Source organism: Ceratotherium simum, chromosome 12 (assembly GCF_057802395.1).
Source record: "Ceratotherium simum simum isolate JZ-2026a chromosome 12, ASM5780239v1, whole genome shotgun sequence".
Lineage (NCBI taxonomy): Eukaryota > Metazoa > Chordata > Mammalia > Perissodactyla > Rhinocerotidae > Ceratotherium > Ceratotherium simum.
The window spans coordinates 61,938,058-62,226,415 of NC_141911.1; the positions used below are offsets into that span (position 1 = coordinate 61,938,058).

The window sequence follows — 288,358 nt, forward strand, 5'->3', positions numbered from 1 at the left end:
TTGGTTAATGAGGTAAGATGTACACAAAAGAGGAGTTAGCCTAAGACAGTAGTTCAGGCCGTTCATCTGTAGAAACAAGCGTGTATGGATACAGATGCTGGTGGGTGAGTGAATGTGAATGGCGTGAACTTTCAAATGTTTTCTTCTGTTAATTTTTCCCCAGAGTAATAGAAAGCAAGGTCATCAACTGAAAGTGATGATTGGGGCAGGAGTGTTGGATATTTGAGGAGAGAAGAGAAGGTATAGTTAGGAGATAGTGTGAATAGACTAAGAAATGTAATAGGATTCCTGGGCCACATTAGGGGCCCACTTAAGTTCTTGTAATGAGTTTAAATTCATTTAAATGAAAAAATTAGCATGACTGTATATTTTCTCCACATCAAGCTCAGCTGCGTAGGTGTAGGTGTGGAGCTGACAGAGAGTTGGGATTAACTAAGGTTGGGGTTTGCCAAGAGAGTAAACAAATCGAGAGAAGGGAAAGGGAATGTATGCAAGGGAGTGGGTCTATTGATTTGTCATGGAAGGTAAACGAGACAGGGAGGGATGATAACACAGGAGAATAGGGAGGGACGTTGAAAATGTAAGTAGGATTGATGGATTTTGAGGTGATGTTGGGCCAAAGGAATTTTGGAGCTGAGGTGCTAGAGGAAATGACACCATGAAATATCTTTAATGTATACATTATATTTATTGGGAAGTTTAGCAAGCGACATGCTGAGCCTGTTGTGATTTATCGTGACAAACTGTGGGGTTGCCCAGGTGTTCTGTGATCTGAACTTGGTATCCAGCACCTCACGAGTGACTGCCTGATTTGGTTGTAGAAACCTGAACGTTGGTGAGCTGTTGCACTCATATTTCATTAAATATTTCACATCTCAAAAGCTTAACTTTTTTTTCTTTCCTTCCCAGATAGCTTGTGATCCTTGATCCTTGGTTTAATCTACTTACTAATGAGGCCTTTTTTTTTTGGCTTGCATGCCTTTACACAAAAGAAGATGGTATATTTAACATTTAATATAGCAATATACAATATTAAAATGGAAGATCTTATTATTGTTTTAGAGTATTTATAAATTTATATTTGTAAAATGTCTAATGCTTTTATACTAGACATATTAAAATAATTTGAAATTTTAATGATCACTTGCTAAAATTCTCTTTACTTGTTTTTCTTTTTCTTTATTTCCCCTCTATAATATATTTTATAGAGGTTTCATGATGTCAAACATTTACTCTAGTACTCAGATCCAAAATCCCTCTGACCCACCATCCATAAGGATTATAAATATTTATATTAGTGAAAAGATTAGCTTATGTTTATGTAAAACTTAATGGAACGAAAATTACAAGAAGCATCCAATTTTTATGAGGCCACTAGGTGGCTCTGGTACCCTATTATTTAGATCTGTGGTTAACCCCTAGAAGGTTTTGAATTACAATACATTCATTTATTATTGTATATGAATGTGTAAATGAATGTGTAAAAAATAACACGAAAATGTTGGCTCTACCAACCTACCCTCTGGACTCCAGTTTTATATAATAAATATCTATAGTGAATATTGAAAACCGTAGATTCTACTAGAAAGGAACAACTTTCCCCAGACACAGATTCTAAGAATATAATTGAACTACCACAGACCTTTTTTATATGCAAACTTGATGTAGATGTTTTTTAAATAGTAAATTAATCAGGTAGAGATTTAATTCATTTCCTGTTGTCTGAAGTATTTAAGTTGATACATTTTTAATGTGAAGTATATCACCGTAGACAGTGATTCTGTTGGAGAAGTGAACTGTTTCTTCCCAATCTACCAGAGGGCAAGGACGCAATCAAATTCATCTTACCTGTGGCAGTACTCGGTACATCCTCAATGAATGTTCGTTAAGTGAGGAAGCTGGGATGATAAAATTGAAAAAAAATTTCTGGGAAATTATACACAATATTCAAAAGGGAAAATGAATTGCAGGTTAGTGTATTAAAGCAAAAATGACAAATGTTTTTTGGCCTTAGGTATATCTTACCTCTGTCTCTGCCAAAACTTTTAAATTGAGGTTTTTTTTTTTTCCTCCTGTGGGAATATATTTCAAATTTTATAATGGAAATTATTTCACAAAGAAAATTTTATGACAAACTTTGGAACTGATCCCTGTTAGTCAATATTTACAATTGGAATAGATCTTCATTGTCTTGAATCTCAGTATTAGAGGTTTATATTCTTCATGAGACAGTAAGGACTGTATTGATTAATTTCTATTTGATCCTCAAAGAACTGACAGGACTTTTCAAAGCTCTCTAAAAAATTTTAGCTTGATCTGACTCTAGAAAAATCTTATCCCTTTTTTTGGGTGAGCGAGATTAGCCCTGAGCTAACATCCGATGCTGATCCTCCTCTTTTTTGCTGAGGAAGACTGGCCTTGGGCTAACATCCGTGCCCATCTTCCTCCACTTTATATGGGACGCCACCACAGCATGGCTTGACAAGCGGTGTGTCGGTTCGCGCCTGGGATCCAAACCCGCGACCCGGCGCTGCTGCAGCGGAGTGCGGGCACTTAACTGCTTGCGCCACCTGGCCGGCCACAGAAAAATCTTATTCTTTTTTTAAAAGTAAAATAAAAGACTTCAGATGGTGTATAAGAATACTCCAATTTGATATATAAGATGTTTTGGTGGTTAGTTATTAATTCTATTCAAGTAAATTTATAGGAAAAAAATAGAATTAGAACCAGAGAAATGACTTTTATATTTCTCTATTTTAAAGCCCTTTTATTTGTATGATAATTTATGTAAATGGACAATGTGTCTTAGAAATCAGAAGGATCTTAAAAGAAATCCCTGGAATTCAGTAAATTTGATAACAGCAATAAGAATTTTTGAACACTCATCATTCTTTAGGGCACTGGACAGTAATGACTGAGAGGGTCTAAGAAGGGAAATTATATGAAATGAGCGGACACAAAGGGGTTCTGCAAATAACAGTTATTTGATATTATTACCTCAGGGAGGCAATAATAATATTAATAGCTAATATTTATTGAGTACCTTATGTGCTCATTAATTAACTCATTTCATCCTCACCACAATTGTATGAGGATGTACTATTATCTCCATTTAACAGACGAATAAATTGAGGACAGAGAAATAACGTAATTAACCTAAGGTTAGATCTGGCATTTGAGTGTAGTCTGACTGGCTCCGAGTCCACATTCTTAATCAGTGTTGTGTTGTAGAGGAAGAAGAATGACATTAGGTATAAGATAAATATAAATCTGGGCCCAAGTCTTTGCCTTTGCTTCTTGTGTGACCTTGGGAAGGTTATCTATCCTTTCCAAACCTGTTTCTTCATCTGTAAAAGGAAGCTAGTAGTATCTTCCTTTTAGTATTGTTGTTAGGCTAATTTCCAAGGCTTGTCTGATAAATAGAAAGCACTATTTAAAGGTTAGGGGTTTTTTTGGTCTTACATTTAAAAATTATTTTGATAATTTTAATTTTTTTTAAGAATTCATTATTTTTTATGTCTGAATTTGTTTCTTGTTATTTGGAAGAAAGACAGAACTGTAAGTCTTTGTATGATTGGGGAGATATATATCTTTGTAATAAAATTTATTGATTTGTAAAAAGTTATAATTTTTTATAACAGTTAAAAGTAAGAAAATATGCAGTGTTAAAACTACCATTTTTTGCCTTTCTTCCTTCCCCAGTTATTTATTAAGTTAATTAATTCATTCAACAAGTATTTATTGAGCACCTGTTATATGTCAGAGACTAGACACATAGCTGTGGGGATACATTGATGAAAGAAAACAGACAAATACACCTGCCTTCTACAAGCTTATTTGAGTAGAAGACAACAGATGTAATAAAATCAATAAATTATATAGTTAGTTATAAGATTATAGGTGCTATGGTAAAAGAAAATTATATCAGGATACTGGGAATCAGGAGTGCAGGGGAGGGGGGAAAAGGGTGGGATTTTATGTAGGTTGTTGGCGTTGGCCTTTTTGAAAAGATGGCATTTGAGCAAAGACCCAAATAAAGTGCAGGACGTAGCCATGTGACCATTTGAGGGAACGTCAGCACAAAGGCTCTGAGATAGTCAGCAAGGAAGCCAGTGCAACTGGTGCAGGATGAGAGAGGGAGGAAGAGGACCTGAGGTCTCGAAAGCAATGGATGTCACATCATGTAAGGCTTGTACTCTGACTGAAAAGGAGAGCTGTTACAGGATTTTTAACAGAAGAGTGCTCTGACTTAATTTGTAAAAAGGTTACTTTGGGTGTTGAGTTGACAATAGATTCTAGGGACCAGGATGGAGGCAGAGAAGATATCCGTGGTAAAGATGATGTCATCTTAGAACAGGGTGGCAGCAGTGAAGCTGGTGAGAAGTGGTTGGTTTGGGATAGAATTGAAGATAGAGCCAACAGAATTTTCTGACGTTGAATGTGGGGTGTGCTAGTCAAAAGAGTGACAGTCCTAACATATTCACAGGTTCTGCCCCCGCTCAAGGCAATATTATCCAGGGGCATGACTCAGGGTGTGTCCACCACAGGAAGGCACAGATCAAAATCTGCGGTTGTGCTCCATCTACAGACTCAAGCCTGCTACTTCACTGTGCCTACCCCTGGCTCTTCTTAACTGAGGCAGAGTCTATCAGTAGCCTCTACCCTGCCTGTTTGCTCTTTTTCCATGAGTCTCCATTGTTGCTAATTGGACCTAGGATATAATGGTTATCTAGTGGGTATAAATTCCATAATCCACAACCTGTGCTGAAATGTAGCTATCTTTAGTTTTCAATAACTATCAAGATATGTTTCATCACTTTAAGTATTTTTAAGTCTATTTTAGGTAAACCCAGTCAAATTCAGGATTCTTCTCTCACTTTTTTCCCAAGGTGGTCATGACAGTGGACATGCGATAAGACAGTAACATCTGGCCTCAGCCATCATCTGTCCTCTGCTGGCACTGGATGATCTTCATCGAGTTGAGTCTTTGGTAAGTGGCCTCTAGCTTCCAGGGTCTGGGCTCCTCCTGTGCCCTCTAGTCATCAGTCTGTGCAGGTCATTAGATATCCTCCTGGTCCCAGCTGCCTGGTCCCTTTAGATCTAAAGATCTATACTTAGTGATTTCTGCAGCTTCCAAGAAGAATGGAACTTCTGTGTGTTCTCCTGTGCCGCTGTGGAACCTGTGCAGTCTTAGGCCATATATGCCTAGAACACCATGTACTATTTTTACTATTTTGCTCCCACACCATTGGTGGGCAGAGCACATAGAGGATGTTGCTGCTTTACAAAGACTTAGATGGAAAGTAGGACACAACTTTCTCTACTCTTGGATCCTCAGTCTTAAAGAAAATCTCTCATCTTTTCATTTTCAGGACTCAGTTTGGGGGCAAGTAGGAAGGGCAGAGGGAGAAGAAACCCATACTCATGTCTACCTCTCTTCTCCCTTTCCTGTGTGGGAGATCAAAATTGGCCACCCTGAAATATATCTCTTTACCTTGATTATTTTCTCTGACGGACATTTGACCTCCCCAAACTGCCTAAAGGAATGTAACTCTGGATGTAGACAGACTGGCAGGGTCCTCACTAAGTCCATTCTTAACAAAGTTCTGTTTACCAAATATTTACATTTGTAAAGGTATCTCCCTCTGTGTAGTGGAAAGAGGTGGGGGATGACCTTATCTGTGAAAACTCTTATCAGGACGGAAGAAGAAAACTTAAATCTACATACTCTTGATTACTACACTTCCTGTCTCTCCAGCCACATTCTCTATAGGTGGCCCTGTAAAGCATTGTCTGACAAACATTTACATTTCCCTCTCCTTGTGAATTGTCTTCTTCCCCTCTGAAATCCCAACCACCACCCACCCCTGACATCCTCTTTTGTCTTTAGCTGAAGATGGTATTTAAGACGAGAATCTCCGCTATTGTGTTGAGAAACTCGGTTTCCCTGGTTTCTCCCATGTATACATGTTATTAAACCTGGTATTATTTTCTCCTGCTAGCCTGTCTTTTAATGATTTGGCCAGCCAGAAGAACCTTAAGGGAACGGGCGGAGGGGGATTCTCCCTCTTCCGCGACACCAGTATTCCTTCATCTCCAGCCAGGCAACTTCCAGTCTGGGAGTGGAATGGGAAGGTGGTTAGAGGTGTAGTCTGGCTTTCCTTCTATTTTTTTTCTAGTTTATTGTTTATGGTGTAAGTCTTGGCTTTTGGTACTTAAATTACTTCCAACTCCTATGCCAGTGGCTCTCACACGTTTTAGTCTCAGGGTCCCTTTACATTTAAAAAATTTATTGAGGACCCCAAAGAGCTTTTGTTTGTAAGAGTTATATCTATCAATATTTACTGTATTAGAAATTTAAATTGAGGAATTAAAAAATATTAATCAATTTAAAAGTAACAAGAGCAAACCCATAATAAGATCATAGTTTTAATGAAAAATAACTATGTTTTCCAAAACAAAAAAAAATTAGCAAGAAGAGTGGCATTGTTTTACATTTTTGCAAATCTCTTTAATGTTTGGCTTAATAGAAGACAGCTGGATTCTGATATCTATTTTTTCCATTCATTCTATTTTGATATGTTGTTTTTGTTGGAGTATATGAAGAAAATCTGACCTCACAAAGATATGTATTTGGGAAAGGGAAGTGTATAGTTATAGCCTTTTCACATAATTGTGGATATTTTTCTTGTGGATACTACACAAAAACTTGACAAGTGGTATTTTCCTAAAGGATATTTGTCATGTGGAACCTGAAACCAAATCAATGAACTTTTCATACTATGCTACATTAAAAACTATTAGTTTATCTTGCCCTAAGAATGGATCTTTTACCATTATAATAATTGTACCATGTATAATGATTTTGTAGCCTCATGCATGGGTCATTTGGAAAATACTGGTTCACTGAGTTAAGGAGATCTTCCAAATGTTGATACATATCATTATATAATATTAGAAAATCATATTGGTTAATATCACCATCAATCTCATCAGAAAAAGTGTTTAAATATTAGTCTGCTCTTAAGCTCCAGTAGGAGATACAAATTCTACAAACTTCTAATTTTCACTTGAAAGCTCAAATTTTATCATTGGCAATAAATACTGTCAATTGTTTTTCTTGAAGTGACACGCTCACTTTGTTCATTTTAAAAAAAAATGTCTGATGGGCCGGCCCTGTGGCTTGGTGGTTAAGTGCGCGCGCTGCGATGCTGGCGGCCCGGGTTCGGATCCCGGGTGCGCATCGAGGCACCACTTCTCCGTTCATCATGAGGCCGAGTCCCACATGCAGCAGCTGGAAGGATGTGCAGCTACGACACACAACTATCCACTGGGGCTTTGGGGGGAAAAAATAAAATAAATAAAAAATCTTAAAAAAAAAAAAAAAAAAAAAAAAATGTCTGCTAATTACTCAAGTCTGAAAAACCACAGATCTCTGTCAGTCATTCTTTCAAATAAAAATGATGTTCCATGAATAAAGTAGCTAGTTCAATTTGCAACTCAAACAGTTGCTCAAGTGCTTTTCCTTGAGACAACTATCTACTTCAGTATGTAACAGAGGTACTCTAGGCATGGTTCACTTTTTGTCAGAGAGCATATTATAAAGACAGGTACTTAAGGATCAAAATTTAATAGTATTAATAATTCTGACTGCTTCATCAAAGGTATTCTTAAGTGAAGCTGACTTTTTTATTTTTTGGTGAGGAAGATTGGCCCTGAGCTAACATCTGTGCCAATCTTTCTTCTGTTTGGTATGTGGGATGCTGCCACAGCATGGCTTGATGAGTGATGTAGGTCTGCACCTGGGATCTGAACCTGCAAACCCAGGCCGCCAAAGCAGAGAGTGCTGCACTTAACCACTATGCCACCAGGCCAGCCCCTGAAGCTGACTTTTTTTAGTGAGTGTGTGATGGTGAAGAATACAATGACTACTAGTACACATTGATGTTATTGGTTAATGTGAAAGCACCTGCAGTTTTATCCATTATCGCTATTGCAGAATCAGTGAAAATGTCAAGGCAATGACAAAGGGGTAGAATAAATTAGTATTATGATGAAAATAGTTTTGGCCTTGCAGACCTCCTGAAAGGGACTTGGATCTGCCAAGGATCCAGAGCCTATGCTTTGAGAACCACTGCACTACAGTATTAAGTAAGTCTCTGTGGGGTGACAGAGGCCTTACCTATTTGTCAGTCTCCTGGATAACACCCAACATCTGATGCTAAGGTCAGCTGCTGCTTAGATATCTCGCCTCTGTGATCATCTGTTAGTCCTGAATATTTAGACTTATTTCTTAAAATGATAGACTAATCCTGCTGTTGTTGTTATAAAAGTAGTACATGTACTTGGAAATAAAAATTCAAACATTTCTCCGTGGTTCCACACTGTTGTCCCATTTATCAAAGGTATCCCTGTTACCATTTCTGTTTAAGTTGTGTTGACTATCACCATAATTCCAATTATTTTTTACTTTAATTTCTTGGTTTGTCAACTGGAAGCAGTGTCTGTTGGCTCCCCATGTGAAGGAGGAGACATTTAGCTCATTTATATTATTGTTGCTCATTTACACTCTTCTTCATCTTCCTAATTTTTAAGCATGCATTTATATTTTTATTTTTGCTTCCAGCTCTTTTTGTTCTATTTGTGTCTTTAAATAATGTACTTAAACATGGATTTCTGGTGAACTTACCAAGGCCAAAAGCAGAACCGCGTGTTCTCCAAAGAGAAGGGTGGGTGGGGAGGTTCAGCTAATCAGGCCCAATTTCTGCTGCCTACTCCACCACCTGGGTAACTCGTGGCTCCTCCCCCGTGGCGAAATGTGTGCCAGATGGGGAGAGTCAAGTGTTAACAATAACCAACAATAAAAGAAAGCAAAGGGAAAAGTGGTTTAACAGTGATCACATTTGACTCCTTTGTTGACGGATGGGGAAAATGAAGCCCCAAAAGGAAAACAGACCCACCCGATGTTATTTATTTGGACAGATAATGGACTACAGTCCAATCTATTCTCTTTGCTATTCCAGTTGTGCTGAGGACATCCCTGTAATGAATTGGGAATAGAAACAGTATGGTTTTTATCAGGTTGACCATAGATGGGAGTGAGAATTTGTCAATATTATATTTTCGTAGCTTTTTATTGTTTTTTAAATTATAATCTTTAATTTCTAAAGTTTGTCAATTTATTCATTTGTAAGTGAAGTAAACTTTATTTTTTGATAGTATATTGTTTGGTGGGCCTTCAAAAGTTTTGTTTGCTTTGAAGGACACCAATTAAGTTCTGAAAAGATACACTAAAGTCCTGAGAGCATACAGCATTTTGACCTTGCATTTCTGTTTAAAGTGGTTGAAACTGAAAAAATTCAGATTCAGAATATTATTTACCAAATAGATAAAGAAGACCAATCTTCTTTGGTCCAACTCTATAAATTATGCATAATATTTAAGAGAAGATCTGGTTTCCATTTCAGTTATTGATTTGAAATAGAGCATTTTGGCATCAAAAGTGTAGACAGCAGGCATTTCCTGCACTTAATTTATTCCCTCATAACTGAGAAGCAGCTTGATGTAGACAGTTTTATGTAAGATTTGTCACAGATTCTGTGTGCTTTGGAAGTGTTTCACATTTCATTCAGTTTAATTCAGTTTTCTGTATGATAAAATGTGGGCAAATATATTCTTCCTAACAATATCTTGGAGACTTTATGCTGTGAGTATTTAATTTGTAAAATTTGCTTTGACTTCCTTGAAAGGGATTGCTAGGCAAATAAAATATCTGACTTGAATCTGGCAAGTGAATGTCTTCTTAAATACTTATTGACACTATTCAGGATTCCTCTTTCTCTAAGAGACGCTCTGAAGAAGATGGTAAAAATGTAGCAGGTTCCAATTTTAGTGATTTACTAATGTTTGTATTTATAACTTTTGGGAATAGACTGAGAAATGATAGGAACTCAAAGATTGATAGTTATAGGATTAATGGAAGAAGGTGCAAGAGGAGGTTAAGAAATAAACTCTATATACTAATAAATAAGGAATAAATTCTTTATGACATTTGTTAAGAGCATTGAATATACAGAGAACTCTTATAGAGAACAAATTGAGGACAATAAATGGCAAGAACTAGTAGTAGCACCCAATGGGAGGAAGTAGCCCTCAAATTCTGTGAGGTACCCCTGACCACAAGTGAGAGGCTTACTCAAACTAGATTCTAGATTTTCTTGGGAATGGAATCAATGTTACACTCTGTCTGTAGCGTTCATCCTCAAAGGTCAAATTCATAGCTTGAGCTCATGACATTAAGTTTGCTTTTAGGTAAAGTAAGTGAAGAGACGATAACATTTCAAGCCAATACAGAAATAATTTCTTAAGGATTATCCACCACAACTATTCACTGCTCTTCCGTGACTGCCAACTGTTTTGGGATGGGGGTGTGTGTGTGTGGGGTGGGGTGGGCAGGAAGAAGGCAGCAGCTATGTTGTTGGTGGTAACTAAGCAGAGTCAGCTGTGGCAGAATAGAACGCAGCTATACAATGTAATTTGAAATTAGAGAAATCCCTTCATACTGAAATATTTGAGCAGTTCTGTGCCTCCTCATTAATGAGTCTTGGGGCTAAAATGCATCTTCTGGCAATTGCAGTGCTGGTATCTCTGGAAAGCATAGTATTATAAGTCACTAACTGATAGGTTTGGCTTATTAACCAGTCACCAGTTGGTCCTGGAGTAGATGGAACATAGGATGGCATATTTAGATAGAAAACTGGGAGTCAGACGTATTCCAGATTGGAGAACTGTGTGTGTGGGAGACAAGCCTATGGGGAATCATTTGGTGTGTGCACACTGGGTGGGTTGTAACATGAGAAAATCCGACATCTAGAAAAGAAAGGGCCTGGAATAGAGAAAAGAAAGTTTGTGGAAAATGTAGATAAATGTCTAACTCCCCCCACCACTTTTTGGGGCAGAGATTGTTTTGCTAGATTTTTTATAAAAATCTAAGACTAGCTAACAGCTTTTAAAGCTCTAAAGAAAGGAGCCCATTGGTGGGGAGTAGAGCAGAGTAGGGGCAATAAAAAATGCTATAATCATTCAGGTTCTCAAATCTGTTAACAGCTGTGTGTTTCTCTTCTTCTCTTATTCTAGGGTCCCACGAGTGACCCTAGGAGCTGCTTTATATCTATTAGAACTAACAAGAACAACAACAAAAATTACTAAAATTGGTTAGGAGAAGGATCTGTGAGAGGTTATATTATTTAAAAAAAAGCTTACTTATTTCCTACTTGGAAGTTTTCCATTCCTCTATCCATTTTGAATTATAATGGTGGTATGTATGTTTCATAACCACCTCCCACTCTGTCTCAGGCAAACACAAACAATCAAATACCTACTTATTACCTAAAATCACCAAGCCAAAACTCTTCATTTTCTTATCACAGTTTATTGTTGTACATATGAGGTACCATGCTACTATCAGAATTATATCCAGGTTTTTTATTTTAAAAAACTCAGAGAAAAAAATGTTTCCAGTAATTTTCATTCAATGTGAATGACAAGAATATTATAGCTATAAACACTGAAATAACCATTCATTTCTTCCTGAGGAAGTTTCATATTTTAAGCAATGAAAAAGCAATTCTGTACAAAGCTAGTTTTAAGTCACATTCTCTCTCATTCTTTTCTTGTGTATTTATGTCACTTTCAGAATAGCCTAATAACCGGCTGAAGTATATCATGTAGAAAGGATGCACATCCTCTAGAATTTGGTATTGCCTCCAAGATACACTGAGTGGTCAGAAATCCTTTCCAAGGTTTGCTGCTCTAGGTAGCAAAATACCTGTTCTGTGAATGAGTAAATTTTGGTATGATCTCTTCCTCTTTCTCCTTTTATTATTCAACCATCCGGTATGTTTTTAACATTTATTTTTAAGGGTGAGCTGTTCAGTTGACTCAGTTTACCTAGACGAAATTATGCCATTAGCAGCTTTGTTTAGAAGTTTAAATGCACATCTCATCATTAAAATGTAAACGTATCCGTTTTTCTTTTCTTTTTTCCTTTCACGGGTAGAAATGTTGTCCAGATGAACCCTGATACTGCATGTGACTGCTGGGGCCTGTTCTCACTCGGTTTGACCTTCTTAAGCGAGTTTTCATAAATCTGTGGAGATGAAAGACTATATTCATTTTCCTAGCCCGTCGGGCATGTGCTGCTTCAAAAAAGGCAGCAGTGAGCATGAAGTTGACTGTGTTTGTCCAAATCACTTTGATTTTGCTTTTACAGTCAGGGGTCTTGAAAACTTTTTTTTTTCCCCAATTCTTTCTGCTAATAGCTGTTTAAAAATTAGTATATCATTTGGGTACGTAAAACTTTAAAAAACATTTAATTAATAATTATAATGTAATTTTAAAAATTTATAGTAAGTAGAAGGATCTCAAAATTTGTTTTCTAATTAATGAATAATTGATAGTTTAGTTTCACACATGATAATGACAATGAAAATGTTTGGGGTATAGATTTTCCTTGCAAATCTTTTGTTTCTAATAATACTTTTGATAACATTTTACAAAAACTTATGTAATCACAGCAGGGAATTTATTTACTACTTAATTTTTTGATGTGTGTAATACATTTAAAAATTGTACATATAAACACAGGAAAATAAGTATGATTTACTCTTTTCTTTTTTGAATACTTTATTAATCACATAATCATTTAGAATTTAAGTGTAAATATATTTAAGAACCAGGCCTAGCTCATCTTTGTACTTCTTCCATTTAATTTAGTAGATAATCCATAAATTTAACTATGTTCTATTGTCTTCCATGAGACTGATGTACGAAATAGTCTAAGAAAATGGGACTCAGCCCTGCTTATTTTTTTCTGCCTTATATTAAAAGTATCATTGCAAATAGCAGGTTAAAAATCATATATTAATTTGTTTTTTGTTATAAACCTCTACATTACACAATTTCATTTTGAACTATCTGGAAAAATGTAGTTTTTCTATAATTTCAATGCAAATAACCTAACATATCATCTAGAGAAACTGTCCTTAGTTTTTATTTAATAGGTTTTGTTCTGGGGAACATTAAAAAAAAGTTATTCACATTTAAAGTCAGTCTGTTTCTGGAGATGACATACACCTCCGATTCTATGCAAGCATTTCTGTAGAATCAGTGAGGACTAGTGGAATAGATTTGCAGTTCACAGAAAGGGGACATAAGCTGTCAACGATATATCTTCAGACCCCTAAATTTCTCCCTTTTAGAGGATTCAGTCAGTACACCTTATATTATTAGTTACTGTTTTGGAATACGCAGTGCGTTTCTATTTACCATCCGATGGATTTACAACATATCTTCCAGTATAACAATTACGTTATGATAGAGGAATTAGTAATTTTTACCTAAATGCACTAGACTATGTGTATGAAAAATCACTTTTTTTTTTTTTTTTTTGCTATGGTGCTTATTTTATTTTATCTTTTTTGGATGCAGAAAAAGCTCATATATAACTTTTCCACTTTCATATCTAGCACAAATTGTAATTTACAATTCTTTCTAAATACTTCAGTGGATTTATATTTTGGCAAGCATTTTTCATGGGTGTTATGCTTTTGGCATTTTATGCTACGTTGTGATGTTTATTTTGCTTTTTGTTTTGTAGGACACTTTATAGAATCAAAGAATGAGAAAACATTGTACAGGCAAACCGTGGTCTAAAAATCTACAGAGACACAATCTTAGTTGATATATAAAAGTGTAAATATTACTACGAATGGAACAGTTCTGCATTCGTGTTTGCTATTTGTACTGGTTGTATTATTGACTTCCACACGAGTGCACAGTAGTCGAAGTAATCCCACAGGCTCAGTCGTGGGTTAAGGGAAAGGCCACAGGCCTCGAGGCTCGTAACAGACACTTTTTCTGTTTTTTCTAATCATCCACATGCCGGCACATGGAAGGGACTTGGTTCTTTTTCTCATTGGAAGAGGTATATTTTTAAACAGCCTTTTGGTAGCTTCTGGAAGCTTCGGGAAAGGTGAGTGTCACAGGGAAGGTGGGTTCTCCAGCCGTTCCCTCTCAGCGCTACCTCACCTTCTGCAGCTCCTGTCTCAGCCAGGACGGCAGAGGCTGCCCCAGCTTGTGCAGCAGCTTTGAGAGGTCCACGTTGTGGTCTCGATAGTAGCTGGACAGAAATGCTCTGCTCTGGGGTGGGAGGGGAGACAAAAGTACATTGACTTTGTTTATTAAAGTATACTTCATATACTTTTTTATTTTATTTTTTTCCCCCAAAGCCCCAGTAGACAGTTGTACGTCATAGCTGCACATCCTTCCAGTTGCTGTATGTGGGACGTGGCCCCAGCATGGCTGGAGAATCGGTGCGACGGTGCGCGCCCGGGACCCGAACCCGGGCTGCGAGCAGCGGAGCACGCGCACTTAACCGCTAAGCCACGGGGCTGGCCCACATCATATACTTTGATGATGTTTCGATCTATATCAAGTACACCATACCTGGATTGAAATTTACTTTAGGCATGTAGACTATTTAGCACAATATAAACACAGTGACTCTGTTCTTCAAAACACACACTCTACACACATACACCGTTTTTACTAGGGAAAGAGCTTTTGTATGAAACGTGATTTATTTATTTATTTTTCCTTTTTCATAAGGTGGTTTCCGTTTTTTTTTTTCCTGAGGAAGATTGGCCCTGTGCTAACATCTGTTGCCAATCTTCCTCTTTTTCTTTTTTCTCCCCAAAGCCCCAGTGCATAGTTGTGTATCACAGTTGTAGAGTTGTACCTCTTCTATGTGGGACAACGCCTCAGCATGGCTTGATGAGCGGTGAGTAGGTCTGTGCTCAGGATCCGAACCTGTGAACCCGACTGCCGAAGGGGAACGTGCAAACTTAACTACTACGCCACCGGGCCAGCCCCACGGGTGATTTATTTGATTGTGCAGAATTAAATGTTAAAATAACTAGACTGAGTTGCCAGAAATATAGTTGTAACAACTGATTGGATCTAATATTATGCTCTATTAAAATCATCCTAGCTTTAGAGAAAGAGTTAATTTGGTAAATCTATAACATAAAATACTCCCCTGTCATCATTAATTTTCATTTAGATTTTGAAGGTAATACTTTCTTAATAGATCTTTTAAGGCATATACAAAATACTTGCTGCTAGAACAGTATTGTGGTAAGCCTTAAAAATGCAGTAGGTGACCAGGAAAATCTGTAACCTGGTATACTTGCACTATTTGACCAAAGAAGGAGACGAATACCTTGTAAACTATCCTGACTTATAGGGAGGTAGATTTCCATTCAATAAAAAAAAATATTTTAAAAATTGAAATAGTCAAAAATGGGAAGGGCTGTGTTGTGAGATGGCATTTGGTGGGGTTTATGTAGAGTGTGGGTGACCGGTGTCAGGCATGCTGTGAAGGGGGGGTTTCTGCACCTGTATCTGTACCTCCCTGCTTTATATTTTTCTGAGATTTTTAGTTGAGTTGAACTTTTAAAAAGTTTTTATTTAATTCCTTGTGCCATTCTTTTTAAATGTCATATCGGTTACTCCATTTTAAATGCCATAGGAAAAAAAAGTCTCCTTTTGTATTGAAGTTTCAGTGTGGCGTAGTGATTTTTGCAGTCATCATGGCCATTGGACCCAGACTGAACATTTGTGCTGTCTCCTGACCATCACTGTGATCAAGGGAGAACCAAGCCTTTGTGTGGTTTATGTGTCAGCCTGTCTCGTTTCTCTGCTTTTGGTCTTTCTCACTCATTAGCTCTAAGGCCACTGATAGGCCCAGCTGGCATACTCAGGCCAGAGAAAGGTGGAGATAAATTTATTTCCCAGATACTTCCTCTGAGAGCCTGATCATTCTCTGCCTCCTTTGCTGCCAGTCAGACCTGGAATGCAGGGATGAGCCCTAGGTCTTTGTGTAGAGTCTGAGTTTCTGAACATCCCCGTTGTGCTCTCTCTTAACATCTTACTTCGCCTTGTCCTCCTTATGACTGAAGCCCTGCTTGGAACAACGGCAGCCCGGGGCTGCCCAGCTCCTGCCAGCTTGCTCCCTAACATTTCCCATGTGGTAAGTGATTGTCCGAGATCTTAACTAGCTTCAGAGTTGAACCTCCTGGCATCCATTTCTACTATCCATCTCTTTGGAGTTTGGATTGAACCTCCTGATACTGAAGACTATTTTGACTATACCTCAATTTATTGGCCTTTTGGAGCATCATTTTCAAACTTGCCTGCCTGTATCAGTGCTGTCTCTGTAGCCAAACCCTTGTCCTCTGCCCTATTATGTGTGTACAGTAGCCCCCACTTATCCGTGGTTTTGCTTTCCACAGGTCCAGTTACCTGCGGGCAACCTCGGTCCAGAAGCAGATGATCCTCCTGATGTATGGTCAGAAGGTCAATAGTAGCCTAATGCTACATCACAATGCCTATGTCATTCACCTCACTTCATCTCATCACATAGGCATTGTATCACCTCACATCATCACAAGAATAGTGAGTACAATACAATAAGGTATTTTGAGAGAGAGAGAGACCATATTTGCATAACTTTTACTAACGTATATTGTTATAATTGTTCTATTTTATTATTAGTTATTGTTGTTAATCTCTTACTATGCCTAATTTTTAAATTAAACTTTATCACAGATATGTATGTATAGGAAAAAACATAGTATATATACGGTTCAGTACTGTCTGCTGTTTCAGGCATCCACTGGGGGTCATGGAATGTATCCCCTGCAGATGAGGGAGGACTACTGTACGTGTGTCCCCATAATCATGTCCCCATAATCAAGTACCCCTTCCTTTTGTTGCTCTGCTCCCTCAAGGTAACTGATATGAGATTGGCAAAGTACGACATGTCCTGTTTGTAAAAGTCTAATATGTTCAGGCCAGAAGATCTAGGACAGAACGTGGTGGTATGCAGGATGTACTGTACAACATTGTTATCTGATGACCATTCAGAAGGGAGGATATTTTAGATGGTAGGATCACAAATAGGATACATGCTAACTATGCCAATGTAGTCTGACTACTTCATGCATGCTCATGTGAAATAATATAATAAGAGGAAAGAATAATAATACATACTTTCATAATATGAAAATATGATGAAAAGAAGGAATCATATAGTAAATTCAGTATCACGTTGTTTATTGGCCTATAATTAAACTAAGGAATCTGTTATATGCTTTTGATTTGGAGAGAGAATCGATTTAGTGGTGGTAATTTAAAATGTCAGTTTTTATTCCTTTCCTACAATATATTTTGATAAACAAAGTCAAAGTGGAATCAGGCCAACAACATTCTTAATGTCCGAGGATCAAATGCATCCTGTGGTGTTTTGGTGACGGTCGAGAGGAAGGTAGGGCGTTTCTCTGTAGAAGGAGGAGACGCAAGCAGGGTCGTGACAGTGCTGCCTACTCTAATCCGTTCTACACATGCGTGTGTCCATCGCCTCTGTGAGGGCTCCTTCACTCTTGCCTCCTCTCGGGACACTATTTGCACAAAATCAGCCACTCTACTCCCTCAAATAAACCTAGTATGTATATGATGTTGCAATATAATAAGAAATATATATTTGCTTTTCATCTCTGGTTCCTGGCACAGAGGTCCTAAAACCCTTGTAATTTCCTGAGTGATAGGAGTGTCAAGTGACTTTTAGTCAATCATAATAAGCCTCTTTAAACCACACCAGAGTTTATGCTAATGAGGTGATTCTTGGTGGGACCCCAGATAGTTTCAGATAGGGGCTGGTTGCTAGAGGAACCAAACATATGATTGGAGGGTTGGAACTTTGAGCCCCACCCTCTGGCCTCCTGGGAAGGGAAATTCGACTGGGGATTGAGATAATCACCAATGGCCAATGATTTAATCCATCATGCCTACGTGATGGAACCTCCATAAAAACCTTAAATGAAGGGATTTGGAGAGCTTCAGGGTTGCTAATGCATCCATGCCAGGAGGGAGATAGACCTCAAACTCCTCAGGGACAGAAGCTCCTGTGCTCAGGACCCTTCCAGACCTTGTCCTATGTACCTCTTCAGCTGGCTGTTCCTTTGTATCCTTTATAATAACAGGAAGTAAAGTGTTTCCCCAGTAATAGTAAGTAAAGTGTTTCCCTGGGTTCTGTGAACCATTACACCCAATTATAAAACCTGAGGAGGGGGTTGTGGGAACCTCCAATTTGTAGCCAAGTTAGACAGGACTGTGAGTATCCTGGGGACCCACTACTTGCTATTAGAGTCTGAAGCAGGGGTTGGGGGGGAGGGCAGTCTTGCATGACTGGGCCCTTACCCATGGGGTATGTGCTAACTCTGGGTAGTTAATGTCAGAACTGAATTAAATTCTAGGTCACCTAGTTGGCATCTGCAGGAAATTGGAGAATTGCTTGGTATGGAAAAACCCACATATTTGGTGTCAGAAGTGTCTGAGTAAAAAAAAGGATCTTAGTAATGTATTGCATGTAACCTTGCTGACAGATAGAGAAGTACTGATATCCTGAAAAGTTATGTTTTGCTTATCCTTCTCTACCACCAAATTTAATATGTCCCAGTATGTCTGTCTTGGATAGGAATAAAATAAAATGCTAAGAAAGATGTTCTACAGTGTCTTTTAAGTGTTTTAGTTTTAATAAATATATAGAGAAATAGCTTTGACATAAATGAAAATGATATATTTTGTATTACTTTCTTGAAATACTATGGAAATTGCTCTTGAATTTCTATTAATGTGTGAGGATTGTTTTCATAGTGCTCTGAAGGCATGTTTTAATAATCAACCAAGGAAAACTGGAGTTCTGAGAATGTAATTTGTTGATCAGGACAACAGGAAGAACCCCCACAATGCCTTTTAGATAGAATATATTTATGAGCTTGGTGAGGACAGGTCCTGTCTATATCAGGTTGGAATAAAAAAAAGGTTCTCAAAGTCTTCAAGTATTCAAAAAGTATTCAGATAAGTTCAGACCATCTTAGGCTTCTCAGATCACTGTGTGACTCTTAGTTAACATAATGTATTAAACACCGTGGGAAAAAAATCCCAAGTAATATTTTAATTTCTGAGGGTTTTTTTAAAAATTTTTCTGAGGAAGATTGGGCCTGAGCTAACCTCTGTTGCCAATCTTCCTCTTTTTGCTTGAGGAAGATTGTCCCTGAACTAACATCTATGCCAATATTCCTCTATTTTGTATGTGGGATGCCACCACAGCACAGCTTGATGAGTGGAGTGTAGGTCTGCGCCTGGGATCCAGGCCTGCGACCCCCGGGCTGCAGAAGCAGAGCATGTGAACTTAACTACTACACCACTGGGCCAGCCCTTCAATTTCTGAGTTTTAAAAAATTTTTACAAAATCAATCTACTTGCATTTTTATGTCCAAATTATATATTAACTGAAATAAATATGAAATCAAAATAATATTAATAAATTTTAATATATGTGAAATAAGCATTAAGGTGAAAACATAGGGTCTACAAACTGAGAAAACTGCAGCATTAAGTGACTGCCATGTCACTATTCTGAACAGAGTAGACATGAGGTGCTACATACATACCACCATGTCTGGGTGTCTCAATTCTCCAAAGCCTAAATTATCTGGTATGTTAAACATTTGGGAAATATATTCATTCTTTCATCTTATTAGTATATTAACCATTCAAAGCTTAGTATACCAATAATTAATATTATTATGCAGGCTACACTTACTACTATAGAGTAACTCAGTAAAAAAAAAGAAAAAAGAAAAAACATCTTTTGGTTCTATTTTAAATTTCTATTGACATCCAATATGTATCAACATATATTTCCTGGCTTGGTTTCAGTTAACATTTTTTTTTTTTTTGTGAGGAAGATCAGCCCTGAGCTATCCATGCCAATCCTCCTCTTTTTGCTGAGGAAGACTGGCCCTGAGCTAACATCCGTGCCCATCTTCCTCCACTTTATATGGGATGCCGCCACAGCATGGCCCGACAAGCGGTGCATCGGTGTGCGCCCGGGATCCGAACCCAGGCTGCCAGCAGTGGAGCATGTGCACTTAACCACTACGCCATGGGCCAGCCCCTCCGTTAACATTTTCAATGCTAAAATTTCTGTAAACGTATCATTCTTTCTGGAAGGAGATGTTGCCTTTTTTGTTCTGATTCAAAATGGCAAATTCTATTGTTTTCCTTTATTCTTGCATGACAGGTAATACATCATTGGAAAAATCAAAACAAGCAACCTGGCTGCACTGAAATCCAGATGTCACTTTTAATTTTTAGAAAGGCTGAATTTTGATTTTAACCGTTTTTCTAAGAAAATGGATATATTATTATTTATCGTTTTACTTATTTAGTTTTTATTTTTAACCTCTGTACTTACATCAGGATCCATTGGAGGGTATTTTCTTCCTTTGCTCTTTCCAAGGCATTTTGTTTTACCTTCTTCCAGTAACTGACACCAGAAACCTTTATGAGAATCAAACCTAAAAATAAAAATACGAAACACAAAAAAAGTATTTTTCAAGCAATTTATAAGATATAATGACTAAAAACATGAATATTTTTCTTTGGATATTAATCTATAACCAGGGAAACTGGTATATTTTTTGACTACATCATTTGCATAAAGTCTTTTGGCATATTTCTGAATTCTCAGTCCATCTGTCATATTTGTGAGTTTGCCAGATTCCTAATAGAAAAATTGTCAGCAGAAGGTCTCCTATTAATAGAAACTAATAAGCCTACCTCCTTCATCTGGAAGGAAAAATTTTATAAATTTCAAGCCCGATCTTTGCCTTTGTAGGGTTTAAAAGTGGTAAGTCAGGCTTCATCCATATCTATGGATCTACATGGTACATGTACCATACAATTACAGGGTGATGTAAGAGAAAGGGTTTTGGTGTGTCACAGAGTGATTAATTTTAGGGTTCTTTAGCTATAATCCATTTAATTTTTTTCCAGAGCCACTTCCTTATTTTGGTATGAGCTGTGTATTAAAGTAACAGCACCCATAAATGTGGATTTTCATGGCATAATTATAAACAAAATAATAGTAGCACATTAAATTTATATTTTAGTTTACCAAAATATTTCATATAACTCTTTCTCATTTGACCTTTCATTATAACCTCTTAATGATATGGAGTGTAAGATTCTTCTTATTTTATGGCACTTAGCATAGTGTTTGGCTTTTTGTGAATGCTCACCAAAGGTTAGTTGAATAAAAAATGAAAAAGAAGGAAATGTTTGTCAAGATTTATTTATCTTGGACTATATACTTTAAGTATTAGGCCTCCTGACTCTAGGTCTAGGGCCTTTCCTTCTTTGGTGGTCTCTGGGTATGTTTTGTATTATCCTTCATTATGAATAAATAGTAATTTCCATGCTTGAATGTAAAAGCGAATGTAATAGTCAGCAATGATATTTCTTTCACATTGCTTTTGTTATTCAATGGTTCTATTGCTATAATTTCTTCTTCATTAGAAAGAATTATCACGTAGGGCCACTTTTGCGTTTTGTCTTTAATCCATACTAATTCTCAGAAAACTGCTTCCAACTTTTTCTTAAAATTATAATGTGAACAATGAACAATTGGAAATTGAAATAAAAACACATTTAAATCAGCATAAAAACATTAAATACTTAGGGATAAATTTAACACAAAATATGTGTAAGATCTGCACACTGAAAACTACAAAACATTATTAAGAGAAATTATAGAAGACATAAACAAAAAAGAGAGCTAAACGAGGTACATAGATCAGGAGACTAAATATTTTTAAAATATCAACTCTCTCCAAATTTGTCTACAGATTCAATGTGATTCCATCAGATTTTTTTTGGTAGAAATTGAAAAGATGATTCTAAAATGTACGTGGAAATGCAAAAGGACCTAGACAAGTGAAAACAATTTGAAAAAGGAGAGCAAAGTTGGAGATCTTATACAATTTAATATCAAGATTTATTATAGTGCTGTAGTAATCAAGGCTGTGTGGTATTGGCACCAGTGTATCAGTGGAACAAAACAGAGTCCAGAAATAGACCAACACATCTATGGTCAACTGATTTTCAAAAACAAGTGCCCAGGTAATCTGATGGGACAGGACAGTCTTTTAAACAATTTGAACTGGAAAAATTGGATATCTATATGGAAAATATGAATATTGACCCTCACCTCACACTGTAAGAAAAATTAACTTGAAATGTATCATAGACCTAAACCTAAGAGCTAAAACTGTAAAAATTATGGAAGTAAACATAGGAAAAAAAACACAAAATTTTTGTAACATTTGGTTAGGCAAAGATTTTTTAGGATAAGTGATAAAAGAACTATAATGAGAATTTTGAATACATCAATATCTAAAACTTTTGTTTTTCTAAAACACTTAAGAAAATGAAAAGGGAAGCCAAATATTGGGTGAAAATGTTTGTAAAACATGTATATAATAAAAGACGTATTCAGAATATATAACTCAATAAGAAAAGATGATGATACGAATAAAAATTGAGTAAAAGATTGGAAGAGACACTTCATCAAAAAAACGTGTGTGAATGACCAATTAACAAATGAAAATTTGCTCAACTCCATTAATCATTAAGGAAATGAAAATTAAAATCACAAATGAAATACCACTACACACTCACTAAAATGACTAAATTTAAAAAGCCCAATACCAAGTGTTAACAAAGATGTGGAACAACTAGAACTGTTATACTTTGTTGGTAGAAATTAAAAATATTAGAGCCAGTTTGGAACATTTCTTATAAAGTTAAATACATAATTATTATATGACATACCAACCCCATTTCTAGGTATTTACCCAAGAGAAATGAAAATATATGTCCAGACAAAAGATCTGTACACAAATGTTCATAGTAGCCCCCAGATGGAAACAACCCTGTCTATCAACTGGTGAAAAGATAAATTGTGGTATATCCATAAAATGGAGTATTACTCAACAATAAAAAAGAACTAATTACTGATAGATGTAACAACATGGAAGAATCTCAAAAGCACTATGCTAAGTGACAGAAAGTAGATCAGTGGTTGCTAGGGGTCAGGCGTGAGGAGAAAGGATTGACTGCAAAGGAGCATGAGGAAACTTTTTGGATTAATGGAAATGTTCCACATCTTGACTGTGGTGGTGTACACAACTGTACATGTTTGTCAAAATTCATCAAACTGTAGAAGTAAAATGGGTGGATTTTATTACATGTATATTATACATCAATAAAGCTGATTTAAAATTATACTGATTGAATGTGTGCGTATTTGGAGAGTGTGATTTGGAGGGTAGTCTTTATGTAGCTAATCTTGTAGAGTTTATAACTATGGCCCTATGAAAAGAAAGCACACCTAGATTTCTGCCTCTGTACTGTTTGGGGTATTAGAGACACTGAAATGTTACTCATAGCCCACTTATACAAAACCCGTTTCTCATTATTAAAGCAATTGTGTGAGATCAGAACACAACATGAAATGTCTTTATGTTGTTTAGATTCTTGTTTGAATCAGTAAGGCAACTGAATAAAGTAGTTCCATAGATAGAGGTAGAAGAAAGGAGAGCATTAAAAAAGACTATTATTTAAATGATCTGTACATGAAAGCTGAGAAGCTCTAATACAATAACATTTCTAGAAGTCTGCTATTGATGTAATATTTTTCATTAACACTTTGTCATTAGCTATTTCCACAATTGAATTCTGACTCATTTTAAGTATGTAAGTAATCAAAATTCAGACCATTATTATTATTTTTTGCTAATATACCTAACTATAGATACATGTCTGGAACGTACATATGCTTTACAGTAAAATGAGCATCCTTCTGACAGAATTTTTTTTTTTAAGAAACACTGAACTTCACACGTTAAAATTAAAAATCAAAAGAAAAATAGGTTTTTCTTTCATCTCTACTAATTGATTTTATCTTATGCAGCAGGCTGTCATGCTGGGCTTTATTGAGAAAAAAATGTGTGTGTGGAGGGGGCATCTAGCCCAGGCATCTGTATGCCTCAGATCTGAGGCGCTGGGGTAAGTGTATAGGAGTGGAAATGAAATGGCGAGGAAGGTAGACGGGAGATATGTTTATTTTCCAGGTTGCCTGCAGTAGAAGGTGAAGGGACTGATGTTGATGAAGGACCTTGTGAGTTTGAGGACACAGCAATGTTATTTCGGAGCTCAAGCGAAGAAGCTTGACGGGGGATGGAGAAAGATCGTCTGCCCACATCTGTTTAGAATATCAGCAGTGGCCCTCTGAAGATTAGCAGCTACTCCTGATTCCTGGTGGAAGGGCAAGGAAGCAGCCTTTTCATGTAGGCACTGGCAGCTAGACATTGCGCAAGGCACTACTCATGGCTAGGACCCTCCTTTAAAGGCTTCCAGGAAGTGAACATCTTGGAGGAAGTTGTATGTGTTGTTTAGTGTCTCTCTATGGTTACCCCTTCCTGGAAGTGGGATATTTTGTTCATCATTGAGTCCCCAGAAGCATGCACATAACAGTCACTCAATAAAACTTTGCTGAATTAAAGAGTAAAACGAGAATGGAGTGGTTCTTCAGTTTGTGTGGAATATCACCTGGGGTCATCCAGAAATAACTGAAAGAGACATGGGGGCAGGGACAATCAGGTTTCTCCAATGATTCAGCCTTCAACTGGTAACATTTCTCCAACTGGTAACATTTCTATATTAAGGAAAATGTGACTTGAATTTTACCTTTGGGCAGGTGAATTCTAGGGAACATGCAGATTATACTTAGTAGGTTCAAGTATGGTTGAAATACCTTTAAATTGAAATGACGTTTCCATGAGAGAACACTGAATTGCAACAGTGCAGGTGAATTTCAAAACCAAAACACCATCGTTTAGGTGTTTTTTGTCAGTTCCCTCTCTACAAACATACTTTTGTGATTTCATGAACCAATTTATTGATACACATTTTATTTTTAACAGCTTTTTTTGAGGTATAATTTACATATCATAACACCCATTTTAAGTGTACAATTCAATGATTTGTAGCAAATTTATATAGCTGTACAACTGTCACCACAATCCAGTTTTAGAACATTTCCACCCCCCCATCTCTTAGAGTCCATTGTAGTCAATCCCTGCTGTCACCTCCCAGCTCCAGGCAAGAACTGATCTGCTTTCTGGCTCTAAATTTGTCTTTTCTGGACATTTCCTTTTTTTGGCTGGTGTGGCTATGCCAAATTTTGTTAATCCATTTACCAGTTGATGAACATTTGGATTGGTTCCAGTTTTTGGCTATTATGAATAATGCTGCCGTGAACAAGTGGACATAGGTTTTCATTTCTCTTGGGGTAGGTTCCTAGGAGTGGCACTGGATTGTTTGTAAGCTTCTGTTTGATTTTTAAGAAACTGCAAAACTGCTTTTCCAAAGTGGCCATATATTGTACATTACCATCAGCAATATATGAGGGTTCCAGTTTCTCCACAGTCTTGCCCACATTTGGTATTGTCTTTTGGATTATAGCCATTCTAGTGGTAGTTCAATATGGTTTTAATTTGCATGTCAGTATGATTACACATTTACTATGCAAAGTGACAGTGTGTCATGGAGATAGATTCTTTTTATAATAAAGTCTGAGACAACCTTAAAAGCTTATTTTAAGGTTTCAGTTTTTTAAAGGAAGTATTTCCTGTTGATATACTATTCATTAGTAAAAATTCATAGTATTGTTTTTCTCCAGTTCTAACATCTTGTGCCAATTTGAAGAGCTAAATATATTGGCAGTGTAGGCTCCAGAGGACTGATTGAGTTTCAATACTGCCTCCTCAATTTTACTTGCTGAGTGACTTTTGGCTTAGCTTTTCTGTGCCCCACGTTTTTTAGCTGAAAAATAGAGCTAATAGTACCCGTCACGTAGTGTTGTTATGAAGAAATATATGTAAAATACTTAGAACATATGAATAGATACTTATATGAAATGTTACAACCACGTTTAAAAACAAATTCATCATAAGAAACTGGAATAGACTATTTTTTTCACTACTGTATTTAGCATTTCTAGGTGCCCTTTCACATGTCATCTAGAGAATCAACAGATTTTAGCTACTCTGGCTACTGTTTTTTGCTACTAAAAAAGTTTCAATGTGGCCCATTTTTTTTTTTTTCTGAGGAAGATCAGCCCTGAGCTAACATCCGTGTCAATCCTCCTCCTTTTTTGCAGAGGAAGACCGGCTCTGAGCCAACATCCACCACCAATCCTCCTCCCTTTTTCTCCCCAAAGCCCCAGTAGATAGTTGCATGTCATAGTTGCACATCCTTCTAGCTGCTGCATGCGGGATGCGGCCTCAGCATGGCGGGAGAAGTGGTGCATGGGCACGTGCCCGGGATCCAGACCCGGGCCGCCAGTAGTGGAGCGCACGCACCCAACCGCTAAGCCATGGGGCCGGCCCCAATGTGGCCCATTTTTACTCAAACTCATATAAAATGGGATGGGAAAGAATTCCTGGGCATTATAAATTTGGTCGCCAGGGGAAGTGATGTTAGAAGCAATTGAAGTCCTTGTGAATTTTGAGGCAGCTTTAGTTCTTTATGGCTTAGTAAGCCCCATCCACAGAACAAAGCAAACACACACACAATCTTTATTCAACCCCTGGCCTTCAAATCCATATTGTCCATTTATTGAAGTTTTCACAGTCAATTAGTATTAAAAATTCATGTAACTCATGTTAAAATTCATGTTAACAAACAAGGTGACTGAGAAATAAAGACATTAGCTTCAGGTATTTAACTAACTAGTGTTTCTAAGTGTGAAGAATCTTGTCATGGTCATTGATGGCTAGATATAATTGTGAATGGATATACTCATGGAAAAATTAAAAGTTTATATTTTTCATTTTAGTTTATACAAATTAGCATAATTCCATGATAAGCATTATTTTTCTTGCTTTCTCTCAAATGATCACTCAGCTTTAAAGCACTATATAACACATAACATAAAAGCTAAAATAATGTCAGTGTATCAATCCTATTTACAATTTAGGGATTAAGGTTATGTTGAACAAGAATTGTAAAATGCTAATTTACTTAATTGAATGGGAAAGTTCCCATTTATATTGTTTAAAGCTTATACTGGCTTATTTCAAATCACACCCACATTCATTAAGAAAATCAGATTTTTTTTCTTTACATATTCAGTATGTCATTTAAAATCAGTGATGACAGTACTAAATCATTTTAAGACTATATAGACTACCCAAAGACTGTAGGAAATTTAGAAGTCTTGAATACTTTCTTTAGCGATTGTGGAAAGGAATAAATAACACTCTTGACAATGGAATTTGCCCTTTTTCTTGAAAATAGTTTTGAAATTAGAATTTTTTAATATTGAAGATAATCAGTTTATAGATCTCTTAAATTGGAGTAGTATTTGATGCCAAGATTGTTTGCTAAAACCTTTGTATAGGTCTAGTTTCATCCACTCATTCTACTGTGTGCAAAGAACTGGATTTATGTGGTTAGTTGAGAATTCATATCTGTTTGCAGTTCAGTACATTCTTAGAGGACTTTAAATGAATATTTTTTTAAGTACCAAAGAGATACTTCACTATCACCAGCATGAAAAATATGAAGCAATAAATGACATTGCTGAGAATATACATTTTGTACCCCTAGTCACCCCCAACATGTCCAAAGCACCACAGAAGCAACTTAACCAGTATAGTTACTTTAACAAGAGTAACTAAATTATGATTCAGAACATCTACAAAGGGCATGGATGAAGGAGGATTTAGACCAGTTTAGACCTAAGACAATGACATGAAATTCCAAATATTCTACAACAGGTACACTGCAGGTTTTTACAAGATGTGTCAGGCAAACTGATGATTGACGAGAAAATATACAATGAAACTGAGTGGCAGTACATTATCTCTGTCAGCGGGGTGAGAGCTTGGGCAGCCCTGCCGGACCAGAAATTGTGGTGTCACATATCTTATCTTGCTGCTTCACCCACTGAGCCCCCAACCAGGCTAGAGAATCATATAATGGGTAATTGTAGCCAGATACATCCCAGGTGCAAAGCGACCCACAGTTCTTTGTAAACAGTACATTGCTTTGATATTACTTCTCTTAAGTTTACACTCCCTTTTCTCAGCAGAGGAGGTGAATAAAAACCTTGCTGCTGAGCTGGATGCAAAGCGGACAATTACCCAGTGGGCAGGTCAAGGACCATTCCCTATGAAAAGGAGATGATGTCTTTATAGAACACTCCACTTCTCCTGTCTGAAATACAATGCTTTGCTATATATTGTATAAAAAAGACCCAAAGATAAGCCAACTTGAATAGAAAACTTGTTTAGAAAATAAAAGCTTTCTTTTCTAAGAGATACTTAAAAAGATAGAAAGCAGAAAGTGGACTTGAATTTCTAACTGCAAACTAAAATCACTCAGCTTTCTCTAAGGTCAAGCTGAAAGTACAATACCCAAGGCTAGTGTCTGTGTTAGGACTTGAACTAAGTTCTACAAAGCTCGGTAGTACTCGTAGTATAGAAAACACAGAGGTCAGACGGTTAATAGTAACAGCAAAGTAAATGACTCTCAGGAAGCAAGCTCAGAACTCGCGTTCCACCTACTGCTTTGTCCTCTAAACCAAAATGTCTCTCTTACGTGTCTCTACATATGATGTAAGCAGTATTTGATGTTTTTCTGCCAGTCTTTTACTGTAAGGGATGCTGAAAGGTAAATGAATCCTGCCTCTCACTTTCTAAATTGCTACAGGATACAAAGCACAAGGAAAAGAGAAAATCAGTTGATATATGGAACTGAGCTCTATGGAAGAATTCCATAATACAGTCTTTTTCAGTTTCTTTAAGGCTCAGTCTATGAGCCTAAAATTAAAAAATATATATATATTATACTGAGACTCAGGGCCACGGCCCATCCAACTCAGTATCTTCCAGTCGCTCTTGGCATGTGAAATAGGAACGAACACAACCCTCATAAATCTGATTGCCAACCGTTATAAATGGACAAAGTAACATGCTGAATGAAGTCCAGAGTCAGGATTAAGGTGAGGTCAGAGAGGCACCTGGGGTGCAAGATTTAAGGAGGCACTCACTGTCAGGGCTGTGCAAACGCCTGAGAGTGAGTCCGTAGATCCTCAAGCCTCTCCCTTGCCTCACCCTAGTCCCCGCCCAGTGGAGTCAATTACCTAAGAAAATCAGAGAGAACCAGCACAAGAAAACCAAACCAGAGCTGTCACTGCTGAGGCCTCTGAAGGTTAGGTGACAGGGTCAGACACACAGTGGGTAAAGACAAAGAAGCAAAAAATAGAAGTATGGGTACGAGTAATAATAGCACATCTCTCTCTGCCTATTCAGTCACCTATTGGGCTATTTCTTGCTGTATGACATTGTTTTTGAAAACTGCACAAGAGAGAGAGGAGTGAATTCATAAACCACGTAATCACCTCTTTACACTTCCAAGAGGTCCCGATATTGTCTGTTAAATAGGCTTAGCGCTCACCAACTTAATTTAAATAGCCTCTTCTAAGGTTAGTTGTTGGTTTTGAGATTTATAACTGTTTCTCTGCTTTCCTTCCAGGGGAAATCTTTCATAGTTAGAAATCAACAGATGGTTTAGGACGTTTCTTTGCCATACTGTTGAAACGTTCTTTCCCAAGTAGTTAATGTCAAACTGGAAAATAATCAGCATGTAAGAAGCAGCTAACTCAACGGTTGTATCACCAAACTACAATTTCTTTAAAACCAGTTCTCTGCTGAAATTTCAATAAATTAATTAGAATATAAACTTACGTTAAAGCTTCTGAATAATTATAATGAGGAGAGACTCCTAGAAACTTCTGTACTTCATCCATCACTGTAGCAGGATCAGTTCTTAGCTGTTGCCCATCGATAATTAGCAACTAAATTACCAAAGAAATAAAAAAACAAAGACAATGCACATTGAAAAAAGTCATGTAACTGCACAATAAAAAATTTCTGCACTCAGAATTTATTCAGTGAGAGACATTGTACTGGGGATTTGCATGCATTCTTGTTAGACTTAACCAGGCCATCCTCATTAATGACCTGGAACACGAAATAAATCACACTAATTAAATGCAGTCATGTTTTGTAATCTGAGAAGTCCTGCAAACACTATGAAAACAAAAAAGCCACGTGAGGGGACCAAGACAGTTTAAGAAATACGACTGCAGAATTACAAATGGAAACCAAGTTTACAAACAGACAAAACAATGATTCCATCATTGAAGCTGGGAAGGAGCACTGTAGAAAAAGAAAAATGGTTATAATAAGACCAGGTGTAATGAGACAGAGGAAACATCATTCTCCATGATTCCATTTAAAGGGGTAGCACTGTAAAGATTTAAGAAATACTTTGATAATCTATTCGGAAGAAAAAGTACGACTCCCAGAGAATGTGAATGTGGACAGAAGTTCCTCCACAGACTAAGCGGAAGAATTTGCTTGTTACTCTGGCGAGGGAGGGGGGTGGACCCAGCAACATAAATTGACAGGAGATGATGGAGGGCCACAAAGCCTGCAATGCAACTCTTGCTCACACCTCTTCTCCAATATTTCAAGTTAGTCTAGACCAGCATTGTTCAATAGAAATTTCTGTGACGATGGCCATGTTCTACAGCTGTGGTGTCTAACAGGTGGCTATTGAGCATTTGAAATGTGGCTAATGTGATTGAGGAACTGAACTTTTAGTTTTATATAATTTTAGCATAAATTTAAATAGCCACATGTCACAGCAGCTATCATATTGGAAAGCATGGTTCTAGACACACAGGACACACCATATCTGATGTGACTGGACTGCTTTCTGCAATCCAATCTTGGGGCTGATTTTGTAATCTAGGTTGATGCCAGGCAAAAGAGAGACACAAGGAAGCCAAGAAAAACGCAGGACTTATGAAAAATTCAGCAAGGTGGTTCAAAGGGAAATAATGGCACTTAATTAAGCAAAACAATATTTGTCTTGTGTGATTAAGAGGTTCTCAAGCTTTACTCTCAGAATAAGAATCAGGGATATGAAGCTGTTGAAGCTCTTTACAATCAGGAAACGTATATACTAGAAAATAGAGCAGGGAGAATTATCCTGAAATACTTTTAGAAGGAAAATTAAACAGTTTTTCTACCTCTGCCTATCTATTATTCTTTGCCACAGTCTCATTATTTACAACTAAAGAATAAAAGCTAGTAATGTTTTAATGAGTAAAAATTTCCTCTATCATAGAGGCAAAGTCATCAACTTAATGGGATTGTAACATGATGTAAATTCTTATTGCTCAATACCTGAAACGGGGGGAAATAAACAAGCCATCTCTCGATGTGGCTGGCATACCACCCTGGGACCAAACATCTCTTCTGCAAGGCTCTGAGCTCCGAGGGTGCCCGGGGTCCGGCTGAGATCACTTCGTAGAAGCTAAACTTCAGAGCGGCGGGGTCTTCGTGCGATCGCTGATGCTACAATGAAAAGGTGGATAATTAAACTAACTTGAACCACAGGCATAAATAATTAAAAACCAATCTCTGGGACAAATTTCAAACGTAAGGGAAGGAGGGCCTCACTGCTGGAGAGGTATTTGGTTTGCAATTAATAAAGGATGAAAATATTTGCTCGGAGCATCAGGATTTCAAGTTGTGATGCTGAGAGTATACTTTTGAGAACTGAATTCGTATTGATAGGATTCCTTAACCAACTTTACTGAGTCTTTTCCTTAGTGTATCTATTTTATTCTGAAAGTAAACTTTTGAAAGTTGCGTTAATGCCCCCTTTTCAGCCCATAAGCAAACCATTTATCATGTCCAGTGAGTATCCATAATGCACCAGCACTCTGCTTGTTCTGCCAGAGTTTTGCTCCATCTAGTAATGCAGTTTTAGATAGAAAAGCCCTATCGGCTATTTAAATGGAGAAACTACTGAAAACTTTGACATGTATGTTATACAAAATCCGCAGCTTTTATCATATACTACCTAGCTTCTAAAAGCCAAGATTATTTTACCTAATGGTAACCTTTGTGATGAATCAGAATCATTTATTGTACAGAAAATGCAGAAAGCAGCAATCCAAACAGGAAAGGGTTTCATAATGGCTCTGGCTCAGGCCCACGGGTTTGAGAAAATCACCTTTTCCTTAAATTGCCCCATAAATATTCAGGCTTAGCAGTGGGTTGCGGATGTTTACCACATCCAGCTGAATAGCAAATTTGCTGCAGTTGAGATTCAAATTACTGCACTAAGAACTCGACTAGACTTTATTAAGGCCTGCATTTGGCCACTGTGGAGTGATTTATTTGTAATATTTAGGACGTTTTGTTAGCTTGCAGCCTTGAAACCTCATTTTTCAGTACATTCTCAATTTTTCAGGGGCTAAGTGGTTGCCAAGCTCCAATTTTCTTCTTTCTCTTTGAGTCAATTAAGGCTTATTTCTCTTTTCTCCAGATACCTGGTGGAAAAGGTAAAAGGTGCAAAATGAAATCAGTCAATTTGCAATTTGCTGTATATTTTGATTTAGAAGATGGCTCTAGGAGTTTGGCATGAATGATTAGTGTGGAATTGTGGATTTCAGCTTTCCAGGTTGTCTCAGTCCCTATTATGCAGTTGATTATCAGTATGCCTATCTAAGATCTGTCTGCTTTATATGACCTTTCCCCACTCTGTCCCCACCACAAAACCTTTCCTGACAATCCGTTCTTTCTCTGGTAAACCTGGAAAAGCTGTTTTTGTTAAATAACAAAAGGACCCAGTGCTGAGAAACTTGATTCTCCAATATCGTAGACTGTCAGGCATTTAGCTGTTTGAAATCCTGTCAGTGAGAATGGAACACCCCACTCTTGCCTGGAGGATCTGAGCTATGTGGGTCGCTTTAATACAGAGAAGCAGCCTTATTTCCAGCCCAAGTGTAGAGTTTCAGGTAAGGCGTTTGGGACACAACATTCCACACTTATCTTCACTTTCTAGTTTCCGAGGAAATAAGACCCTCAATCTGCTTTTCAGCCCTGACCTGCTGATAACCCCCTTCCACACAGCCCTGCTTATTAAAATGCTCCATTTTAGTTTTACCTAAATTTCTCCCATTACAAATCCTTCCCTCCTTTAGGAAAATACCCAATGGTTCTTCTGGTGCTTGGTCTCCTCTGCTGCAGCCAATTAATATAGGTAACTTGTCCGTCACGGTCTTTATCAGATGGGCTTTATCATTCTGCAGAAGTCTACCTGTCACTCAATACTTTCTAATTTATTTCTAATTTATACACTGATTATTTATACATATTTCTCCAAGACTGAAAGCAGTCTCGAGTGTGGCATCCACATTTATGAATTCATCTTCAAATCATACTTAGAACAATACTTTCCACATGGCAGTCATTAAAATTATTTAATGAATGGATGAACACATGAACATTAGGAAAGTGTTTTTTGAATTACAAAACTGAGGAATGATAACTAAGGATCCTGGAGACTAAAGACACTGTCTCTATTAATTTTGTTGTGTTCTTATATTTAATTTTGACTGCTTTTTATTGAACTTTTTCCACTTGGTGATTTAAATATCACTGGGACAGGTTTTTTTTTTTTCTTATTATTTTTAATGATTTATTCAAGTGAAAATGTATTTGGTGTATAAGTATTATTATTAGAGTCTGTTAAATTATTTCAAATTGGTCGTTCCTGTGCTAGGTTCTAACCAACATCAGAAACATAATGGCAATGAATGTATGAGAAAGAGGCTTAGAACAAGGTTTAGACTGGCTAGGCTTTCAAGGATGAAGAATTCTTATATTTAGTGTTGCTACTAAGTTATTTCTTCAGTAGAAGCAGTTATTTAAGTTCTTTTAGAGTCAGGGTCATCAATCTATTGCCCATGGGCTAAATTTGGCCTGATGCTTGTTTTTGTAAATAAAGTTTTATTGGAACACAGCTAAACTCATTAATTTACATATTGTCTATGGCTGCTTTTGCAGTATAATGGCAAAGTTCCAACAGAGACCAACCATATGGCCTGCAAAGCCTGAAATATTTACTCTCCGGCCCTTTACAGAAAAAACCGGTGACTTCTGCTTTAGGGAATCAATTATACTCCTCATCTGTAAAAATGAGATAATAATAGCAGCATTACACATGTATTAGATGAAAAATAATGATTTTAAATTATTATAAATTTCACTTAAAATGCAGATGTATAGAAGCACAGATATACATACAAGTACATAATATTTTGTTCTATTTTAATTTCTTCATTGCATTAATATATTTTATTAAGGAATTGAATACAAAATTAATGAAAACTTAAATAGAAAGTTTCTCCATGGAAACAAAGAAAAATTTATCCCCTTTCTGCACATGTAAAACAGCAAATCTCTTTTGTTAAAACCTGAGGTTGTGGCTATTGCTGAAAACCTTCCTCCCTTCTCCATACTCCCCTTCTACCTGCTGGATTCTGTCTGTATTTTCCTTACCTGGTACCAGGAATATGCTCGGTCTGATGGGTCGATGAGAATGGTGATGATCTTGGCTTTGGGGACCAGAGAAGCTGCTCTTTTAGGGGCTTCCTCTGAGTGGAAGTAATTGGCACTCTTCTCAAATAGAAAGTCAGTGGTGACATTGGATGGGACTGGGAAGAAATCCATATACCTAGAAAAGGAATATTTCTCAAAATAAGACTCTGATTTATACTCATACCCTGGTGACTGAAGATGTTAAAGGTTTCCCACAAATTGGTTTGTTTCCTAAACAAAGCCTTTTTCTTTAAGACATTTGTCTCAAACAGTTAGCAAAGGAAAAATATACAGAACACTAATATATACAGAACACTAATAATGTATTTTCAAAATGCTTTTCTAAATACATTGTCTATTTGTTTTGCTTAATATCAAGAAAAAAGGTATGGGAGATAACAAAAATGTAGACACAGAGTGATCACACTGCAACAATAATCAACCTAACTATATAAAATGTGTCTAAATGCAGAAATACTTTACAGAGAAAAATGTGAGTGCTCAACCAAAAAGAAAATTTGATTAAAACAGATGATATTTTCAGTTGAAAGACATTTTAAAAGGACTTCTGCAAAACATTTTTTACTTCATCATAAGTAAAATAATTTCATTCCCGCTAATGTGTTGTGCTGCTGTCACATTCAACCATAAAGTGTCAAAGTGCAGAACAGGTCTGGTGTAAACATTGCCTATTTGCTTATTTTTTTTTCCATATAGAGCCATTTATACTCTTTAGAATAATTATAAAAGTTTAAAAAGTATGTACATATTTCCAAATATAAAGTCCTATCAATTCCCCAAGGTCAGGTCCTGTATCCTTAAGTGAGGTGAGAATTCAAATCACCAGCAGAGGGCACACAGGAATCCTGTGCCTCAAGCACGGAAATGAGGACATAATGCATTTTGTAGAATGTCCTATCTGTACCAAAGTTGTCAAATATAAACTAATTCAGCATATGATAATAGGTATTTCTGAAGCACTAAAGGACACCTTTCAGAGGGAAAAGGGTCTTTTGAGAGAGAACACACAAATTTAACTTGTAGGGTTTCTTACATTTTATAATAATGGCCTCACCCTTCCCCCTTCAATTCGTAAGCCACCATGACTTCGGGCTACTGAGACAAGGTGGTTCAATAATTACTGAACCAGAGAGTCACTGACATTTATGTGATGACTTCTTGCAGTTGGTTGTATTCTTTTAGTTCTCTCACATGGTAAAGCTGGTAGGATTCTAGTTGTTAACATACTGCAAAGTTTGGCTTGTACAAAGAAGTGATGTCTTAAAACTCGGGGCAGTAAAGAAATCCTTTTATGTTTTCAGGAAATCGGCTTATTAGCGTTATGTCATTCTGGCATCCTTTTAGGGAGAGAGAGATACAAAACTTTCTGGAAAGTTTGATCTACTATCTGTTCTGGTATATATTCTATTTACAGAAAATGCCAAGTTTCAGGATCCTTCTTAATTTAGATGCTCACACTGGTTCCAGGAGTGCTAAGGTTATCCCAAGTGTCCAGTGGTATCTTAATTTGGTCCAAGCTTGTCTCAAGTTTCTTTATTCTGAGAAAGCCTCCAAAAATCACAAAAGAAGGGCAGAAGGTACTGAATTCACATAACTTTTAGTTTCTAAAAACTGTCCCAGCTGCCCAGCAGTCCTCTATTCCTGGAACAGTTGAGGCCTTGGAAACCTCAAGCAGTTCTGGATCTTGGACCTGTAATTTGTGTTTTTGCTTGGCCCCGAGGCTCATGGAGAGAGCAGGGGCCTGTTCTTGTTTGCTTATCTGCCCACATTTTTCTAGTATAGTGGCTGGCACTTATACACACTTGAAAAATGCTTGATGAATAAACAAGTAAATAAAAAGAATTCAGTTTCATATTTCCAGGGTGGAAATAGGTCCACATTTGGAGAATATGAATTCTGTTTATCCAAAGAATTGGTGAGCAAACTAGAGTAGTTTAACAATTTGGGGGTTAAAAGTGAATGCCTGTCTCATTTAAAGCTTTGCTACTTCCATAAAACTTCAGCGATTTTTCTTTTTGGTGAGAAAGATTAGCCCTGAGCTAACATTCATGCCAAATCTTCCTCTATTTTGTATGTGGGATGCCTCCACAGCATGGCTGACGAGTGGAGTAGGTCCGCGTCTGGGATATGAACCCACGAACCTGGGCTGCCAAAATGGAGTGCGTGGAACTTTAACCACTCAGCCACTGCGCTGGCCCCCATCAGCAATTTTTTTTAACTGAAAGGTGTGATTTTTGCAATGCTCCACATTTATATGTTACTTGGGTTGACCCTGAGTATTTCTCAGTGATTTTACTCAAAGCCAGATTAAGACGTTTAGAGGTTTTAAATGCTAACAGGATTTTATGACTCTCCAAGGACCGCTCCAACCCTCCACTGCAGCCCCATGTAATTATAAAAAATACTACTGAACCATAAAATATAAAACTTTACTGTATGCATAAATCAAACACTTTTCTTAGATCTTCTGACTACAAATCTTGGCTATTTTATTAAAGATGGAGTTTTCTCATTTTCATTTGCTCTACTTTGCTTGTGCCCTAAGCCTGTGTTTTGGCTGCCTGTCAGTTAAGACTGGTTTTGCCCAGTTCTCCAAGAAAAGCAGATCCATGTATCCAGATTAACTAGCTGTGCCTGGGTCAATTCTGTAAGTGACTTGGCACGCTGAGACACATAATCTTCAACCTTGTGGCTCTGTGGTCCCAAAGGGACTGCTGAGGTGCTGACACTTCCCGGGGAGGCAAGGCCAGTCTGAGAACTGTGAATACATTTGATGTCGTTGATAGGGAAGCTACAGTTATTGCTAATAGATTGACATTTGCAGCTACTATTATTTGTTTTTGTGTTAATTGCCTTTTATAAACACATCGTTTGTCAATCAAAAGTGTTTGCAATTGGGGTGTTTTTAGCGAGTTATAATTAAAATCTTTAATTGCTCTTTAGCTTTCTACTTATTCATGTCATCTCTTTGTAAACTGCTGAAGGGACTTTTTGCTCCTGTCATAGAGCCTATACACATTACTGGCTTAGGAACAGCTTTTTTTTTTCTTTTTTAAATTGATTATTCTCACAGACATTCTTAAGTCTCAGGGAATCCAAGTATTGCATTCCTCTTCACTTTTAAAGCAGTTTTTAATCACTCCCTTTGGTCCTGAAGTTAACATCCTTCTATTCTACTACATACAGGCATATATGTTTGAGTCTATGGTCAAATAGCAGCTAAATTAGTTGATAGTTTTTTGATTCTCACAGCTGTTATTTAACACTACACAACTAATCAGTATCAAGCACTATACTGAAGAACTGGCAGTGAAACATATAACGATCCGAATATACGTAAGTCCTAGTAGGTGCTCAACTGACACTCAATCTATTTCTTTATCTTTCCATTTGGACTGCCCACGAGCAACTCTTGAGATGGTGGATAATTATAAAATTGAGGTCATGCAATATGACAACAGAGGTTAATTTTAATAACTTTTATGTTAAAATACATGCAAAATGTTTATGTTCATGATCTAGAATTATTACAAGAATTCCACTCTTTTATACCACCTTTTCCCCCAGAATTTATACCGTAACAGCAAGACTTCTAGATACAGTTTATGATTAAAATGTTCATTTGCGACATCTATTCCTACTACATTACTATATTTTGTGTATATCTGACATTTTAATTTTTAGTTTGAATTTAAATATTTTCCTAAGATGGTTGACATAGTTCTAATTTCAATTCAAAGACCAAAAATTAAATTTCGTATATTGTTGATAGCTTTTTTATAGCTTTCATTACTCATGAAACATGTATGCATTTCTAGTTCTATTTATTTATTTACCTTTTATGCCAAAGCAAAATAGAAAATTGTATATGTGGACTGTAGCATCACTTTAATGCAAAGTGCATAAGAAGAGAAAGCTATGGAAGTATTTTCCTAAGAGTAGAGAGGAATGAAATTCCTGGGTATTACAGCATTTCTCTGACTTCATATCTGTAATTACTATCACAGATAATCACTGCAAATTGGAATTACATGTGGGCCTCTTGAGGCGACAAGTCCATTCATAAACTGAGAAAAGTTTTTTATTAATAATTTCTGTTCTCCCTCATGTTATTCAATTTCCAAGGCACAGAAGATAACTTTTATTTGTGGCTGTAAACTTATATGTGTGTAAATATTAGCGCTAATTTTATACTGTGCACAGTACATATACTTTTAGATCGATACTAATAACCCATCTTACCAATCAATCCCCCTGTGGTAGTTATTTCTATTAAAGAACTGTACCTCCTCAAAGGTTTTTGGGCTGGGGGAGTTACTAAGGATGGAAGGATGCATAACCAGGAACAAATACAGAGCAGTGGTTCCTGAAAAGACAACAGAGGTGTAGAGATTAATTAAATGAAAACACAGTTTCCTCCTATTAGCATTTCAAAATCATTAATAAACCAAGTGTCACAATGGTCCAAACAGATACATTTAAGTACTCCCTGAATTAAATTGAATAGATAATCAGCATTTTAAAACAAGCAAATTCTAAAAAATGAGGAGAGAGTGATATGAGGAGAGGCCTGTTGCAGGGACTCAGGGAACTGGCTTGTGACCTCAGCTCAGTCATGGATTTGGTCTGTGTCTTTGGCTTTTAGCTTCTCTCTGTCTTGGCTTTATTAGTGGAAAATCACCTGCCTTGCTTATTTCACAGGCTTTCTCTGAGGATGAGCTATTGTACCTGAAGATATTTTGATATTAATAAAGCACTATATAAATGAAAAATATCATTATTTAATATAAGATACTACATTACCAAAATCCATACTTGGGTTCTCCTATAAAGTTCTTCCTGAGGCCTATGAAAGCTTTAAATTTGAGATAGAATTTAAACTTTCAACAAATTTAAGTCTGAATGCACTTACATACTTATAAAAAGTAGTGTCAAAAATTGTTTAAATTGTTAAATTTGAAAAAAAAATAGTGCCCTTTCTTAGTGACATAACTTAACAAAATTTACTTTTTTTGGAAAGAGAATGATATATCACAGGTACCCATATAGATTTGTGACTATTGGGGATCAAGGGCCTGATTTTTTTATTTGGCCAGCTTTTTTTTTTCATTGAGATAATAGTGCTATACGACATTATATAAGTTTCAGATGTACAGCAGTATAATTTGATATCTGTATACACTACATAGTGTTCATCACCATAAGTCTAGTTACCATTCGTCACCATACAATTGACCCCCTTCACCTTTTTTGCTCACCCCCCAAACTCACTTCCCTTCTGATAACCACCAATCTGTTTTCTGTATCTATGAGTTTTTTGTTTTTGTTTTGTTTCGTTTGTTTGTTTTGTTCTTAGATACCACATATAAGTGAAATCATGCAGTGTTTGTCTTTCTCATCTGACCTATTTCACTTGGCGTAGTACCCTCAAGGTCTATCCATGTTGTCACAACTGGCAAGATTTCCCTCTTTTTTTTACGACTGAGGACTATTCCATTGTATGTATATATACCACAACTTCTTTATCCATACATCAATCAATGGACACTTCATTGTTTCCATACCTTGGCTATTGTAAATAATGCTGCAGTGAACATAGGGGTGCATATATCTTTTTGATTTAATGTTTTCATATTCTTCAGATAAATACCTAGAAGTAGAATTGCTGGATCACATGGTAGTTCGATTTTTAATTTCTTGAGGAATCTCCATACTGTTTTCCATAGTGGATGCACCACTTTACATTCCCACCAACAATGCGAAAACCTTCCCTTTTCTCTACATTCTCTCCAACACTTGTTATATCTCATCTTTTTGGTAATAGCCATTCTAACAGGTCTGAGATGATATCTCATTGTGGTTTGGATTTGCGTTTCCTTGGTAATTAATTATGTTGAACATCTTTTCGTGTGCCTGTTGGCTGTCTGTATATCTTCTTTGGAAAAATGTCTATTCAGATCCTCTGTCCATTTTTTAATTGGGTTGTTTTCTGTTGATGAGTTATACGAGTTCTTTATATATTTTGGATATTAACTGCTTATCAGATATATGATATCTTCTCCCATTTAGTAGGTTGCCTTTTGATTTTGTTGATGGTTTCCTTTGTTGTGCAGAAGATTTTTAGTTTGATGTAGTCCCATTTGTTTATATTTGCTTTTGTTTCCCTTGCCTTTGGAGTCAGATCCAAAAAAACATCACTAAGACCCCTGTCAAGGAGCTTACAGCCTATATTTTATTCTAGAAATTTTATGGTTTCAGGTCTTAGATGTAAGTCTTTAATCCATTTTGAGTTAATTTTGTGTATGGTGTAAGATAGTAGCCTAGTTTCATTCTTTTGCATGTGGCTGTCCAGTTTTCCTAACACCATTTATTGAAGAGACTATTCTTTTCCCATTGTATATTCTTGGCTCCTTTGTCATAAATTAATTGTCCATGTATGTATGGGTTTATTTCTGGGCTCTCTATTTTGTTCTATTGATCTGCATGTCTCTTTTTATGCCAATACTGTTTTGATCACTATAGCTTTGTAGTATAGTTTGAAGTCAGGGAACATGATGCCTTCTGCTTTGTTCTTCTTTCTCAAGATTGCTTTGGCTATTTGGGGTCCTTTGTGGTTCCATACAAATTTTATAATTATTTGTTCTAGTTTTGTGAAAAATGGCATTGGAGTTTCGATATAGGGAGTGTATTGAATCTGTAGATTGCTTTGAGTACTATGGACATTTTAACAATATTAATTCTTCTAATCCATGAGCATGGAATATCTTTCCATTTATTTTTTTCTTCAGTTTCTTTTATCAATGTCTTATAGTTTTCAGTGTACAGGTCTTTACCTCCTTGGTTAAAGTTATTCCTAGGTATTTTATTCTTTTGGATGCAATTGTAAATGAGATTGTTTTCTTAATTTCTCTTTCTGATAGTTTGTTATTAATGTATAGAAATGTCACTAATTTCTGTACATTGATTTTGTATCCTGAAACTTTACCAAATTCATTTATTAGTTACAAGTTTTTTGGTGAAGTCTTTGGGATTTTCTATATATAATATCATGTCATCTGCAAATAGTGACAGTTTTATTTCTTCCTGTCCAATCTGAATGCCTTTTATTTGTTTTTCTTTCCTAATTGCTGTGGCTAGGACTTCCAATAATATGTTGAATAAAACTGGTGAGAGTGGGCACCCTTGTCTTGTTCCTGATCTTAGAGGAAAAGCTTTCAGCTTTTCACCATTGAGTATGATGTTAGCTGTGGGTTTATCATATTTGGCTTTTATTATGTTGAGATATGTTCCCTCCATACCCACTTTGTTGAGTGTTTTTTTCATAAATGGATGTTGAATTTTGTCAAATGCTTTTTCTGCTTCTACTGAGATGATCATATGATATTAGTTTTTTATTTTGTTAATGTGGTGTATCATGTTGATTGATTTTTAAGTTGAACTTTCCTTGCACCCCTGGAATAAATCCCACTTTATCATGGTGTATGATCCTTTTAATGTATTGTTGAATTTGATTTGCTAATATTTTGTTGAAGATTTTTGCATCTGTGTTCATCAGGGATATTGGTCTGTAATTTTCTTTTTTCATGGCATTCTTGCCTGGTTTTGGTATCAGGATAATGCTGGCCTCACAAAATGAGTTTGGAAGCATTCCCTCCTCTTCAAATTTTTGGAAGAGTTTGAGAAGGATTGATATTAATGATTCTTTGAATGTTTGGTAGAATTCACCAGTGAAGCCATCTGGTTCTGGAATTTTGTTTGTTGGGAGGTTTTTTATTACTGATCCAATCTACTTACTAGTAATCAGTCTATTCAGATTTTCTATTTCTTCATGATTCAGTCTTGGAAGATTTGTTTCTAGGAATTTATCCATTTCTTCTAGGTTGCTCAATTTATTGGCATATAATTGTTTATAGTAGTCTCTTATGATCTTTGGTGTTTTTGTGGTACAAGTTGTAACTTCTACTGCTTCATTTTTGATTTTATTTATTTGAGCCCTCTCTTTTATTCTTGGTGAGTCTAGCTAAAGGTTTGTCAATTTTGTTTATCTTTTCAAAGAACCAGCTCCTAGTTTCATTGATCTTTTCTATTGTTTTTTTAGTCTCTATTTCATTTATTTCCACTCTGATCTTTATCTTTTTATTTTTTGGTGAGGAAGATTGGCCTTGAGCTAACATTTGTTGCCAATCTTCCTCTTTTTGCTTGAGGAAGGTTGTCCCTGAGCTAATATCTGTGCCAACCCTTCTCTATTTTGTATGTGGGACGCTGCCACAGCATGGCTTGATGAGCGGTGTGTAGTTCTGCACCTGGGATCCAAACCTGCGAACCCTGGGCCACCAAAGCAGAGAGTGCAAACTTAACCACTACACCATCTGGCTGGCCTCTCTGATCTTTATTATTTTCTTCCTTCTACTAACTTTGGGCTTTATTTGTTGGTGTAATTGTTTTTTAAGTGAGCAATGTCATAAACTGTAACATTTGTAGTTTAGAGCCTAAGTTATGAGCTAAAGGGTATAGCTCAGTTAGACTGCTATAAGAGACAGTAAGGCAATCTGAGTTCAGCTTGCCTAAGATTTAACCAGGTGCTTGCAACTGTAACTGTGTTTATAAGATCATAATATAAAAATATTTCTGGTCTATGTATTCAGTACTGTTAAGGTAGAAACACCCTTGAGTTTCCACTTCTCTACTCTAATGTGATTTACATTAGTATACAATGTACTGCAGCTGGACCTGTTAATTGTATTCCAGGTCAATAGCTAGCAATGGTAGCCAGACATGGCCTTGTAATATTTCTCTCACTTGGAGAAATTACTGTTCTAATTTTGTTTAGTAATAATGTTACCATCTGTATCAAATTTTGAATTTTCTTATCTCTCTGATAAGCTTTATTTAGCATTGTACTCAAATCTACCATATCAATACAACAGAAAAATTGTTAAAATAACTCTGCCAACAGTAATATTGTCTAAAACAATGAAATGAAAGAGGCAGTTTTCCTAGATTATATCTGAGCCAAACAATGAACATTTTGTCTACAGTCACAGATAATTGTAGGGAATGAAACAGTAATCTACGATATACAAAGTAAAAATGTTCTTTGTAAGCTTGAATTAAAAACAGTGTTTCTCAAACTTTAGCATGCTACAGATTCACCTGGAGGGCTTGCTAAAACACAGAGAGTTAAATCCCAGAGTTTCTAATTCAGCACATTCTGAGAAATCACTGACTGGGACAAAAACTAAAACTTACTGGGAAAAAAAAGTTCCATTACTTGAAATCCGTAGTAGAGTAAAGCTTTCTAGAATGTGGTCTTTAGAGTCAGGTAAATTCTAGGATCAGGAGTTTTATTTCTGCACTTACCAGCTGTGTGAACTTGAACAAAAAATATCTAACCTGAGTCTTAGTTTTCTTTTCTGTATAGTGGGGAAGAAAGTACTTAGCTATCAGGGTTTTATGAGGGTAAAGTGAGATAACCTATGTGAAAGTACTTAAATAGTTCCATTTCTGAATGTTAGTAAGGTATTTTTTAAAATAACAAATTTATTGAGATAAAATTCGGTAATGCATTTTTTTAAAAAAAATCAAAAGAATAAAATCTTTGTGAGGATAATAAGTATGGCAATTATAACATGAAAAAAGAAAACAGATTAATTCCTTACTTAGATCAACTGAAAATATTATTTTCTCAAATTCATTTTTAAGAATTGTGAATTGTATTAAATCGTGTTGTTTCCTTTTAATAGCATGACCAGCATTAATAATACAAACAGAAAAAATAGATATGATCTAATTGTTTGCATAGTCAGTAAAAGGCATAATGTAATTTATCAGTGGTCAAAAAATTGTTAAGTTGTAGTTTCTGAATTCTGTCTTTACCTACACATATTCTTGGGTCTGAATAATCTGTCCTGTGTGTATGTGTATGTATTTGAATATGTATAGTGTGTATGTGTGTGTGTGTGTATCAACTACATAATCATAGACATACACATTCAAATAACCATCCACAAAACTTCAGTTTTTATATTTTTGTCAGTTACAACAGTAAAAATATTTGCATATCTAGATGACTATACATCTATGCAAGATTATTCAGAAAAATACTTTTGACAAAAGTAAGGTAAAAATGAAGCTATTTAATTTTTAGGAAACTGATATGTCCACTTAAAAAATCAATTTCACAAAATATCAATATACAAAACAATATGGATGAATCTCAAAAGCATTATGCTTAGTGAAAAGAACTCAAACACAAAAGATTACACACTTTATACTTCCATTTATATGGAATTCCAAAAAAAGGCAAAACTATGGTGGCAGAAAGTGGTTGCCTGTGGCTGAGGATGGGAGAGGGGGAGTTGACTGCAAAGGGACGTGGAGAAACTTTTTTAGGGAGACAGAAGTGTTCTGTATCTTGAATACTGTGGTGGCTTCACAACTGTGTACAATTTCCAAAATTCATCAAACTGTGTATTTAAAATGGGTGAATTTTATTGCATGTAAATTATACTTTAAAACTGGGAAAAAACTCAATTTCTATAAAGAGGAGATAAAAAATTCCCTTCCAAAGGTAAATGTCATATACAAATTGTAACATAAATATTTTAAACCCAATTGAGTTTGAGATGACAAGTAATTATTCTGCCATCTAAGTCTGGTATTAAAATGTCTGCATATCTCACACAACACAAGAGGAAGTGTATCCTGCAGGGCTCTCGGAAGCAAACTCGACAGGCCGAGCTTCAGAGAGAAGATGTGATCAGTAACGACAAAGCTGGGTGATGACAGTGGGAGTTCGCTGAACAGACTTCAGTTTAAATGTTTTTCTAGTTACCTCCTGACTTTAAATAGATAAGGCCCAGGGAAATGAACAAGGACAAGAGAAGTATTTGTCATATTTATTATTGTTTTCAGATTGATATTTGCAAATGGGACTAAGAGAAAATGAATAGGCTAAACTTTCTGTGTACATTACATAGAATTCTCTCCAGTTATTTCTAGAGAAATGAGGAAAGGGAATGTATTCCCCTTAGGAAGGGATATGGTTGAAATGGATGTTTTCTGTGAAGCCAAAAATCAATGGCCCCAAACAATTTATCATGCAGGATACAGCATGAATGTCTGGCATTTTAAAGCTTCATTTTAATACTGATTCTTACAAAAACAAGAAGTTTATGGAAAAAAATCACACACCAATTTAAGAAAAGATGCAGAAGATTTCTCCTGGGTGTAAGTAAATACCTTTCTTAGCACGGTTTTGTTTATGTCTAGGAATTCTGCTTTTCAAACATCGCTTAGGCTTTTAGAAAACAGACATCTCTGCAAGAAATAGTTTAGAAATAAACCACATCAGGAAGATGGCAGGAAAAAGCTATTTTTCTGGGAGGGATTTATTTATTTGTTTTTTTTGCGAGGAAGATCAGCCCTGAGCTAACATCTGATGCCAACCCTCCTCTTTTTTGCTGAGGAAGATTGGCCCTGGGCTAACATCTGTGCCCATCTTCCTCTACTTTATATGTGATGCTGCCACAGCATGGTTTGACAAGCGGTGCATCAGTGCGCGCCCGGGGTCCAAACCGGACCCCTGGCCACTGAAGCCGAGTGCGTGCACTTAACCGCTGCGCCACCGGACTGGCCCTGGGAGGGATTTATTATAAAGAGTTATAGGAATTTGTACATGTCCATCTTGACTTTTAATGAAATCCTGTCAATCACTCTCTAAACACATGATTAGTTTTGATTTTAGAAATGTTAATAATAACAACACTTTTCAATTAAGACGTTCGGGAAAAAATAACATTTGCCACCAAATTGACTGCTGGATATTCAAATTGTGTGACATCTATTTTCACCCTTTTCACTTTAAAAAGCTCTTTGACAAGCATTTAAGTATATTATCATGCTAAACAAAGATTATGTCAGAGAATAAAATGTGTTATTCATTCATCCGTATTTATAGGATCTTCAAGAACTCATTGTGACAAGAACTCATTGTCTAACCATCAGGATTTTTACTGTTTGGTTAATCACAACATAAAAAGTTCTCACCAGTTTTCTGGGGTCCTATTACCAAGAATTTTGGTAAGCGATCACAGGTTTTCTCTTTAGACCAAATGTCTCTGTGGCGTTTGTCATCACAAGGATTCTAAACGGGAGAAGAATATACAGATGTATTTTTCCGCGAGTCCATTGTGTGCTAGAGTTTTTCAACTTCTGTCCTTAAAAAGACATCCCAGGAAACAAGGCTATGTGGCTCCTTCTTTTAAATGAAAGCCCAGAAGTGGTATCATGGAAACTTTCAAATAACTCCTTGCCATTCTGAAGTTGAGTGTCTACTGAGCAGGCGGGGGAGGGGAGACATTTCCACCAAGAGTAAACAGCCTCAGAGCACTGAGGGTTTAATATTTTTTCTGTTATTGGCACTTCTATGTCTTAATTGTGTATGTGTGTGTGTGTGTGTGTGTGTGTGTGTTTTAAAATAGTGAGCTTGTTGGGCAGAGACTGCTTCCTGGAACCTAAAAGAAGATACACTCTCAGTATTTAAGTAACTGAAATATAAGGTGTCAGATTTTTACTCTAAGTAACTTTGAGCTTTCCTGCCGCGTTTCAGAGGGATATGGATCTGGTCATAATACTACTATTTAAAGAGACAACAGATTCCTGTCAGCTGCCTTCAAAGGTCGGTAAATGTATATCTAAAACTATAACTTTATAGACTATGATGCTAGAAGCACTAAATTTTAGCAAAAGGGTAAAATGAGGGTGAATTACTACCTTAGGGATCTGCTTCTGGTCTATAGTACTTAAACCAAACCCACTGTGCAAGATGTATCTAGAACATTCTTAACTTTACCTGCAAAGTGCATCTTAAGAGAAAAATTAACAATACTCTTTAATACTATTTTAGGAATAGGCAAACAGGACAATAAGCTATTTCTATTCAATTAAGAATGTAGAAATGTATAGTTAAATAAATCTCCTGGTTATTTATAATAAGCAAGAAATGTTAAGACTAAAGTGAGGGTGTTTTTGGCTGCTGTTCTGAAAAAAAAAGTGATTTCAAACCTGTCACCTGAAATAATAATGATTTCAGTTTAAAAATAAAGTGTTAAATTAGCAGGAAAATTCCAGTCTTTCCAGTGGCTAACATCTGGTGATGTTTTGTGGTGGTTAAGATAAAAATGATGTGTGTTATATGGGGCCGGCCCGGTGGCGCAAGCGGTTAAGTGCGTGCACCCCGCTGCGGCGGCCCGGGGTATCCCAGTTCGGATCCCGGGCGTGCACCGACGCACCGCTTGGCAGGCCATGCTGTGGCAGCATCCCATATAAAGTGGAGGAAGATGGGCATGGGATCCCGGGCGTGCACCGACGCACCGCTTGGCAGGCCATGCTGTGGCAGCATCCCATGTAAAGTGGAGGAAGATGGGCATGGATGTTAGCCCAGCGCCAGTCTTCCTCAGCAAAAAAAGTGGAGGATTGGCAGATGTTAGCACAGGGCTGATCTTCCTCACACACACACACAAAATGATGTGTGTTATAGTAACTGCAAAAATAATATGCAGTGATAATTCCACAACCACCAACCTTAACCTTCTAAAAAGTGTAGTTATGTCTCTTCTTGGGGTTATCTGTTTGTGCTCAGGAGGTAATTAGCTCAAGTTCAAAGCAGAATGAATGGAATATAGAGTTCTGAGCTCACTGCAACTTCAATCTGTGAAATTTTCGCAGTTCCGCTTCTGAAGATTGTCGTTATTGTACCACCAGCTCTGTCAGTAACTCTCCAGTAGCATTTAGAACAGTGAATAAGACAACAGCCTCTGGAGCCAGACGGCCTGGAACTGATTCCCACTCTGCCACACAATAGCTGTGTGACCTTGCTTAAGTGCCTCAGCCTTTCTGTGCTTCAGTTTCTTCATCTGTAAAATGCAGATAATAACTGTACCTACCACATAGGGTTGTTGTGAGGATTAAATGAGTTAACATATGCAAAGAACCCAGTTTGACACATAGTAAGTGCTATGTCATTATTTGCTAAGATTATTACTTTCCCTAGATCATGGAGTGGGCAATTTAAATTTGAAGTATGTTTCTGCAATTCTAAGACACATGAGAGCTTATGCTTTGAAATCTGGGTTATGCCTAGAACAGTTTGACTATGCCATGTTTATATGATACGTTCTCTTAAGAAGCTCAGTGATTTTGCCACTAGACACTTTCCCCATGTCCAAAGAAATTCATAATTAATACTTTTGAAAGCTGCCCGCATTCTGCAGCTGCTGGTGTACCTGTGGTTCAGAAGGCAGATGTCAGTTCTGAACTTTTCTCACCTATCCCTCTAATGTCATTTAGTCCTTAGAGATATGAGCATGTGCTCAAGGCTGAACCGCTGGCTACCTGCCTGATACATACCCTGTTTCCCATCTTCCACTATTTTAGCCTATTGCAAACTGATCCCTCGCTCCTGACTAAAATCATTACATCCACTGAACCCCTCCCTGAGCTTTCAGAATTCCATAATTTCTAATGGGCATGGAAACAGAGAATTTGGTCCACTATGAAGCAATAATATAAGACCACAATTCAGGAAGAAGTAGTTTCTCAAATCTTCTAACATTTTCAAAATGTATGATTCGTTTTTTTCCCCAGATGCCTTCACTTATCAGATTTGGATTATCTGTTAGAACTCCAAGATATGTTTGTGGGATTAAGTAATTATACCAATTGAACCAATCTTACCTGCCAGAGAGGGTCTTTTTGATCAGGAAAGAGCTCAAAATACTTGTGAGCCAGCTGCACTGGAGGCAGAGTCTGAAGTCGCAAGTTGGTCCAGCTCTGTACGAAGTTGGCCAGATTAACAAATGTGTATAATCCCAGTCGGTCATTCCCATAGTTGGACAAATGGGTCATGAAAATGCTGATCTGAAAAAGGCAAATGAACTTCAGTATAAATATAAGTTATTTTAACTCTAGGGGGCAGTGTAATCATAGCAATGCTAGTTTTTTCTTAAACCTTTGCACAGTTTCAATTCATGACATGGTTTTGAATTTTGGATATATCCCCAATACTTTCATTATATTAATGCAAACTGGAGGATGTGTTATTAGCAAGACCTTATGAGCATTTTTTCTTATGTTTTAATATATTTCATAACAAAAAAGGAGTCCATATACCCATGTTAGTGCAATTAGATTGATGGTGGATAATGTATCCTAGATGTTTATACATGATGGTTTATATATGTGAACTACTCATAATCTGAGGCAGCAGGATCTCAGGAGGTTGGGATTTTGTAATTTCAATCTACTTGGTTCAGCTTGTAATGTAGTACTTCAAGTTAAAGGGTATAAATAATCAATGAATTGTCATTATTAGCATTAACTGAATAGCCTATGATTTGTGTCTATTAGAGGCCATAATGACAAAAGGCTAGTGACTGAATTTTTACTAAAATACCTATTAACTATTTTCCATCAATAACACTCTGAAACCCTTTCTAATACTCATTGGCTCTACTATTCCCAATATCAGATACCTCCTTTAAGAAAAGTTTTCAATGCGTGGCTAGATAAAATCCACTCTTCCTATGGAAGCAGCTGCCTTAGATTAATCCATGCATTGAAAAAAAATCACAGTAAATGGGGACTTTTTCATAATAAAATAAATTTGAATTCTGTAGGTTTGATTAAATTGGTCTGGAATGTAGAATGGGCATTTTTAAAGCTACTGCTTTAAGTGAATGCAAATAATTTTCGTTGGTTAGTATTGACAAATGGAAATAATTCTGCGTGAGATTTGGGCAATGGCAAAGAAAACCATTGTGGCATTTATGCTTCTATAAAAAAGATCATAAAAATAATTCATGTGATAATAGTACTTTCCTAAAATATATAATGTGATGTGAATGAATAGTAATAATGGTTATTATAATCATCATAATAATGAACATAATAGGTTCATTCATTAACAGACTGAAAGAAATAGTCAAGAAAATTTATTGAGGTAAAGTGGCAGAGATGAGAGAAAGGTTATATTAACATTTGATATAATGAATCAGAAAACAATGTAATTACTTACAACTATGAATAAGAGGAAACAGTGATATCCGATATTCTATACAACAAATCCTGCAGGCTTTTACGTGGAAAGCTTCAACTGTGATCAAGAATATTTATTTGTGTTTCTATTCACTCTGCCTGAACATATATTAAATCTTAGAACTTTCACAAACAAAATACTTGGGTGGATTTAAATAGCTACCAGCAGACTGATGCAGTCATGGAATCAATAAGTAAGACTTTTACTATTTTGGGTATTTCTGAAAAATGAGATTTTTAAAATTTAACCTTCTGGTTATTTTTTATAGTAGCTTCAATTATGTGGCTTCTTTCCCCCTCTTTTTCTTCTCTAAAATTTGTCAAAACAGTAGGCTATTGAGAGACTTAAGAAAATCATACTTAAATTTGGAAGTTCTTTTCTAATGCCTGTTAGAGGCAGTCTTTTGTCGTTTGTTTTATATGCCACATTTTTCAATGTAGCTCAATAACAATAGCAAAATGATACTTCAAGTTGCCCTTCTATTGAAATAATAAGAAAAGTTTTAATACAATATTAAAAATATATATTAACCTAGTTAACCACTAGTTCAAATTTCTTGCTTTATTTTTATGAAAGACATATCAAAAAATCTTTGTGTCTGTATTTCACTTGAATAACATCTTCATTGGACAGAAAATGGAAAACTTAGAGATACTGTGTGACTTTGTTATACTAATACATTTGACCTCTCCTCGAATTTACTTTTCAGTCTCTGAAAACATTTTAAGCTGTGACGTTTAAAACCAAGAGCCACATTTTTACTTCTATGAGTATAGAAAGTAAAAAATGCTACTCTCTCTGGTAAAGACAGAGGCAACCCAAAGTGAGTTATGAGTCAGTTAATGACATTGCTTTTGCTGAGCTTGAACCTGACTGGCAAGAATTAAGAAAATACTTATAAGGTGTTGAACTTAATCCTGTAAAAGAAAAGCTACTTAGCCTCCAACCATGGAACCTTTTCCAGGTTTTCAATTCTATTTTTGTATATCTACTTTAACATAATGCAAAGTGCACCATAAGCAAAAACACTGTTTCAAAGTGATGGTTTTGGAATGCATGTCACATCATGACACTTTTAGACTTCGGATTCAAACCTGGGATTTGTTTTGTGCTCCCAAAGAAATACATGGCCATCAAGGGAGTATAATTGGTCAGGACATAAAACACTTCAATTTCTTTTTAAGATTTTTTTTGTGTGTGTGTGAATCACAGTATTCTCTCTACACATGGAATATTGTATATCTTTTACTGAACATGAATGTCTCCAAGTTTTCTTTATTATTTTTTAGTTAGGAAAGTATGCACAATATATAATGAGAATGTTTTGGTCAAAAAATTAGCTCGCTTTCCAGATAGTATTTCTTCTTTACTCCTGTTCTGACTTGTGACAACTATAATGTCACTTTACTTCTTGGCAGTTCCTCACCTGACAACAATTTCTGCACAGAATAGAAAGAAATTCTTCTAATCCATGAGCATGAAATATCTTTCCATTTATTTGTGTCTTCTTTAATTTCTTTCATTAATGTCTTACAGTTTTCAAAATACAGGTCTTTCACCTCCTTGGTTAAATTTATTCCTAAGTATTTTATCCTTTTGGATGCAACTGTAAATGGGATTGTTTTCTTAATTTCTCTTTCTGATAGTTCATTATTAATGTCTAGAAATGTCACAAATTTCTGTATGTTGATTTTGTATCCTGCAAATTTATTGAATTCATTTATTAGTTCCAACAGTTTTTCGATGGAGTCTTTAGGGTTTTCTATATATAATATGTCATCTGCAAATAGTGACAGTTGTACTTCTTCCTTTCCAATTTGAATGCCTTTTATTTCTTTTTCTTGCCTAATTGCTGTGGCTAGGACTGCCAATATTACGTTGAATAAAATTGGTGAGAGTGGACATCCTTGGCTTGTTCCTGATCTTAGAAGAAAAGCTCTCAGCTTTTCACCATTGAGTATGGTATTAGCTGTGGGCTTGTCATATATGGCCTTTATTATGTTGAGGTACATTCCCCCTATAGCCACTTTGGTGAGAGTTTTTATCATGAATAGATATTGAATTTTGTCAAATGCTTTTTTCTGCATCTATTGAGATGATCATATTATTTTTATCCTTCATTTTATTAATGTGGCATATCATATTGACTGATTTGTGGGTTTTGAACCATCCATGTATCTCTGGAATAAATCCCACTTGACCGTGGTGTATGATCCTTTTAATGTATTGTTGAATTCAGTTTGCTGATATTTTGTTGAGGATTTTTGCATCTATGTTCATCAGGGATATTGGCCTGTATCTTCTATTTTTTGTGGTATCCTTGTCTTGTTTTTGTATCAGCGTAATGCTGGCCTTATAAAATGAGTTTGGAAGAGTTCCCTCCTCTTCTGATTTTGGAAACGTTTGAGAAGGATTGGTATTAATGATTCTTTGAATGTTTGGTAGTCTCCACCAGTGAAGCCATCTGGTCCTGGACTTTTGTTTTGTTTGTTTGATTCAATCTCTTTCCATTTTGCATGATTCTCACTACTTGGAAAGCATTATTTGGACATTGGATTAGCTCTATTTAACTTTAAATTGATAATGAGTTACAGGTGAAAGAGAAACAAAACATGAATGAGGAGTAATAAGGGAGGTAGAAAAATGGTCTATCTTTCCTCTGACTGTGGGGGGGAAATAGTCATTTTAATAGCTCCCGATGAATTACTTGTGAGGATTCAATGAGATATACATGTGAAGAGCTCAATATAATGTCTGAGAACATGGTAATCACCCAAGAAATACAGGTTTCCTGAAAAAGATGCAGGAATAATTTCATTGGATAAAATATGATATTTAGACCTGTCATTAAATTCTTTCCCCCTAGGCTAAATTGTTATAACTATTAGGTATACTCTGAAGAAGGCATGTGAATATGCTTTGGAGCATTTTGTTTCTTCCCTCACGTGTAGAAAAGTAAGTTAGCCATTCAGAGCACACTTCATTTTTTTTTTTTTTTTAAATCAGGGTGGACTTTGAAGCTGTAGGATTTTTCTGCTGTAGATGGTCACTGCAAACTCGCAGTGCTATGTTGTATGATATTATCAATATTACATTGGATATAATAACTTACTTTATCTACTTTTAATCTCAGAGTCTAGTTCCCTCTGTCTGCTCTATATGTAAAAAGCAATGAATACAATTCACTTTACGGCATATTTCTTCATCAGGTCATCACACAAACTCCAAATATAATATTTACATTCTTAAAAATCATTGTGTCACTCATAAATTGAACACTTAGGATTCTTGGGATATCACCATGAAAGTAACCTTGCCCTTATTCCGTGTGGATGGTTTTCCCCTCACCCGGCTAAGGCTGGGGCAGGCGGCATGGCTCCCCAGCCTCTTAGGTGACGGAAAGTTTTCATGGAGTTTGAAGCTGCTAACACAGTCTTGATTTAGTAGTTTAAATCTCCTGGTCCAGGAAATAACCAAAACTCCAAACTTGTTGCAATATGAAATCTTCTCCTCTCTCCCAGCTGTGACCAGGTGCAGGAGAGAATCTGCAAAAGAGCCTGGGAAGAGAGGCTCATCATCCCTCTCCAGTGGGTGATTTTATTCCATATCTTGCTCACTGAGGTTTCTGATCCCTTAGTGTTTGGGACATGGAGATGAAGGAGGGAAAGGGATGCGGGGAATTATTACTTGACTGCTATTGTCATAAGATGGCATACGTTTAAAGCCATCTGAGATCTTTGGAGACATTTCTTCTGGGGCCCACCAATGCGATTTCCTTTATGAGGAGAGTACATCCCCTCTCCTTTGTCAGGAGCCCTTTTGAGCAGGGTGTCTTAACAGGATTCCGGGATAACGTTCCTACTAAGAAGTCCACATCAGGGCCCTGGGATTATGGTGTCTTTGACCTGACTTTGGAAAAGAGGGCACATACTTCCCAGATGTGGCCCCTTCGTCTTCTGCACAGACCACGTTAGCCAATCTTTCATGCTTACCAGTCGTGAGGCAGACCCCAGCCTAATAGGGCCCTCTTCTGCAGGGAGCACATACCCAGCTCTCTGCTGGTTCCAGTGACCCTTGCGCAGAGCTGAGATGAGCAGCAGGGCGGGCGGTCATTCACCCCTGTGCTCCCCCACGGGCAGAGAGTCGTGAGTATCACGCTCACCACATAGCATAACTCTTCCCAAAAACCTTCCTCACAGTCTCCTTAATATCCAGAAATTTGTCTGTTTCATCCTGGATGTGGGTGAGACACTTGAAATTTTTGCATAGTGGTCCCACTCACAGCTCGCTTTGGTGCCTAATATCTTTCATATTTTTATGCTATTACAACTGTTTTACGCTAAAAATTGCTTTCATTAGTTTTACCACCTTGTCAAATGGGAGGAAAAAGATGTCACTTTCATTTCTAAGGCTTAAATTCTTTGAGTACTGTTTTTCTACCTGGCTTGCGCCTTAGTTATCATTTAAGAATCTCAAGGGAAAGCTCAATTGCAGAATAATTTGGCAAAGGGCCCTGAACATTCTGAATTTGGGATCTGATAGGCTTTAAAGGAAAGCTGGAAGGATAAATCAATTGCTCTCAATTAGGGACAGGTTTCAAAGGTACTGTGATGAGGTCAATGTAATTTAAAGCAATTTAGCTTGGGGCAGTTTGTCTTTTTTATAACGATTTATGTCTCTCACTTAATTTTTCTGCTATACATTCAGAACTGCAAGTTCAGCCCTTTTATTACAAGCTAATGATTGATGATCAATTAGCATTTCTGTTAGGTGCCAGAAAAAGTAATTCTATTGGTTTAAGGCATTGCCACTACGTTAGCTGCTGAACAACTGTTTATATGCCACAGGAATGTCCCCAACTCTCAGGCCACCAATTTTTGATTAATTTTGCATTGTGTACTTGGGCGTGCTGTTCTGACATTGTCTCTACATCGCTCTGAAAGACCCTACTGCAGTTAGAGACCCGACAACAGCTGTTCCTGCTCTATCAGACTCACAGAGTGACAGGATAATGAATACAGCTACAGCTGAGGATAGATTTAAAAAAGATTAGTTAAGAGAAATTCTTATTTAAGCAGCAATGAAGCACAAAGGTTATATTCAATTTTGCCATGAAAATGTATTTTTTCTAGCAGAAACATTTTGCTTCTTGGTTTTAAAGCTCTGCCTCCAGAGCATAATAAAGATATGGAGAGGAAATGAAATGAAACCTTCCTAAATGTGTTTAATTTAACCAAAAAAAACTGACATAATTTAGAAAAATCCTTCAAGTAAATGGACCCACACGAGAATCTGATTTTGGCTCATATATGAATGAATTAAATTTACGTAATCACAAGATCAGCTTCCTCATCAGGAGGTTTCAATTAACCGTATTTGCTCATAAAACTGAATTCACCCTGGTGGCAGGGGGAAGAATCAACATACTAAACAAATATTTTTATTTTGTGAATTAGAAACAAGCTAGGTTGTTTTTTTTGCTGAGGAATATTTGCCCTGAGCTAACATCTGTGCCAATCTTCTTCTATTTTGTATGTGGGTCACCACCACAGCATGGCTGTTGAGTGGTGTAGGTTCCTGCCTGGGATCCGAACCCATGAACCCAAGCCACCGAAGCAGAGCACGCCGAACTTAACCACTACACCACAGGGCCGGCTTCCTACAAAAAAGCTGGGGTTTTAAAAGCTAGTGACTAATTGTTGTCACACTTCTAAATATTGAAAAACATTTTAAATTTTCATTTTATTTATTTAAAGACAGCCCCTCTAATAAACTGATTTGTAAAATCTTGAAAGATTTTGGGAGTATCAGTTTTGTACATAAATTTGTGTAGAGCTCTCTTTATGTAGAAAGGAAAAAATCGAAGGACAAGAAAGAATAATCCTAAAGAAGAAACATGCGCTAGATATTAACAAAGTCCCTCGGGGATCTGTACCTTCAATGAGAGGAAAAATACCAGGGCTTGACTGGGCCTACACAAGCTCCATTTTACTGTTTTGATGGATAAATGACATTTTAAGATATAAAGTCTGGGACAAGACAACATAAGTGAAGTACTTCTTTCAGGGCTTTGAAGGGACAAGGAGAAGACCGACCCAGGTAGGAGAGTCAGCCAAGGTTCTGTAGAAAACTTGATTAAAGGTAAGATGCCTAGAAGGGCAATTCTGCAGTGGTGGGGAAAGACCACAAATATAAAAGATTCCAAATATTTATGAGTCAGCACAGCTAGAGGCCACCTACTGCCAAAGCTGCTGGCAGCTGGCGGGGCTATTTCAGCTGGAGTGAGAACAATACCACGACAGAGGTTTCTAACTCTACGGATAGAAAGTGATAAGGTCACAGAATATAGTAACTAAACCGGATATCTATTTTAAAAAAAATTTGTAGTAGGAGCCCCACATTTGGTCTATAATTTGTTACTTTTGCTTTAAGCTATAAGTCCTTTAAAATAATTTATAGATAAACCAATCTATAAGTAATACTGTCATATAATGAGGAGTTACACTTTCTAAAAGTGAATTATCCTAGGAACTAGGAAAACCAGCTGTTAAAAAGAACTAGCGTTTATAAATGTCTCCTTTCTAAAACTGTCAGCCCTTTCATACAGTAGCAACCACCCAGAACTGCACGTAACGGGTACAAGGAGACTTAACCAGGTTATGAAATCTGAAGCATAGACTCAGTCTTCTACTAAAGGCCAACATTTCCCTAGTGACTTAACGGAAAATTCTAAAAATATTTGCTTGGATATTATTATTATTATCATTATTATTATTATAATCAGGCAAGCCTCAGACATTAGAATTTTGAAAGAACTGCAAGAGTTTTTATAAATGCTTTCATTAAACACCAAAGTCCAGGGAATAGTGCCTGCTGAGTAAGAACATTCACCTTATTAGGGAGGGTAGATGGTAACTGGGCAGGGGGAGGAGGGCAGGAGTCTCCTGTCCCTTCCAGCTCTGAGGCAATTTTCTATACTTTTTTAAATATCTCTTCAATTTGAAGTTTTACATAGAACTCTTGACTGTGACACTCACTATGTTACTTTGGGTGAGTCAATAAACCTCCAGCCGTTTAGGTGCCTCACCTGATAATTATATTCCCCAAAGGCTCAGGCTGCAACACATCGTTTAAATTCTTTTCCTGCTTAAAGTGCACAAAGCTACGGTCCTGTGCTTCATGCCATGTTATAACATGGTGCAGTACTAGGCTTTCCACAAATTTCAGAAGTCTATCTTCTTCCTTTACAAAAGTTTGTCCCTCAATACCAACTTCTGATAAGTTCTCTCTCTAACCGTATAGCTACCACTTTGACTTTAGGTCTCACTGCTTTTAAAACTTATTTTGGATAGGTAATATTGCATCATATAAAATTTGAAAAGTGCAAAAAGGTATAGAGTAAAAAATTTTCTCACTCCTGTCTTTCAGCCCTGCAGTTCTTTTACCCCTTCAATGTCAAAGACAATCAGAAAATAGGAGAGTACGCAATAAATGGCCTAATGCCTTGTATAGTCAATAATTAAAGCTAATATTTAGCGATGAAAGAAATCAGCATTAGCTGTCTCCATTAGAAAAAGACTTGTGGAAGAAAAATGACTTGAGCTGGTTCATGAAGGAAGGTTAATGAAAAGATGTGATGAAATTCTACAGGAAAAAAAGTACATCACGTAAGAAGCGACCGATACCACTTGTGTGTGTGTGTTCTTCCAGAAGTATTCTACGTATTCAAAAGCAAGTATGTATACGTATTCCTCCTCTTCTTTATTTTTAAAACACAAATGGAGGCAAACTATACCCAGAACTTTATGATTTGATTTTTTTAACTTAAATTTTGGAAATTGTTCAATATGAGTACATCTTCAACTCCTCATTGTATAGATGTACTATAATTTTATCAGATGGAGGGACTATAATTTATCCAACGAGTTTTTGTGACTTTATGCCATTTTGAATAACCTTGTGTATGCATCAGTGCACTTATTTGCAAGTATATCTGAGGATAAATTCTTGAGGGTGGAATTGCTGAGGAAAATATGTGCATTTGTAATATTGATAGATATTGCCAAGTTATCTTTCATAGAGATTGTACCAATTTACCCTCCTACTAGAATGTATAAGAGTTAGGCCTTGTTACTTTTTGCCTGAACCACTCTAATAACTTCCTAAATGAGCTCCTCACTTTTGTTTCTCCCGACTCTATTATATCCCAAATGCTAACACCAGAGAAATCCTCCTAAAGCCAACTCCTTTAAAAAATATCAATAACTCCTCATTTTCCACTAAATTAAACTCCTTAACCTCACACTCAGAATCCTTGACAAAACAGGCCCATATTTCTTCTTTTTTTTTTTTTAATTTTATTTATTTATTTTTCCCGCCAAAGCCCCAGTAGATAGTTGTATGTCATAGCTGCACATCCTTCTAGTTGCTGTATGTGGGATGCGGCCTCAGCATGGCGGGAGAAGCGGTGTGTCGGTGCACGCCTGGGATCCAAACCCGGGCCGCCAGCAGCGGAGCGCGCGCACTTAACTGCTAAGCCACGGGGCCGGCCCCCTGTATTTCTTCTTGATTTTATCTTCTACACACACACTCTCTAAGGAGTAAACTGAACTGCTTCTCATTCCTCACATGCTCGTGCTTTAGGCCTGATATCTGTTTCCTCTGAACAGAATGCTGCTCTACCTATGTGTCTTTCAGGCCAAATTCTATCTACTTTTCCAGGACCATCTCAAACATTACCTTCTTAAAGGTCAAAATAGATCAGCCCTTAGACTTATGTTCTGTAGTACACTCAGACTAAACAAATACTTCTATTATAAACATTGACTTTTGGCTTAGATGTAATTCAAACTTTTTTGGTTATGTAGTTGCCTAGTTCACAGATGACAGGAAGGAAGAGGTCAGACACAGGATGGGTGCAAGGTTTCTTGTAAAGGGAGGTGACAAGGAACACATATATACTGAATGCCCAATATGTGGCAGGTACGATATATTTGTAATGTCATCACTCTTAAGAAGAATCCTTATGGAGGCGGATATTATGATCCCCATTTTACAGTCAGACAAGCCATATAGCTAGTAACCAGCTGAGTTAGGATCTAAAACCAGGTCTCGCTGTATGCAAAGTCTGGACTCTCTCACATTGCACTACCCTGACCTACCTGGCAGAAAACAGCAGCAGGAAATGGCTAATATATTGAACTGTACCTCCAAAGATGGAGAAAGAAAAACCTACAAAAAGCTGATATAAGAATATTAGCATCCCTGACTGGAACCGTCTAATGTAGAGGCAAGTGCCCTACATTCTGTGGATGGCAATGTATTAGAGCACAATAAGATAAGCAAATCATGCACAAAATAGTTTAATTTAGAAGGCAGGGAAAGGTTTACTATATCTAGCAAGACTTCCATTCTATCTCTTTTTTAATGACACGTGAAGGGTAAACTCTATCCAGACAATTAACACACTTTTAATGTCTGTCGTTCTGTAAACAGAGGATAAAATAGGTAGGGGTGTGTGTGTGTGTGTGTGTGTGTGTGTGTGTATGTTGGTACGCTCTCAAGTATTTGTCTGTCTTTCTCTCTGAGTGTCTGTTTGTATGTCTTGAGGCCCACCTGCATAAATAAAGATCTGCCCTGTTTACAAATGGACTGATACCACTATAACCTGGGAGATAAGGCCTCCTAAACTCTAAAGAAATGTTAAGCACATAGAAAATAGAAGCAATGATAACATTAACAGAATTATTATTACATTAAAAAGAAATTGAACAAAATTAAGAAAATATTTCCAGAATTAACAGTTTTTTGGAGTTAACAGAAAGTGAAGCTAAAAACCACTTTAATATAATAAACAAGTCAATCAAAGTACACAGGTATAGAGTGACTGAATGCTTAGGTTTGTTGACTCTAATTTCAGATTAAACATGATAAACAACTGTACTCATGTATTAGTTCTGCTAACTTTCCTTGCTTTCCAAACTTATCAAATCCATTGCTTTTAAGCTCTAAATGTTATGCCAGAATCACTTAATAAGAAATGACAATATCTTAGAGAGTTTTTATTTATATACAAATACATACTAATATTATATATGTTATACAATTATTATATATAATTTATAATAAATATAGAATGTATAATAAAATTATTTTCCATTTTGATTTAATCTCATACTTATTGGCTTTAATATATAGGCATTTATCATTTAAAATATTACATATTATGCCAATTTTGGTAAAGTTGATTCTCTTTCTGTTAAGGCAAACTAAATTTGGTAATTTTTTCTTGTGTTTACAAAATAATTAAAATGAATAGAGGTTATTAAAAATATTTTAGTTTGTATATATATACGATATGAAGTAAAATTCTTTCTAGAATATCAAATAAATAATAGTGAAACATCTTCAATATTTCTTTGAAATTCAATAGGCAGTTAAAAATATACTTTAGCATATATATGTATTATATTTCAATTATATTTTAATGTTCTTTGTGGATGTAATTAAACAGATATTTCCCATTACATGTTTCTTTAGCATTGCTACTTCTTAAAAAATATAAGAAACTAATAGGATATTTTGTACAGAAATTTGGTGATTCTTATTTACTGTGCTTGAAATGAAGTAGCCGTCTTACTCATTTGTGCCTCATTTCATTTGCCAATTGTGTAAGAATGCACACATACACATACATACATACACACACAAAAGCAATTGATCAAGAACAAGGCACTTCATGGAGATAATATGGAGGTTCCTCAAAAAATTAAAAATAGAATTACCATATGATCCAGCAATTATGCTTCTGGATATATACTCAAAATAATTGAAAGCAGGGTCTCAAAAGAGATATTTATACACCCATGTTCACAGCAACATTATTCACAATGGCCAAAAGGTGGAAGCAATCCAAGTATCCGTTGATGGATGAATGGATAAACAAAATGTAGTATGGAGTATTATTCAGCCTTAAAAAGGAAGGAAATTTTGACACATACTACAACATCAACCTTGAGGACATTATGCTATGTAAAATAAGCCAATCATGAAAAGACAAATACTGTATGATTCCACTTATATGAGGAGCCTAGAGTAGTCAAATTCATAGAGATGGAAAGTAAAATGATGGTCGCCAAGGGTTTGAGGGAGAAGTATAGGGAGCTATTGTTTAACAGATATAGAGTTTTAGTTTTGCAAAATGAAAAGAGTTCTGTAGATCACTTGCACAATAACATGAATGTACTTAACCCTCATGAGCTGTACACTTAAAAATGGTTAAAATGGGGGCCGGCCCGTGGCTTAGCGGTTAGGTGCGCGTGCTCCACTGCTGGCGGCCAGGGTTCGGATCCCAGGCGCGCACCGACGCACTGCTTCTCCAGCCATGCTGGGGCCGTGTCCCACATACAGCAACTAGAAGGACATGCAGCTATGACATACAACTATCTACTGGGGCTTTGGGGGGAAAAAATAAAATCTTTAAAAAAAATGGTTAAAATGGTAAATTTTGTTATATATATTTCAACACAATAAAAAATATTAAAATAACCCATCTAGATTCTGAGTCCAGCCTTGTTATGTAGATAAGTCATGTGTATAATACAATTCTTAAAGGAACTTAGGCCTTTTAGATGTCATTTAGACCCCAGAACACACTTTAAGAAATTAAAATACGTAGAGCATGTGTAGTGGCTGAATTATTCATTCATCTGTAACTTTATTTCTCATTCTTCTCCAGTATTAGATTTCTACATCAGTAAAGCCCCTCCTGGCTTTTCTGAACACCCAAGGATTATTCTTTCTGCAGATGGTGCCTTCTTTTCTTTGCCTACTTGAATCATGTATATCCAAGGAGAGTCATTCAAATCCTCCATTCTTCATTAAGACTCCCCAAATTCATACGAATGTTTCCCTTTAAAAACCCCCAGCAGCACTGTGTATTGCAGCCTTGATATACTTTATAATTTTGATCCTGGATTACTCCTACTCTGAATATTTGTCATGATCTGAAACCCAGAATTTAACTGATACCTCAAGAGGTAACCCCATTTATTTTCTTTTTTTGTGAAAATACATCTGGCTTTGATGGTCCTTAATAGTTGTGGTGGAAAATCCCTTAGGGCGATGATGTTTTTCTGTAATCTTAAGCTGAATTAGAAGATAGGCTGACATCAATCGAGGAGACTGAGATTGAAATAAGAGGCTATTTTAAATGTTCTTAAAATGAAAAAATGATAAAAGCAATGAACCTAATGTGATTTCATCAAGGACAACAAAAAACTTAATAGAAGGATGCTTTTGCCTTTGATTTGATGATTAATTTTTCAGAAATAACTCAGTTACACAGAATAAAGGATCCTGAATAATCTGCATGCCATTTTGATGAGAAAAAGGCAAATGGCAAAATCCTTCCTAATCTGTCTCTATTCTGGGAATCTAATCCTATTTCACAGGGTTTCTGTATACTTCCAAGCACCTTCACATACACAATCTTCACAAACTTGATCTGCACCATAACCCTGTTAGATTGATATTTACCCTGTTTTTTTTAACAGTTAAGAAATTTGATATTTGGATTATTTAAGCAATAATCTTGTGCTCGTGACTCTCACTCCAGGACGTTTTTATTTCCCTCTGGTTCCTAAATCAGGCAGCTCTCCTTACTGGCTGTATTACCCAACCTGCTCATTACCATCTGAACGGCTTTCCTCTTCCCCATCCTGAATCCCCTCCTCACTTCCCCATAATTCAGGGACTTCATTGTCTATTCAATTTTTTCATTTTTCATGTTCAACTTAAATCCACCTTCTCTTTGAAGACCTCCATTACTGATGAAGTTCCCTTTCCAAACTGCAAGTTGATAGTTTGTAATTCAATCCCAAATTACATATTATTTTGATTATTTTCTATGTCTTCAGATGTATATTTTCTATTTTCTAAAGTAAAATGTAAATTTTTTAAGGTAAGGGGTCATGGCTTATAAAGCTTTCTAGTTCTATCTAGTTTTCTCTAGTGAGTGTCTCATATTAGAGGCTTAATAAATATTTCTTAAGGTAACCTTTCTCACTCAGTTCTTTGAGAGAATTCCACCCTAGAGAAAATGATTTGAATGCTTGTTTTCTTAATTTTCACAAGCAGCGTAGATAGCTAGTGTCAATCTAAATGTATAGGAGAGAAGTGAGCTCATCACAAGCAAGGGATTCATTAGGGCACTAGGGCTTAACCATCCCAGGTTGAGAATGATGGTTTGATGAGTTGAACATCATCAATACCAAAATGAAAGGTTAGGTAATAAATGACCTTTGCCATGATCATTATCTTATCATAATAATATGCAACTTTCTGTCTATACATAATGCCATTAATGCTTCATATAAGGAATTATCCAAAGTAATTTCAGAGGAAACACTTATAATGTTAAATATATGAATAGAGTATGACAAAATATGTAGGGAATAGGTTTGCTCATAGTTTTTTTTTCCAAAACTTAAATTCAATAATTATAACTAGAGTTATGAAATAGAAGTGGCAATATTTCAGAGGTATATCATAAAAAATTGCCAAAAGTTTAAATCTTTTATATAACAAACTTTTTACTAGAGATAACACAACATAATGGTATACTTGCAGTTCCTGCCTCACTTTGACTGAGGGTAAGAATGTGTGATATGTTGGCCAAAAGAGAGTGGAGGGAAGCACAGACCAGCGCATCAGCCTCTGACCACCTGAGAGTTAGCCACAGAGAAAAAGACACCAGACAATTGTAAACTTGGAATAACAATCCCACACTGACAATACACATTTGTATGAGTCTCTTCCCTAGAGGCTTTCTAATTCACAGTGCAAATGCTGTTTTAATGGTTGTCAAACTCCCTTCCCACACAGATCCAGGCTGAGAAAGAAGTCTGGTACGTGTATACATCTTCAGGAACAGGCAGAGGCAGACTGCACAATTCAGGTTGTTATCAGTTGCTGTGGGGATGTGATTCAGCTTGCCCCCTGGTACGAAGGAGGGCCCATAGCATGTGCCTACAATGTGTAGGGTAAGACAGGGTAGGTACAATTTTTATCTAGGAGAACCATTTTTACCCTTTTGTGATAATATAGAGGGAGAAAAGATACTATCCCAGAGCTTTGTCTGGTAAAGAAAAGAACATAGAAGAGACAGCAACTTTTAAACTAGTAAATGTGGGAAATACATTGAGTATTAATGAGTAACAATTATTAATATATGATATTAATATGATATTGGAGAAAAAAATGGACGTAAATGGCACTGAGAGTGAGAGAAGACTTAAGTTACTAAAAGAATGAACAGTGATGAAAACTAGGCAAGATAAAGGTAGGAAAAAGAAGAAATCTGAAGAAAAAAATTAGGGTTTCACGGTTAAAGGGAGTTTAGTTGGTAATACTGGCGTGAATAGGCTATTAGATAAAAAAAGCAGACAGATTCTGGTGGAAAAGTCTTTGAGTACTTTCTAAACAATCAGTGAAGTCAAGGCTAAACGTGAGAGAATTGAATTGATGAAGTAAGTGAAAAGGGTTTACAGTCAAGTGTGAGAGAGGGCTGCTGGAAAAATATGAGGCCTTATAAACGTAGCGTGAAGTCCTCTGTAGACTGTGACGGATGGTCAGGGTTCTGGTCCTGGATTTCAGCTGTTAACCTTATGAAGGTCATGGAACAGTGTGAAAGGAAGAGATGGCTTTTATCATAGCAAGCTGGTTCAGAGCAAAAGAAATGACAAAATTATAGGTGACAATGGAAGCAGGGAGGAAGGAAGTCACAGAAAGGGATTCCTAAAAAAACTACTGAAGATTCACTCAAGGACACTTGCACCTGGGTGAGCGACCATGGAGAGAATTCTTTCGAGGTTCAGGGAGTCAAGAAGTAAAAAATTAGAATGAAAACTGCCAAATATTTTGTGAATGCTCACGAGTCTTCCTGAGTTGGAAATAGTGGTGGGAGCATTTAAACACAACATGACATCCGATAGAAATGTTTAGGTTAGCAGCATGCTGTCAAAATATTCCATCTCCTTTCACTTGGAAACATAAATGTTTAGGAGCATGCTGGGCAGCCCTGTTGAGATCTCTGTACAGTGATAGTTAGTTCACAGTCCAGCCAGCCATTCAGAATTATGAATAAATATTTTAAAATTTTGAACAAAATGGTGCGTTACTTCCTATATGATTCATCAGATCCGATTTCTCTTGTAAATATAAGTAGGGATCATTTGCAGAATAACAGAGTAGAATTTCCTGTGCAGACAGATGCTTTTTATATTTATAAAGCTTGAGCTCCTTTTTTCCTTTTTAATGCTCTGGGAAACTGGAAACCGATATGATTTTTCATATCAAGTTTAGTTTAACATATGGCAAAGAGCTCTATGAGACTGTCTCCAAACTTTGCAGTTAACAGTTTCCAGCCTACACAGGAAACGAAGCTGTGCTTCTGACGCATTCCCATTATATGGGAAGACCGCAGAGACCAGCCTCAAGTGAAACCACAAAAATGATGTTTACACAAAGCGCAGCATTCAATTTAAACCACAGTAGCACAGAAAGCTTCAGTTGATGCTTCAATTCCATTTTTAAGTTGTTCAAGCAAAATATTTCAAGGCATTTCAATAACCAGGTAGCTGTTAAGTCTATTTGTCAGCTTTTAGTTAGATGGACAAGCAAAAAAACAAGTTCTGAGTCTGGATATTGCCTATTCGGAGTGGCCTCAGTTTAGTAATCACCTTGTGTTTGTAAGTCTTCTACTAGATTCTCAAGGATCACAAACAAGCAAACACCTCGCCTATCCAGAACCCTTAGAGGAGAGAGCTAGGATGACTTTTGTGCAAAATAATCTTTAGGCGTTAATTCTTCCTGTATTTCAGAGTATGTAGAAAATAAAGTATTGAATATAATTACTTCAGCATTGCATGGAGTTGTATGTCCTGTCACAAAACAGTTCCACACCACCATACAGCTATGCTCTTTGAGTTCTTGGGTGTTTTCTAATAGGTATTTTTTTTGGGGGGGCGTCTACTCTTTTGTCAGCTTTCACTTCCCACTGCTATTGCGTTAGCATCTTTCTCTCCTGTTCTAATGTTTGTGTATAATATATCCTTTAGGATGAGAAATCGGACTAGGAAGTGTGGCTTAATTCTGTTTACAAATGAGGCTACTCAAGGCTATGAGTGTGGGCTGGGGATATTCTATCAACAAAGCACAATGACATCGGAAAGAAGGAGGGCCTTCCTCTTACTATTTGTTTCCCTTTGGTCAAATTATGCAATCTCTTTGAACCCCCGTTTCCTCATCTGTAAAATGGTTCACAAAATTGCCATTAAGGTCAAATAAGATACATGCAAAGCCTCACAGGGTTGTTGCTCCAGTTAAATAAGGTCGCGTATACAAAGCACGGAGCACATTGCTTAGCACAAAGTAGGCTCCCTGTGTCTCGTGTCCTCCTCCCAAGGGGCCTTTCTTGCTTATCTCCTTGCTTTTGCTGCAGTACATACAGTTGGTAAAGGGAGAAAGTAGAATTACAGATAGCTGAAATATTATCATTAGTGTTTTACCTCTTATCTTATGGAATTTTAGAAAGTGTTAATATTTTGAAATGTGGAGAAAAAGATACTTTAAATACTCAAAAACTACTGTTGAACTGAATCCCTTCATATAATACTTTGTCTTAAAATGATTTGTATAAATATTAATTCATAATTAGACTGGTTTGATTCGTTTTTGCTAATAAGAACTCTTGTGTTAGCACTTTAAAAATTAGTGCTTTACCCTTCTTGTTAAAAAAAGGTGATGGAAACTCATTAAAGAAAAATTATAAAATACAGAAAAGCAGAAATAAAAAAAAGACCCAATTCTGAACATCCAAAGATCCAGCTCTTTTCAGTATTTTTATGCATAGTTTTCGCAAACAAAATTTTGATACTTTACGTATAATTTTGTATCCTATTTTTATACAGTGTATCTTTCACTTCTTATGTTATTGCCTAATTATTCACAGGCATCCCTTTTAACATCAGCATAATAATCTAAGTGGACGTAATTTATTTAAACATTTCCCTTTAGTTAAACATCATTTGTTTCCATATTCTTTCCCCACTACAATGAACACTTTCTCTGTATTTAGTACTCTTTCCTTAGGATAGATTCCTAGATGTGGAATTATAGTATTGAAGGTATCAAGATTTTTTAAGGCTTTGCCAAGTTGGAAAACGGCAATCTCAGAATCATGATTTTACTACAGAGGACATCTAGCCAAACTTCCCTGGCATTTAACTGTCCCGACTCCTCCATGAGTGTCTCAGCCTGTTTCCCTCTGGATAGAGATTCTCAGCTGACATTGCTCACTTTACTGATGCCAAGTGCTACGAGCATTCAGGTGGCCTGATACCACTTTTTGAACTTGATTTCTAATGTCTATTAAATACCTAATTTCTAATAAGAAGGACCTGCGTTGCTGTTAGTATTATTATTACCAGTATGATTGACTTTTTACAAAAGGGCACACGGATGCACAGAGTGAACTCTGCAGAAGAACCAAGGTGAGCCTGTCCTTCCTTTGTCATCCTGGAACCTACACTGCACACGGGCCCCAGATCTGGTTGTGGGCTCCTGACACACTGAATTTACCAACAAGCCTGACTTAACACAGGCTTCACTGGTTTGGAAGGAAAGATCTGGCAAACCTACTCATCTCGGAAACCAGAAGGCCCAATTATCTGCGTGGCTATGTGACTCCCCTAAGGGCAGTATCACATGACCTTCAGAAGGAACTGCAATTCCGCCCACTCACAATACGGAAGCAACAGGAGCAAACATATCCAAATGCACATACGGCTTCTGTGACGGCCACAGGAAATCACTAATGTCACCACGGGCAGCACCACGCTCTAGGACTACAGGCAAGTGAGGCCCCACAGAACACCGAGCGTTAGCCAACAGCAGCCAGGCAAGAAAGCCAGTGGATTAAACCCTACAAGGTAAAATCTTGTTAAGAGCCCACTAGTTATTAGACGGCATGCTGATTTAGGCCATCTAAATCTCAAATAGAATAAACAGTACAAGATGCTCTGGAGGTAAGGCGAAGCTGACTGTCAAGCATCCCGTGGGGAATACCGACTGGGTGAAGTCCCAATTTGAATGTAACTGGGAACGTTCTGAAGTTTTCCTCACTAAACCTGATTTCCCTTTCCTAAACTGAACTCTCAGGCCTTTTTAGGGGTTGTGGGATGATCTGGCTTTGACTGAGTCCTCCTAGGGCTGAAGTTCCTGCAACCAAGAAAGAAGTGAGGAGGCAGGGGATTGAGGTTTCACATCAAATGAGAACCTCTCTAGGAAACGCACACAAAGATTCATGGAGAAGATGTGTAAGAGGCATCTTTTAAACTAGGGTATTGTAAACAACTTGCTGTTTCTCAAACATGCCAAGCACACTCATGGGGCTTTTGTACCTGCTGTTCCCCCTGCCTGGAGGTGAGATCAGGGAGGTGAGGGTTGGGATCACTCAGGGCCCTATAAGTCACCGTAAGGAGTCAGGCTGCTACTCTGAAGAGGGAGGTCTGGAGGATGTGAACAGACAAATAATGTAATCTGACCTATTTTATTTTCCCATCAATTATTTGAGAAACATAGTGTAAATCTACAGAAAGGCGAAAAATCAGGACAATGAACATCTGTATATCCTTTACCTATTCTCCAATTGCTTACATTTCACTACATTTGCTTCATATTTTATTTCTTTCTCTTTTTTAAATATATCTTTTATTTTGCTAAACCATTTGAAAATAAGTTGCAGGTATCAAGACACTACCACTAAATCTGTTAGCATGCATCATCTAAGATCACATACGTTTTACTATAAAATCGAATATCATTATGACACCTAGGAAAATATTATTAACTCAGTATTATCTATTGTACAGTCTATTTTAAATTTTCCCAATTGCCCCCTAATTGTCTGTGGCAAATTATATTTTCCGAAGATGGCCACCACAATTTCTCTCGCTTCTGGAAGTTTACCACTCCCCTATAAAGAGGTGGAATCTAATTCTCTTCCCTTTGAATGTGAGCAGGCTTTTGTGAAGCAGAAATGATGTCCTGACCCCTGAATCCAAGGCAGTTCTGCTTCTGCCTTGCTTGCTGTGACACTTGATGGAGCCCTGATGCTGTGTGACTGCCCCGAGGCCATGCTGCTTTGAGGAAGCCCCTAGAAGCCCATGGGGAGCAATCACGTGAAAAAGCCCTGAGATTATATGGAGAGATCCTCCGCCAGCTCGCAGCTGCTCCAGCGGCCTGGTTTTCCAGCTCTCGCCACCATCTGACTAATTTGTGAGACACTTGAGGCCAGAATCACTCAGTCCAGCCCTTCTCGAATTCTGACCTACAGAAACCATGAGATAATAAAATGATTAATTTTTTTTTTAAACCATTGTGTTTTGGGGTATTTTTGTTACTCAGCAGTAATAACTAGAAAAACTCTTATAGATGTATTTTTTAAAAAATTCAGGATCCTTAAAATTCATTAAAAATAAATAAAATTAAAAAAATAAAGTTGAAAAATGAAAGCTTAAGATTTATAAATTACATTAGGTTATTATGTCTTTTAGTCTCTTCTAAACTAGAATAATCTCCCTCCTTACTATTTTTTAATGTGATATTGTCTTTTTGGAAAAGTCTAGGATATTTGTTTTATAGTATATACCAATGTTTAGATTTATGAGATTGTTTTTTCATTAGATTCATATTAAAAATGTACTGTCAAGAATATAAAAAGGTATTTTTTAAGTTCTTTCTTTCTTTTTTTTTTTTACTGTGGTAAAAAATACATAACATGAAATCTACCCTCTTAGGAAATTTTTCAGTGTAGATCCAGTGTTATTAACTATATGCACAGTGTTGTACAGCAGATCTCTAGTTTTTCATCTTGCATGACTGGAAGTCTATCCTCACTGAACAGCAACTTCCCATTTCCCCCTCCTCCAGCCCCTGGCAACCACCATTCTGCTTTGTTTCTATGAGTTTGACTACTTTAGATAACTCAAACAAGAGGAATCATGCAGTATTTGTCTTTTTGTGACTGGCTTATATCACTTAACATAATGTCCTCAAGGTTCATTTATGTTTTAGCATGTGACAGGATTTCCTTCCTTTATGAAGCTGAATAATATTCCATTGTACATATATACCACATTTTCTTTATTCATTCATCTGTCGATGGACATTTAAGTTGTTTCTACTTCTTGGCCATTGTGAATAATGCTTCAGTGAACACAGGAGAGCAAATATCTCTTTGAGATCCTGTTTTTAATTCTTTTGGATAAATACCTAAAAGTAGGATTGCTGGATCATATGGTAGTTTATTTTTCAATTTTTGAGGAAATTCAATACTGTTTTCCACAGCAGCTGTACCATTTTACAGTATCTTATTGGGGGTTGCACACTTTGCAAACCCGCTAGGATGTACGAGAATACCTTGTTTTTCCACAGCCTTGTTAACAGAATATTTTATCAATCTTTTGAATTTTTGTCAGTGGATAAGAAATGGTATTTCAGTTTATTTAACCTTGGAGTTTTCTTCCTATGAGTGAAACTGAGCATATTTTCATAAATCTAATGACTTTCAAAAGGATCTCTCTAGATGCCATGTTGGGAGGGAATGAAAGCCCAGTAATGCAAACCCTCTTGAGTCAAGTGATTTCTCTGATTAGGTACTTCCAAGGCAATCAGATTTTCCTCTAAATCCAAAGGCTAGTACATATGCAGTGATGGTAAATTAATGTGTTGTCATTTATTGAGAACCTACAATGTGCCAAAAACTTTGCAATAATTGTGATTATAAAATAGAATAAGACATGATGCTTTCTATCAAGGAATGCACAAACTGTTGGAGGAGAAAGATAACTTACAGCACTATGAGCAAGTTATGTTAGGGTTATGCCCGGGTGCGACGAGAACAAAGAGGGGAAGCTGGACAGCTAGGGGAAGTCTTCTAGAAAAAGAGGATGGATGAGCTCCCATTTGCTGGAAGACATTCCAACCTGAGGCAACAGCACTTTAAGGCACAGAACGAAGAACAGATCCTGTTTAGGGAACTGCAAATTGTTGTGTATGGGTGGAGTGAAAGGTGTATATATGAGACTGTTGAAAGAAGAAACTATAAAAGTGGATAGGAACCAGATTTAATTTTTTTTCCAAGTAAAGGAGTTTTCTTTTTTGTCCTGAGTGCTATGGGAAACTATCCAAGGATTAAACAAGGAATAACATAATATTCATTTCTTTAACTTAATATATGTTTTCTTAAATTTCTTAATAATATCCATTCCAATGACTTGAGAGTTTCTCATACTCCTATTTTTCTTAACTGTGGAAATCAAAAAGACTTAATCATGCTCTCTTGTGGTGTTCTTAATCTCACAATGGCGAGTAACTTTATAACACCAGTTAGTCATGAAGAACATAACTAATAGAAAAATAGGGCTAATGTGGAGGGTAGCAAAAGAATGAATTAAAATACTTTGGCTTTACAAGTTCAAAAGTTTTATCAACTTATAAGTAACATCAACAAGATTTATTGTTTTAAGATAAAAAGTACATAGTTTATTATTCATAGTTCTTCAAAAGTACATTTGACATTTTCCCTTAGCTATAACTGCTTATTACAGCTCTTTTCAAAAGCACTTATTTTTTGTTTTTTACCCAACATAGGGATGGGCTGCTTTTTCCTAGATAATGGCCGGAAATTTAAACCATTCACACTTTCTCCCAGTACCAGGTAACTGAGTCACATTGAGAGGTAATGTGTATCACGTTAAGGCCGGTTTAACGAGCAGAGCAGAGGCAGCCTGTTAGTGGTAGAAGCACTGAACTCAGAGTCAAGAAGGGCAGAGCTCTCAACAGAGTACTACAGGAGTGACCTGGAGCCTGAAATTAGGTGATTGAACAAGGACCTTTGTGGTCTTTTCCAGCTTTAATTGTCCATGGCTCCATGTCAGGCTAATTCATGATCACTTGTGAAAACCTGCCAAACATTTAAGGCCACTTCAGAATTTCCTGGATCTCAAATTTTACTTACTTGCAAGAAGAGAATCTGCTAGAAGATAGTTTTATTAAAACCAGGCTTGTTATTATTCACATTTGGATATGCCGTAAGTCAAGTGATGCCCCTAAAACATAACTAACTATTCATGCATTTGGTCAATCATTTAAAAAACATGTAGTGACCTCTTACAGATTCAAAACATTGATCTAGACACGAAGAAAAGCACAAAGATGAGACACACATAGATCATTCCTACAAGAATGCCCCCTCATATATCAGAAAATATGTAAACACAAATAACCATGTGGCGAGGTAGTTGTTAGGTGACATATGAAGTTTACAGGAACTGAGTAAATATTAATTCCATCCCTGATATACCACTAACATAAATAACTCCATTTTCCATCCTTCCCTGTTAGATAATTCTTTATTATTATTGTTTTTAATGTAGCATTTTGTGTGTGTGTGTGTGTGTGTGTTCTGGTTGTAAGAGTAATAGATGTTCAATGTAGACATTTTATAAAAATCAGACAAACAGAAGACAATGAAAATTATCTTCAATCCTGTGATCTAGGGTAACCATTGTTAGCATTCTGTGGAATTCTTTCTAGTTCATTTCCAGGTTCATATCTAATTTTCTTGTAACTTGCTTTTTTCACTAAACATATCATGAATATTTCCTTGTCATTAAAAATTATTATACAATGTGTTTTTTAGTGTCTGAATGTTTTCCATTATGAAGGTAAGATAATTTGCTTTGCCAGTAATCTCTACCCCCTTTTTTTGACATTTAAGTTAATTCATTCATTTATGAAATATTTTTTCAGCACCTGCTACATGCTAGGAACTCCTCCTAGTGCTGAGGATGCAGAGTACACAAAACACAAGATGGACATGCCCTTTTGGAACTTGCATTCTAGAAGCAAGATAGATAATACAATGATAAAATTAATTGGTCCTACATAAGAGAGCTACTTACTTACACTTTACAGGCTTCAAAATTAACCTTTAGGCCCTATCGAAAGAGATTCAGCTTACTCCGATCTCTGGGATTGGCTGGAGACCATACATATTCCCACAGGATTCAGACTCAGGTTAGATGGCAGCCACAGTGCCTGCCCCTTCCAAGGCTTTGCTGAAAGGACAGCCCTTAGGCAGCCATTGCCCAGTCATAGTTTAGAATGGAGATTGGGGAGGGGGAGAGGAGGACAGGACACATGAACCAAGAGTGGCCACTGCACAGCAGGCAAGGACTGATATTGGCTGACTCAAAAAAGTGAGATGGGCCAAATAGATTCTCTTCCTTGGGAATTCGACCTCTGACACCACAAGAGGATGAGGCAGTCAGCAAGTGAGAATTGAAGCTGAATCTCATATGGAAAATGTTTGATGCACTCACATTGGGCCATGTGTAAGACTAATCAATGAGGATGCAGAAGCCATAAACAAGCGGCACTTTTGAGGCAGAGAAGGAATATCTACGGTCAGCAGTATTAAAAAGAGACACTCAGATACATGGAAAGCATCCGTTGTGTTCATATGAAAGCACTGAGGCAAGCTCAAGATGGGTAATTCTTGTTTTCACGGACCCTAGAGCTGCCTTGGACTCAGAACACCCTCCAAGTCCTATGGGCCCTGATGGTTCTTCTGGAGTCCCACACCCATTACTTGAGGTAACTGGGTGAGTCTTAGTCCTCACAACCGGAGGAACTCAACAAGTCTCTCTACAGAAGAGACCATTACATATGTGAAGAAGAGTACACAACAATATATAATTCACCCCCTCAAACTCATGAAATAGGCTTTACTTACGATTTTGATCTGAGAACTATCTGACCAAGACCCAGATTTCCCTTCCTTTTAGATTCATTGTTTTTTTTTTGTACCAGATCATTAGAAAGTTCAGTTTCTCTTCCTTAATATATGTTAAATAAAAACTAGTTATGAAGCATGATGTTTAGGCACTGGGATTGTTTTGAAGGTGAAAGACATTCTCTACCACAAGAAGCAAATAGCCTAATAGCAAACCCGCAATTACAATGCAGGGTAATAAGCACTTTGAAAGAGTCTGCAGAGGATGCTGTGGGAGCACAAGGAGGGGTCTCTAAACCAGAGGAGAGGTGATTTCCTGAGGAAGGTGACCCTTAAACTCAGTTTTAGAGAATAAACAGAAGTTACCTCAATTTTAAACTCCAGTTCAAGCTAGAGTTCTCTGGTCACTAAGAAAAACATTTATTCTCATTGATTTTTTAAAACCCCACTGCAGATTTGGGCTCATTTTCAATTCTGATACTCTGATCATAAATCCACAATTTCTATAGCAGTTTTTGGTAATCTTTGATTACCAAAATTATTTCTCCATTTTCTTCCTCTGCAGTATTTCCCAAATTTGCCTGATCATAAGACTCACCTAAAGCTCATGATAAGTATGCAGATCTCCACAACTGTCCCCTGGAGATTCTGATGCATTAAGTCTGGATTTTTTTGGTGAGGAAGATTGGCCCTGAGCTAATGTCTGTTGCCAATTCTCCTCTTTTTGCTTGATGAAGAGTGGCCCTGAGCTAAGATCCGTGCCCATCTGCCTCTATTTTGTATGTGGGACGCTGCCACAGCGTGGCTTGATGAGCTGTACGTAGGTCCACGCCTGGGACCTGAACCTGCAAACCCTGGGCCGCCAAAGTGCAGCATGCAAACTTAGCCCCTACGCCACCGGGCCAGCCCTGAAGTCTGAATTTTTTTCAATCGAGTGTTCCAGGTAGTATTCATTATAAGGCATGTTCAGGAATCATTTTTCTACTATCCAAAGTTGTTGTTTTTACTACTATCATTTATTTACTTTTCAATAAAGGGTTTTCTGTTAACATAATGTTTTCCAGGATTAGTAAATAAGAAAAGAAAGGAACATAAAATTTCCCATGAGGAAAAAATGTTGTTTCCTTTTAGATGAATTTTATAGATAAACACACATAACCCCTACACATGTAAATTATAGTTTTTAAAAAAAATTTCAACGTGGGTTAATTTCTATTTATACAGACTATCTCCTTGTGTGAATTTTGTGTTTACTTTCATTATAATCCACTTATGTGTTACTTCCAGTTTAATACACTCAATCTATTCACATCCATGTTTGAATTTTCTTTAATTAAAGAAATACAACTTAGATTTAGCTTTCAGGGATTTGGGGAGGAGGGGATGGAAGGTATGGTGGATACTTGCATTATCAAATTGAGAAACAGAGACAAAAAGTATTCAATAAAATATGGGATAAAGGGATTAGCTACTGTTTGTATGGGATTTTAACAGTTTGATGAGTGAAGTATACTATTGCTATGCTGTCAAGGATTTGCTCCACTTGAATTCCAAGCAAGTGTGGTAAGAGCATGATTCTTGTGGCAATCCACAAATCTTTTGGCTTAATAAGTAAAGCAAGCCCTGTCTTTATCATCAGGCATGTTGGAGGCAGGCAAGCGCTCCACAGATATCAATTGTTAATGTCAATAACTAGAGTCTGTTTATTGAACAAGAGCACAAGCAAAGACTCAGGACATTTTGTAATTAGAAGTAAGAACATTGGAGCAGGAAGGTGACATCTTTTTTCACAGCAATAGAAGATAATATGGCTCCTGTAAGAGGAATAATTGTGTCTAAACCAGAACTACTCCATTCGTCACACTAGTTAAGTATTATCACATCTTCCTGAGATAGGTGGAACTGGAAACTCACGTTAAAATGGACAGTATACTCTTACTAGTTCCTTCCATATAAGTATATATGTCTTAAATTTTATAGGGTTCTTTTTATTGAGGGCAGGTTCAGTCACTGTCAATGAACCTTTGTCATTTTCCTAAGTATGAGTTCTAGTACCACTCTACATATTATTTTATATAAGGACGTAAAGTAAGTAGACTCTCACATTTTTAAAAGTATGTATGAGAGTACCCTGTAGCATTGTGAATTGATCAAGAATATTTGTGTCTGGGAGTATTACATGTTTGTGTAGAAATTTTGCGCTTGTATGTCTGTAGCTAACACTGACTCTGGGATAACTGTAGTGGCTCTCTCCCCTGGTGTATCCATAAGGTAACTCTCATTACCCTCCTGGATCAATCAACAAACACTTCAGGGTCTGTTCCTCAGTCTGACAGGCTCTCAAACCTGATTCAGTACACTGACAGAGAGTGTCCAGGGGCAGAATCATATTAGCAAAGACCATGAAACTGATAAATAAAAACAGAATATCATCTATTAGTTTAAAACAGGGAATTGTAAATTATAGAAGAACTGAAATATTAGAATCTGTTCAATTAGAGGGTCTTCTCATGGTAGTCAGGTTATATAGGAAGTATTTACCAATTGAAAAAAGATTTATAACATTATATTACAAATTACTGGCCCAGTGAGTACAAGTTCTTATGATCAACATATTCTTTTCCTATAGTAGGATCTATATGGGAAAACAAACTATAGACAGGAAATTGCTAGTTGAGTTTAGAATCAGAAAAATAATTAGAAGAATTGAATTCTTAACGGTCCCAGGCTCAGAGAGCCTGATGGGCCCACCTCCCAATGGCATCTAAACCTCAAAGTCTATTAATCAAAACATCTGCATCCGACCCACATCAGAAGTTACTGTATCCACTGGATATTATGTTGATATATAGGAAGAAAAATTTAAAAACACATTAATTAAGATTCTGCTTATATTTTCATTTTCAACTCAAGTGTGTTTGAATATATTTAAGCATCATAGATATATTTCTAATACACATCTACCTTTTTGGAGCAAACAACCACCTTATTCAGCATTCTCAGAAAATGGCACTTCCACTCAGGCCTGGGGTATTACGTAAGCTTACAATGGCTATCTTTCAAATCCACTATAAGTAAAATTCATATTTCTTGCAGCTAACATCACCTTTGATTCCATCAAGATTTTCTCATTCTCATTCTGACCTAAAAAAGCATGTCTTCTCCTACATCACTAGAATGCCTCACCACACCTGGACCTTTCTGAATTTTAACACAAACTTCATGCAAACACTTAATTTTGGGATGGAGAATTCATGAGAAACAGGCCACCACTCCTCACTCCATTCTGCCAGACCAACATCACTAACAATGACAGCAGACTTCTCTTGGGTAGGACTTGGGCTGAGTCTAGAAGTGGGCTTCTCAACCACAAATCTCCAGGGAACTACAATTGCATCCAAAAATTGAAGCGGGCATGCCAGATGAAGTTAATTTGGATTCCTTGCCTTTCTTATCGTGTCTGACAAGATCTGTCATTTATTTCGAATCCCAGCATTTATCTGAAAATAAGTATCTACTGGTGGTTTTCTGAATCAGGAAAGAACAAGCTTTGTGAACAAGTTTTTTTCTCCCCTTTGTTCCCTGTGAATCTCCTCATCAAGACAAAATTGCCAAATATTATTGAAAAAGGCCTGAAAAGTAGCAAAGTTTGGTAAACACTTAAAGAGTTTGTTCAGTTAATTTAATCCAAATTAGTATCCAGGATTAACACAAGCTTTCCTACAAGACTTTTTTATCAATTAAAAAAAGGATTTTTTTAATTAGTGAAAAATAAAATAATTCTTATAAATCTATTGTACATGAATGATCTAATTTTGAATTTCTTCCATGTTAAATGAAACTAATTTGGTCTAGAAAGTTCTGAAATTATAATACCACTAGGAATTTCTTACGCCCCCAAGGAAATATTGGTTAAGAGAATCAAATAGACAATTATCTGTTCACAGTCCTATTGCTCTATGATGAAAGGAAACGTAAAACATCAGAATTTTATATATTACAAATTAAAGGGTCTTAAAATTATTGGTGAATGTATTAGCATATTAAGAATATTTCAACTAAGTCTTCAGTTCATAATCAAGCATTGATTTAACTCTTTTGCCTATGGCTCAATTGAGAAAAAAGAGAAGAAAGCCATATGAGATGATTCCAAAGATACTTCCATTTGTAAAGAATAGACAAGTTAGAAGAATCACATTATTTCTGATGTATAAATGAGAATTATTTATATTTTGGGATATGAAGGTTGATAAACTTCCAAAAGGCCAAATGCCACACTACCCCCAAACTACCCTGATTTTTGGATACACATGCTGATTTTGCCAAAGACAAGTTACTGTCACTTCTAGCTCATTTTCTAGGAGCTGAGAAATAGACACAGTTATTGAATATAAGCAGACGATGAAAAACACCTGCAATTTTATTTGCCAGACTTGTAAGATGAAGGTCAAGAGGAGTCCTTCAATTTTTATTCTCTTTATCCCCATCTTATCCAACTTTTATGCTGATATAATTTTTTTCACATTTGGAAAATTACATTATTTTCATCTTGAATATTGCTGACGCCGGGGGCAAACTCATACATCTCCTGATAAATAAACCTACCTTTACTTTTTATGTTAGCGATTTTCAGAAGGCAAATAAAATCCCTTCTTTTCCTTGTACACTTTACTCCAGTTAGTTCTTCTTCCTCTCCACAGCTTTATAATACTCGCCTGGAGCAGACATGTGGACGACTGGCCACGGTGGAGCTGGCACGCAGCATCAGGAAGCGAGGGTAGGAGAGCAGCAGCCCATTCCACAGGCTGCTCGGCCCCAGCCTGCGACCCAGCAGGACAAGATCTAACATGAGCGTACCCCAAACGACCGTGTTTGCCTGTCTAATTCCTCTCCCATTTTGCTTATTCTTTGACTTTAAATAGGAAAAAAAGAAGAAGAATAGAGGTAATAGTTACCTAAACGAAAAAACTAGTCCCCAGCGGGAATAGGAAAGTTTTATAGGTGAAAATCTGATTCTCCATAACAGCAGGAATCTCTGAATTCTGATCGCCTTCCAGCGCAGAGGAGGGTCCCCTGGAGCACTTCCTTGGCTCTGCCGTAAGTTCCTCATGTCACTGCTGCTTGCAGAATTAGTTTGCCCCCATTTCTATTGGTTTGGCTGCTAACTACCCAAAGCCTGGCCTCTTTGTCAGGTTACTTTTCATCCACCCTGTCATTTCTCATTTGGAGAAGAACTCAAAGTACTTACTGGGTTGAGGACCACCGTGAAGAAAAGTTCACCTCCTTGGATACTCTTGTCCAGCTCTTTAGGGCCTCCCGGATACTCTTTGTAGAAAATTGTGTGAGTGAAAAGCCCACAGGTTTGTCTTGGAAGAACCTGAAGGAAGAATGAAAAAGTAAGGAAAAAGTTCCTTTCAACCAATTAATTTGTTGAAACTTAGCTTTTTTCTGATGGAAGATGATGCACAAGCTGGTGTGGTTGTTCAGCTCTTAACTAAAGCTCAGAAAACCCTTCACATCTGAGAAAGCAAGGATGACATCAGTACAGAAGGAATACTGACGAAAGTCAGAGAAATATTTTAAAACTAAGATTTAAATTATTTTAGCCACTTATCTATTTTAAAGCTCCAAGTCAGTACTTCTATTATGAAGCCTAGTATGTTGCAGCATCTTAAGAAATAAAAAAGAAGTAAAAATGAGACTTTAAAAATACTGGAATTGTCTATGCTGCATTGTAATTCTAGTAGGCAAAAGTTTTAAGGCTGATGCTTTCTGCCAAAGTCTCCATGCATTAGAAAATGAAGTCGATTATTAACCTAATGTGATTGGTAGGAAATGACATTTTAAATTAGACCAAATATTTGAGATACAAATCATAGCGTCTGCTCTATTCTGATAGGACTACTGCAGGCTATAGTCATTGCCCCAAATTCTAAGTCTGAGGCCTGCCAGTTCCAAAAGTGAGCAAGAGATTATGCATTTGGTTAGTAATTTTTATAAAGTGACACAAACAAAATGATAAAAGGTCACTTAGTAAAAAGTCTTCTTGTCACCCTTTGTATATAAAAGCCATTATTTGCTTACATGATACACATTTGTGATAAGGACTTTTTTTTTTCAAATTCTTACAGCTTTCCTGCTAAAATATCATTGCAATTATAAAAGAAGGTGTGAACTGAAGCTGTGCAAGATGGTACAATCTTTAGCTAAATCTTTTATAATTACTTCTTTATGACTTGTGTTTATTACTATACACTTGAAGTAGCATAAAATTAGTGAATATGTTGTAGAAAGCTACAAGTTTTACAGAATCTTACACAGGCAGGTCTTCTGTTTATTGTCCTAAGCAAATTGATCTTCATTTTTTCTGTCCTTATTCTTAAAGCACATTTGGTTCAGTAAGTGCTTTCAAAATATTACCTGTACAGGATTTCCCATGCTTTGCAACTCTCTTACAAATACACTAGTTGTTTTTCTTTAGTTTGAATGTGTATTATAATAAATTTCAATCTAGTCCTTGGAGAGTGTTCTTAGAAAACATAATTCTCAGCTCAATCAATACATCACACATTGCTGTGTGAATCGAAACTTTATATATCCTATTTATTTTGGTAAATTGGTAAAAGTTATATCCTTAGAAGCTATTATATCTTGATGAAATAGTTAAAAGAACTTCAGTTTAATTGCAGAGTATTAGCCCTGATGATATCTATGTTTAAAAGCATTATACATTCTCATAATGTTATGCACAACATAAACGACAAAAAAAGAACTAAGTGCAAAAGTATTGTAATTGAATTAAATGTATTCCCTAAAAATTCATGGAAATGTAATTTCTTGGAAATTAAAGCTTTATATAGTGTTTATTCATTTATTTAACAAATACTTATTGTAAAGTCTATGCAAGTCCAGGTGGGAGAACTCTTAAAGGATTTAAGGTACATTGGGGTAAAGAGAAATACCCAAATGCTAAGTAATGAAATGTCCAAATGTGATTAAATACCACGTTAGTTTTACATTTTAAAAGTACATGATTCTGAATCACTTTTAGGCTTCAGTTTGAATATCTTGCTTGAAAAACTATGGAAACGTACAGAGCCATCTTTGAGACTTGATTGCATAGCTGATTCTATGTAAAGTGGAGAGAGAAGTGAAAAGAAATTTGTTTTGTCTATTTCTCAAATTATTTGAGTTTGAACACAGGGAAGAGGAAGTGCCAGGCTTCACCCTGCAACTCTGGGGAGGATCACACCTGCTGAGAGCATAAGAGTCACCACGAGCCCTCAGATGGCCCGAGGACAACCACAGGAGGTTGAGGAGATAACTGGAGTGTGATAGGGTCATAGTTCATTGTCTTGCTCCCTGAACACAATGCTACAGGACACTGGACATGTTCCTTGAAGCAGCTCTCTTATGTTAGAGAAGGAATGAGAGAGTTTTTAGGCATTCTGCTGTGGGCTGCCCTCTAGAACTGGTTCTGGGAGTGAAACACTGTCAAATTCAAACTTTAAGACATTGACGAGTCCCTGGGAACCTTATAGCTGTTGACAATAACTGGGAGATGGTTACGAAAACCATAGTTAACAAGAATCTTAGCCAATGGGACCTAAAGCCAATATCCTGTACCTACGGCCTAAACCTGGAGCAACTGCCAACAAATGTTTCTGGGAGCTACCAGTAAAGACCACCTAGGAGGCTGCCAGCAGGGTTAATGGGAGTCTCTACCAATGGGCATCTCCATTAGAAACAGTAAGTAGATAATCAGGGTCTGTAGTCCTATTGCTTGAGAGAGATAGGTGTCTGGCTCTCCCCAGAGAGCCACATTTAACAACCAGGAGTTAGGGTAGAGAGTCCTGGTTTTCCATCAGATCCTTGCTGAATGAAGATAAACACTGCCCAGTAGATAATGCAACAGGACTGGAGGCTCAGAGACCCTGGTTAGGGCTCAAACACCTTGAAACGTAGTAGGCTTTATGTTCCTGGTGGAGTTACAAGATGATGTGTTATAGGAATTCAGAGGAGAATAAGATCAGAGTAGACCTGAGTTAGGTATTGAACTGCTATTCACCAAGGGGCTTTATATTAAATTACATAAGATAAGGGAGTTGATATTGAGGAATAAAGGGAATAGGAATGGGTAGAGAGTGGTCAGACAGTCTTTCAAGGTGGAAATGATGACAAAGACATGGACATAGCAATACTGTTGTAGACCTTTCTGGCTGCAGTGAATTTGTGTTAGCTCCAGGGAATAGAAGATAGAAAGGTAGACTGAGTCCAAACTGTTTTCAGGTCCCCGAAGAGTAGGTTAAGAGGTGTGGAAACACTCAGAAGTTATTATCAAGGTTAGGAAGGCCAAGATTAAGGCAGCACTTTAGAAAGATTAAAAGGTTGGCACTGTCTAGGGGATAGATGGCAGTGGGGAATGGATGGAAGCTGTAAATAGACAAAGTAGGAAGCAGCACCACAGTTGATACACGGAAGTCAAGGGAGGGAATTAGGCTCTGGGAAAGGAAGGGTAATAAAAAATTATTATAAAGGAATTATTGATGGAATGTAGAGACCGATTGGACACGGGGGTTCAGTGTGATGGTTGAATTTCAGAAATGGATTAGGGATAGCAGGATAAATAGTTGGTTTGAAGAGAAGATAATGAGTTTCATTTAAGACCTTATGAGTTTGATTTGTGAATGGATCATTAAAAAAACAAAGTTTTCCTCAGTTCACAAAAAATATGGGTGTGATCTAAGTAAGGGTCACTCCTCAGTTCCCTGCTGTTTTTCCCTTTGCAGTCTCTCCCGAGGAGGACATATTGGCTCTTGTGGTATCAACTCGCAACTCTATTTGGATGACACCGAGCCCTGTCCTCTCTCTCGTACGGCATAATCAACTGCCTGCTGAACATTTCTCAACTGCACATTCTCATCCAAGAGCCCACAAAGCAAATATAGAGGGTTTCCAGGGATTGCTGCAAAAGTGGAACCACAGGAACAGTTCCGTCAAAACAGGAAATCTGTTAGAGCCTTTATTACCTGCAAGATTCAGGCGTTTATAATACAGGTAAAATCTGTTTTCAGGAAAAACAAAAAATGAACATACCTCATGGGACATAACCAAGGACGTTTTCTGACAGTACAGAGAGAAACATAAAGAAAGGAGAACAAGATTGAATAAAGTCTTTAGAGACTTAAGTTTTATTCTACTGAGACTGTATATGATTTGAAAATGACAGGAGAGTATTGAATGTTTTTAAATTATAATATAACCAGGTCTTCTAAACTCTCTCTGGTCAAATGGCTGGCAGCTTGAGGCACAGTGAGTTCATTTTCAGTAAAGAGGAAGGGCAGATTGGGATAAAATGTGGCCATTATGTTCCCATCTAGCATTTACAACAATTTTTATTGAGGGAAAAGTGAAGATGGGAGTTGATCCAAGTTAAATGTCATTATGTATTCTGTATTTTTTGCAGACATTAGAAAACTGTCTGAAAAGAAGTCAGTCACACCTAATTCTAGAGGGGAGACATCTGTTCAAACATAGTTTGACGGTGAGTTATGGTGCCTTAGCACAGAGTGTTCTTCTGCGTGGTGTTCCTCCCAGGGTGGGCCTAAATCAGGAGGCCCGTTCCTGACCTCACTAGTACTCTTTGGATTTTCTGATTTGGGGAGAAATTAGGATTTGATTACTTACTCTGGGAGGTCTCACAAAGTATTAGATAATAACATATCTTGACAATATACACTAGTCACCAGTGTAAAAAAACAAAACAAAACAAAACAAAATAGAGAAGCTTTGGAGAGAATTCGACAATGGATATAAACGATTAAATTAACATCCTCTCTCATTTGTGCTCCTTATTATGATCTGTTAATGATTATGCAGGACTTCACACGTGGCTTCTTGCTGTAAATAGCTGAGTTTTTTCTTAGCCTAACACGGTAAAGAGAAGAACACAGTTTGGCTTGCAAAAGAGCAGCATGGTTAATATAGAGAGAGTTGGTGTTAGTTTTACAGACTAAGGAACTTTTGAAGAAATGACGGCTTCTATAAATTATCTGCAAGTTAGATGTAATGTTTCCTTAGTATTTTAACATCAGTGCCTGCTTCACAGCAGTAGTGTCAGTAAAAAACATTTTTAAGTTATATTTGAAGAATTGAAAAGAAGTGACTTTAATTAAAACATTCTTTGCTTAGATATGACAAGTATGCTTCCTGTAGCATGAAGATTTTCCTACAGTTAAGCTTTTAACATTCTGCTCTTCTCTTTTGTTCTTTCTTCAAATGAGGAACGTAAGTCTGGCAGAATCAGTTATACCCCGTGCGTCCTGGAGGAAGCTCACCATGATGTTTTTGTGGATGAAGCCCCTCCGGTATCTAGCTGGTTTCAGGTGTGGATATTCTTCTGTGCTGGTGATTCTAATATTCCAGACCTTCTTCCAGGCCTCGTAAAGCTGAACATGGACAGGGTAGACGCCCGAATGGTGAGGGGCCACGGCGTAGCCCATGTCAGTGGGAATGCCATGCTCCTAAAACCAAGCAAATGTTAGTTAGAATGTGGAAAGGTTTATCTTGATCCTGTTTTTACCCCAGGATTTTCAAATGTACTATAGATACATTTATTTAAATCCATCATTACTTAATTGTACGGTAAAATTAAAGTGATAAATATTAAGACCTCTAGACTTCGTGAAGCCTGATAGCCATTCCACCGGTCTTGACATATGATGTGAAAGAGTCTGCATTCAGTGCATCCTGTCACAGCCACCTGTTCTTGACTCATATTTCAACAAGGTCAATGACAAATACTTGATACAAACAACACTCAGTGCACCCCACACAATAAAACTAACATTTATTAGAGGGATAGACACGTTCCGAGTTGACTAGGCCTGATAACAGGATTTTATTTTGCCTGTTGCCCAGTTTCTACCAATTCTGCCACATTTCTGTTGGTCCCTCAGCATGTGGGCCAGTGATAGACAATGTTCCCTGCCTTAGGAAAATCACACACTTTCAATTAGAAAATGTGGTAAAATTTTATAGAGCAATTTTCTTTAAAGTCAGAGCCCTGGTTATAGTGAAAGTAGAAGGTACTGAAAGAGCCAAATAATGTGGAAACCTAGTTGACTGGAAGTCGAGCTTTTGTACATAAAATGAGTCCAGTTTAAAGAAATAGTTTCAAAGTTACACACACACACACACACACACACACACGCACATAACTTTATTCTATTCAGTTGGTCCTGACTAGGTCTATAAATTCCAAAAATCAATCTATGTGACATCTGGATTATTTTGGAGGGGGCTTGGGACAACTTTGTATAATTGTGATTGTTCTTCATTTGAGATGGTCTATTAATCCCGATACAGTCTCTTTGGCGTAAAAGATGAAATGTGGGAAATTGCCCAAGCATAAAAGATGAAATGTGTCTTTTATAAAAAGAACAGCCCTGGCTTCAGTAGCAGACTCGCATTTTTTCTCCTGAATGATATTTTATTTTTTCTCTCCGTATTTTTCAATTGCTTTATCATCTCAAAAGTTCCACCCACATGGGCTTCCTCTGAATTAGTCACGGCTTTTCTTCTTGCCAAAGGGCAATTTCACATACTGAGAACCACAGTATCCAGCTGCTAAAGGCACTGAATTGTCGAAATATGCTACGAATGGATTTGGAAAAAGTGGAAGAGGTATGGTTAGCTTTGTCTTTCAACCTAAACAGTAACAGGAGGTGAAGGAAGGGAATGAAGCAGCTGAACACAGAAGGAGAACGGGTTGCCAGAGGTTTGTCATTACCTAAGTATCTGTCAGATTCCTTCACGCAGCACAAAAGGCCCCCAAAATTTGGTCCCAGCCAACCTACATAGCCTCATCTCCTTTCAGCATTCATCCTCCCTACCCCCAATTTCCGATGATTCCCTTCACGTCTCTGCTGTACACTGTACACATTGTCTCTCCAGTTGGAATGCTCCTTTCCTCTTATCTTGTAAACTCTGTTCATCATTCAAAACTCAACTCAGTCAGCTGTAGTTGAGGATGCTGGAAAGGGGAGCTGCCACACTGTTGCTGTGACAAAGACAGTGAGTGGTCTTAGAGTTCGAGTGGACCATACATGTGTTTTTGAAGGGTGAGAGGAAAAGTTTCACATTCCTCATTTTATTTGCATCTTTGTAGAAATTACCATAATTAGGAAATTATTATTATATCATTTAGAATTTCACTATAAATTGAATTGAAATATCTCACTGCCTTTTTTTTTTTACTGGTTTTTAAAAACTCAAACTAATGCAATTTTTTCAACTAAGAATCTTTTACCAACACATACTTTGTGTTAGAAAAGGTCAGTGAAATATTCCCCTAAAGTGGTTTAAGAACAGGGCTGCAGTGGTAATGGACCAGATGAAAGAAAATGAATTTCAATCATAGAAATTTAAAGAAAAAAATTAACAATGACAGGTTAACATTTTTTTTAAAGTGTATGGGAAGAAGCAAGGATGAAATTCCCAATGACAGGAACTACATTATAAAATTCAAATATCTCCAAATTTGTAAGAAATTGTGCTGATAGAAAGCCCAAGGTAGTTTTAAAAGCCTGTGAGTGGTCAGCTATGTCTTCAGGAACACCATGTAAGAAGAGGATGGTCCAGCACAGCAGAAACATTTCCCTTACTTTAGAACAAATATTTGAGAGCAAGTGTATACACAATTTTTGTTTTTCTTTCTAGCTTTGAACACTAAAGAAATACTGAGTTTTTTGTTCTCATCTTGTATTCGTGTGCTGGCGCAGTGTGGCACAGCGGCGGAAAACTCCACTTCTGGAGTCAAACATATCTGGCTACTTCTTTCTCCCCTTTACCACCTGTGTGGCCTCTGGAGAATGATCTAAGACCTCAAAGCCTCCTGTCCTGTTCTCTAAAACGCTAGTCATAAGAGTACTTACCTCAAAGGGGTTTGGAGGAAATTAAATAATATAATACTTGGACAGCATTTAGTGTAGTTCTTGAAACATGATACACATTCAGTGAATGTCATTTCTTATTGTCATTACTGCACTGCCTCTATTTTTTATAAGCTATGATCCTATTACTCAGCTATAATGTGGAAATTATAAAACTACTGGGCCACCCTTTCTTCAGTAAAAGGGATGGGCCCTTTTTCCTATTTTCACCATAGATTTGGGGATTCCCTCTCATGAGGCTTCTGTGACTTCTATCCCACTATCCCTCTTGGGCCTGCTTCCTTTCTGATCTGTCCAAATGCTCTCAACCAGTGCCATGTGGCTCCAGCCTGTGAATCACTGAAACTGAGTTAGTGGGAGGTCTCTTTTAAATGAATTTTAGATAAAGGCAACATAAATTGGCCCACAAATTTGCATTCAATACCAGAGAGAACACTTGAAATCTTATAGCATAGAAAAGTTTGGGCTAAGATTGCAGGTAGAATGTTCTAGAAAGCAGACTATCATGTTTTAGAAGATTTAGCCATCAGGCTAAACTCTTGACTGACTATTCTTTTCCAGATCTTTTAATTTGAAATTAAGCACATATTATTTTGAAATCTGGAGCAAAAGTCTAAAATGGTAGACATTTTAGCTTAAATAGTTAATTATTCTATTCTTTTCATTAATCCTTGATTGAAAGTAGCATCTTAGCTCAGGAATTCTGTAATCTATATCAAGATTTCCCTGGAGGACATGGACTGAAAAGACTGGGGAATATGGCTATGTTACTGTAAAATGGAAATTAAATACTTAGAACGCAAGTGGGATTAATCAGTCTCACAATTGAACTCTTCATCTCCACCTCTCAGCTCTGCCAGATGTGCTCTTTCCTGGGGTTCCTCCATGTCATTAAATGACAATATCAATCATCAACCAACTAGTTGCTGTGTCAAAAAGACAGAGGTGATTTTTGACACGTTTCCTCATTCTCCCCTAAATCCAGTCCCTTATCATATCCTATCAGTTCTACCTCCAGTACATATCTTAAATCTATCCCCTTTTCTCCACTTCTATCATTGTCATCATCACCCTAGTCTAATCTACCACTTTATTCCATAGCCTTCTAGCCTAGGCTCCTAAATATGCTGCCCATTTCCTCTCTTGCTTACTTCCAATCCACTCTCTACATAGCAGCCAAAGAATACTTAAAAGACACAAATATGATCATGTGACTTCCTACTCCAAATTCTTCTATGGTTTCCTCTTGTACTTAAGATAAAATACAAAATTCTTAGGATGGTCATAAGCCTTGCATGATATAACCCTTGCTTCTCTCTCTAGCCTCATTTTGCACCACCCTCCACCCTTCATTGTATTTTAAGTCACACTAATCTTTTCCTGAAACTCACCAAGCGCTTTCCTACCTCAGCATCCTCCCATATGTGCTCTTCTCAGACTGGAATTTCCCAGCACCAACTCTTCGCCTGGATAAATTTGACACCTCTTTTAGGTAATTTATTCTGTCATATCTTTAAAGAAGCCTTCACTGACAAGCCCCAATCTAAATTAAGCTCATGTTAAGACTTCTCTTAGTAGCCTTCATTTGTTTTTCAGAGTACACAGCACAGTTTGTAAGTGAATATTGCTTTGAATAATTATTTCTTAGCTCCATGATTTCTGGGTTCTGTTTTATCCACTATTATATGTCCAGTATCTTGCCAACAGCAAGCATTCAACAAATATTAGTGAACAAGTGTGTGAACTGATTCTGACAACCTCCCTCTCATTCTAATTTTCACTTTCTCAATTATTTCAAACTGTCAGTTCATCTGCAGAATGGATATATGGTAACTCACAGGGAAATTTAATATCTATATAAATAATACTTGGAAGTAATACTTGGCCACTTCTGAGACCATGTTTAAAAATTATTATTCAAGTACAAACCAGACCCATTTATTATTATAAATTTATATATTTAAATTATACTCTATAAAATTAAAAACTGCAAAATTTTCCTAAATTATGCATTCAGATATTTTCAGATAGAGAATATGAAGACAAGACAATTTTATCAAACAAAAAGTGATGCTGTATTCCTTAGAAAAACTCCCCCAAAACTAAATAAAAGAAAAAAGAAAAAAATCAGCATTCAGGTATTTGAGCAACACAATAACTTCATTACTGAAGAAACCATTGTTTATTACTATCTTTGATAATATTTATTTAAGTTCTTGCTAGTAATTAAGAATGGTACTTTACTTTTAATATTTTTCTCTATTTTCTAAAGCGATGAACCTTTTAATTTCCATGAATGACCTGAAGACTCAGTGCTTATTTCCATATTTCTGATTAGCAAGTATACAAACTAATCTAATTAAAAACCCCCACAGTGATAGGAAATCAAACAGGCATTCTACATTCTACAGTGGAAAAAAATCTAAAAACTTCATTACACCATAATTTCTAAATTTCTAAATGCTTTTCTGCAGTTCATTTTGGTTAGGATGTCCCATTCTGTCAGTATATGGAATTTCATGCTTTGGATAACTATCTTATAGTATTGAGAATTTACACTTACAATTTACATGAGCTTATGATAAAGTTCCCTTATGTTTATATTTGGTGGTATATTTTGGAGTTGTTTCTAGAAAAAAATTGTTTTGCTTTGATTTTTAATGTGGCTTCCTTAAAAGCAGTGGCTGTTTGAGATATTATTTCACATAGAAAAGAATTTATTATTCCAGATGATAAGAGCATGTTTGGAAAATGAAATTAGAACCTTTTCACATAAAAGACACACGCGTATGTGCACGCACATGTACACACACACACACACAATATGTGAGGAAAATAAATGTATGAAACTATTCCCTTGAATTTGGGGAGCATTTTAAAGCTTCTAAAGATAATTTGTTTCCCAAAGGGCCACACACAAATTTCAGCTTATGAGAACCTGTGGGGCCTCTGGCCCCTGGAGAAGGAGTCATGTAGCAGTTGCTGTGAGTGGGGGTCAGTAAGAAATGGCAGTGAAGATGGCCCAATATATGTAAGGTTACTATTCAAAGGAAACTGTCTTCCTCCTTCACCTAGAACAAAACTAGGCAAGTCAGGATTTATTTTTAGGTTATGAAATTAAGGTTTAGTACTGAATGCTAAGAGTGTAAATATTAGACTATGTTCCTGTGATAAATGATGGTATTCTGGTATGGTTTGAAATGAAAGATCTTGAAAGAAATAATTTCCTTAGTATAGGAATCTGACTTTTCATTTTTTTTTCAATTATGAAATAAAGGGGTTGTGCAAGTAGTCTCTAAGTTTCAGATTTAAAATTGTGTGTTTCTTTGACATAATCTTTTTGGTTTTAGAAGTGATCTTATATGCAGATGCTAAATATGAACACACTATTTTTAATCCATGATCTAACCCTAAGCTAACATGTATAATTTTCTTCCTACATATTTGAGTAAGTAATAACCTCCTAAAATGTGACTGGCATATTTACATAAATTTGGTTAATATTTATGGATTTGGCTACTAGATTTCTTTCTAGTTTTTTTTTACATAGTGCTCTGGAATTCATAATATAAATTTCTGTTTGCTGGCTGGTATGTGAAAAATCTGCTGTGATGATCATGGTGTTTTTAATAGATTTGGTTTAAGAGTTTAAAATCATCCTCTGTTGGCAGCTGTTGTATAATAAAGAATTTGGCTAGTCTTCATCATCCCTGGTTCCTGGGAGGTAAGCCCTAAATCTATGGAATTTCCCAAGTGATAAGAATGTCTTGTTATTCACGGTGGGTCCCTGAGACTATATCTGGGTTTATGCCAACAAGATAACTCAGGATGGGGTTTGGCTGTGCCAGAAAGACCAACCACGGAATTAGAGTGTTGGGGCTCTGAGCCAGGTGATACCAGCCTGGCCTCCAGGTAGGGGAGGGGAGTTAGATTGAGTTGAATCATGTGGCCAGTGATTCAATCAATCATGCCTATGAAATAAAACCCCAATAAAAACTCTGGACATCAAGACTGAGGTGAGCTTCTTTGGTGAGTGATCTTCCTGTGGGTCCAGAAACCCCAGGAAGGTGATATTCCTTGTCTCACAGTTTGGATTTTAAAAAGCATGGCTACAGTAACAAGAGTAACAAAAGTCTTTGGATAAAGGTGTTAATAATGAGATCTTTTGAAATAGAATTGCATTATAATAACTCCTAAAACAGAAGTGTGACCTTATCACTCCGAAGTTACTCAGATCTGGAAAAGAGTATAGTGTTTCATTAACTAAATAGTGAGAAAAGAATCTTGTTCTTCCCATATTCAAAGATAGCCAAACCTATGACAATAAAATGGTCAGTGTCTACCAGGAATCTTGGGGATAGGGAGCAGCACAGCATCTTGGAGAAAGCACAGATTTAGGAGTCCTGGGCTCAAGCTCAGCGCTGCCCTTCATTAGCTGTAAGACCTTGGACAGATTATACGACTTCACGAAGCCGCAATTCCCTCATTTGCCAAGTAGGGGTAATAAAACCAATGATCTCACTGAGTTGTAGAGAACGAAAGATATACTATAAGCAATGTTATTGGCCAAGTACAATTTAATTTCCTTTCATTTTATTAACATTATTCTTTCCTATTGAAGCAACAAATAAAACAAGGAAACAAAGGTAAACTAAGAATCTTTCCACCATCACTGCCACCCCCCAAAAACTCAGAATTCTTATTTAAGAGCAAACATTCCTAAAAGAAGACACACTGTCATTATCAATCTTATCTAACAAAAGTTTTACTAAATTCAGTATACATTTCTTCTGGAAAAGGTCATTGATATTATGTATAAAGTAGGAGGTAAAAATATCTTTGGTGAATCATAAATTTGCTAAAGCTGTAACAATGACATCACTAAAAACCCTTCCTCGACACCACATCTGCCCCTTCAAGTACTATCCCAAGGTAACCGCTGAATTATTTGAAGAACTTAAATGATATTTAGTAAACCAGTTTAGTAAACCAATTAGGAAATTCCAGAAACAAAAGTTAAGCTAATAATTCGGTATCAATACTGAAAAAGGGTTACAAAAGATATGCATACTCAGCTTTAACCTTCATTTTCACTTGTGACCTCTAAGAAGGAATTATTTAGGGGAGAGTGACAGATCTTCTTCTAGTCTTCCTTAATAATTATGTAATTTATTTTGAGTAAGTTTCCATTTAACAGAGCATTCTGTTTTTCTCTCTTAGAGTTCCCTTCAGAATTTTTGAAGTGTCATCATATCTTTGTTGAGTGTCTCGTAGGTAAACACACACTAAAGGGTGCATTTTTGTAAGACTACTCAAAAGAATGATGTAAACACTTGTACTTTGCCCAGGCCCAGTTGATTTTTTTGAATAGCTGCAGTTTCTTCAAGTAAACACATGAAGAAGTTTGTAGAAATGTAAAAGAAATGATTTTATGAAGCTTTATTTTTTTATGCTGTAGCAAAATAACTGAAAATAAAATTATCTAGAGACACAATGGAGGAATTGGAGGGTTTACTTTAATCCAGCTTTCTCGGAGTTTGAAGTGATGAGTTTTATATGGACCTTGGGGTCCTTGAGAAGTAATAAAGCTATAAACAATTCAGGGACAGGCTCAAATTCCCAAAGTCCTTGCAAACACATTTAATTTTTTTTTTTTTTTTTGGTGAGGAAGATTCACTCTGAGCTAACATCTGTTGCCAATCTTCCTCTTTTTTTGCTTGAGGAAGATTAGCCCTGAGCTAACATCTGTGCCAATCTTCCTCTATTTTGTATGCAGGTCGCTGCCACAACGTGGCTGATGAGTGGTGTAGGTCTGTGCCCTGGATCCAAACCCAGGAACCCTGGGCCACCAAAGTGGAATGTGCCAAACTTAACCACTATGACATGGCGCCAGCCCCCACATTTAATCTTTTTGAAAATATACAAGGTTGAGTATACTAGGAATCTTTAAGTCTGCATAGTACTAATTTTAGTTGAAGTTTAATATTCCTGAAGAAAGAATAGAAAAGTTGATATTGATCTTTGTTTGTTATCGCTACTGCATAACCTCTGGTATTTATAATGGCCACCAGGACAGTTAATGCTGCTTGCACAAAACCAAGAAATTACGTAAATAATATAAACAGCTATTTAAAAGAAAAACATTATAAAAAGTCGCTTTAATATACTGAATTTGTTTAAAAAATATAACTCTTTAAGGAAGTAATAACATTCTGATTATGACGTTTTCATAATAGCAATCAATAACAGGATCAATGTCATGGCAATTTTCAGTTACACAAACCACGCTGGTTACATGAGCTTTGGAACTTGACAGACCTGAGATCAAACCCTTTCTTCAACTTTCACTGGCTGTGCGATTTTAAGAAAATTATACAAGCTCTCTGAGCCTTACTCTCTGCATTTTCAGTATGGATGGTTGTGTGGATTAATTGGGGATTCATGAAAAGCACTACGCATAATGCCTGGTAAACATCTAGAGCTCAAAAATTTCTCTTCCTACTTTTCCTCTAGAGAGTCAAGAATCTTTCAAACTGAAATGCAAGGTTTAGTTTCCTGTAGAAGAAACAGAATAATAGAATTTCAAGTTTCACAACGTTCCTTGATCTGAGCATAAATTACAAGAAAAGAATAGGGAATTGGGGAGAGTAGCTTGGATGCTGCTGCAGTGATCCAGGTGCGGGACGAAACACTTGGAAGTGGAGTGGGGATGGAAAGTTTTGAAACGGAGCAGGATATGGTACAAAAGAAAGAACTCACAGAAATCACTGAATGATTGGGAACACGGAGATGTGAAAATGCCAAAGCAGACGCCAGGTTAGCAGTTGTGTGGATTTTATTCTCATTTCTTTGTTTGCCATCACTTCTATCTCTGGCATGTTTATAACTGCCTCTCAGAAAACAAGCGCCCCCTCCATTTTAACCCAAGGTAAGGCAATCACAAAGGAAGGAGTAGTCAAAATTCAGGAGCAGCATACATGGATGGAAACAGAGCTCTCCCCACCCCCAACCCCACATCTGACTCCAGCCCACCACTAAGAGTTTCTGGGAGAATTCATAAAGGCTTTTATTTCATTTTGTGTCTCAACAAATTTGGGCAGTGAGGGACTATTTTCATGCAGGACATGTACTAATTTATCTTTGTTTTCACAAAACCAGTTTAAATCACCCTATATGTGCTGGAGAGAGATGCAATGTAGAATTTTTGTTAGAGGAAAAAGAGAAAGGAATTGAGGAATACTTTTCTATACTCTTTAGCTCACTGGTGGTCATGAAGTCTTCCTATAGAATGGGGAGAAAAGGTAATCTGGAAAGGAATTTACAAAGAAAAGGATTCTAAGTTCCTGAGGTAATCAAAACTACTTTCAAATGTTTAATGATATACCTAAATGAGAAAAAATCCTGTACCACTGTAGATATGGGTAGGAGATGGTATCCTCATTTGGGTGAAATACAGAGCTTCTAAAGAAAAGGCAGCAGTTCACACTTGCATGGCATTCAATAAATGTACACAGCTAGAAAACTGGGAGACCCTAACCTTGACGTTATTTTTGACCTGTAAGCACCTTTTGCTTCCTCATCATCCATCCAACAAAAAATCCTGTTGGGTCTCCTCAGAAATAGTTTTCACATTTCTCTCCTTTGTAAAAGGTCTCACTTCCCTTGGTTTGGTTAGAGCTGGCCTTTACTTTCCTCTTCCTTGGTTACTTCAATAGCAATGAAATTTGTCTATTTACCTCCAATCTCTCCCCACTTCTCTCCACCCTCAACACCCCTGCTCTGACGTTCTGTGATTCTACAGTCTATGTGGAAGTGAGAGAACTCTGGGAAGGAGAGGACAATGTCATCTTGGAGCTCGAAGTACTTAAAATATGTAATTCTGAAATAGATAAAATACTTCAATTTAGGAAAGCAGATTTAAAAACATTCTGATGAAAAAAAGGTTGTGAAACAATTGCTAGGAATACACCGAGGAAGTATTGCTAAAGGAGGACAGGCTATTCAAAAAGTGCAATTCTTTCTAAAGAATTATAATGATTTGAAACAAGGAAGAAAACACCTGTTTTACATAGTGGTTAAGAGTCAGAAAGCTCTGAGTTCAGTGCCACATCTATGGCTTAGCTGTGTGGTTTGGGGCAATTTCTAAACCCTCCAAACATCAGCTTTGTCATCTATAAAGTGGAGATGACATCAGGAGAGTTATGATGAGAATTAAATAAGAGTTCCAGCCACACAGTGAAGGTCAATAATGTTAGCTATTATCTGAAGAGATTAACTTATGGGGCTCTCATCCACACCAGGGTTTAAAACATGTACAAGAGATGAAAGGAAGTACATATCACCAAGGACAAAACCCAACTAACAAAACAAACAAAAAAGGCAAAAAAATAATGTGAAGGAGGCTAAATCTCAGAATGAGTTTATTTTCCATAAATTGCTAATTGAAAATGACTTTGATCAGTAAAAGATAAACAAGGAATATTATCCCATGTTCACAATTTTGAGTGGTGGTGAAATACTTTAACTGATAATACAGAAAAAAGCAGAAATATGCAATCTCTCTTCTGCTTATACTTTCTCTATCAAAGAGAACAGTTTTTCAAAATACTCATGATGGCATAAATATAAAATTAGATGAAAAGACATGATAAACTAAATCATAAACTATAATAAACTAAATTATTTCAATATTTTCCAGGCTCAGAAGAGCACATCTTAAGGTAATTTAAAAAATAAAACTTGTAGATTTTTAATTACCTTAAGATGTAGTCATCTGAGCCTGTTTATCTTGATCAATAACTTGATGAAGATGCAAAAGTCATGCTTATAAAATATATGGATGACACAAAGCTGGGTAAGATATAAAGCATGTTAAATAACAGAATCAATCTTTAACAGTATGTTGATATGCTGGAACACAACATATAACAAATATGAAACGTGAAAGGGATAACTGTAATATCAAGGCTAACATTTAGTTAACAAAATCAAGTGGACAAAAATAAATACCTGAGGGCTTAATAAACAGCTCATGGATGGAAGGTCTGGCAGACACAGGTGTGATATGATGGTTTAAAAAAATGTGATCTTTGGCTATATAAATACAAGTAGAGTGCACATGAAGGAAAAAATATTTTACTGTTTTCCATTCTAATAAGACTGCATCAGTAGACCATAATGTTCAGATTGGGCCAACATACATTGGGGACAATAATGACAAGTTAGAAATTGTATAAATATGGCAACTGGGACGATGAGGGGCTTTGAAAACCTGTGGAAAGCTTTGAGACACATAACCCGGAGAGAGGCCTATGTAAGGGTGTCAGTCATGCTTTTTTATGTTCTGTATTCTGATGCTTTGACGTCTGGGGCTTGCTGACCCTGGCGAGACTGCCCCTCCCAGGGCTAGCCAATTCTTGGAGATAGCAAACACCTACCCAAGAGCATGCTCTTCAAATGCGGATCAACCAACTCAGATCCCCACCCTCAAGCAGCTCCTGCATGGGCTCTCATAAACTGAGCCACTATCTCCCTGCCCTAGTCGCCTCAGGGCCGGTGCCAGACAACTGGAACAGCCCCTATTCCTCAGTGCCACTGAAATTGTTCGAACTAGCCAATCCTAAACCTGCTCGCCCTGCCTTGTCTCACCTTTCCTGCAGAAACCACAACAAAGGCTCTTGCCCACGTTTCCCCCTTCTGTCTGTTGACCGACTCTAGTGCTTCCCTGTGGGGCCCTGTGAGGTGTGGTGTGCCTCTTTCTCTTGGGAACTGTGAGTAACAAACTGTCTTTTCAATGGCAGTCATCTCCTGAGCTGTCGGCCTCACCATACCTGAATAATAATAAAACCTAGATCTTAAAATAGTAAAGATAAAATCTTGGCATCTGCAAGAAATATTTACTTATATTTTCATCTAACAAACATTGAGGTGTCAATCACCATTCTGTGTACACACTTGTTTAGACTGGAAGAAAAACTCTACTTGAATGTATAGGATTGTACTCCCTCTTCTATGACTTATTTCTGAATACACTGATTCAAGTCCCTTCTAAATCAAGATTGACTGATTGTAAGCAGGGGTGATACTCAAAATATTTACCAGCCAGCATGCCAGGCCACTGATCAATCAGAAATGCTGCCAGCTGTAGAGCGGGAGCTGGATGCTGGAGACCCTGAGCCAGGCCCCTTTAGCTGCTGAGTCGCTGGGAGGTGTGGGACATCCTGGGGAGGGTCTGAGGTGGTAGTGGGGGGAGGGTAGTAGTATTGACACATTTCAACACTATAATAACTGGCATGGCTATACCAGTACTTTTAAGTTGAATATTAGCCCTGATAATGTATCCCTTGGTTTTCTCTTCTATCTCTTGCTCTCTCCAAATTCCTTCAATCATTCTTTTTCTGAAGTAAATTACAGACTTCAACATATTGGTCATCCTGCTCAGAATAACGGCTAGTGTCTTCCTCAAACTGTGTTGCTTAGATTACTCCAGAAGTGGTCTACCAGTTCTGAGCGGACTTTTTGCATCTTGATTTGAACTCTATTTCTAGTAGGACTGCTAGAATTATACTCTGTTTTCAACATCAATAAAATGAAAATCTAATGTGCCTTTTTATAAAGTGCCTCAGTGAAGTAAAAATGATAGAATTCATTCATTCTCTAGCTGGCAAGCAAACTAATTAAAAGATTATCATATACTCCTTAAACAAGCAATTCTTTCCATATATTTTACATTACATTATGATACTATAATCTTTATTCCCATATTAGAAAAGTGAATGTGCTCACTAATCTAAAAAGTTGTATAGTTGACAATAGACATTTCAGCTAATGTAAATTAGGTTCTGCCTAATTTGGAAAAGAGGGGGGAAAAGAATACTGTTTGAAAGAATAATGATAATGCAATCAAAAAATGCAATCCTCGGCAAGAGCCTATGTTTTCAGGATTAGGAACAGTGTTCCACTACTACTAATTCTAAAACTATTGTCTATAATAGTGTTAAGTATCACTGATATTGGCAACGAGTTCTATGATAAAAATTTCTACTAATAATTTTATTTGTTAAAAATTAAACTACCATAATTTGCCAAAATTTAGATCCAGTTCTTCAATTGATAGTATATATATTGATGATTTTTTTGAGGTTTAAATGCAATAAGTTATTTTATTTTCCTAATGAAATTCTGTCCAATTTTTAAAGCTGTACAATAGATATTTCAAACTATGTTGTAGGTCAATAATTAATGTTACAGCTAATCCTTGCATCAGAAAAGGCATCTTTCAAAAAAATCCCCTGTGGAAAATTCATTTTAATACCTGAATTAGCCCATATTTGATTACTAAAAATATTTTCTAATCAACCTCTAAAGCTGCATTTCCTGATGGTTGTAATCATCAAAGGCAAGTTTGCTTAAAGGATTTGCTTGACCTTCCATAATAAGCTATTAGACAGAGCTTTCAAAGCTAAATTAAAATGGACATCAAATTCCCTTGTGAGGCAGAAGTGTCCACATTGTGCCAAAGGATAATAGATCAGATGTGTTTGCTAAAACTCAATGAAAAACAGCAGGTGTTTGGCTGTAGATGGTGATAGAGAAGGCCCAGACAAAAGAGTTTTACATCATAGCCTCAGATTCTCTTAGTTGGAAAAGTACATTAAATGTCCTCTAAGTCAGACGCTCATTTGAATATTGAATTTTATCCATGAGCTCCAGTGTTGTTTGAACACCCAGTTGCTCCCAAGGCAGCCTATTACTTCTTTGTATGTTCTTCAGTTCCTTCATTGGGAAACACTCATGCTCATTTTTAAATTCAGAGCCTCCACACTAGTGGAGAAAAGCAGGATGTAACCCAATCTAGAAATGCAACATTAGCACAAGTTAAACTTTTGCTTGTTCTGTCTAGTAAGTTGGTGGTTGAGGCAGAGTTTCCTCCAGAATAGTTCCCAGTGAATTAAAGTAGCCTCTATATCTATACACGATAAATGATACAGTCATGTGCCGCATAACAACATTTTGGTCAACCATGGACCACATATGTGACGGTGATCCCATAAGATCAGCACCACATAGCCCAGGTGTGTAGTAGGCTATACCATCTAGGATTGTGTAAGTACTGTATGATGTTCACACAAAAACAAAATGGCCTAAGGACGCATTTTTCAGAAGTTATCCTCGTCCTTAAGTGGCACATGACTGTATTCAGTTCCTCAGATTCAGTTGCCTGTCTCCTTTCCCAGCATTTTAGAAACTCTGCCTATCTTAGCGAACCTTCGGGAACCTCAGGGAACGTTGTCGTCTGAGCTCCACCTTTAGTTCTCAATTTCCCTTATGCTATCAGGATTGCCAGACATTCCCTTGGATTACCAGGCAGAAGAGAAATCCAGACTTACACCTGTGAATTGGGTTGGGAGGCTAGTGAGGAAGCCTGGGGGGTCACAACTTACACAATTTTAGAAGACTGGATTTCTGGTCTTAATTCTACCAATAGTGAGCTTTATAATCATGAGTGTGTCACTGTATTTCTCAGATTTTCAGTTTTCTTCCATATAGTGTGAGAATAAATATACCTACAGTTCAGGGTTGTTGTAAGAATTAAAGGAAATAATACAGAATATTTAAAAAAAAAAACCCTTGATCTTTTCTCATTACATCTTTAAATTTAGTGGTGAAGCAGCTTTGTAACCCTAATGCCTTAATGAAAAGTAAAAGAGTTAATACATTTTTAGAAAATGTGTAGAATCCACATTAACCAAATGTTAATTCACATTAACAAAATAAGGTTTTAAACTTGAGGATTTTTGTCCCTCTTACCTGTCACTCTGAACACCTCAGGAGGTAGGCAAAAACTGAAGATGGCAGTTTTATGATACTGAATATAATGATAATAAAAACAACAGATGCCATCTATTGAGTGTGTGTTACGTGCTAATCCCTGTTCCCAAATGTTTTACATATATACTCTCTTTCACGTTGTTATGGCTGGGGAGGGACTGGTCCTGCATTCAGTCTTTTTTCATGTCTGTCCTTTCTTGACAAAAAAGTTAACTGGTCGTGTACTTGATTAAACATTAAAGAACACATTTGATCTTAATTCTGAAGATCCTTCATGACTGTTCTCGACTGCCTGCAAGACCAAATTTGGGTTGTCAATCTGGAGTTAGGAATGACACTGCTAAGAAACGTCCTCTGCTTAGCACTTGAGTTAGGAGGTTAAGAACGATCAAATTTCAATTCTGAATTATTCTTTCAATTCATGATGCTTTTTAGTTGAGAATTCTAAAAAAAAGTGTATAACTCCTGCGCATGTCTATTCTTACTATATGTACCTTCAAGTATTTATACTTGCTTTAAGTATGAACATAATATTGGCATGCACTGAGTCATTCATCCAAGAAAAATGGAACACTATTATTCTAGATAATGTTCTATGTTCAGGGAAATGTAACAGTGCTTTTCATGTCTTTCATCAAATGTGCCTTGATAAACTATTTTTTTGAAAACTACCAAAACAACAATAACAACAAACAAAAACTTCGCTCCTCACTTCTCAGTTTTTTGTCTTTTACTGGCACTTTCTTTTACTCTCTGTATTTTCTTGTTTCACAAATTTCTTTCTCTCTTTCTCCACAGTTTTAAGAAGAAACTACAAAGTAATTTCTTTCTCCACATCCTCTCTTGCTGATTAATGTTGCTAATATCAGCAGGCTTAGACTTCTGAAGGTGATAGAATTAACGTTTGCTGCATCGAGAGGATTTTTAATGCTCTCTATTACAAATTGTGGCAATGTTTACCCACTTTTACATGCTGTTTACTATTCCTGTTTATATTCTAAGGGAAAATAAAGGTGGCTCTCCATCTCACAGAAGTTTGCAGATACTGTCAAAACATTTCACGATATCAGCATGGAGGGCACTATTCTTGCTTTCTTGACAAAATAGCAATATGTAGCAAAGGTGCACGTGAAGCTGTGTGTCTATTTTGGGGAGTACACTGAGGTTAAAAGACAAGTTTGAGCTCCTGATGCTATGCATACAGTATTTGGTCTTCTATATCCTCAAGAAAAAAACCAATACATTTTATAAAATCTAACCTTTTCTTGTACAAGTTTGAGTAAGGTACTGTGTGGATCAACCACCCAAAGATCTTGGCTTTAGCAGTTTATGTAGAATAATGTTCCATGATAAGTGGGCATTGGTACTTTCATAAATTCTAATTAGCCAAAAAGCTAATAGTTACACGGCTGGGTGGCCAGCAAAGGGAGATGTAACACTTGCTCTTGTTTTCACAGACTTACAACCACAATCTCTTTATGTCATTTTAGAGTAAAAATATGTTAAGTGTAGGCATGTGAGGAAATAGTACATTCAGGGTTTAGGAACTGTAACATTGGGAAAAGCATATATGTGCGGGGAAACCTCAAAATTGAGAAAATTATACTTCAAATCAGTTATTTCTAGTTATAGAGTCAGGACTTCAAATCTCTAGTAAAACATTTTCTCTCTGTCAGGGGAGCAGTTATATTTCAGAGTCTTTCAAAATCATACCCAAATTAACCCGTGTAGTGTATTTTAATTTATTTTACACACTGGGCTAAGTCTACAATTAGTAGGAATTACCTAGAAACATGATCTGATGGTTTTGGATTTATTAACAACATAAATAATCTGTGAGCATTGTAATATCCATTTTGGGGTTTGTGAACAGGAAAAAAAATGCTATAATAAATAAAGATATATTACATTTCAATTACTCTTTGAGTGGTAATTTTGCTGCCTTGATCATTTATAAACAAATACTTGTTGAGCACCTTCATTCAGCTAGGAACTGCGATACTGTGATAGATAGAAAATAGTTCCTGCCTGCAAGGTACTCCCTGCCAAGGGAAGGAAAATGATGGGTAAATGGAAAATAGCCTGTTTGGACTCCCTCCATGTGTTTGTACCATTAGAATAACTCATAGAAACAAAGATGAAACACGATCTCTCACCCAACACATGCACTATTGGCTTTTTAATCACTATATACCATCTCCGCTGATCACAAGCACATTTTCCTGCATGCTGTACTTATTAGAACTTTTGCTGTAAATTTCCCCATCCCAAATCAGAAACCCTTCAGTATAAAACAGTGCATCTTGCTTTAGTCAATCGAATGTTCCACCCTTATAACATATATGTTTGCAATGTCTTTGAAATTGTTTTATTCCCATTTCTATTGCCTCCCTGGATTGAGTCTTCATTAACTTGTGCCCACATTATGGTCTCCTACCTGGTCTTTTCCCTCAGCCTCATTTCACTCCAATTCTTCTGACACCTAAATTTTATTCATATTTCAGAGTGTACCTAAAATCTTGTTTCCACATGAACATTTCCCTGGCCACTCCCAATGATGCTTATTTCTCAGAACTGTGGGTTTTATGTCTGTATAGTTTGGCAATAGATCAAGGAATATCTCATTTTGTTGTAGAATTGTTTTATGTGTATATTTTGCCTTCCAAGTGAACAGGAAGCTCTTTCTGGACAGGATCCATGTTTTATGAGCTGTGACCATAATCACGTAACTGAATCTTATGAGGGTCTTGCGAAGTTCCTCTTAACTTAGACCCCTCAAAGCACTAAGCATAGTGTTGAGCACCCAGTACAAACTTCAAAGTCACAGAGTGAAAGGCTGCAACACCAAGTTCACATAGAAAAGCCTCCTTAAAAAGTGCCAGTATACCAAAACCCTCTAGGAGGTCCTCAATACAAAAAGCTGGTTATTTCTGTAGTCAGTACACACTAGTTCAATATAATGTTCAAAGTGAGGTACTTACTAAGGCAAATTTTTTGTTGAGAATCATCTGTTCCACCAAAGATGACTCATTATGGAAGAGGTGGGGCTGCATATGGCTCCACATATGAGGAAACCACCAGAACTCGTCGACAGACCCCAAAAGATGGTCATCCCCTTCATCTTCCTCTTCAGTTCCTTTGGGGGTGGGGGGAGGAAAAAAGATTATTCAATTAATTCCAGTTACACTGTCTGTCTATCTATCCATCTATCTAATTATGTAGTCCTATCTGTGTATTTAGAAGACACCATTTATACTTAGACACATGTAAGACTTGGAACATGAGATGTAGCAAAGGAAAATATGTTACTTGGGGAACAACCAGAGACTGTGAGAAAATGACTCTCTAAACAATTGTTAAACAGGAGACACAGATATAAAATCACTGCAAGATGGAAATACACAGCCATTCCCAAGGACACTGAACTCTTAACTTTTAGCATCTTTGTATAATTTGCAGTTTGGAGAGAATGGGGGGCTTAGTAGGTGATGCAATGGAGGGAATACGTGTAAGGAAATGTGGGTCAGAGCTCCAGTAGCAGATCATTTGGACATGGGTCACAACACAACCGACACAACAAAATAATTCCATAATTTATTTGGGTTCCTCCTTAAGTCAGAGAAGATGTTACTCAGTAATATTTAGTGAAAACTAAGGCAAAAAAAGGAGAAAAAAAGGAAATGTAGGAATTGTTACTGGGAAAACTAGAGAAAACTGAAGGAAAGAAAGGAGAGAGGATGAAAGTGATGGGAAGAAGCTGAGAAGTGGTGAAGTCAGTAAAATGATCCCAGCTGCTCCTTGATGGTACACACGTTCCTCATGCTTGTCCTTTCTCTCAAGTTCTTGGAAGCAGACTTTCCTACACGAGACTTCTAGTTCCTTCAGAGTCAACTCTGTTGTTGTTCCTCTGATTTTTCATATTTGGGCTTGCTTTATTTCCTCCATTTCCCCAACCTGCAGTTTAGCTGAGTGTGGGAAATTCCACAGTTTTCTTATTTGAGGGAGGTAGGAGTCTCTTTTTGTACTGCCCCAGGCACAGTTTTTTTACTGGAGCATGAAAAGAGAGCAGTATAAGGTGCCTCACTACTGTCCTGCATATCATAAGATGATATTAATCATCACAAATTATGCAGCCATGCTTAAATTTCAGCCACAACACTGAGTCCAATAAACCTAGAACCGTGGGTTTTTTCAAACAATGTCTTCTCTGTGTGGAGAACAGAGGAACATGTTCAAACAGACCTCAGAGATGCAATCAGCAAAACCTAGACTAGGAAACTCTAGAGGAAAACTCTTTCTTTTTTTTTTAACAAATACATTTCAATGAGGAAGGGAAGAAAGAGGAGTAACCTGTAGATTAAAAGAGACTTAAAAGACATTTCAACTCTCATAACTTGTGACCTTATTGGTATCTTAATTCAAATAAACCCTAAAACAAAAAAGCCGTTTATGCTATTTATGAGGACATTTGAACATTGATTAGATGTTAAGGAATTATTGTAAAACATTTTAGATGTGATAACTGGTATTGTGTTTATGTTAAAAATAAAGAGTCCTCCTCTTTCAGAAGTATATATTGAAATATTTATAGTTGAAATGTTATATCTGGGTTTTGCTTCCAAATAAGACAGAGGTGGGAAATGGATGGGAATATAGAGAAAACAAGACTGGCAATGAGTCGATGATTATTGAAGCTGGGTGATTGGGTATAGGGGGCTTCGTTATACTATTCTGGTTAGTTTTATAGAAGTATGAAACAATAAAGTTAAAAACCTAATAATAAGAAGAAGTTTAAAGAAGAAAAAAATTACAAAAATAATATGCTTTCATCTCAAACAACACTGAGTATATAATTAAAAGGTGGGTTGTCTGTTTTCACATCCCATTTGTCCTCTCATATTTTCAGCAGCAGTTCTGACGTGACTGGTTTTAAAGGGCCCTACAGGCTAAGGATGGAGGATGGACTGCTGCCCTCACCAGCCAACAGAACCCAGTGCTTGTGACCACTGTTCTTTCATTTACTTTCCCAAGAGAAGGAAGGCAGAGCCCACCCGCAGGAAAAGAGTCAGATCCTATGATTTATGGGACAGTGAAAGAGACTTACCAAAGATAAAGATATAGTGTGAGGCTGCATGGTTGCTCTAATTTATGCAGGAGGAACAGGATTAGTGATGTAGACTGAGTGGAATAACAGAATTCTTCAAAGGGACAGTCTTCAATCTCACTTTCATATGCTTAAATACTCTGCTGATATGAAGGGACTATTTTCTCTCCATATAAAGGGCATCTATAAATCGAATCCATTTTATTTCCCTTATTTTTTCCTCTTCATCATACACTCACATTACCATAGTATAGTTGAACAAGTATTGCCTTTGGAGTCAGAAGTTTTTAGTTTATTTGTAGGTTCCAACACATTTGACTTGTGTGATTGTGGGCAAGTCACATAACCCCTTTAATGTTGGTATTCGTGTCGGCAAAAGGATGGCTAGCATACCTCTTTTATTCTTTTGGGCAGACGTGTCTACACGGTCCTGGCACATACTGGGTGATCTAAAATGCCCATTTCCCTTCCTCCTATACTTCCTACTTCTGTTCTCCTGTCTCTCTTCCATGTCTCCTTGAGTATTGTTTTTATGTTTTTTCACTATAATACCACACGGGGTTGGGGGGCAGTCTCACCTGAGTGTTACGTGGCAGAGGGGACATTGTATTTAGGAAAGAACTGATCAAGCCATTATATTAACTGCTTGGCCTGATTCATAAGTCACCAACATTGAACATTCTTGGGGCTTCCGAGTGACTCTCTTACAGCTCAGGGAAGCCTTCTAGAGAGGAATTCCTTTAGAAGGAATAGGAAGATGGAGTCATGGTTTAGAATCTCTGATGACCCCAACCATGGCAGGGTCTTGGGTCCTGCTACTTTTTAGGTGATAAATAAGGTGGCCCTGGTAGAGAAACATTTGCTGCATGTGACGGTGATGCTTAAATACATGTTTGTTTGTTTGTTTGTTTTGACATAAGAATGTTGTCATTTGGTTTCCCTGCAATTAAACATCTCTACTTAAATCCAACATCTCCTCTTGCTTAACATTTTGTATGTCCTCAGGACACCATATTAGTTAAGATTACAGTCAGTTACATGTTGCAGTTTTACTTTCCCATACTGAAAACAGGCAGAAGTCTCTGGGGATTTCCCAGTAGCCACTTCGTTCCTGACTTCCACCTCCCCTGGGTAAAGTGAGCTGCGATTTTCCAGTTCATGGAAAGTCATCCCTCCTACTGCTTTTCATCTCTATTCCCTGCCCGCTATAACTCCTGTCTTTCCCTGCATCTTTCTTCTCATCTCTCCTTTATTCATTTTTCTAGTTGGCCTCTACCCAAAGTTTATTTATCAGGACAGCACAAAGATCTCAGGGGTCTTTGGAAAGATAGCTCAGGCTTTTGTTGTCCTTTCCTGAATATCATGCTGAAAACTGCTATTAAAATATATATACATTTGAATTATGCAGAAGTCAGCCAAAGCATGTCTGCCCTCTGACAGATTTATGTAAATTCATAGTAGGCATAATTGTATGCCTTTCCTTTTCTCTTTATAACTCTTTCTTATCTGATTTTCTTTAATCCTACTATGGGGATGTTTTACACCAGAATTAATTATATTGAGAACAAGTGTCTATTGCTTATTACTTGAAAGATTATGATAAAAAGCAGTTGCAACATAATTGTTCATGGTTGGATTGTCCTGGCCTCTTGCCACCCCTTCTTCCCCGACTTAGCCCACCGTTGTCAGAGCTGGAGGAAGAGAGAAGAACTAGAAGTCAAATTCCTCAATTTTAAGTGTCATTTCTTAAGTTGTTACAAAACTATGCTGAAATCTTATAAAGTTATTGCAAATTATTAATTATTTTATTATATTTAAGTCTCTTCAGTATTTTATCTGCACTATTTCCTACTCTGATATTATATTGAAAACCATTATTGATTGAGACTACCTTTTGTCAAGCATTGGGTTGTATTTTTCAAGCATCATCTCATTTAATTCTCACTACAACTTTATGAGGTAAGGCCACTGCCAACTCCATTTTACAGACAAGGAAACTGATATTTGGAGAAGTGAAGTAATTTGTCCCAAGTCACTGAGCATGTTGGGACAGAAACTGAATTCTAACCCAGATTAAGCAACTCCAAATTCAGGGGTCTTAACTATCATTCATTGACCAAATGTGGAGTTTAGAAATAAGATCAGCATTTACTAATTCAATATAACATTGCTCTTCACATTGTTAATTAATTCTATGCTATAATTAGAATTTACAAATACCACTGGTTCTCAGTGATTTGGGAAAATGTACAAACCTAAAGAACCCAAAGATAAGAGGAAGGAATCTTTTGCCATTCAGCTTCCCCAGTCAGGCACTGCCAATCAAACAATAAAGATCCAATTTTTCTAATGCCTAAGACTTGGGCTCTGACTGACGTAAAGTTAAGACTATTTTTTGATACTTAATTAGCTATATGACTTTGGGCCTCTCTAAGTTTCTATGTTCTTATCTAGAAAACAAGGTAACATATTCTTTAACTCCTAGGATTCAATGAAAATGTACATGAAAATTGCTTTAGCTAAGTACCTAGAATACGGTGTTGCTCACTGAAAGGGAACCATGATTCCTATTTCCTTCATCTCTTTATTTCTCACAAAATGCACAAACCCTCCAAAAACTAAAATAAATCAAACAAGATGAACCCTTTCCTGAAATAAAGTCTTATAATGACAGTGCTGTTCTTCTCCTTCTCTTCAAGACTGACTAAAATAGATAGGATTTTTAATAGAAAGAGGAATTACTCATTTAGAAAGGAAGACAATGTAATTCAATTAAACTTGACAATATCTAATTTTTGAAGGATTCAGAGCATTAAATTTTATATCTGTTCCCACTGAAAAATGATTTTACTGGTTGTAGACAACCCTAGCTATATTTTTGTGGAAGCTTTCATTACATACAGATGATAAGACCCCTTCAAGTCTTGGCCTTAGGTTCCTCCCATTTCCCTAGCTTAGAGAGAGAACATTCTTACTGTGAGCTGTGGGAAGTGCCAAAGTATGGGAAGAGGACTCATCTTTCAGAAACAAGAAGGAAGGAGAGTGACTGGCTAGAGTCATTCTTTATTATTCAGTGTTGGGCAAGAAATTGAGTTGCCAGGAGTATTTTCCTATATTTCTATTATGTTTGAGAAAGAAACTTTTTAATTATTCTTAATATTTAGAATGATTTCCTTTCACAACACAACGTGGTCAAATTTTATTCTCTGACCTTGTTCCATGTAAATACTAATGGCTGAAATCAAGGTGATCTTATTTTCACTCAATCATTTTTTCATAATTCATGTTTTCAATAGGCACTGTTCTGGTTGCTGGTTTTAGAGCAGTAAAGCCTTCATGGAGTGTTCATTTTAGCAAGAGAAGAGAGACAGTAGGTAAATAATTTAAAAACAAAGTGCATTCAACACCAATTCATGATAAAACTCTTAGCAATCTAGGAATGAAGGAAGCTTCCTTAAGCTAATAAAGAATATCTACAAAATAGACTATTGAAAGAATTCCCCTCAAGAAAAGGAACAAATCTATTGAAAGATTTCCCCTCTGAGGTGAGGAACAAGAAACCAGTATCAGCATCGCCACTTTTATTTAACATTATATTGGAGATCCAGCTAATGTAATAGGTAAGGAAAAGAAACACAATTTATAAGGCTCAGAAAGGAGGAAATAAAATGTTCACTATTCAAAAACTACACGATTGTATAAGTAAAAAATCCAAAAGAATCTACACACAAACTATAGAGTTAGTAAGTGAACATAGCAAGGTTTCTGGATACAAGATCAGTACATAAAATCAATTATATTTTTACATACCATCAATAAAGAAATGAAAAATGAAATAAAAAACAAGACATCACTTTCTATTGCTTCAAAAAACCCCACCAAGGAATAAGTCTAAAAACAACAAAGTTTTCTCGAGTGTGATTAAAGTGGATTTAAATATGTTCAAGGATTGGAAGACTCAATATTTAAGATGGCAACTCTCCCTAAATTAATTTATAGATTTAATGGAATCTCAATCAAAATTCTAGCAAGTTTCTTTGTGGATATTGCTAAGCTGATTCTACAATTTATATAAAAACGCAATGGGCCAAGAATTGCCAAGGTAATCTTGAATGAAATGAACAAACTTGGAGGATTTACACTAGCAGATATTAATTATTAATTATAAAGTTATAGTAAATAAGACAGTATGATGGAAACAAATAGAGCCAATGAACAGGAGAGTCCAGAAACAAGGTCCACACCTATACAGTCATCTAATTTATAACAATGATGACACTATAGTGCAGTGGACAAGGATATCTTTTCAGTATTTGGTGCCAATTAGATATCTTTATGGAAAAAAGAAGACATCTTGACCTCTATTAAACACATGCACAAAATTCAATTCCTGATGGATCTCAGAGTTACACATTTTAAGAATACAGAAACATACTTTTATGATCTTTTGGTATGCAAAGATGTCTTTAAAAAGACACAGAGTTGACTATAAAGGAAAAAAAAGATAAATTGGATTACATTAAAATTAAGTATTTTTGTTCCTCAACAAACACTACTAGGAGAGTGAAAAGCCAACCCACACAGTAGGAGAAAGTAATTTGCTACACATATAAGTGGCAAAAGACCCATTATGAATATATAAAGAATTTCTACAAATCAATAAGTAAAAGGACTCATTAAGACTATATAAAGAATTTCTACAAATCAATAGAAAAAAAAACCCCAGATATTTCACAAAAAAGGATATCCAAGCGGACAATAAACCTATGAAAAAAGCTCAATTTCACTACTCATCAAAGAAATGTACATTAAAACCGTAATATGATATCTCTACATGCCCAGCAGAAAGGCTAAAATTAAAAAGACAGACAATATCGATACTGGTGAGAAAGTGGAGCAACAGAAAACTCATATACTGTTGGAATGTAAATTGGTACAAACACCTTGAAAACCTGTTTGGCATTTTCTACCAAAGCTGATCAAAAGTGTGCCATATAACTAGCAATTCTACTCCTGGTTGATAGCCAAGAGAAAAGACTGCTTACGTCCTCTGAAGGACAGGTACAAAAAAGTTCTTAACATGACTATGCAAAAAAAGTCAAAGACTGGAAACAACCCAACCATCTACATTGGAAAGGAATGGAATAAAGAAAATTTGGGATATTCCAACAATGGAATATTACAAAGCAATGAAAATGAAAGAATTACAACTAGACACAATAATGTCTCTGAAACCAAAATAACGTTGAACAAAACAGGCTGGATATAGAAGAGTCCATACTATATGATTCCTTTCACACACACTCAGCTCAAAGCCAGGCAAACTAATTTATGATATTAGAAGTCAGTACAGTGGTTTTCTTTGAGGGTAGCTAGTGACTGTAAGAGAGCATAAGGGAGGGCGGGATTCTGGTAGCATTATCTCCTTGATCCACATGCTGGCTACACAGCTGGGTACACATGGTGAAAATTCACTGAACATTACACTTATTATTTAGGCACTTATATGTATATATAGTTCAATACAAAAGGAAGGCTGTTAGATAATACTTTGGTGAATAAACTTTCAAACCAATAACATTTTGTAAAGGTGAAAAAATAATATGTTAAATGGGAATTAAATAATATGAAGAAAATAAAGCAGAGGAGGGACACTGGGAAGAAAAGATGTGAACAGGAGGGGTATGCAATTGTAAATGCAGTAGTCAGAGGGGCTTTAATGAGAACTGTTACTTCCCTTTTCTTACCTGTATGGTAAAATTTCCCTGAAAATCCCAGGTTGAATGTAAAATTTGTGATTTGTGCACGCAAAAGATTCTGAGTATCAAGCAGAGCCTGAAATACATAATTAAAAAAATGTATCAGGTAGACAATGGCATTGAGAAGTTTTAAAAGATATCTTCCTTTTGCATTCAAAGTGTAAAACTACTTCTTTATATGAGAGATGATTAAATGACAGAAAGTAGACTCTTTACCACTTTAAAACTAGAGAGATGCTTTCGAGATTACAAGTAAAACACACACATATACTTACCCTTTAGCTTGCAATAAATCAGCAAGAAGTGTCAACTAGAAAAAGGAAGTTACATGAAAAGTTCATTCTGCATGTATCGAAGGAACTAGTAGCTAGCAGATAAAATATATCTCCTTTTACCCCTCAGGGACATAGATCACTAATTGTCAAAAGAGGGACACGCTAAGTGAAACTATATAAGAACATATGTTGAAAGAAACAGATCGCTATTTCTCAGATGCATCCTCGGTTTTCAAAATTCAAGACTTTTCCATCTTTAAGTCTTAGGTTCTCAAAAGATAGTGATTGTTCTTCAAAAGGGGTGTATCATGGTAAAGTAAAGTAAATCTCTAATTTGCCTTTTCATTAAAAACACAAACAAAAAATCCTACTTCTAACAAGTAAAGCTATTTTGAATCAGAGTTTTAATTCTTACACTCTGTAAAGTATTTACCATGCTATGAGTATTTAATGGACTTTTTTCTTTCTTCTCCTTTTTACTTAAATTCCTATTCTTATATTCTCTCTCTCTCTCTTTTCGTCTCTCTCTCTCTCACACACACACATTCACACATACAGAAGTAAAAATAAATGGTAAATTTGTAAAGGATCTTAGTCAACACTTATTTTACACATGAGGAAACTGAGGAGAAATTACTTGTCCATTTTCACAGATAAAATTGGTGGTAGACACTAGATTAAAGACACAGATCACCTGATTCCAAATTAGGTACTCTTTTTATTCTACCACACCATATCCTCTTTCCCCCTTTCTGGGCGTACAACACAATCTTGCTCCTTAATAGTATAGCTGACACCTGGAAGCCCTACCCCATCATGTTCATGGTCTCAGTCTTTTTGCGGGGATAAACGGATATACAGTTTTTTATTCAGAGACTATCCCCTGATTGTATGCCTTATCTGTGGATGCAAGTGATTCTCCTTGTGGGGTAAAAGCAGAGGAAGAGAACTTCTGAATTTCAAATTTAAATTCAGCTGACCAAGGGTAAGTTTTTGAAATTTAGGTGGCTCAGTTTTCTTTTTCTATCACTGCTATGAACAATCTCTTTTATGTGCACAATTGAACCATGTAATATGTGAGTCCGGAGGGCACTCAAAAATGGAAGACTGGCCTGTTCGTGGATTTCCACACCTGACTATAGAAGCAAAAGAGTTAACTGATGGCAGTGTCATTGGGGACAGGTTAAGTCTTGTGCTCACAAGGGCTGGGCATGAGTTGGGCAGGGGAAGGAGAATCTGGCCAGCTGAGCAGCAATGAAGTGAGGAATGGGACTTCTCGGTGGTACACAGGTTCCCAGTGTGGGGAGGGGTGCTGCCTGGATGTAAGGTGTGAGCCTTTCTCTTTCTGTCCATATGGAAGTAGCGTCAGGTAGGGAATCTGAAGGTATGGATGTAAATGCCAACTCTGAGACTTACAGTGCAGTCACTAAGGCTTGGGAGTCAGGTTGTCTCAGCTGGAATTCTGTATCTGCCTCTATTTGGCTTTGGGCATGTTATTAAACTTTCCAGGCCTTGGACTCATTGTTTGTAAAGCAGGGATAGTAATAACTACCTCAAAGCACTATTGTGTGGATTAAATGAGATAATTCACTTAGGCAATTGGCACAGTGACTGGCACATGGTACATGCTCAACGATTGGTAGTTGCTGCTCCTCTGTTATTGCTGCTGCTACTATTACTACTACTAATATGGTTGTTGTTATTGTTAGTGATGATGGACAATTCATATTACCTCTGAAATTTTCCCTTCATTTGTGAAAGTGGAGACAATTGTACAACTCATAAAATTGTGATGAGGATTATAAAAGAGATAATATATGCAAGAGTGCTTGGTAAAATGTTTTAAAAAGTGGCATAAAATATTAGGTGCTGATATAACTATAAGATACATATTCATATATGTTAATATATATAATATATATTGCTGATAATTTTATCTAATACATATATAACTCATTTACTTCTTAAAGTTTTTTTCTTAAGTTATTTACCTTCAGTCTCCTCCTACCCTTCCTTCTCCCCTTCTTCTCTCTCATGTCATCTCCCCAGTTGAACATTCTAGCAGGTCTTCCTATCTTTCCTTCCTCTTAGATCTTATCTTTCTTCTTTATCCATTTACTCACTTCATTTCATTCTCTCTCTCTCTTTTTTTTTTTGCTGAGGAAGAGTCACCCTGAGCTAACATCTGTTGGCAATCTTCCTCTTTTTTTTGTATGTGAGCCGCTGCCACAACATGGCCACTGATGAGTGATGTAGGTCCACGCCCAGGAACTGAACCTGGGCCGCTGAAATGGAGCCAAACTTAACTACTAGGCCACTGGGGCTGGCGCCATTTCATTCTCTTATTTTTCTCCTTTCAATGGTTAAAATATGGATTCAAGGGGGCCGGTCAGGTGGCATAGTGGTTAAGTTTGCACACTCAGCTTCTGTGGCCCGGGGTTCACGGGATCAGATCCCAGGTTTGGACCTAGGCACCACTTATCAAGCCATGCTGTGGCAGGCATCCCACATATAAAGTAGAGGAAGATGGGCACAGATGTTAGCCCAGGGCCAATCTTCCTCAGCAAAAAGAGGAAGATTGGCAACAGGCATTAGCTCAGGGCTAATCTTCGTCACCAAAAAATAAATAAATAAATAAATAAATAAACAAATAAATAAATAAAATATGGATTCAAAATCCATTTTAAAATTATTTATTGTGTTCAATGCTTTAATCTTACAGTTGGAAATCTTTTCTTTTTGTCTCTCTGAAAATAAAATCCCCAAACTAAACTTGAACTTGAACTTTGCTTTGTGCTTCTTAATTGCTTTTTAAAATTTACATTTACAATACTCGATAGGAAAAATACCAAATAACCCTATCCTGTTTGTAGGCGTTAGAAGCTAAAAAAAAGTACCTGTGAACTAACCTCTTAATTAACTGGAATACACTGATTCAAAGTTAATTGAATTAGCCCTAATTTTGCACGTTTGAGTTGGCATTTTACACATTTATTTGATATTCTAGAAACAAACACTGAAACATATAAAAGATATACAGTCATGCATCGCTTAATGATGGAAATACGTTCTAAGAAATGCGTCGACAGGCGATTTCGCCGTGCGAACATCAGAGAGAGTACTTACACAAACCGAGATGGTATAGCCTACTACACACCTAGGCTGTATGGTACTAATCTTACGGAACCACTGTCATATATGAGGTCCGTCATTGACCGAAACGTCATTATGCAGCCCATGACTGTACTGGAACAGACGGCAGATAGTAATATTATGCCTATGTATGTTGAAGAAGGAAATTTTTTTCTAGGTGATAGTTTATATACTTAAGATAAGCAGTCATGTTTCTTTTGTATTGTTTTTATGTACCAGATTTTGGGGTACCTATGAGAACAATGTTATATATTCATCCATTATTCCCATCTTTTCAAAATATTCTTATGTGCAAAAAGCTTGAGTACCCAGCAATATTCTTAGATCATATTCTTTTCACTAAACTCTTCATTACTAGAATGATTTTATTCAGCATTATTCTATTTTAAACTGAAATAGTCTATTCCTACCAACAAAATATTTAAAAAATGATATAAAATGATTCTCTGCTTTATTTTCTATGTGCAATATGTATAAAATGGTGCGATAATATCTAATAATCTAATAATAAATCAACGTTTCAAATCTGGGCAAGCACAGGTCTCTGATGTGCAGACTACCTTGGCCATGGCGGAGGCGAGTAGCCACAGCCACCTGCAGAGGTGCCCTTTAGTGGTCTCCTCCCATACAAGATCCCTCAGAACATAGACGTCTACTGTCAAAAACGGTCTGATTATTGAAAAATGGTCCTTTTATTTTTAAGTGTTCTAAAACATTGTATATATTTAGCAGCATAATTTACAATACCACATATGAGTGATTATATTTAAAATAACACATTATTTTTTTCTAATTAAAACAAATAAAATCATTAATAAGTCTACCTCTCAGGATAAGTTAATATTATGATGGAATTCCCTCCCATTTTTTTCAATAGCTAAATATACCTATGTGTATGCAGATATATAGCTAAGTAAGTGAAATTAGAGCCATAAAATAAATTTAGACTCAATTATGACTAAAAATATTGTTTTGAATTTTGCCTTTTTCATTTAACAGTATATCATGAGCTTTCTCCTGTTTCATTAATCTTTCAAAACCAATTTTTTTAATGGATGCAGAATATTGCATCAAATGGGTGTACATAATTTATTTAACCATTTTGTCCTACTTTTGAACATTTAGGTTGTTTACATTTTTTGGCTAATATAAATACTGCTCTGTGTATCAATACATATTTATATAATGATGAAGTAGCCATTTCTAAAGGAGAAAGTAATTCTGCCTATTCTTCACCAAACAATTTTGCAGCAAATTTGGAAATATTTATGAAAGTATTAAGAGGGAACATAATATCCAATTAAAATTATTAGAGAATTACATTTTGAATACAATTTAACATGAAAATTTGACTATTTCCAAAATTACTTTTTCAAGTTTGAATCTGTATGCTACCCCACCAACTTAATTTTTTGAGGCTTCTTTCTTCAAAGCCAAAAACACTTAGAGGCATTGAAAAATCTAGTTGAAGGCAAAAAAGATCTAATTTAAAGAAACTGAGCTCTGAGAACGGAGCAAAACGGGAGCTTTTATATATCTTTGGATTTTCTCCAACTTTCTGTAACAGAATGAATATATCAAAGTAAATCAAAGAGACAAAAATTAAAAATAACTGCAAAACTATTTTATATGGAGATTCATGTTAGTACTCATTACATGTGTGACATTCTTTGGGGGGAACATCTGCTAATTTTTTGTTTCTTGTTTGTGCTTCCCAGACTATATTTTGACCTCTTTTATCGTTTGTAAGTTCACAAGAGGAGTTGGTGAGCCAAATTAAAGCCGAGGAAGAAATTTTAGTTTTGAGTGTGGTTTTTCAGCAGCAGGCAAAAATACAGTGTTTCAGCACAGAACTTTTAGCATTATTATTTTCTTAACAAACCAAATACTAATTATAAATATAAATAATATACCTAGATCTGCTAAAGTAAATGAAAACAATTGGGCAGCGAATTGTAAGCTCCTGTATCTATGTATCTATCTACACACACACACCCTCAGGCATCAGAGATACTTAACGTAAAAGAGATCATTACTCCCATTTCAGACACAGTAGGCATGACTTACACAGTTTAAGTGACTTCCCCCAGTCACAAAGCTAGTTAAGTGCCGAAGAGGTGATTTAACAAGGATTTTGGATTTCAAAGCTCACTGCTTCTGCTGTCCACAGAAACAACACGAACACTAACACCTAACGCTGTTATCACCAGCATACAGAGCCGTGGTGACAGAATCCACTAGAAAGGACTAAGAGGTGGCTTTTCTTATCACTCTCACTAACTGGCTGGCACTCTTAGTTTCCAAACCCTACAGGTATGAGGGGGATGGGAAGACAAGGTTGGTCAGTGAATACCCAGCCGATCTAGGAATGTTTACCCACCAGCATTCGGATTAAAGAAGGGTCATTCAGTGTACCACCTGTGGAGCCGGACTGCAGGACAATGGCAGGCTGTGAAGTGCTGTAAGGATCACCTCGCTCTCCCTCTCATCAGGATAGAACTGGGAGGCTCTGTATATAAGATCTGATCCCAGGCAAGAAAAACACTGAAATTTGCTGGAAACAGTTAATTAAGCTTAATATTAGAGAGAGAGCATCATGCACAATTAGAGGGAAGACAGCATTAGAGGATAATAATGAACAAAAAAGCCAGGATCAACCTTAGCATTTGACTTGTCTACACAATGACATTGGGGATGGAAATAAGAAAGAAATGCAGGAAAGATAGGTAAGCGAGTGGCATGCATAGGACTTGGCCACTTTTTGCAACAGTATTTAAACTCTCTTGACAAGAAACCTATTAAGGGGTGTTCTGGTCACCAATTCTGATGTGTGTGTGGGGGGGTTTCCCCACATCGACAAGCAATGCTCACACACCAGCTGGCTGTTCTACAATTCAACTCAATTCTGACACTATCTATCTACCCGGTGATAGCATCAGACTCTACAGGTTGAGGGCTCAGTCCTACAAGACTGCCCCCCACCCCACCCCAACACACACCGACTTGAGACGCCAGTTCTAAGTCCAGGTTGTCCCCTGTGCTTCTGACCAACTGGCTATAGATCAGAGGTTCCAATGACCCCCGCTTAGGTTTGATTAATTTGTTAGAGCGGCTCACAGAACTCAGAGAAACATTTTAATTACTAGATCACTGATTTATTACAAAAGGATATGACTCAGCAAGAAAGAGATGCATAGGGGAAGGTATAGGGAAAGGGCGCAGAGCTTCCAAGCCCTCTCTAGGCACACCATTCTCCCTGACTTTCCATGTGTTCACCAACCCAGAAGCCCTCTGAACCGCCCTTTTGGGTTTTTATGGAGGCTTCATTATATAGGCATGATTGATTAAATCATTGGCTATTGGTGACTGAACTCAACCTTCCACACCTCTGCCCTCCCTGGAGGTCAGCAGGGTGAGACTGAAAGTTCCAACCGTCTATTCGCATGGTTGGCTCCACTGGCAACCAGCCTCCATCCTTAGGTGCTTTTCAAAAGTCACCTATTAACATAAGACACATTTATGGCTCTCATCACAGGAAATTCCGGTGGTTTTAGGAGTCGTGTGCCAGAGACCAGACGAAGACCAAATATATATTTCTTGTTACAAATCACATATCGCACCTATAGACATAGATGTGCAGTACCTAATAATAACACTCCTCATAGTAAAACAATGACTCAGCTCTTAGCTGTCCATATTCTAAACTTAAAGTCTACACATAAAAAGGAGAAACTATGTATATCCTGCTAAGTTTTTTTTAATTGAGGTATAGTTGATGTACACTATTATATTATCCTGCTAACTTAAAATATACAGATGAAATGTTGGAATGTGTTTTCTATATTTTCCATGACCCTCTCGCATTTGGGAAAATGGATAGAGAAGTTTCAGCTAGAAATTTGCTAGTTATAGTGAGGCATCTTAGACATTATCCTGCTTCTGGTTAACATTGCCTTAAGCCAAGGCTACCATCTGCTGAACGCCCTCCCTGAGTGTGGCCTCACCAATGTGGCATGATGAATGAAGAGCAGATATGGAATCAGAGTGATTCAGGTGTCTGACTCTGCCATATAACTACTGTGTAAGCTTGGACAAGTGACTGAACCTCTCCAAATCACAGTTTCCTCTTCTGGAAAACAGAGATTACAATATATAGCTCATGGGTTTGGAAGAAGATCAAATGAGAAAATGGGTATATGGCCCTAAAACCTTTCTGAGCACATAGAAGCAGTGTTTTAGCTCTATGAATGGAATCCTTTGTCCTTTCCTCTGTCAATCTTAAAAACTCACCTTCCCTTCATAAAACTGCACCGTCTATTTCTTACTCTTACCCACTTGTAGTAAAATCAGTCATATACCTTAAATTTTAAAGATTTTATTTATTCATTTTTTTCCCCCCAAAGCCCCAGCAGATAGTTGTATGTCATAGGTTCACATCCTTCTAGTTGCTGTACGTGGGACTCGGCCTCGCGCTGGACGGAGAAGTGGTGCCTTGGGGCGCGCCCGGGATCCGAACCCCGGGCCGCCAGCATCAGAGTGCGCGCACTTAACCGCTAAGCCACAGAGCCGGCCCTACCTTAAATTTTAAATAATATTTTGAAATTTAGCCCTAGCCCTTTTGGGGTTGTCTAATCAGCACTAAGGATTTTAAACAAAAGAGGAAGATGATCCAAGTAGCTGTATTATAGTAACTTTTCAGGGCTTTGTATTTCTTTCTAAGCGACCTTAGTGAATTCTTCACTCTCCACCTCAATGTTTATGTGTTTTATTGTTTGTATTGTAGCAAAAGAGTGACCGCAAAGGTCTGTGTGAAAGTCAAGGAGACAAGAGTTACATAGTAATGTTGAATGATTTCCCTTACTCACTTAAACTGGTCTAGAGCATACATCGTACATAACCTCTAAATTATACAGGTGAGACATGATTTTGCTAGAACATTGGTTGAACTGAAATTGGCAAATAATGATATGTGAATGGGAAAATAGAAAACAAGTGCTACTCTAAGTATTCACTTGAAATTGTTATGCATATTCTATTTAGCTTATGGTTGATATACTTAAATAGTCAAAATACTAATGTACTTTATTTTTTTAAAGAAATAAATATAAAATGTAGTTCATGGTTCTTTATAATACAGTACCTTTAGGAAACTATAAGTTATATCTCATTCATTCAAATATACATAAAAGGGTTTTATGTGTTATTATAAACATAATTTTAATATCTTGATCAATTAAAATACTTGCTTCTAGCAGAAAAGGAAGCAAAGGTGTAGGACCCCACATGAGGGGACAGAGGGTTCCCAACCCACTTACTATTCTTCCAGAGCAAATTAGATTTCCTTTAATAGTCGCAGAGGTATGTTGAAAACCCCTGAAGGATCATATCTGTTCTGCTTAAGAAGTGAAAGTGCTAAATACTTTTTAAAAAATACTGATAAAATATTCCCTAGCCACCACCCCTCACCAAATAAAAGTTTGTGTTATATGTTAAAAACAAAATGTGAGGTTGAGGCTAGACTATAAACTCTATGAGGTTGTGACTGTGTCCGTCCTATTTGCTTTTCAACCCCAAAGCCCAGCATGATGTCAGAAACAGGAGAGGAGCAAGTAACTATTTGCTGAATGGGGATATGAATAAATTCCTGATTGATCTGATAGTACATTAAATTCATAAAGACTTGACAATGAACACTATGGCACATTCTTTTACTATTTTATTTTCATAAACTGTTTTGAATCTTGATGAATAATTTCAGCATAGTTCAAATTCAAAAAAATAATTATAAAGCACTTTACTTTCAAATTATTCAAAAAAGTGCTAAAATGAAACTATTCCCTATTTCAGTGCTTCTCAAACTACTATGTGCATGAGGGTCATCTGAGAAGCTTAGTAAAATGCAGATTCCTGGGTTCTAACCCAGAGAATATGAACAACAGTGCTGAAGCAGGGCCAAAACACCCTAGGTGATTTTGATATGGATGACATCACACCACACTCTAAGAATCACTGTCTTAGTCCTAGATTTCAAATAGTTCAAGGTAGTTTCTAATTTATTTGTTTATAGGTCTGGTTTTCTTTGAGAATATGCAATCTTTGATGCTTACTATCTAGCAAAATTCTTGGTACACAGTAGGCATTCAGCTGATCAACGATTGTATGAACCACATAATAAATGGGTACTATGAATTCTCAAATCAGAAATGTTCTAGAAAGAAACAGAATATATAAGGATCATCAGAATTCAATTGAGGTCCTAGAAACTGTGTTGGCCCCAAAGTACTCCATCATGGCTACAGTGATTTGGGTTGGAAATTATACAACATAGATCGCAGGCTCTAAAGTTTTCATTTTGTCTTTAATAATTTTTTTCCTTAGTTTTTCTAATAAAAGTCTCTTTCAGCTGGGTTGGGAGAACTAGTTAATCAGGTGGCCCCTTTAGGTAAAGTGTGATAACCTAGGGTAACCAGCTCCAACTTAGGGAAGATAAGGTGTGAGGAGGCAACTGCTTAGAGAGGATAGAGATGGATTAAGAATCAGATTGTCATGGGACTGTAAAATAGTTCAGCTGCTGTGGAAAATAATTTGGTGTTGCCTCAAAAAGTTAAATACAGAATTATCACATGATCTGGCAATTACACTCTAGGTATATACCCAAAAGAATTGAAAACATGTGTTCAGACAATATTTGTACATGCAACCAACACTATTTGCAATAGCCAAAAGGTGAAAACAACCTAGGTGTCCATCAATGGAAGAATGAATAAACAAAGTATGGTTCATACATACAATGGAATATTATTCAGCCATAAAAAGGAGTAAAGTGCTGATACATGTTACAACATGGATAAATTTTGAAAACATTAATGCTAAATGAAAGAAGCCAAAAACAAAAGGTCACATACTGCATGATTCCATTTACGTGAAATATACAGGATAGGTAAATCCACAGAGGTAGAAAGTAGACTGGTGGTTGCCAGAGGTAGGTAAGGGGAAGTTGGGCGTAACTGCTTCATGGGTATGAGGTTTCCTTTGAGGTGATGAAAATGTTTTGTACTAGATAGAAGTGGTGGTTGCACAACACTGTGAACGTACTAAATGTCACTGAATTGTTTACTTTAAAATAGTTAATTTTGTGTGAGTCAATTTCATCTCAATAAACAAAAAAATCAGAACGTACCACTTTGAGTACGGCTGTCCTCACATTTTTTCCCGAATTTTATTAAAAGAGAATTACATGAATTACACTACCAAAATTATTTCCAATAGATGGCCCATACTCTTCACACTGACTTTAAGAAAACTGTCCAGAAACAGCATCAGGTCAAATACACCAAGAACAGTTGGGAAGTAGCGACAGTTGATGTCAAAAATCCCTACATTATTTGGCCCTTGCCTTAAACTTTATCTTCTACCATCCTCCTTCAAACTTACACAACTCTGGATATACTTGCTTCATGCTGTTCCTGGAAGATACCAAGGTTGTTCTCAAGGTCTTTAGTCTTGCTGTTTCCTCTTCAAAGATGCACTTTCCCCAGATACTCATGTGGTTTACTTCCTCACCTCTTTCTGGTCTCTGCTTAAACATCATCCCCTTGGTGAAGCCTTCCTTGACTACCCTCTTTTAAATAGATCACTCTTTATCTGGTTTCTCTGGTTTATTTTTTTCTCCACAGAATTTATTACTGTTGCTATTGGTCTATACTTATTTATAACCATTCATTTAGCTCTCCCCTGTTAGAATCATTCATTTAGTTTTCCAAGAGAATAGACAGAACCTCTGTCTTTACAATGTGGGATCTACAGTGTCCAGAGCAATGTTTGGCACATAGGAAGCTCCCAATAGCTACTTGTTGAAAGAATTAAAGAATAAATGAATGAATGGTAATGCCACAATAATTCCCAACCAGAAAGGAAGAGAATAATATTTGACTGAAAAATTCTGTAGGACAACGAAAGGGTATACAGAGGTGAGGGCTTCCATGGAGAGGACATGTAAAGGGTGCCTCATTGCAAGAAATACATTTATAATCACGTTGCACAGAGTGGGCAGATCATCAACACTGGATGGGAGCTCTTGCTTAGGTGAGGGGTAAGTGGGGCTCAGACAAAACTGTGGGTGCTTCAGGTAATGAGGTCAGGTTTGGACCAATGAAGAGCCTCCTAGTGTTGCTTTAGATCAGATCACAGAACCTCTTTGGGATGGACTGAAATACTTTATAATTTTTTTTTTAGTGAAAGTTGGGGTAAAGGCACAAGTGTATAGTTCGCCTAGCAATTGTAGTTCACTAGAGCCTAATTGTAAATGCAGAGATAAGAAAAATGCCTATGAGATCAGAACAGCTGTCAGGAAGTGAGTATTAAAGTTATTGAACTAATTCTTTAAGAAAGTTCTTGCTCTCCTTTGGAATCACTTTATTTTACATACAGGTCTCACAAGCTTTGTGATCTGGTTTCCAAGAATATAACAGATTAGGTAAGATAAACTAGGAGCCTAAGAACACTGACTAGAAGGAGAGATGCTAAAGAACTTAGTGGAAGTTTAGGCAGAAAAGTATAAATCAATACAGTAACTAAACACATATACATATTAGGGTGAAGGCAAATGGCCCAATGCATCTCCATAGCCCCTGAGGCTTCACTGTACTGTAGTCCAATCACTGATGTTCAATAAAAATGAACATGAGGGGCCGGCCCCGTGGCTTAGTGGTTAAGTGCACGCCCTCTGCTACTGGCGGCCTGGGTTCGGATCCCGGGCGCACACTGACACACCGCTTCTCCAGCCATGCTGAAGCGGTGTCCCACATACAGCAACTAGAAGGATGTGCAGCTATGACATACAACTATCTACTGGGGCTTTGGGGAGAAAAAAGGGGAAAAAAAGGAGGAGGATTGGCAATAGATGTTAGCTCAGGGCCAGTCTTCCTCAGCACAAAGAGGAGGATTGGCATGGATGTTAGCTCAGGGCTGATCTTCCTCACACACACAAAAAAATGAACACGATAGGGCTGGCCCGGTGGCCTAGTGGTTAAGTTCACGTGCTGTGCTTCAGCAGTCTGGGGTTCGCAGGTTTGGATCCTGGGTGTGGACCTTTGCACTGCTCATCAAGCCATGCTGTGGCAGGATCCCACATACAAAATAGAGGAGGATGGGCATGGATATTAGCCCAGGGCCAATCTTCCTCAAACACACAAAAAAATGAACATGATAAGTTGAAAAATTAAAAATTGTGCCATCGAGTTAATGAATCAACTCATTAATTCAATATACATTCATCGAATGCCTACAATGTGTCAGGTGCTATGTTAGTTGCTGGGATAATCAAATTAGACCCATCACTCAGTGACAGGGTGTTCTGAGGAGAAAACAAGATAATATCTGAGAAAAGTCTTTTTATACTGTAAAGTACTAAACAATGTATAAAAATATTAATATAGTCTAAAGTAAGTTTTCTGGAAAATGGTTTATATTTTTAAAGTCAGATGCCATTCTTGAACGACTTATAGAGGAGTCAAGCAATTTTAGGCATCAACTCATTCTTCACTCGGGACCAGCCCAAAGGCCTTCTTATTGTTAGGGAAACACTCCAAGATTGTTCCTGCTTCTGGGCCTTTGCTCTCCCTCTTGTTCTTTCTGTCTTCCCCAGATCATCACATTTTTTATTTGCATTTCTTTTATGTCTCTGCTCAAATATTACCTTATCAGAGAGGCTTTCTCAGACCGTCCTTATAAACTTGGCACCAATACACCTCCACCCGCGGAGGCCCAGACTTTCCTATCTCCTTAGTCCTATATTACTTTCTCCACAGCACCTGTCAATGCCTCATATGGTACACCGCATACTTGTTTATTGTTGTCTGCTCCCCCTGAACATAAGGAACACGAGAGCAGGGACTTTGCCCACCTCCGTCCCTAAAGACTGCCCAGTGCCTGGCAGGTAGGGGGCACTCATAAATATTTGTTGAGTGAATGGATGCTTCTGAATTGGAATTTAGGGTAGTTTGAGCCTGAAGCTGAAATATAGTTCTGGAGCCAAAAAGGAACTAAAATCGAGAAAAATGATTTCTTTGGACCAGTAGGAGTAAAAGCTTCTTCAGAATAGGAGTAAAAGCAAAAAGGATCTTAACTCTAAAGATGGCAAGAAAAGGCCGGCTGACTTGAAGAGACCAGAAATAGAAATGGCCTAACATCTGATGAAGACTTCAAGTCAAGTCAAGCTACCAGAATAACTGACTGTGACTTTCTGACAATATTCCAATTGGGAAGCTATTCAAAAAGAGAGTAGTGTGGTTTCTGGAGGGAAGGTTCCTGCACTTGAATCCCAGCTCCAAGGACAACATTTCACCTTGGCAAACGCCTTCCTGAGCTTGTAACCTTATTCCAAAAAAAATGGGTGACTACCTACCTCATAGGGGTGTAAGTTTTGGATGATGTAATCTGTGCAAAGCCTAGTGTCTGGAACATGATAATCACAATAAAATTTTAATGCCTTATCCTAATTTCAAAAAAAAAATTTAAAGTTGTCACAAGTATGTATAGCATTAAATGGGATAAACATTAGATATAAGTGATTTAAAAAAGGAAAAAAATGATAGAGAGGGGCCAGCCTGGTGGCGCAAGTGGTTAAGAGCGCAGGCTCTGCTGCGGCGGCCCAGGGTTCGCAGGTTCGGATCCCGGGCGCGCACCAACACACTGCTTGTCAGGCCATGCTGTGGTGGCGTCCCATATAAAGTAGAGGAAGATGGGCATGGATGTTAGCCCAGGGCCAATCTTCCCCAGCAAAAAAGAGGAGGACTGGCAATGGATGTTAGCTCAAGGCTAGTCTTCCTCACACACACACACACACACACACACACACACACACACACAAATGATAGAGATATAAAAGGGAGTCAATTATAATATAAACATACAAACGAACAACAATACTTTGGGCACTAATTTGAGCTCTGTGTGGGCTGTACTGCAGTAGACATGGTGGAGAAGCATATTACTACAACTGGAAAGGGGAGAGACCCCAGGAGTTCTTTCATGGAGATGGTCCTCCGTTGCCTCAGAGGGTGAAATCAGGAGATATTTGGCAACCAGAACCTGACTAGAGAGTCCTCTGCTTGGGGTCAAACTAAGGATGCCTCATAAATTGTGACAATTTCATGGAGTAGAATCACAGAATGTTAGAGCTGGAAGATATTTTAGAGATTGCCAAGCCTGGTATTTCTCAAACTGTTGCACTGAAGCATCTGTCTTTGAACAGGAGGATAAACATATTACTACCTATCCCTCATGCTCCTGGGACTTCGCTCTGTCGATTGACATGGTTCCTATAAAGAAAAGATTTCTTTGGAGTCTTACACTTTATCTAAGAATCCTAGCCATTTTTCCAATAATCTACCTTTATTTTAACAGAATATTTTTAATTGTTCACCAGTTAAGTTATTAAAACCAAATCAAAACAAAACAAGAAAAATTCACTTTTGCTAAATTTGCAAAATATAATTATACTCATGTATATTATTTTAATTTCATCTCTTCATAGCTGATCCAATCAGACCCTCTTATAAAACCTTCTACATTATAAAACCTCTAGAATTTTGGCCTGGAATTATTCTTTACTAAAGAAGCCTTTTTAAATACTGGGGCTAGTTCACAATACATTTGAAAATTACTCATGTCTGATTAATTTACCTAAAGGGAATTATTTTCTTCCTTTCCTGATTTTTTTTCTTTCTTTTGAGTGAAGAAAGTTATGAAAAGTTACAGGTTTCAAATAAATGATAAGATCAAAATTAGTCAGAAATAGTGTTTGCAGATTTCAGCATCAGGTTTTATAACATTTATTTGTTAATGAAAAAAATAGCAGCTTGTTTGTATTGCTCTCCCAGCTTGCATGATTCCAAGCTTCTCTTGTAAATAGGAAGAAAGTTCATTTATTCATTTATTTTAATTAATTAAAGGTCAGAGAACCCACAGCCAATTACCACAGAGTTAAGCTCATGACTACTGATTCATATTCATCCCATGGGCGTTAATAAGATGGGGCAGTCCATTCCATTTTAGAATGAGCCTTTCAATTGTTTATGTGCCACAAAAACTGATTCCTCAAAGTGGAACTAAACTTTAAATTAGATTTGCTCTCAAACTTTAACTCAATATTTAAAATATTTGAGGGGCTGGCCCCGTGGCCTAGTGGTTAAGTTTGGCACGCTCCACTTTGGCGGCCCAGGTTCTCGGGTTCAGAGCCCACTCATGGATCTATACCACACATCAGCAACACTGTGGCAGTGACCCACATATGGAATAGAGGAAGACTGGCATGGATGTTAGCTCAGGGAGAATCTCCCTCAGCAAACAATAAGTGAAGAAACAAATAAATAAATAAATAAATAAAACATTTGACATTCACCTCTTTGTGAAATGTGGGAGCAGATGTGGAATTGCTCAATGCCCTACTAAGTTCTGTCAGCAGGGCTGTGCGAGGTATGTAGGTGGAGGAAGAAGTAGTTTAAAAGGCTTTTTATTCCTAATGGTGAAGTAAGGGGTCCTGTGAGACAATGCCCTGAGGATGAGATGGGCCTTCACCATGGCTGCCCCATGGCTGGGGGCCTATAGTTGTTTCATTCATTTCTGTGCATGGCAGGTGGTCTCTTTCCATTGGGGCTCTAAGCCTCTGTGCCTCTTCTTCTTAGGCGTCCTCTCTGAGCTACAACAGGGGTAACATTTATCTCCATGATGAACTCAGTTGGACGTGCGCCTTCTTCTTTGACTGGATTTTCTTTCCTAGTTATTACTCTTCTTCCACCTTGTTGTCGAAGTTAATGTCTTACTCTTCATTGCTCCGGAGTAAGCATCCTAAGTACCAATAATGGCGTTCTAGTTACATGAAGCCCTTCTTATTTTTAAATATATCACCTGTTACAAATGCTCTTGTCACGGACTAGGTGCCTTGAGAAACTCAAAGGTGGATTTGGAACCAATTAACTGTTTTTCCAAGTTGTTTCTTTTCCTTTTGTATGGTAAGGAGATGTAACCACTAGCCATCCTGAAACTGACCAAGCCTCCCCACAAGAGCTATGCCAATTGCCTTTGCCTTATTTTTAATGCAAAAATCTCTCCAGGAGGAGCTTAGGCCTCATTATGTGGAAGCATGTTCTCCAACTGAGCCTGTGCAAGTGAATACCTGCCTCTCCCTTTTGAATATTCATTCCTCAACCAAAAGAAAACTTTCTGTTTCCCTTTGTTCGGGGACACCATGACTTTGGAAATGATTCCTCATGGCCTCCTATTTGCTGCAAATACACTTTACTTTGTGAGACAACTTCCACTGCTGTAGAGTCTTATTTAACTTACCAGGAGGCAAGCCCACTTGGTCTGGTAACACTCTGTCATGGGCCTCTTGTTTGGAAAGAAGTCAGGAATACATACCAGATGTTGATGTGTAATTGGTGAGAAGGTTTCACATATACACAGGCAAAGCATAGAATAAACTTCAATGGTTTAGTCTTTGAAATTATTAAACAGAATATCTAAGATCACATTTGCTTACATTGTGACTTCAGACAATTCTCAGTATCTCTTCTAATATTAAATCCCAGGCTTAATTTAAATTTTGAGTTATAATTGGTAAGTTGACTCTAAAACTGGGAAAAGATGCCATTTTTTTTTCCTTTATTGAGGTTATTTTATTCTGTTTAGGTCATCAAATAGTCATTTGTTCTCAGGGACCCAGTCGGATGCAAATCAATGACCCGGATGGGAGTCCTCTCACTATTCTAGAAGTCCAGGACAATATCTCTTCAGTTCCCTAATGGGAAACTGTTTTCTTTACAAGTACAACATAAAAGTAAAGTTAAAACGTAGTCAGTGACAGAGTTGTCCAGGTCCTACAGGTTCTTCATTACTGTCTGCACCCCACTAAAAAAAATCATATATCCCATTATTAAGGAAGAGAGGATTTACAAATCAAATTGATTTGTTTCTACAAGATTGATTAAAAACTTTCAAAAAGACTTAAAACATGTTCTTTTTCCACAAATGCTTCCAAGATTATAAATTCCAAATAGGAGTTGTCATTCCCTGAACTGATGAAAAATCAACTGCCCTAGTTGAATAGACCTTCAATGACCTGCGCACTCCTTTTGTTTGTCTTATGTGGAATCTGATAATAACATTATAATAGAGGCAATTAACTCTCAGACAGCCACCTACAGTTTGGATGTAGAGGCTGGGAGTTGATACCCAAACTTCTCAGCTCAGAAGGCACAAGTGAAGCGTCAAGGCAGTTACCACCCACTTTGTTCTTTATTCCTCTGTTTGAAAATATGCACAGTTTTAAAAGTGGGTTTTAGAAAATCCCTCCTTGAAAACAGAGGGAACGTCTTCATGTTAATTTGAATGCAAACATTTCAGAGATTAATGACATTACACAAAATTGACAAAAACTAAATTATAATTTCTTTGTTTTAGAAGCCTGTTGCTACAGAGTGTGTAAAGTTAACATTCCAACAAAAACTGTAGAGGTGCTGACTAGACTGCGAGTAGAAGTGTTATTTCTTCAGATAGCCTGGCACCGGGAGCAGGCATGGTGGAGAGCCAGTCGTGCCCTGGCCACTCCTAATTTTGACTTAGCTGAGGAGAACAACGGGCACTCAGTTTAGACAATTTTGGGTTTCATATTTATTTGTATTCTGTCTTAGCTTGCTTGCCATTCACAATGAAATATCCTAGGACCTGGATGTCTGTCGTTTCTGTTATTTGACTGACACTTTCACAGAAAACTCAAGTAATGACTAAGGTTTTATTGCCAACTGTTCCACTTCTTTGCAACTTCACTCTGAACAAAGGTGGGAACTGAAACCAAAGACAGGAAGAAAATGATCTAACATTACAACTCTCCTCTAACATCCTTGGTGAGTTTCCTTGTGTCTGACAACATCCCACAGGTCCTACTTGGGGAAGCCTATCCTGGTGGAGAACTGTTAAGGTCAGCCTCCTTCCTGCATTAAAATCTAGGCTCCCGAACTTGGAATTGTCTCTCTTGAGAGAAGTGTAATAAGTCTGTGTTGGCCTTAAGTATGCACACTTTTATTGTCCTCTGTGTGCTGTCCGTTGTAACAGAGAGAGAAAGCTTGGTATCCAAATTGGAAAAGAATTTTTAAAAAGTAATCTTTCTCAGACGGATAATGACTCATGCCCTTCCGAGACACACTCCCTCATCGCCCCCCATCATATAAGCCAAGTACGAACACTGGAGAATCTCTGGGTTGGCAGCCAAAGCTCCAACTCTAATAGGTGGTGATGATTTGTGTCAAGTAGTGAATTCCTAGGATAGCCTGGAACTGATTAGAGCTCCTCACAGCTGAGAGAAATCCTATGACTCTAAGATATGACACAGTGTCTGGAAAAAGTCAATGGAACTTTCTTTGAGGTTCCATGAATGTGTGAATGTGTGGGTGGGGGGGCTGGTGAGAAAGAAAGAAAGAGAATAAGGAATATACAAGACCTTGTCAGATTCTCTTCATCAGCTAGAAAGAGTGATGACTTTCCCAGGCTTCCTAGTGATCTTGCACAACAGCAGCCAACTCTGGGGTCTCACAGCCATCCCCGAGGGAAGCCAAGAGCTATAGAGGATCTAACAGGAAGAAAGAGAGAACTAGCGCTCCAAGCACACACATGTGCTTCAACAGAGTGCTATATTTTGTGCCACCAAGAGAACAATGACTAAAGATACTAGAATGCTGCAATTCTGATTTTGACATAAAAATAATGTGACTTTACCTTTGTATTATTGCTTATAATTCTCAAAAAGCTTTCACGTGTCATCTCGTCTGATCCTTACAACAACTCAGGAGTGGCAGGGTAGGCACTATTATTGCCACTTTACATTTAAGGAAACTGAAGCTCAGTTTATGTTAAGTGTTAAGTGACTTGCTTAAACCCACACAGTAAACAAGAGGCAGAATGTGGGACATAAACCCATATTTTCATATGGTATAAGCTGTCTTCTCTAGAAACAAGAAAACTAAAAATATCTTGACTGATATACTTTCCAAGTATAATATCTTACATAGACAAGTCTTTCAATTGTTTTTTTCTTTTTTTTTAGAATATAAAACAGCCTTTCCTGCCACAAACCATGTCTTCTAAGTCTCTCCACACTCATATTTTTGTAATGGTGTGGAAAACTAATGTGTTTTGCTCCTATTATGTCTACTTCTTAATCTACATTCTTTCCTCATATTCTCTCTACATTTATATATGTAGTCTTTCTTGAGTATGAATTAGCCTTTCATTTTTCTATCATAAAAAAAGCATTTAAAATAGAAGAAGCTTAGACCAAACTATAAAAGTCTAGCATTTATAAGTTCACTCATTAATAGTATAGAGTATAGATCAAGGCTTGATATCTTGGGAGTAAAGACCTTAAAGTGCTCTATTGTGATTCTCCACAAGCAAGAATGACTTTCACGTTGACATTAAATGTGATTTCCTGTCCTCAAGCCAAGCTGGTTGGCAGATTGCTTTTATGTAATCCCTGCGAAGCTGGCAGGAGGTGACTCATATACATAAATGCCTCTTTCAATCAGGAAGAAGGAGTCAGAGGGCTGGTGGGTGGTGTCTGAATGAGTAAGTTTTAAGATGTTAGGGGTACTGACAAAAAATCGGTTAAAGTGAAGGTTTCTAGGGAGATGCACACAGGAGGATCTGGATCATGTTAATGAATCAAAGGAAAAGTTTGAAAAGATTTTACTACATTGTTTGAATCTTAGCCGTTGTTTCATAATGCAAAGAGAAATTCCCCAAACTACTCATAAATTAAAAACAGCCCAGAGTCCAAACAAGCTCTGGGAATAAGACTGGATTTCAAGATGTTAAAATCGAAATATTCAGTACCTTGTATGAAAGGGACAGAGGAGTTACGGGGATGAAAAAGTTATGAGAAAGTCACAGAACTTTTTAGAAATAACTACAGTGGAGGAGCACGTCCCTGAGAAAATAAAGTGCCTACTCACTGTCACATTCAAATAAAATAACAAAACTTTCCTACAAATGGTAGCGGTACGGAACAGAACACAAATCTCTATTGAAATTCTTGAAAGGATTTCAGATAAATGTGAAGTAACAATCCGGCCAAGTACCGAGGCGGCCGTCCATAATATCCGATGTTCTCAGGAACTCTCAGTGGAACAGATAAAAGCCAATACAGTAATTGGACTCCTAGGGAAAGCTGAGCAAGTTGACAGAGTGAAATTCTTCATTTCATGGCTTTGTGTTCTGGTTTTCTCATGAGGCCATGTTATATATCCGTTGTTTTTCCCCCAGAAATTTTAAAGGGGGCAGAGCAAAAAAAATCAAGGGTGGGGCATGTATGAAATTGTTAATAATAACCAAGAGTGACCAACATGAGCAAGAGTAGGAGCCTGGATTCAACAATGCTATCAACAAGAGGCTACAACATTTTTTCACTTGCTTACCACTTATCTGCATATTATGCTGGTTGATTGTGTCCGGGAAGAGGGAGAATCCATCTCTGCCCTTTCCCTTAAGGTTCTTATGGGTGGCCAAATAATTAAAAGACAGGTTAGCTGGAGAAAATAATACCAAGTTTAATAACATGTATATATGGGAGAAACCCCGGAAACTGAGTTTCTCAACACAATAGCGGTGATTCTCAGCTTAAATACCATTTTCAGCTGAAGACAAAGGAGGGTGTTGGGGGTGGTAGTGGTTTGGGATTTCAGAGGGGAAGAAGACAATTCACAAGGAGAGGGAAATGTAAATGTTTGTCAGACAATTCTTTGCAGGGCCACCTATAGAGAATGTGGCCGGAGAGACAGAAATCACAGTAATCAACAGTATGTAGATTTAAGTTCTCTCCTTCCGTACTGATAAGAGTTTTCATAGATAAGGTCATCCCCCCCTCTTCCCACTACACAGAGGGAGATACCTTTACAAATGTAAATGTTTGGTAAACAGAACTTTGAAAAGAATGGGTTTAGCGAGGACCCAGCCAGTCTGTCCATACCCAGAGGCAAATTCCTTTAGGCAGTTAGTGGCAGAGGTCAAATGTCTGTCAGAGAAAATAATGAAGGTAAAGAGATACATTTCAGGGTGACCAATTTTGATCTCTCACAATTAGCTTTCCCTATATTATAACATCAATGTATTATTTTCAGTGACTGTGGGATTACTTTCAATTACAGCACCAGAACAATTTCTATTAGTACTTTTTTCTCTTCATATCTGTTTAAAGATTATACATGAATTCTAAAAGTATTCATGCAGTTCTGGGATTGTTGTCTGAACTCTTCTTCTAGACATTTTTTTATTCTGGAGTTTTCTTGATGTGGTGAATTTCTGAGACAGCTAGAAACATTATTTCAGAACACTTTTGATATGGTCCACCACTGTCAATCAAGATTTCAGAAAATACAGAATCTTAATTCTGCAGCAAACCTACAGCAAACTTTATTCCAGTGTTAAGAAGCAATCATTATTTCCCCCAGCCTGATTTTTGTCTGAGTTGCTTTAAAGAAAGCATAATCGATTTTCTTCACAGAGTTGGTAAGAAAGAAAATTCCTATGGAACTAAGTTCAAAAAGGCATGTTTTCACCTTTGTTAGTTTTAGTGTAGCATTAAGAGTCTATCTCCTAAAGTTACAAGTGAGTTTGTGTGATTTACCTGAATGAGGGTTTGTTATTATTGCAGGCTTGTTATACTACACATTTATAATTTCTGTTTAGTGTAATGGCTCTTGAAAAAGCCAACATACCACAGAAGTGGTCATGCTTGCATTTCTGAAAGATGTCACACTGTCATCAAAGTTCCTGAAAGAGATTTGAAAACTACCAAAACGAGGAATCATATATTCAAAAAGAGTGAGAAAAACATGTTGATTGAGCCTGTGGATCTGGTAATAGGCTGTGGTACAAAAAGTGGCATTTGTGCCACAAGTACAGCTCAAATGTAGCATGTAGTGTATATCATTGTCCCAAAAGATAGAGAAATAGTTGAGGGGAGTAAGATTGAATGGTTAAAAATTAAAAAGGCAGGGGCCGGCCCTGTGGCTTAGCAGTTAAGTGCTCGAGCTCCACTACTGGTGGCCCGGGTTCGGATCCCAGGAGCGCACCAACGCACCCCTTGTCCGGCCATGCTGAGGTCGCGTACCACATACAGCAACTAGAAGGACGTGCAACTATGACATACAACTATCTACTGGGGCTTTGGGGAGAAAAAGGGGAAAAAAAGGAGGACGATTGGCAATAGATTTTAGCCCAGGGCCGGTCTTCCTCAGCAAAAAAAGAGCAGGATTGCCATGGATGTTAGCTCAGGGCTGATCTCCCTCACACACACACACACACACACACACACACACACACAAAAATTAAAAAGGCACAGGGTGAGACTACCATCAGACATGGCTTGGCTCCTGCTCCTCCCTTTACCAGCTGTACGACCTTGGTAATGTCTGAGTCTCAGTCTACTCCTTTGCAAAATGACACTTTCTTTATGAGAATGCTATAAAGAATGATTGAAATAACACATGAAGCACTAGATCAAACAATCAACTTAAAACACATAATAGGCCTTCACAAATGTTACTTCCTTTTATTTCTACCCTTTCCTCATAAAGGCTTGTATAGTAACAAGTGACAAACCAGCACTCCGAAGGTATATTTGGAAATGGGGCCAGTGGTGTTGGTTTAGTGAAGAGGGTCTTTTAAGTACCTCTCATCAGACTGTACTTATAGCTAATTCTAATTAAAGCTAATATTTATTGAGCAATGGGCACTTAATGTTTACCAGTTCTGTGCTAAAGATGGACAATCTCATTTAACCTAGTCAACAACTTGTTGTTGGATTATCTCACCTGATCTATCAACAACTCATTGAATTAGGTACTATTATTTAATTCATTTTACAGATGAGGAAACTGAGGCACACAGAGGTTAAATAAATTGAGCAGAAATTAAAGGCCAAATTTTAATTTTTAGTTAAAAAAAGGAAAATGGGGTATTCCTTTATGAGAGGACTATGTGATTTTGAGATTACATGTTTATAGCACTAAATCCATGTTAACTTTAAAAGCATGTATTGAAAACATTAATAAACTGTAACACAAGTCCATGAAGAAAAGCTTTGGTGGCGCTGGAAGACAATTCTCCATGGTACTCTCAATTCCTGTGTGTCTTGTGAGCAGAGGCCCCGACTGCCTTTGCTTTGTTTTGTCTTTTCAAGGATGTTTGTAGAGCACACAGCCTTACAAGATAGAGCTAGTGTTTTCCTTCAGAGCAAAGGGCAAGTTTGCTTACTCTACAGTATAACAGAGACCATGTCTACCTCTGGGCGATTGTCATGCAGGCTTACCACCCATTATAAAAGATTCGGGTTCCCCAAGATTAGGGTTCTTCTCCTGCAATGCAACCCACTGAACGTGCAGATATCAATCATCTTGACCTCTTCACATCACCCTGTAGGAACTGGGACTTGGAGAACCAGCTCAAATCGGCTCCTCCGGCTACTGTTATTGCTGTGAGTAATAAAGTCCTTTCTCTCTGACCCAGGAGTCTCATACCTTTTGTCAGCATCTATGAAACTATGGCAGGCTGACTTGTTAGCTTGCAAGCAGGGTGAAATCTCAGACCCTTCACAGTTCTTAGCAAGTGGCAAAAGGAAAATTGTAAACACCCATGGCCAGCAAAAGATCCAGTTTATTTAAGGTACTATCTAAAGCAACTGCACAAGGATGTAGGTGGGAAAAATAATCATCCCCAAAGGCTGTGTTTTATGATGAACCAGAGAGGCTTTAGGATAGGAATTTCTGTGTGTGCATGCAAAAAACCAGAAGAGGGTAGAGAAAACATATTGCTTGAAACCATAGAAAACTAATAAATATACATGACTGTAAACAGCTTTCTCAAGACAGGTACACCGTGCTGCACATGATTTATATGTTTGCTCCTGGCTTGAAAATGAGCATCTGTACTGGATTCACCAAAGTTGTTCAATTCTTCTGAGGTTCAGTGCTGCAGGAAATTGTTTCATCTCTATGTTCTTATGGAGCCAACAGGCTGGTTTATAACATTATGCAACTATTATATCTGGCAAATTGAGTGGAGAAAGAAGGGTTAACTTATTGTGAGGTGTAATTCATAGTTAACAAATCGTAACAAGCATCAGTAAGTAAAGAAACACTAGCATAATGGGGATACAGCAAAGAGGCATTTTTTCCTTTTTAATGTACTTAATTAACACAGTTCATCCTCCGGGGGGCAGGAAATAATGAGACCATAACAGCCCTTGCCTCTGGTTCTTGCTAAGTCTGTTTAAAAGCAACAAATTACTACACATAGAACAAATCCCTCCTGTTACATGTGAAAGATCTTGTCATACATATATTTTAATTTAGAAATAAGTGAATTTATTTATGTAAAACTAAAGAGCACATTTTTATAACTCAATGTACTTTTATATCTACAGATAACACATACACAATCTACTACTTGCATTGTATGCATGATTTAAAAAATAAACTGAATTTTATATGTACATAATTGTGATGTGTACTGAGAATAATGGATGCATAAGTGCAAAAACTCTTCTATAAGATGCAATATAATTTGTAGGAGATAAAAGGAAAACAACGTGTAAGTATTCGACTGATGCCAGGCACAACCACATTAGACTTCCTGAAACTTCATGAGGTAGGTATTGTCGTCATCTCTATTTTAAAGATGGGAAGACTGGCATTGAGATGGGTTAAGTAACTTGTTCAAGTCTCACAACTTGTGTGGCTCTGAGATTTGAGCAAAAGTTTGCTCAAGTCAAAAGCCTCATTATCTTTTCACTTTACATCTGTTCCTTGTGCAATAGAGAAAGATAGGTTCTAGGAAGATAAATTTATTTATGAGCCTGGATTCATCTTTGGTTTTCCAAAGGGGTCACATTTTTTTTTTGCAATGAAATGAATTCACTTAACCTTCTCCATTAGAGCAAAATAATTCATGTCTTCAGTAACTAGTCCTTCATAAGGTACCATGGAAAAGACAAATTATTCATCATAATTACTTTAAATAATTAATCGAAGAGATATTTATTGGGAGAGCCTATGTGTATTACTCTGGGGTAGGGACAGTGAAAGACATAAAAAAAAATATTATGCTACATAATCTTACCATGAGGAGCCTATAATCTGATGGAAAAGCATACATGTGAAATGTAAAATGGAGGACAGTTTGTGACCCAGAACTTCAAATGAGACTCATGAATTAATTTAGGAATAGGACGTTCCCTAAAAATAAAGAATGAGATAGAGAATTCATTCAGACTCTCAGCCATTTCTGTGACATCTAAATATATCTGAGCTGTGATCCTAATGGTAAAGCACCCCAGGGCTGCTCCTCTTTTATTCGCCTCTCTACTGTCTTTTCCTGGTGATTTCATCTAGTGCCAGGGCTTTAAATACCATCAATATGCTAATGAGTTCTCGATTTATATCTTTCCACCTGACTTCTCCCTGAACTCTAGACTTGCATACCCAACTGCCTGCGCATCTCCATTTGGACGTCTAAAGGACATCCTAAACTAAACAAGTGTAAAAGAAAACTCTTGATTTATTTTTCCTCTTAATAATAACTAACACTGTGAGACAGGCACTGTCCTAAGTACTTCACATGGATCTAATTATTAATCCTCAGGGCACACCTATGAGATAGGTGCTATGATGGTTCTAATTTTACATAAGAGGAAACTGAGGCTCAGAGGCTAAGTAACTTGGCCAAGGCTAGTAAGTGATGGAGATGGGATGCCAACTTACTCTGCGCCCACAGCGCACGCTCTCACAGTCACTGTAGGATGCTCCTCCTCTCTCCATGCTCCCCAACTCAGGGAACACATCACTGTCAGGCCCAAAATCTTGGGCGTTATCCTTGATTCCACTCCTTCTTGAAGCTCTCCACACACCTTCCATTAGCAAGTTCTTTCAGCTATATCTCCAAAATATCTCTCAAATCTGTTATCTTCTCACCATCTTTCTTACCACTGTTATTAGTCACCTGGTCTTCGATGGCCACCTGCCCGAGTTCTTCCATTATTTTTCTACCATTCTTCCATTATTCCACTTTCTACTATTTTTCCATTATTCATTCTCCATATGACAGCCAGTATGAATTTTTTGAAAGCCTAAATCATGTCTTATCACTACCTTGCCAAAGATCTCCATTGGCAGCTGCCTGAAATTAGAATAAAATCCAAAATCCTCTCCACGGCCTACCAGATCCCACGAAATCTGGTCCCTGCCTGCCTGCCTGCCTTTCTGAACTAATCTCACCCCAGGCTGCTTCACATCCACTGTGCTCCACTCACACTAGCCTTCCTTATCTCTCTCGACCATGCTAAGTTTGTTCCGTAGAGTCCCTCTGCATGGAACTCTCTTATTCCAGATCTTTCTATTCATTGTAGGTTTGTCTCTTCTTTCAGGTCTCAGCTCAAATGTTACATCAGAGAAGATTTCCCTATCCAGCTTCTCCAAAACCGCCTCATCTTGTGCCCACTTCCTAGCACCTCCCACCACTCTCGATCTCACTGAACCTGTTTTATTTTTTTCATAGCTCTTTTACCTCTACCTGAGGTTATTTTATTCGTTCATTTGTTTATGTGTTTATTGTTTGTTTCTTCTTATCAGAGAGGTAAGATGTATGCAGCCCCAGCAAACTTGTCTGTCTTGGCCATCACTATATCACCAGCTCCTAAAAGAATGCCTGGCACATAGTAGACACCCATTAATATTTTCTGAGTGGATGACCAAAAATGGTCTCATTTTCTTGTAGCTTATTTTATACCTCTAACGTATTTACAAGAACTAGCTTTAATCATTTTAGAATTCCTTCCAAAGTACTGCTCAATTATTCTCTCCCTGTGCATGATATGTTCATAATAAAAAATAGCTTAAATTTATTGAGGGCCTACTGGAATTACGCATTTGACATACACTATCATTCTCACAAGTGACATACATGCTGTGAAGTAGGTATTGTTCTCATTTAAAAGATATGGAAACTGATGGTGAGACAGGTTAAAAACCTTGCCCAGGGTTACTCAGCTAAGAAGGGCAGAGTTGAGATTTGGATCCAGGCTGATCCCAAGCTCTTTCCAGCAGGAATATTATGTTCAGCTATGCAACTGGCAAGGAAAAGCAAATAATCAGAAAGAAGAAACGATAAAGAGCTTTTCAGTCTATAAAAATGTGAAAGCCAAGAGGAGAATGGTTGAGGTCTACAAACAGTTGAGAGTAGAACAGAATGATTGCAGATTTCTTAAGAGCTAGGGGCTAGGAAATTTATTTCAAATTAAAAATAAGCTCATGGAATGTATTGCAATAATAGATATTAGAGAGTAATTATATACATATCTTTAAATATTTTAAATAAGTGATGTTACAGATGGATAATAAGTTACTCAAGGAAACCAGAGGGTCTTGGAATTATATCCCTCACCTGAAGATGCCGAAGTCAAGGAGGCCAGCCACGCCTTCTCCCACATGCCCTTTGTTAGAGCCATGGCAAAGCATCCCCTGTGGATGGTGATGGGGATTCTCACTCTCAGAGTGGGGATTCCGCTTACCCTAGTTCACCATATAATTACTCTGTTCAAATCCACTGGTGCTGGGCTTCCCTTAATAATGTTTTAGACTCTCACATAGTTAGAACTAGTAGAAATCCCAGAAATGATTAAATCCAACTCTCTCATCTCAGAAAAAGACACAAACTCAGACATAACGATTTATAATTTGTAAAGTGCTTTCACATTCATAGGTTCACTGCATTCTCCTGAGGACCCTCTGAGGAAGGTGGGTCCTTCCCATCTTCACAGGGGAGGAAGGACGCTCTGAGTGGTCACGTGTCAGTAAGCTGGTCACTGCAGGGACGGTGTGAGGGGCTGTGACTTGGTAGCTTCTGAACGAGGTTGCAGCAGCTTTCTCCCTCTGATACTGAGGTTCTTTTAATTTAATTTATGACAATTTTCATGAGGTTTTCTGGGAATATGGATATGTGAATTCTATACACCAACCAAGAAACATACTGTTCTATTTGTGTGAAATAAAAGGAAAAATGGTAACTGTCAGGAGAGACTTGTAAGTGGAAGGAAAGTAAATCCTATCTTTAATTACATGAATGAATGAAAGTTATTTATGACACATTAAACTGGAAAAAAAAAAGGCTGAGACCATCACCTCCGAGTGGTACATGTCTTTTTCTTTATGAAGAGATAGTATCGTACAGATCAATAACAAAAATAACACCCAAACAGAAATATGGACAAAGGGCAGTTCTCAAAACAGAAATACAAATGGGCAATAAATGTGACCTCTCTCACAGTTAAATAAAAATAAAAATTGAAAAATTAACGAAATAAAAAATTTTATCTATCATATTTTCAAACATTAAAGAATGAATAAATCTAGTACGTAGTGGGACTTAGCGGAGATATTTTTAGCTTTCTTCATTGTAGTTTTCTACATTGTTTGATTGTTTTTATTACAAAGCTCTTGTATTATTTACATATTTGAAAACAATGAAAATTTATTTTCACTTTGGACAAAACAAACAAACCTATCCCTCTCTAACTGTAGCTTCTCAAAGACAAATGCTTGAATCACAGTTTAAAGCTTCCAAAGATAAAATTTCTTTTCTTCATTCAAAAATACTTCCCTTGTTAATTCTTTTAGAATTAACCTTTTAGAATTCCACCTATAATCCAACCTACACCTTTGTGATTTCTTTGATATCTCATTATAAGCATATCCAATTAGACCTGGAACATAAACAATATATCACATGCTTCCTTTTCTCTCTCTCTCTGGTCCTTCCTCCCTTCCACATCAACTCCCCCCCAAACGCCAATACATTTCTCTATCCTAGTTCTTAAATCTCCTGCTCATGACCCTCACTGCCTCTGGAGTCTCTTATTCTGACTGACCTGATGTGCAGGTTCCTGAAAGATCACAGAACCAATATACCTTTCATTACTTTACTTTGTCAAAATTCTCCAGTGTCCTCTAACTAGGCTGTGCTAAGCCATCCATTTACTGGAATCACTTCCTCAAATCCTCTACTTCTTGTGCCTTCATGTAAAATCTACCCTATCCATCTCCACAAGAAGTTTCATGTGCATGCACCTTTGCCAAAATATTGTCACACAATCTTGACATATAGCTCAAAAAAAAGTGAAAATAAGAACTTTTCCATCAGGTTGAAATCACTCACAAAACTATTAATTTTATTGTGACCTCTTTCCATTATATATTTGCTTATATATGTAGAATTAAATATTTTTATACAAAATCGTTTGGACATGCTCTCTACAGAGAAAGATAATAGGACTAATGTCTTCATATTTTGCAATAATATTGAATGTAGTTTATGTAAACCAGTATTTCCTCAAACATGCATCTCTAGCATATGCATTAGAATTATCTAGGTGAGCATATTAAACATAGAGATTCCTGGGCCCTCCCTAGATCTATCAAGTCAAAATCTATGAGTGTGGGATTAGGAAATCTTGATATCTAAACAAGCATTTTAAATGATTATTTTGCATTTTCTGTGGTTTGGAAACTCATGAAAATAGTCTCATCTTGATAAGTGATCACATCTAAACATCTCTGAGTGAAAGACTGTTTAAGATAATACTAGTGGCAAATTCTTGGATTGTTCCTTTAAAAAATACTATGGCACTCTGCTTTTTGTTTATTTACAAATTACAAGTTGATTCATCAGTACAAGTCAGTCATCAATGGTGACTTAAAACATATCTGTGTTTTATGAGCCAGCCCTGATCGCCTAGTGGTTAAAGTTTGGCGCACTCCACGTTGGTGGCCTGGGTTCGGTTCCCGGGTGCGAAACCACACCGCTCATCTGTCAGTAACCACGCTGTGGTGGCGGCTCAGAAAGAACTAGAAGGACTTACAACTAGAATATACAACCATGTACTGGGGCTTTGGGGACGGAAGAAAAAGAGAGGAAGATTGGCAACAGATGTTAGCTCAGGGCAAATCTTTTCCAGCAAAGAAAAAAAAATCTGTGTTTTAGGCTCATCAACAATAAAAATACAGTTATAAACTGTTGACTGTGTCAGATGTGAGTGACTTGAGGGTTAGCTTAACTTCAGTTACGATTTTGCTCTTCAGAGGCATTCAGTTACAGAGAGCCAGGCTGAAAACTGTTGAGGGCTTAGAAACCAAGAAGTGCAGGGCATTACCTTCCCAGGCTCTCCCTGCTCTTGAGGATGTTGCATTGACATTGTGTCAATTTCTAAGCAGAGACCATTGAACACCGTGCCCCAGGGCCTCTGCTAAGGCTCTGAATTATCCTGAAGGGTTGCTGAACAGCCTCCTGTCACTGGAATCCATTAGAGACTGATCCCACTTAGGGAAATAGAGCTTTTTTTGAGTGCAATGAACAACTGGGTCTTCTCTGAGAATAGAAACTGAGTACTAAGTAGTTCTTGTGAAGTCACAAGTGACAATGATTTTGGAGATCTAGTTCTAGCAAGAAAGTTCTAACAAGAATGAAAAACACAGCTTTCCTTTTCCACTGTGCGTTTGCCCCTCAGTCAGACCAATGATAATGCCCCTGTATCAGACAAGAAATAACAAAGACTGGGAAAGGGTTTTCTCTTCTCCCTTTACTCCCTTTAACTGTGTATTACATTTCTAGAGCAGATTAGCAAATTAGGCAAAAATCTTTTGAATATTAACCTAGACTATTTTTGTCAAAGCAAATACACTAGAGTTAAAAGAGTTTTCATTATAATACCTTTTTTCTCTTGAAAATATTGTCAGATAATTTTTGTTAAGATGTTATACAAAATCTCCTAAAGGAATTTTGCAGTATATCAGAAATCAAAGTCTGGCAGGATACAAGTGTTAACTACCTTGATGACAGCAGCTCTAGCCTTTGAACAGTTTATTGTCAAAACCACTCAATTCATTTACTCAAGTAAGTTATCTTTCCATGTGAACTCAAATACCTTGTCTTTTAGGATTCCTAAAAAAAGGAAAGGCTCTATTATATGTTGTTCTGGTATATATAGATTATTTAATCTAAGATAAAGAATAGTGAAGAACTTTTTTTTTTGGATAGATCATTGTTCAATGCCCCAACCAGCTGGCTTAATTTCTACATGCAATGTTTTTTTCTTGTTCTTTTTTTGGGAAGCTGGTTCTACTCAGTATGTATAGTTCAGAGAAAAAAATAGAGACAGCTAGTTACGTAAAAATAAATATGTAAATCTAAAGGGGGGAGAAAAAAGCATTGCTGTACAAATCCAAACCCCAGAGAATCAAAGCAGGGGAGTGAGGAGAGAAGGGATAAACAGATGGAACAGAACTCCACTGTTGTTTTGGATTGGGGTAAGTAGAGTAGAGATTCCAAAGAGGGAAAGGCCGATCAAATAAAATAAGAGCACTGAGGCTGAGGTGGATGCAGGAATACAAGATAGGCCAAAGAGAATAAAATAGAAAAAGAAGAAAAGTATAATGAAAATGGTACCCGGTGCTTAAGTAACTGTGTGGTGGTCCTAATAAAGTGGCCTTTAAAATTGGTTTTTAATTAGTCTCATAATGGATGCACTTCTAGAAAAATGACAGAAACTACTAAAGCAGTGAATTGATGATAGTCACACATCTGCTCTACTGAGCAATCTTTGGAGAGCTAAATTTCCAAGTGAAGAAAGGGTTACTTGTTGGCCCATGTTAACATTTAAAGTGTAAGGGATATGAAGAGTTTAAGAGCACAATAATTTAATTTTCCCCAATTAATTACTATTGACTCAGAGAGCTAAATTAATTATTTGATCATATATATGTCCTCAAAGTTTCGTTACCCAGTGAGAACAGTAGTAAAGTCTTTGGGGAGCTGAGCTGCTGTAAGAATTGCTGGCATGATTACATGAAGAGCATAGCTTGTGGTAGGCAGAATATGCCTCCTCCCTCACCCCCACTCCCCCAAGATGTCCATGTCCTAATCCCTGGAACCTGTGAATATGTTACTTTACACGACAAAAGGGATTGTGCAGGTGTGATTAAATTAATGACCTTGGAATGGGCAGATTATTCTGGATTACCCAGGTGGACCAATCTAACGCCATGGGTCCTTAAAAGTGGTAAACTTTCCCAGTTTTAGTCAGAGGAAGATGTGGCTATGAAAGAAAGGCACAGAGACATGCAACATTGCTAGCTTTGGAGATGAAAGAAGGGAACATGAGCCAAGGAATGTGGGCAGACTCTAGAAGGTGGAAAGGTGGCAATGGGGCCTCCCCTGGAGCCTCCAGAAAGGAGCACAGCTCTGCCTTCACCTTGAACTTAGCCCAATGGGACCCATGTTGGACCTCTAACCTCCAGAACTGTAAAATAATAAATTTGGGTTGTTTTAAGCCACTAAGTTGGTGGTAATTTGTTACAGCAGCAATAGAAGACAAATACGTAGCTATTTTAATAATCATGTAATTAATAACTATACATTTTAATAATTATGTATAATCAATATAATTATTAATATGAAAATGAGAAAGCACCTATTTTTTAAGGTAAAATTCTAATATGTACCATATAAATAAATTTTAGTGCCTTTAAAATTTTAGTCCACTTTGAAGGTTAATAAAACAATTTGACTTTGACTATGTTCCCTTGGTCTATAAACAGTCCATAAATTATGTCAAGTAGATCTCATAATTTATTTTATTACGATTTTAAGATCTATTTTGTATCTCAGCCTACAGTTTCATTGTGCAAAAATGGCCTATAAAAGTTAAGAATAAAAAAGGTGCTTTAGCTATTAATTTAAGCTTCTCAGAGACCAAGAGACAATATATCAGGATTTTCTTCATTTTTTTTTCTATTTTGTTTTTATTCTTTAAAAAAATGTTATGAATGTCTGTATAAAGGAACATAAAACATCATATAGACTATGAGTCTGAGTACATACAGATAGAAAAAGTTAAATTATCTGAATTATGGGCAAATTCTGTTCTTTAATTGATCTAGCACCAAACTGTCATTGGGCCACCCTAATTCACTCAAAACTGCTCAACTGACAACAGTCAACAGAATTGCCAGGGTGTAAAACACTGTAAGAATTTTGGTTTTTAGTGTGGGTGAGATTGGAAATCACTGGAGGGTTCTGAGCAGAGGAAGGACATGATCTGAATTATAAGTTAATGGAATCACTCTGGCTTCTCTGTGGATAAGCAGTAGGCCAATCTAATCAAACTTCGATAGTAGTGAAAATAATAATCATGTCAACTCTCTGGGATTCAACAACAACAACAACATAGTTAACCAATCTGAAACAAGAATGGCTCATCAGGCAAAAGAGGGTGGGCATGACTGGACATAAAGTACTTTGTACTTTTTGCCTGAGGTGTGAAGACATTAATATTAGCACTTGTTTAGGACATATGTTTACATTTCTGGAAAGACTACCAGAAGAATAGAAATAAAATATATACATTTCAGACCAGAAGTGGGTAGAAAGAAGAAGGAAACTGACAATTCAAATAAAGACAGAAAAGGACAGAGAGAAAGAAAGAAGAAACAGAACAAGTGCGGCAAATATAAAGCACAAAATAAGATAGCTGAGAAAAATCCATACACATTGGTAATCAAATTAAGTGTGCGTAAACTGATCTTGTTTATTAATAGATGAATACTGACATAGTAGATAAAAAGCAAAATTCATCTACAAGTTGTTTTCAAAACTAATTTATAATGTAAAGTCACAGAGAGAAGAGAGATAGAACAAATATAAAAATGAGGTAATGTATGATTTTAGTAACCAAATAGTAACCAAAAAAAACCAGTGTAGCTATATTAGTAGTAAGGTAACCACAGAATGATAAAACATTAAATTAAAATATAAATATATAGGGGCTGGCCCGGTGGCATAGTGGTTAAGTTTGCATTCTCCGCTTTGTTGGCCTGGGATTCGTGGGTTTGGATCCTGGGCGTGGACCTATGCACCACTCATCAAACCATGCTGTGGCAGCATCCCATATATAAAATAGAGGAAGATGGGCATAGATGTTAGCTCAGGGCCAATCTCTCTCACCAGGAAAAAAAAAAAAAATATACTTAAGTAACATAGCTTCAAAATATATAAGGTAATAACTGAGAGAAAAACAAGGAATTATTTACAATCCACCATCAGAGCTGGAGAATTAAACACACCTCCTTTGGTAACATCAAGTAGCACACCCCAGGGGCCGGCCCCGTGGCTTAGCGGTTAAGTGCGCACGCTCAGCTACTGGTGGCCTGGGTTCGGAACTCAGGCGCACACTGACACACCGCTTCTCCGGCCATGCTGAGGTGGCGTCCCACATACAGCAACCAGAAGGTTGTGCAACTATGACGTACAACTATCTACTGGGGCTTTGGGGAAAAAAAGGAGGAGGACTGGCAATAGATGTTAGCTCAGAGCTGGTCTTCCTCAGCAAAAAGAGAAGGATTAGCACGGATGTTAGCTCAGGGCTGATCTTCCTCACAAAAAAAAAAAAAGTAGCACACCCCATTCCTTCCCCTGCCTCCAAAAGAAGATCAAAACAGTAAGAATATAGAAGATTTGAACAACGCTGTTAACAAAATGGAACTAACAGATATACCTTGATGGAGAATATGTGTTCTTGTCAAGTACACAAGGCATATTGTATCTGGTCATGAAGTGATTCTAGCAAATTTAAAGTACTGGTATCCAACAGACACATGCTTCCAGAGCATAATGCAATAACATGAGTGTCAGCAAATAAAAGATAGGAAACATCAGCAATAATGGAAAAGAATTAGAGAAATATGGGTTTAGGGGGAGGAAAAGAATTGGTGCTCTGTAAGGCCTTGACATCCGTTCAGAGCACCGTGAAGAGTGAACTATCTGGAGAAATTTTTGTGTCCTTTCTATTTTTACTTATGACAGAATAACTGATTGCAGTTGCCTTTTCCCCCCAAACATTTGGTATGTTAAGTTCTTTTTCGGTGATTTTATGAAGCCTCTGGTTGTACCTTAGCTGGGGTGGTGAACGTTCTTAGGAGAGGGCGACCTCAGGCAGCGTGGAGCTCATCTTTACCTCCAGGTACAGCCCCCAGAGGTCGGCCCCCAGCAAGACTGAGAAGTCAGCTAGGTTTGTCTTCAGAGCCTGACACCACTCATCTCTCGGAGCTTTAATGCTTCCTACTTCTATTTTTAGCACTTTCTTTTCCTGAGGTGCTCTGGGATCTTCCGTTACAGAGGAAAATAATGACAAAGTCACTCGTGACATTGTATTAAAGATTTAAGAACTGCTCTCTTATGAGGCCACCCTAAAAATGTGGATTTTTTTTAAGGGGTAACCCACAAACAGCCAAATTAAGGAATAGTGAAGTGTAAGGAAACCTCACCGGGGGTTGGGGGGGCGGGGTGTGGTCGTGAGGAGAGGGAGGGGTTGCTGAGTCCCCCCAGGCACACTACAGGCACCTCTGTGGTGTGCTCACATACAGCCAGGCTGGCTCTTCATTTCCTCATGGGTGTTAGAAAGTCTGACGGAGTCTGATAGATAATGCTTGCTATTACAGAAGAAGGAGGGAGAAACGCAGGAGAAGAAAGTAACCCAGAGCTCCTTTATTCGTCGAGAGCATAACTGCAGAGAGTTCAGTAAACCCTAAAAGACCACCTTTATCAGAGCCTCCTCCCTGTTCTGCTTCCCACCTGTCTTAGGAGTGAAATGTTACATGAAATGGTCGAAGTCTAAAGGTCTAATGGATGTCCAAGAGTGAGTTCATTCTTCTGAGAGAGAATCTGAATTAACATTCATTTGATCATACTGCGCTTTCACGTGTAACTTTAAAATGCTTTAATGGCAGAAACATCTGTTTATACATCACTGTCCCACTCCAAAAACTCTTTCTGTATTCTTGGTCTCTGGAAGTTTGAGGGTAGGTTTTAGAACCCAAGGAACTTGAATTTTCTAACATCACAAAACGAGTCCATGGTGAATTTGAGACAACTCTTGTCCATATAGTTCAATAAAACACACACACACACACACACACACACACCTTTTTCTAACTTCAATTTAACTGAAGTTAATATTGCCACTTTTGAAGAATATTTTTGTTTAAACTATGTTCTCCTTTGGTTCTTTACGGGCTATGGCTTGTAGCTTGTAAATTCCACAAATAATGATGACAACACCTTAGGTCTGTTATTTTTTTTCTTCCTCAGGAAGAGTCATATATTTTGTGCCACATCACAGTTTCTTTTGTAGCTTTGAGGCTCTTTAAAACATGCTCATACTATTCAACAGCTAGGTAGGTAAAAACTGATATTGCATTGCTAATTCTAATTTTCTGATTAAATTATAAAACATTTTTTGTTCCACATGAGGAAAAAAATAACACTTTTGCAGTGATGAGCATAGTAGTTAAAATTTATGTTATGCATCATCCTTCTAATTTTGCAAGTAACATTCTATGTTATCTTCAATTATCTCACATTTTTTCAATTTTCCTAATACTTCAAATAGGGAAAATATAATATTTGTTCATAAGTGGTAATAATTAAATAAAAGAACCCAATTAAAATATTTCCATTAATTATGTACTATTAATCACCAATTCCATGACCTTTTCTTAGACCCTAGTCTCTTTGATCACTCTTCCTAAGAAAAAATCCTTCCCTTGCGCTAGTTAGTTAGGTAGACCTATCATCCCCGATTGTCTGGGAGTCCCTGAGTTTTAGCATTGAATGCCCTCAGTTCGGGCAAACCAGGATGGTTGGTCACCGTAACTCTGGTCCAGTCTCCAGCTAATTTCTCTTGTCTCTTTCATATCAAAATTTCTCCACTGAATACTCCACACTCCCCTTCTCCATGTCTTAACCCCTTAATTTACTCCTAAACTTACTGCAACTGTGCCTCTGCCTCTATCACTTCATTCACATGGATTTTGCAAGAGTCCCCAGTGACCTTTATCTCTCTCCAAAGGACACTTGCCAGTCCTTAAGTCAGTGGACTCTGCTGTTGGATTTTATACTGCTGATCACACGCTCCCTGAAGATCTTCACTCCGAAGGCTTCTATAGCATCATAGCTTCCTGGTCTCTGACTGTTCTTTTTGACTCTTATTTATGGGATCATCTCTCTCTGTTTTCTGAAAGATGATTTTTCTCAAGATTCTATACTTGATCATCTTCCTTTATCACTCTATAAACCCTTTCCTTGGCTGATCTCACATACTTCCATGCTTTGAACCATTCCCTATACAGTGATAACTTTGAAAACTATATTTGCTACTTAGACTTCTCTTGTGAGCCAGCTACCTGTTAAACATCTGCACCTGTATGTCCCAGATGCATTTCAATAAAGCTGAAATTTTTAATGTGACCTCTGGTGAGCTTGCCTATGATCCTCTTGCTCTCTTCTCCTTCTTTATTGTTGGAATAACAAACTATAATTCACCTGTGCTAAAAATCTTAATGTCATCCTTGATTATATTCTCTTTCGTCTCCATTGATCCAATTAGTAAGTTGTTCAATTTTACAGCCTAAATAATTCTTAAATTGGTACTTCCTTCTCCATTCTTATTTTCATTTCCTAGTTTCAAGAAATTGCCTTCTTTTATCTGAATACCACACCACAGCCTCCCAAATCATCATATCACTTTAGTCTTGCCTTCCAAATATGTCTTACTTAATAGCTTCTGGTACATAGCACACAGTATAATGTTTCCCACAGCATTACTTACATAAAACCATGCAGACCCTCTACCATTGTACTTATCACATTGTAAGCTATTTATCTATTTACCCCCCCTCCCCACTACCACCAAGACAGTAGACTCACTAAGAGGGGAGCCATGCTTTATTTATCTTTGCATCCCTAGTACCTGCCTCCGTGCCTGGCACGTGCTATGGCTGAATCAAGTACCGAGCAGGTAGATGCCCAGCACCATCTTCAACTATGTGCTTTCTGGGCTTCTACAACTGTGCTCTCCCCCATCCTCTCTTCTAAAGGGGTAACACCATGGTTTATGATTCTATCTACATATTGCCGAAGATGCGTCACACGTAGGACATGCTTAATAACGAGTTACAGAATGAATCAAAAAAAAGAAAGAATGAATGAATGAATGAACGAGTGAATACATTTAGACTCTCAGGGCAACCGACTACAATGAATTAGTGTTTTGAGACACAATCACAGCTACAATTTAGAAGTAGTTTTAAAACCCAAATAATTCAAAACATACTTTCTTCTAAGCCTTCAGGTTGGTTAGAAAATATATTTCCATCTAAATGTGAGCAATTCATAAAATGTTTTACACATGGGAAATTTTTATTGAATGTATTCTGTAAGGCTTTAATTTTTTTATACCCCTTAAAAATGGCTTAACCTGAAGAGCACAAAAGGCATTTTGTATTTTGTATAATTTTAGAGGCCACAGTAGGGTTTGCATAAAAAAACTCAGAGATTTATGTAGCATATTTTTAAATGGCATAACAACAAATTTTTGGTAGTTTTAAAGAATTTTACTTTAGAAATAGAACTGTAAAAACATTTTGTATCATAATATTTGGAAAAGGAAAAACGGGAAAGAGAATGATGTATTGCTTGTAATTTTCAAGCACATAATAAATGTTTAAACTATCATCTTGGTTTTAATTTAGCTATTTTCAAGAGTATATTTCAAAAGACTTAATGAAAACTTAAGCACAACTTCTTTATTAATTAATTTCTATTGAGTTAAAAGGAAGAGTCTAAAATATTGCCAAGAATATGAAGGTTTTTTTTTTCTTTTCTGTCTGTACACTGCCTTATGGTAACATTTAATGGTCCTGGTATTTTTAGCTCATTTAACTAGTGTGATGAACATTACTATTGTTTGCAAGATCCTAGTATCTGGAGAAAAGAATGCAGTTTTCAAGCTTTTTTTCCCCATCTGATTTAGTTCTTATTTTACCAAAAGGTCAAAGCTGTACAGAATAAAAATTATGTATCAAAAATCTCTCCTTTGACTTTTATGAGAAATCAGTATGTACTATAACAGAGATAGAGTCCTGTGGCATTTTGAATGGGAACTAAGATAAATGTAGACCATTTTAATTTTAAATTTCTTTAATATTAAACAACAAGTTGTTTACGAAACATAATCTGTTCACATTAATAACCAACTAACTTCAAACAATTGTTTTCTCCTTAAGGGCAGCAGTTTTACACAATAAGAAATCCAATGCACTTTAAATGAAGCATGATGGCCCTCATATATGTACCAGAAATGTTCAACGAATTCCAGAAGTTACTTTAAATCCTTGTGTTTATATGTGAATAAGTATGCTTAATTTTTGCAGAGTTCCAAAAAATTAAGAGAAAATGAGTTGCACATTTGACTTCTAAAAATAGGAAGTTCAGAACCTGCTACTTATGAGATCTTTAATTCTTGAAAATTAGTGGGAGTATTTATTTTCATTAAAACAAATTCACTTTGATTTCATATTTAAATGGATGAAAGTCTAGATTAGTAACAGTTTTCTAAGGTAGATCATTTCTGAACAGTAATTAAACAAAATGGTTTCCACTCGGTAGTTTTAAATCCATATAGAAAACCATTTCAGGATCCTGCCACACTCAATCTTTTGGTACAATCTTCATTTTTCTTCATGCAGAGAGAAATATATTATCTACTTAGTTGTTCTAGGACTGAGAGATAGAGTAGGCAAGTCATCCCAATTTGCCTAAGACTTTCCTGATAAATAAAAGTCCCAAGTCCTGGGAAATCCCTTAGCCTAGGACAATCAGGACAGTTGGTCCTGAGAGATGAACTAAACTTGGAAACTTTGAGATAATAAAGCCTTACCTTAACATCATTCGTCTTCATTCTTGTTCCCTCCTTTCCCACAAAGATATCATCGATATCCACAAGAATGTACCTGTCCAGGGACAACGTGAGCCTCTTCCCTGACAAGAAGGAAACCGCATCTATGAAGATGAGCTTGTGCAACCAAAAGTTCAAGTTGTTGCCAAAAAGGACTCTTTGAATTCCATCGTGAAGCCCCAGGTCGTGTATGACAGTGGCATAAAAAGCACCTTTAGAGATGGGAGGAGAAAGGTTTTCTGGGATCTTTACTTTGGCAAATATTACTGGTTGGTAGGCTGAGTGATTAATCTGAAAAACTGTCCAGTCAGTTCCAGGTAAAGAAACTTTTTCAAGCTTGGACGATTTGGTCACATGAAGCAATGGAGAATGAGGATTAATACAACAATCTTTCACTGCAAGGTTTCCATATATGGAAAAAGGGAAACTTTTCAACTGAAAGCTCTGTAGGCTCTTCTCACCAGTTTTGTGGAATCCAATGACACCCACACCATATTCTACACAGTATTTATCTAAGAGGCTTCGATTCCAAGAGTCCATGTTTATATACTTTAAAATATTCTCATAAATAATGAGAATATATTTGCCTTTAGTTTTTTCTATAAGTGCTGGGAGATCCCCCTTTCCAGGAGCAATTTCAATGTGATATTGGAATCTACTTGATTCTAGAATCATAATGATGTCTTGGCCAAGCGATGAGTACTGGCTCTCCACAAACACTAGGACTGTGGGGTCTGTCTTCAAGGCATCAGAGAGCTTCATTGTCTTCACTTCCATCAGCCTGTACGGTATGTGTTGGAAGTCCCCACAGTCCACTTCTGAAGCCATCTCAGAGAGTTCATTTTCCTGTCTGTAGCCATTGTACAGGTAGTAAGCGGAAATAACAATGCTCACCATGCAAAATGTGGCAAGCAGAATAACTGTCCTTTGAAAGTGTCTGTGAAGTTTCATGATAAAACTCATGTTGTATATACTTTCCTCACACTGTTCCAATAGAAGCACCATAAAAAAAGAAAAGAAGAAAAGACGGTGTCTCAGGTACTTTTCCAGGCTCAGTCAATAGTTTATGTTACCATTGCAGCACATTTGTATCGCTTAATCAGGACTCACACAAAATATAGTCTGAAAAGTAGAATAAAACAGAATATAAAACATTCAGTCTGAAGCATTAAAATGAGCAAGTTTTTATCCTGTTGACCTGGCACATGTGGCATCCTGTTAGGCAGATGAACTGGTGTGTGGAAAGTAAGAAACTCTTCCTTTCCTTCTCCCAGATCTAGATGAGGACATGGGAAGGGTGGAAAGGGGGACAAAGGCTCCATTGAACAGAAGTCTCTATCCCTAGTGTAAAAAAGACATTGGGCTAACGAGGAATTTCCTTTTAGTCTCTGAGCTTTGCATCAAACTCTGTAGATAACATAGACTTGAGACCACAGACAGGTCACCTGAGCCGTGCATACACTGCCACATCATGTAATGCATACTCAAGCTACTTGTGTTTAATTACATATACTGAAAATTCATAATAGTTTAGACATTTTCATTAAATGCTACAATTAAGACATCAGGTTTTCTTTTCCTGAAAAGTTGTTGACACAGTGAATTTTGTCATTATATTTACATTTCAAATTTATTAGAGAAAGAACCCTATGAGAGTTGCTTTCATTAGAATAACCATTTCAAAATGCAGATAAGGTCTCCTGACACAAATGGTCATCTTAGAACTGTATATTTACATAGTAGGGTTTTTAAAAACCAGGGCAGTCTTTTGGTGAGAAGAACATGTGGAGTGAAACACTCCCCGAGGTGCTCTCAGCACTGGTGTGAGACCATGAGGGCATCATGTGCTTCTGGGGAGGACATACTTAATGTAGAACCATTTTGCGTACCATTCTGTTTCTGCTTTTTTGTTAAAAGAGCTCAGTAATTATATGAAAAAAGTACTATTAAAGTATTTTTAAAAACATAATGAAAACAACTGAAACTTCACGAAATACCTTGTTACGCTATAATTTAAAATCTCTTTCAAGTCTTAGTAACCTTTAAAGAATTTAGTAGCTTTTGAAAAAGACAAAGAAAGAAACAGGAGTGGTTCTTAGAGCAGAAGTTTATTAGAGTCTTATGGTTCTGGCACTTTTCAAGGAAATATCATGGAATATAAAAGAGATTAAGAAAAGTCTTGTCATTATCCATAAAGCAGGCTGAAAGCTGGCTGGTAAGACAACAAGCACTGGTGGAGAACATTGTACTTGATGTTTTCCATAAAATTAGGTTTCAATGCCTCTCTGCCTCTTATTAATTGTGTCACTTTAGCCCCAGTACCTTCCAAGCAAACTGATGAGGTGAGAATAAATAATTACCAAGAACATTCTGGCTCTAAAATTCTGTGATATTCACCTATGAAATAAGCAATGAACAATATTTTGAATAATATATGTTTATATTTATGAAAAAATATGATATTATGGAGTATAACTGTGGGATTTTTACAGGATAAATATGTTATTTATTCTGTAAATTATATATTATAGTTTATTCATTCAGATATTTAGGGTATCTATGTCATTCATTCAAATATTTATGGGGTAACTATCTTTCTATTTAAAATATATATGTTCAGCAGAGTGAATTTCTTTAAAAAGTCCAAAATTATAAAGTAGAGATAGTACTATCTCTATAAAGTCTATAAAGTAGAATGACAAACGACAATGTATGGGTTGTTGATTAGAGACAAATGACTGTACCGGGATGAGAGAAGAGACTATGGCAATTGAGGGTCTGCAGTGCTCTGGAGGGAGGTATGATTTGGGCAGAGCCTTGAAGGATGAGGGAAATATAAATTGGCATTTGAGATAGAGGGAACTTGATAGAGGCAGGAGTGAGCACAACATTGGGCACGGGACACTCTGATGGAGAGTAGAAGGAAAGAGTGGAGAATACCTAAAAAATAAATTTTACAAAGTATGGGTAACTCAGATTATGGAGAAATTTGGTAGCATAGAAGTTCAAGGTTGAGAAAGCCCATAGGGAGCCATTACACTTTCCTGATTTGGGGAATAACGTGATAAGAGTGAGATTTTTCAGGAAAATGAACTAATCAGTAGCGTGGAAGATATAGAGCAGTGGTAGAGAGTCAAGTCTGGCAAGCCAGTGCGGGCTCATTTCTCACAATCCAGTCATGAACTGTTAGTGATCACAGGTCAGGAGAATGTGGGAAGGGACAAGTCTGAGGGACACGGCAAAGAAAGAAGGGAGAGAACTTGGAATGTCATATGAGGTCTGCGATACACCACCCCTCTGCCAAGTGAAATGTCATCAAGTGATCCAACATGCTCTAAAATAAATCTAATATAAAGGATAACATTCTATTCTTTTAAACATTCTAGCATAGGGTTAGGTGTAATTTAAGCAAATCAAAATTACCAGGACAACTGAGAGTTTTCATTGTAACTGTAGTTATTCCATTCTGAAAGGTAATTGCACTTCTAGAGTTATGTGCATGTTTATGAATAATATAACATTCTGGAGTATAATAGCAGGATACCAAATCTCAAATCTCTCTATGCCTCTGTTTCTATTTTAGCTGTGAAGTGTTTTTGACTGGATACAAAATGTATTACCCCATTTCACATTTCAGATAGCGGTGTTTCGTAGCTTGTTCCTATTGTCAGAAATGAAAGGCATGTGACTCATACAATTCTTATATGTGATGAGGCAGAGCGGTGAGGAGTATTTGCTCTCACTATTTAGGACGTATATCAGGAAACTTCTCCATTAGCAGGTATAAAATACTAGAAATGGAAAGACATTTCTTTTCCATTAAACTCTTCAAGTTTCCTCCTGAAGCCAAAGGGAATTCCGGTCTATGTCCCTGAGGGGTAGGATTTGGTCTAACATATTTAAATGGATACATCAAGATTCTCTAGGTTTTCTGCAAACCTTTTTCAACTGCACATCTCACTCTGCTGTGGCCAAATTTAGTCTCTGGTGTGGACTCTCAAAATATACTGTTCTTACTGCAACCTCATCCAGCAACGACTTCTCATTCTCTGTATGTCTCAGCTCTGAAAATCTCAGGATGGACTGAACTGTTGCTGTCACTCCTTCTTCTGCATAGAATGGCCCTGTAGCAGCTTCTCCTGAGCCCTTCACTGGTGGGGCATCACTCGGAAGACAGGTACATGTGGAAAACTAAGGTCCTCCACACAATTCCCCTGTGAAACCTTCTCACTATGGAGCTGTCCTTCCCAACTTGGGTGAGACCCAGCAGTTACACACGGCCACTGTGGAAAGTATCTCACCTCTGTACTTCTTGACATTATTGTAATTAAAATTTCATTTAAAGTCCCTCTCCCTTGTCTAATGGTAAGCTCCAAGAGGGTAGACATAATGCCTCTTTTGTCTATCATGGAGCCCCTTGTGCCAGGCACAGAGTAAGCACCCACTGACTATTTGTGGAATTAGTTGACTACAATGGCATATTAACCTTATGGGTTAATTTGACACTTCTACTTTATTCTAATGCCATAACTTATTTTTAAGGTTACACATCACTATTAGTATGATTATAATTATCTACACATTTGCTGAATTTAATGTCTCTGTTTATTTAATACTAAGAAAATATAATCATACTATCCCAACATGGGATAAAAAGCCACACGGGTAGATAGTAAATCTTCACTCACCCAAAGATATCTACCAATTAATCATACTGCAATCAGTCATCAGGTATTTATTGAACACCTGCTTTGGGCTTAGTGCTGTAGTAGGTGCTGGGGACACTACAGAAGCAATATTAGGAATGATTCTTGTCTGCAGAAGCATAGTCTTTATTGGGGGAAACAAGACTCATTAAGCAGCCAACATTATGTTGCACATAGTAAGTAGTCATTTAGGTTGTGCAGATTATATCTGTTACAAGTTTTAGAGGAAAGAGTAAGAGAGATTAATGAAATTTAGGAAAGTCGGTGGCAGTTTCCAAGAGACATGGTGCTTAAGGGGGACATAGCATGATGGGCAGGGTTTGGATATGAGGATGGGGTGAACATGTCAAAGGAAAAAAAACCCAGCAAAGTTGAAGAAATGAAATGGTTACAATGTATTTACCTGAGAGTGAGACTAAATTAATTATAAGACACTATGTGTTGGGTTGAAAATGGAAATGATATTTCATTGAAAGAGTCCTGCAGATTAATGAATGCTCTTAGAAGTAATTGTGAAGCACAAGGATGCTGACTTGGAAATAAAGAGCATTGGATGTATTTGAACAGAAGAGAGACAATAAAAATAGTGTTTATGGATAATTAGTCTAGCAGTGACATCCGGTATGGACAAATGGCAGTAATAGGAACAGAGAGAGTATATGCCACACTGTACAGAATGCAGAAGGAGGTGGAGTCAGAACAGCTCAGCTAAGAGGCTGCTGCACAACCCAGGTGGGGGGTGGTGTGAGTCCAGTCTAAGGTGGTTGGCAGGGAGAATGAAAACCAAGAGAGACTTGGGAGGAAAACAGAAAAGGACATGATTACTATTAGAGTATGGTTGGGGCAGTGGGCAGGCATGGGGACTAGAAGAATAAAGATGCCAGTAATAGAGACACGGAAGCTTGGAGTGGAAATTGGCTTGAGCTGGTGATGTACACCTAAGGTTCAGACAGGTGACTACATGATGCCTGGGGAGATAGCAAAATCACAATGTTCTATAAAATACGTAGTTGGACGTTGACAAATAAAAAAGTCAAGGAAATACTTGAAATTGACGGGTCACAGGCAAGTCTTGACATGCGACACACACTCAATTCCTCAGGAAACTCCACTCCTCCTCCCTTTACACAGGGTCCCTGGATTATGTACTCTAATTATAATCACTTTTCCTTTGGGGCCTTTATCACAACTCGTACTAAACATTACTAGCAATGTTATTTGTTTAATGTCTCTCTTTCTTGTTAGACTGAAATTTCCAAGGGGATAGGATTCGTGTTATTCCCAGTAATCTTTCAAACAAGAAACGGGATAAAAACATTTTTAAAGGCCAACAAGCTCAACAGGAAAACACTTCATATAGTGATGACTGTGTTCTTGAAGTGCTCTCACAAAAATACGTAGAAATTACAGACTTTGGCATTGTCTGAAGGGTTCTCTGAAGGACAAAGAACAGGTGCACTAGCCTCCATGTCAGAGAGTTTCCATGGACACAAGTGTCTTGGTTAGAAGTAGAGAGCTGACAGTTGTGGTTGAATTTGGCTACTTACTCAAGATATGATGAGGAATATGCTGAATGACCAAGAAACTGAATATTAAATTTAGAAAATGGACAAACCATTTAGGCAGACATTTTGGAAGAGTCACAGTAGATGCAGGAAAGTTGCCAGGTTGCGCTGGTTATAAACATCACCACTCCTTGAGGACTCCCTATAAGGCACACTGAAGGAAATAACATCATATGGGAAGGTAGAATAAGACCAACAGCAGCACAGCTAACATTAAGGAGCACTAACTATGTGCTAAGGCAGTGTCGGGCCCTTCGAAGACTAAGTAACCTATGCAAGATACCACAGCTCATAGTGGGTGAACTGAAATTTGAACTCGACAGCCTGCACTGAAGACACTATGCACTGGGGAAGGCAACTGCAACACGTCCCTTCCATGCCAGGAACTCAGGAAATGGATACCAGTGAGCTATTACCTTTAGATGCTTCAGTTTCCTTCTATCAAAATGGGGATACTTGTTGGACCTACTTAGCAGGGTTTTAATGAGGATTATGAGATCAACTATAAAAAGCTCTTAGAAAAGTGTCTGGTACATAGAATGAATATACTAAATGTTACCTGTGATGATGATGATGATGATGATATAAAACGAGAGAAATATCCTGAAGCTGGCCAATAAGAATGCACTAAGGGTTCATAAAGGGACAGCTACAAGCATTCAGGTATAAGCAGAGTTGTGGGAAGCACAGAAGTCCACCTTTGATGTGGGAATCTAACGTCAGATTCAGTCAGGTCTCAGAGCAAAGGAAGAGGCATAACCAGCACCATGTCCACCCTCAGGCTTCTTCTCATGCCTCCCCCGTCCCCAGATGAGCTCACATACTCCGTGGCTTTCACTACCAACTATGCTCTAATAAATTCCAAATGTTTATTTGTAACTCAAACCTCCTTCCTCTGACCTGTAGGATTTCAAAGTGAACTATTACTCTGATAGAGTAACAATTACAACTCACAGTAACTGTGCCCTTTCTTGTTATATGCCAGCCACTGTTTGGCTCCACTGGAATCATGTCACAAGCAAACTCAACCTGTCCAAAATTGAATTTATGATCTACCCTCTAAAATCATCTACATCCTCCCACAACCACCTAGTGGCTCATCCTTGACACCTCCTTTTCCTGCTTATCTCAATAAACCCAAGGCCTCTCATTTCCATTTCCCAAAACTCACTCGACCCCGTGTACATCTCAGGCACCGTCCCTCTCACCTGAACTAGTGCAACAACTAGCCTCACCATAAACACTCTTGGCTCCCTCTGTACTTTTCTCAATCCAGCATCAGGGTGGAAGTCTGATTGTTTCTTCTCAGCTGAAAATCCATCAGTGGCTGCCTATTTCACTTACTGATTAAAACCCAAATTCCTATACATTTCCCACAAGACACTGTGAGGTATGCTTCCCACTCTTACATTTCAGCCTGACTTGATGGTGTGCTCCCTGCTAAGCTCCAGGTAAATGGGTTCTCTTTCAGTTCCCCAAAAGAGACAAACTCTTTTCTGACTCAGGGTCTTCTTACATGCTATTCTCTTTGTCTGGAAGTTTTCTCCCTACTTCTTCATGTGGGTTCATCCTCCGAATCCTATGGCTCTAAGCATAAATGCCCCTGCCTCACAAAAGCCTCCCTGATAACCCAGATTTGTCAGGTCTCCCTATTACACACTCTCACATCACCATCTACTTTACCTCAGTGGCACATTCCATAGTTATAGTCATGTGATTTTCTGTGTAACATTCCTCCATAGATTGGAAGCATCTATGCTGTTACGTACCTGTCCTGTTCACCTCTATCTTCTTGATATCAACACAGTGGTTGAAGTAAGAACATTCCACTGAATAATTGTTAAAGGAGTGAAAAAGAACCTCTACTACATTTTACAAATAGCAGCTGCATTCACAGACTAGGGCAGTCACGAAGGAAAACCATCTTCCATGAACGGACACCTCCATCAGTCACACTGGCCTCAAACAGTCAGAGCGATAATACAAACATTGTGAACGGCAGTGACCACCTTGACCACAGCCATAAGTCAGGCATATCCAGAATGTGCCTTTCACTGACTCTTACTCAAACACCTATTTTTCCCATTCTGATATTTTTTCAGAATTCAGCATGGCTAGAGTTGTTTTGCAATTTGATCCATCTTTAAAAAGGAAAACATCTGTTTTCCACCCAGGAAACATTAGCCATTATTTAATTATCTACCATTAACAAAAGGCAGAGGGAGCAATTATTTTTTTGGAATCATAGGCCATTCCATATACACAGTGAACAACTGAATATATGCAAACATACATTTTGCAAAGTATTGCAGCATCTGCAAGGGGAAGTACCTACTTGTCACTGTAACCCATCTTTCCCCTTCCACTAACACCCACCATCATCCCAAAGTAAAAATCAATTTCTAAATGAAACAGAATCATGTTGAAGTTGGCAGTACAAGAAATGTGAAAAAAAGATTGCCATCTGGAAAATGAGTATTAATAACTAAAGAACTTAAGGTTCTAACATAAATGAAAGATATTTAAAAGATCTTGACAATATTCCTCTTTCACAAAATTAACTATATTTTACAGTGTTGAAAAACGCATTAGGAGGCCTCAAATACATTACATGAATTTGCTAAAAGTAATTTAGTAATATTAAAAATTGACAGAGAATATGCTTTTCTGTGGGAAAGAATGTGTGAAATTGTGTCATGTTAATTGAACCCTGCTGTGGTAGGCAAGTAAGATGCTGATTTGCATGGAGTACAACCAAGAATACACTCTGTCTCTAGAACTGGGATATTTTTAAGATGGATGGGAGAAAAGCTGCACCTGGGGACATTAGCTTTGTTTGACACATTAAATGGAAAATGACTTTCTATTGCAATTTTCCCTCCTTCTTTGTATTCAGAAATTATGAAGGAAAGAATACGTTTTGTTCATCTCCCTCAGTGTTATGCCATCCGGCAAGGCAAGAGAAGAAAACGATCCCACTGCTGCTTGCTGTTTGTTCTGTCTGTATGACTTAAAGGGGGAATGTCTGCCCATATCCTCTTAACTTGAGCTAGAACGTGTGTATCGATGTAGGCCTAATAGCAGGGCCTTACGACTACTGCCAGTGTGGCTCTCAGGATAGACCAACCTTGTCATTATTATCCTTCTTCAGAGTCGTGGGAACAAGAGAGTATTAACCCAATCTCTCATTGTTTGCCTGGACCATAAGATGTAAAGTTATAGACCAGTTTTTGGCTATGTTTTAGGGCAGGTTACACAAACTAGAGAAGCAGAGGCAGCCAATCTGCAGAGAGGATAATGCAAAAAAGAACAGAGACGAACAATGAAGAAATCTGATAGGGAGGCTGAAGAGGTCTGAGGTCCTGGTTCTATTACTCTCCGTCCTATGGACCCGTCAACAAAGAAGTTGGACAAGTGCTTCCTCTCTTGCCTTGGGCATCATTTAAAACAAGTGACACTCAATCCAATTGGGGTAGCAAGAGAGGAGAAAGCAATCGCCTCAACTAGACTGTATATACATCCTTAGGGAAGGCACCACACGAAGTGGTCCTGGGCACTGCTGTAAGCCTGGCACGATAGTAGGTGCTAAGCAAATCTCTCTTGAATAAATGAATGATCATTTCATATGTAGGGGTAGATGTGGTGGAAATGATTAGAGTGGTGCGTGAATTGCCTCTGTTCCTTCAAGAGGCATATCAAGCACAAATATTTGAAAACCTATAGAGAGACAATGTAATATAGCGGTAAAGGGCATGTGCACTGAAGCCAGACTCAAACTGAATCCCAGCTTTACCACTTGCCCGGGATGTGATCTTAGACAGGTAGGTAACCTCTCAGTGCCCCAATTTCCTCAATTGTGAAATGGAAATAATCAAAGTCTCTGCCTCAGATAATCTTTGTGAAGATTACATGAGCTAAAAACTAAATGTAAAGTGCTTCAAACAGTGCCTGGTACAAGGTAACCATTCTGTGCGTGTTAGCTGTAGATTTTAATAACTTATGGATCTCCTACTAAAACTTTAGTACTTATCAACAAGTTAAGTTTTGTATTATTCTCTAATTTTTTTCATGTCTATTTGTCCTATCCTGCAGAACAATTTCCACAGAAGCGTTGGACAACAGAGAGGATAGGAAAGGATCTCTGAGATTCTCATTTTCCAGGTGAGGGACCAAGGCCCGAGCCAGCAAGGGAGCTGTCCAAGACTACGTGTCTTGTGGCAGAACCAGGTCGATGACCCAGATCTAGCTTTGTGTCATTCTCAAACACTATAATCAAAGAAAAAGAGTTAAAAATGAAATGTATGCAAAATGGATACTCATCATTGAGATGCTAAAGGTTTTAGTATAGAACTTCAATACTTGATTTTTAAGCTCTTGTTTGCCAACAGGTAATCAAGAGTTAGAGCTCTCAGTAATTTGTAGGAGTTTTTGTGAAATAATGTATTATCACGTTAACTGTAGTAGGGCCTGACTTTTTTTTTCTAGTTATGCAACTTACATGAAATTGATGAAAAATGTTTAGAGTAACGTGAAGGGATAAATCACTCATTGCGATATCCTAGAGCCTAAGGATACGGTTTTTATTAAAAACAAACAAACAAACCAATTGGTTTTCTAAAACCAATTCTTGAGTAGTCTAAGAGACAGCTCAGTCATAAAACAATTTTGAGCACTGTTCAGACTAATTATCATTACAATGCAAGCTGTTACTTTTGTGGCCTGGCAGGATCCTCTAATCTGAACAGGTGTTCAGAGTTCATGCATTTCAGTAGGAATGCTTATCTCCAATAGCCACAGCACAGGAAAAGTAAACTTTCACTGGTTATTTTTCCCCCTATTGTCTAAACTGTTAAGCAGTTAGAAACCCAAGGCATTCATTTAGTTGAGAATAGTGTTTTTATCACTAATTCTATTTCTCTGTTTAATAGTGCATACAAATCACAAAGTATTGAAATATAGTTTTCTTTGAATATATTTTATACATCAACAAATACATATCTAAGTTTAAAAGTTGGCACTAATCACAAAAAGCAGTTGAGACTCAACCAGGTTTCAAGGAAGTTATATAAGATTCTCTGAATTACAAGAAAAATTTGTAATTTCTTTATGGTTTTAAAATTCTGAAATGACAAATCAATCATTGAATATTTAGAGTCTGGTTCATAACTGCTTCAGCAGAATATATGGTCCAGAAAAATGAAACTCATGCCTGGTTATCTCTTCTACTGTATTTTTTTCAAGAAACCTTTCAGTTACACCACAAATTACTCCAATATTTGCTGTAATCTTCAGAAACAATACTTTTCTAAAGAAAATGTGCTAAAAGAGAAGGTATACTATAATTCACCTGAACTAAACTATAACAAACCTCTCTAGAAAGAGAAAAAAGTTCTGTTTTATCTAAAACATTTTAGTAACCTGAGAATCCTTCATTCTAAAGACTATGAAGAAACTCATGTTTCTTATAATGCATGTGACCAGTTTAATATTAATATTTACTTACACAAAGAAAGAAGCCTTCTGTTTTACCATCAGGACCATAAAGAAAAACAATAAAAATATCACAGAGATGGTAGATACTATGTTAACTGGAGAAAGAAAAGAAAAGAGCTTCTGTTAGGACAAGGCTCTTGATATATTCAGTACTGTTTTTCAAGAGTCTCTTTCAAATTTATTTTTGAAATCTCCTTCTCAAATACAATATTAATAGGGAGGTAAGGTTGCAGAAAAAGGAAAAAATGCCCTTCAGCTGAATATCAGATGTCTAAGAGCTTCTCCTCCATATCATTCTGCTCTCTTGTGGTGAATAGCATTGTTCGATAGTTGATAACATATTTTCAAAGGTCAAAGAAAAGGGGGGTTTGAGACCAGTTTCACATGCATCTCAATATTCGATTTGTATTTTAACCTAATACTAAGATGAAGCTGTTTATATTACTCAGGAGTGATTTCCTCAAAACTCTTCCAGATTACATATGTTGCTATACTCCAAAATGTTTATAAATAATATGGATAAAATTTCAACTTTAAATGAGTTTGAGGCTTAAATAGTTTCCAGATACTAGAAGAACTATTTGGAAGATGATCTAGGTAAACCTCTTAAAGAATGTAACTTGTTTCTTCCAAAAAAAAAAAAAAAAAACAGTGGATATATTAAATGGAAATATATGTATTTTCTTCTAATTTAAAGATTCTATATTCAATACTTAGGCTGATTATTTCTTTCCAGTTTCATTTAATTTTATTAATTGCATAATTTTAAATGTTTGTAAAACAAATTGCATCATACAGAAAGATTTGTTGAGGATCATACTGTATAGATATAGGTAGTTATAGTTTAAATCTCTGATGTTGCTTACAAATTTCTAGTCCATCAAGCAACAGACATGTGTTCTGTTTAACAAATCTGCTGCACAATAATTACAAGTTGTTGGTGGAGATCTTAAACAATTATAAGGGATCATCTCCTTAATACTTTAATTTTATGAAAGAGAAGCTTTAAAATTACCCCCAAATGATAAGATATTCCTTCGTTTCACTTAATTTAATTAAAATGCTATATTTCTTCTACAAGAATAAAATGAGGCACTTGGTCAACCCTGAGATTCTTAGATTAATTGAAAACAAAGTTGCTCTCTCTTACTAAAAGCCCCTACATTTATGAGTGAACCATTAATGAATAGTGTAAATAAAGAGATACACTTACCTGGAATTAAAGTTGAAAGAGCTGAAAACGCTTGAGAAAGTTTCAATAGATAGAAAAGAAACTGAAGCAGCAGTATCCACTACCATGGGCTCTGGGTTTTTGGCTTTACAAGTGGCAGCAATACCAGTTCCGGCCCGGCACCCTTCCGTTATGTAACATCTTATTAATATTAGCCATCAAACTGCTACCCAGCTGGTGAAGCACTAGAGGGCAAGAGTGTCACATGCAAGACCCGTCGCCAAGGGACGGGCTCTGGTACCACTTCGGGAAGACAGATGTTAACTAAGCTGATGAATAATACGATGCCGGAACGCAACAGCGAACTTGCAATGTTCCTCAAAGAATATTTTAAATGTCAATTTTCTGACTAGCTGAAGAGTTAACAGGTTAATAAATATGCATAAGCAAATAAACACACCATGCAAAACTTTCGGGATTATATTTACAAACCTACGCTCATCCAGGAGGCTATTTTTTCATTGTCTAAATAAACTTGTTTAAAACAGGAGAGGAACGGCAGATTAAATAAAACGATTGTCAGTTTCAGGACCCCTTCAAACGGCGAGAAACCTGTCCGGATCGTGCGCGCCACCTCCGGGGTCCGCGCCCAGGGCGCCGGGGTCGGTTCCCGGGCGAGGACCAGCCCGGCACCCGCGGTGATGACCTCGGGCTCCGCCGTCCGCGGCTCCTCCTCCCCCGGGGCCTCGCCTCCGCGGGTCCCCAGGCGGCCCCGCCGTCCGGGCGCGGGGGGACGACGCGGCGGCCCTTCCCCTCGCCGGGTCCCCGCGGGCGCAGCGGCTACGGCTCGGCTGCTCCGGGCGCGCGGGCGGCGCGGGGCGGGGAGCGGGGATCGTGCGCTCGCTCCGCCGCCTCCGCGGCCCCGGGACCCGCCCGCCCCCGCCGCCTTCACGCCGCCTCCCCGCGCCCGCCCGCCCGCCCGGGGAAGGGGCGGGAGGGGTCTCCATCCGCCCGCCTCGCGCGGGATTGGCCCCGCCGATCGACCCGCCCGGGCCTGAGCTTGGGGACCCCGGGCGTCCCGCCCCGACCAGCCCGTTCCGACGGCCGCTGCGGGCGGGTTGGTGGCGGCCGCCAAGGATGAGACGGGTCGCGCCGCCTGGGAAGTGGGTGCGAGTCCCTGAGGCGGCGCCGGGAAGGTGGGGCGCACCCGCAGCTTCCCCTCTGGTCGCGCTCCTGCCGGTGACACTGGCCCAGGCAGCGTGCGGTGGGCGGCTTCGCGGTTGTAAGCTGGGAGTTGCCTCTATTTGCCGGCTTTCTGAAAGGCAACGTGTTCCAGCTCCTGAAGACAAGTGGAAGACCAGCAATTGAAGCGACATTTTGGATACAAGGTGTGAGGTTACACTCTTTAAAACTGTAGAGTTTGATTAAGAGCCTCAATCGAATGATATTTTTTTTAAATCTCATTTTGATCCACTAACCTAGTATATGTGAGAGTTTTAGTAAGTGGGGGAGGGGGAGTTACTACCAGCTTGTAGTGGATATTTGTGGTTTTGCTTCCCAGCTCCTCACTCCTTTATGGAAACTGACCCGTTTGTTTTGGAGGATCCAACTGCCACCGCACCCCTCAACCCATTTGCTTTAGGTAATGTCAATTGCTACTCTGACTCAAAGGGTGACCCATGACTCAGGTCTGGCCATAGGAAGCATGTGTCCTCCAGGTAGCTGGGATTGGTTTACAGACAAGTATGTGACTTAGGTCTGGCCAATCAGAGACAGGAAGGCACCGTTCTGGGACTTTTTTGCCCCCTTTAGAGAAGTGGACTCTCTTCTACTGGACTTTGCAGAGTGAGATGTGACCTTAGAGCGTCCTGTGTCACCATGTGAAGTCGGGGAGTGAAGCTAACGTTCAGGGACGCATACCTGGGAGTTGGAAAAAAGCTACACCCAGATGGGGATATTTGAGCTCGGAATCCAGCTGCGGCTGAAACCAGGTCTTACCTCTGGATGTTTTCAAATATGAATCAATAAATTCAGCTTTACCATAAGGCAGCTTGTGTTGAAATTTCTGTCCATTGGAATTGAAAGAAACCCAGATGATACAGAAATTAAACATTTGGGTCATTTTTAACTTTATGAGGGCACTTGGATACTGTATAGCAAGACTAAAAAGCCTGAAAGTTGCACATGCTTTTGGAATTCTAAAAATCCTGACAGTTGCATATGCTTCTTGCTCTACATGATAGAGAGGTTACAGAACTTACTGGAAGCCAAAAAAAAAAAAAAAAAGTCAAGATAGTAGAGTTCTTCGGCCAGAAAACGTGTATTAAATTGGTTTTATTTATTTTTATTTTTTAGTTGGTGTCTTCCTTGGAAGTCTGGTGCGTTTCATGAATTTTAAGAACCTCATTTATTTTTTTATACTGCTTTTCCAGAGATCCTGCTCTGTCATCCAAGAGCTTATACATTCATCATTTCACTTACCCCCCAAAAATTATTGCACATCTGAATGGCTCTGGGAATACAATAATATTTTAAAAAGAAAAGCAGGAACCTTCACTGCCTTTCAGTTAGGTATACTGTATTGGTGTAGGGATGGGAGCTCAGTCTCTTCTACAGGATTTCAGGAAATAGACAAGATTCAGGAATCCATACATTCCTGAATGTTTCAAGCTATGTGGGTAGGTTCAGAAATGGCATTCATTTTTCCTTCTTTCTTTTTCTATCATAAAAAAGTAGAAAACCTCTCTTACAAAATGAGGTATTTAGCATTTTTTTAAATTTTTTTATTTTTTGTGAGGAAGATTGGCCCTGAGCTAAGATCTGCCAATCCTCCTCTTTTTTTGCTGAGGAAGACTGGCCCTGGGCTAACATCCATGCCCATCTTCCTCTACTTTATATGGGACACCGCCACAGCACGGCTTGACAAGCAGTGCGTAGATGCGCACCCGGGATCCAACTGGCGAACCCCGGGCCGCCGCAGCGGAGCGTGTGCACTTAACCCCTTGCGCCACCGGGCTGGCCCCGGTATTTAGTATTATTATGGCTGTATTTTGGAGTTTTCTTCAGCTGGTTTTGACTGGAGGCACAAATTTCCTGATGTTTTGGGGAGAAATGCTACCTTCACCAGCGACTGCTACTTTCAACCATCCATCCGGAAGGACAGACACCTTAGGGTTATGCCATCTTTCCCTGTGAGATAGTCAAGTCTTATAGCTTTATTCCAGAAGTTCCAATCTGTGCATATATGGAATTTAAGATAGTGTAATAGCAGATCAAGATGTTGCCTCTATTTCCTTCTTCTCTGCTGCCTGGCAGAAAGGTAAGGAGGAACAGATAGCAGTGTCAACCATTGACCCCCAGCCCCTCCTTCACATCCTCTTTCCCTAACCTGGAAACATTAAGGCCAGAAAACAGTTTTGCCACCTGAGACGTGTTCCAACTTAATATAAGGCTGGTTATAGACAACAAAGAACCTGTAGTGTGGCTGAGGCAGAGGGGGTGAAGACTGTCTGGTCCAGGGCCTCAGACGCACCTCACATTTAGTCATCTCCAAATGAGCTTTTACAACATATATATATATATATTTTTTGCTGAGGAAGCCTCACCCTGAGCTAACATCTGTTGCCAATCTTCATCTTTTTGTATGTGAGCTGCAAATGAACGGTGTAGGTCTGCGCCTGGGAACCAAACCCTGGCTGCTGTAGTGGAACACGCGGAGCTTAACCACTAGGCCACCGGGGCTGGCCCTGCAATATTTTTTAATGTGATGGATGTGTTAGGTTTAGTTTAGACTTTTGGGATATACCAGTTTTTGTAACCACCTTTGGCATATCTTTTATTATTATTTATGTAAATACTCAGGACCTCAAAAAGCGGAAGAAGTTCAAGCTTCTGTCAACCGCTAAGAAATCCTGAGACAGTATGAAATATTTTTATCAGAGATCCAGCTTCAAATACAAAAGGAAGCGTCTGTCTGTAAATTAAATACTTATGGAAAGCATTAAAAAGAAGAAAAAGGAACAAAACTATGCACTTTTGTATATTGAAATAATCAACCCTTGTATTTAGTCACTCTGAAATAAAGCATTGAATCACAGGGATGTAGAGATTTAACAATTTATACTTTATATAGATTAAAAATTATTTTGATCTTTTGATAGATTTTTGCTCTTCATTTAAATGCTTCTATGTGGAAGGTGATGATTATAAAAGAATTTTGGGAAACTCCTTTTAATTTGCAGAATCCTCTCCTATTTTTCAATGCCTAAATTAAAGCAATATGTTATTCTAACAAGTTTTTAAAAATGCAAGTGTTTATAAAGAACACATCAGTATTTCTGACCTGAAATAACTAGTAAGTGTAGTATTACTTTTTAAAAAAATATGCAGCTTAGATTTATGTTATAGTAATTAATGACACTGTTAGGCTCCTGAAAAGTAATGGGTTGAAGATTTAAAAGAAAGCGTATTCTACATAGATACAGAGATTGGATTGGTGGTTACTAGGGGTAGGGAGGAGGGAGGAGGATGAAAGAGGTGATAAGGCATATATGTATGGTGATGGATGGTAATTAGTCTTTGGGTGGTGAACATGGTGTAGTCTACACAGAAATCAAAATATAATGATGTACAATAAAAAAAAAAACATTCTCACTAGGAACAGCTAACTCAGCTCAAGGAAAGGTACCCCAGCTTTCTTCGTTGTCTCAAGAGATGTCAAAGTGAAAATAGATCAAAACTAAAAATCTCAGCAAAATAATTGGTTAGCGGGAAGGGAAATGGAAGGGGTATCAGGCTTCTTGAAAGCCACAGAAAGATGAATTTTACCTGCCCCTGAGTCTCCTTGTGAACATAGCCTGTGAAAAGTACACAAGGTTTAATAAGTAGTATGAAAATCTTGTCTTATTTTATAAAACACCAATTTAAAGCCTAGTTGACTAGATTAGAGTGGTGGTCCTCAAACTTCAGTGTGCATCAGTATCGTCTGGGGGACCAGCTGGGAGCCGCCCTCAGAGTTTCTGATTCAGATGAGGTGTGTGGGGTCTGACAATTTGCATTTTTAACAAGTTCCCAGGTGATGCAGATGCTGCTTATCTGAGACCACACTTGAGACCCCCTGGATTAGAGCATTATTTAGAACACAGATTGTGTCTTTATGTCGGTCTATAAGAATGAACATTTATTCTTATGTAAATTATTTGGTTTTCAAAACGAATTCTTTCTTTTTATGTTAATCATAATAAATATACAAAAAATTCAGTATTTTAATTGGCTTTCCATGCAATCTATTAAGTAAGCCATTAAAGAAAAGAAAATGATTTGTTAAAAAATATAAGGCCTTTGGCGTAGTAAAAAGTAGCAGGATCTGGAAACAGGAGAATGGATGCTGCTCTCCTACCTCCTTGAGGGCTGCTTCCCTCACAGCTTCATTTTGTGTCTTCCTCTGCCCCAGGTACAGCGCCTTGCACACCAGCAGTCATTTAAAACACACTAAAGAATAAAAAGAAATTATTTTCTTAGTATAATAGGTAATGTTTTACACTGTCCCTGATAAAGGAAATCATCTTATTTTATCCTGTCATTAAATTTTTTTTATTCTTTAACCAAAAAAAATCTCTACACATTATTTTCTATCATTTCTGTTTAATTTTCAAATGCTTTGTCCTCAGAAATAGCTTTTCTCCATGTGCAACTAGTTAAGTTTTTATGTGCTGATCATCATATATGTAGTTAATTACAAGCCTTGGGTGATGACTATGTGACAGTATAAACATATTTCTATCTACAGTTTTAGCATAAACTATTGAAATAATTGTTGTTTTGTTCCATCTTAATGGGAGAAATATAAGCAATCATCAGATTGTAGAACATACTGTGTGAGTCTTCAAAGCTCTCTCTTAATATTCAGGCAGGGCCAAACATCATTAAGGTGTTTCTTTGCTGTAGCTTGCAACATTAAAACATCATTTTATAGCTTGGCCTCATGCCATGTAGTACAATAGAGATTCATTGTGAGAGTAAGATGGATGATTTCTCTCTCAATTTGTGAGAAAACAGGCTTCATAAAGACCTCAGAACACTTTCCCTACCCCCTTAGTATGATGTTTCTCCATTATATCTGATCCTTCGATTTCAAGAGGTTGAAGAAAATCAAAATATTCAAGAAATAGGAGTTGTAGGAATTAATTTTCTTTTGCTCCTCTGAAAGTCTGTCTTTGAAATAGTAATATGAGAAATTGTTAGAGAAAAGAAAAATAGCAGAGAAAATTGAGATGCCCTGCACATTATGGATTGACAAATCCAATATTCTTAGACTTGAGGCTTTTTGACTGAATTCTCCACCAAACATTTGAATTAAACAACTCTGAGTATAAAAAATTAAAATTTAATTGGGAAAGGGAAAATTTACACATACAGTTTTTCTCCCTTAGATGTGAACAAATGCCATCAGTAGTAATAGAAGAAATAGAAAATGGAAGCCCTACTCACTTAGCATTAAATTTAAGTGTTGCTCAGCATCTTTTGATTCTGAGAGAAAAGGTAGTAGATGCTCTCATTCATTTTTTCTTAAACTCACACTTGAAATCATACACATACACTTAAATGAAGTGAAATTCCAGGAACCTGATGGTTAAATGCGAAGTATTTTTCTCCAAAGTCTCATTTTAATATTTGGGATCTATGATCATTTTATTTTCCCTCCACAGGATACAGCTCAACCCTCTGGAAAAGGTAAATAAGTATTGACTGGACAAATGAATCCAAATCTTAAAACGTTCTTTTCCTTAAGCCCTTTGTGTAAAGTATATTTAAGAATTAGCCTGGGCCGCCCCGTGGCTTAGCGATTAAGTATGCGTGCTCCGCTAGTGGCGGCCCGGGGTTTGTATCCCGGGTGCGCACGACTCACCGCTTCTCTGGCCATGCTGAGGCTGCGTCCCACATACAGCAACTAGAAAGATGTGCAACTATGACATGTAACTATCTACTGGGGCTTTGGGGGAAAAAAAGGAGGAGGAGTGGCAGTAGATGTTAGCTCAGAGCTGGTCTTCCTCAGCAAAAAGAGGAGGATTAGTACAGATGTTAGCTCAGGGCTGATCTTCCTCACAAAAAAAAAAAAAAGAATTAGCCTTTGAAAGATTCCATTAGTCATTTGTGCCTATGGTATTATATGTAGATTATACATTTAGAACTTAATTCTCTTGTTGATCAGGGCAGGGAGTAAGGTTAGCAGAGACCGTCTAGAGTTCTAAAATTTATAATAGCTTTGTATTTTCAGCAAAAGAAGAATTTTAAAACTGGGTTACAGGGCTTAGAGTGGTAACAAAACTATTTTTTATTCAAGCCTGGCTACTCTGGGGGCAACATTTCTCTGTCTCTTGTGAAAAATCTTAACTGTGGCTCGATACAGAAAACTATTACTTTTCGGTATCGGATAGAATTTAAACCAAACAAAGCCAGGAGAACCATATAAATTTAATTTATATTACTGTATAAACGATAAACTATATATTAGCATCGCTTGAAGTCAGGCTTGGTCATTTTGTATATGTATCCATCTGTGCTTGTTTTATATAGCTCTTTTACCTAAGAACTTAACCATTTTGACAAATAGTAATAATAGAACCTCTACACAGTAATAGCAACGAGACAGAAAGCACAATAAACTCTTGTCACATGTCTGTCTCTGTATAAGCTATGTTATTTAATCCGTATGAGAGCTCAACAAAGTGTTATTATAATTGTGTAGAAGTAGAAAACCAGGCTTAGGAAGTGTAAGTGATGTCCCAAAGTCTAGGAACACTGATGGTGACCTTTGAGGTTGTTTGGGTGTGGGACGGGGAGGAGAGAGAAAAGAAAAAAAGATGATAGGGAGAAATTTTATTCCAAAACTCAGGTTCATTTCATTATATTGTGATGCTTTCCCAGTGACTTAGTTATTTTTAGATCATCAACAAATATGTATGGGATATCTATATACATGTACGTAATGCACTGCAGAAAGAGAGTGGTAAGCTAGAAAGATATACAGTAGACCCTGACCTCCTGATCTTCTCATTATTAGGACACAGCTATCATTTTACAGTTAATTTAATTACAACATTACTTATAATTACCACTTCCTATTGTGAGTGCCACAGTGAAAACACACTAGGTAATGAGAGTGAATATCAGGCCACCTGACCTAGTCTGGGGGAGGTGAGGCTGTGTAAAGGGTCAGAAAGACTTTCCTATGGGACTGAGTTTCAGTGAATCCTGATACCTTGCCAAATTTCTTTCTTTCGTTTTGCAGAAAAAACCGCAGCCAGAGAGGGTCCAGAGTAACAGCGAGTGAAAGGTGGAGAGTGTACATGAGTTTAATTTCAATAGTCCAGCAATAACCTGCTTTGGGAAGGTCTCAGTGTCTGCAACCACCTGACCCCACTTAATTATTTTCTGGAGAGTTGGATTGACTATGTCACCAATAATTTTCTTTACCTAAAAAGTTCTCTTCACAGTCGTGTGCTCAAATGTTGAAGCTCTTTCAGTGGGGCAGGAACCTGCTGCGCCTCCCTTGGTCTGCCTTCCCTTCCTCTCCTTTCCTTCTTTTCATTCGTCCTTTCGGTTGGGCCTGTGTCAAACACAGCAATTAGAGAGAGACCAAACAAAAATTCATCAATTATCTGGCTATTTCCACACTTCTGCAGCTTGACCAACATCTAGCATTTGTTCAAATGCTTAATATACTCACATTTTTGCTCTTCAATGAAATCGATTTCTTGATGTTATAATGTAGTACAATCTCTGTGGAGGCAAACGACCTGGGCCAGCTTGGGCTGTGCCATTTGCCAGTTACTTAACTTTGGGTCACTTAACCTCATCTGGTAAATGAGAGTGATGGACACTTCAGAGGATTGAATGGAGAATAAGATATGTGAGAAAGTGCTGTGAAATTTGCAAAGGGTTATATAGATACACAAATTTTTTTAAAAATGGGATTATGAGGTTGATCATGTTTATTAGAATAAAAAAATTAGCTATAAGATTAGATTACATTAATTTACCTGAGACTTAAATCTTAGTGGACAAGTGAATTGAACATGATTTTCTATTCAAACACTTTTCTTCTTTTAAAGGAATTTAATTTCCATTCTTGTGTTAATCAAACTACAGCTAGTAGTAAATTTGGTAGATGTAATCAGAGAACATCATTTGACCACCTCCTAATCTATGGCAGATGCTGTCACATTCCTCATCTCACTGAATTGCTACAGAAGTTCTGATATGAAGGACTCTTGATTGGTCTGGTAGTTGTCTCACAATGTTTAGTTTCTCCTTCTTCCACAATGACAGCATTCATATCAGGATACATGGCTATACAGAAAAAAAGGCTACATTTTTCAACTAGATATGACTCGGCTCTAGCCAATGGGATACAAGAGGAAGATTGCGTGATTGTTTATAGGAACCTTCCTGGGGTGGACAGACACTAGAGAAGCCTCCATTATCTCTGCTTCCTGGTATTTAGGCCCTTGTGTAATCCTTGCCCTTTGAGTGTAGGAAGGTTATGTGACTTGTTTCTAATTAATAAAATATGGCAAAGGTGATGGGACATCACCCCCATGGTTAGGTTATGTTACATAGAACTCCATCTTGCTAGCCTAGTAACTCTAGAGGCTCTCCTTTCTGGGTTAATGAAGTAAGCAGCCACATTGGGGAAGCTTATGTGTCAAGGAACTGCAGGAGTCCTCAAGAAACTGTGGGAGGCCTCTAGGAACTGCCCTCTAGTAGCTGAGGGCAGCCTCCAGCCAAAAGCCAGCAAGAAGCTGGGGCCCTCAGTCCTAGAACCATGGGAAATGAAATCTGCTAACAACCTAAATCAACCTGGAAGTTGATTCTTCCTCAGTTGAGCCCCCAGATAAGAATGCAGCCCAGCCAACATCTTCATACCAATATCGTGAAACCCTAAGCAGGGGAACTAACTAAGCTGTGTCTGTGCTCCTGACACACAGAAACTGTGAGATAGTATCTGTTAAGTTACTAAGTTTGTGATAATTTGCTGTTGGAATAGATGAATGATACATTCTTTCAGAGACAGCTGGCACATGCCTTTTGCCCTCTTTTCCTTTTCCATGTCTTCTTCCATCCTGTTGCTTAAAACTCAGTTACAACTTTACTGGACCAAGAGATTGAGGGCCACACCTGTTGGATGGTGGAGTCTTGAGCTGCAAGAGATCTAGGTTTCTGGGGTGGGGGTGGTGCATTCATATGAGCATAACCATTTATCTTATTTCACCCATTGTTATTTTGCCTTTTCTATTTTCCATCATTTGATGCTGGACTATTCCAAATAATATAGTAAGTATTATTAACTATGATTTGTTTCATTTTACTGTTTACTACAATAAGAATTTGTGTTTATTATAGGAGATTTGGAAAGTACAAAGTATACGGAAGAAGAAATATCACTCGTTACTTTACACTCAGAGACACCTACCATTAACATTTGGTGTATTTCTCTTTGGTATTTTGATCTAACTTTTTGAAAAAGAAGACCTTTATAGCAAATATTTGTGGCATTTAAATGTCATGACTTCTCTGTCATTAAGATAAAGTTTATTGAAATTACTTTAAAACATCTGGTTGCAATGTGAAAAATCCAATCAGAAAAGCATTTGGCATGAAAGAGTCTAAATATCTCACCCAGTTTTTTCATTAAATTTAAGCCTTTTTTTTTTTTCAGTCAATTTAGTCCATCCATTTTCGTGTTCAGAAATGTGACCTCAGTTACTAAACAGATAAAGAAGTCATATTCCCAACCCCTGGCTATTGATGTAGAAGTTTATTTTGGGCACCTAAATTATCTTGACTTTTTGCATTCACTGATGGATCTCAGATCATTGCTTAACTTTGTACATATGTAAGCTGTGATTTTTTTATAATATTTCACGTTAGTTAAAAATTTATGTGAACTCAAACTTACCACGTTATTCATTACAGCTTTTTGAAAGTTTGAAGATTTGCTACTCTTAGTTTGAGAGTTTTCTTTTAAAAATTCTCATCAAGTTCAAGGTTCTTAGTAGTATTATCCTCTATGTAATGGTGCCAATCTACCTTTACAAATGTATCTGCTAAATCAAACCTTAGCTGTAGGCAAACTGGTCTACCCCATAGCTTCCTTCTCTACACCTTTACTCAACTCTCTAGCTGATAATGGTCTCACCTTCTCTGCACTTACCTAAATAGACCCTTCCTTTCAAGTTCATTTAACTCACAGCTGCTTTGTGGAAACTCTCTAGGTCAGGTCAGACCTCTGTGATTTCTCCATCCCCCAACCCAGATGATTTTCTCTCCACACTACTCAGATGGCATTAAGAACCTACTACTTGTGGGGCCAGCCCCATGGCTTAGAAGTTAAGTGCACACGCTCCGCTACTGGTGGCCCGGGTCCGGATCCCAGGCGCGCACTGATTGTCCGGCCATGCTGAGGCGGCGTCCCACATATAGCAACTAAGAAGGATGTGCAACTATGACATCCAATCATCTACTGGGGCTTTGGGGAGAAAAAGGGAAAAAAAAGGAGAAGGATTGGCAATAGATGTTAGCTCAGGCCAGTCTTCCTCAGCAAAAAGAGGAGGATTGGCATGGATGTTAGCTCAGGGTGGATCTTCCTAAAAAAAAAAAAAAAAAAAAAGAACCTACTACTTGCTTATAATAAGACTTTCTGATTCCTACCTCTCTTCTGCTGGTCTGCATAGAGTAGAGATTTATTAGCATTTTTGTTAGACAGTTGATTGATAAATACAGCTCAAGACTCTATTAATAGCTATAGTTTATTATTACAAAAAGCAGAGTTGTTTTCAATGAAAAGTCCATAAATTTACTTCATGCATAGGGAAAGATTTAAGAAAAATATATAAAATGAGGAAATAAAAGCCTGAGATTTGGAATTCTATAACAGCCTTATCTTCTGAACTAAAGTCGTGTTAAGTAGGTATGGCTCTGATCATTGCATTTTAGGTGCATTGATGGAAGCAAACCTTGATGGAAGCAAACCTGTCCATGTAACCTTACTGTATTTCCTTTAGAAATGAGGAAAACTGAATAAAACGATGTGAGGAGTACAATATGACATTTTTTTTAAAGTAAGGATAATTTATAGAGACTCTCCAAGGTGAAAGTGTCAATTAACACTCAGATGCTTTCATGTTCAAGAGTACTTGACAGAAAACATATAACCAAATTGAGGAGCTCCTCTTCTGAAATGCTCCCAGGATGTTCAGCAGTGCCTTTGTACAGTAGGGCCACAGGAGCATTGATGGCAGGCTCCCGTGATGCACATTTCAGTGTACTTAATGGAGTATGTTGTAATTTTTTAAAAAATTAGATAACTCCTCATAATTAAAACTTTTTAAAAACTGAAGTGGATTTCCTAATTAGAAAATTTAAATATAGGAGGGATTAAAAATGTGACTTTATGATTTGCAAAATACTTCTATAATCCAGTTTTGTTCAAGTCTTAGATATGTTACCTACAGGTGAAACAGAGGTTCACAGGCGTTCAGTGCTTCAGGTTAGTGGTAGAATGAAGCCTTCCACTCTGATCCTTTAACTTCTTTCAATAAACTTCTCTCATTCCTGTGAAAAGGAGCTTTTATTTGTGGTGGCGTGGTGTTTTAAATCCAGGCGAGATAATTAAGTTAAGGAATAGGAAGCTCTTTGTTTATTTAAATTGCAAACAGCTAATAATTATCCTGAATTGAACAACTTTTTTCTCTCTCACTTTCTGGGAAAAAAAAAAAAAAGGAAAAAGAAACTTTCTGTGATGTTTCTTACATTTGGCACAATTTTAGATATAGAGGCTTCTCTGCTCCATCAGGGTAGATGTGTGGAGGACTCTGCCTCTAGGAGGTGAAGTAGAAAGCTGGGGAAAGGTGGCGAAATTTACTTTTTCCTCTTTATTGGCGAGTTGCTTCATACATTTGACGTACAATTCCAGGTTCCATTTTGTTGCAGTTTTATTTTCTAAGTTTCTATGTAAGGTAAAATAGTCCAATGATTGGGCATTTTAAGAATAATTTCCGATTTCAGAGAATTGCAGCACTTTTTTTTTTTTTTTTACCAGAGCACATTTAATGATGGTAAATAAATGCTACCACTCATGTGTTACCTACCAGGGTAGTTCTTGTTCAATGTGATGGTGTCCTTGTAAATCTCACCACCGGTCATTGGTTCTGTTCCAACCCAAGGGTCATGTTTTGAGTCCAGAGCTATATCTTTGACCAGAAGCCACACAGCAGATCTTAGTCATCCCGCTCTGTGGCCAGAACCACAATAATATGGAAATAGTCAAAGTGACCACCGTGCCGCTAAATAGGTAGAGCTGAGTTTTCCCAGGAAGGAAGGATGCCATTTCTAATGACTAATTTCTATAAATTATAGTCAAAACTCAAGGGACACTTTGGAATTATAATTCCAAATAATAGTACCTCATTTAAAATTGAGTTTAAAAATTCCATAAAAGTCAATTTTTATGGTATATTTTGTGGTATAGCAGAAACAATATTGAATTTGGAGTTAGAGGCCCATTTATTTAAGTATTTCTCGGACAGACTGTCTGAATCAGTATCATCAGGAATATCTACTAAAATGCAGATCCCCAAAATTCTACCCAGACTTCTTAACTTAGAATCTTTGATGGGGACCTATTTGGAAGCTGCATTCTGACCAATCACTTTAAGTGATTCTTATGTGCCCTAAAGTTCAAGATCCTCTATTCCTATGTCTGTCTCCTAAATTTTCCTTATCAATAAAGTGAAACCATAAAATATTTCAGAATTTTAAGTTTATTTAATTCCCTAGCTCTATTGATTCCATTAGTCCTTAAGTATCATATTTTTGGTCACATGGTTATTTTGCTTAAATTATTATCACCTCTATAAGTGAAAAAATTACAATATGTAAGTATAGTTAATGATTAACCTTAACAACATTGTAACCATCTTTTATTTACTTCTCTGTGCTATTTTCCATCTAAAATTTCAGAAGAATTTAGTGCTGTGTGATTTCCCTTGCTCCTGACTTTAGAACCTACAGAAAAAAATTTCTTCCCATAAAAAGTATAATATTAGTGTTACGTTATGCCCTTGGAAGAAAAAGAGATATAACGGAGATGAAGGAGATGCTCACACAATCTTAACAATCACACTGCCAACAAATCACATAATGATTCCACAGTCAAGTTTTATTTCAGCAAGATTTTGGTACTGAAGAAAAGCATTGAAAATAAAACTGGAATGATTGAAGAGTTTTGAAGAGGGATGAAGAGAATAATAAAATGAAATTATCAAGTGAATTGCTACAATCAGAGATGATGATGAAGCTTTACTCCCAAGTAAGTACCACAAGCTTTGTAAGGGCAGCAGATCCTTGTAAAATTCTGCTGAGTAGCATGTTAGCTTGATTTTTAAAAAAATATATTACTGCTTCTTTTTATCATGTTTCTTTTTCCTCCTTCCATGGTATCCTGACTGAATTGCAAGGGGAAAACACATAATTCCTTTGTAAAAATAAGGAAACTACAGTATGAATGAATTTTTTTTTTTAATACGGAGGAAGAAAGGAGGATGTAGACATGAAATCAGGTATGCCTTACATCGTTATCTGCGATAATATTTGAGGCCTGGGGACCAATCACACTGTGAGTTCTCCTGTCCCCACGTCTCAAACATCTTCGTATCTCATATACCAAAAGTTTCACACTGGAGAGATCAGATTAAAATTTTCCATCAAAGATAATACTAATGGGAAAAAATATAAAAATAGGACGTTCAGCCTGAGGCCTTTATGCAGAAGTAGAGAGGAAGAATATAATTACTTTTATCTTGGGAATAATGGGGTGTATGTAGATCAGCCAATTGTAAGAAGCACTGGCTGAACTTGAATCTTCTTTTTCCCTCCATCGTTATGGTACTGTCGCAGCCTGGAACCCTGATCTGGGGTTAGATCTGAGATTTTTAGCTTTAGTTGTCTTCCAACTCAGGACGAAATGATTTTTCTCCTTTCCTAAAATGCATAGTTAAAATATGAAAGAACTTAAATAAACTTAAAGAATAAAGAATCTGAATATACTGAAGAACATTTCAGGGTGTTTTTATCACTGCTTATATATTGGCTTATAACAACTAATTAAAAAACAAACAAAAAAACCAAATCACGGCTTATAGTGTCAGATGTCAGAAACATTCGTTTTTGAACATGGATAAACAAATAATTATAAAATATTCGTAAGAATGCATGGCATAGCAAAAATCAGCAGAGTTTAGGTAATTTTTCTTGTGTCCTTTTTAAAGGGTTCATCAATCTATTGATCTCTTTATTAGACACATGGTATTGTTGAACATGTGCCTTCTGGAAAGTATTTCCTTCTAATCCTTCTCTAATAGCTTTAAAACAGATCTCCAAGGAATGCCCTGGCTGAAAGACAGAAGTCTAGTAAAAGAACAACAAGAGAGAATTTGGGGATAAACTCTTAAGCTATAGTTTCAAATAAGTTATTAATTATTAGAAAATAATTAGTGTATAATCTGCTGATTGTGTGTATTATCTACAGGATAAGATATGACTTTTCTCCCACCCAAAAATGATTGATTGAGTTTGTCTCTACTGTTACATTATCTAATAAAAGATATTACTTATGGTAAATTTAGAACAGCTAGAACTTGAAACACCATTGTTTCATGTTCACTAAGCCATGTTGTTTGCTAGCATGAGGTATTTTTTGAGCATTAAGTTTCTGGTTATGTCATATCTAATTTTTCTAATTCCAACAGCCATTTGGAGCTTGTTCCTGATCATAGATTAGTAGAGGTGAAGTCTGTGCCTTTAGAAAAAGAATATAACCTTTCTTTGTCTAACTGCTGTAATATTTCTTCTCTTTGACATCAACAATGTCCAAAGTACTCCTATCAAGCCGCATATGGTGCAAATGGAACAAACACAAAATGATTTATGCACACTTGAGTATGTCCTATATCTTATTAAATGAAGATGAATTACGTAGTATGCAGGGACACATTCTTCCCCCTCCCAAATTCATTCTTTGTAAATTTCAAGGGCTTGGTCTTAGGTCTACTGAAAATGTGTTTTAACATATTTCCACTGTTTTTCCACTTTCTGCTCTCTGCTATATGATTGATCATTGTAGTGTTCCTGTAGGAAATCTTGATTGGATTCTGTTTTGGATAGAACCCAGCATATACAAGCTTTAGATTCTCCTTATATTACTTGTTCCTAGGTGATTTCTACTGAAAGATTTCCAATGGTGTATGTCATGTTCAAGTTATTGATATATATGACTTAACTCTCTATTTTCCTTTTGCATGTGTGTCATTTTATGAGGTCACTAATGAACTTTCTATTAAGGCACTTTGGTTAAAGCACTTTAGCACAAAGAATGGCTTTTAGGGATCAATAATTATGGTGAATAAAGTAATGCATTAATACAGAAAAGGATCATTTGTCATTAACTTCATAAATGCACACTATCTTGTGGCTTAATGGACAAACTCCCTCCAATCTATCACTCTCTAAAGTATTACTATTCATAGTCTGACTGCTGTTTTATCAGAAAGTGCCAAAGTGAAGAATTAAAGAGTTTTTAAGAAGCCAAAGAAAGGCCATGTGATCTTACCCTTGGGCCTCAGGGAAATATTTTGCATAAAATCTGTTCCCTGATGCTTTTAAGTTTAGGATTGTGAAAGTCCTTTGATTTTGCTTGTTTGATTCTGCCAATGAGCTGAAAGGTCAAATGGGAAAAAAAGACAATTAAGTAATTTGGATACTGAAAGGCTTATTGTTCCAAAACTTAAGTAGTATACATTCCACTGCTAGAGAAGTACAGTTGTTCATATTTGTGTAAAAAGAAAACCTTCAGATAAAACTGTATTACAGATAAGTAGCAATATAATTGTCAATCTATTTAGGATCTAAAGATTTAATTTTAAAGTACTTAAAAAAATTTTTTAATCTGATTCTATAATTGAAAGGTCAAAAGGTGGTCTGATGTAAGCAAGAGAAGAAGACCTCTCAAATTTTTGTAGATCAATGAACTGGATTTTCTTTTCATAACAGTTCTTGATCCTTGTGCAATAGAAAAGAGGAGATCCAGTTACTAAACCTGTTATCCAAACCTTATCTCACTATAATAATGAAGTCACCAAAGACTGGAGAAATTAACTCACTTGCTGAATTTTACATAAATAAATGATAGAACAATTCAAGTGTTTTGATTTGGAGGGAAAATCTAAAAGGCACAAAAATGAGAGGAAATTATAGATTAAACAATCCCCATATCCAAAGTAATAATACAAGCTTTGTCTCCAGTTGCTTAGAAAAATCTATCTACTACTTTCATATGTTCTGGAAAATTGTCAGTTCTTAACTGTTCAGAACAGGTAAGATATTGCCTTCTTTGTGTAATTATAAGTATGTTCTAAAATGAAAAAATAGCATTAAATTAAAATTTTCAATTTAAAAAAGTTTTTTACTGCAGAATTATTTTTTCAGGCACTAAAATATTTTGCCATTTTTTTGGTTGATATTAATATTTATTAATAATTATTGAGTATAATTTCCTTGAACCTGTGTATTATTTAGGGATAATTAATATAGCTAGAGTTTTGTCTTTTATGCGGGAAGATGCCTACATTTATTTCAATCTTAAAAAAAAATCTCTCTCAGAAAGGTTTTTAAGTTTTCTTTATATAGGTGCTTCAGACTAAAGCTTATATTTTCATATTTCACATATTTTTTTGCTACTGTGAATGGGGGTCTTTTAAAATGATTTGTCACTATTATAATCTAAATATTTAGATTATTTTTGTTTTTTCTTCATGTGCTATTGCAATTAGATGGTTCTTAATCTATTTATTTGGTTCATTGCAGCTATGTAGAATATCCTCCTGATTTCAACAAAACCTAATTGTCTAATTTTGACTAGAGGTAGTATGAGAGGAATGTGTTTCTCATCAAAGGAATTAATTACACTAAAAACTATTTGTAGGTATCCCAAAATTATTTTTTGTATATTTTTATTCGGTCACTTTGTTGCATTTTCTCATTAAATCTAAGAGTTTTATAATTAGTTCTCTTAGGTTTCCTAGGGAAACAATAATATAATATAAAAAATTATAATTTTGATCTCTTTCCAATTGAAATATATATTCATTGTTTTCTTTTCTTGTTTGTTTTTGGTACTATATAGAAATTTTAGGATAAGATTTTAGTGTTGATAGGTGACAACCTTGACTTGTTTCCAGTATGAAAGGGAGTGTCTTTGGTATTTGGCATTGCATAATTTTTCTTATAGGTTTTATTTTTTCACATTAAGGATGGCTCATTTTACTCCAAGCTTAACTTACTTTTCTCTTAATCAAAAACCTTTTCAGCATCTGAGATAGTATTATATTTTCAAATTTGACCTATTAATTTAATTATTATATAAATATTTGTTGGAATACTTACTCTCTCTTCCCCCCTTCCTTCCTTCCTTCTGTCCTTCCTTCTTCAGTAAATATTATGTGCCTGTCACAAATTACTCTTTTAATGTAAAATTTTTAATCTTTAACTATAAATAATGTTAGATGATGAAATGGAGCTTGGATTGGGTAATATTTTCTTTGAAATATTCTTCAAAAAGGTATGTGAAATACCTTTTAACTTTTTCAGAAACTGTATTCTGTAGTACATATCATAGGAACTAGCTTTGTTGTACCTGACAATTCTCCCAAAATGCAGTTAAACTTTATTTGACAAGACACAGAGAAGTCTAGTCAAACAAAAATAAAGAACTGTTTTTGTAAATTACATACTTAGTGCAGAAACTTACCTCATTTTCAGCATTATAAAAACACATTTAGTATCAGTCCACTTTAAAGCATTTTTATAAGAAAAAGAATGGGAAATAAGTTTAGATAACTAATATTGACACTTGGATAGTTTTTTTCAACTCTGGAATTCAGTTTTATGACAATTATCCTAAGCATGTTGAATTTATTTATTTATTATCTATTATTTTGGTTAAAGCAAACTACACAGAAAAATAATTTGGGGACACCTACAAGTAGTCTTTAGTGTGACTAATCCTTCTGGTGGGGAAACACTCCTCTCATAAATTACTGCTAGTCTAAATTAGGCAAATAGGCTTTGTTGGAATCAAGGGGATCGTCTACATAACTGCAATGAACCAAATAAATCGAGAGCCATCTAATTGCAATAGCACATGAAGAAAAAGCAGAGAGGATGGGTTTTGCTGGTGGCAAATGAAAACATCTTGCCTTTAGTAACCCCCCTAAGAATATTTTGTGTTTAGTTGCAATTGTAAAGTTGAAGCTGAATTAAAATTTCCTGAGTTGTTTCCCAGTTATTGTGAACCCGCCCAATAAAAAACACTTTGTTGGGGTCGGCTCCGTGGCTTAGCGATTAAGCGCTGGGGCTCCACTACTGGCGGCCTAGGTTGGGAACCCCAGGCGTGCACCGACGCACCCTTTGTCTGGCCATGCTGAGGCGGTGTCCCCCATACAGCAACTAGAAGGATGCGCAACCATGACATACAACTATCTACTGGGGCTTTGGGGAGAAAAAGGGAAAAAAAGGAGGAGGTTTGGCAATAGATGCTAGCTCTGGGCCGGTCTTCCTCAGCAAAAAGAGGAAGATTGACATGGATGTTAGCTCAGGGCTGATCTTCCTCACAAAAGGAAGAAAAAAGGCCCTGGGCCATGAAAAAAACAGTTTGTTTATTCAAGGCAGCCATAAGAAGGCACTTTAATGCATCTTATTTCTGTGATTCAAGTAGACAGAATGATTTCAGAACTAAATGAAAATAGCATGAGCAAAGAGTAATTTGATAGTTGGGTATTTTTAGAATATTAGAATGCCCTATTATCAGTGTCACCTTTAGGAAAATAATTCCATGTAGATGGATGATTTCATGGCAAATTATTATGTCGATGGCAGTTGGGATAAACTGAGGAAAGTTCTTTCTCATCTCTTCTTTACATCGTTCCTGTGGTGTAAGGACTCATTATGAAGGTATCTCACTTCTACTTTTTATTTAGGAAAAGAACAATTGCTTATCTAACTGTTTGATCCAGTATACTGAGTCCCATGTTAAAGTTTTTGGCATTACTAATATTCAAAGGAATGCAAATTTAAACAATCATGAGGATTAAAAAAGATTTTTAACATCTTTTAAATTAACATAAACATTAAAAACGATAATAGCTTCATGCTGGCAAGTTCCCAATAAAGCTGGTACATTAAATGTGAATTCACATATTTCTTGGAAACAATTTGGCGATATATATCATAACCATAGAAAAGGTACATTAAATGTGAATTCATATATTTCTTGGAAACAATTTGGCGATATATTTCATAACCATAGAAAACTTTACACTCTTTGACTCTGTAATTCTACTCTTGAGAATTTACCCTGAGAAAATTCTTCAAAAGAAGAAAAAAAAAGCTATGAGCATAAAGAAGATCATTACAACAATGATTAGAATGAAAAATACAGAATAAATTTAATACTAAAAACATGGGAATAAATAAGTAAATCAGGGTGTAGGGTAGTTGATGTCATATTATGGTGTCGTTAAGTAAAAATTATAAAATGGTTCAACATGGAAAAGTGTTTGTGATGTCAGGCTACATAGCAAAAAGTGAAAAGCAAAATTACGTATACTTGCAACCAGAAACCCAAGTCCATATGGACATGTCCTGGAGAGAAAAGTTAAAAAGTGGAAATGACTGGTTTTAGACATGTAAATTATAGATTTTTTCTTTTAAAATATATTTTAATGTTTTAAATATATGTATTGCATGTTAGTGGCTAATTAGCAATGGTTATTGATGATTTGTTGAAATATTCATGAAAATTAATCCTTTGCTGTAGTTCATAGTTTAAACCCCACCCTTTTCTTATTTAACATATGGATTCATAGCCCTGTCTCCAACATATGTAGCACTGGAGGGTTTAGTGAATCTGCTGTGAAGATGTGTGTGATCCAACACATCACTTAAGTTTGTTTAAGTGATAAAATGTTCTATGTATTTCATCCGCTTATATACATATAATTCATTGTTTTTCCAAAATGTATTTGTATTTGCTTACAACAAAATTGTGTACATAGTTACAAAAGTGGTTAAATTTTAGAGTGATAAAGTTGTAGAGCCAGGGTATATTATTTGATAAATAAAAAGATAGACAATGAAAATAACAAAATAAATTATTTATAGAATTAAATAAATATATACATACATGTACATACCTATCTAATTACATTCTGTCCTTCTCTCAGTGTACGTACAGGGTACTGAGACATTTTGGGAGCTTACAGTCATGTAGATCAGCAATTGTAAACTCAAATCCTGTGAAGAGCAGACTAGTAGCCTAAATAAACAAAGCTGTTTGCATTTCCCTTATAGTGTGTGACCCGTCCAAAGAGGGCAGCAGTGGCCCAGGTCTCGCTGATTGATGTGGGAGGATATAGGCCCAGTGTTCAAAAGAAGCCAAACAGATACCTAGAGTTTTATGTGAAAACTCTTTTTAGCGTTGAAATTAATTCATATTAAGGAAATGAAAACACTGTGGGAAAAGCAAAACACATTGATTTGCGTGTCACATCTAGCTCAGAGCAGCCAGTTTGTGACCTCTGGTTCTAGTACCAATCATTTTATTCTATTTTAGGCATGACACTCAAAGAAGTGAATTGACTTATCTAAGATCACAGCAAATTAATTACAGAGCTGCCTCTAGACTCAAGTCTCCTGAACCCTGGTTCTTTGTTTTTTCTGATGAAACAGATTTTTTTTTTTTGGCAAATAAAGAAAAACTATTTAAAATACATTTTATAAATTCCTCTCTTTTTTTTTTGTGAGGAAGATTAGCCCTGAGCTAAATTCCGATGCCAATCTTCCTCTTTTTGCCGAGGAAGATTGGCCCTGGGCTAACATCTGTGCCCATCTTCCTCTACTTTATATGGGGCGCCGCCACAGCATGGCTTGACAAGCCGTGCATCCGTGCGCGCCGGGATCTGGACCTGCGAACTCCGACTGCCAAAGCGAAGCACTTGCACTTAACTGCTGCGCCACCGGGCCAGCCCTAAATTCTTCTTTTTTAAATAAATATTTTATAAATAAATTCTTATTAAAAGGTATTTATAGCTGTGGAATATAGAGACTATTTTGTGTAGAAAATTTAATTTTAGTACGATGCTTCTAAAACTACTTTTGCACACATTTCTTAAAGCTCAAATTTCTCCTGAGAGTCAACCAACCCAACAGCAACTATCCTCTTCCTCCCACACATGTACAGGTACACACCCTGAGCGTGGAGCATCCTCCAGTATTAGTGCAAATGATTCCTCTTAAAAGGGGGTGTCATAAAGAAAGGTAGAAACTTGGTCATCTTTCTGTACCCCAAATGACATTGGCATTTAGAAACTATTTTAAATGGCATTTCCATGCTGCCTTGCTCATTTATCAGATGTCTGCTCCAAGAAGGAGGACTTCCGAATGTTGAGCTCTGCATCTTCTTGCAGTTTCAGAATAATGGATGATTCGCAATATTATTTACATTTTCACATTTCTTATGTATAATAAGTCACATTCTCTAGCCCAAGACAGTGCTTGCATTGTAATTTTTTTCTCTCATTAACATAGCATGTCTCAAAGACATTCCATTTAAAAGAATTTTTCACATATGCTAAACAATAGTTATCATAAAAAATATTTTAGCAGAAGTAAATACCTTATTCTGCGTTTCCCTTCTTTAGTCTTCTTTTTCAATCTATTCTTCTTTTTCAGTCTTAGTCCATCTAGTCAATCTTCTTCTAATCTTCAATAGGTCTTCCTAAAACATTACTTTGATTAGGTCATTCCTCTGCTCAAAAGCTTTCAGTGTTTGTCATTAGAGATTAATGTCTAAACCAATAGTTTGCAAACTATGACCACCCTGGGTACTGCAGTGAATTCAGAGGGATGTCACGGAATTTTTGTCAAAATTGAGGGAAGCACAGTGGACATCTGCCAGGCACTGTCAAAACTGCTATTTCAAGGTAGTTCATAGTTTTAATATTTGATTATGCTACAATTCCTTTTGATGATGTCTTATCTTTTCAACAGTGAGTTTTCACCAACTGCTGTGACAAAAAAGCAAGTACCACTTGGAAAACAATGTGAGACATGAAAGGAGAGTGGTGACATCCAGTCTGGTTTTGGCTCTTGAGAAATTGTGCAGTACCCGACAGGCATACACATCCCATTAGTAAATAATTATGGTTTCTTAAGAATGAAATAAAATATAATTTTTTCTTTAAATGTATGTATATTTAGTTTTCAAGTCATTACTAACTTGTTAGGATGTAAATACTTATTAAGTTCTTTGAACCTAGTTAATAAATGGAGATATTAGGTATTTCTTTTGGTTTAGAGGTGCCATGAAAAAATTACTGAGATAAAAAGGGGTCTATGAATCGAGGAGATTTGGGAATCTCTGGCTAAGTCTTCTAGCCTTGCATTCAAGGTTCTTTACATATTGCCCCAATTCTTTTAAATTTATGTTGGACCATTTCCTCATTTTAATTCTTTATTATCTCTAGAATGGTGCATTCATTGTCTCTTGATCATAGTTTATCCAGCCAGTACTTTGCATATTTACTTCCCAACCTGCACTTTTGTCCGTATGCTGTCCGCATGTGGCAGTGTAATTTGTTGAGGTATTAATTTGTGTTTTGTTATCTCTTTTCCCTTCCCTTGTCCAAACAGCTTCTCAGGCATTTGCAGATCCTTGAATAAAGGGGAGAGGGGGTGTCTTCTTGTCAGAAAATAGAAGCTGTTGATAGACAAGCTACTTTTCTGATTTTATTTGATTTAGAAGACCAAAGTCCTTGAGAGATTTATGTTTGGAATTGGGGGAGGGCAAGAAGGAGACTGTGTTGGGGGTGGAAAAAAATAGGGAAAAGGAGAGTATAGTAGCTCTCTAGGGCCACTGCAACAAATTAACACAAGTGGGTGGCTTGAAACAACAGAAATTTATTCTCCTACAGTTCTGGATACCAGAAGTCCAGAATTAAAGTGTCAGCAGGGTTGGTTCCTTCTGGAGGCCCAGAGGGAGCATCTGTTCCCTGCCCCTCTCCTTGCTTCTGATGGGTGCTGGCAGTCCTTGGCATCCCTTGGCTGGCAGACACATCACTGCCATCTTTGCTTCCATCTTCACCTGATATTGTCCTGTCTGTCTCTGTGTCCTCTCCTCTTCTTGTAAGGACACTTGCACTGGATTTAGGGCCCACCCTAAACCCAAGATGGTTTCATCTCAACATCCTTAACTAATTACATCTGCAAAGACCCTATTTCCAAATAAAGTCACATTCTGAGGTTCTGGGTAGACACGGATATTGAGGGGATACTATTCAACTCAATACAGAGAGTAACACCAAGACTGGGCATGGAAGGAGATTGGCAGGTAAAGAATACTGGGGACGTATACTTCCTCCCTGGCTGTGCCAGCATGGGTGGGAATGTGTGAAAAGAGAATGAAGGGGTTCCTATTTCACCACATAGGAGAAAACTTAGGTAGCAGGGCTCTGACATACACCAAGATTCTCCTGCCCAAAGTTGGCACAGAATCAGTAGTCACCTGCCTTCAAGGGACCATATAGGCTTGGATCATATTTGATTTAAATAAAGTAATTTCAAAATCTTTGCACATCCAAGCGTGTAAAACATAATGTGTCACTATAACCACACTTTTTCCACCCGTTCTCCAAGACTGAGCTCAAATTCTTTCTCTCTGAAAACTCAGGCTAAAGTTCTTCTTTTCTTCTTTGTGGTAATTATGACTTTCTTTTGATAATTAATCCTGTGTTGCCTCATATTATTTTTTCCTCTCAAAGTATTTGCATTTTAAGCATGTGAAACTATTATCATTTCACATCTTTATATTGTTTTCCTTACTATATTAGATTTTAGCTCCTTTAAAGAAGGGACTCTGTTTTATATATCTTGGTAGCTGTCACAATTCTTATCATCATGTGCTCAATAGATATGGATTTAATTTTATTTATTGCTTTTACCTTTTGTTCCTGGTGTTCATACCTCTCCCTATTTCTTCTTTAGTATATTTTAAATATATATTTTAAAACGTGGTAGTATCTGGTATTTTTCCAATGCAAACAAATTCTTTGAGTTTTTATAAGACTTCAGCGGCAAATATTCTTTATTATTTCAACCAATCCATCCCAAGATAAATGGCAAGTGAAAAAAGTAGGTTTTGTTTTCTGAGTCCTTTGGCATTTCAGGTGCACCAAGATTGCTTCCTTTCGTGTTGAGCAGCGTTGCTAACCAACCTTGGCAGTTTCTCAGTTTCACAATCTAGTTTGGTTTATCAGAAGGATGTGGCAATGAGCTTTGAGTAAGTGGGAGATGAATTACAATCTGCTATACAAACAAATCCTGTGGGACTCAGTAGATGTTCTTATGGAGATGCTCTGATCCACTTGATTTCTTTTCCCTTGTGTGTAATTTTTATATCATATTGGAACTGGAAATAATACAAAACTTAGGAAAAAATTTAATCTCAAAATACTTCAGGCGTTTTCAAAGAAAACTCAATTAGTGTGCCATGTCTAGGACAAAGGAGCATGTTCATTTCCTTCTGTTTGATGAGAAAGAGTGACAGACTTAAACACAAAATGAGAACTCCTGGTATCAGTGAAATTTTTCTTCTGTTCCAGAACATTCTATGCCCAGAGTGGCTTTGACTAGATTCCAGGAAATCTATAAGTCGTGTTCTATGAGAAGACTGTCAGTTTTCAGATCTAGTGTTATCTTTGACTTGACAGATATTTTTTGTTTAAATCTGAGACACTTAAGAGTCAGTAGTATCCTTATTAAATACCTGATTGCATTTATTTAACTGCACTTACTCCAAATGATTATTATTAAAAATATCTGAGGCTGGCCCCATGGTGTAGTGGTTAAGTTTGGTGTGCTCTGCTTCAGTGGCCTGAGTTCGCAGGTTCAGATCCCAAGTGTGGACCTACACCACTCGTCAGCAATACTGTGACAGCGACCCACATACAAAATAGAGGAAGATTGGCACAGATGTTAGCTCAGGGCTAATCTTCCTCAAGCAAAAAAAAAAAAAAATGAAGAAGATTGGCAACAGATGTTAGCTCAGAGTGAATCTTCCTCACCAAAAAAAACACAAAAATATCTTTAATCAACTTATACAGAAAAGAAATATCTTAGATTTTCTTGCCAAATTATACATTCTTTGCCACAAAAAGAAAGAAGTATTTTTGCTTCTAATCCTAATGTGAAAAGCTATTTCTCCCTTAAATTGGAAAAGTGAATCTATTTCTGTACAATTTATTGATTTTTTTTTTTTTTTGTGAGGAAGATCAACCCTGAGCTAACATCCAATGCCACTCCTTCTCTTTTTTGCTGAGGAAGATTGGCCCTGGGCTAACATCAGTGCCCATCTTCCTCTACTTTATATATGGGATGCCGCCACAGCATGGCTTGACAAGCCGTGAGTTGGTGTGAGCCCAGGATCTGAACTGGCGAATCCCAGGCCGCCAAAGCAGAGCACGTGCACTTAACTACTGTGCCACCGGCCAGCCCCTTTACTGACTTTTTTTGATGTAATGACCTCCCTTAATTTCTTTTTTTTTTTTTTTTTTTTTAAGATTTTATTTATTTTATTTTTTCCCCCCAAAGCCCCAGTGGATAGCCGTGTGTCGTAGCTGCACATCCTTCTAGTTGCTGCATGTGGGACTCGGCCTCAGGATGAACGGAGAAGTGGTGCCTCGATGCGCACCCGGGATCCGAACCCAGGCCGCCAGCATCGCAGCGCGCGCACTTAACCACCAAGCCACAGGGCCGGCCCGACCTCCCTTAATTTCTGCTCCCAGCTATGCAGTCTGTACAGCTGAATCTTTGAACCTCTACCTCTAGATGAGCAGTGCCACAGCTTTGAATTGGTGGCTGGCATTGAAGATTTGATAATTTTACATGAAATTTGTCTCCTCTTTAAAAGTTGAGAAATCCAAAATTGCGTGGTCTACATTCCCAAAAAGCATCAATCTGATAGAGCTTACCCCTTTAGACAGCTTCCGAAATAAATCATGTACTTAGTCTAGGACTCTAGGATCCTTTCTGCTAGGCTTGCTCTGGCCTAGAGCAGCCAGGAAGACTTTCGTTTTGTTCCTAAGAACAGCTAGGCCTTGAGGACCCTGGTTTTAGTAGTGGTTTCTGTCTTAATGATCTTAATGACATCTTAATAATGTGTCTGGTCTTTTAGTTCCTGTCTTTGTACTCCCATGATACCCCATTCTGGCTACTGAGCTCTGTGTCCACTTGGAGCTCTGTGATGCCCTGACTCCTGATCTCTGTATTTGGCTTATTTTAGACCCCTCTTCCTCTTCCCCAGCTGCACTCTGCCTCATAATGATTTTTAGATTAGTTTCTATTTTGTGCCTATAATTTTATCCTGAAACTCAGCTAAACTTACAGAGGGGATGAGAAAAATGGAACCCAAAGAAAGGCAACAAGTGAGAGCACAAATTAGAAGGGTATGAGACAGAGTCCCCAAATTCAGAAGGATTGGGTGGGTGTGGAAGAGGCCCACATGAAAACAATAGTGATCTTCTCACTGGTGTGGGCATTGCTGGCTCTCCATGGCTTCCACAACCTCTGCGGGGCCTTCTTTCATTTGCCCAGAGACTACATGATTTCCTTCTGGTTAGCCTGCAGAACACATGAAAACTCTAGAACCATTTGTGTTGGGTCCAATGTTTGCCTTAGAGAAGGTGCCAGGATGGGTGTGCTTCCAAAAGAAGTTCTCAGCTGCATATTCCTCCTGGTATATTTCCACCAGTGTTATTATTGCATGTGAAATTACCACTCAGCTATGAAAACAGAGTGATCATTCTGTAAATGTAGAAATTCTTGTCACACAGCTCTTTCTCTCTGGTTCTCAGAGACCAAGCATTTTCTGCCACCTTTAGAACTTTGTCTGAAAAGAGTTTGAAAAAAAACAGGGGCTCATTGTCCATCATAATATTGAGTTATGCAACAGAGAGTTGGTCTTACCTGGAATCAGCCTAGCATTTACATGGTGGCAGCTCTAAGAGATAGCATGTGCAAAGTGCCTTGACCCCTTCTTTGGACCTCCACCTAAGTCTGTTATGTTTTGGATATTCTCCTTCCTCCTGGCTGGATTCTTACCATCTGAGGCTGACTCACGATCCTGAGCACTGCTAATTCTTCAGTGGGGGAGGTTGGTCCCCAGGTTTAGACTTCCCCCATCTGCTGTGAACTACTGTGTTGTACCTAGCTGGGTCAAAGGATTTAACAATCTTCATGTCCCTAGGTCTTGTGTTCTTGTTTAGAATTAGCAGAGAGGGAGTGCATAATGCAATGGCATTGACTATGGAAAAGTGACAATGATTTGAAGAATGGATGGAGATAGGTAAAGATTTGGAAGTGGGGAAATAAAAGAGGACTCTATACTGTGTGCGTGAAATGAAAAGTGTTAATATATAGGACTTTGTTTCAAATTGTCACTTTTGTAATTATATATTTAGTTTAGTATAAACACAAATGATTAACTGTGAAGCCTAATGGAATTTCTTACATTCACTCACTGAGTCTTGTTAAATGTTCCAGATTGGCATGTCCTGGACCAGGGCCCACTCCTGCTCCTGAGGAAATATTTGTTGCGCATAAAATACTGAGAAGTACTAAATAAAGAGAAGTAATAACTGAAGTTATGAAAGTGTTGATAATCTGACTTTTTTTTCATCTCATCCTTTCTTCTCTTCCTTCATAAGGTTTAGAGCTTGCACAAATTGAATGCAACTGAGTTTAATGGCCAACATTGAAAATTTCAATAAAAATAAATAGTCCCGATGTCTGTCTTCTTTTGAAAAAACTGGAAGCTGTAGCAATGTGTGGTCCACATTTCCAGGCTCTTAGTGCGCCCCTTTTAGGACGAGGCGTGTGCTTTCATGTCCTGAACACCACAGCTCTGGGCACTGCTGTTGTCTCACAAATTGTTCTTACATCTGGTTGGCTTCACTTGCGTATGTGACTTGCCAAGCCCGCGTAGGCATTTGAGAGCCCACCTCTTTTAGTTGTGTTAGCCTTCTATTCTCCCAGACAGCCTCATGGTGCCTTTTACTTATGTGATACAGTTATTGCGGAAAACAAGAGCATCCTTAATATAGTAATACCCAGAACCTCCAAACTCTGGTAATCTTCTAGGAAGAGGAATCTGGAGCCCAAGACCCCAACTTTTTCTCTGATCTTTCCATGCTCCAGTGACTGGTATGACCACTGAGGTGACTGAGCACAGGGCACACTGCCCCCCCTTAGTGGGCACTTGCCTCCCTGGCCACTTTCGTGGACTTGAATCCTAATGTTAACTTTTTCTTAATACAACTGAGAAAACCGGAGCCTCTCAAACCTCTTACTCAATGTGAGAAATAACTAAGAAAAGTAGATGCAGCAAAGAGGAAATCTAAACATTCTTGACTACAGGATATAGCTTTCTGCTTGGAGATAACAGGTCTCGTCAGATTCCATATAAAGTGATAATCAACTCCTGTTTTCTGAGAGCTTACCATCTGCCAGTCTGTATATTAGAGCGATATTGATTGATTGATTCATTTTCATTAAATCTTTACAAAAATCTTATAAGGCAATGATATTTACTCCCATTTGCCAACTGGGAAACTGAGATTAAGAAGCAAAATAACTAGCAATACATCAGACAGGTTATTAACCCAAAAGTTGGGCTTTTGCCCAAGATCTGATCCTGTAGCAGGCACTTTTCTTATTTGGTGTACTGAGAAAAGTGTCAGCGTAACCCTTTCCCTTCTTTGCTACAAGCTTATTTCCTCCAGAATGACAACTTCTTAACATCTGTTCCCCAGCTCACCAGCCTTGGTACGTTGAAATCCAGAATGGATGATGTTGCACTCTTCTTATCTTTCGAGTTGTGTTTTCTAGATTAAGATGCACCCTTTTTGATAGCTCCTTGGGTGAATATTCCAACCCCATCTACAGGAGATTGGCCTTGTATGGTCCTGATAGCTTAAAACTGCTGTGTTGGCCTTCACATTGTGGTAATTGCATTTAGGCTGAAGTGTATGGGAAGTGTTTCCTCACAGGGTCCAGAGTGGGAGAAGGTAAGTCTGCCCGTCCCATGTGAGAAACCTGGGGGGCTGCAAGGGAATGTGACCTATGTTGGAGGAGGGACAAGCCTTGGTTGCTGAGTCATGGAGATATCAAGGCCCAAGATGCTAGGACCGGCTGCAGGGCTGGTGTCTGGGCCTCCTGATTGCTAGTCTTGTCCTCTGTCTGTTACATTATTCCTTCTTTATACACATAGATGCCACCCAGAGACTGGTTGTAGGGAAGTCTCTAGATTAAAATTAAAATAACCATCATGCATAAAAAAGATTGAAATTATTAAGAAATAACTTGGTATTTGAGCATGCAGGAGACCTTTATAGCTAAAGGTCGTGCTTACTTCACTGCACAAGTGGAATAAGCTTGTTAGATGGGGAATTATACCTCTTACTCAGGGTGGCAGAGATGAAAGATTTAAATGGCCTTTAAAAAATATTGCTTTCCCATTCTCACAGGAAACATTTGTCAAATGGCTATTGCTCTTATGTTAGTAAACTATAGTGAGCAAAAAAAGAGCAAATAATTTGCATATTAGAAAGATTATGAATCAATGGGTAGCAAATAAATACCACGTGGTATATATTTATCTTGTGGCTATTCCTCGGCATCTGTTCCCATTTCCAATCAATACCCCAATTTTCCTGGGAAGGATTTGAATTTCCCTGATTCTAGATACTACCTTTCAAACTTTTCCACTGCAGTTCACAGACAAAAAAAGAAATCACATCACTACCCACAAACACCTATACTTTTATATAAAACTAAGCAAGTTTCAACAAAAAATATTACTAATGGTGATGTACTCTGATATTTCTATTTCTATTCCGTATTAGTCTATTCTCTTAAAAAAATGCTTACAGTCCATCGTATTGAGTGTATGGCCCACAAATGAGATATTATTTACAGTTTGAAAATTACTCATCTAATTCAGTATGATTTGAGTGTGATTGAATTGACCTCAGGAGTGGCCAAATTGCTTGCAATAGAGATCCACTGAGGGATGGGTAAATAACCCAGACAGAGCCAACAAATTGGAAGGCAAGTTTTGCCGGGACATGAGGATGTAAGTTTCATAAACCCACAGGCATTTGCTGCCATCAAGGGAGAGTGTGTTGCAGTGGTCACCGTGTGGAGCCCGAGGCTGATGCTTTCACTGCAGAGAAACGGATCCTGGGGGTGATGTTGGAGTCACTGTATCATGTCACTGTATCAGTCCTATTTCTAGACAGTTCCGTTATGTAAGCCAATAAATTCCTTATATTGTTAGGCAATCTCACAGGATGAAAATTTAAATTTGTAATTTATAATTTTATCTACTACTTTCCCTTTGATTATAAAAGGATATGACTTTTCAAGGATCTAAGTTATGGTTGGGAATTACTCACAGGAGCTGGGATTAAATGATCCATTTCAATTCACTGCTTGCCTCAGTGAATTCTGGATCAAAATTCAGCTCCATGACATTGACAGCTTAAGCTCCTGAAGAGGAAGCTATTCTCCAATGACTCACTCCTGGGAGAAGGGAGAGCTCTGTTCTGAGTGCAGAGGTCACATCTATTTGGAATGAAGGTGATGCCACACTGGGCATCCATCGTGGACAGTTCAAGAAGATTGTCTGTGTGCTTCTGAAGACTAATGGCAGTAATTGAGGGAACAAAGGGTATGATCCTTCAGCTCCAGGAAGGGGAGCGGTTGATGGCATAAAGAGACACATACCCAGTGCCATGATAAGGCTGTTGAATGGATTACAGATCTGCAAGAGGCACCCTAGCTAACAAGTAGTTAGTGACCCTTTAAGGCTTAGGACACTAGAAAGTTACAAAGGAGGAGGATGAGCTGCTTTGTGTGGATGGATGAAGTAACTAAACCTAAATGTTACTTTGTGTTCCAAGTTTGGTGCAACAAAGTTTAGATATAACATACATAGTTTTGACTTCTACCAACACAGAACAGTGTAATTGAACTTGCTGATTTAGGTTGTGAAGTGAAAATTACTTTCAAAATCTGAAAGCCATGCTGGGAGTGAAGATACTGAGACGCTGGACCCAATACTTACTCGTTCAAAATCTTTAGTTCAATTCGGTCTTTAATAAACCACTCAGATACATCTATTTATAAGAAGAGTGTGCTTCTCTTCTAGAGTCTTCTGGGAAAGTAGCACAAGATATGGAAATCATGCTTGAATTAGAAGTTCTGGTTTTGCTTCTTACTGTCTTTGTGACACTTAGGGACTCCTTATATTGCCATCTAGGAAGTGAGGATAATACCAGTACCTGTTCTACTGATTTCATTGAGGTCATTATGGCAATTAGATGGAAAATGCAGGTAAAAATGCTTTGAAAACTGTAAAGTGCTGTATAAATATATGAAATTATTTATCTACATTTATAAAAAGAAAACTTGCCCTGCTTTTTTTCAGTATTAAAAAATAAATTAAACTAGTTATTAAAGAGGGCCAGAAATTAAAAAGTGTCTCAATTTTACAAATTCAATATCCCTGATTCTATCTGATAATATAAGTATGTTATGATATTTTTGTTTTTAGGTGACTTTGTAATTAATCTTGACAACTAATTATTGAAAGTGTTAAGAGAGTCAAAGCTCCTTCAAGGGTGCTACAACCTTTGAAATCAATTGAATGAATTAAATGAAACCAATAGGTGTTTTCATCTATTCTTCTATTCAATGTGCAATCACATCACCTTAGTCATCCAATGATGTTAGAAATAGAAAGGATTTTAGAGATCACTAATCCAATCTCATCATTTTGCAGATCAAAAAACTAATGTTAGGGCATTGAATAATTTGTCTAAAGATACAGTACTAATTTTTGAGAGAGCTAGAACTGATAGGTGGATTTTTTGTTCCCAGTATGATATTTTTCTCAATGATCCATGTTGATTTTCAGGGGAAAACAATGTCCTATCTACAGTGGTTTTAATTCTTGAGTTCCTCAAACCTAAATGCATATATTGTTCTACTGTCAGAGAAGTAGCTGAGTTACAGAATTAGGCGCTGTCAGAGAAGGGGTGGAATGACACCTTCTGTGTACACCAGTTGTCACAGAACTGGTGATCATAGGACTAGGGAGATAAGTCCCGTGAGATTACGGCTGATCATAAAGGCACTTTCAATCTCAGAACAAAGTAGTTAGAAAAATTATGGTATCACTCCTTTTTTTTTTTTTTTTTAATTTTTTGTTTATTGCAGTAACATTGGTTTATAACATTGTAAAAATTTCAGGTGTACATCATTATACTTCTATTTCTGCAGAGATTACATCATGTTCACCACCAAAATGCTAACTACAACCCATCACCACATACATGTACCGAATTATCCCTTTCACCCTCCTCCCTCCCCCCTTCCCTTCTGGTAACCACCAATCCAATCTTTGTCCCTATGTGTTTGTTTATTGTTGTTATTATCTACTACTTAATGAAGGAAATCATACGGTATTTGACCTTCTCCCTCTGACTTATTTCACTTTGCATAATACCCTCAATGTCCATCCATGTTGTCACAAATGACTGGATTTCATCGTTTCTTATGGCTGAGTAGTATTCCATTGTGTATATATACCACATCTTCTTTATCCATTCGTCCCTTGATGGGCACTTAGGTTGCTTCCAAGTCTTGGCTATTGTGAATGATGCTGCAATGAACACAGGGGTGCATGTACCTTTACAAATTGGTGTTTTCAAGTTCTTTGGGTAAATACCCAATAGTGGAATAGCTGGATCATATGGTAGTTCTATCCTTGATTTTTTGAGGACTCTCCATACTGTTTTCCATAGTGGCTGCACCAGTTTGCACTCCCACCAGCAGTGTATGAGAGTTCCCTTCTCTCCACATCCTCTCCAACATATGTTGTTTCCTGTCTTGTTAATTATAGCCATTCTGATGGGCATGAGGTGATATCTCATTGTAGTTTTGATTTGCATTTCCCTGATAGTGATTTTGAACATCTTTTCACGTGTCTGTTGGCCATCTGTATATCTTCTTTGGAGAAATGTCTGTTCAGGTCTTTTGCCCATTTTTTAATTGGGTTGTTAGTTTTTTTGTTGTTGAGATGCATGAGTTCTTTATATATTTTGGAGATTAAGCCCTTATCAGATGTATGGTTTGCAAATATCTTCTCCCAATTGTTAGGTTGTCTTTTCGTTTTGTTGATGGTTTCCTTTGCTGTGCAGAAGCTTTTTAGTTTGATGTAGTCCCATTTGTTTATTTTTTCTATTGTTTCTCTTGCCCTGTCAGACGTGGTGTTTGAAAAGATGTTGCTAAGACCGATGTCGAAGAGCGTATTGCCTATGTTTTCTTCTAGAAGTTTCACAGTTTCAGGTCTTACATTCAAGTCTTTAATCCATTTGGAGTTAATTTTTGTGTATGGTGTAAGGTAAGGGTCTACTTTCATTTTTTTGCATGTGGCTATCCAGTTTTCCCAACACCGTTTGTTGAAGAGACTTTCTTTTCCCCATTGTATGTTCTTGGCTCCTTAGTCAAAGATTAGCTGTCCATAGATGTGTGGGTTTACTTCTGGGCTTTCGATTCTATTCCATTGATCTGTGTGTCTGTTTTCGTGCCAGTACCTTGCTGTTTTGGTTGCTATAGCTTTGTAGTATATTTTGAAATCAGGGAGTGTGATAGCTCCAGCTTTGTTCTTTTTTCTCAGGATTCTTTTAGCTATTCATGGTCTTTTGTTGTTCCATATAAATTTGAGGATTCTTTGTTCTATTTCTGTGAAGAATGTTGTTGGAACTTTGATAGGGATTGCATTGAATCTATAGATGGCTTTAGGAAGTATGGACATCTTAACTATGTTAATTCTTCCAATCCAAGAGCACGGAATATCTTTCCATTTCTTTGTGTCTTCGTCAATTTCCTTCAGAAATGTTTTATAGTTCTCCGTGTACAGATCTTTCACCTCTTTGGTTAAGTTATTCCTAGGTATTTTATTTTTTTTGTTGCAATTGTAAATGGGATGGTATTCTTAATTTCTCTTTCTGCTACTTCATTGTTAGTGTACAGAAATGCAACTGATTTTTGTATGTTGATTTTGTATCCTGCAACTTTACCATATTCGTTTATTACTTCTAAAAGTTTTCTGGTGGATTCTTTAGGGTTTTCTATATATAAAATCATGTCATCTGCAAATAGTGACAGTTTCACTTCTTCCTTTCCAATTTGGATCCCTTTTATTTCTTTCTCTTGCCTGATTACTCTGGCTAGGACTTCCAGTACTATGTTAAATAGGAGTGGTGACCATGGGCATCCTTGTCTGGTTCCTGTTCTTAGAGGGATAGGTTTCAGTTTTTCACCATTGAGGATGATATTAGCTGTGGATTTCTCATATATGGCCTTTATTATGTTGAGGTACTTTCCTTCTATACCCATTTTATTCAGAGTTTTTATCATAAATGGATGCTGTATCTTGTCAAATGCTTTCTCTGCATCTATTGAGATGATCATGTGATTTTTACTCTTCATTTTATTAATGTGGTGTATCACGTTGATTGATTTGGGAATGTTAAACCATCCCTGCATACCTGGAATGAATCCCACTTGATCATGGTGTATAATCTTTTTAACGTATTGTTGTATGCGATTTGCTAGTATTTTGTTGAGGATTTTCGCATCGATGTTCATCAGTGATATTGGCCTGTAATTTTCTTTTTTTGTGTTGTCCTTGTCTGGTTTTGGTATCAGGGTAATGTCAGCTTCGGAGAATGAGTGAGGAGCTTCCCCTCTCCTCAATTTTTTGGAAGAGTTTGAGAAGGATAGGTATTAAGTCTTCTTTGAATGTTTGGTAGAATTCCCCAGGGAAGCCGTCTGGGCCTGGACTTTTATTTTTGGGGAGGTTTTTGATTACTGTTTCGATCTCCTTACTGGTGATTGGTCTATTCAAATTCTCTACTTCTTCTTGATCCAGTTTTGGAAGGTTGTATGATTCTAAGAATTTATCCATTTCTTCCAGATTGTCGAATTGGTTGGCATATAGCTTTTCATAGTATTCTCTTATAATCTTTTGTATTTCTGAGGTGTCTGTTGTAACCTCTCCTATTTCATTTCTGATTTTACTTATTTGTGCCTTCTCTCTTTTTTTCTTGGTGAGTCTAGCTAAAGGTTTGTCTATTTTGTTGATCTTTTCAAAGAACCAGCTCTTGGTTTTATTAATTTTTTCTATTGTTTTTTTGGTCTCTACTTCATTTATTTCTGCTCTGATTTTTATTATTTCCCTTCTTCTACTGATTTTGGGCTTTGTTTGTTCTTCTTTTTCCAGTTCCTTTAGGTGCATTGTTAGATTGTTTATTTGAGATTTTTCTTGTGTGTTGAGATAGGCCTGTATTGCTATAAACTTCCCTCTGAGAACTGCTTTTGCTGTATCCCATAAATTCTGGCATGTCGTATTTTCATTTTCATTTGTCTCCAGGTATTTTTTGATTTCTTCGTTAACCCAGTCATTGTTCAGTAGCATTTGGTTTAATCTCCACGTATTTGTGGCTTTTCTGATTTTCTTCGTATAGTTGATTTCTAGATTCATACTGTTGTGGTCAGAAAAGATGTTTGGTATTATTTCAATCTTCTTAAATTTATGGAGACTTGTTTTGTGGCCTAATATGTGATCAATCCTGGAGAATGTTCCATGTGCATTTGAAAAGAACGTGTATCCTTCGGTTTTTGGGTGGAATGCTCTGTATATATCTACTAGGTCCATCTGTTCTAGTGTGTCATTTAAGACCAATGTTTCCTTATTGATCTTCTGTTTGGATGATCTATCCGTTGGTGTAAATGGAGTGTTAAAGTCCCCTACTATTATTGTGTTACTGACTATTTCTGTTTTTATGTCTGTTAATAATTGCTTTATATATTTACGTGCACCTACATTGGGTGCGTAGATATTTACAAGTGTTATATCCTCTGGTTGGATTGTTCCCTTGATCATTATGTAATGCCCTTCTTTGTCTCTTTTTACAGTTTTTGTTTTAAAGTCTATTTTGTCTGATATGAGTACTGCTACCCCAGCTTTCTTTTCATTGCCATTTGCGTGGAGTATCTTTTTCCATCCCTTCACTTTCAGTTTGTGAGTGTCTTTAGGTCTGAAGTGTGTCTCTTGTATGCAGCATATATATGGGTCTTGTTTTTTTATCCAGTCATTCACCCATGCCTTTTAATTGCAGCATTTAGTCCATTGACGTTTACAGTAGCTATTAATAAGTATGTACTTACTGCCATTTTTTAACTTTTTTTTTTTTTTCCTCAGTGTTTTAGTAGTCCTTCTCTGTTCCTTTCTTCTTCTATACAGAATTGATGGTCACTTTAGTTTGGCCTCTGTCTGAAAGCTGTATTCTTTAACTCCCCTCCTCCCTCCTTTTATGTTTTTGATATCATATCTAACCTCTTTTTTGTGCATTTGTATCCATTACGTTCTTATCATGGAAATAGATAATTTTTCCTATTTGTGGTCTTCTCTTTTCCCCTTAAATCAGTCCCTTTAACATTTCTTGTAGCACTGGTTTCTTGGTGACAAACTCCTTTAATTTCTGCTTGTCTGGGAAAATTTTGATCTCGCTTCCCATTTTGAATGATAACCCTGCTGGGTAGAGTATCCTTGGCTGTAAGTTTTTGCCTTTTAGCACTTTAAATATATCGTGCCATTCTCTTCTAGCCTGTAAGGTTTCTGCTGAGAAGTCAGCTGATAGCCTTATGGGGTTTCCTTTGTATGTAACTTGACATTCTCTTGTGGCTTTTAGGATTCTCTCTTTATCTTTAATTCTGGACATTTTGATTATGATGTGTCTTGGTGTGGGCCTCTTTGGGTTTATCTTGTTTGGGGCTCTCTGTGATTCCTGTACCTGGATGTCTGTTTCCTTCCTTAGGTTAGGGAAGTTTTCATCTATTATTTCTTGAAATAGATTCTCTGCCCTCTTGTCTCACTCTTCTCCTTCCGGTACACCTATAACATGGATGTTAGTGCGCTTGATGTTGTCCCAGAGGTCCCTTAGACTGTCCTCACTCTTTTTAATTCTTTTCTCTTTTACCTGTTCAGCTTGGGTAATTTCTTCTAGTCTTTCGTCAAGCTCACAGATCCGTTCTTCTGTATCCTCTACTCTGCTTTTGAGTCCCTCTAATGAATTTTTAATTTCCAGTATTGTATTCTTCATTTCTGATTGGTTCTTTTTTATATCTTCCATTTCTTTATTGACATTCTCACTGAGTTCATCTATTCTTCTCCCCAGATCAGTGAGCATCCTTAACACTCTTAGTTTGAACTCTCTGTCGGGTAGGTTGCTCATTTCTGTTTCACTTAGTTCCTTTTCTGGGTTTTTGTCTTGTTCCCTTACTTGGAATGTATTCTTTTGCCTCCTCATTTTGCCTCTTTCCCTGTGCTTGTGTCTACATATTAGGTAGGTCAGCTACGTCTCCTGCTCTTGGATAGGTGACCTTATGTAAGTTATGCCTTAGGAGGCTTCCAGTGTGCTTCCCTCAGTTCTCAATGTTCCAGGGGTGACCCCTATGTTGGCTACCTGTGCCCTTCTGCTGTGGCCTGTTTGCTCTCCCTGTAGGCGCCCAGGGAGGCTGAGTTATGCTCCTGGCCAGCTGTTGTAATGCTCAGCTGCTTTTAGTTTTGTGGGCCCTTCAGTCTCTTTATCAGCTGTGGGGAGCCCCAGCACAGTTGGCTGCAAGTTCTAATACCACATTTGTGTTGCAGTATTTCTTTTAAGTGAGTAGGCCCACAGCATGGCAGGTTGTTAGGCTCAGGGCCTTACAATTGCTGTAAGCCTCTAGCCTATTAGGTCTCTTGTCAGCTCTCTGGGGATTGCAGCTGGGTGGGGCTGGCCTCAGGCACAGGAGCACCCAATTGTTTCAGGCTTTGGAAGGTGGGGCAAACCTCCTATGTGGGTCTTTGAGAAGCACAAGTCTTCTGCGGCTGACAAGCCCTGCCGCCCACAGGTCCACACACCCAGTCAACACAGTCCTGCCCCGTGTAAGCGCCCCGACCTCCACAAGCAGACCCAGTCTCTCCACGGCGGGAGCCCCACACACTCCGCCACCGCCCCACACTCTCCACCTGCTCCTTGTGCATGCCCTGCCCCGCTCAAGTCAGCTCAGTTGCCAGGCTGCAGAGAATCCAGCCACCAATCTATGTAGGCCCACAAGTTGCCTGAGGGCTTGTTGTTGGGTGGGGCCAGTCTCTAGGGCGGGCTGCCTTCCCTGGCTGAGCTGGATTAAATCGGTGCTCTAGCGGGTGGGGCAGACCCTGGGCTAGCAGGCCTCAGGGAGAACTCCAATGGCGTCTGTGTCAGCAGGCCCACACGGGGCCACAACAATGGCCGCCGCCAATGTCCCAGTCCCTGGAGAGGTCTCACCCCTCACCGAGATGCACTCAGGGCCTATTAGGTGAGTCTCTTGTCACCAAAGCACTGTGCACCTTTCTTTCTGGTGATTTTAGGATGCTTTCTGAAACGGGTGAGTTTGCGCACGGGCCCTTTAAGAGCCAGTTTTAGTTTCTTTGTGAACCGGGTTTTCTGGGGGTGCTCCCCAGTGTTTTAGTAGCAGGCACAGTCAGATATTATGCCGCTGGTGTCGATTGTACTGGGTCCACAAAATGCCCACAGCGGGGGCGCTCCCCGGCTCAGGGCCCCGCGTCTCCAGGGAGGCTGCGGACCTGTGAGCTGCTCCCGGCGGCCGTGACGCTGGCGGCTTGTGAAGGTGGCGTTTTTCCTCTCCAGAAGGGAGTCTCTGCCTCTTCTACCCTGGTTAGGATTGTCCGTTGTTGCAGGAGTTCCTCTTATCCAGTTTTCAGTTCTGTCTCAGGGGTAATTTTTCCACGAGTAGTTGTAAATTGGCTGTGTCCGCGGGAGGAGGTGAGTTCAAAGTCTGCTTACGCCGCCATCTTGACTTGACAATCCGGTATCACTCCTTTTAACATTTTCTTTACTCCAAAAGTTAGTGGTGGTGATTGTAATTAAACTTTCCAAAGAGGGGGACCAAAGTTTGAAAAGAAGGGATTAGAAGTCCGCAAAGATCAGTTAGACACTCTGGTCCCCTCCTGCATCCCAGGCAGGTAGAAACCTCTCCCTCACTGATTTGGGCAGGAATCTGGAGGTTTCTTGCTTGGGAAAATTCAGTCAGGAGACTCCAGGCCAGGGACAGCAGGCATAGCTGAATATAAGTAAGAGGTGCCATACCAAAGAGAAGATTATGTAAAAACGCACATACTGAATGGTGAGACTATCTAGATCTCTTGTTCCTTTTGGACCTGGGCCTCTTGGCACAACATTGCTGGTAGGTTAAAGTTACTCAACAGATTCTTCCCTGGAGAAATTATATAGCTCCTCAGGGAAGACGTAGCGTTACCGACATCTGGCGATATCTCAACAAATTGGCTGGGTTCCACTAAACAAAATGCACCCATGCATGCAGAACCTCCAATCTGACCATTATTATCTCTTAAATATTAATAAATCAAAAATAATAATTAAACATTTGAGAGAAGCCTCCAACATGAAATACTGAAACCAAAACCAAATCAATAGAAAATGGAACCCAGAGGAAACAGAGACAATGCAGGGAGTAGAAGAAATCTTCAAAGGAGATAATACTTATCCATAAGAAATTTTAAAAACCCACAAAGATAATTAAAGCATGCTTACTTATTAAAAATATATAATTAATCAAAAAAAATCTATTATTAGGAAGATAAAGTCAAAGAAATCTCCCAGGTAGTAAACAAAATACAAAGAGATCCCATATTGTAGGGAAAAGATAAGAAATTTAGAGAATGAATCCCAAGGCATTCGATAAAAAATTACCAGGAGTACCAGAAAAAGAAAGCAGAGGAAAAAGAGGGAGAGGAATCTATTTAGAAAAATATTCAAGAACTGAAAAATATTTATTATCACTTTCAAAGTTTCGTCATCCATATCATGACATCTCATCACACACTTTCACAGATTTGTCAATGTTGTTCATTAATTTAACAAAAATTTATTGCATGTCCACTATGCTCCAGGTCCCCTACTGAGTCTGGGGATAGAGTGGAAGCCACATTAGTGGGAGCCTGCCTTCAGAGAGCTGACCCTCTGTGAGGCAGAGAGACAGGAATAAGTCATCCCACCAAAAAATGTAACACTGATTATGACATGTGATAGGAAGAAGTACATGGTGTCAAGAGGGACTGTTCGAGGGGCTTTGACCTAGTAAGAGAGATCAGGAAGTTTCTCTGAGGGGACAATGAGCCACAGTATGAAGGAAAAGTCAATACTATCTAACCACTGAGGGCAGGGACAAGCATTCTAGGCAGAGACAGTACAGTGCACAGGTCCTGAGAGATAAGTCAGCATGGTGTTCAAGTGACTGAGAGAAATCCAGTGTGGAGAAAACCGGGAGAACAAGAGGGGAGCACGGGTGAGGTGAGGCCAGAACAGAGGCCAGTGGGGTGCTGACGAGGCAGAACTTTGTGGGCTATGTTAGAGTTTTGCCTTTTTCCTATGGGTACATAATTGGAACTCACTGAAACATTTTAAGTGGGGGTGGAGATGGAATAAAATATATGTTGTTGTAAAGATCACTCTGCCTGCAATGTGGAGAGTGGACTGAAGGAAGGTCAGGGAAAGATGCTGTGGTGCTGGTAGGGGGCTTTCACAGTTGCCGTGCAGAGGATGCTGGTAGCTTGGACAAGTGTGATAATGATGAGGATGGAGAGAAGTGGGAGTCCTTGAGATATACTTAGTGGGTTAAATTGGCAGGATTTTGTGATAAGTTATATCAAGGGTTGATTCTTCGAATATTCTACAGAAAAACAAGTTGGCTGGTCTGACCAAAAAATTGAAGAGAGGGAAATATAAATTAAGAACATTAGAAATGTCAAAGCCAATATATCTACATATAGCAAAAATGTTTTAAAAATTAACCAGTGAGTGCTAGGTATAATTCTATACAGTGAGTTTGAAAATCTAGATAAAAGGAAAATTTTCTATGAAAATTAAAATGACTGTTTCCTTTCATGGTTTATGACATCCTGGATATCCAAGCTGGACATAAAAGAACCAGACTCAGGGGTGGCTCCTGTGAGGGGAGTGGGAGGATTTGGGTACAACTGGACAGGGTTCCAATCATGGCATCTGGAAATGCTCTTATCAGCTCTTCTGTGGCTCTTTAAAAATAACCTTGATAATCACTCCATGGTCCACTTTTGCCTCCCGCCCTAGTAAATAACAAACCTGGCATTCCTCTGGGGAGTCACTGGATGGACGAGCTGTGATCTCTGCAGCATCCTCTCCTGCATCCAGAGCTCTTAAGGACGTGCTGTATTTCTCACGTATCTTTCTGACATTTTAGCAGGACCGTAGGGAAAGGGAAAATAATGTATATGTTTTTTATTCTATCACATTAAACTAGAAGGAGTAGTGGATATTTTTCTAACTGTATCTTTACAGTTAAAATTTATTGTCATAATTTAAAAATATGATAATCTTTGAATTAAACATTCAAAGAAAAATATTTTTCTCACATTTATCTCCTCTCTTTGTCTTAGAATTCTTATTTACCATGAAGCTTATTTAAACATAAGGAACATCACCATTGGTTGTTGGGTCTCATATATTATGTCTGTATAATTTAGAATCATAATCTGTGAAATTAGGAATATAATCTAAAGAATTTAAGAGAAAGCAGTCCATAAATTTGTGAACGCCAGAGAAGTTTCTGTGCCTCGGAGCTTTTGGTATCTCTCTTTTAAAAGATCTGGCAGAAATGAACTCTGAATAAAGCAGAATGAATAATTAAATTCCTCTTCATGCAACTACAAGGCATTTTGGAATAAAAAAACAACAATAACCAGACAGCAATTACATATTTTACAGGTTACAAATTTTGTGGTTTTACAAACCAATGCTGTGGTGTGCTAACTTGCGATCAAAAGGCTAACAGCAGCATACTGTGAAAAACTGATTTGGTTGAATGGTCCTGACACAGCTGTACTTAAAATCCTATATCTCATACCTGTTTTCATAAATGGTGACCTGGCGCAGCACACAAAGCCAGGGATCAGACTAAAGGGCAAGGAATTAAAATATTTAAAATCTCCCCATGATGTTACTAATTTGCTATTTGTATTAGAAGAAACTATGTTATAATGCATTCTGTATCTTAAAGTATAACTATATTTGGGCCTCAGAAACTTTTATACGGATTTATTTTATTTTACTTTTCCAAAATACTCTCTTAACTTTCTTTTGCTAAGAAATTACTCGTGTGTCACCAGAAGTCCTGCATGACCTAGAGAAAAAAAAGAAACCTTGTACCTCTCTCTCCATCACTGAGGACCATTGATTTTTCCCTCCTCAATGTCTCTCTAATCAGTCTAGCTTGCCTCTCTCCCCTGCGTCCATTCTGGGCCAAAACTCCATCACTTGGTTCTTGTACTGGTGAAACAGCCTCCCACTTGTTCTTGAATCCATTTTGCCCTATCAAGCAATTCTTTAGGGAGTAACTGGCATGACCCCTTTAAAATGATAATTTTATTATAATACTCCTAGCTATCACTTCTTAATGACTTACCCATGCTCTTGAGGTAAAGTGCTGTCAAATTACAAATGCAGCTCCTGAAAAAATCCCTGAATGTCTCCTTCCCAGCACTGATCACAGTTTGTGAATAGATATTCACTGGTGTAACTTTACTCCTTGCTCTGTGTATTCCCCATTGTGATCATGTTGTCATTGATTTCACTTCTACATATGGATAAATCTCACAACACATTGTTGCTGTTTCAATTCTAGACAGTCTATTTTTAAAAAGATTTTAAAAATCAGATAAAAATGGCTTTAAATGTTTACCCTTATCTTTTACCATTTCTGTAGCTCTTTATTTCTTTATATAAATAAAACTTTTGTAAATAAAACTTTATGTAAATGAAACTTTTAAGGTGGTATCCAACCCGTTGCCCAAAGAACTTCCTTTAACATTTAACATTTCTTATAAATGGTCTTCTGGTGATGCATTTTATTGACCTTTGTCTGTCTGAAAAAGTCTTCGTTTTTCTTTTATTTTTGTTCGGTTAAGATTTCAGTTTTGACACTTTTTTCTTTTAGTTCTTTGTTATTGACTAGTTTTGCATTATTTCTGCTAAGTCTGTTGAATAGTTTGTCTTTGTTTATTTTTAGGTAATGTTTCTTTCTTATTTGGTTGCCTTCATGGTTTTCTTTTTATCTTTGTTTTTTAGCAGTTTGACTATGATGTGTCTAATTTAAAACAATATGTACTTGCTTGGGTTTCTCTGAGCTTCTTAGATCTGTGGTTTGTTTGTTATCTTTCATTAATCTTTGCAAATTCTCAGCCATTACCTCTTCAAATATTCCTTCTGCCCCATTCGCCCTATTTTCTCTTTCTAGAACCTAATGGTACGTAGATTAGACCAATTGTTATTGTCCCACACTCTTGGATGCTCTGTTCTGTTTCAGTGTTCCTTTTTTCTTTATGTTTGGATAAATTCCATTGGTCTGCCCAATTTTACTGATTCTTTCCTCAGCTTTGTTCAGTCTGATGATAAGATCATCCAAATAATTCATCTATAATATCATGTTTTTATTTCTAGAATTTCCACTTGACTTATTGTTTCCATCTTTCTGCTAAATTCTTCCATTTATTTTCTGGGAATGTTGTCATCTTTACCATCAGAAGTTTTAATATAATAAGCATAGTTATTTTAAAGACTCTATTTATTAGTTCTAACACCTTGGTCATCTCTAAATCTTTTTCTGTTAAATATTTTCTCTCAATTTTTTTTCTTGCTTTTTTGTGTGTGTCATAATAAATACTATTTCATAATAAATAATAATATTATAATAAATAATATAGTCATGCCTTCTCCTCTCTGGCCCTTAGTTTTGGGGATTGAACACGTCTAATCAGTAATTAGACTGGGTTTTGGTTTTGTTGTTGCCGTATGGAAATTCAGTGCCCAACATACCTCAGATTCCTCCAGGATGGACTGCTGCTGCCTTGTGTTTAGTGTTGGATTTGGAGTATTGGGTGGGTTTCTCCAGGTTTCTGGTCCACTCTCCACTCTGAGCAGCCCCTGCACTCACCGGCCACAGTGAGGGGTTCTCTCTCCATGCTCTTCTCAGCCTTCAGTGATAGACTCCTGTTGCTCGTTACTCAGTGTTAGGCTCATGGTTAGGAGGGTGAGTTCTTGTCCATCCTGGTCCAGCTTCAGTCTTAGGCAGGCCCTGTGTACTTGGGACTCAGGTATATAATTTCTCAGCATTTCTCTCCTTCCCTCTCATGAGAGCCAAAGTCTTCCTTCTATCTATACGTGTATTTCTCTGTGTGTGTGTGTGTGTGCGAGCGCTGTATGTGTCTGGGGGTGGATGGTGTTGGATGGGAGATTCCTTCTGCTCCCCTAGTGTTAGCAGATTTCAGCTTTCTATAAGTGCATGGTCCTAAGCTGAGCAAATGTCTCCCCCTTCCTTCAGGGGCAAGCAACTTTTCTTTCTACTCTTCCTCACCGAGGCGTTTTGTCTTCGCCTGGACCCTGAGAGCCGGATGGTTTATGAGTCCTCTCCAAGGAGCTTAAGGCTTTTGCTTTGTGTGAGGTCTAGGGCTTGGGTTGGATTTTATACCCATGTGTCACTGAGGAGTCTCTCTCAGTTTCCTCCCTGCCCCAGTCTTTTTCACAGTATCTGGCATAGGCTCATGGCAAAAAAATCATGTGTGAGTATGAACTCCGCTGTTTGTGTTAAAATTGGAACTGTTTCTTCTTCTGCACTTTGATGCCATTCACTTTTTCCAACTATACGGTGCCAATGGTGATACTGTTCATGTTCCTCTCTCCTTGGAAGTGCAAGGGAACAAGATTTTTTTCCCTTCTTGACTTCAGAAAGCTATTTTGTGTGTATTGGTCACAAGTAGATTTTAAGGAAACACTTTTAAGCATAAAATAAAACCCAAAGTCATTCTGTAATAGTATATTATAAAAAATAAACAAACGTGTTTATATGACAATAAAATGGGTCAGATGATAGTTTAGGACTCTTCTATATTGGTTAGAAAAACAGTAGTGGTTTTTTGTAATCTTGGAAATTATATGAAATTATTAGATAGTTCTGGTGTTCCATAATTATCTCAGGACTCTTCGTCAGTATCACTTTTTAAATTCCTATGTACTGTTAAGAAGCCTCTGCAAACAAGAATTTTCCAACTTTGCTCCTCAGTGTATTTAGAAAGTCTTTTTTTTTGTGAGGAAGATTGGCCCTGAGTGAACATCTGTTGCCAATATTCCTCTTTTTGCATGAGGAAGCGTGACCCTGAGCTAACAACTGTGCCCATCTTCCTCTATTTTGTATGTGGGTCGCTGCCATAGCATGGCTTCATGAGTGGTGTTGGTCCATGCCCAAGGTCTGAACCCAGGAACCTGGGCCACTGAAGTGTGGCATGCCGAATTTAACCACCATGCCACCAGGCTGGCCCCAGAAAGTCTTTTATAATTTCGTTCATGAAGTAAAGAATGTTCGACGGTCTCTACTGTCTGTTTCTTTTTCTCATGTCTCTTTAAAACAACAGCAATAACAGTGACCTTTTACTGAGGACTTATTAAGTGTCAGGAACTTCTGGATGCTTTATTTGCATTAACTCATTTACGCTTCACAACAGTCTTGGGAGGCAGGTGACATTTAATCCCTTTACAGCTAAGGAAATAGGCTGTGACCTGTCCAGTGTCCAGTGTCCTGTAACCCCTGAGTGGCTGGGCTCGGGTTCAATCCTGAGCAGTCTGACTCTGGAGTACTTAAACACAACAAGGAAGCCTTCTGGTTTTCGATAATTTTGTGAAGGTTTTAGTTTTTCTAAACAAGCAAAAGCAGAGACACCATGGGAATTCAAACTTAAATACTATTTTCTTAGTGCCTTTTCATATAAAAAGTAAACAAAATGTATTTTGTCTATTATCTGATTTTCTAGCTTGATATTTTATGCTTTGCATTTTACCTCAAACCTTTCTTGGAGCTGGGAGTCTCTTTTAGGCATACTAGTAGTAATATTAATGTGTGTTACTAAATGTAATTTGGGACAAATAGAAGAAATAATTATTCTCACTGGCTGGATATTGGATGACATTAAGGAATAAATATTAAATTATTTTTGGTGTATTAATGGTACTGTGGTTATGTTTAAAAGAGTTCTTAGCTTTAAGAATTCATACTAAAATATTTCAAGAGGAAATAATATCATTCAAGGACTGGCTTCAAAATAAAGTTGGTACAGGTAGTAGATGAGGGTATAGAAAAAATGATTGGCTTGAATTGATAATTGTGAAGCAGGGTGAGGGGGGAGTGTGGAGGCCATTATTCTATCCTATTTGAAATGTTCCATAACAACAAGCAAAAAAAAAAAAAAGAAATAGTTATATGAAAGGACATCGTTGTGATATCACAATATTACAGTTTAGTTCAAGGAACTGTAATAGGCTTGTCTGCCTAATATGTTCTAGACAATGGCAATACAAGGATGGCTAAGATATAGGTGTTTCTTGTGGGGCAATTATATGCTAGTAAGAGGGAACATAATAATAAATGATATTTCAAGACAATACAGTATGGGTTATGATTTTTATTTATTTTTTTGATTTTTTAAATTTTTAAAAATTTATTTATTTATTTTTTTGTGAGGAATATCAGCCCTGAGCTAACATCCATGCTAATTCTCCTCTTTTTGCTGAGGAAGACCGGCTCTGAGCTAACATCTATTGCCAATCCTCCTCCTTTTTTTTTCCTCCCCAAAGCCCCAGTAGATAGTTGTATGTCACAGTTGCACATCCTTCTAGTTGCTGTATGTGGGACGCCGTCTCAGCATGGCCGGAGAAGCGGTGCGTCGGTGCACGCCCGGGGTTCCGAACCTGGGCCACCAGGAGCAGAGCGCACGCACTTAACCGCTAAGCCACGGGGTCGGCCTTGGGTTATGATTTTTAAAAGTAATAGACTGCTGAAGGATTGGCACAAACCCTGACAAAGTGTGTTAGCTCTCAGAAATCCTATGAGGATCGGATTATTGTCATCTCACATGTTAGAAGAATATTTGAGGACAAAGGAAAATGTTCACTTTAAATTTTTAAGTAAGAAAAAGCACTTTAAAATTTGGTAATTAAAAATTAATTTTAATTAAAAAAGATTAAAGGCGACACACCTGTAGGGTCACAGACGCCGGCACTCGCCTACATGCCCTATAACAACCATATGTTCTTCGGACCCTTTTCTGGGCAGCACGCCAACCATCTGATTTGTAACTGTTTCTCTCAAAGACCATCACTGTCTGAGGGAACCCAGAGCCCTTCCACGTAGAGCCCTTCCACGTGAGCCACTGGTCCTTAGAATGTTGGCCGCACAAGGACAGTTGGGCCGTTGGCAAGCACACCGCCTTTGTCCCCCTGCCTATATGAGCAACCCCTCTCTGCTTGCAGTAGTGGTCACTCTGTCAAGTGGCGGCCACTGGGCACTCCCTGTAAGTAAGACCCAATAAACCCTTATGTCTCGTCCGCCGTCTCCAGGTCTTTTCTTGGGGCTTTCCACAACCTATCCCGCACTGCTTAAGCGACTGGGCCAGCGGCCAGACAACACCAAAATGTGAAACTTAGTTATCTTTGGATGGTTAGAATGTAAATTGTTTTAAAAAAATTATTTTTAGTTTTCAAACAACATACATTTAGCCTGTATTATTTTTTGTAATAAAATTTATGCATTTATAAATTTCAATACAATTTTATTTATAGTGAGATTTTTAGTGATATGTTTATGCAAGAAAGAAAAAACAACATAAGTTCATGTTGGAGTAATTGTAAATTTTTTATGCTATGGGGAAGGAGAAAAAAGTCACCAGAAGGGGCTAAACGTGTTAAAGTAAATTTATAATTTCATGAGAGTGGCTAATATGGTGTTAGGTCTTCCACATACATTGGGATTTTATTGAATTAAACTTGGCAATTCCTGCTAGCTAAAGGAGCTGGAGAATGAGACACTGTACGCTCCTGAATTGGAATGTTATACATAGTCAAGTCAGGTGAAGAAAGAGGAGAAACAGCAATTATTTGTTTTATTCAAACAAAACTTTTATAATTTTTAAGCAAAAGAAGCAAAAAATTTTAATCTTTAAGCAAAAGAAGGATACATTTGAAGCATATAAAGATTGACAGAATAAATTTATCTGTCATAAACATTGATTTATTAGTGCTATAAAATGTCTGAAGGTAACTTTTCAAAACAGCAAATGACATGAAATACATGATAGTCTTTGTAAAAAAGTGAAAATTCTAATATTATACCTCTTTCATCTATATTTGTAATACCCTTTCATTTGTCAATGTACTTTTTCCAGCATATTTGCATATTTGTAGTATGAAGTAGTTAGTATGCATGGGCTGGCATTCCTAAAGTATCCAATATTATCAATTGGTTCTTTCTTTTGAGGTCTATCATCTTTCTTTCATTTTTGGAAATGTATTTCCATTATTTCTTTAAATATCTTCTTCCTTTTTTTTTCTTACTCTTACTGAGAATACTACTATCTGCTGATGGTACTTCTATTTCTCTTTTCATTATCTCTCAACTTTTAGTTAAATAATTAGAGTTTCTATTCCTTTGTTATTTCCTCTTTTCTTCTAGGAGAGTTTATTGCTCTGATCCTACAACTCAGTCGTTCTGCAGTTGTATTGATTTTACTATTTATCCTACTCTTGGGTGCTTCACTCAAATTTAAATTATCTTCATGTTCTATTCTATTTTTTTAAAAGATGCTAGAATAGAAATTTGGAAAATACCACTACATTTTACTTTTCTAAATAAAAGAAATCATATCATAGTGTTTTAGATATAAATGTTAAATTTAGAAGCAGCTGATTGTGTCATCCTGTTCTATTATTTCATGAAGTGTTTTTAGACCAGCCAGACAAGTGTTCTTGCAAAAAGGTATATTTTTGTCCTTTTGTTAAAGGTATTGAGTTTACATAATATTCTGTCGCTTGAATGATGTTTTTTTCCTTAAAGAACAATATGGAAAGTGTTTTAGAATTGTGTTAGAATTTGCATAGTCATTCCACTTACCATGTAATTTATATGAAAGAATCAGCTTTCCAAATATATTTAAAAAATAGTGATACTGTGTCCAATCCTTTGCAACTTGTTTTTTGAATTAAAAAAAAAAAACATTTTTAGCTCAATTACTTGGCGCTATACATAATGAAAGAATTTGCAGGTTATTTGTTGCCAAGTTGTGTTATGACCCAAAGTGAACAATTTGTTTCAGCTTTGGAGACTCTGTCTAGCACACATTTAAGACGATTTCTTGCTGAAGCAGAATCTTAAAATTTCTTTTGTGTTTACAGAGTCGTTTCCTCTTTTTAACTTTGTATGTTATATATTAACTAGAAAATAATATTTATCAAATAGTCATTCATTCACTCAGCAAATATTTTTGAATGAATACTATACTTAAGGTGTTGTTCTAAACACTGGAGAGACAGCTGTGAACAGCAGGCAAAATCCCCCTCCCCTCATGGAGCCTGCATTGTGGTGGGGGGAGGCAGACAATATACACTACATGAGTGAAATAGATCATGTGTCATTTGGTCACTGTCTTAGTCCGTTTGGGCTGCTGTAACAAAATACCACAGACTGGATAGCTTATAAACAACGGAAATTTATTGCTCATGGTTCTGGAAGTTGGAAAGTCCAAGATCATGGTACCAGCATGGTTGCCTTCCAGGCAGGGCCTCCTTGGTTCACAGCCAGCACCTTCTTGCTGTGTCCTCACATGGTGGAAGGGGCTGGGGATCTGTCTGGAGCCTCCTTTATAAAGGCACTAATCTCATTCATGAGGACTCCACCCTTATAACCTAAACACCTCCCAAAGGCCCCACCTTCTAAAACCATTACAAAGGGCATTAGGATTTCAACATATGAATTTTGCAGGGACACAAACATTGTCCCTGCAATGTAGCAGTCACAAATGCTTTGGAGAAAAAAGAAAAGAGAAAGAATGGAGATAGAGAGTGACAAGAGTGGGGGCTGGGAAACTAGGGAGCTGCAGTTTAAAGAAAGGCTAGGAGAAGATAACCAGCTGTTCCACACACAGTCCCCAGACAACTGTGTCATTTAGTTAATCAGTTCCCATGGTTGGATATCATGTAGAAAAAGCAAATTTATAAATGACCATGTTTTTTATTGAATTAACTATAATAATTACTACTAATAATAAAAATTGGGTTCTCTCAGGTGCTTAGAGTAGATTTGGTCATTGTGAATTTGACAAAAAGTTAATATTCTAATGTTCTTTCATAAGCAAAAGGGTGGTCTATGCTTTAATAGCCTAAAGCGTGAAAAGAGCCCAACAGGTGATTCAACTAGATTCAGCTGTGGGTGAAAAAAACAAGCCTGAAAAGTAGTGGGTGAAACTAATATATTTGTATTTCTTATTGATATAAATGAAGAAAAAGATTGATGATCTAGCTCTAGAGTGGCAACCGGATGGCATCATGGACCCAGCTCCTTCTCTTTTTTTCCTTTAGTGTATGTCGCTTCATTCCTAAAGTCACCTCATGGTAAGTGTGCAGTAAAGGATCAACTCAGGGGTGTGGGTACTCACTGTGCCTTAAGGGGTTGACTCACTCAGTGGGTTTGAGGGGCTCAAACCCTGCATGTTACAAAGAAAGGACTGGCCCTTGACTGGCTTCTAGGCGAAATAACCTCCAAGCCCTTGGAATATCCTGCCTGGTAAGAGTGTCCCTAAGACCTTGGGCAATGCCGGATAGTCTATGGTAGCAGTGTGATTTATGGTGAATGCCTATTTTTGTTCCGCTGGGGCCCTGGGCTGCACTATCAGTCTGACTTCTGCAGGGGCTGGAGACTGAGTAGCTAGGGTCAGTTGCACACGTGCTCCCGGTCTATATGCTGACCCTTAATAAACACCTTGGACACTCAGGTGAGCTTCTCTGCTTGGCAACACTTGATACTTGTCACACCTCATTGCTGGGAGAATTAGGTGCTGTCTATGAAACTCTACTGGGAGAGGACACCTGGAAACTTCTGTCTTTTCCTTTCGCTGTTGCTATTCTGTATCCGTGTGTTGGAATAAACCATACCATGAGTATAACAGCTTTTCTGGGTCCTGTGAGTCCTGCTAGTGAATCTTTGAACTTGAGAGTGGCCTTGAGGTCCCCTAACACAGTCGGTGATTGCTGTTGCATCTGCGTTGAGGATAATAGGAAGAAGGCCATGACTTTCCCAATAAGGATGCTTCCTGAAAGCTGAACACAATACTTCCATTTATGTATTATTGGCTAAAATCGGGTTACAAGGCCACACCAGCTGTAATTTTATTGTTTGGCAGCGGCATGCTCATCCAAAAATTGTATTCTTGTCACTAAAGTGAAAAAGGAGAGTGGATATTAAGGAGCAACCACAGGCTCTTCCACAAATAGGATTAAATTTGGCTTATCAGGAAAAATATACGTTTTGTCTATTTGGATGTTTGCTCATTTTTTAAACTTACTTTTTCTATTTAATATTGCATAGTTTTAATTTTAAAAAGTAAATTGACTTATTTATTGATATCAAAATCTTCATTAAAAAGATGATATTTTAATATAGATTTCTCTGTTTCCCTATTTATTTTCTTATTTAATATATACATGCTCTAAGCTTTATTCTGGCCCTGTGCTAAATTGATGAAGCACTGCTAAAGGAGGTAACTACATATGATGAAGACTGAGTGTTTGGCAGGAATTTAGCTGTTTTTTTTTTAGAACCAAATTGAAACCTTCGTTTTGTGCTTATCTATCTATCTATCTATCTATCTCTCTATCTATCTATCTATCTATCTATCATCTATCTATCTATCTACCTACCTATTTTCCTATCAACTAATGGAGTTGACTTTGTGACCACTTTCCTTACCAATTCAGGACATCCTTTTATGTTTTCCTTGGAGTTAATGTGCTCTTTCTCTGGCCTTGATGTAAGTCCTGTGGTGCCTCATCTCTGTACTCTCCCCTGTAGCAGTCTACATATGTTCTCTTTCCTCCTCCTTTCCTCTTTTTAAATCTATTTCCCTGTTTCCCACCACTGCTGTATTAGACAGGTTGACCATGGTATTGGTTCTCTTGAAGGAAACTGCCTCATCCACAGACCCTGAAAAGGGAGGAGGTCTAAATCACTCCAGAGATAGGGGTGACCATCGTCTGTACCAGGTGACACCCCCCGCCCCCCTCACCGCCTGTCTTCACTGAGAGTTGCCTACACTGGGGTGGACACCTGACCAATCCATAGTCTTCCCCATGAGGTGATTTGACACATGAAAACTCTGCCCAAACAAGGATTGGCTGGGCCAATTAGACTCTTTCTCTTGTGAATTTCAACTGGAAATATGGACCAGGAGACTAGATCATCGAAGCAGAAGTTGGAAAATACATTGAGAGAAAGTGTTGGGACAGGATGTCCATGAGAAAATAAGCTGAAAGGTATGGGTGCCTCTGTTGACAGTTTGTGAAAGGAGAAAAAACAGACAGACGCTGAATATCATGTCAACAGAGAGGCCATAAACTCCTGCCTCCCAGGTAAAAAGGAAATCCATTCATTCCCTAGGACTCTGTCTGAGCCTCCACCTCTGTGTTTCAGTCTCTGTGACGTTCTATGCCCCAGGATTCCCATGAGATCCTTGTGGTCCTCCCATGAATGTTTATCTTTACAGTAAACCTCTCTCATTACTGGAGGTAATCCTGTGTGAACCCAACTCACATTAGTTTTACCATTTTAGATGATTCTCTCTCCTTCATCCTGAAATGACTACTGTATTCCTAGTTCTGAACTCTAATCCTCTCCTTTAGTTCTTCACAGTGTAGTCCTCACACACTGTAGTTCTTCGCAATCCTATTTTTGAGAGAGTTCCCTTTTACTCTGAGCATGGGCATAAACTCTTTTTAGCATATCTCTGCAAGGACCCTCAACTTATATTTATGTGTTAAAGCGAACCCTCACTGGCTGCCATTAAACATTTAAACCAACCCGCACTTTCCCTCACCCTTCCCTCACCTCACATTTTGTTGCATGACACACTACCCCAAAGGGAGAGTATTCCCCCCCTCTTAACAATCTCCTGGAAGAGGAAGACTGGTTCTCTCTGTATAAACAGATAAGTTTATATAACTTCTACCAAACTACAGCTGTTATGAAGTTTATAAATAAGATCTTGGGAATTGCTGGAATGATTCACTGGACTAAATGATATGCAGAACACATTAACAAAATGTGTGTGTCCAAGGATTTACATTTTCATTTCTAAAAACTTTTCTGATGACATTGTCCGAACTCTTCAAAAATTCTTAAAGAGTTGAGCCATTTGTTCTAAATGTGAAATCCCAGTATTTAAAATATACAGAGTGGAGCTGATCTGTTGGGAATAGGAATGAAAGCCCAAGACTCCCTGTCTCAGTCCTTATCCTGCCAAATCCCTGCTGGCTGCTCCTTGGGGCAACTTCTTAGAACGCCACTGCCCTTTGGAATGCAGTATGAAAACCGTTTCCCTGAATTCTGAGACCTGTAACAAAGGCTGTGTGGTATTATCTGCTGGAGGTGAATAGAAGAGTTGATCACTATCCAGGGTCAAACTTCTCCCCAGTCCTGGGAAGCCCTGAGTCAGACTCTTACATTCTCCAGGAAATGCATTTCCCCCTTGTCAACCCTCTGTTTGTCCTCTATCATTTTCTGTATCTGATAAGACCATCCTCACAGCTTTGTGGATGGTTCCAAATGACCTTTCATTTGCTCTTGAGGGACTATAATAACTTGTTCCAAAGCATATCTGTGCTTTTCCCCAGATCATACAGAACACTACTTAACTAATTTCCCCCATGTCCCATCCCATTAGAGCTGGGATATGCACCCCATGAGCAGTGGCACTGAGCCTCTGGTTTCTGTGATGTCAGACACAACAGGAAGGGCACCAACACACCTAAGAGGCACTAAAGAGAAGGGGCACCAAAAGAGGTGGCTCAGTGGATGTCCCACCTCTGCAGACTGCGTAGATTTCAGTGAGCCATCACTGAGACTCTGACTTACATGAAAACAAGGCACCAGGATCAGTGGGAGATGCCCTGACAGAGCCCCCATCTCTGAGGGATGGCCATAGCGTTTAGCTGGGCAAGCCACCTTGGCCAGCTCAAGAGGTTCGTCATCACAGAGCTGCAATACTTTGGGGACTGACCTATCTTGGGATGATGCCTTCCTTTTCTTTCCTGCTCACATATCATTTCCTCTTCCTTGTTTTTTACTTTAAGCATGATATAAATACCTCTTTCACAATTTTAGAGAGCGACCTGTAGCGCTCTGTACCAGGGTGCAACTGTGAGTTCCCATCACAACTTTCACATCATGCTCAGCTCCCACTCTGTCTTTGAGGGAGGTGATAATGTAGCATCACCAGTTACTCGGAGGACCTGGTAGGGAATCCTCTGACTGTGAGTGGTAGTGTGTGAGTTCTCTCTTCATGGGTTAGTTGGCAGAACAAACAGGAATCACTTGTGTGACTGCTTAAACATCCAGGAGGTATGAGGGTACGTATCAGGGGCTAATGTTGCATTCATCTTGTTAGAAGAGGAACTTGGGGTGATTTTGTGGACTGCCATAGTTTGCTGTAGATGCAGGGTGAAATTACATAAGGATTGAATTATGATATATACACATTTATATATTTCACTGAGTGCAATACTTAGCTTATGGTGATCACTCCATGAGTAATGGTAATTGTGGTCATTATTATTATCATAATTATTTTTTTAGTTTAATATCAACCTGTGTCTGGGCTGACTATAGGTTGACAATATGACATTAGATCTTTGTGAGGACTAGTTAATTTTGTCTTTCATTCTACAGGTACATTACCAGCACGGTTTCCCCAGTACGTGTCATTAGGCCTAGTATCATAATAGGCTTTCAAAAAAATTTTGTGGAATGATTGAGGATTGAGTGAGTTCCTAACCTTGGCATATTGTTTCCCAAGTGCATGTTCTGGCATGTTGACGAATCTCCGTACATCTAGAACCATGAATGCAAAGGAAAACAGAACAGCTTACTCTAACTAGTGTCATTTAAACTAAATTTTGGATTTGGGAGCTTATGTCCTAGGTTTTAACGCTAGCTTTCATTTTTTTAGAGCCTGCACTTGTACACTTGTAGAGGGGACTTCGACACTGCTATAGGAAGTGTTAAGAGGAGAGTTACAGATGTTTTCAGTCTGTGTTATTAAGCATTGCCAGCCACTTGAGGACCACTCTTGGCAAATGCAAAGCGGCTGGAACACAAAGGTTGAACCCTTTGCAAGGCATTGTGCCTCTGCCTGCACTTTCTTCGCTTTCTAACAGTTTGGAGCCAATAGCTTAGAACACAATGGCTGTTAAAGCTGGGTTCACACTTCAATGAAAAGGGAAAATTTATCAGATGATAAACTTTTATAGTTCCTGTTCGTGGTGTGGTTGGCAGAGGAATAATTAAAGTCTACAGCATATTCTTTTTTCTCAACCTATTTTCTTTTAACCCAAGGCCACCTACATGTCCATCTAAACCAGTCAGCTATGGGGGTAAAAAGTTTTCTTTCTGCCTTATAGAGATTCTTGCACTTTCTTGGGAAAGTTACAGAGTATTTCCACAGCACTCTACCTATTCTTGATGCTAGTGTTTCTCAGGGCCCCACTGCCTGTGTTAACGGAAGCAGTGAGCCTTCACAGAGCAGAGAACAATCAGAAAAACCATATCCTGTTGAGTTTTGCTTTGTGGTTAAGGAGATGGAGGAAGAGACAGGTGTATAAGTAACTATTGTGCAAACCACACTAGGAGAGGGGAGCAACTCCTTTCTTTAGTTATTTCGAAGGCATCCTGAGCAGACATCCCTAACGTATTGATGCTGCTTGAATTTTCTGCACACTTTCAATTTTATGACATTGTCTGCCAGCTTTATATCTGGCTTCAGGTATTCAGTTCAAAAATAGCCTAGTTTACAAGTAAATTCTGTTTTTAAAAACTATGAACCAAGTTCTGCAGCCTTGATAAAATTATGAGGAAGGATGGGAGATGCTAATTTATAGCTTAATATATTGACATCCACAACACAAGTTTTGGTCATGAAACATCCCCACTTATGTATAAGCTTAGTTAAGGAGACTTACGTTAGGACCCTAGAAATATTAGATATTTTTCTTTAAAATGTAATTAAGGATTTAAAAAAATTTCTTTTTTAAAATCAAATCATATTATCGTGACTTGACAATAGAGATTGAATGGTTGCTGCTGGGATTCTAATTTTTATGCTGCCACTACCCTTGTTAGCCAAAGTAATTAGGTTTTATCTATATGATCCAAAAAGCTGTGTGTGGAGTGAGATAATATTTTGAATGATTCTCAATTCCAACAATATATATAGACAGATAAAGAGAGGGAGAGAAAGAGAGAGGCAGAGAGAGAAACAGTCATCATCCTTGGCTAATCTGTAAGATTTGTGAAGTGTCAGTTATGCATCATGTACTGGAATATGAGGGGAACAAAAGAAATGAGTATGCAATCCTATTGTCTGGTAGAAATTCAAAGGGAAGAGATATTGAATGATTTTGACTGGTAACTTTTAATAAATGCCATTCAGTGGTGGCTCTGAGTTGTTCAGCTCTGACAATCTCTATCAGTGCCACACAACCCTCCCCAAGCAAACATATCAAATTTAAATAAAGCCAAGGTCAGCAATAACTCTGGGACACATTACTCCTCACCTCCCTGCCAGCCTTCCCATGCCTCAAATAGTGAAGTCCATCAGCAATTCTAGAGCTTTCCCTGATGTTGTTACATTATTTCATAACTGAAAAATTTGCTGTTTTTGTGCTTCATGTTTCCTCACAAAAGGAAGGATATCTTTATGAAAGTTCTCTAGTCTCAGAGTGATAAATTGTTCCCATGTCTAGAGAAGTGGCACCAAATAAGTTTTTCTTTGACATAGTATGAGGAATTTTACCCAGAGAGTAACTGTATGGATCTTATGTGATAAGTGCTTTCTCTGATTCTGTGCTGGTAAAAGAACTCTTAACACAAGATTAGGATGTGTTGGGAATGAGGCGGTGCTTGGAAACACAGACTCACTCTTCTGCCACCACCCTCCAGGGCAAGCGAGTAATGACTCTACATTTTCATATACTCGTGATTAAGATACATTTCTTTAATAAGGAGTCTCTAAATGTAAAGGTGATGCAAAATTGTCATTATCAAAATTATCATTATTTGAAGGAGATATGGCTGCATTTCTGGAAAAACCAAGAGCTTCATCTGAAAAGCTAAATATTATTTCAGATGAGAACAATGTAAAAAATGTAAAAGTCATAAAATATTGACAAAAATACATAAAAACTTCTTAATGGAATAATACTATATGTCAAAAGACAAATGGCAAACTAGAGGAGAATATTTTGAAATATATGAGGAAGACCTAATTACAAAATATATAAAAAGCTCCTACAAGTCTGTTTAAAAAAGCTATATAAAGGCAATTGAAACGTGAGTAAATAACATGACCAGATTTTGTAGGAAAAAAATAAACATGATTTTCAAGCAAAAGAAAAGACATTCAACTTTATACATAGTAAATGTTCAAATTAATATTAAATCAAAAAAACTTTTTCAGCTTTTAGAGTGACAGAATTTGTAGTAACAAAATTAGTAAATATATTGGCAGGAGATTTATTCTCTCTTCTATTGATGGAAGTGTGATTTGGTAAAAGCTCTTGGGATAGATATTTGACAATATCTATTAAAATTTAAAATGTATATACTTGTTTGCCCAGCAATTCTACTTTGAGAATTTGTTCCTACAGTTTATGCATGCAATCTGTGTGCAAACATATCTGTCTAACTTTATTAACAGAAGAATTTTTGATACAGCCAAAGATTGGAAGCCACCTAAATGCCCAGGTAGATCATAGCTTAAGTAAATTATGAAACACTATAACGTGGAGTGCTAAGCAGCCATTAAAAATAACAAAACATTTCTATATATATACTATATGGAAATGAGCCTCAAAAGCTATGGTAAAATGAAAAAAAGTTAGACACAGAATAGGATGCATAATATGTGTATACCTTGTGTATTATACACACATGTATATGTTAGTATTGGGATATAGCTGGAAGAATACACCAGGAATTGATAGCGTTTATTGCATCTGGAGCATGGAAAGGAAGAAGAGAAGATAGGGTGGGGAGGAAGATTTATTTTTTCTCTGTATCTTTTTCTTGATCCCAGAGTGAATAGGGTTGTATGAATTCGTAACGTGTTTAACAATCTTTGAAAGCTTTATCATTTATAGCATCATTATTATGTAATTTAGAAATCATATTAACACAGAGATATGTATCATGTCTATTTTACAGATGAGGAATGAGAGGCTAAGAAAATTTAAATAACTTGCACAAGGTCAAAATCTTGTTAGAGTCAGAATCAGGAAGTGACTCCTGAAGGCATCCACTGGGAATAGGCACAGTTGTCCTTCTTGGCTACGCCCAATGTTAGTCAAATTACGTCTTTAGTTATTGCCACCTCTCTTAAAATTCCTTGGCATAGCTTTCCCAACCAATGGCATATGTTTAACTTTGGTGATATCAAAGGATGAGACCCCCACTTAATATCTGGAAACACACACACACACACACACACACACCCCCACGCACTGCTGAATTTATTGCTTACTTAGGTAAGGGAGAGCTATGCTGCTTAGATACATCCTCTATGAGCATAACATTGAGCTGATTGCATAAAGGGCTTTTGGGAAATATTGAATCAGGGAGTGTGTAGAATTTTATAGATGGGTTGATGTCAGCTGTAGAAACGTGGTTAGTTGGGTAAGAGTGTAGTTGATAGACTGGCTTTTAGAGGCTTGTTCCTTGGGGTGAGCCTATACCTAACTGGCTGACTTGCAAGAGAAGGACTGTCATTGATTCGTTGGATTACAGAAATGTGTTCACTGGGGCAAGTTACCGTTGAATGACTAAAATGATTTCAAACCAGTTTTGGTGGCTGTTTGTTGTCATGGCTACAACATAATCAGAATTTACCTAGATGTATGGGAAATTTAAAAAATTTTATTCTCTATGATTGTAGATATTCTTATTCTGGGGGGCCTGCTAGCTTATCTTCTCATTTCCAAACAACTTCTGCTCTTCAGTGCCATACAAGTGTGTCTCCTGGGTCACTTAGTATGTAGATGTTCAGGGTTTACTGTTCTAGCCCACTCTTGTTCATTTTCTTCTCTCCTGTAAAGAATGTGTAAAAGAAACAATGACATTTTGGGGGGTAATAGTCTAAAATTATGACATCAGCCTAATCTCTGTGTAGCCAGAATCCTTGTTGAACCCAGAGACAATTCAGGTTTGCTTGGCTCTATCTGAGAATTTGTGATTATAGGCTTTTAGTGATCTAATTACACGGCAGCTCTGATTATTTCGGCTGAGGGAGGAAAGGAGAGGTTGGTGCACAGGATCCCTGACAAATGACAGAGAACAACAATGAAGGAGTCAGTAAGAGTCAAGTCCTCTCTCAAGCTCCCTTCACATTTTCTTATGCACCTATGGAAGAGGCATAAGATGAAGCACTATTTTCATGAAAAATTTTTTCTGATATGATGAGAAGTAGCACAATCGTTCAAGTTAGATCACCCAAGCAGCACAAACTGACAAATAGAGAAGCAGAGCAGTCTCACCAGGGCCTTTCTGACTCTCGTAGATTGGTGGCTTCAGACCCTTGGGAGACAGCATCTTTGTTGACTTCTCACAGGACGCTCCATCAGGAATTGCAGCATGGAGTCACCTTCAACCAGGTGGGAAAGCAAGAGTCATTGCCAAGGAGAAACTTGGGCAGAAGAGGAAGGCAGGAGGTTTTACAAGGTATTATAGCTTAAAGATAAGTTTGTGAGCCCACGTGGCCTCTCACCTGTGGAGGCCTAAGAAATACTAGGGGCACACTTTCAAGAAGACTGGAGATTTTGTGGGTAAATGGGGACAAGAGCAGATTATTTGTATGATTGTCACATGTACAATTGTATCTGTATAGCTGTTAAAGTGACTCCCATCTGCATCCATAGGATTGAGTCCTAGCCACGTTGAGTTTACATTTATTTAATTATGATTAAAAATGAATGTTGCTCCTGTTCTGACTTTGACTTTTTATTGCTTCAAGACTCATGAGCACTTATCTCTATGTGTTTGTGTTCATAGCCAATTCATTCATTCATTCATTCATTCATTCCACTAGTCATTTATTCATTCAGGTTTTCAGACAACAAATATTTAATGTGCTCCTAAGGATGAAAAGACAGTTTTTACACTCCTAATGTGGTGTTTGTGGTCTAGTCAGGAGTCGGCAATCACATTGATGATTATAATATTTTGATATGCATAATGGAGTTATGTGCAGTGTGAAAAAGTTGTAGAGAAATAGGAGCTTAAATCAGCTGGGTGGAATCAGGGAATGTCTCCCACAAAAGATGTAAACTGAGTCATAAAAGAAGGTTGGTTGGTTCCAGATGGTGATGGGGAGGGGAGCATCCCAGGCCAAGGCACCTGCAGATGCCTGAGAGATTTGTCAGGAACAATGGGAGATTCAAATGACTACTTGAGACTTTAGGGTAGAAGTGGAGGTTGAAGGATGAAGTTGGATGGATGTTAAGGACACATGTGATGAAATGATCCTTAATGCCCTAGTACAGAGTTTGTTATGGGAAGCAATTGAAAAGTTTGAACCAAGGAGTAACAGGATTAGATCTGTATTGATGTAAATCATATTGATGACATTTTTTAATATTATAAATGTAAGTAATTCCATATAAGGATACATTTATGTTCTTTAATCTAGTTGACCATTTCTTTATTTTTTTTCAAGCACTCTTCCTACCTTTCTTTTCTTTCTTCAATACGCAGTTCAATTTCATGTGAAGTGTTTCATAACTCTTCAGAGGCAAGATGAGAAAATCCTTGAGACAGATTCTAGGAGGGCATGTTAAGATGCCCTCATATGACAGCCAGTGTCATCTTTCCAATCAAGAAGCAGCAGTACTATTTAAACTAAACACACTATGAATACCTCTGGAATCAGCCACTTAAGAAACATATTTGGAAAAGCCATTCTTCACAGAAGAATGTCCTTCTCTATTGTTCCAGCACTGTGCATTTAATTTCTAGGAGATCATCAAATAAAGTCCAACTCTCCATTTTTGTCTCCAGGCACAGCCTTTGTTCCTCCTCTTCCAGCTCCTCTTCTCCTCATTAATGATGTAATTCCCTGGGGAATCCTTGCAGAAAGAGAGACATCTGTTTCCATTTTCTTCTTTCTAGAGAGAGGAGCGGGTTCTGTCTACATTATTGAATAGATTAGCATTGTGAGTGTTAGCACTTTCCATGAGGTGTAAGCCCAAAGAGCAAGGAGATTCAGGGACCCAGAAGACAGGATGTAAAGCGTTTGCCCCACACCACAGGATGTTTTACTGCCCTTGTCGCTCCGTGTGAAGGGAATTCATTTCTCTTTTTTCCTTCCCTCCTTCCCTCCTTTTACCTCCCTCCTCCATCCCTCCTTCCCTTCCTTCCTTCTTTCCTTCTTTCTTTCTCTCCTTTTTATTTTAATGTGCAGAGTTACTAAAGAGACACAGAGGTATTCTACTTCCCCTGAAAGTGTGAATTTACATTTACATTTTAAATTAGAAAATTATAATACAATGTTGTGGGGCCCGCCCTGTGGCATAGGAGTTAAGTGCCCGCGCTCCACTGTGGCTGCCCAGGTTCAGATCCCAGGTGCGCACCGACACACCGCTTATCAGGCCACGCTGTGACGGCGTCCCACATAAAGTAGAGGAAGATGGGCACGGATGTTAGCTCAGGGCCAGTCTTCCTCAGCAAAAAGAGAAGGATTGGCATGGATATTAGCTCAGGGCTGATCTTCCTCACACACACACACACACAAAAATGTTGTTGTCTATAACATCTTACAAGTAAAATGTGTCTCAAGTGGTTTTACAACTCAGAAGAGAAGTATAAATCTAAAATTAAAAAAAATGTATCGGGAGAGTCAAGAGACTAATGTATGAGAAAAAAGAGATGGTATCTCTCTCAAACAGCATGGTTAATTCAATTTATTTTGTGATTTGTTTGGGTTAAGTACACTTTATGAATTATGAACACATTCAGTAATAAAGGACTGATAAATTAGTTTACCATCACAAATCAGTTATTTTTTCTTATTTTTAAACATATGCATAACTTCAGCTAGGTTAAAGTAGTATGATCTTGTGACTTTTTTCTTCTGAAAATTAATTAGCTCTATCAGCAGGCCTTTTGAAAGTTCCTTTTGTACTATATGTCAGTCTAACTCTTAGATTGCATGGATTTTAGGTAAGAAATATATCCCATTATGCATGTTGCATACATAATATTTAAATATTTATGTAAACAAATCTTTGTATTTATTGTTTTTTGAAGAGAATGTTAGTTTTTAAAAGAATTCATTTAGTTTGAAGCTGACACTTGAAAACAACAAGGAAATTAACATTTGTCAAAAGCACACTCAGGCCAGGCCCTGCACATACAATATCTTATTTAAACCTCACACAAACTCTAAATTAGCTGTTGTTTTCCCCATTTTATATCAAGCTGCACAGACTGAGACAGGTTGAGAGATCTGGACTTGTTTGTACAAAATCCAAGTATTGGAGCTTTGAATAAAATTCAAACCTGCCTGGCTTCAAATCCACACTCTTTGCAGAATATTATATAAAAGGTTTAAAGACTAATGACACTATTGAGTAGATAAAACGTTTTGTGCCAAATTCAGATAAATTTCCATACTCCCAGAACTTGTTTCCAAAATAGGCTTCTCCTAAAGTATGATTCAGTCATTGTCTTAAGTGGCGTTTTCTTCAAAATAAAGTTTGTTTCGTGTGCTCATCTCCACTTTGCTGAGGCTGCAAACTGGTGAGATGCTTACAAGCTTCTGAGGTAGGAGGATTTAAGGATACCTGAGTAGACTCTGGAGAAGGAAGGAGAACAGTGTACCACTATTCATCTTTATGGCTGTGGGGCCAGTGACAAAATAGCCATTTCCCCCCTGCCAAGTCCTCACACACTTGATGTTTCACTTAAAAACTGCTATCTAATCAGACACACCTTTCCTTTCCTTTCTTTTAGTTTTAACTAACTAAAGATTTCAGCTAGGCGCTAAATGATTCTGGTGCATAGTTTTCAGAACAGAATTATTAATCCATTCAGTGGTCCAGGTATTGCCTTGTGTATTTTTCCTGAAAGTCTATGCACTTCCTAAAGCCTACATACGTAAAAATGAAAAGTTACTCCTTGAATTCCAGGTTTTTTCCTCAGAAAAACAGAAGACATTTTTATTTAAAATTCCTACCTAATAATAGGTTTCATGGAGAGTCCTTCTTTATAAGATTGTTCCCTAGGCCTTGATTTCTCAGTCTTGGCACTGTTGACACTTGGGATTAGATACTTCTTCATTGTGGGGGCTGTGCTGTGCATTGTAGGATGTTGACAGCATCCCTGGGTTCCTCACTAGATGCCAGTAGCACCTCCCTCTTCACATTGTGACAATCAAAAATGTTTCCAGGTATCGTCACAAATTTCCTAAGGGGCAACCACTTTGAGAACCACTGCCATAGGCCCCTTAAACTTTATTTCTGGTCAGTTTGGGATAGGAAAGAGAAAGACAGTCTTGAAGATATAGAGAAAGAGAAGATAAGAAAGAAAAATGGGATAAATAAATAAAATTTATGGGAAATAGCAGGATTATTCATAATACACCCAAACTGAAAACAGTCCAAATGTTCAGCAACTGGTAAATGGATAAACAAATTGTGGTATATCCATATGATGGAAATTTAGCAATAAATAGGCATGAACTACTGAACAATGCAAAAATGTTTTGCATTTTGAATGAATTTCAAGAACACCATGCTTAGTGAAAGAAATCAGACACAAAAGACTATATACCCTATGATTCCATTTATATGAAATTCTAGGACAGAGAGAACTATAGTAACAGGAAGCAGCTCATGAATGCCCGAGGCTGGGCATGGGAAGAGGGGATTGACCTCAGAAGGGCATGAGGAAACTTTTTGTGGTGATGAAAATGTTCTATATTTTGACTGTAGTGATGGTTACATGACTATGTAGATTGCCAATATGCATGAAATGTATTCTTAAAATGGGTTAATTTTATTGTACGTAAATTATACTTCAAGAAACCTGTTAAAAAAAAAGATGTGAAAACAAAGGAAGAGAATATAATGTAGAGGACAGGATGGGGGAGCCATTTTCAGACTCATCTTTGTGAATAGCCCGTGACAGTTGACCTCATGGAAGTGGATGTGGATACCGAAGGCTGGAGTTTATTGGCAGGTCTGACTTGGGGGAAAATCCCCTGGCAGTCGCTATTTTTATGCAGTGGCTTGTTCCTCGTGGGGCCAGTCAGTTATCTCAAAGATGATCTGGCAATCCCCTAGATCCCTGGGAACTAGCATCTAGGAACCCAGAGGCTCCTTTCAGAAACTGAATAAATAAGAAACAAGAGGTTCAGCATTCACAGTACAGCAGTGTCTCCTTGAACTCTGAGATGCCAAGCCAACTTGAGCAATGACCTTTCGGGGCTTGCTCATTAACTAAGCAGATCTTCAGTGGTTCTTTCCCCACAACCCACTTCAGGAGCTTCCTGATGTAAAACAATGTGAATTAGCAATATGAGAACTTAATGCATGCTTAACATGAACATACTCACTTTTCTAGGAAATGGTATGCAAATGGTAAGAAAAAAGCCAGAGAGAGCTCCAGCCATAGAGTTAGAAGAGTGAAGTGTGTTTTCAGGAAAAGGTTTAAAATTTGTTTTTTAAAAAAAGGCCTTAAGCCTGGACAGATCTGTGTGTAAATCCTGGCTCAGTCTCTCTCTAGCTCAGTGACCTTGAGTTGATTACTTTCCTTTGGGTCAGAGTTTCTGAGTATAGAAAATGAGACAGTACCTCTACTTAGAAGTATTATGAGAATGCTCAAGTACTGTATTCATTTCCTGTGGTCGTTACAACAAATTAGCACAAACATGGTGGCTTAAAAAAAAACCAAATATTTATTCTCTCACAGTTTTGGAGGCCAGAAATCCAAAATCAAGACACTGACAGGGCCATGCTCCCTCTGTAAACTCTAGGAGAGAATCCTTCCTCGCCTCTCCCAGGATTGCTGTGGCTGCATCATTCCCATCTCTGTCTCTGTCTTCACATGGCCTTCTCCTGAGTGTCTCTGTCAAATCTCCCTCTGAATTTTCTTTTATAAGGACACTTGTCATTGTATCTAGGGCCCTCCTTAATCCAGGATGATCTCATCTCAAGGTCCTTAACTATACCAGCAAAGACTTTTTTCCAAGTAAAGTCACATTCACAGGTTCTGGGTAGACATATCTTGTGCCAGGGGGAGGGGCTGGACGATTCAACCCACGACAAATATTTCTAGAGAGCATAGTCTCAGCTCAATACTTGGTAGCTATTATTATGTTCATGATTTTATTTTTATAATTTCATAAGGGCTAAAAATAACTTCTGTAATAATTGTTTGAATGTCTCAAATTTCATGTAATTTTACTCCTGTAGGCAGAATAATGTATCAAGATGAATCATTTCTGAAATTAATAAAAATTCTATAATTAATTAGCCCCTTTTCCAAGACTGTGACAACGTTCCTCTTTTGTCTTCTTCCAGTCATCTATGTAGCCTCTCATTCTCCCAGTAGTGGTAAGCATTAGGGCGTATAGCCACTATTTTTATTTTATATGTTATTTTAATAACAAATATTTATTGAACAATTATGATGATAGTGAATTGGAAGGTGATACACAATGTAAGATTGGATAATCTGGGAATTTAGCTCCATGGAATGAAACGGAGCTACTCTGTTCAGGGTCTTTATATACATTATCTTATTTGCTCCTCTATGAAGCTGTGAGGTACCTGTTTTTATACCACTTTCCACACAACCTCAGAGGCAAAGTCACTTCCTCAAGGTCACATAAGTAGTATGAGTGCCTTGGCTGGCTTAACAGACATCCTTACATATGAAACTGTTACTATAATACACAGAATACATAAGTTCATTATCTCACCCCTCTTTCCAAATCAAAAATTTTAATTATGTGCCCCTAAAACACAATAGCTTTTAAAGTTATGATTCAAACGAATCTTTGCTTTGCTCAGCAGTAGGATTCTGTCAAGCAGCTTTAACTCCAAAGAAGCTTTTTTTCTCTCCCTTTTCTTAGGTTTAATAACAATCTTTCCTCCCTCCATGTCCCTTTGTAGTGATATACAGGCTCAGTATTTTCTAAGATAACACAACACAAGATCAAAATGTGCGGAAGGAAAATAACCGGCGTGTGAGCATCATCTGTTGTCGGCAGGCAGCATGGCGGCAGCAATTCTGTAGGTCTACTTCGGGCTTGATGTGCATCCTGCTCCCTGACGGCGATGCTCACGCGCCTCCGCAGCGCCTGCAAAAGCAGCTCCGGTGATCACATCTCAGTCTTTCTGTCGGGAAACGGCCTGTGATGTCTCTTCTCACTACTTATGTGTCATTACAAGCCTCCTTTCTTCTCTGTAGATTCCACTCTGGCATTGCCCAAGAAAAAAGTGCGCAGGCAGCATGCTTTGCTTCCATGATCCCTTATCTTCATATTTTAGGTGACAGGATGCGTTATTTGCTCATTAACAAAGAAGCTGAAAACAGAGGAAAATATTTCTGAGAATACCGGAGCTTGCGTATTCCTTTACGTGCTTGAGGTTTTCCTCCCGATGGATTGTAAGCACACGTCATTGGTCTGTTTTCACTGCTATTTTCTAAGCAAATATTATTTCAATAAGTATCTTAGTGCTTGTTATGTAGTGGATTTGTGCAGTCTATATAAATATACAAAACACATATGAATTTTACCAACAAATTTAGGTAAATGACCCAGCAAAAGCAGAAATTTATATTCACAGATAAATATTGCAAAAACTATGTATACATTCAGTTTGCTAATAAGAACAGGCTTTTGGATGGAGGTGATTTGTAAAAATAGAAATGAAGGTTATGAATAATAGTGAGCCGGGGGTTGGCTTGAAGCATCGTCTATATGACTCAGGAGTGGGTATATTTATTTTAAGGAAAAAAACCTTCAAAACAGCCGCAGAAATTGAAACATGCATCTCTCATCCTTTTTTCTATTTCGCCTTCATTTCTTTCTTATTTTCCTTGACAAATGGATATGATGTTTTTGTCAAGTGAATCAGTTCAGGAATTTATGAAGTTAAGTGTCAAGTTATCCCAGAGAAAAGAAGCCAGTGTGCTGTTTCAGGTCTCCCTGGAAGCACTTGAGCCTTAGACAGAGATTCTGGTATGGTGTTAATGAGGGTGTGGTGGTCAGGAACAGGATAGAGGGGAGAGAACTGAGTAAGGATGTGGTCTCAGGTAAAGCCCAGCCAGGCCTGGCCCACAGGGGTGAGTTCGGGAGCAGAAACTATACTACAAGTGCACCTCACCCCAGCCCTTCCCTTGAGGCAAGGGGGCTGGCGTGACACTATTCATCCCTGTAAGTTTGTGTGTGAGACTGGATGTGAGGTGGGGGCATAACTTCCCTTAGCTCCCATCAGCTAAGGCCAATTGGCTGAAGGAAGGTGCAGCTGTGAGCCATTAGGAGCCAGCACTTGCAGTAGCTGGAGATAAGTGTGCTGGCCCAGCAAATAGGGTTTGGACTGGCACCCCACTATCCTCTACATATAACTTATTAGGCTCTATTATATTGAAATAATGTGTTTGTGTGAGTGTGTGCGCGTGTAACACGTCTGGTAATTTGGCCAGAAAGAACCCCGTATCTTCAAATGTATTGGCTAAAATTTTGCCTTTTAGAATTCATTCTATGAGCAAATGATCTCATCATTATTTAAAATTCTGACACCTTTGGGTAGGTAATACAGCAAACAGTTATTTCATCTCATCTTTGTATTAATTAACAGGTTACTGTTCTCTTAAGAGCTGGATAAATTTAATTGAAGGAAATGGATTTGAATGACACATAGGAAATGACTTCAATTTGAACTTAAGTTACAGGCGTAAAAGATAATAGAGTGGGAGCTTTGGGCAGTCGGAGGGATGGAGAGTTGGCAGGGTATAGCAGAGCGTCATTGCTGTGGGTCGGGCTGTCCCGTGTATGGCTAAGTGAGAGTATCTGCGTGGGCATCACAAAGTCGTAGATCAATGTGTAGCTTATTAGTTACATGTTTGTCAATTCCACAGAGCTATTATTACTTGCAATTAATCAAGACTAGATTACTGTACTTCTAATTAGAATTAAATTTAGCAAAGATGTTTGGCAGATGGGTTGGAGGAAGTAAGAAAATTTAAAGCTCACGATCAAGTACCTGTGTCTTATGGATCAGAAGTTCAAGACTGGGACAGAGGATAGGTTTGCCTCATCCCTACCAGTATATCTCTAACACTTCCGTCTAATTTAGGTCAATATTTAAATTAGTTTGGCTACATATAGTCTGTGTGGGCTGTAGATAGAGCTTCTACAACTGTATATATATGCATTTTTGGAAGTGTTTAACTTCCTACAATAAACTTTCCAAAACTGGATGTTTTTATGTTGATAAAATATGTGAAATATTCCATAAGAAAGACTTTAAAAATAAAGATAAAGAGTAATATATGTTAATCGTTTGATATTTAGGTTGGTTCCAATTTTTATTTTTATTAAATCATAATGCAATGAACATACTTATACATCAAACATTCTCCTTTATTTCTGATAATCGTATCCTCTTTGGCAAAGGGTACATCAATTACTTTTTATTTTCTGCTTTATTGTTTCAGAGCCTCTAGGAAAAAATTGCAATGAAAAGCCTACCTAAATATTAACTATGTTTATTTACAGTGAAATTCATCTGTTACTGGTGTGTGTGAATATGTTATGTGGTATTAAGTTCAGGAATAAAATGAATTGAGCAGTTTTCCGTAATTTTCCAGGTTCCAGAAGTGAGTGTATTTCTTTTGGAATCTGTTACTCAAAAATTTAAAAGAGTTTGTTTAAATTGCCATCTGTATTGGGAGCTTTATTTGAAGGTAACCTTTTAAGATATGTTATTATGTTTCAGTTTATTCCATGATTTGTTTTTCATCTTTTTAGGTTTCCTACTTAGATCAGTTTTAGCATTTTTACTCTTTCCCACCAAAATGTCTATTATATTAGAATTTTCAAGTTTGTTATCACACACCTGTGCCTTATGTTCTTGTAAAAAATAAACAACAAATCTTTAACAAAACCAAAACTCTCATTTGCATCATCTATCCCCTTTCTCATTCTCAATTTGGTTTATTCTTTCTTTCTCTCTATTTTTTTGTTTGTTCCCTTTGCTTGGATGATTTCAAGATTAAAACAGTTAATACTTAAATAAAAATTTACTAGGTTAGGTCCAAGTTTGACGCTTTTTATGTCACTAAAATTTCCTGGAATCCAGTGAGCCTTTTTGGTTTGAAGAATCTGACTTTTCTTGAGGTGAGAAAAATTTTATTCTATTAGGTCTCTGAATATTATTCTTCCATTTGAACATCTATAATTTCTAGCTTAAAATCATCTCATGTTTGTTCTTGTCTTTTCTCTCTGCATTCTGAATGAGTTACATGGTTTTGTCTTTCTCGTTAGCAATTCAATTTTAGGCTGTGTTTTGTTTTTACAGGCTTCAATGAACATTTAAATTGTCATTGAATTTTAAATTTCCTTTTTTCTTTTTCAGGAAATTCTACTTTTATCTATGATTTTTTTTTCTTATATTATCCTTAAGGCTAAACTTCTTGAATTTTATGAAAACTCTATCTTGCTTTTTTAAAAATGTCAAGAATGCCAAGCAGGCTTTTCTTTTTCTAAAAAATTTTTTCATACATTTCTTGAAGAAAGTCATTTTCACAGACATGATTTTCATTTTCATCTCTGTCTTTAAGGCAATGTTCCTTGCTCTTATGCTCTGGTATTCTTTATGTTCCTTAGTTTTCTCCCTTATTACTCATGCTAGGAGTGAGAGCTACCTAGATTTAGCATTAGGGAGCAGCCTTGGCAAGGTTGATGCTGTGTCCTTTGACTTCCAAGTAATAACTTGGTTAATGGGGGCCTCGCCTCCGTGATCTAATTGTGAAAATCAGGTTGATGGCCTCTTCTCTGTTTAACATGCAATGCTCAGTGGGCATTTCTCTACTCTGGGTCTGGTATACTGAAACTGGATTGTCTCCTCTTACCAATTTTGGGGTTCTCTGACTTGTTAGGGGTAGCACATGACTGCACTCTCCAGCCGCTCTGCTCTGGGGGCTGGTTCATTCTTTGCCCCTGTTTACAATACCTTCTCTTAAGGGCTCTGGGTCTCAGAATTCTATAAAATTTTGTCTTTCTCCCGTTCCCTTTTGGTGGGCAGCAGAAAGTAATAATCTTTGTATATAAATAATGACAATGTTGAATTTTACCCGAACCCTATGCTCCTGAAAAATGGTATGTAACAGCATGAGGAGTCCTCCCACCCTTTTGTGTTCTGGCTTACTGCAGTTTACTCCCCATGTGATTTAGATAAGTCTCACAGACTCCTCCTTAATTACCTATGATAAGGCCAGATATGGACCCTCCAAATTGCCACTCTTTGCTTCGTAAGTGATTAACTGAACTGTTTTGTCCCCACTGATAAATCAGAACAAAATGCTTGTTAACCAAACTTTGGTAAGTTTCTCTTCTTCTCCCAGGCCTGAACTTTGACCCACCCTCAGCCTGAGCCAGACCCCTTATGGATCCCTCCTGAGAATAGTCCAACCTCAGGGTAAAACACTGTCTGACCTACTGCTGATTCCACACCAGATTTGTTCTAGCCTTCTTAATTGCTCTTTCTAAAAGAAAAGCCCTTTTCTACCTAACCTTTGAGATGCCTGCAGATCTCATGGTTGGAATGTTCTACCTAACACAATAGTTAATATTACTATATGGTGAGAGGTAGGGAGTCCAACTTCATTCTTTTCTTTCTGGATATCCAGTTGTCCCAGCATAATTCATTGAAAAGAGTATTCTTTCTGCATTGAATAGAATGGGAACTTTTGTCTAAAATCAATTGACCATAAATGTAAGGGCTTACTTCTGGACTCTCAGGTCTATTCCATTGATCTATATGTCTATCCTTATCCTTATGCCAGTGCCACACTGTCTTGACTTCTGTAACTTTGTAGTAAGTTTTGAAATCAGGAAGTGTGAATCCTCTAATTTTGTTCTTTTTCAAGATTGTTTTGACTGTTGTGTTCCTTGCATTCTCAATTTGTGCAAAAAAAGCCAGCTGGGGTTTTAATAGAGATTACACTGAATGTGTAGACCAATTTGGGGAATATTACAATCTTAAAAATATTAAGTCTTCCGATCACTGGACGTAGTGTTTCTTTCCATTTATTTAGATCTTTTAATTCTTTCAACAATGTTTTGTAGTTTTCAGTATACTGGTCTTATACTTTTGTATATTTATTCCTAAATATTTTATTCTTTTGGATGCTATTATAAATGGAATTTTTTTCTTAATTTCATTTTCAGATTGCTTCCATTGTCTTTTGAACATTTATTTAGTGAGGGAAGTTTTTCTCCTGGTATGGTTTGAAAACTCTGGCAGGCCCTGTATTAGTTTCCCAGGGCTGCCATAACAAAGTACCCAAACTGGTGGGCTTAGTACAACAGAAATTTATTGTCTCACAGTTCTAGAGGCCAGAAGGCCAAAATCAAGGTGTCAGCAGGAAGATGCTCCCTCTGGAACCTGCAGGGGAATCCTTCCTTAACTTTTGTAGCTTCTGGTGGTTTGCTGGCAATGCTCAGCATTCATTGGCTTGTAGATGCATCACTCCAATCTCTGCTTCCATCATCACGTGGTCGTTGATCCTGTGTCTCTGTCTTCACTGGGACTTTCTTCCTCTTATAAGGAAATGATACTAGTTTTACAGAATTAGGGCCCACCCTAATGACCTCTTCATAACTTGATTATATCTGCAAAGATCTTATGTCTAAATAAAGTCACATTTATAGGTACCAAGGGTTAGGACTTCAACATAAATTTGAGGGGGACACAATTTAACTAATAACATGTTCCATGAGGTTTCTGGGTTCTCTTAGGCAATGGAAAGTCCAATTATTTCTTTAAGTTACAAAACCCAATTTTGATTTAAAAAATAGAATGTCCAGCCGACGTCAAAGGCAAGGCCTCTAGACTACCTACCCTCTAGAGAAAAGTGTGAGATGAGTTTCTTTTCTCTTTCTTGCTAGGCTACTCTGGCATTTGCAAACTGCTGTTTCTGACCTTCTGGGTATGGAATGGAAGAGGAAAAGGAAAAGGAGGGCAGAAACTTCTTATTTTACTGGTATGAGTTATAAGCTGCCATCATTCTCTCCAGGCTTAGATAATACTTAGAATTGATCTTTCATGGATTCTTTGGAGATTCCTCTGGGGTCTTCCTTTTGACTATAAATCCTGTGATGTCTCTTCTGTGCATACTAATCCTCTAGCTGTTTTCTCCCTCCTCAGCTCCTAGTTTTCCAGCAGTGACTCCAAGCAGATACTGTTGGAGACCATTTGTCCTTCTGTGCTGGCAATTTTATCAGAAAGATGCTTACCTCGTGTCACCTTTCTGTACTGCATGGTGCACATCTGGTTCTTGGGAAATACTAAAGTATTTTTTGTTCTAAAAAGGTCAGCTACCTTTCTTCAGAAGAAGGAACTAGCGAGTCTGTCTCTTCTCAGTTAAGATTTTTCAGGTGGTCCAGTTCTCTGATCTTCTAAACTACAGAGAACACATACCAACCTCCCATCGTTGTAGCCTCTGTTAATATACTTTAGGTGGAGGGGTGACAGAGATTCTCTCCTTGACCAAACTCTGGCCAGGCTCTGAGCCCTCTTCTCTTGAATAGGCCTCAACCTTTGCCTATGAAGACTTGAACAAACACTAACATAATGTCTAACAACACAAGGCCACATCCCTAGGATAACCCTAGTCCCCCTTAAAGTGCCTGCCTGAGAAAACTCGAGGCTGTCAGAATAATTCACTGTTTATTCCAACCAGCACCAGAGGACAGGGCCCCTGTCGCCCAGTCTCTGTGGGAGGGTGGGGGCCCAACTTCCAGAAACACCAGTTAGAAAATCCAGGTGGATTTCACATGGACTGACTCCCTCCTCACTTCCTCTTGTAATTTTTCACTTCTCGGGCTCTACTGAGCTCCTGCTTGATCCCTTGCCTCTCCTTCTTTCATCCTTTAAAACGCCCAGTTACTTCCATGGAGATCGAAGTTGAGTTCGGTTCACAGTGGACTCCTCCCTATAGCAATAGTTATTACTGATTAAAATCTGTCCTTACCACTTTCAGTAGTGTGCAGCTTTGTTCATCTTCGATAGAGGGAAGCACCCTTTTCCTCTCCCTCTTTTCAGGAGGTGAGACTCACAGCACTCTAGTGTTTTTCTTCAAAGATTCTCCCCCACGTAGTTCTCTTGAGTCTCCATGCTCTTATATACTTGATCCAGGTGACAGACTTCTGCTCAAAGTGCCCAAGAATCATATAACTGGCTATTATAGTTTGGATTCCCCTAGAAGCAGACCCTGAGATAAGGATTTGAGTGCAAGTAGTTATTTGGACAAGGCAAAAACATCAGCAGGGGAGTAGGAAGTGAGAAAAGGAAGGAAAGCCTCTAGAAGGAAGATATACTATTAAAACAGCTACCGTGATGGAGGATTGAAGCTTAATATCACAGGAAAACTCCAGGACAGTGTGTAAAATGCATGCCTCAGAATTATCCCAACCAGAGGGGTAAGAGAGAGTGATATTTATTCACCAGAGTTAGTTGAAGGATGCTTCTTTCTAGCAAGAAAGAGAAAGAAAAAAATGTTACTTTCCTGGCACTTCCAGCCTGCTGCGCCTGTGAGCAGAAGTTCTCTGTAGAGATCTACAATAAACTTTCAGACACACAGATGCAGATCCTGGCATTTGGAGGTTTTTCAGATACACTGAGATAGAAAGGCTCAAGGGATATGGGTGGGGCACTGACAGTATCTGCTATAAGACTATAAGCCTTGCATGCTCAGATTCCATTTGTGTCAAGGTAGTGGCTGGTCACAATTTCCTAAAAAAAAAGACTTACAATACAAAGATTGAGAGGACCAGCTATAAGCTTCAGTCTCTGGTGCTGCCATTAGGCCCAAGTCCACAAATGATGTTTGTCATTTCCCTTCTCTCCCACTCAGTCTAGACTGTCCCATACTCTCACCTAGAATTTCTGCTGATCTCTGTTGCTTGCCCAGTGGGGTAACCGAGACAGACTATAGCAGATGCCTTGTCCACATCACCTTGGATCCTTTCACCATTTTTTGTGCTCACTGACTCTCAGTGTTCTTTCACGTCCAGTGGTCAGTACCTGCATCACTTTCGCACTGAGCTGTCCTCAGGCTGCTGGAACCACTTTGCCTATAGGCAAGGAGACTCAGAAGTACATGGGAATTTACATCCACGTGGGGGCAACTCTTAACCAATGACTGATAGGTTCAAGGATGTAACTACTCCAATTCTCTTCCCGTTGTTCAGTAGCACTGTGAGATGTCACAAATACTGTCCCCAGAGCTCTCCTGTGGGATGGAAACACAGTTTCTCTGTATCAGTCTTTGCTTGATGTCATACCATTGCTTGGACCTCATCCTTCCCAGACTCATTTCACTTACTCTCCTACTATTTTTCCTAGGAACATCTCCCTAATAAATAATTTTTCATAAGAATCCTTGTCTCAGGATCTGCTTCTGGAGAAACCCAGCCTTAGACACAGACCTTCACTTGAGGGGTTGGAACCTCTGGTTACCATGCCCTTGTCAGGCTTGTGTCAGGCAATTGCACATTTAGGGTTTAGAAGCACCAACAAAACTAGTCAAACTCCTGAGTTCCAGAAATACTCATCCCTTCTCTGCCATGCAACACTAGAACTATCTCATCATGATAATCAGGGTCAGTTTCCCCTGCCATTATAGTAAATCTAGTTTTTCACCTGCTGATCTACTGGTATAAAAAGCTCCAAATGACCAGACAGTAGCCTGGCCCTAAGTTTAGTTTTAGTGGATGGCTATGCATGTCCTCTGCTAGTACCACTTCCCAAGTTAGGTAACTGTGAGTAATAGTGAGAGATATCACTTCTAATTCTATGACTTAGAATACTCTGTCTTTCAGGAATACAGCATCATATAATGGCTATTGGTTTAAAGTATGAATAGCATATTGAATGACAGTGTCCCAACACTGCATGACATCATCTCCAAGCTAATGCCTTAGTTGAGGCTTTCAGGGGCCGTTCTAAGTTCTAGGAGGCAGCTGTTTCTGGATAATGTGATAAATTATAGGAACAGTGAATCTGTGATCATGGACTCAAGGTGGCACCTCTTTAGCTGAAAAAATGAACCCCTCGGTCAGGGATGATATATGCAGGATCTCACTTGACAAACCAGACACTAGGTGAGCCCTTAGAGTGCTTGAGCTCAGTCAAGTTACTGCAGGCAGGAAAGTCAAACACAAATCGGGGATAAATGTTGATTCTCGTCAAAATGAATTGTTGTCCTTTGCTACCAAGTGGCAGGTTGGTCTCCATGAGGGGTAGTTTCATAGAGGTAGCTCAGCCTTGATCTCTGTTTTTGACTGATTGGACTTTAAGCTTTTGCAATAGCTAGATCAGCCTTGGTGAGCTGGACCCGTTACTGTTGAGCCTATCCATAGCCTCCATATCTGCCACCATGTTTAGTTACACTTTCTCCTTACCCACCTTCATCTATTTTGGTTGCATAGTACAAGCAATACCCTTGTTGCTTGCTCATCCATCTTGCCCATAGAAACTCTCTGGACTATAACCCATCATCTGTGGATCCCTGAAGGTCAGGGCTCACTGGTGCCATTCTTTCTGTCTTTGATGCTTGTTGTGGTAATTATGTCTACCTTGCCTCCAGTTACATGTTGCCAAATGGCTTCTACTGTTTTGGAAAACTGTTACCTCCATTGACCCTTGGAATCCCTGTTCCATTGAATTTAATGTTTTGATGGATGTAATCCATTTTGACTCAGACATTCTTTTATTAGTCTTATGTTTGTTTCTTTCTTTTAAACGGAGCATTTTCCTTCCTAATAGGAAGCTCTTGGTATTTTTTCCAGATTGAGTTATCCATAAACAAGTGGGCTAATAAAGTTCTTAGATTTATCACTTGTTCTTCTTAATTTATTTAAAAATATCTAGGATTTCTGCAGATTCTCATTCATAGAAAAAAAAACAGTCAAATTTAGTAGGTCAACAGAAAATTGAAAGATAAGTGAAGTCTTCAATTTGCCTATCCATTTCTTAGAACTCGCCAAAATATCATGTTAATTTTTCAATTGTCTATTTAGGATGTTATTTCCTCTTAGTTTATTTCATGTAAATTTTGACCACTGATAATCTCTACAAGGCAGTCACTGAGACTTCATTTTCTCTCTCCTGTATCATTTTACTTGTAGGCATATCCCATTGCATACCTGTCTTGGTCATGAAATTGCTAACTCTTTGTGGGAAGCCAGTGTTAAGCCATTTTTATTACTGTATTTCCTCTACCAAACATAGTTGTCATTCAATAACTGTCTATTGAGTAATGATTACATGAATAAATGAGATTGCTGTAGGCACAAGTTCTCTTATACCTTGTTTCTGGTTCTCTAAACATCTCATATTCTTTTTATCCGGTTTTCTAGTCTTTAGTAGAAGTTCTAGAGAATAGATTGGAAGCAGCTCTGCTCAACATCCTCTGCTCACTTTCTCATTTGCTTTTAAAAGTCTCACTTTTGCAAAAAGTCTTCTATTGCTCACCCAATGAGCTGTTTTTCTTCTCATTTACTTTTACTCTATTGTGTTAAAATAGGACTCTTGTTTTCTTCTCTGTTTCAGCTGAGATATCAAAAGCCAAGAAACATACAATAGGTGTAAGGTACTCATGCAAGTACTCACAGAATCTAAAGTGAGTTAGCTAGGATGAGTTAAGAACCTATAAAACAGATTCTGCCAATATTAGAAGTCCTCTACCTCAGTCCTATAAAAGAGTAGTATTGAGGAGTATAGAGAGGATTCCATTGGGGAGAATTTTTGGAGTGTATGACATATCCTGCACATACCTCCCGCTCCTAATTGTGGGAGAAGAGTGTATGTGTGGGGTTTTTCCACTTCACCTGTAAGTAAGAAAGGCTTCAAGAGAACTACTCAGGAAGATGGACAGATGCCCCCAGAATTTAAGAGTACATAAGGGTTAATGTGAAATGCTGTGCCTAGATTGGCATGAGGTAGCAAAGCAGAGAGAAAGACAGGGCTAAATTGGAAATCAACTGCATTTCCACCGTCGGTGGTGGGGCAAAAGTCCTTATTGCCCATTGGCCAGATACGGGCCACTTGGACGGGATCTTTTCTGAACTTTTCTCCCAAAGGGCTATCTAGATGGGTAAAATGAAAGGGATTTCTTCAAAAGAGCTACATATATATGGGTAAATTGATCCCAGTTAAAGAAGGACAGATCTTCAGAATGAAAGTCCAGATGATGAGGGGAAGTCAAAAGCAGCTAGCTGGGGGAATGCTGCTTTGGTGGATGCTTACTTGCAGATGGAAATTCTCATGGGTCTCATGTGGACCCATCAGTGGGATCTATGGGAGAAAGAGTGAGCTGTCCCCCAAACCCAGAGGATACCAAGGCTAGATCATAACCTTACCAAACATATAACTTTACCTTTTTCATTTAATCTCTTTTCTCTCTGTCAGTAATAGAGAAGTAGTAGAGAGAAAGTTCAGGTGAGAAGAGACTGCCTTCTGTGAATGAAAAATTATCCCCTAACTGGTCTGGAACACAATATTTTTATGTAATGCAATTTATAATCTTCTAGTAAATAATTAGTGTAATTGATAAAATGCTTAAACAATTTTCTAATATTTAATGGGATTAAGACTTGTTCTGGGAAATCATTCGCTCGTCTACTCAACTGTCATTCATCTATCTAGTGATCCTTATTCATTCTTGTCTATTTGAATCTAGTCTAATAGTCTGATCCTTATCAAGCCATGCTCTTTTCCCAGAAAATGTCCCTGTTAAGAGTGAATCTTTGAATTAGTCTATTAGGGGCCTTCTTTCTTGCAGCAAGATTGTAATAAAACTTGGACACCTGTTCACAACTACATTGTCAGAAGCTTTGTTTATTTACTATTATTGTTATTTTTTCACCACACTTCCTTCCCACTCTTCAGGCTTCTAAGCCTGAGGCAGACCTGAGCTGGGTGAAGAGATGTGTTTATACTGAATTAAACTTGAAGCCATAATACTACATTAGATTGGACTGGAAATTTTAATTATTGGAGTGAGATGAAATTACTCTTTTGACTAAGGTGTCCTGTAAAGGCTAAAGGGCTTAAAGAAAGAAGTAGACCCTAGAGAGTTATCGAAGGGGCAAAGAGAAAGAATAAAGTAACTTTTTGGTTGTGTCCTACTAAACAAGCTCATTAACAGTTACCCATATAAACCTTACTACATAACTGTGAACCCCATACTTAGGTAATTTCTCATTCTATTGATTCACAAGCATGGCTCTTGTTGCGTTAGTTCAGTGTATTATATGTCAGTGTGTGGTTCTAGGCTATTCACTGGTTTATCAATGATAGATGCTTAAGACAATATACTAAATGCAGGAATTCTGTTATTTGGCTGAGATTCCAACACAATGCAAAATGTTTGGGACCATTTGTTTAGCTAATAAAAGCTATTAAACAATAATTGGATATTCTCTCAGCTTTCAAATATTTCACTATTTCTTGTATTCAATAAGACCTCTGTATAATCATTGGATTCCTTAGTATTATAATTATGGCACATCAAATTCAATTTGCAGAGTTTCTTTTTTTTTTTTGATAGAAGTTAAACAAGACCAATGTTTTTAAAACTTGTTAATGTTTTACTCCCTGAACTTCATTCATTCCTATACCAATGTCTTACAGATAGTCTGTGTGTAATACTTAATGGTTAAATAGAATGAAATAACATGGTGTCGTAAACAAAGGGAAAACAAAATCCTGTTTCTTTAGTTTGGCCGTTAGAAAAACCATGATCATTACCTCATTACCCGACAATATTTCACAAGTCTGTCATTTTGATCAAATGTTTGGTTTCTGAATTTTATTATTTTGTTATCTGGTGCATAAATCTTCATATTTTCATATCAATTTTGGGGATTTATATTCTATTTTTATTAAAAATCCTTCATGTCAGTTTTTTGACCTTGAATTCTGTTTTACGTTGTGTTGATAATGCTACAGTGCTGTTTCCCTTTGTTAGCATTTATTTGATACGTCTTTGTTCATCTCTTTATTTTTAACCTCTAAAAAAATCACTTTGTTTTAGACATATTTCTTGTAAAAAGCCTTTCTCTTAAGTAAGTCTGTTGTTTATTTTTTTTCCAGTCGTGATTTCTATTAAACGTGTGCAGTGTGTTGTGGGATACTGTTTTACTTTATCTTCAGGTACTCCAGTTTGAACTTTTATTCTAACTCAATCCGAGGGTCATTGGATTTTGGTAGCAAGGTTCAGCCTGTTATATGTATACCACATATTCTTTATCCGTTCATCCGTTGATGGGCATTTAGGTTCCTTTCAAGTTTTGGCTATTACGAATAATGCTGCAGTGAACAGGGGTGCATATATCATTTTGATTAGTGTTTTCATGTTCTTTGGATAGACACTCAAAAGTGGAATAGCTGGATCATACAGTATTTCTATTTTAAATTTTTTGAGAAATCTCCATACTGTTTTCCATAGTGGCTGCACCAATTTACATTCCCACCAGCAGTGTAGGAGGATTCTCTTAATTTTCCTTTTTTTTTTTTTTGTGAGGAAGATCAGCCCTGAGCTAACATCCATGCCAATCCTCCTCTTTTTTTGCTGAGGAAGACCGGCTCTGAGCTAACATCTATTGCCAATCCTCCTCCTTTTTTTTTTTTTTTTTTTTCCCCAAAGCCCCAGTAGATAGTTGTATGTCATAGTTGCACATCCTTCTAGTTGCTCTATATGGGGCATGGCCTCAGCATGGCCAGAGAAGCAGTGCGTCGGTACGCGCCCTGGATCCGAACCCAGGCCACTAGTAGTGGTGCGCGCGCCCTTAACCGCTGAGCCACGGGGCTGGCCGTTAATTTTCCTTTCTTTAATGTTACTGTTTTTTCATTCTTTATATTTTTTTAGATTGACTAGATCATCCATTTAGAAATTCTACTGTGCATCCTCCCTTTCATTTAGAAGTGATTTTTATTTTCTCTCTATTAGTGGTTACTTGCCTATTTTTAGCTTTCATGTATGTATCTTACATACCATAGGACATTTTACTTGCCACTTCCTCCCCATCCACCCAATAAAAGTTGGTTTTTTAAATGTTTTTTCTTACCCACTTCCTCAAGTTGCACATCCCTTTCTTTCTGCAAACTTCTGAGTTTTGATCAGATAATCTAGACTTTTAGTTCTAAGCTATTATAAAATTTTAGTTTATAATATCTTTGGTGTCTAAAATCCTCATGCGTCACTTAAACATTAGTTTACTCATATTATCATCATCTACTTAAATTTATTAAAAATGTAAGAGTCATTGCTCATCACTATTTCCTCTTGTATTTCATGTTCCCCCAGCTTGGGATCTTATATCTGAATTCATTTTTATTTCATTGAAGTGCCTCCTCAAGTCATCTCTAGATAGCTACATGAGTTGTGTACTCAGTAAGTTTTGAATGTCACATTGTCTTTTTTTCCCTCTTCTGCATGAATGATATCTTGGCTGATGAATGCGGATTCTTCAATCACATACCTTTTCTCTCTTTGCCTTAAAATTATGTCAATACTTTTTAGGTTCCAGAGTTATAGGTAAGAAGTCTGTTATTTGCACAGTATTCCTTTATGAATAATCTTTTTGCACATGTATTTTTTTAATTAATAAATGTTATTTTTTATAGCAGTTTTAGGTTCAAAGCAAAATTGAGCAAAAGATACAGAGAGTTCCCATATCCCCCCATCCTATCCCACAACCTCTCCCACTATCAACATCCCACACCAGAGTCCAGTATATTTTTTTAAGATTTTTTAAATTTAAGTTTGAAGTTGAGAAACGTCATCAGAATATGTCTCAATATACACTAAGATATTAATTATGATGGAGAATTGGTGAGGTCATTAAATGGGGGAACTTTTCATCCATCATTACTTTGATTACAACTCTATCTTCATTCCCTTTTTTGTTGTGAAATTCCTATTACTTGATTATTTATACACTAGGTCTGCTATTCTATCTTTCAGGGTTAATATTTCATTCATTATTTTTTTCCATTTCTTTTCCCCTTTGAATTACGGCATATTTTTTTCTGTTTGACTTTCCTGCATCCATAGGAACCACCTGTTCTGATTATTCAGTCTGTTCCGTCTTCTCCAATCTATTGTGTCTCCTTAAAGGATTTGTGGTTTTTATTTACCTGTTTATGTCAACCAGGATTTAGTGTGACCCTCCAACAGCCATGTGAGTCAGTGTGTTCAGTCTCTTTGGTAGTAGGAGACAAAAGGCAGTGAAAGATGCAGTTGTCGTTGTTGTTGTTGGTGGTGTGTGCGCGTGTGTGTGTGTGTTTATGTGTTAGTGACCAGTTGGCAATCTAATATAGTTCTTTTTAATTATTTTGGAAAGAACTCTGTTTTCAAGTAAAAGTGAGCTGGGTCTCTCCTAGGCACAACACTGTCATCTCCTGACCGTGCTGCCAGTGTGAGGGAGAAGCTGGAAACAGCAAATAGATAGGGTCAGGGATGGAGTCACTCAGGCCAGCCAGCTGGCTCCCCAAGTAGTCTTTGCCCCACATCTGCTCAACAGGCAAGTCTCTTCCCATGCTCCATATTATTGGTTTACTCCTTCCCTGCCCTAGCACTGCACTTTATTTGCCAAGATGTCTGGTCTCAGAGCTATCTAGATTAGTTAGGGAGAACTGGGGCTACTGTGACAAAAAAGCTAAAAACCAGAGTGGCCTAAAAAGCAAGTTTTATTTCTCTCGAAGTTAACTGTCTGAGATGAGTGATCTAGAGCAACAGTCAGCTCTGCTCTACACAGATGCTTTCTTCCCTCAGGTGATTGCCTTCAGTAGGATCAAAGCTGAGTTGCCACGGATGATACCTGTGGAAAAGGGACGAGCTTGAGGTATATGCATGATTTTAAGCCAGGCCTGAGAGTGACACACATCACTCTTACTAACATTCCATTGATAAGAAGCCAGCCAAGGCAACACATGGCACAAAGGATGCGAGGAAGTATATTCTCTGGTTGGCAGCCCCGTCCTAGCTAAACTCTATTTCTATGGAAGAAGAAGAAATTGGACTTTTAGTCCAGTTAGACACCTCAACCGCAGTATTTAAGCTTTTCTAGAAATGAATCCAATAATTAGGTTGTTGTTTTCTTGGTCGCATCAATCACTCCAGCAAGGAGTTGGGAGGGAGGAAGGGAGGGGTAGCACCTCATGTGCCCAGATCATTGGATAGTGTCTCACTAATGACTGCGTGAACTGCTGCAGGGGCAGCACCTTATTATGAGGACCTATTAGCACTCTATAGTAATTATGTAATTTATAGGCTAAATAGGACACCTCTGACAACAAAAGGCAGCACTATTAATAAGCACACTAGAACACTGGGAAAACTGCTGTTATGTCACCCATCTGTTAAGTTCTGACTCTGAAGACTGAAAAATCATTTTTCTCATGGTACTATTCCTTTGCTGTAAAATTTAGACTAGGAATGGGGAGATCATTATAAAGCAAACAAGGGCCATTTGTGCAGATTTCCATTTTACTCCTACTGACTACATAGTCTCTAGGACTAAGTAGGAGAGACAGGCTTATGCACAATTGAAATAACCATTCATATTGTAGCTTTCAAGGGGCTTTCACATACACTGTCTCTTTTGACTGTCACAAGAATGCCATGTGGTAAGTCGTATTATTGTCTCTACTGTATTAACGAAGAAGAGACCCGGGAGGGTTAAGATTATGAAATGATAGAACCGGAACCAGACTTTACATCTCCTGCTTCCAATGGCTGTGCTCTTTCACTACACCAGGCAGCTTGCTCTCGTTCTGACAGCAGCCTTTCTATTGAGAGGATTTATCAGCGAGAATGAAATGTATTCAGCTCCTTGAGGTATTAGCTGAAGAGCAGATGCTGAAGGCTGGCAATATTGTCTTGAGAGTTAAGAGCTGAAGGGATAATCAGGTGCTCACTGTTCTCCTTTGTCTCAGTTTCCAGTATTGATGAATATATGGAATTTGTTTTTAGGAAGAAACATTTACAGTTTTCTGTCATTGTCATTCCTTCTTTATTAATAGTAACTGGGCATGTCCCTTAAACAGAAACTCATTTTGTTATTCTTTTTTCTCTTGTGAGACTATTTTGATGCTATAATGTTATAAGATCATGTTTTCTTGAATATTTTGTGGATAATTTTAAACCAACTGGAGCATGTCACAATACACATATTCTGATTATGTGTCTATTGTTTTTCCTTCCATTTATTCATAATTTCTAATACTATCTATTTTTCATTCTGTTTATAAAATTATAAAACATGACATCTGGAAGAGACCTTAGAGGTCAAATAATTTGTCTCCCAAAGCCCCATTTTATAGGTAAAGGCAGTATACAGATATCTAATTCCTTCCAAACATAAAAAAATTAAAAACAAATATGAAGAAACAACCAAGCCAAACAAACAAAAAAATCCCCAATATTAAATGAAAAATAAACTGTAAAGGATATTAAAATAGTAAATCTTTAGTATACTTTCTTTATTCAAATGAAATCCAACTCTTTTATTTCAGTTTTACTTTCTGGTATTGGGGTTACCCTAGATAGAGAATAGTTTCTAGGGATTACAAATTTTTAAATCATTTGATTATATCTCTTTTACAACAGTATCAATGGTTTTAATTTATTTTCATATCTTTAACTTTCTGAAAAAAATTCTTATAATCCACATCCCCCAAAATAATGTGTTAGAAAACTGATATTTATGTCTAGCAGATACTGTTAGTGCCTTGCCCCATCTCTTAGGCATTCACCATTTCTGGGCATGCTAATGTCTTCTTACTGCGTATAGCTGCCCCTCTCACACAGGGGACTTGCTCTGTTTGCAGGAGTATGCTTGGTCCTCTAGACAGGGAAAGCCAGAGGTGTCAGGCCATAAATGCTGCTGGGAGCATCCCTCAACCTGTCATGGATAGAAGTGGATAAAATCCAGCTCTTTTGCTACTGAAAGTCCACAAATAGTGGTGCTGGCAGAAGTGCTGCAGGCAGAGAAGACAATCTATGCCAAGAAAATGTATGTAATCCTGTGAGGATGAAGCACTGCATCCTACATGATAAGAAGGTTCAGTGTAAGCAATCAACTTACCACAAGGTAGCTGGCTGGTCCTGCCAAAGACAGCGACATTTCAGGGGCTCAGCGTTGGCCTGGCTTCTACTGTTGGCAGGTTGGGCAGTCAGCAGTGATTGTATCATGTAGCTGAACTCGTGCATGGCTTCCATGCCTAATGCCTTGATCAATTCATATGTAGGCCCATTGAGTAAGGACAGGAAGTGGCTGGGGAAGAAGACTGTCTGACATCCTTAGGGAGGATCATCCCATGCTCCTGTTACTGAGAGCCCACTCTGCTATGATTGTGCCCTCGGTGGCATTCACATGTCACACACATGGTCTTTGCATTCTGAAATCATTCAGCCTATCCCCATATCATTCCCTAGACATCCTTGCACTAGTTTTCCAATTTTGATTTTTCCAAGTCCATAATTACCCAGGTAGCCCAACATTTTCCCCTTTGCCTTTCAAAGCTCCCTCTGGTTGTAGCACAATGGCTCAAAGTGTGAGTAGAGGAAGAAGCAACACAGCAATAGAGACAATAATCATGGAAGTCTAAGCCATCTGTTTGTGAGGTGTACTAGTGCCTTCTCCTTTAGCTCCTACTGGTGGAATCTTATGCAAAAAACTAACACTTTTTAAAAGGAGCAAGCAAAAAAAGTCATGATAATTTTCAATATTTCTAAACCTTTAGCCTAGTTTTTATAAGTGGACATAAACTTTCTACATTAAAAAATATCAAAACACAGCAAAGTACGATCCTTCTTTCTTAGGAAAGAGCACCTGCCTTAATTAATTCAATGAATATTAATTAAGTGATTATTACATGACTAATACTCTACTGGTCTCTTGTACTAATACAGTGTTGTCCATTCTGCAATGATGGTAATGCTCTATATCTGTGCTGTCCAATATAATAGCAACTGGTCATACGTGGCTATTGAACACTTGAAATGTGTCTGGTATGACTGAGGAATTGCATTTTACATTTTATTTCATTTTAATGTAGCTAAATGTAAAATTAAATGGTCACGTGTGGCTAGTGTCTATTACATTACAGACCACAGCAATAGATGGATGGTTTTAAACATTTTGCTAGTGTATCTCATAAAATGATTTTGAAAATTTATTTACTCTCATGCATATTTTTAAATTAACATTAAAGACTTGCATCGTATGTTTAAATAATTAAATATATACACATACAATTATATATAAAAATGTATAAACATATTAAAAGTATATAATAAAATATCAGTTTGTATCAGCCTACGTCTGCTCAGTAGACAGAAAACACCCAGTAATTTGAAAAAGGAAAGTATAATATAAGAATTATTTTGGAAATTAACCCCTTATCAGACACATGGTTTGCAAATATTTTCTCCCATTCTGTCAGCTGAGCTTCACTCTCTTCATTGTTTCCTTTGCTGTCGAGAAGCTGTTTAGTTTGGTGTATTCCCACTTGTCCTTCTTTTGCTTCTGTTGCCTGTTTTTGGTGTCATATCCATGAAATCATTGCCAAGACCAATGTCATGAAGCTTCCCCCATATTTTCTTCTATGAGTTTTATAATTTCAGCTCTTAACGCATTTTGAGTTGATTTCTGTGTATGGTGTAAGATAAGGGTCCAATTTCATTCTTTTGCATGTGCATATCCAGTTTTCTCAGCACCATTTGTTGAAGACACTATCCTTTTCTCATTGTGTAGTCTTGCCATTCTTGTCAAAGATTTGTTGACCAAGTATGTGTGGCTTTATTTCTGGGGTTTCTATTCTGTTCCATTGGTCAGCATGACTGTCTTTATGCCAGTACTATACTATTTTGATTACTGTGGCTTTGTAACATATTTGGAAATCAGGAAGTGTGATGCCTATAGCTTGGTCTTCTTGTTCAAGATTGTTTTGGCTATTCAGGGTCTTTTGTGGTTCTTTGTGAATTTTAGAATTATTTTTTCTATTTCTGTAAAAAATGCCATTGGGAATTTGATAGAGATTGCATTGACTCTGTCCACAGCTTTGGGGAGTATGGACATTTTAAAAATATTAATTCTTCCCATCCATGAACACGGGATATCTTTCCAGTTATTTTTGGATTCTTTCATCAATGTTTTGTAGTTTTCACTGTACAAGTTTTTCATTTCCTTAGTTAAGTTTATTCCTAAGTATTTTATTCCTTTTGATCCTCTTGTAAATGGGATAGTTTTTCTAATTTCCTTTTCAGATAGTTTGTTATTAATGTATAGAAATGTAACTGATTTTTCCATGTTGATTTTGTGTCCTGCAACTTTATTGAATTTATCTGATACGGAGTTAATTTCCAAAATATATAAGAAACTTTGACATCTCAATAGCAAAAAAACTAATAGCTCTATTAAAAATGGGCTAAGGATTTGAATAGATAGGTCTCCAAAGAAGACGTACAAATGGCGAACAGGTATATGAAAAGATGGTCAATGCCGCTAATCATCAGGAAATGCAAATCAAAACCACAATGAGATAGCACCTGACACCTGTTAGGAGGTCCATTATTAAAAAATAAAGACAAGTGTTGGCGAGGGTGAGGAGAAATGGGAACCCTTGTGTACTGTTGGTGGGGGTGAAAAATGGTGCAGCTGCTATGGAAAACAATATGGCAGTTCCTCAAGAAATTAAAAATAAATTTAGCATATGATCTTAAAAGAATCTAGGTATTTATCTGAAAGAATTGAAATCAGAATACTGAAGAGATATTAGCACTCTCATGTTTATTGCAGCATTATTCATTATAGCCAAGATGTGAAAACAGCCTAAATGATCATTGACAGATGAATGGATTTTTAAAAATGTAGTATATACCTACAATGAAATATTATTTAGACTTTAAAAAGAAAGAAATCCTGCCATATGCAACAATAGGGGTGAACCTTGAGGACGTTATTCTGCGTGAAATAATCCAGTCACAGGAGGACAAATATGGCATGATTCCACTTATGTTAGATATCTAAAATAGTCAAATTCATAGAATTAAACAGTGAAATGGTGGTTACCAGGGGTTAGAGGGAGGAGGAAATGAGGAGTTGTTGATAAATTGGTATAAAATATCAGTTATGCAAGATGAATAATTTCTAGAGATCTACTGCCCAAATTGTGCCTATAGATAACAATACTGTATCGTGCACTTAAAGTCGCTGAGGTCCTGCGCTGGTGAGACTTGCTGGGAGTTTGTCTAGGGTTCTGTGGAAGCCATTCTCAGGGACGGGATGTGCTGTGTCTCAGGACCCGCTATAAAGTCATTGGAAGAGATGCTGGGGGAAGCTGCTGACTGCTGGCCACTGCATGCTGCATGGGGTTGAAGAAGTTGCCCTCTGTAGAAGCGGGTACTGAAGAAAGTGACACACCTTGCGGGAGCCCAGTGCTGGAGGAATGGTGCTCTGCAGGAACTCAGCGCTGGAAACAGGGCACACTGCAGGAGGCAGAAGCAGAGAGAGCTGCCCCATGCTGGAGAAATCATGCTCTGCAGGAGCTGAGTGCTGGTGGGCGGATGCAGAGGGAATCACAGCACTGGAAGCTTGCCTGCTGGCAGAGCAGCACAAAACCAGGCAGGCATGGTGTCCGTGTCAGAAGAGACACAGTGAGGTGGTTACCATGCTGGGTTTGGGACCATGATGTCACTGAGGGACTGCACACTCTGGGCATGCAGTTGGGGCAGAGAGACACTGGATGTCCCCATACATAGTTGCCAATATCAACTGTAAAGTAGGTGCAAGAAAAAACCCAACACAACAGCACTCTAGAACTGGGAAGAGAAACCTCTTCTTTTTGCAATATTCCTCCTGTTCCCTCTAATGATACTGCCTAATGTCGTGCTTGCTGCAAAGGAAAGATGCTTAAAGGGTCTAAGTCTGTTATCACAGAACAGATGATGAGGGATGAATTTGGAGCTGAGAGGCAATACATTGATAACTGGCACACAGGTATATTGTGACTTTAGAATTAAAATAAATCTGTAACCTCAACTTTTAAATGTGTCTACTATTATCTAAATAGCTTTGTGATTTTCTGCCATTTTCATCCATTTGTAAATCACAGGAACAAACTCAGTTGTCAGAAATTTTGTTATTCTTTTTTCTTTTTATTTAAGCTAGTATTTCCATTTCACTTTTGAATAACTTCACTGTATTTTATTCATAATTCTTTCATACTTCTCTGACAAAATATGTTTGTGAATTGAAATTAAAAATTTAAATTTCTTGTTACCATAAAAGAGAATACGGAATTTTAAGGAGCCTTCTATTAACAGTGTCACTCAATTCTTATCAGTCTTTCCTAGTTAAATACCAACTAGCACATGGTGATCTATAAACTATGTTTTAAAATTAATAAATTTATTTTTTATTGATGTTTTAATAGTTTATAACATTGTGAAATTTTGGGTTGTACATTTTTGTTTGTCCATCACCATATATATGTCTCCCTTCACCCCTTGTGCCCACCCCCTACCCCCATTGCCCCTGGTAATCACAGTACAGTTTTCTCTGTCCATGTGTTGGTTTATATTCCACATATAAGTGAAATCATACAGTGTTTGTCTTTCTCTTTCTGGTTTATTTCACTTAACATAATACCCTCCAGGCCCATCCATGTTGTTGCAAATGGGACGATTTTGTCTTTTTTTATGGCTGAGTAGTATTTCATTGTATATATATACCACATCTTCTTGATCCAGTCATCAGTCGAGGGACATTTAGGTTGCTTCCACTTCTTGGCTATAGTGAATAATGCTGCAATGAACATAGGGGTGCATAAGCCTCTTTGGATTGTTGATTTCATGTTCGTTGGATAGATTCCCAGTAGTGGGATGGCTGTGTCAGAGGGCATCTCTATTTTTAATTCTTTGAGGAGTCTCCATACCGTTTTCCATAGAGGCGGCATCAGTTTGCATTCCCACCAGCTGTGTATGAGGGTTCCTGTTTCTCCACATACTCTCCAACATTTGTTGTTTTTTGTCTCGGTGATTATAGCCATTCTAACGGGTGTGAGGTGGTATCTTAGTGTTGTTTTGATTTGCATTTCCCTGATGATTAGTGATGTTGACCATCTTTTCATGTGCCTATTGGCCATCTGTATATCTTCTTTGGAGAAGTGTCTGTTCATTTCCTCTGCCCATTTTTTGATGGGGTTGTTTGTTTTTTTGTTGTTCACGTGTGTGAGTTCTTTATATATTATGGAGATTAACCCCTTGTCAGATATATGTTTTGCAAATATTTTTTCCCAGTTGGTGGGTTGTCTGTTCATCTTGATTCTGGTTTCATTTGTTTTGTAGAAGATCTTTAATCTGATAAAGTCCCACTTGCTTATTTTTTCTTTAGTTTCCCTAGTCTGGGTAGGCATGTCATCCAAAAAGATTCCTTTATGACCAATGTCAAATAGTGTGTTGCCTATATTTTCTTCTATGAGTTTTATAGTTTCAGGTCTCACCTTCAGGTCTCTGATCCATTTTGAGTCAATCCTTGTGAATGGCGATAGCAAATGGTCCACTTTCATTCTTTTGCATGTGGCTGTCCAGTTTTCCCAACACCATTTATTGAAGAGACTTTCCTTTCTCCATTGTATGTTCTTAGCTCCTTTGTCGAAAATTAGCTGTCTGTATATGTGTGGTATAAACTATTTTTAATACTTTTCCACCTGATGACTTGACTAGGTCCTCCTTCAATCTGTTAAAACAAAGAACTGGAAATCACTGGTTTTGCAAAGGAATGGGTAACTTAGTCATTAGGGCCATTCACGTTCTCAGTTTTGCTGAAGTATACCAAAAGGCTTTATAATGGACAGCAAAAGGTTCCCATTTTACCTGTTACTCTTTCACTTAGAGTGAAAGATAGATAAAAGTGGCGTAAAATTGGGGCCAGCCCTGTGGTATAGCGGTTAAGTGTGCACGCTCCGCAGCTGGCGGCCCGGGTTCAGATCCAGGGCGTGCGCTGATGCACCACTTGTCAGGCCATGCTGTGGTGGCGTCCCATAGAAAGTGGAGGAAGATGGGCATGGATGTTAGCCCACGGCCGGTCTTCCTCAGCAAAAAGAGAAGGATTGGCATGGGTGTTAGCTCACGGCTGATCTTCCTCAAAAAAAAAAAAAAAAGTGGGGTAAAATCAACCTTATAAAATTAGAAATTGTATTATTTTTCTCATAAACTGTGAACAAAGACTTACATAATCATGCCAAGTTTCAAATTTTAAAAGTGCCATAAAAAGGCATAACAGATGGGCAAAGAAGACTCTTGAGAATTTTTATAAGTAGAGATAAATTAATAATTTTATTTTAGAATTTTAAACAATTAAGATAATTATGCATATGAGATAATTAGAACAGCATAATAGTAATTGAGAGGGAGGCCATATGCATGGTGTTATGAAGGTAATTTTCTCAGGTGCAGGCTATCGCATCTCAGATTGCTCTTTGGGAATATTGTGTGTTACAATTGTACATAAACAGATGTTCTGACACCCATGGGTTCACACTTTGGTTCAGGTTTTCAGAAATCTTGACCTCATAGCTGTCAGAGGCAAGTGTTTCCTTTACAAAGTCGTAAAAGCTTTCTGGTCTCTTGCCCAGACTGGAGATGCCAAAAGAAATGTAAGTTGACCTAAAGACAGATCCACAGATCAATAAAAATTATCCAATTGGAAGGACACAGAGAAAGAAAGATTTAGGAAAAAAGAACAGAGCCTCAGTGATCTGAGCAACATATCAAAAGTCTAGGATATGGGTAAAGTCCCAAAAAAGTGAGGAAATATTTGAAGAGTAATAGCATAAAACGTAAACTTAACAGATGCAAGGTGCTTAGCAAACCCCAAGAGAATAAATACAGCTAGGCATATCATAGTAAAATTATTGAAAACCAAAGATAAAGAGAAAATCTTGACAGCAGCCAGAGAAGAAAAGAAATATTACAAGCGGTTGGACGATGTTATAAGCTATATCTGACTTCACATCAGAAACAATGGAGGGAGAAGATGACGGAACCAGTTTATTTGAAGTGCAGAAAAATAACCTGTCAATCCAGATTTTGCTATCCAGCAAAAATGTCTGTCAAAACTGAGGTAACATAAAGGCATTTCTATACAAATGGAAGCAGAAAGAATTCAATTCCATCAGACTTGCACCACAAGAAATGTAAGAGGAAGTTAGTTATTCATTCCGCTGAAGGGAAATGACACAAGATAGCATCCCAAAGGATAAGAGGTGGCAGGTATATGGAATTATACTGCATAATGGCTTTATATTTGTAAAGTAAAAATTGTAAAGGATAAAGTAATAATGCTAAGAGACTTTTATTAGTAAAGCATGCATATAATTATACACAGAGAAAATTAAATAGCAAAAATACATATGGCTAACGTCATTATAGGACATAAAATCAGATACTAAACATATTTGATTAACTCAAAATAGTCATGAAAAAAGCCATACAGAGAAAACAATTTGGCAAAAATAGAAACTGCAAGATGATATATTGAAATGCAACTATAACAATAATTATATTTATTTGGTCTAAATGTTACAATTGAAAGGCAATGATTGTCAGACTGAGTAAACGACAAGACCCAACTAAATGGTAATTACATGAAAGGCACATTACATAAAGTGATCGAGGTAGGTTGAAAGTAAAAGAATGAAAAAAGATATACCATGGTAACAGTAACATAAGATATAGCTAATATGACTACATATATTTCAAACAAGATAGTCTTCAACATAAGGATGAATTCATTAGGAAGACATAACAATCATAAATCTGCATGCACCTAATAACAGAACTTCAAAATGCACAAAGCAAAAATTGACAGAGTTAATGGGAGAAATAGATAATTTCACAAGCATAGTTTTTTTACATTTTTTCAGTATTTGATAAAATAGGTAGATAAAAAAACGATAATGAGCAATATATACAAATATCAAATCATTATGTTGTATATCTGAAACTAATATGATGTTATATGTTAATTATATCTCAATAAAAAAGTAATGATATAAAAGATATGCAGAAAATTACCACCAAATTGATATTTATGAATAAATACATTCAATAACTACAGATTATCATTCTTCTTAAGTGCACATTGAACACTACCAAGATATATCATATGTTGGACCATAAAATAAGTCTCAAAATTGAAAATGTTAAATTCTAAGAGTTGTTTTCTGACTGCAAGGTAATTAAATTAAAAAATTAAAAAATAAGTTATATAGAAAACTCCAAATATTTGAAAATTAAACAGGATGCTTCTAAGTAACTTATGGATCAAAGAATAAATATTAAGAGAAATGAGAAAACATGTTGAACTGAACGAAAATAACAATACAACATATCAAAATTTGTGACATTCGCCTAATACAAGTCTTAGAGGGAAATTTATATCTTTAAACACATATGTTATAAAAGAAGGAACATTTAAAATAAATTATGTAAATTTCCACTTTAACAAATTAAAAAAAGAAGAGAAACTTGTACCCAAAATAACTATAACATATCCAAAATATATAAAGAACTTACACAACTTAAATATTAAAAAAACCCAAATGACCCAATTAAAAAATGGGCAGAGGACTTGAATAGACATTTTTCCAAAGACGATATACAGATGGCCAACAGGCACATGAAAAGATGCTCAACATCACTAATCATCCAGGAAATGCAAGTCAAAACCACGAGATATCATCTCACACCTGTTAGAATGGCTATTATCAAAAAGACAAGGAATAACAAGTGTTGGCAAGGATGTGGAGAAAAGGGAAGCCTCATGCACTATTGGTAGGAATGTAAATTGGTACAGCCACTGTGGAAAACAGAATGGAGGTTCCTCAAAGGATTAAAAATAAAACTATCTTAAGATCCAGCAATTTCACTACTGGGTATTTATCCAAAGAAAATGAAAACACTAATTTGGAGAGAGATACGCACTTTTATGTTCATTGCAGCATTATTTACAATAGCCAAGATATGGAAGCAACCTAAGTGTCGATCAGTCTATGAATGCGTAAAGAAGATATGTATATACACACACACACACACACACACACACACACATACACACACATATGAATATTGTATAATGATAGATATGATATATCATATTATAATATGAATATATAATATTCATATATATATGAATATTACTCAGCCATAAAAAAGAATGAAATTTTGCCATTTGCAACAACATGGATGGACCTAGAGGGTATTATGTTAAGTGAAATAAGTCAGACAGAAAAAAATAAATACTGTCTGATTTCACTTACACGCAGAATCTAAAAAACAAAACAAACAAACAAGCAAAACAAAACAGAAACGGACTCATAGATACAGAGAGCAAACTGGTGGTTTACCAGAGTGGGGAGGGGTTGGGGCCTGGCAAAACAAGTGAAGAGGTACAAACTTGCAGTCATAAAATAGATAAGCCATGGGGATATAATGTACAGCATAAGGAATATATTCAATAATATTGTAATAACTTTGTATGGTGACAGATGGTAACTAGACTTATCATGGTGATCATTTTGCAATGTATATAAATATTGAATCACTATGATATACACCTAAAACTAATAGGATATGATATGTCAATTATACTTCAATAAAAAGAAATGAGTATAAGAAGGAAATAATAAAATTAGAAGAATCAATGAAATATAAAGTAAACAACAGAGGAAATTAACAAAGCTAAAAGTCAGGGGTTTCTTTTTGGGAAAAGATTAATAACATTGATCTAGCAAGACTAATCAAGAAAAAGAGAGAGAGAATGTACAAATTACTTATATTACAAATAAAAGAAGATATCACTACAGATCCTATAAACATTAAAAAGATAATAAAGTGTTAATTCTAACAACTCTATGCCTGTACATTTGAAAGCTTAAATGAAATGGACAAATTCATTGAAAAATACAATTTACCAAAAGTGCCTTAGGAAGAAGTACAAAGTCTGAAGAGCCCTATAGCAACTAAAGAAACTTAATTTGCAATCAAAAACCTTTATGCCAAAAAAAAAAAAAAAGTCATATGCAGATGCCTTCACTAGTGAATGCTATAAAATATTCAAGGAAGAAATAATCCCAATCTTGTGCAAGATCTTTCAGAAAACAGAGGAGGAGGAAACCAACTCAACTCCTTTTGTGGGACCAGTATAACCCTGACACCAAAACCTAACAAAAACATTACAAAAAAGAAAATGACAGATCCATATCTCTCATGACCACAGGCACAAAATCCTCAATAATATATTAGCAAGTCAAATCTAGAATTATATAAAAAGTCAGTACAGTATGATCAAATGGGGTTTATGCCAGGAATGCAAGGTTGGTTCAGCATTTGAAAATGATTGATGCAATTAATTACAGTGGCAGAATAAAGGAGGAAAAATCATTTGATTATATCAATAGATGGAAAAAAAAGAATTTGACAAAATTCAACATCCATTCATGAAAAACACTCCCCGACAACTAGGAACAGAAGGAATGTTCTTCAACCTTACAGGGGAAATCTACAAAAAATATTAGAGCAAAAATCAAGTTTAATGGTGAGATATTGAGCACTTTTCCCTTAAAACCAGGAAAAACGGCAAAGATGTTTGCTCTCACCACTTGCATTGAACATTACAGTGGAGATCCTAGCCAGTATAATAAAGCAAGAAAGAGGGGAGAAAGGCATAGAGATTGGAAAGGAAGTAAAATTGACTTTACTTGCAATCCTAAGAAATGTAAAAGACGAAAAACACAAAATAACTTACTAGTATCTCCCCCCCAAAATCCAGCATCAAAAAACATAAAATCCTTGGAGAAATAAATTTACCAAAATATGTGTAGGCCACTGCACTGAACACTGAAAGATATTGCTGAGAGAAATTAGAGAAGACCTAAATAAATGGAAAGCTATACCATATTTGGATTAGAAGACTTAGTATTGTTAAGATGTCATTTTCCTCTGAATGGATCTATAGACCCACCATAATCCCAGTCAAAATTGTAGCATATTTATTTTTGTAAAAAAGTTTTTCAACAAATGGTGCTGGTTATCCGTATAGAAAAAAGTAAACTTCAGCTTAACACACATCATATACAGGTATTATTTGAAATTGATCATAGGTCTAAACATAAAAGTCCAAAAAGGTAAAACTTCTAGAAAAAATGGAGGAAGAAATCCTGCAATCTTAGGTGCCGCAAAGATTTTTTAGACAGGATATAAAAAACACTAGCCATAAAATAATAAAAATTGATAAACTACACTTCTCCAAAATTTAAAACTTCTGTCCTTCAAAAGCTATTATCAAGAACATGAAAAGGTAAGCCACAGACTGGGAGTAAATATTTGTAGTACATAAATCTGAACAACGAGTTGTATCCAAAATATAAACTGAATTCCTACACATCAATAATTTGATTAAAAAATTTAAAAGGGCAAAAGATTAGAATAGACACTTCACAAAAAAAGATATACTATGGTTAATAAGTATATGAAAATATTAGTCATCAGGGAGATGTAAATTAAAGCCAACATGAAATGGTTAATACTAAAAAGACTTAGTACCACATGTTGCAGTGGATGTGAGATAACTGGCAGTCTCATCCATTGCTGGTGGGAGTATAAAATGGTACAATCAATTTGGAAAACAATTTGGCAGTCTCTTATAAAGTTTAAATATCCACTTACTACTATATATGACCTAATAGTTCCACTCCCATGTATTTACCTAAGGATATGAAAACATCTCACACAAAGATACATACGCTAATATTTAGAACAGTTTTTTTGTAAATCCAAGAACTGGAAATAAGCCAAATGAATATCAATATCTGAACAGACAAATTGTGGCCTATTCATATGATAGAATACTACTCGAAGCAATATAAAGAAATGAAATACTGAAGGACACGACATTGATGAATCTCAAAAACATACTGAGCAAAAGAAGCCAAACACAAAAAAGTATATAATGTGTGATGCCACTTATATAAAGTTCTAAAAATGTTCTAGTAAAACTAATTTGGAGTGAGAAAAGTCAGGTCCATGGTTTTCTAGGGATGAGGACAGGGGGAATTGATTACAAAGAGAGAAGAGAACTTTCTGGGGTAATAGAAATATTCTGTATCTCATTTGGGAAAGTGGGTACATGAGTGTATAGTTTTGTCAAAACTCATTAAACTGTACACTCAAAAATGTGTGCCTTTGAGGGCAGGCCTGGTGGCCTAGTGGTTAAGTTCAGCGTGCTCTGCTTCAGTGGCCCGGAATCAGTTCCCAGGCGCAGACCTACACTGCTCTGCTAGCGACCATGCCGTGCTGGCGGCCCACATACTGAAAAATAGAGGAAGATGGGCACGGATGTTAGCTCAGGGCAAATCTTCCTTAGAAAAAAAAAAAAAATGTGTGCCTTAGAGATTGTTAAATGGTATCTTAATAAAGTTAAAGAGTCAGTGGGAATCTTCTGCTTCACTACTGCTTCTGTAGATCCACAGCCCATGGTCTGGAGATGCCCTGGGGCATGGCTGGTGAGCAGGTGTGGCAATGGGAAAAAGACCTGGACGTGAGCTGGGAGAGGGGAGGACAAATTTGAACCTGCAGCACCAACGTTCCTTTCTGTCATTACATGTAACCATAGTACCTGCGGAGATTAATGGCTGTGCTTTACCTCTGTTTTTCAAATCGTATACAAATTCCTGTATCTCAAAACACTGCAGGGAATTCTGGGAAAACAGGTTCCAAATGAACCAAGTTGACACACTACACCTCGGTAACCATGAACCACTATAACTCTATTTTTAGAAGCGAGAAAAACCCAGGACTTACAATTTCACCCACCAAAGCTTGAGAAAATTGGGGGCAAAAATAATCTAAATTCACCACAGTTTTTCAAAGGGTAATTTTTTCACTTGATATTATTAGCTGTCAAATAAACTTTTCTTACTTCATTTGCACACATGAAATTTATTTATAAAGGACTGTGCAGGCTACCCTGAGCCGCAGGGTATTTCTAAAGTCTGTTTGCATCCACTACTCAGGTTTTTTTTTTCTCATTTTACTTCCTCGGTGTTTACCATCCAGCTATTATTATGTATGTCTTGTAAATATATAATTACACACCAGGTCTGCATCTAGCCGAACAACCCTCTTTCAGCAGGAGGGAGATATTTATAAGCATAGCTGCTGTAATCCTGTTACTCTCAGGCCTCCCACCTAGGGATGAGAAACCAAAATAAAAAGGCACATTTTTTTTCATTATTCTTCCGGAGCTGCACAATGAATTTGTGACCAGAAAGCACGATTTTCTACCAGTTTAGATGCTGGATGTGACTTCTCTTAGGTAACTAATGAGCAACTCTGGCACATGTGAGCGGAGTGTTGATAAGCATTGTATTTATACTCATCCTGATGCCCTGAAACCTTCATTCTTTCTAAACCGCTTTCCTTTTCAACGTTCTCATTTTGCCATTAACATTGATAATTTCTTCATTTATGAAAATTTTTAAAACAAGGGAATTTTCTTTATTCTCTTATTTAGTTAGTCACCAAAGTCCATAAATATTTATTCGTTTTTCTATTTAACATTTGTTAAACACATACTAGGAACTGGGAAAGAAAATGGGTGGACGTAGGAGAAAAGATGAACTGAACATGGCCACAGCCCCCTCTCCATCCGTTCCCATGGCTGCTGGCCGCCTCCAGGCCCCATGAGGTCAAGTGTGGTTTGTTCTTCGTATGACCCGCCGGGAGAGGTCCCCAATTCCAATCAATCAAGCTTCAGGCCAGTTGCATACATCTAAGGCATCACTCCCTCTCCTGCCCTTTGCTTCCTCAACACCACCACCCACAAACCGGTTTCCCATTATTTCCCCACTCCCAAATTAATTTCCCACTGCTCTCATCCAAATTCAATCTTATCTCACCCTGTCACACCCTTTACTCTCTTCCTCAGTGTATTTGGTTCAAGCCCATCCCCCAGACTTTGTTTCTGCTGTCCCACCGCCTGGGCTGCTATCTTCTCTTCATATCCTACCCATGCTGCAAAATCCATGTTGACAATTCCTTATCGTATATATGAATTTCCAATTGGTAAACATTGTGTATTAATATAATTATATCAATCTGTTTTTCTGACTCTTTGTTTCATGGGTATATGTTTTCCTGACTAATTTGTTAATTAAACTTCCTCTTCTTCTTCATATGACCCACCAGGTCTTTTTATGCTCTATAACTGCTGGCAAGCTATTTAATTCACAGACAACTGCAATGCAGTGATTAGGAGCCCAGATTCTGAAACCTCATACTGGATTTATGTCTCAGCTCTTTACTGTCTGATCTCGGGTAAGTTATTTAACTTCTCTGTGCCTCAGTGCCCTCATTTGGAAGGAGCAGATAATAATATTACCTGTCTCATAGGATTGATTTGAAGATTAAGTGAGTAAAAATACTGGCAAAGTGCTTAAAAAGGTGCCTGCAACATAGTTCAGTGCCAAGTAAATATTAGCCATTATTATTAGTACTAAGTTAAATACGTGTTAATTGAAAATAAAGAAGCACATACACTGCAATTAATAAAATACTTAACAAGAACAAAAGAAATATCAGTGTGAGTGATGACATGGAGAAGCTACTGATTCTGAATATTGTCAAAAATATGTAATCTTCAAAGTTTCTCCCTTTGTCACACTCTCCTGGTCAAATCATAAACCCCACTGACAACCATTGCATCTGTACAACTGAACGTGTTTGGAGAAAACACGCAATCACGCTGACTGATCTTGGTTTACATTTATCGGCACTAATATTTAGGAAACTGTTAGTGCTGTCTGGGCAATCCATGTTTTCCTAGCCCATTCTCTTTTTCATTGTCCTCAGCCAACTATTTCATGCCTTCTCTTTGGTTCTTATTCTATCAGTTTCTCCCCCGTCCTTATGCCTAGCAAAAACCCAGCTTCCTATTTTAGTAAACAGAAGAGAATTTCCACAGGTTCTCACCAGTACATCTCCCCACCTTCCTGCCCCTGAATCTAAAAGACTCTGCCCTCCCTCCTGTTACTATGATGAAGAGGGCAGTTAGTGCTTCTATCTAGGCTCAACCCCTCAAATTGTACACCAGATCTTGTTCCTTTTGGCTACTTAAGAACAGCCCTCCAGTGTTCCTCCTCTCTCTCGCCTCCATGATTAATGTTTCCCTCTCTACTGGGTCAGTGTCATCTACCTACAAACATGGTTGTTTCTCTCATCTAAAATATGTTCTCTTGACCGCTACTTCCCACTCCAGCTATCAGGTCATTTCTCTGCTCCGTTTACCACAAAATTCCTCAAGAATTGATGATATTTGTACTTTCTCTTCTGTCCTTCTCTTTTGAACCTCGTCTGATTAGTCCTATGCTCCCACTACTCCACCAAAACTGCTCTTGCCAAGGTCACTAATGATCTCCACACTGATAAATTGACCAAGACAGGCTGTAAGGGCCCCTTGCCTTGACTAAACTTTATACAGTTTCTTCCTGACTATAGGCCTTGGACCTCCCTTTTCCTGAAGTAAAGAGCATTTACTTCAGAAAACATGCATTGGTGAACTGCCCCTTAGATGTAAATCTTCTCCTAGCTTCTTGCCAGTTTTACAACGCAGGACTGTCTTTCTCAAGGACCTGGGAGCCATCCGTTTGAAATATAATCATCAAGGAAGATAGTGTCCCTATCTCTCAGTCTCTGTGGGAGGCTAGGAGCCTAGCTTTGATAAGCATCAACTAGCAATCACAGGTGCTTGCTTACCTCAGTTCTTAAAAACTCTCCCACTTTTTGTTTCAGTGGAGTTGAGTTCAATATCTCTCGCCTATTGCAATAGTCTTGAATAAAATCTTCCTTGCCTGTTTAACTCGGTCCGGTGCAATGGTTAATTCTCATTGCTTATCTTACTCAACCTATCAACAATATTTGGTATAATTGATCACTCTCTCTTGAAAAACTTTATGGTTCTTTTTCCACCACATTGGCTGCTATTTCTCAGTCTCACTTGCTTGTTTTTTCCTCATAAAATTGACTTCTAAAGATAGGACTGACCCAGGACCCAATCCTTAGACTTTTTATTTTCTGTATTTATACTATAATCCTCAAGTAATTTCATCTTTCCATGGCTTTATGTACCATATATATCAGTTAGGGTTTGATCAGGGAAGCAGAATCCCCATGAGTGTTATGGAATAAGGGATTTATTATAGGTGTTAGACCTTCTGTGGGCGCTGGTGAAGAAGTCTACAGAAGGCTGTTGGCTCTGCATCTGGTATGTTTTAATGTCATTGTAAATAAGCAAGGGCTGGCAGTCTGGAAGAAAATCTGGACATGAAGCTTGGGAGAGTGAGGACAACCCAGATCACATGAGTAAGGGAAAACTAGAATCCACAAAGACAAACTGGAAGCTGCCTCCAACTCGGACAAACTGGAGGAAGCTGGTACCCTTCACCACAGAGCTGCACTTATTCTGGCCCAGGACTTGAGGAGCTAAAGGAAGAAATTCAGTGGGAGCTAGAAGAATTGTATGTCTGGGTGTAGTCCATGCCCTTAAGGTGCACAAGCAGACCAACAATAAGATGTGTAAGCTCACAGCAATGCCTGGTGCCTACTCTTCAGAGCTTAGAGTCTGCTGGTATACTTCCACCTTCCAAATCTTACACAAATGTCTCGTGTGGCCAACCCTAATGCAGATCTTACAGGGAAGGGAATTTGAGGAAACTTTTCAGTAGCTAATTTGACATGGTTTAAAATGACCACATCCTTCATATACTGACAATTCTCAATTTAGTATCTATAGCTTAGACCTTTCCCCTGAGGTCAAGATTTGTGTATTTGCCCACTGACATTTCCACTCAGATATCTAGCAAACATCTCAAACTTAGCTGCTGCCACTGTAATTATTTGCATCTCAGTAAATCCAATTTCATCTTTCCGGTTGCTCGGGCAACTGGAGTTATGCCTGCTTCCTCTCTCCTGTCCATATCTGATCCATCAGAAGACAGGACTCCCTTCAAAATAGAGGTACCCAAAAATAGAGGTACTCTCCAAAGCTCAGTAACTTAATGGATTCAGATAAATGATATCTTTTATTAGCCAAACTTCCAGTCAATGCCTGTGATTTGAGAACAGGAAGTAAATAGAATAACATAATGAGGCATATACATATAATCAGAATCTGGTATTTCTCTCCACCTCCATCAAAACCACAATCATTTCCTTCCTGGTTTATTGTTTCTTGATTTGTCTCCCTTTTCCACACTTGCTCCTTTAAAGTCTGTTCTTAACCTAACTTTCACAGTGATCCTTAAAAAAAGTCAAATCACGTTACCCCTCTGATCATAACCCAGGGTAAAATCCAAAGTCCAAAATCCAATTTTTTTAAAATAAATGTCTCACGTGAATGTTGGGGCTGGTAAGTCTGAAGTCTGCATGGCAGGCCACCACGCTGGAGATTCTGGCAGGAGGTGATGTAGTCTTGAGTCCCAGGGCAGTCTGAAAGCAGAATTCCTTGCTTCTCAGGGGACCTCAGTCTTTTCTCTTAAGGCCTTCAATTGATTGGATGAGGCCCAACCACATTATGGATAATAATCTGCTTTACTCAAAATATGTATATATATATACATACACACACACACACACAGATTTTGTAGTTCTGTTTCTTTGGAGAACCCTGACTAATACAGTCACTTTTTCATTGATGTATTCACTTACCACTCTGTTCAAAATGGGAACCATCACCATCCAATTGCCCCCTGGTAATCCCTATTCCATTTACTCTGTTTTATTTTCCTCCAGAGCTTATATATATTATTATATTCACATGATTTTTTATACTATTTTTATCTTGCATTGTGCTAGAACATCTAAACTTCAGGAAGATAGGGACTTCATTCTGTCCTCTGCTCGATCCCTGAAAGAATGTTCTGCTTATGGAAGACACTTAGTGAATATTGTTGAATGAATAAATGAGTGAAGGAATGAATAAGTCCTAAATAAACGAGTTGCTGATTCAGTTGAAAATTCTTTGACAATGACTAAGTCCTTGGAATGGCGTGGAAAAGATATTTACTCAACATGGGGGGAGATAGTGGGGAGGAAGAGGAAACTATGACAGCACAGAGGTGCCAAATTTGTTGAAAACCAAAGAAGAAAGGAAAAGTATTATAAAAATAAGGAATTAATAATTTCTTGATTTGCATTGTACAATTTTTAAATTGATAATGATAGTTACTGTCTTTCTTGCCTCTGCCTAGAAAAGAAAAGCAGTTCAAAGAAAAATTAGCATAGAAAAATGAAAACAAAGGAAAAGACAAAAATTTAGGAGAAGCAAAAGCAAGACAAATGGCCTTAATGAATGTCAGTGCTTAGCTAAGATTAGGGACCAAAAATGCTAATGCCACCTATTTACACAGATTCTAACACTGCTTATCTGTTTGCAGAGAAGAGAAATTAGCTTATGCTAGAAAATATGAAAGTGAATAAAGCACTAAATATTTATAGCTTGCAGAATAAAATCGAGGAGAAAAGCTTATTTGTGGAATTTAAATATTTTATGCATTGCATTTAGAAAGATATTCTGTATCACAGTCCTGACAAAAACAGATAAAATAAAATAAAAAGCATGCTCACTCCTCCATATGAGATATGCAACCCAGACAATGCATTGCAAGACTAAGGTGGCTTTTAAACTTCTACTCAATCATTTACTTCTTTATTCATGTATACGCCAAATATGCATTGATTACTTTCCATGTGCCAGACATGACAATAGGCACCGTGTTAAAGAACTTACCGGATCTGATCCTTGACTTGTGAATTTAGAGGCTACCATGGTAGCAGATGCTAAGAACTAATCAGATACATATATAATTGCAAATTGTGACAAGAGATAAGAAATGAAAATATAAAATGTTGTGAACTATTGTAATTGGGAAACTTAATTTTGATGGAGTGTCAGGGAAGACCATTCTGGGGCCTGTTTACAATAAGATCTGAAGGATCAGTAGAGCTTAACTATGCAATGAATGGGAGGATTTAAGTTTGAGGTAGAAGGAACAAAATATCTGAAGCAGAAAGAATAAAAATAGGCTTGGTGCATTTGCGGAGCTGAAATCAGTCCAGAACGTTTGGGAGAGAATGTTGCTGAGGAGAAAGGCAGGGTCCAAGCCCCGAATGCCATTGTAGCCCTTGTTAAGGATTTGGGAATTCATATTTGGTACTTAAAATATTAACATTAGCATGTGGAATTTAAAAAAATACTATCAGAAAATTTTACACGAGAGACAAAATATTATTTGCAGACATTTTATTGCTAGAATCTAGGGAGAGAAGCTTTATAATAGATGTCACCAATAAATAATTGTAACTATCCTGATATTAGCTGCAGATTCTAGGATTAGCATTTAAGTGGAAGTAGTTTGTTTGAGAGCTGATTCCAGGAAGCATGGTAGGGAAGTGAAGGAAGGAAATCAGACGAGGGATGGATGGAAGCTGTGGTAGGCGGAATAATGGCCCCCAAGATATCCAGGTCCTAATCCCTGGAACCTATGAATGTTACCTTATACGGCAAAAAGGCCTTTACAGATTTGATTAAGTTAAGGATCTTAGGTGGACATACTACCCTGGGTTATCCCGATGGGCCCTAAATATTATTACAAGTGTTCTTGTAAGAGGGAGGCAGAGGGAGATTTGACTATGGAAGAGAAGAAGGCTATGTGACTCAGAAGCAGAGATTGGAGTGATGCACTTTGATGATGGAAGAAGTGGCCACAAGGAACTAAAAAAGGCAAGAAATAGATTGTCCTTAGAGCCTCCAGAGAGGGCATGACCCTGCCAACACCTAATTTTGGCCCAGTGAAACCCATTTTGGACTTCTCACCTCCAGAACTGTAAGATAATAAATTTGTGTTGTTTTAAGCCACTACGGTTGTTATAATTTGTTACAGCAGCAATAGGAAACTAATGTAGAAGCAGATCTAGAAGGATGTACATTAATAGGTAGGTTATTCTGTGAACAGCTAGTGCTTAATTCTACCAGCAATCTCCGGGAAACAGTGAAAAATACTCCTTAGAATTGTCTCAGCCCAGTGGCCAGGAAGCTGGAATGATTATCAACCAACATCCATTCATGATTTGTTGAGGGCGGGTTACCAAGGCATTAACTGCCTGGCACTTCTGGCCTTCCTCTAGTGTGCTAACCAAATGTGTCTGAACCCATAGAAGGCCTGCGGGCAGGAAATGGCATGTGCTTGCCGTAAGGAACTGTGAGCATGCATGGAAATAGTGAGGGATGAGGGCACTGACAATGTCCACAACAGTCCACCCCTTAGAGCTCGAGTTACTCATGTCCATGGTAAGTTCCCTCTGTTCTTTCATTGATTTTTCAAGGAAGTCACAATTTATTTTTTTTAAAAAGTCTCAAAACAGAGATTACAGTGAGATGAATCATAGTTCCTAGCACCTGCTACTGTAGTTGGTTTTAAGGCATTATTTGACATTTATTATGTCCCTTCTCTATTGCTTATTCTGGATCTCCCTACCCTCAGGCAGCAATTCTGTGGGTCTGGGTTTTTTTGCACAGTGGAGTAACTGAGATCTTCGCCACTTAGGGATTTAAGCCTTGCTGACTGTGCCTTGTCAGGCTGGGGGTGCTGCAAGTTATTATCAGGTATGAAGTGCTAAGAGAAGCCCCAAGGCATCCCCTTAGTTATAACATTTTCTTCTCTACCCTGAATATGTAGAAACAACCTCATCCCCTTATGACAATAAGAGACAATTACCCCTAACAATAGAGTAACTCCCTATTCTACGTGATGATCTGTAGGCATAAAGAATGTGAGGGCATCTGTAGCTTTAGGTTTTGTGAAGTCCTTACTGTGTCCACAGACAGAAGCATTTCTTCACCTAAAACACACAATTTTCCCAAGTGGGTCCTCAAGAATGACATGGCAGGGAGGTCACTTCTACTTCTGCCTCTTGGTTTCCAGACCCGTGTATTGTAGCTTTCAGTAACGCAACACCATACAATAGTTGCTTCAAAGTATACACTGCATGCTAAGGAAATTTCCACAAGTTTACAAGATGTCATCCCCAAACTAATGCCTTAAATGCACCTTTGGGAGGCCATTCCAATTATCTCTTAGTCTGGAAGCTTCCAGGTGAAGCAGTACATGGTAGGACTGGTAGATTCCATAGTTATGTGCACACTGTCACATCTCTTGTGTGATAAAGTAGTTCCTCTCATCCAAGTCAATATGCTACAGAATCCTGTTTGGCGAATTAGACCCTTGGTGAGGCTTTGTAATAGTGGCATTATTCAAGTCAATGCGGAAAGAAAGGCAAACCACACACAGAACACACATAGTTTCAGTAAGGACAAATTGTTGCCGCCTTCAGAGCAGAAAGGATCCAAAATAATCCATTGCTTCCAAATGTCTGGTTAGTCTCCATACGAGATAGAAACATATTGAGTTGCAGCATCAGTCTCTGATTGTTGCCAGTTGACAGGTTGGACTTTCAATACCGGTAGTAACTTGATAAGCTTTGGGGAGAAGGAGCCCTTGCTGTCCAGCCCATGCTTAGCTTCCATACCTGCCCACACGTCTCTCCCATTCATGAGTCCATTGTGAAAGCACTCAGGTGGATTAGGACAGGGGGTGCCTGACATCCACAAGGCAAATCATACTTTACTTCTTACTTGGTGGTAGATACTCTCTGGTGGATTTTGATGAGATACAAAGTTGCACACATTTTGAGTCCACTCACATAAGTACATATACAGGTCTCTTCCACAAATTTCCTTGTCTCTGATCTTCTGAACTTGTGTCTTCCAGTCCCCTGACAGACCAAAAAAACCATATGCTGCAACCTAGTAGTCCATGTATATCCTTATCTAAGGCCACTTCTCCCTCACAATACCTAGTTGATGACCAAGTATACTGCTGAAAGCTTGGCCATTGATGAAAGAATTTCTCCTGGTCATTGTTTTTCAGGGCTACTATTGAGAGGAGCTGGAGCAGGGCAGCAGTTAATTTCAGACGGCACCAAAATACTGAGTCATCCAATCAATAAAATGGGCCTGAGTTTCTTCCTCTTCCCTCAGCTGATCTTTGGGACTCCCCCCAACCCATTCCCCACCATGAGGCCCTTGTATGAGATGAGGGAAAGGCATAAGTGCCACGCAATTAGGTTACATGGGCGTCTGGTCCAAATGTTTGTTTTGTGTCTCTTACAATGCTCACCTGACCTGCTTGAATCTATCACTTTCATTATATAAGGATTTGCTGCTATGGCCTCCCAATCTTATGACTTGGTGGGTCTAACAATACTCAGCTCATAATAGGAAGCTCTTATCATATTTAATGTCCTGTAGTCAGACACTCGTTGTCCCCTAGGACCCAGTGGCATGCTAGAAGCTGCTTTTCAAATAATTAGTAGTTCTTTGCTGCAAAAGGCATGATCTAGGATTCTGAGCTATGACTATCTTACCAGGGCTTGCTAGGGACGCCACAGAGCATCTTAATTTAACCTCTGGCACTATCGGATCTACCATATCATAAGATGCAAGCCACAGAGTCTAGCAATGGGGTCTGTGTTGCCAGATTCTCATTTTAAGAGACTGCTACCTAACATCATTTGCAGCTCTAGAAGCCAACCCTGAGACTATGATGGTTTGAAGTAGTACTTGAGATGTGATTCTAGGAAGTACCGGTAAGGGAGGGAGTAAGTAAAACAAGTAATACAAGAAACTCAGCACAGGTTGTATTAATGAGCAGGTTATTGCTGTCAGTAATGGGGCTCATTCCTCCTTGAAGCCTCCAGGAGAACATGCCTTAGCCACCCTCTGTCTTGACTCAGTGGTCATAGGTATGGATTGATCAAAGCATCAGGAATGGAGTCCATATGTGGGTTCAGCAATATCATCTGATCAATACTACCACTGTTGAGTGACAAAACTGCCAGCAGTAGAAGCCAATATCTTCTGGCAGAATCAGTCAGCTACCTTTTGGAAGACTGATTACATTGAATACTCCCAATCATGTAGGGTACGGTGTTCTGTCCTCACAGGAATAAACCATTTTCTTAACACTTTTTGTCTTTTCTTTTCCCTGCCTCCAACACTTCTGCCAGCACTGCCATTCCTATACTTTCAGAATGGCTTATCCATGTCATGGTATCTCATATTATACTGTGCTCTAAGTAGAGGTCACACGTGATTGCAGAGGAAATGTGTCAAGGCGCCTATTACCAAAGATTTCACTTGTCTTACCACGTTCCCTGTCACACAGAAACAATTGGCAGGGTAGAATAATGGAATAAACTGCTAAGATTCGGTTTTGGAGAAAGCTGAGAGGCAAACATTTTGAGAGGTTGGGGAACTGTTACGCAGTAAGTGGTATATGTCTTAAACAAGTAACTAATATTTGGTGCTGTCTCAGCCACAAAGGGTATACCCAGGTATGTCAGACAAGGTATAGAGGTGGAAGTAGCCATATCTCACCATTATACCTTATAATCTGCTGGAATTTTTGCTTCCTTTATCCCTGACTTTGAGTTGTGGATATAGCCATCCTAGTCCTCAAGGTATGACTTCTTCCACTGGGAAAAACAGTCATGGTTCCAACAAATTAGAGGATGAGGCTTCCCTCTGGCCATTTGGGACTCTTATTGCCAGCAATCTAACTTCTGAGTTGATTAATCCTGATAACTAGAGACAAATTGCTTTGTGGCTAAACAATGGGTGAAAGGAAGAGTATTTTAGAATCTGGGAGATTCACTGGCGGGTCTGTTAATAGTCTCTTGCCCAAAAGTTGTAGTCACTGCAAAATAGTGGTAACCAAAAAAACATGACACCATCAAAGATACAGATCCTGCAGAGATAAAAGTTTGGGTCACCCTACTAGCTAAAGAATCTTGTGCAGCCAAAACGCTGGCCAAATGTAAGGGTAATCTGGGATATGTGTTGGAAAAAGGAGTTAGTGTTACCAAATTTGTCATTATGACAAGTGACAGAGTTGTGGGCCATAACAGCTATGTTTGTGGGTATTTATTTACTCATTTTATCCCTTCTTTACTCATTACCTTATATGAAGCATATCAGTTGCATCTAACATTCTAGGATTCACGTGGAGTTGTGACCAAACTGATAACACTCTGCAGTTATACGTTAACTGGTGAGACGTCTTGAATTCCCTCTGTTAGTGTTTCACATTTTTCATTCAACAAAGATTAAGAGTGGATGCTAAGAAGCAAAATGGATGTATTGTGCTGGTCTCTTCTGTTTGCTCCGTCAGATTGGCTCCCTGTCCTTCTTGTTCTCCCATAAGGCTGACCGGTATGGATCTGAAGAGACATCAATGTTCTCATCATTGTACAGGTTTTCTGCTGTCAGATTTCATTCTTTCATTAACCTTTCCTCTCCTCATTCCTTTTGGCCTGGGGTAATAAGCTTTGTGTTACAATTTTAATTGTAAAAACAGTGCCTTTATAATTAATTCTCTTTAAATCGTCCTATTTCAAGTGTCTCAGCAATTTCCTGTGGGGACTCTGGCTGATAAAGACAGTGAGTAGTTTGGGATGTGTTGAATCTGAGCATCCTGGAGATTCACACTGAGGAAATTCTAAACAGAAGAGATGGGGAAAGGTCTAGACTGGTGACGTACATTTGGAAATAATTAGCAGCTGAGTAGAAGATGAGGTCACCCATGTGGAGCACGAGGCTGATGACAGAATACTGGGGACACAGACATTGAGGTGGCAAGCATAGTATGGGGATCTTACATAGGAGGGTAAGATGGCACAGGCATCAAATTATTAAGAGAACCAGGAATGTGCAGCATAATGGGAATAAGTGGAGTAGAGAGTTGGGAGAAGGAGAATGTCATCATTAATGTCTATATGCAGCGAGAAAGCTAGTAAGGTGATAATTTAAAAAAGAAAACTTGACCGTATGTGGCAACTGCAAAATCAAAATTACGGAGGCGGTTGAAAAGTCTTTAGAGACCCAGTAATGCTGTGGGGAGACAGAGGATAGATTGAAGTTGGTTGAGGAATGGGTTGGAAAAGAAGTAGAGCCACCTTCAAAAAAGATATTTGTTAAGAAAGGAAGAAAAGTGACTGGGCACAGTAAGATGGCATGAAGTCTTGGAAGAGATTATGCTTTTTAGGATAAGGAGCACTTCGGTATGTTTTAGGCTTGAGAAGAATACAATAGGAGAGAGTCAACAAAGAGATGTGAAAGAGATGGAGAACGAAGGAAGCAGTGCTCCAGAATATGGCAAGACAAGGTCAAGAGAATATGAAGAGAAGTTGAACTTGATTAGGAGAAACCCCTCAACTTCTGGACCTATAAGTTAGGCACTGATGTGGACGTAGATTAATTGATAAGTAAAAGAGCAGAACATTGAAAGCTCACTTTATGGTTTCTTTTTTTTTTTTTAAAGATTTTATTTATTTATTTTTCCCCCAAAGCCCCAGTAGATAGTTGTCTGTCATAGCTGCACATCCTTCTAGTTGCTGTATGTGGGATGCAGCCTCAGCATGGCCGGAGGAGTGGTGCGTTGGTGCGCGCCCGGATCCGAACCTGGGCCGCTGGCAGCGGAGCACATGCACTTAACCGTTAAGCCACAGGGCCAGCCCTCACTTTATAGTTTCAATTTCCTTATTAGGTTTCTGTTGTGAGTAAAAAGTGGGCTGGAAAGAAGACAAAGTAAGAAACAGCTACTGCAGGATATGGGAGGTGACATTGACCGCAGACAATAAAAGGATCAGTAGTACCGAGGGCTCAGGTGCTGTTAGCAAACATGAATTTACAGAAGCAATTATCTATATATTTGTGTTTTTCTGCAGCAGGCCTCAGATTTCCTCATCATAGGAGGGAAACAGGCGATAGAGATCGCTGATCCAGCTGCTAAGTATTAAGAAAAAGAAATGTTTGTTTCTTCCTTCCTCTCTTGCTCCCTCTCTCCTTCCTTTCCCTCTTTTCCTGCTTCCTTCCTTCTCTCTTTCCATCTTTTCTTGCTACTTTTATGCCTTCCTACCCTCTTTCAGTCCTTGCTATCATCTCTCTTTCTTCTTCTGTTCTGTTCTTTTCTGCTTTAACATTGATGGTGCACTTTTATGTATCAGCTGTTGTGAAAGCTGCAGAAGACACATTTTACAGCGTATTTATAGTAAAAAGGTCCAAAAAGAAGTTGTCAATGCTCGTCTGCTTTGGAGGTTGTTAATCTTTGCATAATACCAAGTGGGAAGATAAGGGTGTCTGTTTATACACTTTGAGCTTTGGTTAGTTTTGTCCTGTGGGGATTACAGGCAGTAAGGTGTAGATTATTCTGGAAATGTTATCTTTAATATTTTTTGCTAAGGCCTCCCACCCCATTGACACTTCTAATTCTCCACACTGGGACATTTGACAATTTATGAAGCCCCTGCATACTACTTGTAACCTATTGGGAGCCAGCATTGTTTCTTCAGTAATATAGACCCCTCCCTCAACCAATGCTGCCCTATTGCCATGTTGATAATGTACGTGGTGAATGCTGGTCTTCTCCTTGAGGTCCATGGCCTCTCCTAGGCCTGCTTTCCCTAAGGTTCTTGATTGCATTCATATCTACTTGGAAATGTCTTCAGACCTGACCACTGTCCTCCCCCAATTCAAGAAACAAACAGAAAAACTGGCCTCCTATCTTCTCACCCAACCTCTGTCCTGGGTACTGTGGGGTGGATAATGGAAGAAACAACAACAACAACAGCAAAAACCCAACTCCTTCTGGACAGATGAAAAATTTCTTTTTACCAGAATACATAATAGGGAAAATCTATTCAGCATTGTAGCTAGGGAGCCAGAGAGTGGAGAGAGGGAGGGAGAGAGAAAGAAGACAGGAAGGCAAATTTGGATTAATGTACATGATGTCATCCAATTCTTCTAAGTATGGAATTGAGGAAGAAAATGAAAGGAAAGAAACCCTCTTTCTAAAGACTTTGGGCTTGACACGTATTTTTCACGACTTGGCTCAGAAACTCAATGATGACAGCCACATGGATATGAAGTTATATATTCTTGACTTTCCAGATTTTCCTCTCCTTGCCCACTCAGACTGTATCTTGTGACTAAACTAGATATTTTTCCTACTGCAAAGTTGAAAATGAAATGAACACTAGTGAAAAAATCCATCTGCATTTCAGAAAGTTAAATTATTGAAAAAGTAATTTCTGGTATGTAATCTAAGGGTAAGGATGGCTTTCAGTGATTTTGAAAGTATAGATGGCCAAATGCTTTAATCGTTAAAAAACCAAATTGGTATCTGAGGTTTCTAAATTGACTCTCTTCCTGGCTCAAAAGTCATGGCTAATTCCTTAGTTCTGTTTCTTTCTGGTTTGGTTACCTGGCAAATGGATGATGTTTAAAGGAAAAAGGATCAGGTAATTATCTCTTACTGTACCTGGTTTTGGCCATGGTCTCCCATCCACTGAGTTCAGTGACTTCAAAGAAATCTTCAAATGAAAGAAAAAGACTTTCCCTGTGGGCTGGACAGGGGCAGCATCCTTTTGACTGAGATAAATAGCACTTACGTTGTAGAATCCTTTCTTTTTCTCTCCCCTCTTCTCCCTCTCACTAACCTGAAGTATGTAGATAGCTAAGGCAAGGGCTGAGAGTGTGCTTTTCCAATGAAATGACAGATCATCATATTTTATATTTTGTTTTTGTTTTCACCTGACCAAAGTGAAAGCTTTTATGGAGGTGGACAAGGCAACAATCAGGGTGTGTTATCATCGAAAATACTTTAAAAATCATTATTTTTTCTCGTTATTTTCCAATAAAGTGGATGTAACTTTCTTTGAAGTAGAATATGTAGTTAAACTGTGTTGGCAGATACATACTGAGTCTTGTTAATGGGTTAGCGCTGCTTCAGAGAAGGCTGACTGGTGGAAGAATCTAAAGCACAAACAACAGAAATCTGGTCTGTGTGCAATCCTTTGCCTTGGTATTTTTTCTTTTAGGAAATTGCTGCAAAGCTACACAAATCAATAGCAGCACATTAATAGAAGAGGAATGGTTTGGATGTGCTACCAGTACATAGTGTTCAGGCAGTAAATGTGGTATAATTGATTCATGTAGCCCTTGCTGCTTTCTAGCATCATTATGTATATTTATATATTTATATGTGAATAACAATCAAGTAAACGAGCAACACTGACAAATTCCTCACTCTATTCTCTTGTATTGGTTTTCTTCCTGGGCCCTCATTCTTTTGGTTTGTGTCTGTGTATTATATCCTATATAAGCTGCCACAGCTGTTTGTCAGTTCTCTCTAACAGCCCTTTCTCTCTGTGAGAAGACTAGATCATTCTGGATACTTGGTTCCTTCCAGATGTCCAGAATTCTATCCAAGACTCCCTGTCTTGGTGATGAAGGGTTGTTGTTTCGATTTGTTGAAATATATCTTTGGAAAGTGATTTGTTTCGGAAAAGATATCTCAGTGAATCATTCAAGGTTTGGCTATTTTACCTTGAATAACTTTACAAATACAAAAAATAGACAATTAGCAGTCATCATACATTTTTAGATTTCTATTCATGAAGATATCCAGAAATAGTATAAAACAGCAAGAAATTTTCTAATATTTATCAAACATTATTACTTCCTTGATTGAGGGGGTAAGGGAGTTTTGGGAAGACTATCTTACCTGGAATGTAGTTAGTTTAGATTTATTTTTTTAATTAAGAAGCCCTGGAGGAAACAGGCCAGGCTATATTCATTTTTTAAATCCTCCGCACACAGTTATGTACTTATGTTTGGACAAGAAGAGTTAAACATGACAAAATGCCTGCATTTGCACCCACGCTTTCTTAAAACCACACAAAAATGACACTAAGGGAATTTTAGAAAGCTTAAAGCTACAAGAAAAATAAAACAGAACAAGAGAGGGGAAACAGCAATCACAGTTTCAAACAGTAAAAGTAAGTGGACGAGTGGTAATTAACTTAGCTGATGAAAGAGAAAAAATTGAAACCTCAATTAGCTGTGCAGAAAGCTTAGAAATGGCTGTTCCCACTCGGCAGTGCCAGGAAGTCTCAAGAATTGGAAACAGCAAGAACATTTGAAAAAGGGGACGGTAGGGGGGCTGAAAACAAGAGGGCTGTTTGAAAATCTATATAAAAAGGAGTGTGACCCCACATATCACAGTGTCACCCTGGAAAACTGAGCGAATGCATGTACCCCATGCCAGCAGGAGACTCTGGAGAGAAATAACCTGTGGGACAATGGATTCAGGACCACAAGTCACATGTTCATGGGTAGATGCAAAGGGGGAGGGAAGTGTCGCCCCTCACTGGTTGGATGTGATGGCTCCACTGTGGAAAGTGGGGAGGAATTGTGGGTTAGGCACCATCTCTGCCTCAATACGAGGAACACTAACCTTGAGGAACTTCATGAATAGGATTAGCTACTTGGTGTAGGAATAATGTTGATTTTTGGTTTTATTCTATTCAGTGGAAACTCCCAAATCAAATGATTTTACTTTGGGCACTTTGTGTGGTGATTCTCAGCAACCTCATAATAAATGTCTGAATTTGCAAATGTGTCCCAAAATACAAGAGGTTATTATTTTAGTAATGTAAAAAGTCACTAGACTCCGATCACTAAAATGCTGCCGGATAACTCTATGATCATCTTTGTAGGAGAAACTTTAGAAATCCCTTAAGACTTGTAGGGATAAAGCATTTGGTATGATGCAAATGTGTTTATGCAATTGGTTTTCTTTTCTGTTTTTATTTTTTCATTTTTTTTTTTTTTTTGGGAGGAATATCAGCCCTGAGCTAACATCCATGCCCATCTTCCTCTTTTTGCTGAGGAAGACTGGCCCTGGGCTAACATGTATGCCCATCTTCCTCCACTTTATCTGGGTCACCGCCATAGCATGGCTTGACAAGCAGTGCAGCGGTGCACGCCCGGGATCCGAACCTGGGCTGCCAGCAGTGGAGCGTGTGCATTTAACTGCTGTGCCACGGGGCTGGCTCCTGCAATTGGTTTTCTTTTGCTCAGTCTTCTTCATTTCTTTACCCCTGGAGCAGAGACTTTATGCTGTGCACCATCCCCTCGGCCCACCTGTGACATTGGCAGCAGCTGTGGTGGGATCTTCCCATCCCATTGACAGCTTCCCACCTCAAGCACTTGCTGTTTTGGCATTTTCTGAAGCTTTGGGCAGCTCACTTAGTCCCAAAACAGAGCAGCCTGGAAATGCCCCTTGGCAACCTTAAGTAAAGAGGGTTAACATTATTAGATAAATGTCTCAACATCCCAGCCACTGGAAGAGCAATGCAGAGATGTGGTCTACACAGTTCCTCAAAGGATCTCAATTGGGATGAATCTCAGTTGCCAAAAGTGGTAACCACCTCAGTAATACACCCTAATTGGCTTCCTTCCCTTCGCTGTGTCACTCTTCATGGTCCCTCACTTCTGCTTCCTGAGATCCCCTCCCATATCAGCTACCTGCAATGAGCTCCTTATCTCAGGCTCTGCTTTGGGGGAAAAGGAAACTTAGACAACTCCCATATAAATATTTAGGTATGGCCTCATCAAAAGCCTATCTGTCGACCCCTTCTACTCCCTGCAGAGAAGAGAGAAACCAGGCACTTAGAATTTTGCAAAATATACGTGTTTAGATTTTCGCTTGATTTGTCAACCTTAGAACTGGTAAGAATAACATGATTACTAGCATTTAAGGAAGATAAAACTTTCTGATTTTTGGCTATTGATTCATAATAAAACAAGAATTTCAGTAGCTGGCATTTTGTATTAATTTAAACGCTAGTGATTAAAATAAATTGTAATTTGGGCCTACAGGAGTAAAGGAGAGTAATTAGAGATAGAGCCACTCCCATAGAGATGACTGCAGGACTCGCAGGTTCTGGAAAGAAAGGCCCACCTCCTTCTCTTGCTTCAGAAATGATGGCAGTTTGGCTTGAGAAGTATTGCTGATGTGTGCAAAGTGTCAGCCCAAAGAATCAGAGGAATTAAAAAAGGGTCTGTGTCAAACATAAATTTCCCAGCATTTTTTCCTTTTCTGTGTCTTATCCCGACCTTGGAGTCTGGAACACCTTTCATTTTTTTTTTTTTTTCCTTTAATGTACAGATTGGCAGACCTCTAACCAGAAAATATTTCAAATTTTATGGCTCTATTTTTTCTGAATCTGATCTCTTCCTGCCTAGGAGAGACTATTTATTATCCCAACCAGCTTCACATTGCTCTGCTCACTCGCACAAATGGAGAAAAACTACAGGAACACGTAGACAGGAAGGTTAAAGGGAACAGATCTTTTGTCAATGATATTTGCTTAATTAAAACTTTAAATTTGTAATTAAAAAATTATTCCAATTATTTGTGGCATAGGTAATACAAATAGTACAAAGTACTTCTTTCAAAGGCAACCAATAATACCAGTTGTTTGTGTATGGTCAAAGATATTGTATGTGCATATCTATCACTGTATATAGATCAAATCTATCACTATACCTCATATCTATAGTATATTATATATGCATATATGTAATAAATATGTAATATGTAACATATAATCTTAATAAATAATATTATGCCTAATATATCTAATATCTAGTCAGTACTGGTAACACAGTATGCACACAGTCCTGCCTGTTCTATACCTTGCTCTTTCATTTAGGGTATCCATGCTAAAAATACTTAATAGAATCAATATTTTTTATGACCATGTAGTATCCATTTTAGGAATATGCCATCAATTATTTAACCAGCCTTCAGGATAGGGGTTTGGTGTAGATTTTGGCATTTTCGTCAATCTTTGCTAATGCAAACAATGTTGCAATCAATATCCTTCTATGTATCCCATTTCTCTCATGTGTCACTAAATCAATAGGATAAATTCCTGGCAGAATTGCTAAAATAAAGGGTCTGAGATTTTATAATCTTGATAAAAATTTTGTTATTGCTATTCTTAGAGTTTTACTAATTTGTATTCTTACAAATTATGTTTGAGTGAATCTGTTATCTGACATCCTGGCTGACTTGCTGAGCTGTACTTTTTGATTTTCAACATGTGAGATGAAAAATGTAGTTCATTGAATCAGTAGTTTACTTTGATTTCTCCATTATTGAATTGGTTGAATGCCCTTTTATGTGTTGACAGCCCTTTGTATTCCCTTTCCTGTGAACTGTCTTTTATTTTCCTTGCTCATTTTTTTTACTGGGTTACTATTTTATTGATTTGTAAAATTTTTTTATGTAAGGAAATTAGTCCTTTGTGAGTGATATAAGTTGTAATTTTTTCCCTGCTTCTCATTTATCTTTTGACTTTTACAGTATTTTTTTCATGCAGAAAATCTAAATTTTTGTGCAGTTAAATGTATCATTGCTTTTATAGTTTTTGAGTTTTGCAATGCACTCAGAAAGCCTTCCCTTTCTGAGATTATAAATTTATTTATTTTATGTTTTCTTTTAGTATTTTTAGAGTATCTTTATGTTTAAATCTTTGATCTGTTTGTAATTTACTTTGTGTAAGACATGAGTTAGGAATAATCTTAATTTTTTCTATATAACTACCAAGTTGTCTGAAAATCCTTTGTTAAATAATTCATCATCCCATACTCATTTGAAATACTGTTTTTATCGTACTACATTCCTATATGTATCAGATCTAATTCTGGATTTTGTCATGTCTGTTCTATTGACCTATTTTTCTAGTCATGCATAAATATCACATATTCTTAATTATTCTAGTTTTATAAAATATTTTAGTATGTGAACAGCTAATCTCTCCTCTACCCTTATTATTAACATTTTCTTGGTTATTCTGGCATATTAATTTCTCATATATATTTTAAAACTGCTTTGTTTGATTTTTTTAAAATGGTATTTTGGGGGGATCATATTATGATTATTGATTAATTGAGATAATTGACAGCCTTATGTTATAAAGTGTTCTAATCCAAGGACATGGTGTGATTTTCCATCTTCTGTGTCCCTCAGTAATACTGTAAAGTTATTATTTTATTCAGATCTCGCATATTTTTTAAGTTCATTTCCAGGTATGCTATCATTTTGGTAGTATTATAAGTGACATCTTCTTCCATTAGCTTCTGAATTAGTTGTTTGCCTCTGTGAAGACTATTGATTTCTGGATATTAATTTCATACTCACTTAATTTCTCCTAAAATTTATAATAGTTTTTCAGTTGATCTTATTGGCCTTTCTGGCAAATATGGGTGTACCTTGTTTTACTATGCTTCTGCCTTACTGTGTTTTTATAAGACCCTCCATCAGCAAAAGGATTACAACTCACTGAAGGCTCAGATGATGTTTAGCATTTTTTACCAATAAAATATTTTTTAATTAAGGTACATGCATTATCTTTTTAGACATAATGCTATTGCACACTTAATAGACTACTGTATAGTGTAAATATAACTTTTATATGCACTGGGAAGCCAAAAAATGTGTGTGATTCGCTTTATTGCAATATTCACTTTATTGCGGTGGTCTGGAACCAGACTCACAATATCTCCGAGGTATGCCTGTAATTGTACTATCTACAAATAATGATAATTTTATTTCCTCCTGTCAAGTTTTGTCTCTCATGTGCTTCTTTCCCTTTGGCTAGTGCTTCTGGAATAAAGTTAAAAAATAGAAGTTAAAAAGGATATCCGTTTAGTTTTTAATTTTTTTGCACTAATGAGAGTTCATTTTGATTTTATTTTGCTTAATTTCTTCCTTTAAATCTCCTATTATGCCTTTTTGGTGAATACCTCAGAAATAATTTTTTAAAATAATAGACTATTTTTTAGAGCAATTTCAGGTTTACAGAAAAATTTAATGGAAAGTTCAGAGCCATTATGATTTTTTTTTACTGTTTTCAGAAGTGTCTATTTTTTCTTCATAATGTTTCTAATTTTTCCCTCATTTCTATAATATTATTGTTTGTTTTCTTCTCATTCTCCCCTGGGCTCTGACGTGTCACAATTCCATCTCCTATTATTGTCCCATATCTTCCTTGAAGATACATAACCTTATCTTCTTGAGGTCATTGTGTCATAAATTTATTTGAAGTTACAACTCTACCATTGATGGCAATTTTCACTGGTAACGTGGTAACATTTGGCGGGTAACATATTTTGTTTGGATTCCCTTCCTGTTTCTTTTCTTCTCTATCCTTTAATCTTCATATAGGCTCTCCTCTGGTTTCTTTTTAATGAATACTCTCTTTTGAATGACATAAATTCTTTCTATATCAGCTATTTGCAAAATGTCTGTGTGGAGCTGGGGCCAGGGCTGTGCTCCCTCTAGCAGGAATTCTCTCATGACACACGGTTATGTTTGTAAAAGTGAATTCTTTTCATTTCTGTTCCTCCCAGCTCACTGATATTGACCCTTTAGGCTCCTTATAATGCAGTCTTTCTCCTCCCCTGTCCAACTAACAGACAGCTTTCTGCAGGTCTGGCTTGGCTATGTCGATCCTTGTTCAGTACCATCTTCTCTGCTTCTCAAAATTATATGACGAACTGGATCGAGGAAGGCTCCCTTCATCAACCTCTGTCTCTGTTCTTGTTCCAAACAAGACGTTATTGATCTTGCACATCAAGTGTTCCTCTTATTTAGAGATTGCAGTCTGAGACACTCTCTCTTGAGTCACCCTGCACCCCAGCTGACCTTCTCTGCGTTTAAGAGCCCTTATCAAATTGTGTAGTTCTGGTTTGTAGAAACCTTTTAGTTCATGGGAGGTGGAATTTGCATTTCTGTTTCTCTTTCTTCTTATTATTTTGGATGATTTCTAAAGGGACGAGGGGAGAAATTAGCTTTTTAATATATTATTAAAAAAATCTTGACTATTTTTGAAATTCAATTTTTAATATCTACTGTCCAATTTCACTCTTGTTCTTTAGTTTTAAATCTTGGCTGGAAACAACTTTTCAGGACCAGGTATCTATACATCTTGGTAAATATAAAGAAATGCATTAGATGAGAGGGGTTGGGACAGCTTTGGGGAGGAATGCTGGGATTAGGGAGAAAGAAATGTGATACAGGAGTCTCCCCTTATCCACAGTTTTGCTTTCCACGGTTTCGGTTACTCACGATAAACTGCAGTCCAAAAACATCAAATAGAAAATTCCAGGAATAAACAATTCGTAAGTTCTAAATTGCCCGTTCTTAATTGCTGTACCCACTACCTGCCCATTAGTTACTGTGTAGCCCTCTCGGTGATTAGAGCAACTATGAAGGTATCACAGTGCTTATGTTCAAGTCGCCCTTATTTTACTTAATAATGGCCCCAAAAGGCAGGACTAGTGATGCTGGCAATTCGGATATCCCAAGAGAAGCCGTATAGTACTTACTTAAAGTAAAAAGGTGAAAGTTCTTGACTTAATAAGGGAAGAAAAAAAATCATTTGCTGAGGTTGGGAAGATCTTCGATAAGAATGAATCTTCTACCTGTGAAATTGTGAAGAAAGAAAAAGAAATTTGTGCTAGTTTTGCTGTCGCATCTCAGATATGTATGTATAGAAAAAAACATAGTATATCTAGGGTTCAGTACTATCTCGGTTTCAGGCATCCGCTAGGGGGCTCGAAATGTATCCCCTGTGGGTAAGGGTGGCCTACTGTATAAGGAGAACAAAATAAGGGGTTTATACTATGTTATTTTCATTCTAGGATTAAGCTGGAACGTTTATGTTGTGTGTGTGTGTGTGATTTATTTGATGACAGTGGTTTTACAATTTTGCAGTGTTATATAATATGCAATATTAAATTTGTTCAGAGCTATTAAACAAGAATAAAAATTAACAGTCCTTATTTTCTGTTAAACAAAAATCAGGAATAGTGAGTATAAAAGTCACTATTTAAATAATAATTTTAAGTGCAATTGCCTGTGTCTTACAAATTCATTTCTTCAGGCTGAGAACACATTACCAGGAAATATTTTGTTGAAGTTGTCAGATTAATTTTGTTATTTTGTTATTTCCTTCACTGTTGTCTCTAAATTAGTTAGTAAATTAGAATGTTCACTTCAAGAGCAAAATAAAATTAAGGAAGAGGCTTTTGTTGAGGCTTATCAACCTTTTCATTCAAAGCTGAATCTGAACTATTCTTTGCTCAGTTCTAAACTGAAGTCCTAGGCATATTTGATAATGCAGGGATAAGTTTTGCCTTAATTTCTGCTCTTTTGGTGTAGCTGACTAATCTTATTAAGTACATAAAATCAGCTTATTGGTGGCTAAGGCTTTTAAAAATTAAAATAAAATGTGTTTGATAAAAGTACTTAACAGGAATTGGTTGTAAATGTAAGCATAGAATTCTACACATATTGATAAAGATAAATTATATTTATTCCAAAGAATTCCCCAATGCCCCGATTACCTATTGACCACTTGACTTTAAACACTGTGTGCTGAGTTGAGTAGAAAAGAACTAAAAATTTGTTACGGCAGGAAATTATAATTAGGATTTGTTAATAATTTCATCTAGATGAGAAGTATATTATAAAATACATGGCATGCTCTCTTCCAAAGTATTAATAAATCATTTTACAATAGTGACAATCTATCATGTACAAAGAACGGAAAGAAACAATATACAAGTTGGAAAGAACAGGGACTTTGAATCCAGTCATATCTATGTTCAAATTCCAAAATCCTGCTTCACTTCCTATAGGGAGTGTGACCTTGGCTAAGTTACTTCACTTGACGGTCTCCTCATCTTTGAATTAGAGATATTAGTGCCCATCTAACATCATTCTGAGGAAGCGTACAAACTTTAGACCATCTCTGTTTGGAAACAAGGTTGGGGCGAGGGAGAGAGCAAAACAACAATCATGATGTGTCCAAATTATTATCGTGAGACACAGCATTACAGGGTTTTACAGTAATCAGTTTTCCATTTGTGTTTACTATTTTATTTTATTTCTCTATTGGTTCAAAACTTTGGCAAAAAAGAAGTGATATCTGAAAATCTCAACAGTAAAAACCAAAACAATAAGTTAAATTAACAGAATGGGCTGAGGAGGCTCAAATCCTGGCTCTACCACTTACCACTTAGGCAAATTACTTGATTAACCTGTGCCTCAGTGCCTTCATCCATCAAATGGGCTTGACAATAGTAGCTATCTTTTTGTGGTTTATTACATACAGTAACAAACACTCATAATTTACTAATCTATTTGTTCTCGACAAAAATAGGGAAAATCATTGTACTATGAGTTTTAAGAGGGCTTTAGTCTTAAAGGAGGAATTCAATCAAAATAGAATCTCCCAAAATAGAATCTCAAGTAGTAATCGTCTGAATGGACCTTTGATGTCTGAGGTTTGCAGCACCAGAAAATAGTCTTTTAGGTAAGAGCAATTTGGTGAGCTTGGTGCTAGAGAAACTATTCAGTCGGCAGATATCTGCTTAACTAACGGTTGACACCACTAGGATAGGAATACTAAAAATGTATGGGTGAAAACCGAGGTTAAAGAGTGTAACTGAAAAAAAAGACTGTTACTGAGAATGCAGGAGTTAGGTAGTGTTAATAACCATCATCAAAAGTACAATTCCAAGAAAGAAAAAAAAAGAGCAATTCAGGCAAAACTAATAATTCTGCTCACCCATATTCCACCTCAACATCTTGTGTTTGAATCGCGTTGAAGAGCACTTACTAAGGGAATTAATAACAAATATTTTGAATAAAGTCCACTGAAATTCTACTATGTTACAGCAATAGGAGAAATGTAGGAAATATTCCCCTTGGTAAGTATCTTTTTCATCTAAAATAGTAAATACACGTACCAAGTGTGACACTATAGTATTTCACTAGAATTCAGAACTAAAGGCCAGATAATGCCCTTTGTTTAGTTCCTACTGGTAATATGGTCTTCACCATCACTCAGTTCTCATTGAACAGAGATGACTCCACCTGAAGCCTCCATTCAGCATCTAAAGAATATACCCTATGGATTGGATGAGCAGTAAGCTCTTAGAAACAGAAAAGCTTGGCTTTTTATTTGGACCTGTATATTTAGGACATGAGTCCTTTTTCAGATTTATGTATTGCAAATATCTTCTTTCTACGTGTGGCTTGTCTTTTCATTCTCTTAATGATATTTTTGATGAACACAAGTTCTCTATTAGAAAAAAAGTTCTCAATTTTAATGATATT

The 288,358-nt window shown here is 37.5% G+C and overlaps 1 protein-coding gene and 1 long non-coding RNA gene across 3 annotated transcripts; one reads left to right on the forward strand and one right to left on the reverse strand.

The window, feature by feature from the left end:
• The first annotated feature begins 4,887 nt into the window (after positions 1 to 4,887).
• LOC147915868 (uncharacterized) lies at positions 4,888 to 79,321 on the forward strand. 2 transcript variants are annotated; one of them, XR_015553840.1, is made up of 3 exons: positions 4,888 to 4,990; positions 16,353 to 16,515; positions 79,174 to 79,321. It is a non-coding gene; the product is annotated as an uncharacterized LOC147915868 (long non-coding RNA). The 2 variants fall into 2 exon arrangements; XR_015553841.1 differs by lacking the exon at positions 79,174 to 79,321 and adding an exon at positions 24,099 to 24,537.
• Positions 13,796 to 152,553, reverse strand: LOC101392162 (N-deacetylase and N-sulfotransferase 3). Its single transcript, XM_087437692.1, has 16 exons — positions 151,423 to 152,553; positions 111,109 to 111,196; positions 103,239 to 103,393; positions 84,811 to 84,996; positions 79,722 to 79,850; positions 78,817 to 78,837; positions 78,568 to 78,575; positions 58,581 to 58,635; positions 49,254 to 49,436; positions 46,566 to 46,662; positions 38,760 to 38,883; positions 34,458 to 34,632; positions 31,290 to 31,460; positions 29,781 to 29,890; positions 20,381 to 20,483; positions 13,796 to 14,199 (listed from the first exon to the last, which is right to left on the reverse strand). The coding sequence occupies exons 1-16, from the start codon at positions 152,443 to 152,445 to the stop codon at positions 14,080 to 14,082; spliced, it is 2,748 nt and encodes a 915-aa protein (XP_087293818.1). The 5' UTR covers positions 152,446 to 152,553; the 3' UTR covers positions 13,796 to 14,079.
• Positions 152,554 to 288,358: the final 135,805 nt, after the last annotated feature.

Coding starts and splice junctions, on each gene's coding strand:
- LOC101392162 (XM_087437692.1), bottom strand. CDS start 152,445: ATGGTGCTTCTATTGGAACAGTGTGAGGAAAGTATATACAACATGAGT. Junction 79,851..84,810: donor TCATCCACAAAAACATCATG/GTGAGCTTCCTC, acceptor TTCTTCCTTCAG/GTTCTTCCAAGACAAACCTG. Junction 46,663..49,253: donor AAAAAGACCCTCTCTGGCAG/GTAAGATTGGTT, acceptor TCTCCCGTTTAG/AATCCTTGTGATGACAAACG.